Genomic DNA, 212,898 nt, shown 5'->3' on the forward strand with positions numbered 1-212,898 from the left:
ATTTGATTAATCATTATACCAAGTTTTATTATTTTTAAATTGCCATACTGGAAATATAGTAGGTTTTGAGAAGAAATTGTGCTTGCAAAGACGCAAATTTTGGCAAAATAGCATGCACTGAAACCTTAATTCTTGGTTTATGGTTTATTTATCATAAATTCAAGCAGCCAACTTTTCCAAATTTGCTTAAGTTGTAAATTGGCATGAAAAAGCAAAGTTTAGCATACACATTGTTAAGTTTTATGCGTGCTTGCGTTAAACTTTTCACTTTGGCTGAATTGCAAAAACTAACTAAAAAGCATCTTAGGTGTGTTAGTATTAGTATATAGCCTGCAGTTTAGCAGATCTTTCAGTGCCATGTAGTTGCCTTTCACTTTATTTTCATATTAAGGCAAAAGATTTTATTTGTGTCAAAAAAAACATTACTGCTATCTGCTGAACTATTATTTTTTACAAAGTGAAATTGTTGGGTGAAGAATAATCAACTTAAAAAACAATTATGGGTATGCTAGAATTTGATGGAGAACCTTTGAAATGGAATGAAATAAAACCTTATGTGAATTATGTGAAAAAACATGGAATAATTCAATTTTTGCATAATTATGAGAGACTTATGAAGAGACCTGAAGATATTCTCAAATGGGGAGATGAGGTATTGATATTGAGGTAGTTGTATATCGGCAGGAATGTTTGTGAAAGTATAACTTTTTTTCACTGTTTTTTGGCAATTTTTGACAATGTCCCATTGGATATAAACAACAAAACTCGGTGAATGGAAACATGAAAATAGTGATGAAAAATTTTGTGTCAGCACAAAAATGTTTGTATGTATGTGTTCTGTATTATATAACCATCTGTAAACGTGGCCACTTTGCGTATGCAGGTTGAGTACATGATTCTTCGTTTTGATCATGAAAATCGCAAGGTGCAATTGTCTTTGAGAGGAGAAGACATCAGCAAAGTGCTGCAAGAAAAAGAAAACAGTGGTGCTACCAAGTAAGCAGCAAAGTTATTCCTATGTTTTTTTCAGATTTGCAAATTAACTACGTGCAACCATTTGCATTGATGCTTTTTGTGTAATTTGTGATGTGTAGTTTTGTGATTCAAAACGAAAACTTCACTGTGACAACGGAAACTTCCAATTATGCTGCAATTAATCAATAATAATGCAATAATTAAATTATTATCAAGGGGCTTTAAATACCGCATATCGCAGACACAATTTTTCAAAAATTGCACAGTTTTTGGTAAGGGCTAATGTAGGCTAAAGGAGGAGTGCAAATGACGTACATGCATTTCAGGGAAGTTTGCAAGTAGAATACATTTGACTTGAAAATTAGTTAGCATCCTATTGTGCGAATGAAAAATTCCGAGACAAAGTTTGTGGGAAACATTCGTAATTGTAGTTCAGTTAACGTTAATAGGTATTCCTAATTACTTGCAACCCTATTCAAAGGGTTTAATTAATGTATAAATTATATACATTTTCCAATAATTTGCCCCGAATTGTTATAACTTATCTTTCTGGTGATTTTACCGGAAAATGTTTTATTATCTTGCATGACCTGTTATACAGTGTAACATAAAGCCATAGGTGTATAGTAAAACGTTTTACGTATACACACTATTTTTTCATCCATTATCAGTTTCTTAATTTCACTGGTTTAGTTTGACATCTCTATGGAGACAAGAATATGCCAGTTATATGGTGGAAGGAACTCCAGGTGTACCATATTTTGGCAATATGGCCCAGTTTAATGTTGTAGAAGCTAATATGAAATTGAGGTAAGCAGTGTGTGTATTTCATACAGACATGTATATATTTATTGATCTTTGACTAAAATGTCTCATCAATATTTATGGTTTCTAAATTGCAAGAAGACTTCTTTTAGGAGAAAGGAGGTGCAGCAGCTATTGCAGCCAGATGAGCAGATCATGAGTTTAACAGTTTTTCCAAGGTATGTATTTGATTAATGAATAGACTCCACTTCTTATTACTATAATACCGGTAATTCGAATAGTTACAGTATTTGCGGACTTGCTGGTGTTTTGAATGCAATTTTTTTACAGGCTTGGATGTTTTGACTTTACAAATCCGACGTACAGGATAGAGGGCCCTGAAACGAATCCTGTCTCACGTTCTCTCTTCTTTCCGGATCAAGCAATCAGCAGTCATCCAAGATTTCCGTTAGTAGATTTTTGTGACTAAAGCTTTTGCACAGATTTTGTAATCAGTGATACTCAGATATAGTTTTACAAAAAAGTTTGGGCTTTTGTTGATTAATTACATTTGAAATTTCAGATTTCTGACCCAAAATATCAGGGAGAGAAGAGGAGAGAAGATAGCAATTAACATTCCAAGTAAGCATTGTGCAACTTATTGCATGGTGTTTGTTTTTGTATGTAAATAGGATACAATCAATCTATCAATATCAGTTGCATTGCATAGATGCTACTGCGCAATAACATTACAAATAAAAGCAATATTGCGTCATATATTGTGCCAAAGATGACAAGTGCATGAGCAGGTGTCAATGCACGTATGTTTGAGCAAACTACAGGTGCGCCTTCAATCAGTGGATACCAACTGAAGCAACTCCCTTAGGGGATGTTAAAATTGGATTTTCGAAGTGGCAAGCAAAGAATTTTAGAAAATTTTGAATTTATGAGGAAATTGTCCAAAATTTAAGCAATTTTAGTTAGCTTACACACTGCAGCAGTTGTATATTTTTAGCCAGTCCACAGGTCCTCCGTAAGACATATTTTGTACTTTCACTGCTTGATTTTCTTCACGTACTATTATGGACATGTAGATGCAACTAGCCTGCTGTTATTTAGTCTGGCCCAGTCTGGAAATTCTTTACCTGATATTTTGGTCATGATGGACAACATCAAATGACTTGTTTTAAAGCTCTTACCTTTATGTCACAAGCGAAAATTTTTATTGTGTAAAATCATTGCTGTGTAGCAAATTATTTGGAATATAGGGGAGGTGATGAACACCTTCACATAGGAAAGGGGAGGCAGTGTGTTGCAGAGGTTGGGAACGCACCACTGTTAGCTTCAAAATGATATTTAACAGATTGTAGTAAAGTGTAGTTTTGCGGGCAACTGTTTCTCTTGCATTATGCAATGCTGTTTCACTCTTTATACAAGTACGCTATCTTATAGTACTCCTTTAATTTCTCTTATCAAATAGAAATGTTTTGGATTTTAATAAAAAAAAAGGTATTAACATTACCTTTGTTGCATCAACACTTAACATTAAACTTGACCAAATACTGTAAAACATTCAATTCACTAGAATCGCAAATCTAAATAAAATAACTTTATTTTTATCCTACTTCGAAATTAAGTATGGTCTACTACTGATGTTCACTATTGTTATATTTTTTATATTAGTAGTACACAATACTTTTATGTAGTTTTCAAAGATACAAACACTCCATCCCCGTTTATTGAAAAATTCAACGACCCAGAGGCCCAGCGAGCTGCCAAGCCAGACCATATTTACATGGATTGCATGGGGTTTGGGATGGGAAATTCTTGCTTGCAGCTAACCTTTCAAGCATGCAATGTAGATGAAGCAAAACTACTTTATGACCAACTAGCTCCAATCTGCCCAATAATGGCAAGTATAGCAATGGCGTAAATAATTTCAGTGACCTGTGAAAATTGGTTCAATAAAGAAAGGCTTGCTATCTGAAGGCATGACCCAAAACTTGTCATAGCTCATTCATATTGAGTTAAGGTTTTTAAATATTTACCTGTAGATGGCTCTAAGCGCTGCCGCACCAATATATAGAGGTTATATAGCTGACATTGATGTGAGGTGGCAAGTTATTGCCCAGAGTGTTGATGACCGAACACTGGAGGAACGTGGTCTTGAGCCGCTCAAAAATAATGAGTAAGTGTTGGCGACAGATTTCTACTTAAAAATAAATTCTCAAATTAATACATTGCTATATCTTTTTTTACTGTTTATGCCGCTTGTTTATTCGTTTTCTTTCATTGCTTTTATTAATAAAAAAGTATGCAAAACATTTCAGATGCAGTTTCTATTAACCCAGCTTTGATTTCATGATTGTATTTTGATCATTTTCAGGAGAGTTATTCGTAAATCTCGTTATGATTCCATCGACAGTTATCTAGAAAAGAAATCCAAAATATTCAACGATATTGACCTTGAAATTGATGAGGAGACAGAAAACACTTTGTTAGAAGCTGGTAATTATGTCGATACATATTGAATTAATTACCTATTTACCGCCATATGCATGCAGGCATTGATGAATTACTTGCAAAACATATTGCACACCTGTGGATAAGGGATCCGTTGACCTTGTTTTCAAAAAAAATCGAATTGGATGATGAAAAGGTTTCTGATCATTTTGAGGTAATTGACTTTAAATGGGATAATTTTTCATATTTAGGTATAATTAAATTAACTTGAACGTTCCTACTGCAAAATATTAAAAATTGCTGTCGTTGTTTGGATATGATGAGATATATGACATGGACATAAAATGGTTCATTTTGTAGAACATTCAGTCAACCAATTGGCAGTCAATGAGATTTAAACCACCACCGCCTGGTTCTAAGATTGGCTGGAGAGTTGAATTTAGAGTTTGTGAAGCTCAACTGACTGATTTCGAAAATGCTGCTTTTGTGGTCTTTGTTGTTCTTCTGACAAGGGTCATTCTCACATACAAGCTGGACTTCCTTATGCCATTGTCCTGTGTAAGATTTACACAAAGAATGTTTTTACGACGCTTTGTTTTCAATGTATTTTTTTCATTTCTCTGTTTATGGTTATGCCTCACGTCCTCACAAACATATCACTTGTCACCGCCTTGTTTACGTAGACCCTGCCAATTTAATTAAAACAAAATTTTGCCTGCAGGTCAGTTTTTATATGCCCTAAGCCTTACATTGTCTTGATCATTTCTGCATCACTGTATAAACTACCAGTACGCAAGTACAAACATTCAAACGTATGAGTGTATAATCGAAGGGGATTACTTCTATAAACTAGTTGCTTTTATGAAACACTTTTAAGCTTGGCCTTAAATGCTATTTTAGGTGGATAAAAATATGGACCGAGCTCAGAAAAACAATGCTGTGCTCAAGGAGAAATTTTATTTCCGTCGTAATGTGATCACAAGCAATACCCCTGCCTGCTGCACACAGCTATGTTCTTCAACCAATGACTCCATAAACTGTACAGACGATATATCAAGTATAAGAAAATTGCTTGTTCACTGCTAATAACTATTTCAATAGTTAGTCAGCTATTCGTATATGTTTGAAAAAATATGATATGATCACTTTAAATTTATATGTATTTTGGTTTTGTACGTAGTGGTTTCATTTAACGGTTGTTGTGTTTTACTTCTTACAGACGGTTTACTGACAGCTTGCTGTGAGGAAATGTCGATAGATACCATCATCAATGGAAAAGTAACTTCATATTAGTCGTATTTAAAATATTATCTCACACTGTGTAAACTCCTATTTGGAGTATATTTTCATTGAGGTTGATTGGTTGATTTCATTGATTCTCAACATTGTGTTGTTTGCAGGAAGATGTGTTCCCTGGATTCATCTCATTGATCCGAAAATACTTGGACAGTGTCGAAGTTGGTGTGGAGGCAAGATGCAGCATTCGGGAATATCTTGATCTCATTAGCAAGAGAGCATCAGGTTTGCTGCCTTTATTTCCCTTCAGTTATCGCCACTGTTTTTGCTGCGTGAAAATGTAGATTAATTTTCTTTCAATTAGCAGTTGTGCTGAAATTTTAACTGAGCCAGTCTTGATTTGTTGCAGGAGACTACATGACTGCAGCACAGTGGATGAGGCATTTTGTTACATCCCACCCTGAATACAAGCAGGACTCAGTTGTTAGTGACTCGATCGCTTATGACTTGTTAGTGAGGTGTGACCAAATTGAAAAGGGCGAAGTCACCTGTCATCAGCTATTTGGGATGACTAAACATAAAAGCGAGTACATCGCTGCCAATAGCGACACTGCGCGCTCTTAACTTTAATTGGTAATATTTGAAGAGAGACGGCTGTTAATTCCTTCTTTATCTTGCACTAACATTATCGCTGCACGTAGTATTTCAGAACGTTCTGGGCACAGAAAGTTTTGCCTAATTTCGTTTTTGCTAAACTTCCCTCCATCCAAAGGTATGCATTTCCTAACAAGCTTGTAAAAGTCAGCATTTGCAATATGGGCTGGCATCATAAATGGGCGTTACTAGTCATGTACGCCGAGTATGAAGATTTTCCAGGCATGTAGCATGCCACTTGACGTTGCAGATTCAATTATTTTCATGCTTACACTAATTAGACAATTTTTCTGTTAATTTTATTAGTTTATTATACTTTTTCATGAGCAAGTTCCTGCGAGTCGATCTTAATCAGCGAAATGCAACGTAGCAGTTATTCTATAACATATTGCGGGGTAGCAGACGAAATACAGCTTAGAGATAATCGTGAACATAATGCCCAGCATTTATTAACCCATGACTTAAAATTACAAATGGCCTACTCTAAAGTTTTCTCATACTGTTTTTATGACATTACAGATTTTGTACTCGCCGAAAAATCCTACCTTGGCGTCTATGTAGCAAGTGACTATCATGTTTAGCTAGCCGTAACATTTCTAGTTAACTTTAGCAGAATCTCCATTTAGTGGCCATCTTGTGTCTTGCATATTATAAAATTGTTTTGGATGTTGCTTGGAATAAGTTTTGGTTGCATCAGTTAATTATGACTCAGCCTATAATCATTTGCAAAAATACATTTGTCATCGATTTACGGTATAAGTTGTTTGTAGTGCATGCCACAGTTAAAAATAAATTATGATATTTACAAAGTGTGTTTCTAGCTTTTCGGACGTTATTCAGCCTTAGCAAATACAAAAATTGTCCATATTGTCTTTCCCTGACAAAATAGTTAAATGCTTATCTGAAAATTGTGACTGAAAATGGGCCGGGGCTGATTTCAATTATGCTATTTCCTCAAACCTTTCATTCTAAGCTATTTTTCAGTTTCTTATTAACCTAATACGTTATAACATACGAATTGAAATCTAAATCGACATTCTATTCTGATCTAAATTTAATTAAACCGAACATAATAGCTAAAATTAACTTACTTCTATCTGCCCATACCTTAAACAACCGAGCTATTTCTCCGATGAAATAGTCACTTTCTTTTTATTGTGCGTCCAACCCTTTTAAATCACGACCGTTGTCCAGTTTAATTTTAGGCGAAGCCTACACAAGTTTAAATCTTAGGCTATTTTCAACATTCAACCCAATCTAGAATCCAGTTACAGTACTTAAAATTTCATTTTTTAAAGATTTCTAAGGGCTAAGAATTTCTATGGGCTAGGTTCGAGCCCGTGGTCAGGTCATTACCGCAGTTGCATCTTTGAATGACAGTTGTAGTGTTGTACTTACTGAAGTTGTTTACTAGCTCTTTTAGGCGCTATCCAAGTTTAGTTTTATATATACTGTAGAACGGTGAATAAACTTTAGAGCCAGAGTGCGAGTGTCTATCGGGTGTTCAATGAATGCTTTTGTGAAACGAATGTAGAATTTATGTTATAAGTGATATCTGTTTTTCGTATGAACTTTTCTGAAACGTGAAACATCCAGAGGACTTAACTTTATACGATACACGTTTAACTGATGGATTTTTTTTAAATAAAGACGCAACCTCTCTGAAAAGTGTGATGGGGTCAAATTAAATGAGTACATAACAGAATAATGTTAATGATAAATCCCAAATCTCACGCGATCTCTGGTCGGTAGATAACGTGTCTGTGTCAATAAACCCCGCTTCACCTGACTTCCATGAAGGCTACGTGTCCTTCGCTGCCAGCATAAATTGCAGACAAACAGCAGGTTAAAATCTCAACTAAAACGTTTATTGGAAATAATGAAACATAATACATTCTTTCAGCACAAGCATTTAAATAGCACGCCCAATTATAATCATATGCAAAAATGCTCCGAGAAGTTCCAAAAGTTAGGAATAACGCCATCTGACAAGACTGTGTGGACCTAAACGCCACACTAGCTCAAATCTGCCAGCACAAATTGCAGACAAACAGCAGGTTAAAATCTCAAACTAAAACGTTTATTCGAGCTCGTGAAACATAAGACATTCTGCCAGCACAAGCATATATATAGCACACCCAATTATAATCATGTGAGGAATGCGCCGAGAAGTGCGAAAAGTTAAAGGGGTAATGCCATGTGGCATGTGAGTGTGGCACTAAATGCCACAAGATCAACCTTTTTCAAATTTGTTTAGTAATTTGTGTAACAAGAGCTTTAGTTTGGTAGTAGATAGTTGAGTATAATTTTGGCACTGGAATTCCAATAAGGTTGAGACGGATTTGCTGTGTGACGTACATTTCATCAAACAATACATTTTTACGTCTTCGTCTCAAACGTTGCTCATGTTTTTACACATTTAGGCTAAAGAATATTCGATCCAAGGTATTGCTAGCTGACTGGCTAGCCATAGAGATAGTTGATGTTGGTTTGCAATGTCCCGTACTAATTTGCTGAAACAAGAACCACGGAAAATGCGGATATAGGCTACTTACACAAAAATTCTACCGTCGGCAAGCAGGCGAATAGCAGTGCCAGGTAGAAAGCTTTGGGTAGCTATAAGTTATTAAAACAGAAAGTGCAGCCTTTAAAATATGATTGCGAGTCTTTGGGGTGGAGTGAAATAACAGCAAATTATTTGTGCAGTAAAATCATATGCAAAGTATTTTAAAAACCATGGTATTTTGCTTTAATTCAATTTTTAAATAACTATCGGACTCTTTTGGAGAGGCCGGTGGACGTTCTAAAATGGGGCGATGAGGTAAAAGTTTGATTAAACTGCTGAAACTATTTTTTAAGTTTATACTTTTCATTCTCGTTTTGTAAATATTTTGGTAACAGGTTGAATACATGGTAATTCGTTTTGACCATAAAAATCGCAAAGTTCAACTTTTCCTGAAAGGAAATGAAATGGCAATACGTAACAATAAATATTCTTATGAAAACAATAAAAGTAAAGAAAGTTACGCGCGAATTATTCGTTAAAACCTGTTTGACGTGTTGTTGAAAATCATTGACGTCGACGTCGCATAACGCATGGCAAAAGCTACAGGAAGCTTCACAGCTTTGTTATATTGAGTTGTTACGTCATCAGGCGACCGGATAATCCAATGTCGGTTAAACGAAACGAGATACGAATCATCGAGGAAGCACGTTCTGTAAACATAAACAAAGCATCAACAAAATAAATGTCTTGTGACCAAATTGTAAAATATTACTGCTAGCCGATCAGAAGATATTAAACAAGTTTTTCCTTCGTTATAAGATCTGCTCATTAAATAATTTAACTATTCATTCGAACATCTTCGTTTTTTTTTACAATTCGTCTTAAGCAATCGGTTTTAAAATGTTGTGAAACCAGGTCGAAATTCCACGCAATAACATAAGGACAATTGTTTTTGGTAGAGAAAACAATGCATAAGAACATGCTTGCAGCTTACGAAACAAAGCTAAAATTCGTGCAACAAAATCACATATTTAAGTCTGACGTCATATTTTTGGAAGGGCGACAAACAGCGCCCAGTAAGAGCAATATAAAGTAGTTTATTGCAATTATTTGTTTAGGCCTTCAATATTCGTTTTAGTTGTTGTAGTGGAAATTACAAGAAAGTAAATTAGGCTATTTTAATTAGTCTAGGTCTAAACTCTAAACAGCTAAAATCAACTTCTCCCATGCCTATATATGCTCTCTTAGCGACTAACCAAACAACCCCTGTTGTTTGCAACTGACTGCGTGACCTGATTACGGTGAAATAATTAGTTTTTATGTTTAATAGCAGGAGAGTGATAATGGTAAGGAAAAACAGCGGAAACCAATAGAGGTAATGAAAGAGGCTGCAGAAAGAGTGTTTGGCCAGAAACTTCTGTTGAACTGTTAATTCCACCACTGTTTTGGTTGAGGCAAACAACTGTGCTTGAAATTTCTTTGCGACCATATTCTGATTTTATTATTAGAGACATTACTTCCATTTTGAAAAATTTAACTTTCAACGAAATTCTTTGTTTATAATGGAAATATATAATGAGTAACAACTTGCTCCGTAGTAGGGGTATAAATTTTTACACCGGATTACACTTTTTAAACCGTTAATATCTCATGATTACCAACCTACATTGGCATTAAATATTGCCTTTCTTTAGATTGAGAGTGACGTTTAGAAGGTATAAAAACTTGTACGCATATCGATAACTATAATTAATTAAATGAAATAAGTGTTATGATTGAAGTTATGCAACATTTGTAACCAAATGTTTATTTGTTGCTTCAATTGGTATTGAGCCGCAGGCCACAACTATGGTTGCGAGGTTATAGCTTACGTTATTCTGTTCAAATTGAATGAGACTCATATCTATTGGTCATGAAATCTTCCGCAGCCAGAATTCTGATACTGTTGTATTTGCATTCAACTCGACAAAGTTTGTCAACATGAAATGTCTATTTAGTGACATCGTAATTTATTCCAATTCCACTGAAGACCAGAATAACATCGCGAGTTAGCAACTTGTGTACTAGACCGACTACTTATATCATAAAAAATCGTGCACTTCATTGCATAAGACACGAAATGGTGTAAGACTGTAGGCATAAATTTAAATTTTCTCGACACGTTTGTAGAAGCTTGGGCCTTGTGATTGCTTACAACGCTAACATAATCTTTCAATTTACATAATTTCAACCACAACGCTTATTTCATTATCGTTAAAATTAAAAACACAAGATATAGGATAGAACTCTGAAGGTTAACTTTATTTTTGATTTTTCTACAGCAAATTCTGCAAACATGGGCTTGCATCAATACTGATATGCATGTTGCTATACCTTCTTACGTCACTATCTCAAAACAAAGGTAACATTTTATTCCGAAGTCTACTACGGCCCGCGGGCCGGATCCGGCCGAGATTAGTTTGTCCGGCCGCCTCACTGTACCACAAATGAGCTTATTGTATTGTAACCAGGTCAGATGTACTTTTAGGGTATCTGACTCTATTCGTATAGCATCGGCATGTCAATTCTTGTCTTTGGCCAGAATAAAGTATCAGCACGCCTTAAACTTATGAAATGATTCGGCGATAATTCCTCACCGCTCGAGCCTCAGTTACCGATCTCACCTTTGTGTAAGCTCCGATATAGCCTACACATTTTCGTGTTTTCATATTCTTTATATCGCCCGGATTTGAGACAACACGCTAGTTTATTCTTGTTTGCTTGTTTTTAACCAATTCAGAATTTTGTGTTAGATTTGAGTCAATATCGAACAATGAACCTCAGTCTACACTGGCTCTACGTCATCCTAAGTTACATTTTACTAACAGCTGATCATCGAAAACTTATAAGTATCGTGTTTCAAGCTTAAACAGGTAGCATAGTACATAGTAGCCACAAGAGACATTTATAATGGTCCCTTGGTAAATGTAGGCAGCATTTATACTGGTCATTATTAAACGCTAATTTTTACAGTGTCTATAATGGAACAATCACAAGCCAACTAGGCCTATAGAACAACGCTCGTATAGTTAGACATTACGTTTTATTTATTTCCTTCTTTCGTTTAAGTAGTGACTTTCCCTTTTGTGTCCAGCCTATCTGTTTTTTTAGCACATCTTTTTTATAACGCGAGGGTTGCCCTTTACCCAGAGCAATATAAAGAATCCCAGGTGACGCGAGTATCGAGTAAAGCCCACGTAACTGAACTTAGGCTATTTCAAATATAACTCCGTCCAAAATCCACTTTACAAAATATTAAAAGCACTGCTGGTACTCATGTGGAGTAGTAGCCTATACTCATAGGTGGGCAGTACCGATACCGTCGTTATTTTGAAAAAAAGTACCGAATAACTTTTTCAAGAAATTTCAGTCAGTCCCGGTACTCGGTACTTTTCACGTGATTAGTTCAAAATTAATAAGAAATTAACAAGTATGTGTTCAAAAACACATTTTAATTAATCCTTAATACCAATTTTGGCATATGTTGATCTTTTTTAAGCTAGAAATGTCAAGTAAAATTGTGAACGAGTAACGTCACATATGTCTTGACCAGGAGTAACCTCTACCGGGGCATAATTGCGGAAAATATTGCATTTGCAGCAGCATCTTTTACACGAAAAGTACCGGTACCGGCAAAATATCGAACTACTTTTTTCAAAATAGTACCGAATACCGGAACCGTCGGTACATTTTTTTGCCAAGTACCAGTACCGTTACCGACGGTGCTTTGAAAGTACCGACTGCCCACCTCTGCCTATACTGCAATCACTATTACAGTACTAAATTTCAGACCACAAGCTCGACTTGTGAATAAAAGAGTCTGGGTTCAAACCGCCAATGAGCTAGCGTCAAAGTACAAACGGGCCAGAATAAGACTTTCTATGGGAGTGGTTCAAGCTTATCTTTATATCACTACGGCTGTTGAATCTTTGAATGACAGCTGTAACCACGGAAGTTGTTTACTTGCTCTTTCATGCGTTATCCAATTTCAGTATGCATTGAACCATAAACAAACTCTAGTTCAGAGACAGCGCGAGTGTCTGTTAAGTTTACATAAAACGAAACGTGAAAACGATTGTAAATTTTTTGAATGATCTATCTATTTTTCGTATGATGTTATGTACTTATGTGATACATTAAAGAAGGTAGTTATCCAAAGGAGTTAACTTTAACTGAATTACAATTTCCTATTAAATGAATGGTTTATAGACTGATTCAAACTGGATAGCCAACGTCTTTGAAAACTATGTATTGGAAAGACATTAGATGACAACGTAACAGAATAGTCTAATATTAGTTAAAAGCTAATAATTTTATGTCGGTAAATACAGTAGAGTAACTTGTGGTACTGTACTTGACTAAGAAGAGGTTTGACGGTATATGCTTGTGAATATGATAGTGTTTTCTAATGCTTTACAAAATCTCGATACGCTATAGCGGTGATGCAGAACTAATGTGGGGTTGGTCAGATAAACTTTTTAACATGTATTCAGCGTGTTTTCTTATAACAAGGGCGTTGTCTGGCAGTATATAATTGCATTCAGTTTTGGCACAATTCCCAGCTAGGTTATGATGGATTTGTTGTGTATCGTACATTGCACCAAACAGCGCATTTTTACGTCTTCATCTCAAAAGTTTCTTAAGTTTTTTTATAGAATAAAGCATTTAGGCTGAAGGGTATACGAATCATTGTGGGTTACTACTTGACTGGCAAGCCAGGATTGTATTGTCTGACACCTTGGTATTGGATCGTAACGTCCTGATATGCTAGAATAAAAAAAATAGATAATAGGCCTAAGTAGCCTACCCACTTAAAACAATTTTTTTTGACAGCAGGGAAGCAAATAGTAAGTAGTGCCAAGTGGAAAACTATGGGTATATTAGAATACGATGGTGAGTCTTTGAACTGGAACGAAATTAAATTATATGCAAAGTACGTTAAAAAGCATGGTATCGTTCAATTTTTAAATAACTATCAGAGACTTTTGGAGAGGCCGGTGGACATCCTAAAATGGGGCGATGAGGTAAAAGTTTGATTAAACTGATGAAACTATTTTTTTAAGTTTATACTTTTCTTTTTCATTTTGTAAATATTTTGGTAACAGGTTGAATACATGGTAATTCGTTTTGACCATAAAAATCGCAAAGTTCAACTTTCCCTGAGAGGAGATGAGATTTGCAATATTCTGCAGGAAAAAGAAAATAGTGGCATAGTCAAGTAAGATATATCATTTCTATTTTTCGATTTGAAGCTTATCTTTATTAATTGTATAGTTTAAATTAGATTCACCAAACAACTTTAGATAAGTTACAACTTTAGATGCAGTTTTGTTTTTAGATAGTTATTATAAAACCGCTTAAATATGAATTCACGCAAACAAGCTTTCTTTTTGAGAAAAAATGTCGGGCCAAAAAACAGAGAGAACTTATAACTCAGACATACAGTCTGATCAATAAGCTGTATCTCATCAGCCGAAATATCATACGTGCGGATAACAGTGCATTCTTTGTTACCTTTCAGACAACTAAAGTAAAAAAATTGCAAGCGAATTAACGGTCAAACTCTGTTTGACGTGTTCTAGAAAATCATTGACCGTCGACGTCATTGAAAAACTTTCAGTCAGCATTGAACTTTCGTTATTTTGTTTACATCGTAGCATGTTTATGTGTAGGTTTGTTAAGTTGTAAATAATGATGACAGACAATGCAACTAAACCATTTAAACAGCGTCCTTCAAAAAAAGATTAAGATAAAATGTTATGGTTTACTTATTGACACAGTGTCTCTCTTGTTTGACTCTTCGACCTTACTTTAAAACTAGCAGTCTAACCAATGCCATGACGCGAATGTGTTAAAATTATTCCAACACAAAGTGTCTCAGCTGCTTTTGTTCGCTACTGGGCGCACCTCTTAATAGACAAAGATTGACGTTTTATTTATTCTTACTGTTTAGTGTAATACGCTAAGCCAGGGGTGTCCAACCCGTGGGCCACATTTGGCCCGCGGGTTGGTTCTGAGTGGCCCGCGCGGTATTTTTCGAAATGCCTTAAATTATCAACTGAATCGCCTATGTAATTTATGGCGAACTTACATTCCGAGAAATTGGCATTTATTGTTTGCTTTCTTTTTGTCTATTGCTCTATACTATAAAGCAATAGATAGTAGAGATAATACATAATATGGATAATAGAGCAATAGATAGATAATATACTATAGTCTCTAGTGCAGGGGTGCACAAGTGTTCAAGTTAATTTTATTGCATCAAATTTTATTTCTAAGATTAGAATTTTGGTGTGAGGGTTTTAATTAGAAATTAGCAGTAAACACTCTAGTGGCCCGCGCAATCATTCGTAAATCGCATGTGGCCTTTTGGCCAAAAAGGTTGGACACCCCTGCGCTAAACTTATTGAAGGCAAGAGGCTCCATCATTAGCACCAAAAGCAAGTTTCTAAATTCTGCAAAACATTGACAGTTATACTTGAATTTTTTTAAGTCTTTCAAAATCAACCTTCCTTTTACTACATCGTTTTCTTCAAATGTTCATCTCGAAGTTAATCAATCTCTCTTGCGATAATGTTAAGTGTAATTACTAGGGCAACCAAAAGTCAATATGGTCAATTTTTTTTTACCTGCTCAGAATGCTATGAAACAAGCACAAAACAAGTTTCAGCTTTGTACGACGTGTGGTATAGAAGTTATTAGGTCAGATAAAGTCAAAATGTTACGTTAGGTCAAAATACGGTCAAATTGTTTCGTTAGGTCTTTTTTTTAGGTCAAAATCTATTAAACTTGTAATTTTGTAACCATTTTGTAATATTATTCTTCCGTTTTTCTCTTTTCTTGTACCGCAAACAATTCCAGTCCCGCAAATTTTACTTAGAACCAAAGCCACAAAGAGAGGGAAGGCTTTTCAGCGCGTTTGGTGACGTCACGATGTGACGTCATTGCATTTGAAACTGCAAGTTGTCAATCTTAATACGCAGAAACGAAAAAAAAGTCAACACTAGAAAAGCATTTTGTCATTTTTAAATGCAGCTTTAGATTAGAAAGTTGCTGTAGACAGTGTAGAGACTGTCAGTACAGCGTTTTTCAAAATGAGGTGAAAATTTAAACTTTTTAGGTCAAAATAAGGTCAAAATGTAAACTTTTTAGGTCAAAATGTAAACTTTTAAGGTCAAAATGAGGTCAAAATTTAAAATTTTTAGGTCAAAAAACTGGTTGCCCTAGTAATTACGTTTTAATCAGTTTTGGTTGTGAAAATCTTTTTCCGCCTGATGCCTAGATTACGGTCAATGTTAAACAAGTTCTCAAAGCAATAAAGAGGTTAGCGTTAGGAAATACCATGGATCGATTGTGTAGCCAGGTAATCAAACAGAACTTAAGGTTTGCTGTCATAGAAAAGCTGGAAAGTTTTCAGTAATTTCCTCAGTCAGTTAACAACTACACTATGAATATCCTCGGTAGTTTCCTTAACTAGCCTCCATAAGCGGCATCATAAACGTTTGGGCATACTTCTATTCTGTAGGCTACGTGTTGTTGGAAGTTGGAACATAAGATTAAGCAACGTCATTTCGCTGAAAACTATAAACAGACACAATGCATAACGATATTGGAAGGTTTACAACTCCTCTGATATTTGGAAACATATCAGACTTTAGTAAATTTGCAACTGTGCCAAATTACCATGTCATTAACAGCGAAGTGAAACTAACGAAATAAAACTAGATGCGACAGCTACGTTGTATTTAGACCAACACGGGTTTTATCTTATTTGTAACCTGTTTGCCAGGGTAATTTATTTGGCAAATTTGGCGCATTGCCTGCAATTGATCGACGGGTGGTGAATACAGATGCGCTGTCTTGCAGTGATTTGTTTTTGTCGACCATACAGGGTTGACAAAAGGGTTAGTGCTATAGCGTTTTTGGTGTATCTGACTCCACTGTGGGTATTTCGAAAAGCGTTGACGCCCAGGTAAGCCCCCTCTCAAGCTACAAGAAATGTGTATTTATTAGGCTACATCGATTCACTCATTCGATTTGTTCATATACAATCCCATAAAAATTGTTTACAAGAGTAACTTCAAACTAACCAGAAGATATTACCTGGTTACATTTACGCAGCATTCATAGAACCACACGTTATAAAAGATTCTTGTTTGCTCGTTCTTAACCAACTCAGAGTAACGTCAGATAGCCTATAATGGTAAACAATATGACGAAATAGCTATCGGTCTGTGCGACATGTATACAAACAGCATAAGAAATGATAGGCTTCGTTAGGTCTTGCAGAGTTCCGGCGCTTATAACATTGTCAATGCGTCCCAGGTCATAAGGGACATTTAATAGTCGCTTAATACATACAGGCAGCATTTATACCGCTAACGTTAGGATTCCAGTTATTTTAGTACTGTATCTACCAAAACAATGACAACCCGATCACTAAAACGCCACTATATTTCAGCAATAAGGTTTTTTCTCAAAATAATACGTTCTTGACTGCCACAGTGTTAAACAGTAAGAACACCTGCCATCTAAAGAAGTTGTTTCTTTATTCCCTTCAACTATTAGTAAACTGAACAAGTCCTGATCAATTGTTGTGTTTTGCAATAAACGTTGAATCGATGCGCTCACAATCGCATAAAACCTTTTAGAAACGCTGACAAACAAAACGCGCAAGCGTTAACTTAAGTTATTAAGATGACGTTCGAGTTGTGAAAAACCGGCTATCGCAATAGCAAAAATGAAAGGGCTTACACGCCGGTATAAATTGGTAAGTTTCTGCTTACTTTCATCATTTCATGCGTTATATATTTAGCTTACCATCTTCGTGGAGACATGAATATGCTAGTCACATGCTTGAGGGAACACCAGGTGTACCTTATCAAGGAGATATGGCTCAGTTTAAATATGTTGAGAGTAACATGGAAATGAGGTAAGCAAATTAATGGCGTTGCAGTATTTGTTGGCATTTGAAATTTTGCTATTAGATAATCATGGAGCAATGAATTTTGTTTTTAAGAATCAGCTTTCTGTTTGCAAACCTTTGAATACATTACATTAAATATTCCATACGAATTTACTCTTAGGAGAAAAGAAATACAAGAATTGCTTCAACCCAATGAACAAATAATGACTCTAACTGCATTTCCCAGGTAACGTTTTGTAGTTAAAGAATTTACTTTTAATAACTACGTCTAAAATCTGGGTGTATGTTTATACTGTACATTGTGCGATTTCGTAGACTTGGCTGTTTCAACTACACAAATCCTTCATACAAAGCTGACAGTGCAAAGTCTAATCAAATTTGTCAGTCTCTATTTATTCCCAATGAAGCAATAGGAAGCCACCCAAGATTTTTGTCAGTAATGTCACACAGCTAGAACTAATTTTTTTAAATTCTTTCATTGAATATACCACTTTATTGAAAGCATGTCAATTAAGCATAGTTTTTAAATCTAAGTTTCATTTTTAACTTATAGTGTAAAATTTCACGAGTTTTAGGTGTCTAGAAAGGAGCATCAGAGAAAGAAGAGGTGAAAGAGTGTCTATCAATATACCAAGTAAGGTTCCTTAGTACATCGAGCAAAAACTGAAATTTGCAACTTCAATCTACTTTTGCAATAACATAATACTCAGTGTTGTAACGATATCTGTCAAAGTACAAAAAGACCTTTACAAAATGAATATTTTTCTAAACAATTACAAGTTTGTTAAAAAGTATCGACCAGACTAATTTGTATACATCCATGACGTTATAGTAACCAATTTAATGCCATGCATACAGTATTATGCGATCTCAAAATAGTTTTTAAGTTAAAGGCATTAACTTGATTTGTCACAAGTCCCAGTTTAAATTGACTATACTTGACTTGAGTCACACTCACAACTCAAACTGAATCAGAAAACATGATTTGGTCTAGCTCACAGCCTACTTTATTATAGTTCTCAATTGCTAAAAGAATCAGAAAAAACATTTAGGTTAACTTGTTCCAGTCAAGTTCAATCATAACAGTGTCATAACTTTACTGATGGATTACTTCAAAACTATCTCCAAACATTTTCTAAATATCTTTTAACTAATTTCTTTTTTTAATTAAAGAAAATTCAGTGCAAAAACTGCATTTATTAAAAGAAAACTAAAACTCCGCCTGTTTATTTATCTGAAAAGTTGTTTTTTTACCATACTGTAACTATGATGTATATACAGATAGTTTTAGACACATTGCTTTAATTTGCGAATAACAAACAAAAATATTAAACTATGTTAACAAGATTTTTTTTCTGATATTACATATCTTCTAACAGTTAAATTTTGTCCATAAAAAATCTTATGAAATTGACATTTTTTTAAAATCAAGTTTTCTTATTTCCATAGTTTTTAAAGATACAAGCACTCCATCTCCATTTATTGAAAAGTTCAATGATCCAGAGGCGAATCAAGCCGCCAAACCTGACCATATCTATATGGACAGCACAAGTTTTGGATTTGGGAATTGTTGTCTGCAAATAACCATTCAAGGCTCCAATATGGATGAAACAAAACTGCTTTATGATCAGTTAGCTCCTGTTTGCCCAATAGTGGTAATTATAGTATGTTTACAATATAAACTGTTGTATTTGGCATGTGTCGCATTATATCCGTGGCCTCAACAATGTTAATTTGTGAAATACTAATAAAATACAATTTCACTTAAGGCACATTTTACTATTTGGTACATTGCACAACATGAAAACATCCTTTAATTACAATGTGATTGAAATAAAAGAAAGTTTAATTTAAAACATAGTTTAAGTTTGTTTAAAGAAAATTGTAAGAAAATTGGAAAAAATTCAAGCGCTGCCAACCGTCCATTACTTTGTCACAATGGCACACTATAATCTTGTCACCAAAAATGTTATGGACTTCAACATTTCAGTGATGTCACAATAGCACACACATAGTTATAAGCCCTATTCTATGACTAATATATTGTGGTGACACATGTCGTAATACCCCTTTTATAAAGCATTTTGATTAAAATTAGAAATACTTTTAAAAAGTTTTATGACACATTAATGGGTAGTGGCACACAGTTTAACAACCACTGATTTAGATAGTGTTATTATCCTAATATTTCTTACTGAATATTTTAGTATGTTTTAAGCATGTACCATTAAGTATGTATTTTAATTTTATGTATTATTGCTTTCATCATATTGAAAACTTATCTTTAGATGGCTCTAAGTGCAGCAGCCCCTATATGGAGAGGCTATTTGGCAGATGTTGATGTGAGATGGCCAGTTATTGAGCAAGGCGTGGATGACAGAACTCGTGAGGAACGTGGCCTTGAGCCACTTGTTAATAATGAGTGAGTAAAACTACCCACCCAAAAATATGAAGGAGTCGTCAAGGGCCAGAAAATGCTATAAAATCTTGTTTTATTATACAGCGAATTTACTAAAACTGTAATTACTCGAAAAGTTCCGCATAGAGATTTTGGAAATTTTGCACATAGTTTTAGTATGCCTTGAGGATAACCTCCCGCAAAATGCCATCAAAAAAAAAATTTCAGACTTTTGTAACAGAGGCACAGTATCAACAACGGAATATTTTTGGCCTCAAAAACCTAATTTTAGCTACTTCCATGGCAGTTTTTAACCCAAGTCTGCAGGCAACCTAGGACATTCAAGCACGCCAACTGGTAGGGTAATTCTCAGGCTAAACAAAAACAAGACCATACCACTCTCTGATTGTTCTAGCCAGGTATTTAAATGCTTTTCTAAGAGTCTAACAAAATCATAGAGATCTTAGTTTTACCCTGTTTGACGGCTTCTGAAAGTAAAGAAAACTGATAGCTACTTTTTACCTTTTTATAATATCGAGTGTTATATACTATTGAGCCTTTGTCATCTAGTGTAATAAAAATGTTTTATTAACATCTTTTTTGCAGAAGAGTCATTCGGAGACCTCGCTTTGGTTCCATTAACAGTTATTTGCACAAAGAGTCAAGAAAATTCAATGATGTTGCAATTGAAATAGATATGGAGACAAAATATACTTTGCTAGATGCAGGTAATTAATACAATATATCATAAGTTCACGTATCTTCTGTACAATCATACATACATATGCATTTATATACAGTACATTGCAAAAAGAAATAAACATATTAAATAATTCAGTGTTGTAGGTGACTGTGGTTTTTATGTCAAACTGGCATTGTATTTTGCAATCAGGTGTTGATCAATTACTTGCACAACATATTGCACACTTATGGATGAGGGATCCTTTAACTTTATTTACAAATAATATTGAAGTGGATGATAAAAAGGTTACTGATCACTTTGAGGTATAAAAAAGCAAAGGTTGTAATCTATAAATTTATGACACATAGATTCTGAAAGCTGACATGTTTCCTTTTTGTTGTAAACAAAAATGAATATACAACCAGGACAAAACAATTAGTATAACAATTGTATCTAAATATGAACTAGCTCCTGATAATAATGCTGAATACACTGGCACCTGTCTCAAAAATAGTCTGGTAAAGAGCAAATAACATACTGAAACCCTAAGTTTAATACTATAAAGTTGCCAGTATACTTACAAAATGCAAACAGTGACACTTGCTTGCAATGAATGTTGTCATGAGTAGGGTAGACCTGAACTGGTGGTATTACAATCTTTATCCTTGGATTGTGGAAAGTTTTTGCGTGACTTAAGCTCAGCGATGACTCTTCATTACTCGAGCTCTAGTTACCAAGCTTGTCAAAGTGAAAGGCAGACAGAAATACATTTTATATTTGGTTTTTAATATTTTATGTCATTTTGCCCAAATCTGGAAATGTTTTCCAGGACCACTGAACAGGAGTGTCGTTCATGCCTAGCCCATGGGCATTACATTGATAATGCAAATCAAACCTGGCTTGCACTTTTACAATCCTTGGGCAAGTCATTACTATAAAATTGTATCATTACTATACTATAATATCAAAATATCATTACTATACTATAAAAAATCAAGAAACCAAAATAAAAAATGTGTGACAATCAGAACTTGCACAAAGGCTAGTTCGGTTACCGGGGCTCAAGCCATGAGGAATCATCACGACGATTAAGTCATGCAAACAGTTCCCTCAGTCCGAGAATAAACATTATCATACCATACCAAGCGCTCTTACCTGTAATATAGACCTTAAAAGCCTTGCATTTTCTAGAACATTCAGACTACCAATTGGCATTCGTTGCGATTCAAACCTCCTCCTCCTGGCTCCGACATTGGCTGGAGAGTTGAGTTCAGAGTTTGTGAAGTGCAACTTACCGACTTTGAAAATGCTGCCTTATCTGTGTTTGTTGTTCTTTTGACACGAGTTATTCTGACATACAACCTGGATTTCTGTATACCACTATCATATGTAAGGTTTTTAATAATGTTTTTGTGCCATTAGCTGCTATAACATTGTTATGTTTGCACTGGGATCATAAACCTTGCACTGAGATTAGTTTCTTAACTACCACTCTACCACCACATTAAACAAACAAAAATAGCGGTTAGTTTAGCTATGACCTATCATCCACAGTTGGCTAAATGTGACCTTTAATTCTTTCTAACAATAAAAAAGAACATTAAAAGCTATTGCTAAATGTTTTGCACTTTCAAATAACCACCTGGCCGAATTATACAAATATTAGCTTATGTTCAAAAGTACTTTACTTGGCATAACACTCTATTAATCATTCAAAAAATGCTTTTATAGGTGCATACAAACATGACCAAAGCCCAGAAAAACAATGCTATAAACCTTGAGAAGTTTTACTTTCGAAGCAATATTGTTTCTTGTTGCTGCAGGAATTCTGACTGCAAAAACCATATAATTAGTAGGTCTATTTAGTTAAGATCTTTTTGCATTCCCAAGTATAAATTAAACATGAGTAATCTGTTATGCAACAGTATTGGCTAAATTTTTACAGGTGATGATGAGAGCTTAACTGAGGAACATTTTCAGAAAATGTCAATCAATACCATCATCAACGGAAAGGTTTATGCAAACAAAGTGTTGACTTTGGTCATTTCTGACAAAATTTAATACTCTACATTAGTTTAGTTATAGCATCATTGGGTTTATTTTTAGTCTCTTTTTTATACAACCTTAAAAATATTGTTTTGCAGAAAGATGTTTTTCCTGGTTTTATATTACTGATCCAAAAATATTTGGGTAGTGTTGACGTAGATATTGATACAAGATTGAAGATCAATGAATATCTTGATTTTATCAGCAACAGAGCATCAGGTTTGCAATTTTATCTTCAATTATCTTGTTTTTATTTTGAAAACAACTTACATAAACGTATTTTTCACAGGAGACTACATGACTACAGCACAGTGGATGAGGCATTTTGTTACATCTCACCCTGAATACAAGCAGGACTCAGTTGTTAGTAACTCCATTGCTTATGACTTGTTAGTGAGGTGTGACCAAATTCAAAAGAGTAAAGTTAAGTGTTATCAGCTTTTTAAGACGGCGGCTTAAAAGGCCTTGACAAAATAATCATTCACAAAAAAAGTTTGCATCATTTTCGAGATTGTAAACAGTAACACTTGTTTGGTATAACAGTGATTGCCAATTACTAACAAAGCATACCACAGGTTTGTGAATAAACCTGCACAAAAATACATAATACATATATTTACCTATTTCTTATATCTTACAATAGGTTTTCTGTTATCGCACTTACTATTAAAATGCATTGATTCATATGGCTTTTTCTTGAAAGTAGTTGCACAAAGAAGTGTGTATCTGTGAAATTTTGCACTGTTCAGGTTTCTTGAAGTGAATTTATTATGAACACACTTTTTTATTACTCCAAAGTACATACGCCTAATTGTAAGTGTCTATAGCAAACAGCATGCCATGTTATTTCTTCCATATTTTTATTTCGCTTGTAGTTTCAAATAACGTGATTTTATTTGGAAAAAATAATGTTCGGTAGACTTTGAATCAAGCCTTACCTTTATTTTGCATCAAAATTTGAAGGAATACCAGTAATAAATACAATAATATACTCACACATTTTTCTTCACTACATACATATATGTCAGTAACACACCACATAAGTGTAAAATCAGGTGCAAAGAAGTCCTTAAGGATGGTCTGAAAACAAAGTTAAATTCCTATTCTAACACTTAATTTGTGGCCTATAACACGTTGTGATACACTATTCCCGCTGTTAATAGAGCTCGGTTAAGCTGTAGAAATCCATTGCCATCTGAATCTTTAGAAGAAGCTGTCCTCCAGCATCACAGGCGGGTTAGCATATTAAAATTTACTATTGACAAACGCCTTCACAACGAAAGGTAACTCAAACTTAACTGAGGCAGTAATTAACATTAAACAAAACTGAAAGCAGCATGTGCATCTGTCACATGAAGCTGTGACCAAATGAATGACTGACTGTGGTAACGTAATCACTACACAAAACACTGAAGTCACTGTAGCAACAAAGAATAAACATAGCACAATAAAATATTAAAGCAAGGTGAAGCGCAAGTTGCCACAAATCCAATAATTGTGTTTAATTGAAAGCATATTCAGCAGTGAGTTACATGTTTCTTGGTTAAACTGAAAATTGGTATGCTATGATGCATAGGTATGAATCACAAGCAAACTTGTAGGTCTTGTTTTCAAATAATATTCAATTGGATTATAAATTGGTTGCACATTACTTTGCTACCATTACAGTAAATACAAAATTATAAAATTTGTATGAAACATGTGGCAGAGTGAATAATAATTAAAAGATCTCAGTACAACATGTACATGCAATTGTATGTATATATTTTATGTTATATTCAGCTGCATAAATATTTAGTTATATGTAAACTGACCAATCCAGTAATATTAATCAGAGTTGGATCAATTGTAATTTGTAATTGAGCTGAATGTAATTAATTACATTTTTCATGTAATTGTAATTGTAATTGAAGCATTTTTATTTTGTGTAATTGTAATTTGATAAAATTTTTGCCTAATTACAATTACAATTTCAATTACATTGTTATCGAGACCTGACAAGCACAACATAAAATAATTAAGCCTATTTACATAGGTGTGCTATGTGTGCCTCATTAACTAGATAATTCAGCCATGCTAAACTGTTTCCCATACTTCAGCAGTAACAGAAAACTTAGTAAATTACAATATAGTCTAAATCTTAATATTTGAAAAATGGATGAACAGCAAATAAACTCTTCCGAAACCTGTGCTGAACCCTTTCCTACGCCACTGTCAGAGTTTTTTAAATCTTTGACCAGTACTGAGGCTTGCTGCAACAATTGCAAAAAGAAATTCAAGTTTTCAACCAAGGCTTCATCAAACTTGATCACGCATTTGAAGAGATGTTCTCCCAATCTTTATCCTAAATATATAAACCTCAAAAGAAAACACCAGGAAAACACGAAGAAGACAAAGGTAGATCAGAGTCAACCACCTATCAAGTCATTTTTTCAAACTTCTTCTTCCCAGCGATTTGCTTCATATGATGCCACTCAAAAAGCATTAACAAAAGCTCTACTCAAATCAATAGCTTGTGATCAGTTACCATTAAGTATTGTAGATAGTCAAACATTCAGAAATCTGTTGTTGACTGCTGAACCAAGATATGTAATACCAAGCAGCTCCACATTTAGAAATTCCCTTATACCAACGGTTATTCAGCAAATGGAAGAAGAGATGAGACGTGAAATTGCACGTTTGTCAAATGTTTACTTGACAATTGATCTCTGGACTAACCGCAACATGACAAGTTTCTTGGGCATCACTATGCATTTTGTTGATGCAGAATGAAAGCTACGCAGCTTTGTCCTGGCAGTGGACTCATTTTTAGGACGGCATACAGCTGAAAACATTGCTGAGGCTTATGACAACGTAATAGAAAAGTTTAGACTTACAACAAAAGCAAAAAAGGTTGTGTCAGACAATGCTTCTTCCATGATAAAAGCATTTCAGGTTTCCCTTCCTGAGTTCACACTGCATAAAACTGGTGAAGAAATCAATGAGGACAATGAGAAACAGTTGAATCCTGACCCTGAACAAGAAATGTCCGAGGAGGGTGCTGATTTACATGCTCTTCTCACTTACTTACCAGAAAGAGTAAGCTGTTTTGCTCATACACAACAACTTTGTATTAAGGATTGTCTGCAACATTCGGAGTTTACTAAGTCTTACGTTGGGAAGCAGCTGGGAAAGGTGGCCAAAATTGTAAATTCAGTAAGAAAATCTGTAAATGCTACCTCTTATTTGCAACATAAAAAAATAACGTTAAGAGCACAGAATGTGACAAGATGGAATTCGCAGCTTGTTATGTTGCAAAGTGTCTTAAAGGACCATGAAGAAGTTAACGCGGCTCTCACCTTGATCCAGTCATGGGAAAAAATAACAAATCAAGATTATTTGGCATTGAGTGAGCTCGTGAGTGTGCTACTGCCTTTCAAGGAAGCAATGCAGCAAGTTGAAGGAGAAAATATTGTAACATCCTCTTGCATTTGTCCGGTAGTGCTTGGCTTACTGAAAGCAATGGAACTACTAAAAAGCTCAAATCTCCACTATTGCCAGAAACTGGCAGCTAATCTTAAAGACTCTGTTTCTAAAAGGTTGTTGCCATATATAAATTCTCCGGACAACAGACTTGCATCTCTTCTTGATCCACGATTTAAAAACAGCTGGATTGAAGATGACGTTGAAAAAGAAGAAGCAATACGTTTGCTAAAAACTCATGTGGCAAGTAGACTTGGCAAGGATGACGAAGAGAGTTGTAGCACAGAGGATGAAAACCCTGCAAAAAAGCCAAAGCTATTTAACTTTATGGCAGAAGGCTTAAAAAAGAAAAGACCGAGAAATTCAATAAGTGAAGTCGACAGCTATTTGGGGGTAGAAACCATGCATTTCGATGAAGACCCACTAATGTATTGGAAGAAGTCAGAAGAACTTCCCACGCTTTCTACTTTAGCCAAGGATTATTTGGGACTAACAGCAACATCAGCCCCGTCAGAAAGAATATTTTCAATTGCGGGTAACTTTTATACGGTAAGAAGAAATTTACTGGGGCCAGAAACTTTTCGCACCCTAATGTTCATCAAATGCAATCCAACAGTTTTTGAGCAAGTGAAAATGTAAATGCGAACCAAAATTTTGTAATTTGTAGTTATCAGGAGCTTCTTTCCTTTTGCATTTATTTTAATTTTACACACCTTATCGCTGACGCCTTACCGCTATCAGCTTTGTGTATTCGTTTGATTACATTTCATTGCCTGTCTTGTAGCCTATTCGTTGTTAGTCGTTGCCAGTCGCTCAAACTTTTGGTTGTTAACAGTCGCTTAAAAATTTTTTCTGTGTTTGTATTTTTCAGTACTCATGATTAGGAATAGTTGAAATATTCGAAAACGTTCGAGTTTTTTTTAATTAAAGGGTATTCTACGTATCATGAATGAAACATGAATAATTTGTGATTGTTGCTAATTACGTCGCTACGGTTCTCAAAGGGCACCTCTCTACCGAAGTTGAATTTATGATTAATCAATTACATGTTTAACAGTAATTGTAATTGTAATTTGATATTTTTAGCACGGAGTAATTGTAATTGTAATGTAATTGAAACATGTAAGGGAGTAATTGTAATTGTAATTGAACTGAGTTAATGTAATTGATCCAACTCTGATATTAATAGTAAACATGCATATGTTCAAGTGAAGTATCTTTTCATGAAAAGCTACGATTACAGTACACGCAATATTATCATGTTTTGCAAAATATGTTTCCGGGTTTTAAACGCTGTTTATACGTCTCCAGTTAAAAGAAATGACCCATTTCCTCGCTTCCTGAATGAATGGCATAGGCCTACTACTCTGGTATTTGCACAGCACATATGGATCTACAGTAAGTTTTAGCTTCAGAATATGAGTGTTGCCTTATCCATGCCAGATATGTTTGCAATAAGTAAAAATGAGGTTTATTATTTATCATTATAAATAATTAATTCATTATTTCCTCCTACGCTACAAGCGCAAATTATTTGAGTGCATTGGCGATAGTAAAACAGTTGGTAAAAAGGAGAAAATAAAAAGCATTAATTGTAATTTTATATCCCAACTTTAGTGTTTTTAAATTTGTGTCCCAGACAAGATAAAACTTGTTTTACAAAGTAATTTTTAATATTATTTTATGATTGTCATAACTTTGGCTAATTGCCATTGCACCACATAAAATGTGACGTAGGCCGGGAATTTCAAGGGAATTTAGTGTTTAAATCTGCGTCACAGACAAATGCTAAAATGTGGTTAAAAGTCCGGAAATTTTAAAAATTGTCTTTTAGTCCAAGTTTTTCTAGGTTGCCACCTTTTTTCCAACTTTTTCTCTGCCGCGAAAATTCTCAGCTCGTCAAAACGGTCTGCTTTAAATCTGTCTGCAACTCGTTTATGACGTAATTTGTTTACTACGTTTTAAGATAAACAGCATTAGGGCTTGGCGTTTTCTAGGCCTAGTCATTGAACTCGTTTATGGAGTGTTGCATCAGTGACAAAGCATTTACTGCACTGCCAGCACATAAGAAATGGTGCTGATATTTTTAAAAGTCAAAAAGCGCTGAATGTCGCTCAGAATTACTAAAGGTTGCCCATGTTTTCTTTGCTGTGACGCCATACAACGCAAATGTTGAGTGGGTGTTTTCACTGATGCAGAGTCAGCGGACAAAAGAAAAAAATAAGATGACCATTGAAACAACGAAAGGAATTTAGCACTTCAGTACAACTTCAAAAGCATGTCTTGCGAGGAATTTTATGTGTTTTTGAAGTCCAACAAGAGCTTGTTGAAAAGAATCAGATCTTCGGAAAACAACGATTGGTATGAGGGAGAGTAGAATATTGTTTATAAACTGCTATACGTTCATTGCTTGTAATTACCTTACAGCGTATTTTGTAAAAAATCTGTGTTAATTTTCGTTTTTATAAATGTTACTGTTTGAAAGAAAACTTGTATTCGTGTATTGCAGTGCAACATTTATTTGTTTTTGTATTGTTTGGTATTTATCACAAAAAAAGCAATGGCGGCAATGTACTTTGGTAATATTCTAAAGTTAGTCAATGCAACTGAGGTAAATTTGTCAGGGATTGCGCGTTACCAAATATGGTAACCCCACAATAGCTGTAATGAAAAAGTTTTTGTTGTCAGTGAAATTCTTTCTTCATAGCACATTTAAAACTTGAAACCTAATGAAACAAAATAAGCTTATAGTTGACTAAGTTATCATGTCTTAAGTCTTGTTTAACCTCTCTTGCTAGATCAAATTTAAACACTTACTTTACCAAAACAGTGTTGCGGTATTATAAATTAGTTGTTAGTTGCAGTGAGTTGTTTGAACAAGTTGCTAGTTGTTGTCGGCAATTTAAATAGATCATCATAACATGCACAGTTTTAGCCTTCTGGGCTTTTGCGGTTTTTCCCTGTGCATTAGCACATGCCATTAACAACAGGTACTGATTTTTCGTCACTACAGTGCTAATGAAGAAAAATAATTTGATTGATGATTGAACTTGCAGATTCTGAGAATTAAGTAGGAAAAAGTATGGGTTTCTTGGAATTTTCAGGAGATCCTATGGACTGGAATGAAATCAAGCCACATGTAAAGTATGTCAAAGAGCATGGTATAATTCAATTTCTCAATAATTATCAGAGACATTTGGAGAGGCCAAAGGATATACTAAAATGGGGAGATGAGGTATCAGTTATATTCACTAAAATAGTTTACTGCCAAAATGAAACAATCTCACAATTGATAATTTATATCAATTTTACTTGTGGAATAGCTTGAATACATGGTAATTCGCTTTGACCATGAAAATCGAAAAGTTCAAGTTTCTCTGAGAGGAGAAGAAATTTTGAAACAATTACAAACAAAAGAAAACAATAGTTTTGCCAAGTAAGCTACATAATTGGCATATCTGCTGTATTTTGAAATTGAAATTAGACTAGTTTTTGTATCACATTAATTGAAATAATTTAACTTAGTGATATTCATTTTTAATTAAATTACTCTTTGCATGAAAATATATAAATTTTCTGCATGCATATATCTGTTTGCTACGCCTTATATTTGTTAGCAGGTTAACATTCTTGTGGCATCCAGAACATACTAAGTACATGCTTGAAGGAATACCAGGTGTACCATATCAGGGTGATATGGCTCAGTTTAGTTCTGTAGAAACTAACATGGAAATGAGGTAAGCAGAATGCGCAATGGTATTTGTTGCTAAAAAATAAACTTTAGTTTATAAGACCTTGAGAAGTATGTTTTGTACATAAACTAAATATTCTTATTTTTTAAAACTTGATTACCTAACTTTGAGCTCTTGCAGTTCTTTTCTTGAGATACAAAACCCTCATAAAGTAATACCAGGTCTTAATGTTTTCACCTGGGGTAACCTTTAGCGATACATTTATTCCACTGGTACTTGTATAAATGCTTAATGGAGGCCAGACATCCATAGTCATACTCCATATTACCATTTTTTTCAGCATTTAGCAAGTTGTAAGTCCAAAGCCATACTCAAAAATAATACATTCCTCCCGGCCATGGCCACAAGTGGCGTATTTCTGAAGTCATACACACTTTTTAAAAACTTAATTGCTGTAAAATAAGTAAATCTTGCAGCTTGTAACTTGCAGATATCTTTAAAAACCTATTTGTAAATGAAACAAAGATTTTTCAGTTTTTTATGTTACAGTTACAACATCTACAACACGTAATATTCGTTATCAGTTTGTTGATGTTGAATAATACATTGCAAAATAATGAGCATATTTTCTAATTCTAGGAGAAAAGAAATACAAAAATGGCTGCAGCCTGACGAACAGATAATAACTCTAACTACTTTTCCCAGGTAAAATTTTGGTGAAATAGTTTTAAAAACATCTACAAGCGTAAATGCCTATCATTTTCTAATCATACATTTTTAGATTGGGTTGTTTAAACTTCACTAGTCCCTCATACAAAGTCGTCTGTCCAGAGTTCAATCCCATCTGTCAATCACTTTTTATTCCCGATGAAGCAATATACAACCATCCACGATTTTTGTCAGCAACATTTTTTACCTTCAATCAAATTTCTAAATATTATGTTACTTCGTATTATTATTACTATTATAAATTTTCTTAAATACGATTTAATTTTAAACGTTGAAGCCCATATCTTTTTAGGTGTCTAGAAACCAACATCAGAAAAAGACGAGGAGAAAAAGTATCTATCAATATACCAAGTAAGATATATGTGACACATCATTCAATTTTCAGTCTTGGTTTTGAAATCTTTTAACCAAACATCATCATACACTTGGTTATGACTTTGAAGTATATATGATGTGATTTTATGGCGTATTAAAGTTTTAGACCAAGAATGAAGAACATTTCGATCTTCTTGTACTTTTAAGGGTCACAGCGGTGTCCGAACCCAATGCTTTACTGTAGGCGTCACCAAACTTTTTTCACAAAGGGCCAGATAACCATGAGCGATCGCGGGCCAAATTCCCACTTTGTTTAATAGGTTACCATACAATAAGCTCATTTGTGATGCAGTGAGGCGGGCTGGATCTGGCCCCTTCTGCAGTACTACAATCCTATTTTAAGGCATTTAAATAGAACAATATTGATCCCATTTTCCTAACTGGGTGCAATTCATTAGGAAAGGCAAAATTGAGATTTCATAACAAGAAACAAAACTTGCATTTGTTTTTCAGAAATATTAATTTTTGCAAAGAATAATCCTGATTTTACACTTATGATGAGTGCATCGATAATTTCTGATTCAAAGCTTGAATTTCAAATTTTGAAACCAAAACATTTATAATGTTCACCACCTCATTGAATGCCAAACCATACAAATAATAGAAACATCTTTTTACTAACCATACTGCCACTTGTAATTACTGTCTAATAAACTTTTACTTTCTTTACAGTTTTCAAAGATACAAACACTCCATCCCCATTTATTGAAAAATTTAATGATCCAGCTGCGGAGCAAGCCGCCAAGCCAGACCATATATACATGGATTGCACTTGCTTTTGTTTTGGGAACTGCAATTTGCATGTTACCATTCAGGGTTCTGATATGGAGGAAGCAAAATTGCTTTACGATCAGTTAGCTCCTGTTTGTCCAATAATGGTGAATATGCTGTTTGTTTACAGCACAAGCCTAAATTTAATATACTGATACATCATTCAATAACCTTTATTGTAAATTTATCTCTTAGTGATTAGATTAAGATGATTGCATATTGCTAATCTGCCATACATTTTCTCTTTGTTTCTAGACAGCCCTGGGTGCAGCAGCTCCTATATGGAGAGGTTATTTGGCTGATATTGATGTGAGGTGGCCGGTTATTGTACAAGGCGTGGATGACAGAACTCGTGAGGAACGTGGTTTGGAACCACTTAAAAATAATGAGTGAGTGTACTAAGGCAAATTCTTTTTATCCACTTCAAAGTATTTAGATTATGCAAGTTAATTCTTATCCTTTTTACCAGTTTGAGTTTTAGGCTACAATATGGTATCATCATATTTATCATCAGATTGAGGAAAATCTTTGCATGACTTAAACTTTGTGATGGATCATTATCGCTTGAGCGCTAGTTACCAAGCTTTAGCCTTTGTGCAACATTCAATTGAGAAATACACTTTTTGTTTGATTTTTTGTTTTGCCATAATTTGAAATTGTTCAGCAGGACCACTGAACAGCAGCATATGTCATTCATGCCGTGCCCAAGGGCATTACAGCAGTAGCGTCACTGGGAATTGAGCACTGGCTGCATGAATATGAGCCCAGTGCCCCAACCACTCCACTAAGGAGCCAACAGTACCTTACACTGCCTATGATATTTAGATCTAGAAAATGTATCTTCTATTTTTGCAGGAGAGTCATTCATAGATCACGCTATGGTCCCATTAACAGTTATCTGAACACAAAATCCAGAATATTTAATGATGTTAATATTGAAAGTGATTTGGAGGCAAAAAATATTTTACTAAATGCAGGTAATTCCAACAATATAACTTCATATATAACGCTACAAAAATATTTAGCACTAACAGAATTAAAACTTGTAAGTCAGTGTAAAAAGTTATTGGAGTTTTGCACACATTTACAACTACTTTGTATACAGGCATTGATGACTTACTAGCACAACATTTTGCACACTTGTGGATAAGGGACCCTTTAAGTCTGACAAACAAGATTGAACTGGATGATTCAAAGGTTACTGATCACTTTGAGGTGCAAAAAAAAACTTTAGAGTTACTTATAATAACATTATTCTGTGGATACGCACAAACAGAAAATTTAACTGGTTTACTTTCCAGCATTCTTCCTGGCTCTATTTAAATGTGAATTAGCTTTTTGGTAAAAAAACAATTGGTATACACTTTATTGTTTATTTAGTTAGCAAGACTGTGATTTTATGGTCGAACAGTGGTCACTATGAATCTGCCATTGAATGTATTACAAACTTTACTGTATTTATGAGGCTAGATGAAGATAGAGTACACATAAAATGAAAGCTTGTTACTTTGAATTAAGCTAATAAATGACATAGTTAAGATTTACCAGTACACAAGTACATTTTTACTTTATAGAATATTTTGACCTCAAACTGGCAGTCGGTAAGATTCAAGCCTCCTCCTCCTCACTCTGACATTGGCTGGAGAGTTGAATTCAGAGTTTGTGAGATGCAACTTACAGACTTTGAAAATGCTGCCTTTGTTGTGTTTATTGTTCTTTTGACACGAGCTATTCTCAAGTACAATCTAGACCTCTGTTTACCACTATCCTATGTAAGCTTTATTAAAGTCTTTCTGCGGTTGATTTCATATCGTAGGAACCATGTAAACAGTAATGAACAAGCATATCATGCTCATGTAAGTTCTAAACCAACAATTACTTCATGCAACCAATTATAAAAATTGTAACTTCTAGGCCAGCTGTAACTTTACATTTTTACTCCTCATACTGTCAAGCTATCACATGTATTACTTTGCTATGTCGAAGGAGGCATTAAAAAGCTTGATCATTTTTTGATACGTATCAAAATTGCAGATCTGAAACACAAAAAATATGACTTTCTAAAGCATGTTTCTTGTTGTCATATCATAACTAAATATAATTTTGGTTTAATTGTGTTAATAGGTACATCTAAACACAACCAAAGCTCAGAAAAACAATGCCATCTGCAAAGAGAAATTCCACTTTCGAAGCAATATTAATTCAAACAGTGAGGTTACAGCCTGCAAACCAACATTTTCTTGTGCTTATGAGGATAAAATTGCGTATAAAGAATGCAGAATAATGTCAACTATCTTCCTTCACATTTTGAGAAGATCAATTTTATGTTCAGTTTGAAATTGTTCTCCCTAACTGTAATGTATTGTAAATACTTTTCTGTTTCATGCAGTAAGCCTATGTGCAACAAACAGACAAGTTCTGTTGCAGAAATGTTTTACTTGCAACATATAACATAAAAGTAGTACCTTTATTGCTGATTGAGCTATCTGTAAATAATATCTTTTTTGAATAGAAGTCGAAAGCTTGTCATCAGCACATGTTCAGGAAATGTCAATCAATACCATTATCAATGGAAAGGTGACTACACTACTAGTGTTTTCCTTTTAAAGTATTTTACAGTGCATATGTTTATAATAATGTTCTAATTTGTTTAAATTTTTGTCAGTTTTTTTTTTATCGAATCTTGAAAATGATGTTTGCAGAAAGATGTTTTTCCTGGTTTTATCCCACTGATCCAAAAATATTTGGACAGTGTTACAATTGACACCGACACAAATTTGAAGATCAATGAATATCTTGATTTCATAAGCAAGAGAGCATCAGGTTTGCTGCCTTTTCTTCGATAATACCTTTATAATTTATAAATGTATTCTAAGCTTTAAACTATCAATAGATAAAAATGAAGGGCAAAATGTTTTTTATGCAACAACGTCACAACCTATTTTGTTAAGCAAATGCTATTGTTGTCGCAGGAGACTACATGACTACAGCACAGTGGATGAGGCATTTTGTTACATCTCACCCTGAGTACAAGCAGGACTCAGTTGTTACTGACTCGATCGCTTATGACTTGTTAGTAAGGTGTGACCAAATTGAGAAGGGCGAAGTCACCTGTCACCAGCAATTTAATGCATCCAAGAATAAAAAACAAGATAATACAGATTAAAAAAATCCAGCTTTTACGCTCTTTACAGAGAATATCAGTCTAAGCTTTTCTTTACAATACACTTCAAATATGTGTTTATTAATTATTTGTTAAATTCAGTAAAATGAGATTGTTATTATGGAAACCGACTTTGATTTTGCAATAACATTTTTGACCTCCTACATCAATGTATTAATAACAATGTATATGATACTGTATATCCAAAAATTAGTTTTTTATTCAAAAGAATATACTAGCAATCAGAGTTCAGCTGTTACTGACTCCATTGCTGATAACTTGATAGCAAGGTGTAAAAGTTCCGCATACACATTGATGAGTCTCATGTGCTTATTCCCCAGGAGGACACTTGAGATTTTTTGACCAAAATGGTATTGCATAACGGGAGGAGAGCGATCTCGTACACTGGCTACTGTCTTGCACACGAGAATTTTGCTTTTGCACCCCCGAGATCTTGGCAAAAACTGCCTTACTCTGCATTCCGGCTTGCCCTATCCTTTCCACTGTAGTGTACAGTCGAAACAAAAATTACAAATTTATTTTCGTGTTTCTTTAAATTTGAATGTTTGTAGCAACTTCAATTCTCGTGAAATAACTGCATCTATGACTTAATTTTATTTGGCATTAAACAGAGACTTTGATTGATTTTGTTTATTAAGATATTTTGCTGTTAAGTTTGCGTCGGAAAGGTTTATTTATATTTTGGAAAAGTTAGTGTGTTTTATCAGGGAAATGCTATATGACCTCTGTACTGCAGAAAATCAAACTGAACATGGGTGCAGTGATAAAGATTAAGTGATATAAATCGTGGTAGCTTACTAATGTTGTATCATAATTTGGTGGAATCTCACTTACGCTGCTGTATCTATGTTTGGTGTCATGGACAAAATACCTTGCCTAAGCCTATGCAAAAAGAATGTGATAAGTTTCGTAGAATGATATTGAGTTTATTTTCCAAAATCAAACACTCAGGCACATGTATTGATATTTGGCCAATAAATAACTTGTTATATCTGGAAATCAACATGTTTATGCACCGATGCATATATAAAAACTTACCATCTGTATTTGACAACCTCTTTCAAATTAAAAAAAACATTTACTCAATTGGCACAAGAAGCAGAAATAAACTGTTTTTACCATACTGTAGCCAAAGCAAAGCACTACGCAGCAGACAATAAAATTCTACCTATTTAACATCGTTTACATAACCTAATCTAATAACTATATACAGGTAAGCACACTACTTTTGAACGTTGATTGCTAATTTTTTCTTTGCTTTCTATTGCTAGTTTTCATTCACCGGGCATTTGTTGTGCAATTAAGATATTCATTATCCTTTTAATCTAACCATGTCACTTAATATATTTATTTCGGCTATTAAGGAGGCGTCAAACACCTAAAACTGAGATCTTTATGAATTTGTTGTATGTCCTACGTAGTGCTTTAAAAAACCTATTTAGACCAATCGGAAGGCAGCACGGTTGGTGTTGTTTTCTAGGCTGGGAATTACCCTAGCAGTTGATGTGCTTCAATGTCCCAGGTCGCGTGCAGAATTAGGCTAAAAATTAGCATGAAATTAGCTAAAATTGTGTTTTTTAGACCAAAAATTTTGGTGTTTATTTTGCCCCCTTGCCCCTCTCATCCCTATTTTCGAGTAATCAGTCTTTTAGTAAATTCACTGTATAATAAGACAAAGAAAGATTTTATGGCGTTTTTTGGTGTTCGACGTCTCTTTAATATACGTGTTTTTAATGTTAGGGAATAAGCTATGTCCTCTACATCTTCCAACAGTGTAGTTGTTTCGTTGTTTGTGTTATTTTGGCCTTAAATCCGTTAAACTTAGGAATTATTTTGTGGGTTTAGGTTTGGTGGCCGTGCTAACCTACCATCTTGTAGCATAATTGTTTTATTACTATCTTGCATGTTTTAAACCCTTGGGCTTTGCCACTTTTTCCTGCTCGTTAACTGTTCATGAGCATGTGTATTATTGTGCTTTAACTACAACGGTTAGCATCGTAACTTTCTCTCCGCACAATTAAGGGCGAAAAATAAACAATACAATTCAATGAAATTTTAGGTTGAAAGTCAGCATACATTCAATTCACAGACTATGCCTTGTCGTTTACTCTATTTGCATTTTCCTCTTTCGGTAAACAGGCGCCGGTAAAACAAGTGTCTAACTGTCTATATATCACCAGCCATAGAAGTAAGAAAACACCAATTGTGTTATGACATATTAAAATTCGTTTGTGCATAACTTGTGTGAACTATTACACAACAAACATATTCTATCATAATGACCGCGTATGCTGGCGGTAATTGTTAGAATATGAGCAAAATTACTAAATTATAAAGTTCCCATTTTATTTATTATCAGACACGAAGGCTTTCACCTTCGGGCAAAACTTATTGAATGTTACATTGCGCTTGGTAACATGTGAGAACGGTAAAAAGGAAGATTGTAAACATTACATCGATATATATATGTGACACACCAGTTCAATTGAGGTAATTTATCTGAACGTCATTAAGGAGAATTCAAGTTCGGTCAACAACTGAATTGCAAAATCTCAAAATAAAATTCAAGCTTTTCGAAAACAATTCGTGACTCGTGACGTAATCGCCACAGTGTAACCAGCAGCCGGTGAAATTGATGTCGGCTTTGATTTTTACTTGCCAAATCCTTGTATCCTTTTCTGAATGATATAGGCTTGCTTCCCTCTGCGTCGTCTACCTTTTTAGCACGAAAAGATAACTTTTGAACCGTTGAAGAGGGGCCGTAACAAACCACCTGTCTCGAGACTCTCTCGGATACCTAGCGGTATCAGTGGCACGTGTCTTGGATACCGATCGGTAACTGAGGCATGTGTATGTTTCATTTTGGGTGATAAAATGGTGAGATTGACGGTACCACAATGCAATATAGACATGTTGCTTTTGCAATGTGGGCTTGTCTGATATTTGTAAGTAGAGATGATAGCTTAGTTACCAACACTAACCCATATAGTTACCTGTAGTCTGGCAGTGCTTGGCAATTATGAAATGTTTTAATGTTTGTAATGAATAAAGTTTTTATATTGTATAGGTATATAACCTATAAGGTAACCATTTTTCAACTGAAGGCTCGCAGTTTTCTTGGAATTTGCATATTGTACCGTACTGTGAGACACTCAAAGAATACAAGCTGAGCGAATGATGTGGAATTCTTTTTAAAGAATTAGATAAGAATATCTTAAGATATTAGCTAAAACGTATGCACATGTGAACAGTTCGGGCAATTTTTGTCCATAATGTGCAGATATTGCTGTAGTTGGAATGAAATAAACGGCCCAATCTTTCGGCACACGTAACAATTTTATCACTGAATATATTGTAGGCTTACATGTATTTACTTGTTGATATTTAGTATAACGTGAGTCTTCTATTTATACACTTCTTTGCGTACTAGGTTTTTATTTGTGAGCTTACATTGCTAAGTAGGGACTTGAGAAAAATGTTTGAATTTAAATTGTCAAGGCCTTGTGTCGCTTACTCAAAAGAAGAGGCAATTCATTTTTTCCACATGTGTGATACGTCCAAAATCAAAAACTTTAAAAGTGGAGAGATGGAAACAACATATTTTGACGATACACTTCATATATAGGCCTAGTGCTTCTATAAACGTGTTGGGAAAAACAGATAAAATGTTTTAAACCTGTCAACCTTTGTGATGCTTTAATAAAAAGGCTACGCCTTGATTTTTGTTAATTCATTTGACTAACTATTGTTGTTTGGGCTCTTGTGGTTAGTTACTGGAATACCAATTTTTTAAATCTAGGTTCAGAAATATTGCAGACACAAGAATTTTCAGAACTTAAAGTTTACGTATATATGAATGTTATATTGGAAATGATGGAATTGAAGGACAAGCAGCTCTTGTCAATTTTTCACCGATAATAACATTGTCCAATTGATTTTTATAAACTATTTAAAATCACTTATAAAAAATTTTAAAAATGTGTTCAAGCAAGAAACAATACTTTGTATCTACATACATGATTTTAATATTATCTAAATATGTATGTAATAAAGTAAGAGACTTGCTTTTTATGTTATGCAATCAGACTCGGTCGTCACAATAGACGCAAATGCTTTTTTAGTTAATTGTCTTCCATGTTGGCATGAGTGTAATCAGTAATCAGCAAATAAAGGAAAGAATTTTCCCATTTGTCTGAAAAACTTTCGCTACAAGACTCACGATATGGTAGTGTTATTTAAAGCATGAAGTTTATGTTTGAAACTACAGTATATTTTAAACGTATATAAAACTTCTTTAGGAATTTAGGCCTACTCGAAGGCAGGAAAGAAGATTGTCATGAAAGATGAGAAGAAAAGCAGTGTTACAAAATACAGACGTTGATATGAATACGTTGACAATGTGGCCCTACAACATCAGTTTTCCAACAGTAAAGTTGTGTGCACACAAATATTTTATGTTTGTTTAATTTGAGCGTAAACTCGCATATGTCCACTTGTCCAGCATCTCATGACATGAGCGTGATAGTACTACTTTATTTCTCCTACACTGGCACTTGTAGTGCATGCTATGCTCGCAGTCTGGCTTTCCTTAAGTGATTTTTTGGTTGTTTCTTAAATATGTTGTTTACTATATTGTACATAAAGCATATTTTACATAATTAACTGCGAAGCAACATCATTTTCGGCCAATGCCAAAATTATAGTTTACTTTAAAGGTTAAATTAATGCAATTAAACGTTCACAAAAACAAATCAATCAAAAGTACAATGTAATTATAATTAAAGATAAAACATTATGCATCGAAGGAATTTTGTGTTGCACAATATGTCCGAAGAAGAAGGTACAAGTTTGAATGCATTCACTTGAAAGCTCCTGGCTTATCTATGCCGTACGAAATACATTATGACGCAAAACTGGCGGTTCAGTTCCTGTGTCACTATTCTCATAATTTTCCTCAGATGATGTGATCAGATTCAATTTCTTGGCTAATAAGTGATTTAGCAAACCTGCTAGTGGGCTGTTTTGGAATATTTTTGTCGTAATTTCCTGCATGGCTCTTCAGTGTAAAAATATAATATCTTTTGGATGATAAACAGGAAGATATGAAACCTAAAATTGCAACGTTATGTTCAAATGATACTATAGATTATAGAATATAGATCAAGCTAACAAACGGCACAAACACGATTTAAATATTTAACGATGGTGGAATAAAAAAAGCCGTCAACCACCAGAAAATGAAATAGTTTTCATTTGTCTTAATATCATATGTATTGAAATTATACAAAAAATCTTAGCGTCTTTTGAAAGTTGGCCGTGTAGATAGAGCTTCCTCAGACTGGAACATGACTACACTTACATATCTCAAACTCCAGCTAATGTTAAAGAGGCCCAAAGTTAAAAACAGAATTTTGGCCTAAAAATTCATGTTTTACCAGCATTTGTGCTAGATTTGAATAATATTCTGTATATAACTTGAATAATATTCTGCTAGGGTAATACCCACAGTAAATACACCACCCACCAAAATGGGTGCGCACGCACATGGATAACCTTCCAGTCAACAATGCTGTACAATGTGAGCCTATACCAACCAAACTGTCAGGAATGTTAGTATGAGTACATGCCATCGATGACGGACGGACAAGCCGAAGATGGCGCAGGTGTTTCTAAGTCATGTCACTAGTTACGCTAGGTATTCGTGGAACATGTTATGAGGCAGGTGGTATAGGCTATCACTGCTGTTGAAATCGTTACGCTCCGGTTGCAGTGCTTATTATATGTTTTCATTATATATTCTAAGTGTGATTGAAGTGCGGCTATTTATGTTAATATGCACATAAAGAAACGTTAATTTTATGCTGCATTATGTAGTCTATATTAGCACGTAGACGGTTAAAATAAAAAACCATTAAAAATACCTTCCCAGGGACTGAAGTCTAATTGTTTCTGTAGCTATTTTCAAGGAGATAATGAGGTCCGGAGGGCTCAATGCACAGATACATACAAATATAGGCCTCTGAGATATAATACTTGCAAACTGTGCATTACAGAGGAAGTAATGGGCAATAAATCAATGCACGGGACCACGACAGGGAAAGACATATTTAAAAATGTAGGCTATGTCAATGTCTAACCGACATAAACCTTCCGTTGGACAAACTTGTTGGGCTTACAACAGATGGGGCACCGGCGATGTGTGGTGAGAAAAATGGACTGGTGGGAAGAATACGGTTAAAGATGCAGCAAGAGAACTGTTCTGGTAAGTTAACAGCATATCACTGCATAATACATCAAGAAACGTTGTGCGGAAAAATACTTAAAGTGGAAAACGTAATGAACACCGTAATACAAACCGTAAACTTTATCAGAGCTAAAGGTTTGAACCACCGACAATTTACATCTTTTCTGCGGGAGTTAGAGTTTGGCGACTTGCCTTATCATGCCGAGGTGAGATGGCTAAGCCGGCAAAAAGTTCTCAATGGAGTATTTGAGCTGAGAGAGGAAATCTGTCAGTTTCTACAAAGCAAAGGAAAAGACACTACTATACTCCGTAGTGAAATCTGGAGATGCAACTTGGCACTTCTGGCTGACATAACTTTTCATCTCAGCGCGTTGAATGTTCAGCTTCAGGGACGGAGCTGTATGATTATTGATATGTATGACACAGTAAAGGCGTTTCAGGTAAAGTTGCGCTTATGGGAGGCACAAATGCACCAATGCAACTTGTCTCACTTTTCCTGTTGCCAGGTAATGTTCAATCAATTATGTGCCACAACATTCCCAAAAGCACACTTCGCTAAAAAACTGAGCGAACTTCGCTCCTAGCTTGCACGACGTTTTGGTGACTTCGAAGCACAGAAAAGTAATTTTGAGCTGCTGCGCAATCCATTTGCAGTTGACGTAGAAACTGCGCCTGCAAATATTCAGATGGAGCTTATAGAACTGCAGTGTAATGGGACACTAAAAGCAAAGTACGGCAATGTGGGGCCTACAAAATTTATTTGCTTCATTCCTGACACAATGCCCCATCTCCGTCTACATGCGGCTCGAACCATGTGTATGTTTGGTAGCACATATCTATGTGAACAGTTGTTTTCTGTGATGAAGATTAACAAAACATCACACAGAAGTCGTCTTACTGATGAACAGCTACAGACCATTTTAAGAATTTCCACAACAAAAAGTTTTACCCCAAACATCAACAAACTGGTTTCCGTAAGAAGATGTCAAACATCCAGCGCTAATAAGTGGCTCCACTGAAGTAAAAACAGTGGAATGCTTTAATTTGCTAACCTTTTAACTTTCAAATGCACGGTTTCATTTACATTTTTTTATACAGGCTACCTGTAGTATGGTCGTGTTTGACAGAATCTTATTACTGCATTTCTGCGTATGAGCTTATAGTTATAGCATACCGTAAGCCGCGTACATTCATTTTTTACATATTTATCTTATCGGTCTACTTTGTGCTCATATTTGAGAGCGGCTTCTTTAAACGTCGTACAATGCAGCACAAACTCAACAAAATAGTTTTCAATTCACGTTGTTCCAACTGATTGCACGGCCCAATCTCCGTGAAATACACTAGTTTTCCCCAAAGCCTTGTTTTCAATAATAAGCCTACTTCGTGGTAGGTGAGCTTTTATTCTACTTCTAGGTAGGGTATATCATCGAGTGCGACGTATTTTTACTTTTTTTCGTCGGTATTTGTACGACTTGTATTCGAAGAAGAATAATACACCGAGCTTTAAACATCAAAAACCTGGTGTTATTTCGCTGCCTGTTCCAATTCATGTACTGGTGTCGAGAAACGTTCAATCAAATCACGTCAAGTTACGAAATGTTCAGTTAGTTATCATCCTTACGGCCCGAGGCGTTAAATAAGTTTTGAGTTTTGGCCCCTGGTACGATTGAGTTTGACACCCCTGCACTAAAGGAACAAACACCATAAAACTCCCTTGAAACCTAAATGGCAACACTGCCAGAAACGTTGTGCACATAAGGATTTATAGCCATTGTATGGTAGACAGTAGCACCTAAGCACCTTAGAAGGTAGCACACCTAGGAAAGGGCACATGTAATAGTCTGCAAGCCCTTTTGTTTTTGTATAAGGCCAATTTCTATCCACAGATCTGAGAAAAAAAAGTATATCCTTGGGTTAAAAAGCTACGCTGAACACGAAGCGTAAACTTATATTTGAGGAATTAAGTAGGCTACCGGTATAAAATACCCTAAGCTAAGCCTTTAAGGCAGCATTTATTTCACCGGCAGCCGTTTACCGAATTCGGAAAAGCTACTTCGGTAAACTGCTAGCTGGTTGTGCAATTGTTATTTTATTACTTCGGTAAACGGCAGTCGGTAAAGTAGACACTTATTTTACCGGCGCTATTTACTGAAGTAGGGAAATACGAATACGGTTAACGGCAATTGCTCTAGTCTGAATTGAAATGTCTCCTAAGTTCAACTTAGAACCACGTACTAAGCTAGCGTGCCAATTAAAATAAACGCTATTTTTCAACTAAAAATCAATTTTTTTTCCAAGTCTAAATTAATTTAAAACTAATCCCTTCGACCCAAACTCTCACCTCTCATGACTAAATTAAATTTAAAATGAATTAGAACAAACAAAAAAACAAAGCAGTGGCTTGAACCCAAGACCTCTAGCATACAAGCCCCAACATTAACCACTACACCACCACAATGCCTTCTTTTCATCAGATAAACGAGGGTCATAAAGCCGTCACCGAAAATCCACCGTTCACTGTATTGTGAATTTGGTGAATGGACGCCGGTGAAATAGTCACTTCATTTAATAAATCTTGTCGTTGAAATTTCTTGTCATTTCATGTCAAACCCTCCGGTCTGTGTTTAAAGCTATAGGCCTAATTTTTAGGGTTTTTTGTTTACCAAACCTAAACTATAGCCTAAAAGTTAACATAATAAACTGAACTTAACCTAAACCTACCTACATTATCTTCTAATTTAACCTAACTTTTATTGAACCCTTAATTGTTAACTAGAATAAAATTTTTGCACATATGTATATCGAGGTAGTCTGTATTTCATGGCAATTGTATACATTACTAAATGCATGGTATTGATGAAGCCCAAACTTGTTCAACATGTGACAGGTTATATATTATTGGCTAACGGTAAACTGTGCCATGTGTTGTGTTTGAGGAATTGGAAAAGACAAGTTATGGTATATCTATAAGCTCTACACTCATTTTCCCCTATTTCTCCATTCTTTGATGGTAATGCAATAGAAGAAAGACAAGCATGGAATCGGATGACGATTACTATGAGGATGATATCGATCCAGATGATTACGATGATGGACACAATTTTGACAACGAGGATGTTGAAGTAGATGAAGGATACCTTGGCGAGTCATCTGTTGACGCCAGAATTTCATCTTATAACCCAGATTTAGGGGACGACGATCCTTATCCATATGAATGCTTGTCCGCTGATAAAGTTGTTGGACTTATGAACGAAATCATAAGAGAAGTTAATGACATAGTCAATGTAAGAATCTTCCTCAACAGTTTTAGTCTGCAGTTCTTCAAAGCTACACTATTTATTTCCATCGCTTTGATGTGCTTCATGTACATTCACAGATCCCATCTACAACTTTAAGGATATTACTTGCTCATTTCAACTGGGACAAAGAGTTGTTATTGGAAAAGTACTACGAGTATGAAGGAAATCAAGAACGTATATTCGCAGAAGCTCATGTTATTAGTCCATTGAAATCAAAATCACTCGCAAGAAGAAAGGTAGCCTACATAGGCAACAACAATGAAAATCTCCCAAAGTTTTTAAATCCTCACATAGTGAATTGAAATGTAACTTGCGAAATAGTGAAGAGCTATTAATTAAACAACACCACAAAACATTGAAATGTTGTTATATTATATATATAACGTTTGCAGTGTTTATGTTAATAATGTATATATCTATTACGTCTTTATATCCATGTGTATATTTATGATGTTTACAGAGCGGGAGAAGTATTGAGCAAGCTTGTGAAATATGTTGCAATAACTATTCCAGTTCAGTAAGTATCATATTTTGTAAGTATTATGGATGATGATGACGTTTGACTGCTGTTGTGTCAAGAACTGACTGTGTTATTTTTCGTATCGTTAAATTTTTATCATTTATTTTTAGTTCATGACTGGATTAGACTGTGGCCATTCATTTTGCAAGGGATGTTGGTCGCAGTATCTTTGCACAAAAATTATAGATGAAGGCATGTCACAGGTAGATATCCCTTAAAGGCATTACATTTATTGATACATGATATTACAGCTGGAAGATATAATTACTGTAATAGGTCACCTTGATTGTAAATACCGATACTGCACTACCGATACTGTTCATATCTTTGGCTTGTTTCTGTTTAGACAATATCTTGCCCAGAATTTGAATGTGATATTATTGTGGATGATGCCGTAGTGATGTAAGTATTGTTGTAGATATCCTCTATTTTGTTCAGAATTGTATGATATAGGTTGTTGAGTTACTATTCAGGTATTTTTCTGTTTTGTATTGCCCGTCAGTTTGTGTTTGGTTTCGTTAAATGTAGGTCGAGATAGAAACTACCTTCAGCATTGTTTGTATTGATAAATCTTGGTAGTTTACGATATCCTCCAATCCTTGCTTCATTTTTAGTCAATGACTCTTCATTTTAAATATTTTTGCGTCTTATCATGAAGTCAGTCAGGATTCACTGCAATATTATTTGAACTAGGAAATATTTATGGGAATTAAAAGAACAAATCATACACCCTTGCAATGTAACATCAATTTTTAATTCAACTGGTGTTTATTTATGTTATTGTACCAATTTTACATTATCAATGTTTCAAAAGGGACAAGTCAAGTAAAGAAGTATCAGCAAACATTAAGGCAAATGCACTATAAAAGTCAAAACGAGCTTCATTGTTAAGTTAGAAAACGGTTTCACATTTAAATCAAAAACGGTAAAATGTTTTTATTTCTGGTTGGGCTATGGAGCTGGTTTTGATTTAACAGTGCAGTTGCCTTGTTGATTTCTGGCATTTCTTTACTCGCAGAAGCTGATGATGCTGTTTGTTGCATTTTTGTATTTCTGTCATATACTGTGATTTGTGAAATCTACTTGTTATTACCATCGTGTAGCAGCCAAGATCACATTGTTATTCCTTTCCCTTGATGACAGAGATCCTTCAACACCTCAAACCTGTATTTAATATTGGTTATAATAGATAATACAGCTAGGGATGTGCCGCGAGAAAGATTATTCGGGTTCGTGCGAACCCAAATAATATGATGGTCGACACGAACAAATCCCGAATCTATTCGTATTAGAACCAAACAATAAAATTTCATCCAAAAGTTGTCAAGTATTGCTTGTAACATGATGTAATCGATAAACAAATCGCTTTCTTTTGAAAAATATTTTTTAGAAAACGATTGAAAAAGCAAAATCGTTAGGAAAATGACTTTCATTGTAAGTACTGCTGACTCTCGTTTAGCTTTGTCGGGAAACTAGATCATCATTTTTAACGAAAGTCAGTAAATTTATAAGTAATATTGTATTCGGGCTCGCCATTGGTGGTATTCGTGTTTTTCCGAATCTTCCTTAAAGGCGATCTTTGGCGAATCGATTTGGGTTTGGGTTCATATCGGCCTATCCCTAAATGCAGCCCAACAAAAAATTTTTTTTTCCAGTGCCGGAAATGTTTCAACAGTTTTAGGGTATTTTTAGGGCACTGAATCCGAAAATGGCATTGGTTTTACCGAATTGACTCTACTTTTTGAGATATTGTTTTTTTAATATTTTCATCTAGTACGTGTTAGCCGCATGCATAGGCACCATATGAAGTTTAGTAAATTTACAATACTGTGATAAAGTTGGTATAAAACTACTCCAGGAACAGGATAACCTCATTTTGATAGAAAACTATACACCTTATAGTAGTTTATCACCTAGAAGAAGTTATTATAGCAACAACAAACACTTTCCAGACTGATTAATTTTTACAGCATGATAATCCAAAAAAAGATTGATAAACTCTCCATTCCAAAGACTTATACTGTGGATCATACAGTTCTCAGTGGCAGAAATACTGTAGGTGAAGTGCTTGACAAAGATTTAATAACTTGTGCTTAGCCAAGTGAGTTTACGAATCCTCATCTGCTATAGTGTAATATCAGCAAGAATCCTGACTCATTTTGTTACATCTGTAGTGAACATACAACGCAAAAGCAAAGAGGAAACATCACAAAATTTTTCAAGCAAATGTTCTTTTATACTTCAAGGTTAAACCTTGGTGACCAAGGTTTTGCATACATTGGGGTCCCCACAAGGTACGCAAAACCCGTCTAGAAGCGCTGAGGTTGCAGGAAAATGGAAAAAGAAAAGCTTGAAGTTTGGGGTACCCATATGGTGTGGAGAGAACTGCAAAAACACCACAATAACTGTTATTATTGCATAGAAAAGTTAACAGGTTTTAATTGTAACAAGACAAAAGGAGAGTATCCTAGCTTGGCATCAGTGAGGTGACCAGTGTTGCACTCTGTTCTTGGTCCTGTCTTGGCATCACTGCCAAACTTTTAAGAATCAAAAACTGCAGAACCACATGAGAGGTAATGTAGAGATGTCATCAGTGGTAGTTGCAGCGATCATGACAAGAGTTTTTCAACTTCTATACCATTTACTGAAGAAGGACTTAATCAAATGCCATTGCGATTTTTCCCCTGGTTTGAGCACTGAAAAACTTATAGCATAAATGTTTGATGGCCCACCATTCTCAAACTTATGATAGGCTCAAATTTCACCAGAAATATGATTGGTATTATGCTTGCTGCTTGGTCAGTTAAATCACTGCTAAAAAATTTGTTGTGAAAAAACGAAGTGGAAAACTACGTCGAATTAGCACATTGTATGTTACACAACTTTCAAGAACTGGGGGAAAGTATGAGCATCAAAGTACATTTCCTCCACGGACACTTAGGTAGATTTCCTGAAAATCTGGGTGATTTATCTGCTAAGAGAAAGGTGAGAGTCTTCGCCAGGATATAAAGGTTACGGAAGAAAGGCACCTAAGAAGGTGGGACCAACACATGATGGCAGGTTACTGCTGGAGCCTCAAATGTGGTTGTCCTGATGTCCGCTACAAAAGAAAATCATACAAGCCGTCATTCATAAAGAACTAATTTTATCATGTTCTGCCAGTTCCTGTGCTACTTTCTGTTTGCATTTTACTGATCTTTATAGTCTAGCTAGTGTAAGGTACTCTTTACAACAGGTGTAAGCAAACTCTCTGTTGCTGAGCCACAACAACAAGCACTTCCGGGCCACAATAAGTTTGTTTTGTGGGCTGAATGTGACCTACATCGGACGATATCGCAACATAGGTTTCATGGTTTAGACATAATAATGCAAGAATGAAACAAAATAATGTCAAGAAGCCCTTTGAGTTCTGTACATCATGATAAAGAAAAAAATACAAATTAGCAATTTTTACTATTTTTCACCATTTCTGAACCAAAAATTTGAAAATATCTCAAAAACTGGAGCCAAATGGGAAAAAACAACCTTATTTTTGGATTCACTGCTCCAAACATACCCCAAAATCGATGAAACATCTCCGGCACAAATAATTGTGTTGACCAGTGAATAATATGTTACAGAATAACAATAAGTGTACTCGCACAGACATACAGACATGTTTAGAAGCTTTCGCATATTGAATATCCAAACCTATTTGCATGACACAGTTTTTTGCCCTGTAATGTATTGTAATAGGTGTAACGTGTAGGATATTTGTTTTTTGTATATGACTATATATTTTGCCTTTAAATGCTGAGCAATAAAAGTTGGTTGTTTATTGAAACACTGCACATATTCTAAGAATGCTAGAATTAACTGTTGATAGAGATAGTCATAGTGTTTTGTGCAAAATGTAATGTTATGAAAGTTGTTTGAATGGAATTGTTATCTGCAACAGTGTTATAGCCGGGATAAAAGTAAATCTTTATTTTTGCTTGCATTAAGGAATCTTATCACTGACCAGAAAGTGTGTCGGAAGTATCAGCATCTCATTACAAACAGTTTTGTTATGGTAAGTAGGGGATTCCAATCAATAATACTGAACTACTTAGAATTTTGTATTCTATAGGCTGTTAATGATTACAAATGACCATCTCCTGTAGTGAACACCATATAGTTGTATAGCTTGTTTTAGCAACGGCAAAATCATATAATGTTTGGGCAATAAGATTATTTTACATGTTGTGCATTAGTATAAAAAAAGTTGATCTTACATGTTCTTGCCAATTTTAACAATCAGAGAAAGCTATTTTAAACTCCTCCATAAACTGGTATGCTCTGTTGGATACGAAATAGGCCGCTGCTTTGACTTGTCGCTTGGGTAGACGTCTGTGATCATAAATTTACATAGCATAGCATATTATTTTTATATTTGATACTCCGGTGGCCCAATATGTATGTTAGAACGTGTGGTCAGGACGTTTTTATAGTACCTCTTAGCTTACACAATGGCTTTTTATGTGGTTGCCATTACAGCTTTCATGCGTTATCTGTTGCCCAAAGTTTGTCTTTGAAATGGTCGATATTTCGAAGCTAATATTAATGCCATTATGAAATATGTTGATTGGGACTTGTTTTGTTGGATTTATGTATCAAATCACGTTTACACATAATATAAAAGTTTTGAATTTAAAGTTATGATGTTGCAGAGTACTAATAATACAACATATGGGCTTTCATATTTACCACTGCCAACGCAAAAGTATGGGCTTAAGGAAAATCTAATAATCACTTTTGTATTGATTTGCAAGTTGTTTTGTTTGTGGTTTATTTGGTAATAGAAAATCCAATTAAGTGTATTTGTTTTATGTGCATTATCACTACTTGGCATGCACTTCATTCCATTGTAGTGTAATCCATTGCTGAAATGGTGTCCTGCTCCTGACTGCCACCATGTGATCAAAGTTGAGTACAGAGACAAACGTCCAGTGAAGTGTGAATGTGGTCGTGAATTTTGCTTTGATTGTGGAGAATCTTGGCATGATCCTGTATTATGTATGGTAAGGTGTTTTTGAAATTTTTTGTAACTGTGCAACTTCAAAAATTACAAATTGCACTAATTATACGCATGGGTTGGTGAATGAAGCATTTACGAAAATGGTTGAAAAAGTGTGACGATGACAGTGAGACATCGCATTGGATCTCAGCAAACACAAAAGAATGTCCTAAATGCCAAGTTACCATTGAAAAAGATGGCGGCTGTAATCACATGGTTTGTCGTAACCAGGCATGCAAGGTAAATTTCGAGGTACCACAGAATTATCGCTGCTTTATTACGAAGTTATTTTGCATCAAATTTTGCTTTCATTTTGTCAGCATGAGTTTTGCTGGGTGTGCCTTGGTCCATGGGATCCGCACGGTGCTTCTTGGTATAATTGTAATCGCTATAACGCAGAGGAAGCAAAGAAAGCCAGGGACTTACAAGAGGTAAAATATGGTCATGTTTAATTTTCTACTAATTTTAAATGTGTGGTCTGCCATGTTTTAATAGTTTTTATGAAACTTGAATCACTAATACTTTAAAAACCTATTACTATTAAATGAATTTTTAAATCACAGAGTTCTCGTGAGATGTTGCAGCGATACTTATTCTATTGTAATAGGTACATGAATCATTTACAGAGTTTAAAATTTGAGCATAAGGTAACTAGCTGATTATTGCTCACATTCAAATTTAGTTTTATTATATTTGTAAATTTCACAGTTTATATTATGCAACTTTGCGCTAGATTGAAATTGCGAAATTAACACTCAATTTTGCAGTTAAATTTAGCATTTAATTCATGTTTGTGTTATTTGGTGTATTGGTATATTTTTACAACAGCTGTATGCAAGGATAAAGAGAAAAATGGAAGAGATGCAGCAGCTGAACATGAGCTGGATTGAAGTTCAGTTTTTAAAACGTGCCGTTGATGTCTTATGTCAGTGTCGCCAGACACTTATGTACACATACGTGTTTGCCTTTTTCTTGAAACGTAACAACCAATCTATTATATTCGAGGTACCTTTATCTTTTAGCTGTGTCTGAAATACACATGGCTTTATTGACCATTTTCTTTTTAATATGGTTTTGCCTATACACTGTTTACTGGGTATACATGTTAAATACTGACGTAAAATGCCAAAAATGTGTTTTTTGCTAAGCTCATGATTTATTTGGCTTTGTGTTCAAACTGTTCCAACCTAGCGTTTTTAATGCAGGGTAATCAAGCTGATGTTGAAAAGGCAACAGAATTACTGAGCGAATACCTTGAACGTGACGTTACAACAGCATCTTTAGGCGAGATAAAGCAGAAGGTACAAGATAAATACAGGTATGAACGGCAAAGATTGCTTAGGCGTCTTCCAGATGTTTTCTGCTTAGTTGTGTAGATTTCTTACGAACTTTTATGAACACTAAGCTCTTTCATTTTGAGTTTGAATTCCTTCAGGTACTGTGACTCCCGGCGAAATGTTCTGCTACGTCATGTTCATGAGGGTTATGACAAGGACTGGTGGGAGTACATTGAGACCAGTTGAACATAATTTTGCTTGTTCTTCTACCAGTGTTAAAACCATCTTTGTAGATGCTTGTCAAGCTTTTTCCAGTCAACTCTTCTCTACTGAAAGCCTTTCTCACGTGGCAGAAAGATGTTTTTACTCCTTTGTGATTTAGTCCAAAAACTTTCTGATCATTCAACTTCTAGTTATATGTTTTGAAACTTTTCCTGCATGCTTGTTGTGAGCAAATTTTTTTTAAGTCTTCGTTGTTAACTGGTTATGAATGTGTATGTGTCATCTGGGCTGCATTTATTTGCATCCATTTTAAAGATTATTATTTGGTAGTGACTGTAACTAATTGGTACTGAAGCGTATGCAAATAATTATACCATTTATGTCACATTCACAAGCGCAATAAGGTGGGTCAAAGCTTCATAGCTTTAAAGTGGTTTAAAAAGTCTGAAGCACGTTAATTACTTGAAGGAATTTTGTAGGTTTAGTGCATCTGTTTGGAGATACAGTCACCAGGCAATAACCATCCACTGTTCCAGTTGCCTAAACAAATTTGCGTGGTGTGAATCATGAATTATTTTTACGAAATTCTCAGGCAATGTTGATCGGCCCACTACATTTCCTCAGCAGCTTTTATGAAAACTTTGATAGGAAATTGATTAAACAGAAAAAACGATTGACAAACTTTCAATGTGACATACATGCTCACTTGTACTGCTACAAACAGTACATGCCAGTTATTTTTGTTTTTAACTGCAATGTTATTTATTGTAATGGAAAGTGCATGAATATTAGCATACTGCAATAAATTGTGTTCCAAGTCCAACATAAAGCGCCGCTTTGACTTCATCCATTTCATAACATGGACGTCTTTGAATATTCACGAAATAAAAGTGAGCAACCTGTTTTCAATTTCAAATTTCACAGGAACTGCACCGTTTAATTTAAAGCCACAATGAAAGTGGCATGATACTTCTTGTAGTAACCAGCATTGTCCCATAAACGGAAAGGATCTTGCATGACGGCTAATAGAAGTATGAAGTCCAAGAAATTATCATGGGATTGAATTTGCATTGCAGTCATTAGCCACACAGAAGGTTTATAAGCTTTATTCTTAGAATTATCATTATCTGTATAAGCTTGCACCAATATAACAAGTGGGGTTTGTTGTAGTCACAGAGCAGTTTCTTTCTGGCTGTCGTTTTGAACATGCAGTGAACGAAAATAACGTGAAACTGTGTTGAAACAAACCGCTGTTAAATTTGCGATGTCATGCAGTAACGGCTCCATGATAATTTGACATCCTATATTCCTAGTGTTTCTTATATTTGACATGATCTTTCGAATAGGAACTTGACATTCGCTACAGATTATTGTACAAAGTGATACATTTGTAACTGGAAAACTTCAGACAAAAATGACGTTTGTCAAAACCAATATATGAAGAAGAAAACTGTAAAAATGCACAACGTGAAACAAGCAAAAATCTCTCATACAGTAATTTTCAAAACTGAAAAGCAAAAAATTCATTAGACAGTGTCACAAATTTTGATGAACTAAACAAAACGATTTAATATATTGAAAAGAGAATGCTGGAGTAACAGGAAGTTTTGCATTTCCTTATTGATGATTTCAGACTATGGTAGGTACATCTACCTCGAACCAATATTAAGACTGCATACATATATGCCAGGTTAAATAAAATGGTATTACAACAACGATTAATTGCACCCATGAGCATAGTTTGTTGTGCCGTAACTCTTTCTAACTGATTTGGTAACAAATATTACATCTTATTAAGCTGATAATGATTTATTATCAAAATTACAAGTTTAGTAAAACAGTATGTATATATATTCCACATGGGTGCAATTCCAAGGGAACCACGTATAACTTGTGATACATTTTATAAACCAAACCACAGAAAGAGTGCATGAGTAAGTCAATCAATCTATAATTCTCTGGCCTACTGCTAAAAGGGCCTAACTAAAATTTATCAAACATTTTATCTGGTAACATATGGGGGCCAAATTCCAATATGTTTTATTGCAAGTAATGTTTACTTATCTCAACAAATGCAAGATGTTTTCAGAAATTTTGTGAGAATTTCAACTGTACATTTTTTACTGAGGAGAAGATTTATCTTGAGACCTATTGCAAATGAATAATTTCTGTCCAAAACCCTTCTCCCACTTGGTTAAGAATTAATTAAAAATTAGAAAAAGTAAAATTTCTGTTACTACTGGTGTGTTTCTGGAGAACGAAGGCACAAGTTTTACTTGAGAGAAAATTATACATCATAAAATAATACCAAAAAACGATTAGAAGAGTGCAAACTGGTGGTAAAAAAAAGTAAAATTGAAATTTTCAGTACATATGAATAAATAATAATTATGCACTGAACACCATTATTCTTAATCCCTGCACGTTTGCATTTCACACGATACTGTATTCAAATTAAACGACTGTTTGAAGTCTTAAAGGACACAAACTTGAGTAATTGTGTGTTGCCGACGTCCGATCTGATATCCACGAATAACGGATCAAGCACTGACATATGAATGTGTTGGTTGCACGAATTAAACATCTACAACTACGTGATGATTATCTATCTATTGGCTTGAAGGTGTCATGAAAGCAAAGACAACGAATAACGATGAGTATTAGTGAGTACACAGGCACATGTGAAACAAAACAACCAAGAGTTATGCGATGTGTAAAATGCAAACCAAAAAGACACAAAATATTTTCAAAGAAAAAAGTACGTAAAAGACAATAAAGACTGATGTCCAATAAAAAGTGTAAAATCTTTACAAAAAAAGATATGAATGTGTAAGAAAATTGGTGGTGTTTTCTTGAGCAATAAAAAACATATGAAGTTAAAAAATGCTAAACAAAAATACTGTACTCCCGGAAATGCATACTATACAGAGATACAATGTATTAAAGATTTACTAAACGTTAAATCATCATCATGTAAAAATACCAGTCTGTTGGCGATTTTCAGAGCATGTTCTTGAGTTAAAAATGGCAGCAAAATTTGGTGTAACTACGCTTTCGTTAGTTGATAACCACAGAAGTTTCTGCAATATTAGGTAAGGCTTTTTCATCTTCCACTAAAATCTTTGAAAATGCCAGTTCCCGTCTGAAAAATATTCAATTGTTTATGGCAATTAATATTTAATTCTTTAATCGTGGCAATAAACGTTAAACTCTTCTGTGAAATCTGTTTCAGCTAATTAAGAATTATCATTGGAGTGATGCATTCATTGTCATAAGCGCTTCTACAGGGACATTCTTAAGAGTTTTGATACTGAAAGGTCTTAAGCGCCATTGCCAAGCATTTGACTTAGTGGTCAAGTATAGGAATAAGCATTCACTACCTCTTGGTGTTAAATTTGAATGTCATTATCAGAAAAAGAAAACAGCAAGTCACGTACTCATCCTCAGAGCTAGGAGTTGAGCTGAATGAATCTTCAAGCTTCACGTCTTTTTTCAGGTCAATTTCTTTCTCCGAAACAAATTTCTGCATCCACTCCGGTATTCCTCCGTCACCGTTTTGTTTCAACTTTTTACGAACCTGCCGACGTGAAGGACTTGGTACCGACAGCGTCAAGGTGTCTGGAAAAAAATTCACTTGAATTTATAAAATTTTTTATCTTAAAAAACACAAACGGATATTCCTACCATTAATTCCTGTTACTGTTATTATAGTCAATGGAAACTTTTGCATATCAAATATGACGAGGCAGATTTACTCGTATCGCTTGTTATTGTGGCTTCTTCATGTTTTTCTTCGTTTCTCTTGCCTGCGACTTCCGATTCGAGTTTGACTTCAGAAACTGTCACCTGTGGCAAAGTGGTATCTTCTTCTACCTCGTCTTCTTCATTTAATTGCTCATTCACCCTGTGTCAATATCATTTAAAATGTTAATATTTATTTTAATGTTATTTAATAGTAATTTATTAATTAATCTTTTAAAGTATATTATAATACTTTTGAGGAAGGACCAGTGTAAGGTTCGAAACATGTCAGTATTTAATAAATATGAAAGTTCTCCGCACTTGTTGTCATTCTTGCGACAAATTGGTATAATAAATCCATTTCAAATCACCCAAAGTTATTTTATAATAGTTATTAATTTACTTATATGTTACTACTATTTATTTTAATTGCTCGTTCACCCTGTATTTGACATGATATGATTTAAAATGTTGAAATTCATTTTAATTCTGGAATGATGTGGATGAACTAGGAACATCTATACTTTTTTGGGTAGCAAGGTACTTCTTATAATTTAATATGAACCTCAATCCATTCATAAGTAATAAACACGTTGGTCATTGGTGAAACAACGCAAACAACAAAAAGTAATGTAAAACTATAACCAAAGACGTTTGCAGAAAATATTTAAACTGCCGTGGAACATAAAAAGTAAAAAATATGCAAGCGAAGTATAACAAGTTTACCTTAGAGCAAGTTGCGTGGGCACACTTCGTAGGTGGGACGTGTGCCGCCTTTCCAGGCCACCACGAAACATCTTACTGAGATCGTGGAGCTACAAAACGACGTTGTTCATCAAAATATAGCAAATAAATGTATTTAAATCACAAGTGACTGGCAAATCTACATTTAACATACACACAATTCCCAAGGAAGAAGAACCAGTGAAGACATTCATATGTCTCAATTGCAATCACCTCGTCTTTGTTCATAACTGTCATCTCTCCATGGATCTCTCTCCTCCAACCGGCACCATCCATTCTTCTGATCATCCTTGACTGAGAGATTCTATGTTGACGAGGTGGTCCAGGAGACAATGGCTGTGGTTTCCTCACTTCCACTGGTGAGTCCATCTTGAGGAAGACAAAAATGAAATAGAAAACACTGAGCTAGAACATATTTTGCTGCAGTTTGTTGAGGACAGCCGCCAGAATTCTATTAGATTAAATTTATTCGCCAGATTTGTTGAGGACAGATTTAGATTTGAAGTTTTTCTGACTCATGGAAAACAACTTTGGCTTATTTAAAAATTTATTTCTTTTAATCACTTACATGAGACTTAACCCTGGGTTGTTTTAAATCATCCTTTTCTTGAGTTCTTTCATTTATTATACCCTTGTCCATCTTTCCACCTGCGACAAAATACACATAAAACAATAAAAAATCAACAGATGTTCACTGAATTAGAAAAGTTGCATTAACTGACCGTCACTGGCTTTGGCCATTTGCACAACGTGGTTCGCTGGAAACCAACCATTGGGGCCACGAAGCATGTCATTGTTCTTTTCGCTGATATCAACCACATCGCCTTCGCGAAGGTTCATCTCATCGGCATTGCGAGCATGAAAAGCTTTGATTACTCGCACAGCTCGCTTTAAACGAACAATGTCTAGACAAAAAAATTAACAAACAAATCAACTTTCAAAATGCCGTGCACTCTCAGAACAAAAATACAGGAAGCATTTGTAAAAGGAATTGTAACCACCGTCCATTTGAAGCTGCTGCACTTCCTGCTTAGATTCAGTCATCAGCTTCTTCTCTTCTTGTTTTGTTCTTCGTCGCTTTTTCCGAACTTTTTCACCGCGCTGTTTCAACATTTTCTGTCGTTCCTCCATGCTTCTGTGCTTTGGATCAGCAACAGGCACAGGAGAGTTTCTCTTCATCCCTTCCTCCGTGTCACTTCTTCAGAAGTTTAAGTACAAAGTTCAGCAAGTAAAAAATTATCATGACTTTGTAATATGAACATTGTGTAGTTACCCTGATTTTTAATCACATTATTTCAATTGATCCAGTACCTGCAATACCTGCAATATGTAGCTTACCTCAGCTCTCGGTATGGTGAATTGCTCCTGTTGCTTCGAATTGTGGACGCATTGCTGGCAGTTCTTTCCATTCGAGTTGATGGGGTAGGCGTACGCGGTCCAAGTGATCCAAGTGTGCCTCGTCTCACGGCATAGGGACTACTGGCGAAACCAGTCAAAGTGCTGGTACCATCGCAATCTTTTGGCTTTCTTGATGTGGCAAATATTTCACTTAGTGTATTTCGAGCTGCAGTGGTGAATGATTCCTAGCAAACGGAGCAGCAGAATACAACAGACATTTAAATTTTATGCTTTGACAACATAAACGGGCAAGTTTGTAAACATTGATACAGAACACAGATAAAGGAAACCAACTTGGGGAAAAGTATTGACTAGCACAGGGGTTCTTAAACTTTTTGGCACACGCCCCCCCCTCGACGGTACCTAAAAAATCTGCGGCTCACCTCATTGCAAAATTAAAAATCATTTAACAAAACAACACTTTATTTTCAATTAACTTTCATTAATGTGACGGATGTAGTTGTTTTTGGGAAACCAAATGTTTAATTCGAGGCTTTCTAGAAGATAATGCACATCTTTAATGAAGAATGTAGGAGATAATGCACATTTGTCATCTCTCGCGGCCCCCTTATGAATCTTACACGCCCCCCAGTTTAAGAACCGCCGAGTCTATTCTACAGACTCTGATGCAGTATGAGCTTTCATTTCATGGTGTGTGCTACCGTTTATTATATTCCAAGTAGCAGTGCCACAGGTGGTCCTCAATGTCATTGATTGTGTTTGCTTTGCACTTACTTTAGGAGGTTTCTCATTATTGATATCCACTTTATCATCAGACTGAATGGTTTCCATGCCGCTGTACAAACTCGTGTTATCTCTTGCCAGCTTTTTGTAAGCTTCGATGGAAATGGCCACAAAAAGATTCATAACGATCATGTCCACAATCAAGTAGCAAGACAAAAAGTAGAAAACGTACGGCCAACCTAAACAGATGCAAGGTGTGCTGACTTAAAAATAACCACTACAACGACAACATCAATTACCAGAAATACCAAGTTGGCCGCAAGGGTATGTTTTTGTTTATAAATACGACGCTTAAGGCGATACAGTACCTGCATCATAAAAAGCACCCAACATAATCTCTTGCCAGTCATTTGTGGTTACAATTTGAAAAACTATTAACAGTGAACATCCAAAGGTCTCAAAACCAACACCACAACCATATTCCACGTAGCTACCTTCATAACCATGGGAACTGCTTTTTGCTAAGGTTCTGTTAAATTAAAAAACCACAAAGTTACTTACCAATTCAATCGTGACTTGAAAAAGTGAGTCTGTACGACTTGCAAAACATTGTAATATTCAGTGTCTAGTTCGAAACATCAGCAAACTTACTTGTCCTGAAACATTTCAAGTCCAAGTACAGCATAAATAAAGATGATCGTAATCACTAGGAGGATGAGATCGAACATGACGGGGTAGATGTTACGTAAAACTGCCACTGCAGTTCGAGCATGTTGTGAGTTGAACACTGCTCGGAATAATATCGATAGTCCCGACACAACTACACAGCCTCCAAGATTAACTGATGGAGTTCTTTGATTCGTAAACCACAATGAATACCTGAAAATAATTACAGCTTATTATTGCGTTTACTAGAGCACTTTGCTCTAGTAAAGTGCTCTGACTCCAGTAGACCAGAACCAATTTTCGAGAATACTCGTGTACTAATTTCCAATACTCGGGTGTACTTGGTTGTATCTTAAAGAACTGGTAATTGTTGGTAAATATTTTTGCTAAATTGGTTATTGATTTTTCTTTAGTAATAGATTGATGAAGCAATCATCTTAAGCAAAATGACTGATCACATATGCGACAAGTTTTATTACCCACAGGATTTCTATGTGTCTGTAGTGATCTATATCGATCATGCATCACATTCGTTATCCTATAATATTTTTAGACATGCGATACTCAGCAGGAATTTCGTATGTAAAAGGATTAATATTTCCTGCCATAGTTGCTGTTCTATTTAAATGCCAGGCCAAAGTACTGGAGCACTGATGACAAGCACTTGCACAAGACCAACACTAAATCATAGTTGTTGGAAGTTACGTAGGTATTGATATTTGTATTGTTTGTTGTTACTTAATTGCATTAGCTAATAGATACAGTACATTAGTTACAATAGCTACATAAGTAATATTAATTACATTTTAGAAAATACATTACTTATATCAGCTACATTAGTCATTAGTTACATGCTGGTGTTTATAGAAGAATGGTCCCTGGTCATGCCAAGTAATCGTGCGCGCAGTTGAAATGCAAAATTAGTGCTCATGTCTGTTGTATATTAATTACTCAGTATTGGTATAAGTATTTTCAGTATTTTTTGTAAACTCGTCATTGAAAAAGGCCATTTGCTAATAACAGTTTACAAAATAATAATTAAAGCAACAACAGGCTGATAAAAAGGCAAAGTAAGCTGAGGTAACATTAAGAATGGCTTTCTTTGTACATACCAAGCTATACATCCTATCAATGCGCAAATCACCAGGGACATGTCTAGTACATCAAATAAATTCAGCAAAGATTTGCCATCTGCTATTAGCCGTAGAATTACTTCCAAAACAAATATTAGAACAATAGACGTTCTGGCTGACTGCATCGCCAGTTGAGTATTATCATCAATTCCCTTCCACATCAAGCAAAACAGGATGCTGAATAAAAATCAAAGTCAAATGAAATAATTTTTAAAAAGAATTCCTGTCAGCAACATGGCGTAACTGCCAAAATATTGTCACATTCACCCTATTTGAAAGCTGTTTAAAAATAGAAAAAATCAAAGCAATCAGATTACGGCTATATGGCATACTTGAGTAAGTGACAGTTTTCGTAAGTGGCTATTATTGTACAGCAAGTCTCATGTAATATCGTCAGTAATTTAGTCTACAGTTTTGTTTATTTCAAGCCCAAAGCATATAACATCACCAATCGCAAATGCGTGTTACAGTTTAAAAATACATAAAATGATTAATTAGAAAACTTGTTAAAACAAACAAAGTATTTAGTTGGCGAAACACATTTCACACATGCAGAGTCTTGTACGTTTAAAACCAACCTGTGTAACAATATGAGCACTAAGATGGAAACAGATGTAGCTCTTGCCTGAAAACATAAATCATATAACTAAATGTTACAGCCATGCACTAGCGTTTTGAACTAAAATACATTAAACAGGTATCCTGTTTAACTAAAGCAATCTATGTCATTTATTACCTAAAACTTCGAATAAAGCATGCAATATTTGAAGCACAGAAAACTTACAACAAACCATGAAGAATAATACAAGCATGTATGTCACCATTTCAAAATTGATTATTCATGCATAAAGTTAGAATAAACACAGAATCTAACTGTTATGTGTTACGACAATGAAAAGTTCAAGAAACATGCTAAAAATGAACCCAAATTCGAACAACCTTTGTGATGAATGATTGCTCCAAACAATTCTACAAGCTTAGGCTTGTTATGATATTTGAAAGGTTCCACAAAATCAAGGGAAACAGCTCTTATATCACAAACCATGGAACAAACATGTTATTTTGGATTATACAAACCAAAATACAAGTGTGTTATTTGACAAATAGCAACTTTAATACAATGGAAAAGGATTTTGACAAAGAGACGTATCTCTGACAGTCATCACGGGTGACAAAAGCCAGAAAACTCAGGAACGCCATGAGACTAAACAGACTTGCTGTGTCAATATTGGTTTATTACCTATCATTTTAAAGGAAAAATCCTGTTTGACCATAGAAGGCCGTTTCTGTTGTGGTAAAACGCAAACAAAGCTACCATTTACACAATAGCCTGTCTTAGAGTTTTGCCAAATTACAAACTAATCGTTTTCTAATAAAAAAACAGGGCTGCTACTCTCCTCTTGCATTGTTCCCTTGCCTAGTTCTGCTTTGCTTATGGCAGTTAATCACATTGAGGAAAACACAAGTTATGAAGTTCAACTGTTAACTTACATGCATTAGTTTCTGGCAAATTTTTTGAAGCCTGTCCCAAAAAAAAAGTTTGGCAGGATTCTTCAATGGTTTTGGAATTGGTTCTTCTTGAAACTCAAAACTCAATGTTTCAATCGCCTTGGTAGTCCAGTCGTAAGAGTCTATCAACCCATCTCCATACATGCTCATATAATTGATCAGTTCAAGATTTTCGTCTTGTTTATTCTAAACGAGAAATTAAATTGTGGTTTAAACTATAATCAAATATCCATATGGGCAGATGCTTACAGTTTATGAGTAGGCTATGATTTATACAATCTTATCATTCTATCATTTATAGTTTTATTTTATCATTTTACAGTTTTTCTCCGAGATACAACTACACACAAAAAATGAGCGAAAAATATTTCATGAAAAGACTGTCATAGCAGTGTGAATAAAAAAGTCCAAAACGCCTGATTGTGAACTGAATCACAACCTGGATAATGTCATACTACCCTATAAATATAATTTATGAGATGAAAGAATAAGGCAGGTGAGATACCAGCACATAACAAGCATTGCCTAGTATTATGTAAGATGAACCACGACTACCATAAGACTCTTGAAATTATTCAAATAACCTTTGGCTTCAAGATTTTAAATAGTTTTAAGAGTTGTGGGTCATCAACAGATAACTGGCCTTGACCAAGAGGATCCAACAAATTCCATGCTTTGGCGAGTTCCTCCCTTTGTTGTCTATGAAGAAGTAAATATGCTGAACGTGAATCGGTGCACATGCCAATCCATTGTTCACAAAATTTGCGTCTTATTTGACAATTATTAATTAAACAAGATTAAACCACAAAGAAGCGAATCTTCAAATTTGTCAAGTCAAATCAGAGTGTCATTTGCCGAAACAGTGTTTGCTCACTTTCGTTCCTGCTTGACGTGACGTTTGCTGTAATCCCAGTAACTTTCAACGATAATTGCCAGAAGAATTGCAGTAAGAAAAAATACACCAGCATAAAGATATAGCCCAAAATAAAAGAATGACACCCAGTTGTTGACAAAAGCTGGGATTATAAATTCCTGAAAAATTTAAATAAAGTTAAAAGTAGGCTATATGTTGCATTACACAAAATAATTAGTAGCCTACGAAATGTACATTGGGCTGTGAAATAAAACCGAAATATCATGCCAATGTGCATCACAATTCTAAAAATTTAGTGAAATCTAATAACTTTTATGAAAAAGTTAAGTAAAGCAAATCAGTACATACTGGGTAGTTTTCGGTGGACATCAATACGAACATATGCATTGCTGCAATAGCCACCTGGTCAAAAGCCCTAAAATGTTGAAATATGTAAATACTAAGATCTTTTTGATGATGTTTGTGTAAACTACAACAAATGTCAAATAACTAGGCATTTATGACTAAAGATGGTTAAGCCACTGCTTACCCGTCATAAACGTCGGTACAATTCCAGCTGTAAAATGTATTTTAAAATATTAGAATGACTACAAACATAAAGAAGCTACATACATTACTAACAAATTTCTACAACGGGATATACAAGTCATGAGTGCAACTTAAATAAAGCCACCGGACAATACACAACATGTATAAGAATTGTTTGAACGAAAATGTATGCTCATTAAAAAGTGCAATCATCTTAATTAAGGGCATTTCGTAAGATGAATTTCATTTAGTGTGTGGGATGTAACATGGTGTAATAATAATGTACTGTATAGTCTTTAACAAAACAATAAGCAACAATAAAAACACATTATAAGACGAGTTATTTACTTACAAGTATGACTTAAACATATTTGTAGTATTCCAGATTATACCTGTACGATGTACTGTTGCTGCATACATTAATCAAGTCATGGTAATCAAGCATAAATACATGGAGACCAATGGCAGCAAAAGTAACAATGAAAATTGTGATAATAAGAAACACCTGTAACAGAAATATACGTCAAATATATGAAAGTTATGTATGTTTTATAGGCATTTATCAAATTTTATTTATTTTTTAGAAATTACTGGCAAATGTCCTCGGTTGGCCGGAAGAAAATAACAAAAAGAAATAAGCCACAAGTTTGTGGACCTAAAGTTGCACTGATGGCCTTTTCACATGCTTTCGATATTACACCTTGATGTTTTTCTGGGACTATAGTACTATTTATTCTCATAAAAAAGTTTGCCCCGGCCGAAAGTTACAATAGAAGTATTTATCATCAACACTAGTCTCATGTTTCAATGCTTTAATACAATACCATACTGGTCTGAGGTCTTATACTCTACAAGAATTTATCATAAGTTTCTATGCAAAAATATTAGAGCACAACATAAGAGACTTTTATAAAACTCTTCCAAATAGTAAGCATGGAAGTAATTTCACAAATACCACAAGCTTACCTTTCCAAGTTTACTGATAATACTGAGCAAAACATTAAAAATGTGAGCAACATTTTTCGATTTGCAAAGTAGCATTGAAGCCCGAAGACATCGAAACGGACAGACAAGTCGCTGAAAAATAGTAGTCCGACAAAAATATTCCATAATATTATATACAACCAACATTCACCATTTAAAATGGCACGGAGAGTTGTTTACTCGGTGGTAGTACTGTAGTCACAAGCATATAATATTATGCCACACTACTTACTAGCTGTGTTACAACCTCAGCAACAAGAATGATAAAGTCGATGACAAAAAATACAGTGAACACAAATTCCACCCTATAGAATGCAATTACAATGTGAGTCTGTAGTGTTAGCCATAAATGTAACAACTATTGATAGTTGCAAGCTAAAGTTTGAAAAAGACGAAGGTTGAAACCTTTTAAAATTCGAATATGCAAGCTGTTTTCTTTTTGTAAAAGTTTTGTTACTGTTGAGTAGAATTAAATAATTACCTTAACCACATATTTTCTTTTGCAGACCAAATATGTGTCCAGGTGAGAAACAAGAAATGAAGTGCAATATCGACAATATAAATTAAAAGGCACACAGCATCTGCAGCAAGAACAGCAGGATGAATATTGGTGATCCTGCGTAACAAAAATACAACTCAAAAGTTGTAGCTTTGCACTTACAAAGTAGTCAGAGAATGCAGGTATTGGGATAATAATGCGCTGTAAATTTTTGTAAGAGTTGAAAATGAGAGCGACTTACTGGGAATAAATATTTATCCCAGTAAGTTTACAGCATATGCAATGTACATATAAATGTTGACCTGATATATTTTCTTTGTTTCTTGTACATATAATGTTATAGTTAGATTTATGGCTTACTACATAAAGGATAAACAAAACATGAACTTTCAAGTTAATTAACAACAAAAGTATGTAGTAGGTACAAGTACATAACTCTTAACAACTGCTTAAACAGATGTAACCAAAATTATAAAGCCATTGTTTTTCTGACAAACAAGGCTTAAAACCGGGGTACTTGAGACTGTGTACTACTAACCGAATTCCACTTAAAAGATAATAAACACCACTTATAAAGTTTGCAAGGCAATCTTGCCCTTTTAAGACAGTGAGTGTGTAATAATTAGAAAACAGTTAACTTATAACCAAGTTTTATCAGTTCAGTTTCAGACATAAAACAGAAATCTGGCACTGTGTCATAATTTTATACGCATCTGTACTCATTGCTTTTATTCATATCAATAACATGGCCATTATATTTCCGTAGTTTCACAATAATTTACCAAAACAAGCAACATACTATTTGAAAAACATTAACAGTTGTTCCATATAATCAATATGAATAGATGCATAAAAGCACATCATGAAACAAATGCAAAGAAAAAGTATTATATATAGACAGGGTTGCCATCAGTCTCAACTCAAAAATAAGGACGACTAGAAAATGAACGAGGAATACCACCTTAAACAGTGTACAACAGGAGAAAGCAACCAATGTTCCTAAAAAAAAAAAAAAAAAAACAAGACACTATCTGCATGTTCATAATTTTGGTATCTCTTTGGTACAAAATGGTATCGTAAAGGTGACAAAATGCCCAAAATAAGGACAAAAGTGCCCACCTTCGCCCTAAAAATAAGGACGAAAGTGAAAATAAGGACATTTCTTAGAAAAAAGGACAAACATATTTTCTAAGACACGGACCTTTAAAATAAGGACAAATCTTAGAAATAAGGACGGTATGGCAACCCTGTATATAGATGACCTGGATGACCGTGAGGTCTTTTCGCTGCCCCACACCAATCAATTATGTTAAATTGTATTGTACTTTAATTTTTACTTTGAATGGCTCTCTCTATATATATATAGAAAAATAGACTAAACTTTTGCAAAGTAGCATACTTGTAACAGAGAAGTAGGATATGTGGCAACTGATGTTTTAGATTACAACTACTGAAAACAGGACTAGTTCCAAGTGCTATCACCAATAAGCATACTTTGTGATGCAGAAAAACTTACCACCGTTGTCCAACAGAAACTGGCTGTACTGGTTGTTCCCACAACAGCATGAGACAATGGATAGCTATGATCAAATAAACCAAACCAGCCCACCATTTACTTGAAATAACTTGAAAGCACCTGAAAGGAAAAAAGCCACTTATACACTTTGATTAAAATAAACACAAACTCTCGCAGTAACATCTTGGTACAAATAAACAAGTTGAGAAATCTACGACGTACAACTTAGTAATATTAACCTTCTTATATTGAGTGGCTGGAAGAGAGCTCTGGCCTCACCGAACCGTCCTCGGCCATTGATGGCATCATTAATGTGTGCTGCCGCTAGATTCAATTGAAAATCACCTTCAAGCTTGTCGGAAAAACCTTTTGTGACACTGTCACTCTGTCAACAAGCACATGCATCTTTCATAAGTGTTATTATTAGGATGCAAAAAACATAACCATCAAAGTAGAAGTCTATAATTTTTTATGTATTCATGTATTCCAATACTAGTACTCACCCCATTGATCAGCGGGTGAAGAATTAACGCAGGTGTCAAAAAACTTAAATGTGCAAATTTATCTGAAGAATTCCGACGAGTTAATTTAAAGTCACTTTTTTGTGCTTCTGACTTAAACAACGAAGGCCAGTTTGGCAGAAATTTCTTCCAGGAAAATTTCTTCTTAGAATCGTCATGAGCAGGTGTTTCTTGCTGTTCCACCGTCACAGGGAGAGAATTCCCATTCAATTTTGTTTTGGCCTGGAGGCTATGCCCATTAGCAAAAGTACTATTCCCATTATTACGTTTGATCATCCATTTAAAAGTTTTTTTCGTTTTTGGTGGATGTTTTATTTCAGGAAATGCTACATTCTGGGATACAGAAACCACTGATGGCCCGGCTACTCCAACCCGACGTTTCTTAATCGCCAAAGGATTAGGTTTATTTAACTTTCTTTTGAAGTTAATAAAGTTGAAAAATGATCTTTTCGGAGGCTGTATATCTGGAGTTTCGCTAGAATTAAAATGTTCATTATGTTCTGATGCAACAGAAACCAGAGACACCTGGCTATTTTCAATATTATCTCCCATATCATGAATACCCTACTAAACGAAATGCCAATACCACATCAAGATTGTTACTGATACCTACCAAAATCTATCTTCAGACTTATTTAGTTTAGCAACCAAAAACTGTAGAGATATGAAACGAATATGAGCAACTCAGAGGATAGTGAAGACAGATATACCTTACAGCCTGTTCGCTGTTACTTAATCTAATAGGCCTAACCTACATGTCTAGCCTATCTTGCAGGACATTGTCATTCCTCCTAGCTCGAACCCCGTTACCGAGTGCCTTTGTGCAAGTTTTGATTGTCACACATTTTTTTATTTTGTGTCATGAAATCCTAAGTTGTCTTAGCACACACTTTGAAATGTGCGCTTGAAGATGGTAGTAATGATAAATAATTATAAGTGGTAACGGCAATGGGCAATGACGGTAACCAGTGTTTTCATTTCTTTGTGGATAAATGTGTCACAACATCAAAAATTTGCGACATTTTGCCCTTAAATCATATTCTGAACATTTGACATTCAATCTTTATTACCATCTTCTGGACATTTGACGTCCTGCTAGGACACGATCACAATGATTAAACCAATAAAAAGAGCCTTAAATGAGCTTCTAAAAATGTGAAACAAGAAGCTCGGAAAATCTTGAATCGTATCTTAAAACATGTTCACCTTGAATTATGAACAGATATTTTGGGCTAAATTATAAACTTGCGACTTTTTTCATTGCAATTTTTCCTGTTAGTTGAACGTGCTACACGAAGTACTATATATGCTTTATTTATGTGATGCAGTACAGCTGAGGAAAATTGTAACAAACTTGACGTAATTTATGTTGTGACGTTAGCAAATTTTACGAAGTTATTTTACGGCATTGGCTCAACAAACTCCGATAAAAACGCTTTTGAAAATAGAAAACTGCATTGCACAAACGAAATAGACATGTAACCTTGGAAAACTCTTTTTACCGGGCACTTGCCAATAAAATATAACGGCAAAATTTATAACGATATATCTTCATTTTTATTTTATCACCAAAGCGGACAAATACGAAGAGCAGTATGATAAACATGTAGGGAATGCAAGGTAAGTGCCATTAGGGGAGACTGAATGTCATACTTCCATGGTGTGTAACAAAGTGATAAACGACTTCTCAAAAAAAACATTACACCCTACATAATAGATGCAAGGTTGCCAATACAAAGCGCGATTCACATAAAAGTTTAAAATCTTGTTTTAAATTAACCACAGCCAAGTTGTTAAGAGAACAATCACGTTTTTAATGCACTCGGTTATCAGATGTACTTCGTTCAATACGGTAAGTTTCTTGGGGAACGCTCAGCTTCACGTGCAAGCTAAAGTCCAAAAACAAATTTTTCGAAGTGCAGGCAATACACAACCAAGCTCGCTAGACTGATACCGATAAAAAAAGATGTACTAGAGTGCATATATTACGAGCTTCAAATACAGCAAGAAAATGCACAATTTCGTTTAAATACGTACGGTGTTAAGCCTAAGAAAAATGTTGAGAATGTGTGAGAGAAGAGTGTTAAGAAATTATCATATAACACAGCAACTTATTAAAGGAAACACAATTGCAAAACCTTGGATAAAACACAACAAAGCATTACAGCAAATTCGTTACATCGTGAGGATACAATAATTCGGTTCAATTAGATGTTTATTTATTAGATTACTTAGAACAACAATATTAGTACGGTAATGCATTATAAGATGGTGTTTTTCTTAAAAAAGGATTCAAATTCTGATTTGTGTAGAGCTTCAGGTAAGACGCAAAGAGATAGCAAGGTTCGTGAAAGAAAGCTTGTTGAATAAATGTTTGCAAATTAGCTCGAATAGCATATTTATGTTCAAACTTGTACCTCTGTCATAATTACAAGACAATTTCATACGTGCAAGATGTAAAATTAAATACAAGTACAAAACAATTGCTTAAGCAGTAAAAATAAATAACCGGGTATGATAGTCTGCATCAAATAATCGCATAAAACAATCAAAAACTACTGATATAAATTGGCAAATATTATACGGTATTATAGAGTGCATTTCTCAAAGTAGACTTTTGTGTGTACAGTAAACCATGTAGGTGAGTTGTGCAATTCATTTGGCGTAAAACGAGAATAAATGGTGCAAAAGTGTTTATATGTTTTTGTAAAACATAACTGCAGAGGCCTACAGAACAAATAGTTAGTTTCATAGTTACATTATACACCATGTCATGACATGTTTAAAGCTGAAGATTTGTATGAAATATCTGAGATATCAGAAATATTATCAGCCAAATGACAAGCAAGTTGCAACTTGACTTTCACAATTTTCACCCACCAATATCAGAAACAGATAAAAAACGCAAACAAGGTGATTAACTACATACTACCTGACAAGAGAAAACTTTAATTTAAACTATAATAAACTAAACTAGAGGTCCAAGACGCTAAAACGGGTCACTGAGAATATAAGATATTAATAATAAAAGTATTAGACACTTTAATAACAATGAGTAATTCTGGCAAATGTAGCAACATTTAATGATTATAAACACCCAAGCCTAAAAATCTTCTCACAGTTATACAAGAAAGTGCTCAATGAACACAGTAAGTCAGTGCACATATTGCAAAACCTATTCCATATAGGCGACATGGCAGTGTATTATTCACTGATAATTTCATTTCCTATGCCATTAGATGAAATGTTTTCATTGGTTACTGGGTCCATTGTCATCGCAGATTCCTAAAAAAAAAAAAAAATTATGTTAGAATGCAATTGTAAGTTACAAAAATTCAAAACAATCACAATCCAAACCACTTTTCCAGAATTTTTCAGCAGGTTTAAGAATTGCCAATTCTATTTTACAGCAAGAAAGATTTTAACAATAATAAAACTTTTATCAATAACTGAAAGTTGAGGTGAGATGGAGCTGTTTTGATCACAGCTGATTTCGGACGAAAAAAGTGGCTGGTTTTACATTATTATTAAGCAGATTTTGCCCAGCTGGTATCTTTAAAAGAAACATTCACCAACCTGCATTGACCGTCCCTTTGTTTCAATGGGTAAAAGCAGGCAAGCCACAGCAGCAATTAAGCTAACAACAGCATATATCGAAACTGCTAGCGGTTCCGAATGTTCTAACATTACCTGGAAAATATTTGTGTTGAAAACTAATTTTTGTGATAAGGATCTATATCAATAAGTCCAAGAACGATTGGTTTAAGTGAGAAGTAATAACAGTCACTAATTAGTTATTGCAAGAACAAGGTCACATAAGATAAAATTTTTCAGTTAAAAAAGTTTAAGATTGCAAGAATTTATTAATGAACTTTGCTCTACATCATACATTAAACTACAAAGGCACTCCCAACAACAAAAAGATGAAAGATGTCACAAATTAAAGCAAATAGTATACCTGCGCTATAAATGGTGTTATAATAGCCCCAACTCTAGCCGTTCCACTGCATGAACCCAAACCTATGGCACGAATATGTGTGGGATATACCTAAACCAAAAGCTAAATTAAAGTAATCCCTCGTGATAGACGCTAAGGTTAAGTATTTCAGCAATTAGCAGACAAAACGATCAGCATCCCTTCCCCATTCAGGCAAGGATATAATTAACTTTTTTGAATAGCATGTTAGACAAGAAATCAATCACTACTAAGTACTTCTCAAAAACGTATGATTTAGTTTGTAATAAAACAACAAAATATTATAATATTCTACTTCTTTTGTAAACAGCAATCAAGAATAATTAATATTCTTCAAACTTGCTGCCAAAAGAAAACTGGTTAACACAGATCAATATCTTACTATGGACCAAAAAGCTGAAAAGCACAATAATTCATTCAAAACCTTTCATGTATTATTATGCTATTCCTATTCTAGCAAAAATTTAATGAACTACAGTATGCCTCACCTCCGGAGTGGTGAGGCTATGGGCTATGTCCACTATGGGCAGTAAGGGTTAAAGCAAATCAATTTATTTATGATCAATACCACCGCTGCAAGGAATTTTATGTGCAAAGTACATCTCACCTCTGGAGTGTAGACATATGCTGCTTGAAAAGCTCCTGATATAAACGCTCGAGCAGCAAATAAAAAGAAAATCATCACAGATCTGTAAAATATCAGGTAATTAGTTTTCAACACAATTATTTACCAAGACTTTATTACAATTAATGGAAAACAATACTGGTTTGGAAACATTTTCTAGTATACCTTGAAGTGCAAATAATAAGCAAAAATGAGAAAAGAGCAAATCCAAGTAAATCAACTGCCATTGTTTTCTTGCGTCCAATAAATTCAATGATTCCAAGTGTAATAAAGATTCCTTTGCAATTTGTTTGTTAAAAAGACATTTCTTAAACATTTAAAACAAAATCTAGGCAATAATCAGAGTTGTAATCACTCGAGTAACTTCTTGCAAAAGACTCGAGCATTAAACGATAAATGACTCGACTTGCGACTCGAGTTTGGTGACTTGGTTATGACTATTACCCAAACTATATATAAAATATAGTTTGTCGTCTATTAAAATATATACTATATAAAAATACTCCAAAACCCACCAGGAAATTCTGCTATAGTGGTCCACAAAAGATCAGTATAGTCTTTTGTGCTGAGTGTGTGGCATTGAAGGTTACAATCCACAGCTGAATTGTCATCAGCTGACCCTGTAATCGCAACATGATGCATAGTAGTTAGTAGTAATTAATTATAATAATAATAATTTTAATAGATAATTTGTAGTAATGAGAGAATATATGTGTAGCGGTAAAATGGATGTATAGTCTGATGACAAATGCTGATATATTACAAAGTAAAAGCTTTTAATACATGCAATAAAACGAAGCTTATCTCATGTGACTGCCAACAAATCACATTGGTTAGAATAGAAAACAATTCCGAGATATGTTAGCAGATAGCATCAAAAATATCCACGGCTATAGGACTTACTAAAACACTGCTGTGTTGAATCCTGTACCTGGAATAGTTCTGTTGTCATCAGCACCAGCCCATAATACGCAAACGCACAACTGAACCTGTTTAAATGTTAAAACAAGCTGTCAAGCTTTTGTATTTAATACTCATTTAAAGAGATATATCTCATTTCCTGATCAATTTTTGAAAAAACACCCGAATTTATACTAATTTAAATAATTAATGCAATAAGCTAATTAAATGAAAATAGGTTATCTATATCATAACAACTTATCAAACATACTTTGGCAAAAATATGAATTACACATGTTAGTTGCACGACATTTACTCTGGAAAACCAAACTTCCGACTTACTTCCAACTAACCTAATTGTATCGCTAGATACATAACTTAATAAAATGTTTTCAATTTACATCAACAAAAATTACCAAATAATCCATAGCAATATTGTAGTTTTTCGTAGCTCTTTTGTTGCAAACAGATCTTGAAATCGTCCTCTTTTTTCCTAAAAATTCCGAAAAAAATTTCAAACCACGAGAAATTAATTTGCTATGTAAAACCAGTCAATATCAATTGTAAACAAAAATTTAAGCACCTGTTTGCAGCATACCAACTTCCCAATCGGCATGGCAGCTTTGTTTTCATTGGCCATGCGCTTCAAAGTTTCATAAGCTTTCTCAGGATTTCCAGAGAGAACATTGTACCTTGGACTTTCCGGTATCCACTTTAAAGAAAAGTAAAATATTAGATTAGTATCAAACCAGTTTTGCATATAGTTTACAGTCTACATTTTATTCTTATATGTCCTTAATTCATTTCAGACCCATTTTCTGACAGGTTACCTTGCACGCAAGTGAAAATAATAACAACGGTAATGCGCTGAATCCAAGCAGCCATCTCCAGCCCAATGTTGGCATTACAAGCAGAGCTAATCCTACTTCAAACACTGTTCCAATTGCCCAAAACATCTGAGAAACATATCACTAAATGTTAAAAGGAGGGGCCAGTGCTAAAATACGTTTAATTTAAATCAAAAAAGTTGTCGGTAAGTAAATATTAAATGGTTAAGCAATTATTGCCAGAAATGTCACAAAAAATGCAAATTTTCTGCTGATTGTGACAGAGGTGTTGGATTTTTGGCAAATATGTTACAATGTGAAACTCATGAGCTAAATGATGATGTTTGCATCAAGTATAAACAGAACAACTCGTGTAGGTGAAAATACACTATTTTACTTTCAACATTTACGCTACTAAATGTTTATGTTAGATGTTTTACTCACATCAACAAGCAAAATACAAGCTGCCCTTGACTTGACAGGTAGGAATTCTGCATAAAGTGTGACCCTGCAAAGTTAAAAAATGACACGTGCCAATATTAACCAAACTATTTTGAATTACTTAACAACAACTTTCACAACAAACAAGTTTGCTGAACTAAGCAAAATTAGGCAAAGATCACAGTATTGCTATTGGCAACATAACTTCACACTTTACAAAACAATGTTACAGTTCCAAGTCTGATCAAATTGACTTATTAAAGGGTGGCATTCATTATAATGATATGACATGCTGTTCAACGACAAAACCTCAAACAGATTTCTAAGTCATCGCGCTAACAATAAAAGGCACTTACGATTGGGGGACGCCTCCAACACCGAATCCAACCAGACCACGTAGAATAAGTATCCAAGTTAAATTGGGTGAAAATGAACTCAAAAATCCCATATAGAAAGTCCAAACAACACACAATATGAGACCCTGTGATAGAAAGGATTATATTTCCGTCACACCTTGCTGATGGCTCCAAAAATTTCGAACAGAATACAACTGCTAAAGTGGTAACTCGAGAATACTCTTGACACCACATTACTGGTTTCATTAACTTACTGCTTTTCGTCCATGTCTGTCACATATATTTCCCCACATAGAAGAGCTCAACATCATGCCAACAAAAACTACCTGTCAAAAATTTTAAAATATATTTTTTGATATGTTAGGCAACTTTATATGTTAGGCTCATATCTCAAATAAAAATTAACACATCGGATCAGTAGTGGAAAAACTAATTTAGAATCTTGCTGTAATAATTGTTTTTGGGGTAGTTCACGGAACCTCAAAAGTCACATTTCACATACTGTTGTTATTAGTGCTTTCTGCCAGCTGTACAGTCTCCATTCACATTGCAACTGAGGAGCAATGATGCTCAAAATCATAAGTTCCATAGCATCAGCCATCTGGGTGGTAACACACAAAGATCATTTGCAATATTCGGTAACACACATGGAACGTATACTATGACATAATCAAAAACTTAATACAGAATCGAGTAGCCATATTAAATTTTCACAAATTTCCACATGGACAAAACACAATGAAACAAACAAAATAGAAAGCTTCATTAACTTAGTACGAGCAAGTAGGATATTTGTAGAGTTGGTAGGCATAGGATTACAAGCCAACAACAGTACTTAGGCTTTAGAAGAACAATGTATGAAAAACACTATATTAATAACTATCGACCTACCCAAGCACAGCCTGTTAAAACAGAAAGCTTCCATTGAAATCGACCAAAGCCAATGGCTTCCACCGCTTCTTCTACTGTAAAAGTGTCTAAAAGGCAGAATATTGAGTTTTCGATGAACCGGTGGATTTATAAACAGAGTATGCACCAAGACTATGGCTAAAATGTCCAAAACACAGCAAAAAACACCTTAATTCATAAATCTTACACCAAAAATGTAAGCAGTTTATTAAGTTAAGAATGTGGTTTGTTAAAAATTAATTGCCAAACCAATAAGCAATTTTCCTATGGAGACTGGTGGTAACTCTGATGTAACAAGTTCTAACATAAAAAATTGATATGTGCAATTTTAATGAGTTAGTTTAGTCAAACGTTAGTGTTGATTTACAAATTGAAAACATTTTGAAATTGGCAGCAGGGACTGAATGTGTGTTCAAAAGAAAATATTTTTCTATAGTTTAACGTTTGTTAATTAATAAACTAAAAATTTTTGGTATATAATGATTAATAAAAAACACGAATAGATATCTAAAGCAAAGTTATTAACCTAAATTTAGTTATGAAGCAAAGTGATTGTTATTCGCTCCACAGAATAACAATCTATGGCTATAGTCAGATAGTATAATACTAAAATTAATTGCGTGCCATTGGTTCAGATAAACCTCATAAATACATTACAGTATCGATGCAGCACTATATTTAATAAGGCTACAATCTTATCAGATCATAGATGAAAAATTTTCTTGTATGCCCATTACAGATTACCTACCATCAGTGAGATTTCTTAAATGGGCATATGTTCCACCGTCAGCATCACCATTACCAACTGAAGAAGCTGCTGTGGAAGTTGACTTTGGTTCACTTCGATCATCTGATGAATGATTGTTTTCCATCACAGGAACAACAAAGGACTACACCTAAGAACAACGCCTAGAAACCTGGAATTGAAATGAAAATTGGTATCTCATATCAGACTGTACATGGTATTGCAATTGCCAATGTTGTAACGTAATCCCTTTTTGTTCTTATTGTTGTGCCATTCTCATGCACCATTAAAACATGATGTAACAATGTTATTGTTGCAGCTTCAACGTTGAACACTACGCTTTTATTAGAAGGAAAATGGGAAAACAATTAACAATATTGTTAATCATTGTTGCCGTTTGGCAATGATTGCATAGAGTTTATCTGAGTAAATACACCAAAACTCAAACTATTTGACCAGAGGTGGTAATAATATTATACAATAACTCTTCTACACTGAAATTCAATGAGAAAGTTTTTTTACAGACAAAAGGAAAATTTGCAAAATAATTTAAAGGTTTCAGATTCGTACTAATGCCACTATTAAGGACATTATTTATAAGTTTATAACTAAATGTACCAATAAATGGGAACTGCTATGGTTTTATTTTATTGCTACGGTTTTATATTATTTTTATTTGCAATTTAATTGTTTTTAAATTTCCTGTTTTCAATGCCAATGTTAATCCTGACTCCAAGGTAGAAGTGTTCAAGGAAAACTTCTGTACTCCTACATGGGATGGGATGCATGCCTGAATGGGATAGAACTGGGGTAATAGCTATAGAGAAAGTAAATACGTAATATCAGTAGTCCCCTAAAGCCGTACTTGACGCAGATGAGGGAGTACAAAAGTAAGGGTTGAAAAGAAAACCTAACAAAGCGTACCAGTATGCACCAAACGCGTTCTTGCATGTAGTCAACTGGCACAAAAAAGTACATACGTTCTTTCGAAACACAAATTTCAAGTAGACCTACTTTCTTAGACGCACGCAAGTAGTTAAAATCTTTATCTTTATGCAGTTATACTCACACTGTCTGGCAGGCAATAGCAGTTTTAACTGAGCGCATGCTAACTTTTCTCGTGACTTCACTAGTTGCAGCCCACTGTTTTTGAGTAGCATCCTGCTATTGGTGACGTCACGTAGTTGTTCATGATAGTGATTTAAAGAGGCAAATCGTAATCAGAAGGCTGTTGCAAAACGGGCGTTATTGTTTTACTACAGCCTTCTCTTTTCAAATAGGACCCTGTCATTTTTTACTGCTCTGTATTTAACAAGCTGCTGTTTTGAAGTGAAACTGATGACGTAATAAACAGTGTGAGTGTGATTACTTGAGTAGAAATCTGCTGTTGGTTGCTGTTGAAACCTGGACAGCTTACTGTTTGTTGATAATTGATATCAAAGGTGTTCAAGGCGTGAACATAAACTACGCTATCCATCCTCATAAAACCAATCTTTAAATAAATTTAAAGAATAGAAAGGCTTCTAAAAGCCAATGTATTCTTCTCTTGGAAAATAATCCACATCAACCACTCACTTTGTTAAAAAAAAAACTAAACTGCTCTTGATTACGTCATGAACAGCAGCCTGATGTTACGTCACCAACAGCAGGCTGCTATTCAACAATAACACACGCTTTTTTGTTACTACGCCTCCTGCTGGCAGGCACCAGGCAGCAGTCTAGGAATTTGCTTTGTTCATCAATGAGGTTCACAATGGATTTTATCAGTGTTTTCAACATTCTTTTACAATTTTTTTCAATTAATATTCTACAAAAAATATCTAACTGAAGTTTGTATGGAAAATAATTTATATAAACTTTGTATTTGAGCAAATCAGTTTTCTGATCAACTGTCTCCAAGTCGTTGAATCTGGCGTCTCCAACAAATCACTATAAATCGCTAGGGGCAGTAATGTCGACTAGTCGAAAGTTTCAATCAAATAATTTTTCTGTTCGACTGCAATAAGATTTGAAAGGTGCACGAAATCTTTCATACTTCCAAGTCAGCGCCTTTTGAAAGAATGGACGTAGAAATAATAATTCCAAGTCCGAAAACCTTCTTTTAAGTTAGATTTTTGCATTGTTAGATTTTTTGATATTGGTACGTCATGGCAAACTCAGTATCACATTTTGGGGTTCCCCTGTTTGGACACGTGCAAGTTTAGTTGATTTTGTTTATGTGATTCAATGGCAATTATTTAGTTTCGTAGGTGGGCAGTACCGCGGTACTAGAGTACCGTATAACTGTACCGCTAAAATTTTTCAGTACCGTCTGTGTACCGAATTACGTTTTCCAAGAAATTTCGATCGGTCCCGGTACTCGGTACTTTTCACGTGATAATTTCATAATTTTAGCAAGTATGTTTTCAAAAATACATGTTAATTAATCCTTGATACTAATTTTAGCATCTGTTGATCTTTTTTATTCTAAAAATGTCAAGTAAAATTGCAAGTGATTAACGTCACATATGTTCACAGATGAATATCGAAATATTACTTTTTTTGCTTTCGCTAAATTAACAACACATAACGGTCAAAAAAAGATGGCAGAGTATGGTGTATAGAAATTTTCGCTTGGTTGTGTGGAGAATATACGGCCGTTTTAAGCAAAAATAAGCCATTTTACTTCCCAAAAAGAGCAAGACTTTTTTAAGAAGCAAGCAAATGGCTAAAAACTTGCGCTCTCTACATTTTCATTTTGCATTTTCCAAATTTAGCTTAAAGGGGTGATACTCTGTTCAAAGCTGTTTAAAAAGGTGCTAGGATAGGAAAAGATTGATCGCAAGATTTTTTTTTAAATTTTGTTTTTACTAATTTCACTCACATGATAAAAATAAACCAAAAAATTAGCCTTGTTTTGAAGTTTGCGCAGGTCATTAATGGTCGGTGATATGTATTAGATTTAGAATAGTTATTACCTTGAACTTGCATCGCTAGTTTAATATATAAGCAAACTATGGACATGACAAACTATGGGTGGATGGTGGATACTGTAAGGTCAAACTGCATTCCTTGCATACTGCGCGGCGGCCATAAATTTCATATTTTTGTACTATGCAATTGACCAATTTCCTTATCAGTTTCAGAACAAAATTATGCGAATACGACTTAGTCTACTTCCGATATATTTTTATGTAGATAAACTTTTTTGCCATATTTCCTCAAGTTCCAGTTGAGTAGCATCAGAAAAAACCAAACCGAAGTACATAACAGCGACGGCACACAGGTTATGCGCGGCCAAGACACACATTAGTCTGCACGGCTAAGATTTTAGCCAGGTTGTGCACGGGTGCGGCTGAAATCCAAGCGCTTTGCGCAAGGAATATGTTCCCCAATATCGACAAAAAATGCAGTCCGGCTCTAAGACACTGTTATCTAGTGGTAATCTTGTAGTTTATAAAACATGTGATATTAAGCGTGGTCATTAAAGTTCTGCAAAGTTTAAACAAAGTTGAATTTGTGAACTAATTTTTGTGCGCTTATTATTCATCCTATTTGCTGTATTAACCTTGGAAGGAAGTTTGTTTTGCAAAACTTAAAAACACCTGGTATGCCATACATTATTTCTTTCCTTGAATGGTAAAAACATTCACATTTTGTGATAATTACAGAATTATATATTACAAGTTTGCCTGCATACTATAGCATGTATAAAAATTAAATTGCTTGCACAATTGATTACATAACTTTTCACTTTTATAGAAAGTTATTTTTACTTGCACATTTTGTTAAGCTTTGGGTTAGTCAAAATTTTGTAAAATGGAATCAACAAATCGTCTTACGCAGTGCACTCCCATAAGACGTGGGTTAGTTGTTCCTCCTGGCAATCTTGTTGCCCATCCCAAATGGAAGGGATCTGATCTAATGCAATCGGTTACTGGAAATAGTAACACACAAGTGGTTTTTGTTGGAGATATAGGGGTGTCCGATTTTCATCCATCTTGTTATAGCAGTGTAATTTACATTACTGAAAATGACATAATATCAAACACTGACTATAAACGACGAATTGCCAAACTGCGAAATGCTTTTGGATTTACTGAAAAGCATGTTTTGGTTGACAAGACAACTTTAACCGAAGATAAATACATTTCCATACAGGAAATTGTTGTCTTTGACTGTGACATGAACATTTTTCCAGTAGAAGGAACTCAACAAGCTGCTGAATATTTGACGCAAATGGTGGTACAGGCAATGAAAACACCTGGCCGTAATATTTACACTTTTAAATGTCATGAATTACCATGCAAAGACACTGACATTTTAGCTGTTGTAGAATCTTTTCCCAGAATAGGAAAAACAAAAGCTAAGATGCTCTTGGAAACCTTTGGAAGCATAGAAGGAATAGCTGATGCATCTATATCAGCTTTATCAAAACTTATCGGTAGATCTGGTGCTCAAACTTTGCATGCCTTTTTACATTAGTTTGAAATTGAAGTTACTTTTTATTTCAACACTTTTCCTGTTCTGTGATGACTGAAAATTGGTTGAACTTATATTCTTGCATCAAATTTATGTAAAATGTAGGGTTGTGACCAAGTCATTTTTTCTGACTCGAGTCATATTGAATTGTGGTTAAGACAAGTCACTAACTTTACCTTAAAAAGAACTTCCTGATGCCACACTTATGGGATATATAAATATGGAATTGGAATAGATCTGTAACTGACATATACATCATAGTTTACAAGGAAGTGTAACAGTGTGTGTGACTGGGTCAATCATGGGTGGGGTTGTCGCATCAAATAAATCATTATTTTTCATATCGTTCTTGCCTTTTTTACTTGCATGTGTCGGCTTAGATCAGCCATTTTTAGTGACATTTGTTTGCCAATATAAATAGGCTATTAGGTGTTCCCAAAAGAATGCACCGATAATAATAATAAAAGAAAATAATCACAATAAATGAATAAACTTTTTGGCAAATTCTAAGAAAAATACTTTATTTATTTATGAATAAAGTCAAATCTGGTGTTAACAAGTCCTCATAGGAAGGGAGATTTCATACAGAATATTTCACTAAATAATTTATTTTTTGATACTGTTTATAAAATAGTTTCAGAGTTAAACAATTCAAGCCCCAGCAATGCTTTTCTTTCACCATAACAACTAGGTTACAAGGTTAGTAACAGTTAACACTCCAGGCCAATGGCACAAAGCTTTGGGACTTTTGCAACGCAGATAGCCATCTTGTACGTGGACGACGTCATTTACCCACTTCGATGACGTCAGATTTAGGCGATTCTTCAATAAAGCTGACCGCGGGGAAAAATGCAAACGTTTTTACGCATGCACTTTGCAATGGGGTCAAAGCTTGTAAGGCAGGGATGTCCAACCTTTTATTATAGTGGGCCGCATTGTCACTTGAAATAATTGAATGGGCCGCAGAACCTATTAAATTTCAAGAAAAATGGGTACATAAAGTACATGCTTTTGGAGTGAAAATGACTAGCGGGCCGCACAAAAATCTCAGGCGGGCCGCACTGTGGCCCGCGGGCCGCAGGTTAGACATCCCTGTTGTAAGGCATCGATTTTATTATAAATAGATATATTTTTGTTGTGAATTAAAATACAGTCTTGAATGTTGTATGAAACAAATTATGAAAAAAAAATTAACGATTTGAAAAGGCACACATTCCGAGGAACATTTCTTTCAATTTTTGTACCAGGTCTCGGCAGGCTTCCCGGTTTATGCCGCTATATTGCAAGAAAAACACTGCCAACGATCGCTAAGATTACAAGCTAAAACCTCTCGTCGTTTTCTTGCTACAATCGGTTTTATTGAGCTATTTTTGATATGTGTTTCAACGTATGTATGGGGAACATGCGGATTTGATGAGGTGGAGTCCTCCTGAGGAACTGTATTTACTGTACATCGTTATACAACGTCTGAAAGAGCTTTAATAAGCGTTGACAATAGCGAGAGCGACCCGGTTGACTCCAAGAAATATTGCGGTGTTCTGGCTCCTTATAAGATGGATCTTACTCGATAGCACGTTGGCAGAAACAGATCGAACACCACGTAAATAAGACAATAAAAAGTGGTCGGGGCCTCTGGCCCCTTAATTGGACCCATCCCTAAATTCCGCCCCGATAACAGTATAACTATAGGCTATAGAGTTATCTGTAACACGCAGAAAATGCAAGTTGTATCGTCCGCTTGTCATTACAACTATCGTATGATTGATACCACAAACGATCGAGAGGTTAGTTCCTTGAATCACTTCATAAATCCGCGGACTCTTTCATTCTTCGAGGTGTGAGTCGACGCCAACTCATTGAATTTACTTAACATTGATATATATTTATTTGCGCTGAAAATGATTGCAGTTCCGACTGAAACAGTGAAACGTCTGCGCATAAAAAGACATGTTTTCTAACGAATCGACTCTGTTGTTTGTTCTGCGCCGTACGCAAATGTTTGCGGAGATATGGTTTCTTCGGCAAACTATATAACATGCCCAAAATTATATGTTATGAATACAGATTAAACTGTGTTGATTTTTGAAATTCAAGATCTCCCGCAGTTATTATTTCACGGTTGTGTTTGCAATCAATAAACAATTAAGCCGTAAACCTGTTAAAGGATGGGATAAGTTTAAAATCTGTATGTAGCGTTTGTGCAAAGTCGTATCACGACCATTAGCCTGTTAACAAGAATAAGCTTGTCGCCTGATATTAGTGACCAATCACGCGCAACGACACGAAATAACCTACGAACTGCAAACAAAGTAGGGTACTATCGAACAATCTCAATTAAAGTTAGTAATTGTACAGATACCGCAAGATTTCCCACCTGAAGGGAAAGAAACAAGGGGAATTTTTACAAAACTTGCTATTTCTACGACTCTAAACGTATTAACTTGCAGCTACCATTAAGTTATAGTATGGTTTTCCTTACATTACTGTAAGAGTTAGTTATGTCAGATTTCTTCGATACAAGAAATATCAAGGTTGAATCTTTGCTTGCTGATCCGTCAGATCCATGCATTGGCCGTGGTGGGTTTGGTCAAGTGTGGAAGGCGTTCAGCAAAACTCATGGCATTGTGGCTGTTAAGACAGAATGGAGGCGAAGTGAAGCTGACATTGACAACTTTAAAAAGGGTAAGTTGTTCTGAGATTCAAAAGTAATGAAAATCTCTTTTCTTTAATTATCGAAAAATTAAGTAAAATTATATAGATTATAATTAGGCATTAGAGCAGGGGTGTCAAACTCAATCACAGTAGGGGCCAAAACTCAAAACTTATTTAACGCCGCGGGCCGTAAGGATAAAACTTGATTGAACGTTTTGTGACAAGAGTACATGAATTGGAAAAGGCAACCAAACAACACCAAATTTTTGATGTTTTTGACTGGGCTATTTTTGGTTATTCTTCTCTAACATCATTATGTTTCATTCATCTCATTAGAGAATTAACAAACAATAAAGAAAAAGTCAGACCGGCTTAAGAGCGTCAGAATTAATCTATAGTATGGTGGGGCAACTGCTGAGCTGCTGTCTTGTGCGATTTGTTATAATCGTGTTTCTTGCTTGAAAAAAGTAAGTTATAAGTTACTATCAGGGGTGGCCAACCAGTCAGAGACTAAGAGCCTCACTTCTTACAGAGTTAACCACAAAGAGCTACATCATAAAGATTATGATTTATGACGCTGTTTCTTATTACGTCATAATACTGCATCAGATATTGTTTCAGTTTCATCATCCTTATTCTGGGTCGAAATCTGATGTAATCAGTCAATATTTAGCAAATATCAATTGAACATTAGCCAGTAGAGATTACTTTTCTGTATTATTTATCTGCCTAAAATGGGTAAAATGTGCTCTCTTTCGGAGGTTCAATATGAACGAAAGAGCCGCATAATACCGGGCAAAGAGCCGCGGGTTGGCCAGCCCTGTACTATACAATGATCTCGCAGGCCGGAAATAGTTCAATGTATAAAATAGCATCGCGGGCCGAGTTTTATTGTAAAGCGGGCCGGGAGTTTAACACGTATGCATTTGAGGCTTGACAATCATATTGCACAGTTGTCCGAACAAAATATTTAAATATAACTATTTATTGGAATGGCACTCCGCTTGGAGGAGTTAAGTTATAAATGCAAACAATATCAAACGAAAAAAGGCGCCCAAATGAAAGTTTTCAAGTATAGTGATGTAACAATAATAATAACAATCGGTATGCTGAAAATGCATAAGTTTAAACTGAGCTTTATTTATTTTACATGATTTATGCCAAGTTTCACATCGAAAAGAAACATACAAGATAAGAGCACTAAAAGAAAATATACAGCGCATCTGCACGCTTTATCGGGCATGAGACATAGATAACTGTACTTGTATAAAAATCTGCAACATTACTTTTATTTAGTCAACTATTAGTTTTTACAAAGGCACTTACCCACGTGCCTGTGACATGTCCAGAAGCCAAGCAGCTTGGATATGTTGCCTCTTGCAAATACATCATCGCTTCTATTGGTTGGTTTGCGACTCAGGATCTAACTGGTTTGGTGATGGAATATGCCGAACACGGGACCTTAGATAACTTGATCCATACCACGGATTATCCCCTTGGAAATGATTTGAAATACCGATTCATTACTGAACTGGCTCAGGGTATAAAATTTCTTCATCAGAGTATGGGCACTGATCAAAGGTTACTCCATAGAGATCTTAAAGTAAGCTTGTATATATAGGTTATAATGAAGTTATTTTTATTCAACTTATTTCCATATCATGTGGGCTTAAAAGCTGATCTATCACATTTTTAACGTTTTACAGCCTTTAAACATTTTGCTGGACGAAGATTTCCACATTAAGATCTGTGACTTTGGAGGCTCCGTTTTTAGCACATTTACGCAAAATTGGGATGGAAACACTGGACGTGCAGGAGATTCGGTTGCGTCTTTAGCATACTGTGCTCCGGAACGGCTCCGGAATCAACGTTCTTCATCAAAAGTTGTTACAATTTTCATTTCAGTTAAACGCTGGCTACCCCATACATCTGCGCCATGCCGTTGTCCATTTTAAACTTTCTCTTTTTATTTGTTTTAAAGGTCGACATCTTTAGCTACGGAGTTATTATTTGGGAGATAAACACCCGGCGAAGACCATTTCACGAGGAACGAAGCAGCCCTGTTGCCCGTTCTCATATACTTGAAAACGTGAGACCAAGAATGGATTACTTTCCCGATCCCACCGATGAAAACCATTCAGTAATAATTTATCCTTTTTACTTTCGTTTGCAAGCTGCTTAAAAGTGATCTCATTCGAAACAACTTAATAAACTTGCGTTTTTCTTCAGCTGCATCAAATGAGACATCTGATAGTGAGTTGCTGGGATGGAAGTCCTGATACGCGCCCAAGTGCCGAGAAAATTTGTAAGTTTCTAGAAGGAGCCTACCCACCAAACAAAGTAAAAGCTGCCGAAGAGGTAGGCATGTAGTAGATGAGCTAAAAGTTGTAGATGACCTGCTAAAATTTGTTACGGTGCAATAACATTCCTCGCAACAACAATTTCTGATTTTGACTTTATATATAGGCTGTGAATCTCATGAAGATCTATCCTTTTCGTGTTTTAAATTCAGCGACGGCAACTGTTCCGTTGTTAAATATTATTCGAAACAATCCGTCGTCTTTGTCACAATTAATGAACACACAGCCGTTACCAACCGCTCAGATATATCAGCGAAACTCACATAGCAATTCATCGGGTCACTATTTGCAATATTCGACAAATGTTCACAGCTATGGCATGCAAAGTCATCCACAATTCTTTGAGCAACGACAGGATGGAAATTCCTTACCATCAATTTCGCAACCGGGTTCATCTCGTTCACAGCCACTTCCAATGCAAAGCTTCCAAACACCCCGACTCAGCGCTACCAGAGCTGCTACCAGTCATCACAATGAAAACAGTGAACAACCTCAAACGATAACACAAGAGCAAGTCGCCACTACCTTCCAATTTTCACAGCCTTGGGTACCCCCAGCACAACCAGCTGCTTCTACGCAAAATTTTCTATCACCTCAAACAAGATTTTCGCAATCTACTAGCCACCAACAACACAATTCAAGCAACCGCCAGCCTCAATCAATGACACCTCAAAATCAGAATTCATTTTTTATCCTTGAGAACACAGCCAAGTCCGGAATCACCAGTACCTCATCATCTTATGATCCTCCTTCTAGTATGAGAAACCCAAACACTCCCACCGTGAGTTCCGAGCCAGTAGGTGGTACTATATTTGGTATCGCCAGACAAATTGAAGCTGCTCGAAACAGACTTGCTAATACAATTCAAAGCAACCCTTTGACGTCAGGTCTAGCAGCCGCTGTTCCAATTGCAGCTTGGTTTCGCGGTCACAATAATCAAGGTAGTGTATATGTCTGTGGCATCGTGATAGCCTTAAAATGAAATGTTAAATGCATAAACTAGGCTCATTTCTAATCAGAACGGTTGACCTATGGATCGGGTAGTAAGACAAGTTACTCACATCATCCCCATCTGCTTAGATGTGGTGTCATCGGTGATGAAAAATGTGCAAAGAAAAATCTGGTTGAGGTTTACCGCAGAGCAAAACATCAGGTTTGCGTTTTGGAAAACTGCTGTAGGCCTATTGTAATAAAATTTACCATAAGCAAGGATCCTTTATCATTTACTTATTTAACTCTTGCAAAATACGGGCCTGATGATACAGCAACTACTGTATATAAAAATATAAGACCATAAATCCGTAAAAACAACATTTACACCGATTAAATGTTTTTTGATGCATTTTCTGTGTAGTCCAACACAAACGACCACCCATACGAACATGTAGTTGATCTGGGAACCAATTCCCTCAATACAAAGTGCAACGTCGTACTCATTTGTGCTTCAGTTGACAACCATAAGTCGTTTAAAAATGCCCTAGGCAAATGGCTTCGTCGTGTTTCCAAATCAAACTCCAGGGATGCAGTAAAAATCCTAGTGATGACCAATACCCAGCTGTATGATAGGCAAGATTATCGGCGTCCGCTAGTTAGTGAAGAAGAATATCAACAAATGGCTCAAGACCTGGATATTGAGTCGTGTGAATACCACGTCAATGACCGCCAAGACGCACTTAACGTTTTCGAAAAGGCATTTGCTCTAGCTGCAAATAGATCCCGTCCAAACGAGTTATGAAAGTAGCAAGCAGATGCTTAGGACAAAACAATGATCTGCTATATCTATTATTTCTTCTGTGCAATTGATTGTACCACAGACGTTTAAAAATACGTGGCTGCATGTTTATATACAATTATTTTTACCAATCGCTTTTTGACCTTTTGTAATTTTAAGATTTATTTTTAGTACCAAATTGTACACATAGTTCGTATTAACCCGAATGCAAACTTTTTATTGTATAAGAAACTTAACTTGTGATATTTGTAGGCCTACTTCCAAGTAAACTTCTCAAAGTATTTGTATTAATGAAGCATTTGTTGCGTTAGATTAAACTATATCTGATATATGTATTGTTTATTATAATTCTAAAAGCTCATTGCTGCCTACACATTTACTTCTCATTTGGTTTAGTTCGCAGAGAATTTAGTCCTATTATTTGTGCACTCATATTAATTTCATCAAAGAAATAAGATTAACACAAAACCAAATAAAAAATCTCGGATTAAGACCATCTTCGGATGACGTATCAAGATCCATACGCAGCTTATTGAGTTGAGCTCTGAAAAGTTACGAGAAGTTATTGCTTAATTAATTAACTAGTTACTAGTTATTTACACTATACCATTTATTACTATTGAATTAACCATATACCATTTTAAGATTATTGTGATGATGATATTGTTCAGTCATTGATAAAAACGCTTCCTCAAAACGTAAATATTTTTAGTACGGTATGTAGACTATATACTTTATATAAATATAATCTACCGTACATTGCACATTTTTTTAAACCAAGAGTTATTTAATTAAAACGTTACTTTTTATCGAATTGTAGATATTTTGTATTAAACCACCCAATGCAAACTTTTTCTTATATATTAAGTTGGAACTTTTGCTCAATTTGTACATTGTATATAATTTATCAAAAAAAAGAAGTTCCAAATTTCTGAATCAATTCCAAAACGCGTTTATGGAAATTCAGCATTTTTTGTAATTTAAAATGTGTTGTTGATAAACCTAAAAAGCTGTTGTTGCACATCCACATTTATTTCCTTTTCTGTTCGATTGCATTTAATCTTTATTTTTATGATCATTAATTTGCTTTAAAATAAGGAAATGGAAAAGCAAGACAACAACCATTGTGAGTTTAATGCTGTTTTTACAATTTGCAATTAATTTAGATACATCTACATTTAAACAATTCATTATTGCAAAACGTAAATTTATTGTGTTATCGTTATGACCTCAAATCCCTAAGATATGTTACTCAGCTCAGGGACCTTTATGGCTGGTTTTCGATTGTTAAAAAGTCATGCAATCGTTGTGTACTTGTGGCTGGCATTATTTCAGCGGAAAAATTGTACGTTTGTTGCTTCCATTTTTACATATACCTTGAAAAATATAAGTGATATAATATAGTAATTGATGCCTAACTTTACATTACCTTTAGAAACAAAAATCAACTTTTTACCCAGCATTTTAAACAAAAGGTTGTGCGATCTGTAATTATACTTACGATGATGATTATAATCTTTACCTTTGTACTGTATATACGTGAAATGAAATAGTAATACAATAATGTCGTGTATATAGTAATATAGTTGTTACAGGTGGAGTTGCAAAACTGATTTTGTACCCGCGCGTTAAAAACTTAGCCGTGCACTGAATGTTAACTCTGAAAAACAGAATCCTTTTTGTCATCGTGCACCAACTTTTTAAGGTTTTCGATTATTACATATGACGTAAGCACACGTGACGTAAAATGCAATTGCAACATAAAAACTGTTTAACCACCTATTTTACGCAACGGGCCGCTTGACCTACTTAAATGGTACTTTTTAATATTTTATATATTTTTTATAATTACAAATTGCAATACTGTACATGTCACGTAACTAATACTATTTTTGTGTCGTCTTACCGTTTCTTTGTGTAAACTACACCTACTGTATATACCTTTTAAGTGACAATTTTATTAATTTTCAAAGACCATTTCCAAAGTAATTGCATAAAAGTTCAGTGGCCATTTGTTGCTCATTTTAGGCAACAAAGTATGTTATAGTACGCATAGTTGGACAGTGCAATTTTTCAGTACCGATACCGGTACCGTCGTAAAGCACCGAATCTCTGTACCGAATTACTTTTTTCAAGAAATTTTAGTCGGTCCTGGTACTTGGTACTTTTCACGTGATTATTTCAGAATTTTAACAAGTATGTTGTCAAAACTATAACTTACATGTTAAATAACTTAATCCTTAATACTAATTTTAGCATCTGTCGATCTTTTTTAATCTAGAAATGTCAAGTAAAATTGCAAGCGATTAACGTCACATATGTTTTGACCTGGAGTAACCTTTACCGAGGGCATAAATGCGCAAACATTGCTTTTGCAGCAGCATCTTTCACACAAAAAGTACCGGTACCGAGTACCGACAAGATACCGAACTACTTTTTTAAAATAGTACTGACGGTACTTTTATAGTACCGACTGCCAACCTTTACCGAGGGCATAAATGCGCAAACATTGCTTTTGCAGCAGCATCTTTCACACAAAAAGTACCGGTACCGAGTACCGACAAGATACCGAACTACTTTTTTAAAATAGTACTGACGGTACTTTTATAGTACTGACTGCCCACCTCTGATAGTACGACATGAAAATATTTATTTTTTAAATGATGAAAGTTTTTACATGACACTCGGGAATAATTTTTTCCGTTCGAAACCTTGGTTATCAAACTTGTTTTTTTTTTAAACCTACTCCTTAATGAGTGTGCATTTTTGTATTTTAATTTTTTGTTTTGTCCGAATTCGGCTCTGTTAAGTAGAAACATTTAACAGACTAATAATGGCTCATGTCAGTAACTCGACTCAAGTCACGTTCTGCAAAGATTTGACTTGATTCGAATCCCATTTTATGAAATTACGAACATCACTTGACCTGACTCGAGTCAGTTCTCTTTGATTAAGTTTCAGCATTAAGATAAAGCTAACTATTCTTTTTTCCTCCAAACACGTCAAAATGTAATTTAAAATAAAGTTTTTTTTGGTCTACGATCGCGTATGAAGCAGCAAAACGAAGCAAATTTGTAAAAATTCCAAATGTTTTTTGTTAATAGAAACGGTATTTGCTTTTCGAATGGTTTGATCTGAAATGAAATTTGACTTGACTTGGCACGGGGTTTATTTACAAAATAGACCTAGTTCGTCTTGTCTCGAGTCAGTTTTTCCAAAACTTGTGATTCGAGTTTGATAACTTGGTTACGACTATGCCATTAAACCTGGATTAGAGTCATTAAGCTTCTCAGAGTGATTGGTGAAAAAGCGCATTGAATGACATCACTTGCTCGTGCATCCTTTGTTCGGGGATTTAACGGCCAATGGCGATGCGCGTCCAAAACTGTGTCAAGTGGAAGCAGCGATGTTTTTTCGGGCCAACTTGGATGGTTTTTACGATCAGTTCTAGCCGCTGAAGCTTCAGTTTTCTTTCTTGTGCACTTTTATCATTTCTATCATTTTTGCATTTTTGCCTTATCCGAAGGTGGTAGGTATTTAAGGCAGCAGCTGTAACGCAACGCTGACAAACATCGAACCTGGTTTTCACATTTAATAGGTAGACCCCCATACAGTACATGTTATACTTTAACCTAATCGCATGATGCACGTCAAAAAATAACTGACATGACATTACCTTCTCCGCTCTTCCGTTGTTGTCATATTGAATTTGCCTTTAATCTGCCATCAAGCTAGATGAAAATATTGACTGTCTGTCATGCGACATAACAAAAACACCTAAATGAGTGACTTTATGTGAAAGTAGAATTTTTCCTACCCAGATCTTCTGCTAATTTGTTCGCTTCAGCTACTTTCAGAAGTTTTTCTAAATAGGGTAACCCCTCTACATGAGATTGATATTTTTATGTAATACAGTAATCATAAATTAGTTTGATCATTTCAGGCATGATTTATTTCGCCTGTTTGCCCATTAAAGAAAGTCTTTTGCATTGAAGATCGATTTAATTAGCCGATAAATCTTTTTTAAACAGGCGTGGACGCGTGGTTAGCCACATTGGAAAGTCTAAAAGTTTGCAATGGCGATTGTCCAAACTAAAAGCCTCATTTTATGGTTGTTTGTTATATCTGTACAGTATATATTGGTGTTTGAACAACTACGGGTACCTTTTCAATTTTTATTATAAATTTTTGTGGTTTGGAAAAAGTGGAAAAATGTTTGCCCTGCAGTATGATGAATCACGTGCATTCGTGTGTGTGCCACTTTTTCAACTTAATAATAACCGTTAGTCAGCCGCTTATTTTAATGTCATCTGCAATAGTATGCAGTTTTAGCGTAGAAGTTATTATATTTGCATCTGCACACACATTTTTAAACTTGGCCCAGGGTATATTTGGTGTGATGTGTTCGCCGAAGGTAAGTTTGGCGAAATTATGCCAACTGCGATTTCCAAAAAATAAAAGAATGAAAAGGGGTTACTGTTCCTTTTTTGTCTAGCAAAGTGAATTTGCGGTTGCTATGGTTGTACCAAGACATGAATTGGCTTCATGTCACACCGAGGTGAAATCGAGTTTACGCTACTTGACCATAGCTCATGCCGAAGATCTTCGGTATAACTCACATAAAATGCACTCTGGAACTAAGCTAAACCTTATATCTATGGTGCATAAGATAAGTGATGTTTGAAACTGAAATATGACTTCTGCAGAAAGCTGCATGTTCTTCCCAGATAGTGTGCAGAATGAACACCAACAAAAATTTAAGTTCATCATTCAGCACTTCAGCAAAGCAAAGCCTTAAAACAATCGTTTTGGTACCTTTGTACATGAGACTCATTGACATACAAAGAAAAAAGTTATCTAAAAGTGTGTCAAAATTAAGAAAAATTGTCAAAACTATCTATTGAAAACAAAAAAATTTTGGTTGTGAGATATTTGTGTGGCACTGACCGCCACATATCTCTATTTCCAGTCTAATTTGCAGAAGTGGGTTCCATCTCGACATTTTAAATCAGCTATCTGCATATTTGCATATTATAGAAAAGATTTACATCAGCCACTCATTTAGCAAACTTTCAAATTTAGTGTACGGTGACCACTAACCAACCAAAGCAACCATGCTGAACAAAGGAGCCTAATATGAAAATGAATGAGAATTGAGTGACAAGTTGTAAATTAGTTAACATGTTGTTCACATTTTTTGCAAGTTTCTGTAAATTTGGAATTGCCAGTAACCTAGCGGCAGAGCAACCATCCTTTATATATTTCCTATGCTAGTCAAATCTGTCATTTATTTCAAAAGATAAAATATATGATATAGAGTAGATATCCTTGCATACCTGTCTATTCACATGTTGTAAGATATCTTTTTTGTACAACCAAAATTTATTGTATATACTAACATAAATAACGTTTTGATGTAATATTTTTGTGTTTTGTAAGTTTCATTTGTCATATGTTTTCCCAATTGCTAGTTCTTTACAGCAACGTAGGAGAATTTGTAAACATCAGCAAGGGCGAAAATTTAAATTAACATAACATCTAGAATGGTGTAAAGTGCACCTAATTTTACATGCATTTAAGACAGCTTTGTCAGAAACTCTTGCAGATTTTAATTGATTTTTGGCTCAGAACATGGGAAATGCTCATTGCTAGGCTATCTACTGTATCAATCCATCAAAAGTCTATTCTCAGAATTTGATTATAACCATTATGCTACAGAAGTAGTGCATGACCGTAAAATTTTAAGAAGGATATTTTGATTTTTCGGAGGGCTTGCTGTAGTAGGCTATAGCGACGATTCTGTGTTTCGACCCAGAATAGTTAAACATTTTTATATTTAGGGGTCCGCAGTTTTCAAAAACACTTACGAAGGGTCCATGACCAGAAAAAGGTTGATGATACATGATGCGATAAAATCAAACTCTATTTTACAGTGAATACTAATTATAGAGAAAAACCCTTAAAAGATAACCAAAGCGACCCAAATTCGAGTGGTTAAGGACATTTTATTGGGTTTTGAGACCACCCGACTACAAATTTTAAAACATTATCTTTTTCAGGATCTAGCAAGCAAAATTAGCAAATGGCAATCTTATAAACTTATATCTGCGGCCCGGGTACTGTAACTGGTAGTGTCACTTGCCAAGGTTTCAGCGAGACAGGGAAGAAATCATAATGAGGTCAACAAATCGCAATAATTTATTTTATTGTAACAAAACTCGTATTAGAGTAGAGCTTTATTTCATCATAAAACCTTTTTGAAATTATGACGTACTAACTGAATTGTCACGACGAACACCGCAAACCAAGCACGTGTGAAATTAACTCATTGAACACATTTTGGTGCCAAATATATCAATCGTGCAGTGAGTTTTTAAAAACAGTCATCAAATTGCTGATGCTTTAACTGTCCATTTATCAGTATGAGCAGGCGTTCTTCTTTACCAAAGGCCAGTTGCGAACCGGATTGGATTTGCAGTTGCGCTACCATTGTAATTACCTTGAGCAAGATGTGAACGACGCTTGCTTTTGTTCAGTGGTCTTGATGAACAGTTCCAAATTCCGGTAATAAAAAAAAAATTATAAAAAAATTAAAATGGAACTTGCACGAAGACAAGATAATTAGCCGAGGCTTAAGTGATGAGGAATCATCGCTAAGTTTAAGTTGTGGACTTTCCTCAGTTAGAGAATAAAGTTTGTGATACCATACCATACTAGTTTGTCGGACAAGTTTTTATGCCGTTTTTATATTTTATGTAGTTACGCCTAGCCTAGTTAAGGGCTTCCTTGCCGATTTTATGGGTTTTTGCAATGCCCGTATACAAGCATATGGAGTATTACATAGCCAATACAGTTCAAAATATTAACAAAAAATTTGTTTTCTTTTCAGCCTTATCCACCTCACAACAGTGCGAGTATGCGAATGTAGACTATAGCCTACAGGTTTCTCCAAGTCAAACGATTCCATGCATCAGTAACATCGGTCCCTAGGGTTTCATTAGCGATGTGTGCATAAAAAAGAAACAACGAGTGTTTGAAGTTGGCAGTAAAGTTAAATTAAATTATATATACATTTAAATATATGCAAGAATCATCAAACAGCAAATCGTTTTCAAGACGATACACTGTTAATGGTCGGATCGCCTGAAAACAATAAAAAAAAGTTTCAACAAATTTTATTTCACTCATTAACTCTAATTCACTCACTCATAATTTTCACTTCTATGTCGGTACAAGAAAAGAACGCATTCTTGTGTCTATAACAGCACCTGACTACTTTTCAACTAAATATAAAGCAACGAGATAAACCATTGCCTTGTTGTAATGTGATATCAACCTGTTCCATTACTATGCTGTTGTTTTTTCTTTGCCACTACAACATTCTGTCACATTCTTTTTACTGGCAGTCTTATTCATGGAAGCTATATTGACAAAACTGGGTTTGCTTTGTGGTAACTGCTCAACCTATATTACGGATGAGCTTGCCTCGACCATGGTTCGACACGAGGGTAAGCGGAAAAACGCCAAACTTGCAAAACCAATCAGCGTTGCTTAAGAATAACCGAAAATCATAGAGACGAATTTCATCCGAGTTCGTCATCCGCACTAGAATTTTTTCTATACGCACCATTGTGTACAGTCTCACAGGTTGAAAAGCTCTGTGCTAAACTATGAAATATTTAGTTCATTTTATGATATTCATTGTTTTTTTTTTGCTATATAGTGCATAGCTGGGAATAAGCACTGGCTGTGGCCAGATCAGTTTTAAGCCATTCCATTGGCTAGTTTGAAAATATAGGCTATTTTCGAAGTGCGGCAAATGCACACAACCAAACGGTGAATATGAATTTCAGCAGGTAACATTTTCACTTTGTTATTAATTCTTTGTATTGTCCACTGGAAAGTTGGGCTTGACATACTGTATAGTTCAGTTACTATATGTTAAAAAATAATTATGTAAACATTTCAATGGAAATAGTAAACATCCAAAATGTTTCGTTTAATTTAGCAAGATCATTGTTAGTGCATTTGTGGAATTACTTAGAGGTTCATAACTCACTTTCCCAGCTTCAATAAAACAGCAAGAAGTCATTTATATACATTGTATTTGTTATTGTATCGTCCCTGTTCAATTGTTTTACAAAATGCTCACAATTTTTTCAAAGCCTTTGGTAGCTACTGCTCAAAAAATTATCAAAGTACAATCTCAACAAACAAAATATTTTCTTCCAGGTTCATATCTCGAGTGAGCGCTGCACGCAAGGAATCTCCTATAAGGTATTTTACTATGTTAGATGAACATATGAGAAGTCTTATGCATGTTGTGATATTTTCCAAAAATTGGCATATGATTTAGGCAATGCGTTTTGAAGTTGTCTCTGGTTATGATATTATGGCCATGGAAGCACATACTATGGATATTGTAATTATTTTCATACTTTGGCATTTGACTCTTGCTGTAACTATTTAATTACTTTGATGCATTTGTTCAGAGAAACAACAGCAATTGCTCTAAAGAATCCTGAAATTCTAACCCTCGCAGCAGGATGGCCAAATCCTGCGTTGTTCCCTTTTCAATCTGCTGAGCTGAAAACTCACGATGGAACTGTTATAAAGTTTCACGGAAAAGAAATGGAAAAAACACTTCAGTACACAACATCAAAAGGGCAAGATAATAATTTACATTCACATGGTGAAAACATCGGTTGATACCACCATCAGTTCATACCAAAATAGTATGTACAAATGAAGTTATAATTAACTTGATTTATTATTTTTAGTATCCCTGGTCTCCTGGAATGGGTGAGGAAACTTCATATCAAGTATCACAGCCCTCCACTGATGAAACTTAATCCAGGAGATGGTGGATTTGATGTTGTCATCACAAGTGGAAGTCAGGATGGTTTGGGAAAAGTTTTTGAAATGGTTGCAAATTCAGGAGACAACATTCTTCTGGATGACCCTTGTTATGCTGGAACTTTGGCTTTTGTTAGTTATGTCATCTGTGTTTGTTTATTTGATATTTTTCAGTACAGATACTATACTTATTTAGCACTACTGTATAATAATAATCGACAGAGAGATTGTTATATATGCGGTGTAACCTTACAATAACCTTATTTGATGGAATCAGTTATTTATGATATGTATTATGTATAAATTGTCTATTATATGCAATCTTCTGCTTTAACGCCATTAGAAAGTAAGCTGCTATTTAATTTTTCCAATTTTTGTTGATATTTTTTGTGATACACACTTCAACATAATCAATTCACTTCTGCTCTCGTGTTCATGCTATATCTACTGTATTTTGATTTTTAATCCTTAACAGAATGTATTTCCTTTAGTTAAGACCGCAAGGATACAATCTTATCTCCGTGGCAACAGATCAGCACGGAATGAGGTCAGATTCACTTCTTAAAGTGATGCAAAGGTGGAAGCCACAGGATGCCTGGGATCCTGAGTCAGATATTCCGAAGGTATTATACACAATCCCTTCTTGTGGAAATCCTACTGGTGCATCAGCTACGTTGGATAGGAAAAAGGAAGTTTACAAGGTAAAACATAAATGAAAGTCTGTTTAATTTTACCAAGAATATGTCTCCATTTGTAACCTGCAGATTGTTTTATTGTAACAATACAATAAACATGTAGAATGCCACATGCATTTGCTTTGTATAACTTTTACTTCAACTTAATTTGCATTTTGCAGATTGCTCAAGATTATGATCTGTTGATTATTGAAGATGATCCTTACTATTATTTGCAGTTTGATGTAAGTTAAATGCCCAAAAAAACTTTTTTCCGTAAAACTTTTTTCAAACGCAGCAAAATACAGTTAATTTTGTAATACACATAGAAATGTTCTTGTTAATTTGTAACTTTTCATCAAAAATAGCTGTTTTTTTAACGAAAGCATTTTCTTCTGCAATTTTAAATGCTTTGTTTTCAGAATTTTATACCCAGCTACCAGTCAATAGATGTTGATGGAAGAGTTATTAGAAGTGATTCAATGTCTAAGGTATGCTATACTCAATGTCACTGTGTCAAGTAAAATCTCTAAGCTCAACTGAGATATCTTGAAAGCAGTTTTGTTTAGCACATTTAAGTGCTCACAGTATTTGTCAAATTGTGTGTCTATTGATCATAATTATGATCATTATATAATCATTGTAGGGGGCGTTTCATTAAATTTTTTATAAAGACAATTTGACACACATATGTAGGTTTCGGGTTAATATATTTGTTAAACTTTTTTGAAGGTGATGTCATCTGGTCTCAGGATTGGCTGGATTACTGGTGCGCACCCATTTATCAAAAGGCTTATCTTGCATCAGCAGACCACTGTTATCCATTCCACTACTTTTGGGCAGGTGGGTACAACCTTACGCATTGCAATAATAAGCTATTGGTACTAATGGAGTAACGGTTGGAAGTTTTTACCTGAATTACTTTTATTACTACTTATACATTGATACCACACTCTGATTGTTTAGAGTGCTGTGAATGCCTTACTGGATCAATGGGGAATGGAAGGGTTTGAGAGACACATTAAAAAGGTCCAAGACTTTTACAGATCTCAGCGGGATGTTATGATACAATGCATGGATAAACATATGACAGGTTTATGTTGTATTTCAAATTACTTTACTCAAGATGAAGTTTACTTCTTGATGTTTGTTGACCATGTCTTGTGCTACCGAAAGATTATGCCGAGTGGAATGTACCATCTGGTGGAATGTTTGTGTGGATGAAATTGAAAGGAATTGAAGATACAACGGCTTTGATCAAGAAAAAGGCATTGGAGAAAAAAGTCTTACTTTTACCTGGATCAGCGTTCAATGTTGAAGACGGAAAACCGTCATCATACTGTCGAGCAGCCTATTCATTTGCAAGTGTGGAGGTGATGGACGAGGTTAGTTTCAAAGCAATCAATATGGTACTAGGACTGAAAATGAATCATCAATAGTTTTGAATGGCAGTTTATTACGCGTAATGTGATAATTTGCCTTACAACTAATACTCTACTATGAGCATTATTTTACTTAATGTTACCCATTCTAAGGCTGTGATGCTTTCTTATCGTTCATATTAATGTATATTATTTATAAACATCAAGTAAAGGGCTAGCAGCAAAGCTGTGTTTTATTTACATAATGTAGCAATGGAAACAAAATAGACAAATAAATATCTGGGATTAAAAATATTTCTTTAACATGTGATATTGCACTGAATATTTGAATTTATTAAACATCAATGCAGAAAGCAACAATATTCTAAAAACGGAACTAAATTATAGTAAAAATTTAACACATAGCAACAAAAATTAGGTGAATTTTGATGAGAATTAAACTGAGGTCTCGTATGAATGTACACAGCCTTCCACAACAGCACTTATAGTGTGTAAAGCAGGATTTTCAGATATGATTGGTTGTTGAACAATCTTAACCTCACAATGCTCAAGCAAGTGTGGTAAATTGTGAGGGCTGAATCCCTCCGTGCCAAACCTAACTGTTTTTTCGGGTTTGTCCATCTTTGTCGTAGCCATAGTCTTATGTTTCTGCACCCTTGCTGTTACGATTGGTTTACGGAACATATAGTAAGGGAGAGAAGTTGTTTTTGAAAAGTTGTATGGCTTGTTTTCTTCAAATTTTTCATCACGGTTGTTGGTGAGGACGTTGTGGTCCAATTTGCTTGTACTACCTCCTTCGCTGCTGTTGATGGTGTTGGAAGACTTATGGACATCTACTAGCACTTCTGTGAACCCAGCGTCTCCTGCCAGCTGTTCATCTGTTGTAAAAAATCAGTTTTGTTTAGTAAATAGGCTTGTTTTTGAGTGGTTGTGAGTCACTTGTGACCATCACAAAAGCTTCTCTTTGTTTGCTGAAATCTAACCTGAATTTCGACTTTCAGTGTCGCTTGGGTTTTGCCACATCCAGCGTTTCAATGTGAATACAGAACCCACCGATGATGCTAGGTTATGACTCCGATGCATTACCGATGTTCCCAATTTTTCAATGTTAGTATTGATATCCTGTACAAATACATGATTAAGTAACACCAGTATATATCCTCTGCCACTGTAACTCTAGAATACCTAATACAACATACCTGCATGGTTGGTATGCTGGGCATTGAAATGGTAGGCATAGATATGCTTGGAATTGATATACTGGGCATTGAAATACTCGGAAGCTGCACACCACTGGGCATACTTGGCATTTCAATATGCAAACGGTCTCTACCAATTTTGATTAAGTTCAAAGATTAATTTCAATGGAATATGCATACGCTATTTAGCTGTATATACCGTGGCAAGTTTACCTAAGGTTAGCGGCATATTCCCACATATTGAGTGAAAATTCAGAATGTCGGGCATCATAGAGAGTTTTCTTTACAGTGTATGCTCCTTTGACAACAGAGTCCAAAAACAGTTGCTGGCATGTGAAGTCGTATCGACCATAATGCCTGTAAAAGACAAAAAGCAGAAGGTTAAATTTTAACCGCCCGAGGTTTTGTTTACATTTGCTATTGTTAAGCATAATGCTTCATACGATTGGGAGTCACCTGTTGGCGTTTAATGAGGCCATCGATTCATCCAATGTTTTTGAACGAGATCTTATTGGTGGGTTTTCTTTCTCCTCTTCTTCTTGTTGATGTAATTTCTTTTTGAGCTGCCGTCGAGCCTTGTAGTGCTCATACATGTACCTACAATTAGAACAAAACTAACAGTGAAATAGCTTTTTAAATTATTAACCAGTTATTGAATTCATACTTACATGCACATGTTAACGGAATTCAAAACAATTGCAACCATGAAAGAGACGCAGGCAATTACTACGTAAATAATGGTGCTTGTGTTGCTTAAAATCACTCCCATCGCTGTCGTTTGATTGGCTGTGCTAATTGTGTTGTTTGCTACACACCTATGTAAATATATGTAGTATGCCCTTGGTTAATGTAGATTAGACTTTATGTCAACTGCTAGCAGCATGTCTGCATCGCACTGTTGACAGTCTCTTGGTGACCTATGATGACTAATATACATTACTTCCTTTCAACTAAGAAAACTACCTGGAGGCAAATTTTTTAATTTATAAATGGTAAACAAAGTTTTTTGATAATCCTGCATTAACGTGAGCAAGCTATCTGTGTACTACGTATTGTAAGTATTGTTACCTGTATAATCCTGTTTTGTCAAGTCTGACATCACGAACTGTTAACACCTCTCCATATGCAGATAAACTGTACCTAATTCTTAGTGCATCATCATTCAGAAGCGCTCCTAGTGAAATTTCTTCCCCACTGGGTGTAAACCACATGACCAGTGGTTTGGGTGTTCCACTTGTATAACAACTAACATAGCCATCATTGTATTCATTTGCTGTGGTATTGTACGGCTCATGGAGCCAGACTTCACTGCATTCCAGCTGGGTTACTGAGAGATTTTCAAGATATTGCCCCCGCAAACTTTCAGGAAAGTAACATTTGACTGGAACATTTCTATCAGCTTCTTGCAACCATTGATGAACTTCTTTTTGAAAACAGTCGCAGGACCAAGGGTTGCTGTGAAGAACAATTTTGTTATGGTCTATTGCTCCATTACTGCTCAGCTTCTGCAATAAATTTACTGGAATATGCTGAAGATAATTGTTGGTGACAACCAATGTAGTCAAATAATTTAACTTAAGCAAAGAGTGCTCAGATATTTGAACAAGGCTGTTATTTGCCAAAGAAATCAGCTTGAGATTGGCAAAACAATATGACTGAAACGTGTTTTCATCGATGATTGAGATTTCATTACCTTCCATGTACAGGTGAGTTAAATTATGAAGGCCTGCCAGCAGGCCATTACATGAGGGAACTTTGTACAAAGAACTACCACCTAAATCGATCACATTTAGTCTTCGAGGTAGTATCTGGCACCCGGTATTTAAGCCACAAGAATGTTGGTGAACATTGGAAACAGTCTGTACACCTCGTAAAATTAGAGTCTTTAAATTTCCTAATGTAGAAAGCTTTGCCTTCACAAAGTCAACTGGATTTTGAGATAGGTCTAAAAATTCCAGTGCATGTAAATTGGAGATATCAGTGATTGAATTAATTTGATTGTTTGAAATATGCAAGTGAGTGAGGTGAATTAAACTGTATTGTTCAAAGTAAGCCTCAGTAATCTCATTGCCTGACAAGTCCAGCTTGGTCAAAGATGTAAGGTTAGCAAATGCTGAAAAATAAACTTCTCTAATATCATTTCCAGACAGGTTCAAATATTTCAGATTTTTGAACTGTGCTAGAAAGTGCATAGGAACATGTTGCATATTTGGGTTGACCAGTGTTATGTTTATCAGCTTGGGAAATGGCTTCATTTTCCCCTTGAAAGCGGCTACATTAAAATTCCGGAGTTGAAGGTGTGTAGTATCTCCAGGTAAATCGGCGAGTATAGAACTAACCAACCATTCAGTCGCATTGATTGTTTTGCCGTTTCGATTTACTTGTGACTGATTTTTTTCGGTATCCCAGTCACAAAATACAAAGTGTTCATATTTTGGGGTATAACTGCATACACATGGTTTTGGGCAAATTCTATCTTCAGCTCTTGAACATTGATAAAACAAGCAAATTCCAAATGCAACCAAAAACCAATAGATTTTCATGGCAACTTCTATTTATGGCCACAGATTTCTCTTGAAGCAGATGCTTTTATTACATAGTTGTAAATACACAACTTGGTATTTAGACAAGCCAATAAACAGATTTCAGTCAACTTAATAAAGATAACTTTTTATTGGAAAACCCTGTATTCACAATAACAAGTCAGTGACCATTAATTACATACATATATACTGAACAAGTTACTTTAAGTCTGGCTATCAAGTTCAATAAAGCACGGGCTGGTAGATGTTTAATGTGCTCATATTATGTCCTAAATTTTACATTGCTGTAGCCAGGTTTTTTTTTAAAGTTTGGTTGACCGCTAAGTAGTTTTAAGAGACCGCAAGTGTTTCATTTAAATACCAAAAAATAGCCTGTAGTTGCAAATCCAAATTTTGGGAAACCGCTGGAGAAGTTTGGGGGACCGTTTCCGTCCCCCAAAACACCTTAAAAAAAACACTGGCTGTAGCTATTTTATTTGACACAAACTTTTTTGTTTTACTAAGTATTACGTGGTGGGTGAGTGTCTGAATTTAAAGCTTTCACTTTATAGTGAAAAGGCATTTTATGTTTAATTCACTCTACCTCTAACTTTTGAAAATTTTTGGGTAAAGTAAACAACAAATTTCTTTCTTGTTTCAAAAGATTTTTAGTAGAAATAATTTAAAATTAAGATTACGAATACCGAAATTAATTGTAAGTTTCAGTTATAATTTTTCAGTCGATATAATTTGTTGTTTGATATAAATCTTATAACATATCACAAAAGTAAATTAAAATATCTCAACTGTAAAGGAAAAAATTATGCCAGATGAGATTTGTAAGTAGCAAAGGTTATAAAATTATAATTCTACGATTCTCTGCAGCCGCAAAATGTTTTGATTTTCCTAGCAATACAGTCAAACTATGTTTATAACATCAAAAGTACCAAAATTCATGAGTGATCTGAAAAGAAACATTTTGTCCAAACTGTATATAGACATATGATGCATGCTACATGTTTAAAAGATTTTTGTCTTAGATTTTACTTTGTTTTTTTTTATATCTTATCCAAAGCTAACATGCAGGGAAGCTTAGTATGTTGTTCTTATAAAGTAGCAGGAGTAATTTATTATACAAAAACTTCAATCTTTAAATCTACTTGATACTTTCAACGGCTCACTTTAGCCTTAAAAAAACAAAACTGCAAATCCTGGAATATGAAAATTTAGCTGAGAAATAAAGTAATTTTAAGAGGGATGACTTCACCTAAAAATAGGGTGAAGTCATCTAATTAATACTCAAGACTGCTAAGCTTGTAGTGTCCTAAGCAACCTTTGCAATGTGCAGTGTAACAGTAGAGTACCATTTTGAATAGCTTTTATAAAAATTAATCGTTTGCAATTAAACAGAAAACAGCACAGCCTTTAGTATTTGACAGATTAAGGCCGGCGTGTACAGAATTCTTAACACTTAAAGTGTAGCAGTAGGCCTGAGAATTTTAAAAAAACTGTTTTTCCTCTGCAAGTTTCGCAGTCTGGCCTGTCCGCCTAATACTAGGATGAACAACCGTCTTTATTCTAAAAAATTTAAGAACTTTAGGCAATTTGTGCAAAGACCGAAAGACGTTGCAAAATAGGCTAATACCGCTACCATGACAAATACCTTTTTGAAAGGTAAACAAAATTCCAGGCTTGTAAATTTAAAGATTTTGAGAATCGTGAATCTTCACAGTAACGTGTAACTTATTAACCAAACAGTCTGGCAGCGTCAGAAATAAATAAGCTAAAAACTGTGTAGGACAGGCCTATGCTGCTTCATGCGGCGTCTATCTAGCTCTCCGCTGTAAACATATGTAGCGGATACCATAAAATATAATCTAGCCACTTAGACCAAGAGTTGCTTATTTCCGGTGACCATAAAGCAAATTAGCACAATACAGTAATACTTTGATAACCAAACGACTTTTGCAGTTTGCACTACACTGCAGTGTTAACGAACAAATTGTCAATAAAAGAAAAAGGTTAGGACTGAAAGGGGTTACGGTTTGCTGAGTACTTTTGTTCGTAATGGACATCTTTTATAGCTTCATCAAGGCACAAACGCGACACGTAAACGAAAATTTCCGAAACTTTCGAGTTTCATTTCGACATTTTTTGAATTGTTACGCTGTACTTTGTTTTTTTTAGGCCTTTCGAAGACTGGCAGAACTCGTGCAAGAAGAGTGGAAACACAAAGCCGCTGATTCAGAAAATTGAGAGGTGGCAATATTATGGAATTAGATTGGCGAAAACCTGCAACATTGCTTTGGGTGAAAGAAATGACAACAATAAATTCAGCTGGGTGTAGCACTACGTCTACATTGATTATTAGCTTGCCTTTTATGCAACGATTTTGTTTGTGATAGATATTACTCGCAAGCTGCGAAGTGCTTCAATGTAACGTATGCTAGTACCATTGTAGGAAATCGTGGTGTCATGTGTGACAATATACATAACTTGTCATTTAATAAACTTAGTACGTAAAGGACTTGCACGAAAATTGTGATCTTTTATACGTAACAATTAAACACTATGATACTTTTAATGATAAGTTCGCAAACAGGATAATTGGACAAGGCAATGAGGTATCATCGCCGAGTTTAAGTTGTTCAGAAACATTCTACAGTGGCAGAGGAAAGATTTTTATATCATATCGGCACATGCTGATGATTTTATCTGTGGTAGTTTGTTGCTATTATCAAGTTCTTCTATTTGGTCATAACGTAAATCTCACCTACCAATAAAACAAACAAGCGACGCAAAAGCCTTGGAATTGAAATATTATTCAAAAAACATTTTCTTTTGCACACCGAATAGTGTAGCCAACCCAAAATAGCAGGGTAAAATTTACAAAGATCTATTTTTTAGTTTGGGAGTATGTACGAACGGTACGAAACTGAAACAACAGTTTCTGATTAGATCACCCTTTTCCCCTGTATCTTAACCAATAACCACAAAGCGAACTACGCATCTGACGTCATGCGGCTGAGGCTGATTCAACCACAAGTTTGAGATTCAAAGGGAATTCATTGACGCATAATTTCGATCTGTAGAAGGTTGAGTAACTTGTATAACAGCAATTTAAACAGTCAACATGAAAAATCCGTTGTTTTACAGCAAAATTTTAGTACTGTTTTGTAATGGTTAATAAGTTAAGTGCTTGTACATATGGCATGAACTTTGGATAGAATGAGCACAACTTGTGACCGAAAATTGCAGGCCCATTTGTGATTGTGAATTAATAGCTGGAAGCATTCATTAATAAAATTTATTATCTTTTGATTCCATAAGATAAGTATGAAAGACTTTATCAGATAGCATACTATTGATCAAATCTTGTTGTGTTCGAAATGTGTTTTGGCATTTAGCAAAAATGTTCAAAAACAAGCGCACATATGCACTTTTTTGCAAAGTAGGCCTAAAACAAAGTTTGATGTTTCTGAAATAAAGACCGTAATCATTTTTACTACAAAAGAAAAAATAAAGGAAAGGAAATTGTCGTTTCTTACTGAAAAAAAAACGGCGTGTGTATCAGTATATCGACAAACAGTTTTGATTTGTAGGTGGTGGGTTTTTAGCCAAAACGGTGCACCAAACAAAGTTGAAAATCTATTTGTTGGGCCATAATCCATTAAAATCATATAGAAGTTGAAACGTTACAAGCTAATAACAAGATTAACTTGTACTACAATTTTTTATAATATTAAAACAGAAAAATATGAACAGAAAACAGACTATAATGTTGATTGAGCGTTGTGCTCAGCTGTATATGCCACGTTATTTTCACTGCGGTAGAGCAATGCGCATGCGCAGAACGTTAGCTTGCGTACGTAATGGTTGCACATGTTTCGAAGCTACTCGTTATGGTAGTTTGTACCTAGTAGCTGATTGTCACGTTGTGCACACGTGGTGATAGTGCCGGTAAAATTGTCCAGGTCGCATTATGAGCGGTTAATTAACGTTAAAACATTTTCAAACCATTAAAGTGGTTTTGATAGTGTTCGATAAGAGGCATAGCCTCTTTAACTACGGAATCCTCAATGCCGATTTTAAGCTTGGTTTATAGGCAAGTTATCTCAGTGGCGGCAGGTAGGCTAATTCATTAATTGGCATTCGATCATTCCTAATGCACAAATTTAAATTTACTGTGCAAAATGCAAATTTTTCAATCCAGTTTATGCTTGTATGGGTCGAAATGAATCTGAATTTGCCGGTAAAACTTGAAATAACGTAAGTATCGGTCTCATATACACTGAAAGCGTCAGAAACAAAATCAAGGGTTCTGACGTTTATAGCTGTTTTTCCTCATATCCTCCTGGTAAGCCTAAGTTGAATATTATAAGGTAATCCACATGGGAAAGTTTGGGGTCTAGTGCAAAATGTATATCCAGTTGCTTTCAGTTGCCATTTTTATCCCATTTGCTGCTATGGGCCATTCGCATATTGTGGATAAAAGTCATGCGCATACTTACTGAAACGTTTACTAGCCTTGTCTATAAATTTAATTTAAAAAAATGTGCCATAACTACACATTTAATAGCCTAGTTGAGCCTACTATCCACTGATTTTCTTAACAAATACTATCTGCTCTTTTCAAACTTCACTTCAGTCTAAATCTTTATTATCGAAATGCATATCTGGGCCTGTACCTTAGTAGGGAGTATTGACACCTGCACGCACGAAGTTCATCAACATGCGCACTAAACCTTTTTTTATCATCTTGCTGATTTAAATATTTAAACAATATACATAACAATATATGTCTTTGCATGCACGAGTTCTTGTTGTAAATTCTCATACTTTTCAGTCATGGGCCTCTGCTCTGGATGTCACTGAAATACGGAAATGAAAGACAGTATTTCCCAACAACTTTCTAAAATTTAATACAACAATTTTCACAGATAATATGAGAGCAAAAAGGGCTGACAACGACAAAACTGGAAATATACTTTCACTCCTTATACTTCCACTATGAATTAAATTTTTATTTTACCCAAATAACTAAAGTCAGTCATTTAAGTCTATTTTTTCCAGATTAACCATATATAGAATTGCACGGTCATATTAGAAGAGAAATAGCTTGATGTTATATTATTGCAGTTTGGCATGTGACCCTTTAGGCCTATTAGTCAATGGGAAATTATATATGGACTTTACTTTAACACAACTGCCTATCTGTACTAAAAACTGTGTGATCTACTTGCAATGAAATAATCACTTACTGAAACTAAACTGAAGGATACACTAATAGGTTGAAATTAAAAAGGTGTTTCCAAACTAGGCCTATTTTCTTCATTTCAGCCTTTTAGTGAGATCCAAAATTGATGGTGTACATGTTCATTTGTCTTCTCTTATGACCATTTTCTTTTGTAGTTGCATGGTTAAATGGGTTTCAGGTCTAGAAAGTTGTCTGTAAACCAACAAGATTAAAAGAACTAGCTTTTTTTACCCTTTTTCTCCTTCAGCTGTTCATAGTGCCAAAGTTAATAAACTGGGGATGTCAGCAGTATTGGTAACCTTGTGTAAAAATTAGCGGTGATGTAACCAATGTACAAAGTATGTGGTGTGTAAACGAAATATGTCTACTATACAACATAAGCTGAAAATCCCAATTTACCACATAGAATGTGTGCAGAATTATTTTTCTTCTCTAGCCTAATATAATATTTCAAGGTTGACCAACAAAATTATGTGGTGATGTCCATGGGCGCCAACTTAGGGAGTACGTTGCATGTCTGGACTTAGGCAAGCTGTTGGTTTTTTTTGAAATTCTAAGACGCTTTAAAACTCCAACGGTTTCTCTAATTAAAATTTTTATCAATCTTTTATTCGTTTTTTAATGTGTCAAAGTACAAGGCTTGTTTTCTGTAATTGGCTTTGGAGCCTATAGCCTATACTATCAAAACTTGTTTATCGTATAAAAACCTGTTTAAGCATACTTGTATATCTTAGGCAAAGTCTGCAATGTAAAAAGTTTTTTATTTATTAATGGACACTTTTAATTGTGGTTAAAAATTATGCCATGAAATAATATAATTGCGCCTACAACGCACCTTGATATGGCAGGACTGCTTCAGAGCATGCTGCTTGTCCTGATTTTGAACATTGCAATTTGCAGCGCATTCTGCGTGAGAAGCTTGGTTTGTTCTTTATTCTCGAGCTCATTTTTTTCTTTTAACTCCTTGGCAAGCGTTATGTTCACTGCACGAGGTACTTTACGAGAAAGATGCTAAATTAACTCCAGGCGCTTGCAGGTTGCACCTTACTTCGTATCTGTCGTTTATTTCTTTTCATTTTAAACAAGGTATTGCTGTTTCAAAGCAATAAAACATATTATTTCGTTCAAAGTTGAATCTATGAGGATTAACAGAGAAACGATTTTATTTTGTGAAAGCGATAATTGAGCCTAATTTGCTAGGGGTGTGTTCGCTCGTTCTGTTCTCGTAGATAGAGTCATTCGCGGTTTTGGTGTCGGGTGTCGCTATGAAAATGTTTCAGTTACGTTGGGCAATTTCAATCGTCAACGATGGCATCCCAATAAGTGTTAATACATAAATACCTTGCTTTGACTAGATGGTTGTATTCAAAAAATAGCGCTGTACTAATTTTCCAAACAAAATTAGTACTACTTGTACATACTCAAAATACTTCAAAATTCATACATCAGAGTTTTCTGTGAAGAAGTTTTTACAATTTTCGTTTATCAAATCTAAAGAATATGAAACAATCTGACGATTATGTCCATGTTTTTATGTCATTTGAACGTAATATTAAGAGTAACTACGGCAATAACTTCTCCGTAAAACTTTGCATGCTTTGCGCATGGGGTAAATTTCTTACGTGACATCACATGACGGAATGGGAATGTCATGATGTAACACGATGTCACACAGCACGCCTAATTATTTTGCTATACAGGCGCCAGTAGAGATGCCATTAGTGTACAAACATGTGGAAAACTTTTTGGAAGCAGTCCATGAAGCCATGACAGTAATGTCTATTTTTGCATATTCTGTGTTTCGATAACGGTTTTTGTTGGCTGCTTTATATTGATTGTTGTAAACCTATTTTTCTACTACCTACCTTTCCATTAATATAAAAATCATTGACTCACTTTGATTCTGTTTTAAATTGCAGTCTGCATCTTGTAAAGTTTTTATTCAGGTGTGTAGCGTATGAATTCTTTTAAGCAGAAACAAAAAATGTTAAGAATGTATTGCGTAATTTTTTACAGCACTTTGCGTCTTAGGCACTCAACTTCTCATTAAAGTATCATGTGCATAGCTCATATTGCAACACATAGTGTGTAGGAGTCCTTGGGAAGACTTGAATATTGTGCATTAAGGCATGATATCAAAAACAGTACCAGAATTAAACCAAGTTTTCTATCGTCTCCGGTTTTACCACACACAATGCTTAATTCAGCTGTTGCTGCATAACCGGATAAGTGGTCTAAAGCCTTATGTCAAAATGTAATGTTTTTTCCCATTTCTATAGAAACTTTTGGTGGAAACTAATGCAGTCTTTTGTTTCTTAACCATTTTTAGTTAGTTTTTCATAGCAAACGTTTCGAATGTAATCGTAGCTACAAGTCATTTGGCAATTAAGTTAAACAAAATATGATAAGCATGCAATTTAGGCTTTTGACACAACACAGTAACAGATGGCACAACTTTATACGAACAATAGCGTTTACAACTTAATATAGAATAAAGGCAAATTGCATTGTGACAAATACGCGGAACGCTGCCAAAGCAATTCTTATTTTCTTCGCTTTCTAAGCCCAATTTTTTCACTCTATCACTAACTTATCACGAGTTTTTTGAGTAAGAGATTTTAAGCTATCTCGGCCCTCGAAAAAATCTGCACAAATGAAAAAGCATTTTAGCATCGATTTTCAGTAACTAGCCTGTTACATAAACACAGCTGGATTCAGGATTTTGTTTGGAAAGAGCACAATTCGAAATAAACTTGGGTTATATCCAGTGTATTTTTTAAAATCACAATTTCGTTTACAACACAGTAGTATTCCCCAAAGATGCGGCTTGATATCAAATAAACTCTTGCTTGCTGTACGTCAACGGCAAAGCTGCCCTGTTTTGTAATATCATATTGACAAATTTAGTGTGTGAGACTCAAAGCAGTGTGTAAAATAAAAGGTAGGCAACATTTTTTCCTTATTTTTTCTTGTGTAAGCAATTCATAAGCTGCTTACCTAAGTATAAAGTGTATAATCCTAAGACCTAGAACACTTGCAATTTTTAAAGGAACCAAGCGGGTCAATTATTTCCGTTTATGTGTGAGAGATACACAAAATTTTTCCAAAACGAAATTTTTTAAAAATATGGACTAGGCTACAAACACATTGCTTGTCAGATTGTGAGCAGATTTCATTTACATTTATTGTTGATTAAATTTTTGTTTAACATAAATGACATTTTTAGTAAAGTTTGCCTTGACTAGGGCTGGGAATTTAGCCGTTAGCTGCCGTTGCTGCTAATTGTCAAGTCGCATTCTTAGTCATAGGCAAAACTGCTATTTATTCTTAAGAAACATGATGAAAACTGTTTTACTAGCAATTTCTGCCATGTTAGACCACAAAGTTCACCAGAAAATCAAAGTATTCAAACATTAAAATAATTAGGAAAGTAAGTAATTTCTGTTAGTCAACGGATTACCAAAAATTTTGGTCCAAATTCTCCCCTACATGTACGTTCTTGAATAATTGCTTACAAAATCTTAGTCGCAAGCCGGTGAAATTTTCCCAGCCCTAGAATTCACAACAATGCAGATGCATTTCTGAAAGCATTGATTTATTATCGGTAGGTTTATTACTGAAGACACATTTTAGGAAGGTTAATTTGATTAAGTTTGTCTTTAAGCACAAAGCTTCAAGGAGCTTGTATTGCAATGGCTGGCACCACAGCATCTGGGCCTGATGTCAGTGTGGCAAATATCATGAGTGAGGATTTGTCTAATGCTGAGGTGCCCCAGACTATTTCATGGGCAGATTGCCCGAATGAACATGTTGAAGATGCCAGTTGCAATTCCGGAAGTCTTAAAGAGAGCACAGTCAGTGATTCTGTGTCTAATGATGAAGATAAGTCTCAGGAAGCAGGAGAAAGCAGTCAAGAGAGAGATGAAGGTTGGAGCAAGGTGAAGAGCAAAGCGGAGAAGAACGAACCTCGCTTCAATCACTACAATCAGCATCGCAGTGAAACTGAAAGCAGAGGGCGCCATCGAGGCTTTCCAAGGAGAAAATATCATTCTAGGGGATTTCCTCGAGGTTTTCACAAACCAAAACACACCGGCAACGATGATAATGAGCCAAGTCCTCCACTTTCAGAAGTTAATGGCACAATGGCCGATTCACACTCTGGTGCCGAATCCAATGACTCCGACTCCAAGAAATCAGATCCCGAAAAGAAAGATAAGGCAGAGTACGTCGATGCGCCAGTTCCCAAGGTTAACCCTTGGCGCAAAGGTGATCCAAATATGAAAAAAGAAACACGGCATCCTCACGCAAAAAATGAAAAGCAGCAGAAACCTCTAGCTGAAAACAAAAATCGTAAGCCACTTCACAATGCTAAAACAAAGACACCAGCCACCAAACTAGCTGGTTTACCAAAAACATGTGCTTGGGGTAAAACTAAGCCACAATCAGCTGATGTTGGTAAAAACGGTAAAAATGACCAAAGTGACAAAAAGACAGAAGAGAAAGGTGATGAAGACAAAACAAAAGAAGGTGGGATTACTAATCATCAACAAAATATGAAACCTAATACTAGTGTTGCTGTAACATCACTAGGTAGGTCTGTACATAGTTTAACAGCTTGCAGTGTACGATGTTTTAAAGACAATGAATAGGCATGAAAATATGACTTGTATGCCAGATGCTAGTTTTTTTTATATAGGGCCATAGGCTGTAACATTTCAAGTTTGGTGTAAGTCAAACTCCAATGCTGCTATTTTTATGAAGTGTCACATAGAACATAAGGCAAAAAAGTAGATATTATGTACTCTATTTGGATAATTGCTTACTAAGTCTACCTTTATTACGCTTCACACTCTGATCTTAACTGAGAAAGTATAATTATATTTAAAGTGGTATGAAGGTAGTCGTTAATTATAATTTCCAACCCATCTGATGCCTTTTGGAAATCACAAATGATGCCATGCTTATTAACCATTCGCTTATAAGTAAATGTTTTGATTAGCAGAGCAGATACAAAAATGTCATCTTGTTGAATGACATTTCGATAGCATTTGGGAGCAACACAAATTCTGTCAAACTACCATTTTTATGCTATTATAAATCTCCCAGTGTCGACTAGGAGACATATACATTTTATAAAGAGTCTAAATATACAATTGTAAATTAATTTCATTCATTCTGTGCAATGTGTATGTTACAGTGCTTCCTGCAGAAAAAGAGGAACAAACCACATCAGACTTGGAAAGCGGTGACCAAGTACGACATTATTTGATATTTGTCAGTTTTTTGTTGGAACTAATAGTTAGTTTTTTAGAAATATTAAGTAAAAATTATATTCTCTTGCTTAGGCAAATGAAAACAAATCTGGTGAAATAGAGACCTGGCCTTCACTAAAGGAAGCAGTTTCTCCTGTAAGTATGTAGGCTATTCAGGCATATTTTTTGTATAGTGCACACTGCAAGTTAAGATTTAAGAGTTAACTTGGAGTTAATTAAGGTTTTTTTGTTCTCAGCCTCAGGTAAAATCTCCTAATCCCAAACATCTTCCACCTAAGAGCCCCGGAAATAACAACAGTACCAATGCTAAAATGGTATGTTTTGGATGGATTACTAGATGTAACCAATGATCATCACGTTAATAAGTTATCAAAACGTTAAAAAGGCATAAGTTGATTAAACTCAAAAATTTTAGGATTTCAAGAAACGTTATAAGCGCAGAACAGGTTCGGCTCGATCAAATGCCAGCAATGATTCAAAAACCTCGCCTGTCATCGAACGAAACAAACGCGATGATCATGACTCTGATTCTTCAAAGGAAAATGATGAAGATGGAAGAAATTCACCAAACACACCTAACAGCAGGAAAAAGGGTATATACAACTTAATTATATATTAACTTTATTGAAGTTTTACTCTTAAAGTAATGAAAGTTATCATACATATTGAGTGTTATTTTAGCGAATGCAATCATTTTATTTTGGTATATAATATATAATTATTTTCATTTTTAACTTCTACAACTATTAGCCATTAATGTTTTGAATGCTTTGGGTTAGCAGATGCAGATGGACATTTACATGTCTTTTGTGACTGAGTTTATATACGAAGTTATGATAGTTATTATCTATATGTCCACACCTTAAAGCCTTGATGAGTAAACCAAATTTGGTATTTTACAAGCATATACAACTTGAATGTATGCAAACATAAGCAAAAAAATTGCTAGAAAGTCATAGGACGTTTTAACTTAGCCAGCGCATAAGCGCACCAACACAAACCATTCCCTAGGGACTGTGCAGTTAGCTTAAACGCTTGTGTTTTCTTTGCATTACCGGTTACTGTTTTGCTTGTACATCGCCAATTAGTGGTCTAATACTTGTTGCATGAAGAATAACTTTGCTCTGATGCCTACTCATCACTATGTAAACATAACCCTGTTTGTATTTGACATGCTCTTGAGTACACTTGTGTAACGAGGATGAGTTTAAGCTGTATTTTAAGTATCAAGGGTCCATAAGCTAACATTATATGGTGGTTTACATGCTACTTGGCTCTAACTAAAATATGTTTGCAGTCAAATTTTTCCCACTATCCATTTTTAAACTAGTATAAATATATGCTCTGGGCTTGTCAAATGAATTGGTGACTTTGGTCTGTATTTTTTTTTTATTCATGACTTGGTGCATAATTAGTTACATCATTATGTTTTCCTTATTGTAAATCATGAGCACAATTGTATTAAATTTCAAAATGGCAACATAGTAGCCTATTAAACAGTATTCTTACACTTTTCATTTCATTTGAATTATCCATCATACCTCCAAACTAAATCATTTTTGTACTACTAAAGTCACGTAATAAAGGAAGTGTGGGGGCAGAAAAAAAACTACTTCCCATAACAACTGTTTAGTCCCAGTTCTGCTTTCGTATTCCATTGAGTTATGATGCCAACCTGCACTTAAAAAAAGGCCATAAATTATATTTTTCTGCTGTCTGTTTTGTAGATATTAAGCAATAGATCCTCATGTTTATATAAGGTGATAAGTTAATACTACAGATTAATGGGCCTTGTTATCATTAATTATCACCTTACAACTAATTTTCTAATATACAAAATGTTTAGGACGGCATCGTTGGGTCCCTTTGCCGGTGGATGTTCGATCAAGAAGGGGTGGAAGGGGACGTCCACGATCAACTTCACCGAGAAACAAAAGAGCTCCCCGGCATGTTGAAAATGGTAAATTATAACAGACATTCATGGATTTCAGAGCAACAGTTTGTTTTAGTTGTAGTATTTTCTATTATGGGTTTGTAATTATTGCAATTTTGAAAACATTTCCATATTCAAAGTGGTTGAAAGAAGTTGTAGCTTAGCCAGTATTTTTTTACGTAGCGATTTGCGCCGTTAGCGCTCACATACATTTGTTGATTTAAGTCCATTTAAAGCACCAGCATTAAGCTACTTCACATAGAATCGAACTCGGAACAGTTTTGTCAATAGAAGCTTTTTATGTTTTGAGTAATTGAAACTGTTCCATGTTTCAATATATACATTATTGAAACATTTTTCTGCAGTGTTATATCACTGGTTAATACCACAATTCATTCTTACATCATTTTCATCTGTGCTTAATGGCCTTCGTCAAAGATGTGCTTGAAAACTATTGTACTTATTACTAATAGCACTTATGCACCAAATTCTACCAATAGGAGAAGACTGTTTGGTTTAACTAAGCATTACTAACTTGAGACAAGCTTTTCAGAATAAGCCACTCTTACTTAAGAAACACCTGAAAAGCACGCATCCAGCACAAGACTTGGTGCATTATACATAAAAACATGTCACATGCAGAAGAGAACAGCACACCGCCCACTTTCACCAAATATTCTTTCTTGTTATAGGCAAAGGGAGCACTCGCAGTTATAACAACAGCAACAACAATCAAGGCGAAGTAGATGGGGAGGGTGTGCACAAGCGATGGTCCAACAGCCCACGATCTGATCGCGATTATCATAGCCGTCGCGGCCGTGGTCGTGGTAGAGGTCGAAATAGGGGCCGCGGATCATTCAGGGGCAGAGGAGGTAATTATTCCAAAGCAGTTGTCTGCATAAAGTTTGCACATGTAAAAAGACACTCAAAAATCATGGAGATGAGCTTGTAATTGACTTCCAGATTTTCTTCGCGTGGTACATACATTGAACACTATTGGTGACTTAACTTCTTCTCTTCCCTCATACCATGTTTGGTTATTTTACTTTTACCAAGGTTTTGTGACTGAGGACGTATTGCCATCTTCAACACTTGTTGTCTATGACCCAGCGGGGTTTGCCCAACCATTAGAGATAATAACGCCAGTCATAGATGACGGAATGCAAGTTTTTATCCCTGAAGAAAATTCAGCTTACGTGCCAAACGTGGAATACATTAAGTGGCAAATGTGAGAAATGTGCCAAGTTTAGCACATAATAGTTGCACGCTAGTGCGTGTATAGGATGACTTTTTTATTACTGGTAGTTTAGTGAGGATGCGGTTATATGCCGGAAAAGGATATTGACTATTATTTTGACAAGTTTTCTTTGTTTACAGTGAATATTACTTCAGCCCTGATAATCTGGAAAGAGACTTTTTCCTGAGAAGGAAGGTATTAAGTTCAAGCCTCTAGTTTACCATATTGCTTGTTTATAACATGTTCAAGCCAAACTCGCATAGAATGTTCGATTGTTCGTGCTCTGAATTGTTTAGCTTTGATTAATAAATCAAATTGAGTTATAATTTTATTGCAAGTGTTGAAATTTACTTACTGCTTTGCAGTGTTTTAAACTGCTGTATTTTCCTGCAGATGGATAAAGAAGGCTTTTTGCCAATAAGCTTGATTGCAAGCTTTCAGCGTGTTCAAGCTTTGACTAACGATATTGACATGATACATGAGGTAGGAAGCATGTTTGCAGGAAACTGAATTGTTAATATTATTAATTTGTCCATGCATGGCAATAGGCCAAATGTTTAGTTTAGATTTTCTGCGAATATATGGAATAAAATAGTTTTGTGATAGTTGCCGTAGTGTGGGCAATTTCACGTAAGCTGCGTAGTATTTCTTCACTCTTAGGCTGCTTTTTTTCTAAATAGGCCTAGTGCTTTTTCTGCGTCACTGGAAACCGCTTTCGAGCATTTACTCAAAACAGAGCTGTTAAAACATTAAAATTGGTTTGATTTATTTTGCATTTCCATACTTGTATCCAGATTGTCTTGGTGTAAAGAGCATTTTTAAAAAAAAAGCAGTCAATCATATTCACTACTTACCTGCAGAAGAGCAGTTGAAGCGATGGTAGTGACAATTTAAAGTTTTAATTTTTCATGACAATAATGACTCAGTGATTGCTTTTGAGCACAACCTTGCACTGACCCTAACCTATTTAATTCCACTGTCAGTATTTCAACGAAACAAAAATGTATTTCATTGTGACATCTCTTGCAGGTCTTAAAAGAGAGCACTGTAGTTGAGGTGGTGGAGAATAAGGTGAGATGCAAGAAGGACCCCCAACAGTGGGTGATAGGTGACAATCACATCGACGAGTCTCACGCCGTTCCCATCCCTTCCCCGTCGAGCAGCCAAGCTCCCGTCATTGTAAGCTTCAGCCCAACCTCCACTACTTCAGAGGAATTTGCTCATTCTCCTTCTCACGGAGTCCAATATCACTCAATAAATGATGCTCATGCACCTCCTCTGCCGGACGAGGTCTCAAATGAGGTTGTTGCTCATTCAGAGCTCTGGAAGTGGGTTGATGCGCCTGGTTTTGTTCCCGGGAAGCCTTTCGTCCCACCTGTTTTGGAAGTCGATGCCCAAGAAGGTTGCTACTTCTACCGCATAAATTTTTAGTTTGTTCTGGAAGACAATATGACATTTTTATTTAGACAGTAAACTAACCACCAGTAATTTTTGATTTATCTATACCAGGGGTGACGAACCTATTCGATGACGCGGGCCACTTTGTCAGTTACGGCTGAGCAAGCGGGCCGCACAATTTTTTTAACATTTTGCATAATAATTAGCATTCAAGCACAACCGCTTCATTTGGCAGATTTTTAGCTGCTCCCGCGGCCGCAAAAAATACATCGATTGAGTGCGGCAATCTATTGAAGACATACTGCTGCGACTCAATTGTGCTATCAGCTTTTGATATCGCATTGCGCAAAGATTAGAAACAGGTGAAAGAAAGTTCAAGACTGCTGGTCTCACCGGACGCTTCGTTCAAGACTGCTGGTCTCCCGGACGCAAAATTTAACCCTAAATTCCGGACATGTCCGGAATTTTCCGGACGGTATGGCAACCCTTTTCCTATAAGTCCTATATGCCTTGCATGTATGGGCGTTTGTCAAATCGTTTGGTGGGCCGCACAAAATTGTTTGGCGGGCCGCATGCGGCCCGCGGGCCGCAGGTTCGTCACCTCTGATCTATACTATTCCATTTTATTCACACTGTATGTGTCATACTTGTTCCAATTCAGACAATGACAGCGACAGGGACAACAAAAAAGAAGGCCGCAAAGTTGAAAATGATGAAGACTCCTCCTCACTTCTAGCAAGTCGTCAATCTGGAATAAGTTCAAGTTTACCAGAACTTGATAGCAATTGGTGGACCAAAGTGGAAAAACACAGACCAAATAGGGCAAAAAAGGTAACATGGCGTTTCTTGTTTGTTTGTTAAATGCACATCAAACCTTATAATTTCCTTAAGTATTGTTTTGTCGTTGTCAACAATGATGTTTCTCTTTTTAGCATAAATCTGAAAAGCATAAGCAGTTCATTGATGCTGAAGAGCCCCACAATGCACCAGAAGATGATGGTGATTGCCGTTTCTTTTCATTTTTATTGGTTGAACGTACACTTTTTCCATCCTTTTTATATTAATTATTTCTCAAAATTTATACTCAAATGTATTTATACCGTGACAGGAAAACCCTCGCCAAATAAAAATACCGCTAAATCCAGCAAGAGTCATGTGGAGGACACAAGAGAAGAACTAGACTTTATGTTTGATGAGGAAATGGAAGAATTAAATCTTAACAAACGAAGCTTTACAAAGTGGGACTCTGAATCTGATGATGACGTCACGGATGCAGATATCAGGAAAATCATCATAGTCACTCAGGTAAGAATATTTTCGTGACCATTTTCTCATACTTTGAGCAAACATATGCCTCATCAATATATTTAACTCGTTTTATAAGAAAAACTCAGGTAAGATTTTTTTAAAATGGTTTTTCAACTTTAATGAGCGGTCTTCTATTAAATTATTATTTTATGCATAAAAATGAATGATCTACGGAGCTTCCTGTCCAAAACTTTTTATGTGGTTAATTTTTGTTCAATACTTTTGAAGTTCTTTAAATTTTTCAACCTATATTAACTTGTTTTTTATTGAAGACTCCTCCTGCTTTTCGCAAGCATCCTGGTGGAGATCGCACAGGCAGCTTCACGACACGGCCAAAAATGACACAAGATCTTGCCTCAGTTATCAACGATGGGTTGTATTACTATGAACAGGAATTGTGGGACACTTGGGATGACGATTTGGAGCTGGAGCCAAATGTATGGATCGTGTAAACTTAACGGTTCATCCTCGTGTTTTTAACAAAAAGCAAATAAAGGACTTTCTTAAATTTTCAGCAGGAACCAAAAACCAAATACACAACTGTCAACGTGATAAGTCAGGAGGAATTTAAGGACATAAAGGGAGAGAAGCGTTCTCAACCTGATCTCAGCCAGATTACTCCTCCAGGACCACCTGTGCAATCCCATGTTGGACCACCTCCTCTAGTCTCTCCCAAGAACAAGCAAAAAGGTGAGAAACCGTTGTAAAAATTTCTCTTATCATATTTTTGACTCTATGTCTGCGATGACGAGTTGTTGTAGATCACTTGATGCCCAATTATCTGTACTTTATTTAGTTAAATACTTTATTGTGAATAATAAATGTACACAACACGTAATTTGATGAACTATTTACAAATTAGTGAATATGACAATAAATCTTATTGATGATTGTGTGATTACAGAGGAGAATTATGTCCCACATTCGGTCCCTGCCAACATAGAGGGCAGCCCCAGTGCTCGGAAGACACCTCGTGTTGCACCACGTACTCCACATCACAAGGATTCTAAAACCGCACCGAGATTTTATCCTGTGGTTAAAGAAAACAAAGGACCGGATCCAAGAGTGAGTTGTTTTGATGACCGCATTTTCAGAAATCTACCTGGAATATAATTTCAATGCTCTTTAAGATATATGATAATATCTGCGAGATTAAGGAGAGGAAGTGTAAAGACGAACAAAAGTTTGATGTTTTACTTCTTCAGACACCTCGCAAAATCAAAACCAGGCACAGCAGTCATCCTCCCGAGGAGCACCATGTTGGATGGGTCATGGACATACGGGAGCATCGATCACGCTCAAGGACTCCATCTGTTAGGTATTTGAAATTTATTTTTGCTACGTCACAGATGCACCTACACAGCCCAGGCTTCATATCATGTTGTTTTTGTGACAAATACTGCAGTACTTCAAACTAACAAATCTCAGATAGCTTATAGCTAGGCAACTGAACTCATATTGAATCAACGGTTGATGTTGTGTATTTAGTGATAGAGGATTTAGCCCAGCACCTGAAAACTTTAACCGACGTCCAGTTGGCACCCCACACTCTCTTCCCAAGTTTGAACATCCATCTCACTCTATGCTGAAAGAAAAGGGATTCACGCAGCAGGTTTACAGCAAATATCACAGCAGATGCCTTCGCGGTAAGTCCACTCACAATTATCTCGTATATTTCTAAAAAGAATTATTAAAATGCAAACAGGTAATGTAGTTAAGATTCCACTTCTGGCTGAATAAAGTAAATTGAATTGTTATGAACTTGTGCAAGTTGCTGAGTGTGTTTTCTTAATCTCTTGTTGTTGATGTACTTCAGAACGTGAAAGGGCGGGCATCGGACAATCCCAGGAGATGAACACGCTCTTCAGATTTTGGTCATTCTTCCTTCGTGACAATTTCAACAAGAAGATGTTTGAAGAATTCAAAAATCTGGCAAGGGAAGACAGCAAACAAGGATACAGGTAGCCCATATATGTATATAAGCTTTGGATTGATCGAATTTTATCATAAAATTACCAACAAACGAATAAAACGTAATTTATCAGTAGGCTATAGGGTCAATGGGGTTTTATCTCCTTAAAGCCCACCGTAATAACAACCAAAAGTTAGTAGTCGACAACTATCATCATGTTTGTATAATTCTGTCTCGTGCATGTGACATATCAACCTGAGAGCTTTTTCATCAATTGTTAACTCACTCAGAATAATACGCAAACAGAAAACAATGTTTTTCACATGGTTAAAACTCAATTTGAGTTTATGAATTCACAAATTACTATTTTCTTCCAGATACGGGTTGGAATGCCTTTTCCGCTTCTACAGCTACGGTCTGGAGAAACGATATCGCCATGATCTCTTCCAAGAGTTCCAAGATGAAGTGAAGAGGGATTACAAAGAAGGGCAGCTCTATGGACTTGAGAAGTTTTGGGCTTACTTGAAATACTCGGGCCATCCCAGCAGAGAAGTCGATCCTTGCATAAAAGCGTGGCTGAAAAAGTTTAAGAAACTGGAAGACTTCAGAGTACTGGTAAGTACCTGGTGCTATTTTTGTCGCTTACGATTATCTCGAAATTGTTGTGGGTTTTGTCGATAGATATCAAGCGTTCCTATTTAAAAGACCTCGTCATTTCAAAGCTTTGCTTCAAGTAAGCCTGCAAGACATACCAATGAATAAAATAGATTTGCCTTCAGGCTATGAACACCTGAAAACGATAAAATTTGCTTTTAAGTATACCATGTAATCATTACAAAGCAGTTTCATCAACAGTAGGCAGGAAATTTTTTGTCACAGTCGAAGCAAACCGGTTAAGAACGTTGGGCTAACTCTCAAAAGCATTTTAAGCTTGTTTAGTTCAGTTTGTGGCAAACTGTCAAGCATAAGCGCTTAATTTCTTCCATTTTGCTCTCAGCCTCCAGTTCAAGAGTCTACTTCTGGACAAGCAACTGCAGTTACGGCTGATTTCTCCGATAAACAGAGCTCATCGAGGCTTGCATCTGGGGATGCAAGCTCTTCCTCAAATGAAAAGAAATCGAATGAAAGGACTTCTAATGCCGATAACAACAGTTAACTGAAAGCTTCATCTGACTCTCAACCAAAGACTACTTTCCGTTTTATTTTTAATTTTGTTGATTGGTTTTGTTTTTTCTCCGCATTTCGGTTGCCCTACGCTCTAGTGGACATCCAGGATCAATCCAGAGACAAGGGACAAGGAGAAAAAGATGCTAAAGGCTGACAACTAAGATTTCATTTTTGGAATCTTCAGATTCTGTTCTGAAAAATAACACAAACCGGCTGGGTTTTTCATTGCTTTGAGCATCAAAGCCAGTCTATCATTACCTGAGCAAAAATGGCTTACGGCTTATCCAGAGCGAAATTCGTGGATGCTCTTCCGTTATTTATGCAATATTTTTAAGTTTTATCTGGGGCACAAATTGGCTTTCATTTCTGCATGCAGGTTTTGATTGAGGCTGCCCGAAAAAAACGTCACTTCGGTTTGTTACAAAATCAAACCGAAAAAAGCACTGACATTCAATCACTTCCAACCACACTGTGAATACACTGAAAAAACAACGGCGAAAATCTCATCACTAACCCCCTTAAAATAGCACAACGAAGCTAATGCAAACCCGCCATCAACTCACTCGCCGAATCAGTTTGTGCATTTTGCCGCTACCAATTTTGTTCCGGAGGGCCTTGTTTGTTGTTGCATTGCTTCGTGCTGTATATTCGTCATGGTGTGAGGTTCATGACAGTACCAATACAGCGCACTTGAAGGTTTTTATATGGTGCTAGCGTGCTTCTGAATCAATTTCATGTCCCATGAACTGCCGCAATACGCCGCGATAATCGACATCAACATAACACAGGTAGTGATACATTGATGGCTTTAAAATATTGCAATCATATTCGTTCGGTTGAGTTTAGTCTTGCACCATATCCCTGTAGTTGTGATCGAACGCTTACCATGAAAAATCTTCGTCTATCTGCATGCATATGCCTGATATGTATCGCTTATTGCATCCGGCTCAAGGGTATAAGTAACCATCTTAATCTTTTGATTAACTTTTCTGCCTAAATATTATCCTTTCTTTTTATTTGTTAATCGTGCGCCTAGTTGTGGAAATGCTGACTTTTATACTTGTCAAAACAAAGCGATTTATTTTTGGTAAACTGGGTTATATGGTGTGAGATCTCTATAGTAATTTCGTTATTGATTAGGGGCGTTAGTTTTTTTGTAAGGCGATTACGTCACGTTTATGGCATATCGTCATTACGACAGTTGTATTTTCGTTCATTACGTCATAATGAAATCGCTATTGCTGACAGTCTCCAATTATTATACCTTGCCATATTCGGTGATCAGAAAAAATCCCCACTTCATTCACAATTTTTGTCCGTTTAGATCACATAGAAAATTGATACGACATGTGGACATATAAGACGTGCATTACCCCTTCAACTTGGCTTGTTTTTACTTTTGTGTCTTCTGCTTTGCGCATGTTTTAAACTCTTATTATGTGTCATCGCTTATCGTTTTACCGCCGTACTCAACTGCCGATATCAAGTAGTTTATCTCATGTTAGAGCGTTGTAAAATTGCCGCTAAGTTCGTCCAAAACTGACCATTTATTGCCAAACTTCTGCATTGATCTTGGAAAATTTTCCGAAATGTTCTTGGCAGCCAAAGGTTTTCTATATTTTAATTGCAGTGTTTTTCAACTCGATCTGTTACGCCTCCACAAGCGTTTTTTCTCTTATTGATACAAATTTAGCTTTTGGCCAAGTTTCCTGCACGGTAATGGGGTTAAGCGATCGTTCCGAGCTACAGCCTTTCAGGCCATGTTTTTCTGTATTTGTACAAATGTTTGTGCTAAATTAACAATTGTAAAGGTGTCGGAATAGATTTGCTGTAGCAAGAGCTGTTTTGTGGTGCGCAGTCGATTTTCGGGAGACCCAAGTATTGCTAATTGCTTTGACAGAGCCAAGTTAGAGTTTTGTTTAGTTTCCAAGCGTACATGTCAAACTATATCAGCTTCGTATCTCGTGCCGTTTTAAACCTTTGGTCTTCGGAATTTTTGCTGCTTCTATCTCAGTTTTTGCCGGTATGTGGTTACTTGTTAGTCTTGTTTTGTCTGCTGGTTCTAATTTGTTGCACGTTCATCTGTGGCGCGACGGATAGGTCTCTTTTCGTCGTCTTCTGAGGCCGGGGTTATGGACTTGGTTGTACTAATTTTTAAAAAATTCTTAATTTCTGATCGTGATGCTCGCGCTTTTTGTGTAATTTTTGTGAACGAGGATTTAAATAAAGAAAAAAAGGATGAAAACTATTGTGCTGTTGTTTCTGTTTTTTTTGAAGCAGCTGCCATCAAGAAAACAGATGATACAAGCCACACAGGTACCGTACAAATACATACATGTTTGCTGAGAACGAACTGTTACTTTTCCGCAAATATGTGTGGTTTTTGACCAATCAGGTATGAATCGGTCAGAACAACAATAGACTGCGTTTGCTGTTGCAAAAACGCTAGTGACCGTGAAAATGGTATTGAGGTCAACGCGGTAGAACAACTCTCATTTATTTAACTCTCTGCGAATTTATGAAAAATTTCTTTCCGTTAGTTTTGATAGAAGGCATTCATTCAGCTTAAGCAAAGTAATAATATCAAGACAAAGGAGAAGTTCGTAGTGCTACGACATTGGCCAAGAAAAGAAACTAGTCGCTTACAACAAAAACAGTAAGTAGGCTAATTGCCAGCTAAATAGCTTTTTCGGATTGACTGCAGCTGGTAGAAAGCATGTTTCGGTTATCAGTACATTAATTTGTAAAGGAATACTATTCATTACAGTAGAATGCACCTCCTGTTCAAGATAGTCATCATTTTCTTTTTGCTCTACCTCTACACTTTGGAGTTTGGAGATGGTGAGTAGACAACACATGAAGACGCTTCCTGTTTGTTTGGTTAAAGAAACAGATAATACTTTCTCAGTCTCAAACAACGTCATCTACGAAGTCTGTCATCCATATTAAAATCAGCTGCTTACTTACTCAGGCGCAAGGAACAAATGCAAATCCGGCAAGCACGACTGCCATTTAAACGCGACTTGTATAAACAAAAGACGTGGCCAATACCAATGCATTTGCAACGCCGGTCATACTGGAAACGGGACCCACTGCAGACGTAGGCTATGACTACGAGGATTTAATATTTGAAATCGATGCAAATCGAAGGGCTTTGTTTTCATTTCAAGTCTGATAACATAACTAACGTGTAAATTTTTACTGAAAAAGGATACGACGAATGCGCAACTGGTGAGCATGAATGCCATGAAAACGCCACTTGTACAAACACATATTATTCCTATAAGTGTACGTGCAATGACGGGTATATTGGTGACGGCAAAATATGCAGAGGTAACATTTAACTCTGTTCCTGTAAAGATAATGAGGTTTAACATTCAAACTCAAAAGAATATTTAAGTGGTTGAACCTGCAATATTGAACATTTTTAGAGGATTGTGATCTTCCTTCCGGCATAAATCTTTTTGATGGGAGGAAAATTGTCGACTTTCTAGACCCGCTCTTTGAATGCGATTCCGCCACTGTTGAAATAACGTAATGATTTCGCGTTTATGTTTTACTGTAGTTCGCGCTGGAACCCAATCAAAGTAGCGGAAACAAGCTGCTAATCTTTTCTGCAGTGGCAAGAAACCACATATTTTAGCTTTATTATCTATAGTTTTTGTTCCAAGTTTTCGTACCTGTCGTCTCAAAGAAATCGGCATCGGCACCATACTGGTTGCAACCCCCTTCACCCATCCCTCCGCCTTAGGTTTCGCTCCCAGTGTTGACCCGGATTGTCGCCCACGTCGTAAAAACGAGAAGTCGGTTTTTTCCTTCACCACGATCCAATGCAACTCTTCGTATACGGTAAAGAATATCGTCAAAAAATTTGCTTAAAAGAGTTCATTTGATTAATGGTAAGCTGTCTCTGCGTGTTAGCCACTGTTTACTACTGTTACTTTTTTTCTCGTCTGTGTATGATGACATAAACGTCCTTATACAAAAATCGTTGAGTGATTCTTTTGCAGAAAACATCTAATCATCTCATTCAGACTTTCACTGTAATGGCTTACACAAACGGCTATGCTTCGGATTCTGTGACAACGGTCGCCAAGCAAATCGCGATGAACTTTGAATGCATTAGGCCTAGACTCCTGGAAGTTTCAGCGGTCAGCGTGTTGAAACCTAAGCAAGGGTAAGTTATATCGACAAGGCAAAACTCAACTTAAACACAAAAACACGAGGAAAATTCTAGTTTTTATATACCATGTACCTCCAACAATATTTCAGAGGATCACGATAACCAAACTCTTTTGTAGTTCCATTACGATGTTAGAAGAAAGTGATACCGCTGATTTCGATGTTTCCATGACTCGTTATGAATCGGACGCGTTTCTAAAAGAAGAGAAGTCAGACACTGTTGCGTTACCTAACTACGTGTATATAGGTGTGGAAATTCTGGACGACATCCCAGCCAATTTCGTATTGCAAGTAGGCTTTGTTCTTGCGCAACTTTTACTTTTTGTGAGGTCACTTAAACCTCGGACATCTATGATTGCTGCACAATTGAATTAAAGTTTGTTACTGTATGTAGCTCAAAGGATGCTGGGCCACATCTCGTCCTTACATTAATGACGTAATCAACTACGTTTTAATAAAGAACGGGTATGGAAGTTTTTCAAATTAACTTCGTCGAGATGTTTACTGCCAGTCTTGATATTTCGCATGGCGTCAGTTTCAGCTGTAGGTTTTTTTCCTTACACTGCTTATAGCGTAGCTGTGGCTGACAACGGTGACGAAGTGGTGATTCTCAGGAATTCCGTTGATTCAATGGCCCATTTCAAGTTCAAGGCTTTTGCTTGGACTAATTCTAAACCTGACATTTTTCTTTTCTGTTCTGTTTATGTTTGTGATGACGACAACGAAGATTGCAGCACGGTATGAGGGGGTTTATCTAAAGTCGTTAACCAAGTCTCCTTGTCTCTTTAGCTTTTTAAGCTGCTTGTTTTTTGTGCGTATGTGCAGATAGCGGTTCCGAACGATGAAACTCGAAATTGTAGCATTGGCGAAAACGAACGAAATCTTTCCTGCGGTCCTATTCGAGTTTTAAGACGTCCTCAATGTTCTAAAGTAAGACTAAAAAGTAATTCCAAAACAAGTTTGACAGCTTGACAAATTAACCGCTTTGCTAAAACTGTACAGGACAACGGAGGGTGTGATCATTACTGCCACGATGAGAGCAAATTTTGCTTCTGTTCCTGCTACAAAGGATATCGCCTAGCATTGGACAAAGCAACTTGCGTGAAAGGTATTTCTCGTCTTATATTCAAATTAGTTGTCACGGACTTGACCAGAAATGAACAAATGTCCACTTTGTTTTTGCAGAAGAACACACGGTTTCGGTAAACGATTACGTCAGCATTTTTACATGGCATCAGATCAAGCAAATTTTGCAAATCGCTTTTGTCGGGATAGTGACCATAGCTCTGTGTTTGTCGGTTTTTGTCCATTGTTGGATGACATCTCGAAAAAATTCTAGCGATTCTGGAATGACGCTTTCAAAGTACAAACAATCTGACCGGCTTGCACCTTCATGCCCTAATGAATGATATGAATGTCCAACTCTTCAATGAAAACTGCTACGCAGTAAAGCATCTTTGTTTTCACGATGCTGGAATAAGTGCTAAAACTCTTATAAAGATATTGCGTTATAACCTTAACAAACTTGCCTCTTTCCATATATGAATCAAACAAGTTGTTATTCGCAAGGCGAAACTTGCATTTTGAACCAAATGTAATAGGTGCTAATGTAAAGCTTTCTGATGTTAATTGATGTAGTGTGGTCTCGCCCTTTAAACTCGTTGGTGATGTTTCTACTTTTTTGCAAGGAAAATAAAAGTCAGTAAAAGTGTATTCATGGTGGTTTTAAGATCTGTTGAACGTTTTAATGAATAAGAATGTTAACATAAAAATCTTTCGTTATAAACGTATGAACAAAGAAATGTCAATTATGAAGATGGTGTTTTAATTATCCAAATTATTCATTCAAATGCTTTTCGACAAATCAGTTTACAATAGTAACATTCTTTTCTGATAAGTTGTTTTCTGGTACGTCTTAAAACTATTTCATTTAAAAGAATAACGAAAAGATTTTTTACAGAATACTCAAGAGCAGCGATCAACCAACGCTCATGCGAATTATGTGTGAGGCTTCAATTAAATAATCAGATATATTTCAGTTTAATGCGTATCGCACTGTTCAAGCTGGTTGGTTATACTAACAGCAACTATACATAGACATGAAACAAAAACTAAGAGCACACCGCTAAACAAGAAATGTTATGGATGGAATTTGTCAATAATTACCTTGTTGATTGTGGGGGATTATTTTTATGTCACGAAATACCTAACAGAGATATAAGATTTTGTCAGTTATACACTTTCAAAAATGTTCGTGACTAATGTAATGCAGTAATGTCGGAATCCATTTACATGGTTTCAGCACAAGCATTTGCGATATTTGAATTAGATCACACTTTTAGCGCCCGCACAGGATGTTGTTTTAACGCGGAAGTGATTTTTAATGGACTCGTGAGAAACTGATGTTGTTTCACAAACCAACGAACAAAATGTAAGTCAAATAAAGGGGTCGTTGAAAAAAATGTATATACTCTTGTTTGGTTAACTTGGGTTGTTTTTAGAAGTAAACGACATTGCTGTTGCAAAACAATAGATTTAGACCAATAAGATATCCATGTAAAGTCCTAGTTAATGTCAACAACAGTGCGGCTGATGTCGTGGGCAAGGTCTTTTTGAGGTGAATTCCGGCGTTATGATCACTATTATACTTTTCGATTTTGGAAGCTTTCTTACAGAAAGCATAACAGTTTAAAATGTCAGAAATTTAAAATTTAAAGACAAAGTTATCCATGTCATGGCATGCTAATATCTGAAACTAGTTGTTGTTGTCGTTGTTCCTGAATTTAGCTTTCAGTTTGTAAGGCTTAGGAATAGGCTTCAAATGAGAGACGACAGCGATCAATAATGAAGAGGTCATAGTACGCTAACATCATTTCATTGATGACATTCTGTTTGCTTGTTCAAGCAGGTAATCTTTAGTTCATTCTTGTAAATTCGTGTCAGTTTTATACCAAAGTATACGATGAAGCCTTTTCTTAACGATAAGGTTTGTGCAAAACTGGTTACAAAATTTAATCTTTTTAGTGAAAAAGTGCGAAAAGCCTCCAGATGATTTTAATTATTTTAACGAAGATGAAACAAAAGATTATTTGAAACCTGAAACAGAATGCTCGGCCGGCGGAATTAAAATAACGTAAGTTCTGGTTTGCAGCGACATCCAGCAGGAGAACAAATCTATTGTCAATAGTTTCTTCCGTTTTAAGTGAGCTGACATCTAGTGCAATGTATAGATGAATACAAGTTGTTTCTTTCTTAAATAATAACTTGATTTTGATGTTGTTAATCAAATCTACAGCCTTGAGAGTTGCCGCCTCGATCAGCTTGCTATTGTAAACATGTTTGCTGGGAATAGCAGCCGCCCTACGCACACTAAAGGACTGGACAGAGAATGCTTGCCCGATGTTTCGGACGACGATGACACAATTTTTACTGTTCTTTTTAATCTATGCGGTACAGAAATAGAAGTAAGCGCGGTTAAAATACGAATTCGTGTATATGTTCAGCTATCATTTTTAATTCAATTGTCATTTTTAAGCGAACATAACTAAATAAATAACATATGTAAGCTTGGCTACCATTGTGTTCATCTGTACCGGCGGTTAGTTGGTTACCAGTTCTATATTTTCTATTTCAGTTACTTATCCTCCGGTAAGATTACGTAATTCTAAGTTACTTATTTATTTACTTATTCGTACTTAAAATGAATGAACGATTAAATAAATACGCTTAACCGCAAGCAACGAGTAACCGGCTACACTCCATAGTTAACTTGTTGCACTGAAACCTTTCTGTATTAAGTGACGACAACACAATCACCTAAATTTTGTTGCAGTATAGCAAAAAGTCTTTGAAGTATACCTACACTATTGTATTGCTTGTGAACCTCGCCAGTGATGAAGCTGGAGGCGAATCTGCCGACGTCATAACACGATTGCCTCGCCTTATCGTCATGAAATTTACATGCGTTGTTTCAAAAACTATGATTTTGCAAGCACTTGATTTTAAACTGGATAAACGGTGAGTGGAAAAGTTATTTTTGTGGTAAAACTATAACTAGTATCTATATTGTCTAGTTATGGATTTGTTTTTCTTTTTCAGGCAACATGAGAAGGTGCGACAAATCTGGGCTATTTTCAAGAAGAGGCTTAAATTTGATAAGCGTTATTTACCATTCTGGTTTAAAATCCATCCAAGGTGGAAATTCAGATTTGCATAACTCCATTTAACGTCTATTGTAATTATGCATCTCATGATTTTACGTTTGTTTTATTAAAAACAATCACCAGATGGAATTAGTACACCTTGTGACAATATCTTAGAAATATTTTTGGTTTGATGTAACTTTGACCGATTTCTTCATGCCTTTAGACAGCATATGCCAATACGTTGACATATAATATTTCAACAGTAAATAAATTCCGACAGTTGTTTTATTGATAAACTCCGTTTGCGGGAATTTCTAACTTTAAAGTAAGTTATTTAAAACTATTCTGCAAAACAAGGCGAACAGTCACATATGAGAGATAAATTTTAGAACTTCAAAAAATGAAATATTGTATTTAGGAATTGAGTTGAATTCAAGTAACGAACAATTTTTCGAAAAAACACAGTCTAGCTAAAGATATTAAAAGGTATAAAGTATGCCAATTGTCACTTTATATTCAAACAGGTCACAAAGAAAAACACAACATACCAGTCAGTGTTACTAATACTACAGGAAATACTGCCCGCAAAACCTTCAGCAAATTGCTGCCGCAGTTACAGTTTTCTTGCGCACAAGGGAACCCCGAACCTCATTTGGGGAAAATAATTTATAAATCCTCCCCCGTATTCGACTTCCGACCTTGCCACAAGTAGTCCTAGATTGGAAAAACCGTCAATCATTGCTGGATATCCGGTATACCAATATTCATCCATTTCGACCTGAGTGCCGTTGGATAAGCTGACTAAGTGTTGAGGATTACTCTCTTCATTGACCTTAATAAAGAGTTGATGTTAGGTTTGCGTAAAAGCTTTTAAAATGGTAAACACATAACCAAATTAATAGTATGTTGAAATTGCCTGAATTTTCATAGTTAATTTTACTATCAATATTAGTTGTCTTGGCAGTTATTACATAGCTATTATAGTTATTTAGCTACAGTGGTATAGTTGTTGCACTGGACCAAGGGACAAAGATGTCATAAATAAATACTCACGTCTATAGTATTTCCGAGCCAAAATGTAACATATTTCACTGTCGCTACTGACGTCGGGCCCTTGTTCCAGGTATTGAACAAGTATTCATAAACCCTTTCGAACATTTCCTTGCTCTCGATTTCCGCCAGACTGTATCCGCAAATTACCTCTGCCTCGTGGAAAGGTATTGTTAGGCCAAAAACGCTTGCCGCTTTAATGCATTCTCCTTCATAAATTAAACCGCCCGCGCAAATTTCTGCAAAGGTGTTAAAAGTATTAAAACCGGTCTGCATGATGCTTTGTAGAAACAGTCAACCTTTTCTCACCTAATTCATTTCGTTCAGCAGTGGTCAAACTACCAACATCGCAAGTTGAAATATTTGCAATTGAGGCAGACTGGACGAGTTCTACTATTTGAAGCAGACTCAAAAAGAGAAATATGGACACAGACATAATCTTCATACTTGATGAGGGGAATGTAGCAATTCTAAGTCCTGTTGGGGTCACTACTTACTTCGGAGTACTTACTTCGGAGTACTTACTTACTTCACTACCGACTTGTGGTAAAGTATACAGTAAATAAACGAATCGATTTCAAACCGCGGCGTTGCTGAAATATAGCTTCACTTTTGGACGCTTTCTCGTTCTATTTGGCAATGTTTGTAGCATTCAGTGTCCTGCTGCTTTTATAATCGATTATCGTTAGGAGAAGATCATGTACTACGTGATGTTTACTGCACGTTCACGCACGAACAGTGGTTAGTTACAAGCAACAAGAAAATTTTACTGTCGGTAACCGTAAAAATTTTATGCATAGGTTTGAGTCATTACGTTCGAACGTGATCCATTTCATGGCCTGTTCATTCTACTGTCAATAACATTTTCTTTGTTGTACTTTGCTATGAGTCGTTTTCCAATGTGCAGAAAGCTTGAAGGCTGCAGTCTAATGATCGCGTACAACATACAGTATACTGTACTAGGTTAGAAAACTGTAATAAAATTCAAAGTCACACAATGAACAGAAGTTAGAAATGTAGCCTAATACCTTGTCCTGACAACATTGCATGAGCGTGCATTAACTGTGTATGCGCGAAGCCAAGTATAGAATCTACATCGTATTCTAATTGTTTGCAGATGAGTACAAAATCTGTCAAGGATTTTATCACTGATTAACATATCACGACGATTTTGAATTCAGATTAGTGTCTTAGCTCTATTACAATCCATTTACTGTCTTGTCTTTGCTTCTTTGAAAAGGATGATATTGTGCTTTCTCATACTTTCACTACGAACAACATGTTATCAAAAATTTTAACTTGATATACGCAATCACTGTGTTTTCATTTTATCATTTCTTTCTACGTAATAGTAGCCAAGCCTAGAATTATGGGACCCTAAAAACGACGTACTTTCTCGGCGAAGTACCGTGATTACCAGTAGAACAAATATTTTTGAACAGTTAAACGGAAAGCGCGAGTTGCATTTCACGTTCGAAAGCAATATAAAAAACAGTTAAGCGCATGAATCGAAAAGTTGACCATTAAAAGTAAGACTTCCTGCGTACGTGCATGTAAATAACCACAGTTGTGCGAACACCCGAAGTAAATATCACGTGACAAGTGCTTTTCTTCTAACACTTATCTATTATATAAGCCAACGTCTTCTATGCACAACAAAATATTCCCAGTTATAACAAAACACGAAGCGGGGAAAAAGTGTTAAGAAAAGGCAAGTGTATACTGCGAATAGCCTTTTATATCAGTTTCCGAACGGAGTTGTTTCTATACTAAAATACCACGTCTGTAAGAACTTCAACACGAACGGATTTGACTTGGGCCTGCTTATTGAATTTATCTGTCTTGTAGTACCACAAAACTTTTTCTCAAGATGAATATTTCTTTCTTGTCAATGTTCTTCATGTTGGCTTTGCTTCAAGTAGCAATTAGTTGCGACATCGGCAGTTTGACAACTGCGGAAAGAAATGAGCTATGTAAAGGTGAGATGAGGTAACATATTCAAGATATTATGGAGATAAAATAGGAATTACTTTTGAACTTTTTAGATCTTTGCATTGGGGGTCTTATTTACGACGGAGAATGCATTGAACCGGCGGAAATATACGGAAATTCCGTCGGTTTTCCTGAAGCGGAGGCGATATGCGAAAACAAGCTGGTGGAAATAAAGAGTGCAGACATGTACAGGGCCGTCTATGAATACTTATTCAATTTATGGGACCGGGCTCCTGCATCGATTGGGACAGTTAAAACTGCTCTTTTTATGATCGGAAATACTTTTGACGTATGTAGCCTGTCTTTTACATGATTTAACCTAATTTGAACTTAACTTTGTTAGAGACTGTTATAAGAGCAGTCTCGGGTTTGGTCTCGTTTATCGTTAGGTTTTTGTTGTTGACTGCGGGGTGCAAAAAGTATGGTGTTGACCTTCCTGTAGAATGGTAAAGCAAGAAATAAACTGACGAACAATCAATAAAAGGAAAAAAGTGGCAAAGCCTTCTTAGCTTGAAGGCTTAAAATATGTAAGGTGTAGACTAGGCTACACAGTGGTGCTGCCACGGTTGAAGGTTCGCACTATACACGGCCAACAAAGTTGTTTGTCAATACCATGCATGAAAAAAGTTTCGTCTATAATAACTCAATTTCTACTGCATGTAAACATAATCTATTAGCCCTGTGTATAATATGTATATACTCATACACTTCCGTAGGCGAATGTGGAAACCAACCCCAGTCGTATGGTTAGCTTGTCGGACGGATCCCAAGTTTTGTTGACGGAATGGTATTCTACGTTTCCGAAATACTCGACGGCTGTGTTAAACATGGGGCTTTATGTGTCATGTGGAGAACTAGGTTACCAGCATCGACGTGGACTTGAATTTTTAGAAGAGTGGAAGCGCGATGTGACCCTCGGGGTTCCGCTGTGCGCCAGAAAGCTTTAGATTTAATGACGGTTTGGATTTTGCAGACAAACTGGCCTGCAAATTGCAACCTTTATTTTAACATGATCATGGTGTAGACTAATTAATTAATTAATTAATTAATTATACATTGGTGCATTACATTGACTTATTAATGTTTATTGGTGATAATTCGTTTGTTTGTTTTGTGTAGTATCCCTTACACTGGTTTTGTTTGGAATTTTATTTTTGCCACATTTTCTTCTCGTATATTACGCCTACAAGCCAATTTCATTTTAATAAAACTTTGCAAACCTGGTTTTTAACATTTCATTGCCAATAACATCATTTGCATATGTAAGTATTACAGCAAGGACTTAACCCTATCCTAACCAGGCTCGCGAGTTTACTAAAAAACTAGGTGTGGCCGACCCCGCACACACATTTTCAATCGTTAATTACTAGAAAACTATACGTCGTAAACTGATCGGATTTTGACAGGTTCGTAGAAAAATCATCTGGCTTCCTGTATACATCATAATTGTAAAACTAAAGAAAGTGAATTTAGTGTAAATTAAGTATTTCTAAAAGTGACACATTTCTAGAAATTCTTCTTGTTACGCCGCGCCCCCGCTGTGCGGAAAACCAGCTGACCGCGAGAAGAGAACGAAAGAGAATAGTTAGTCGAGTTATTGGTGCGTAAATGAGTAATACGCTTCAATGCGGAGAGCAGAGCAAAGCAGAGGAAAATTATGAAAATATCGCAATATCTTAAAAATTACAAAATCCAACTTTATCAAACAAACATGGACAGATAGCTGAACATTTTTTAGGAAAAGTCACCAAATTTCAAGTTTCTACAGCAAACAATGCAACTGTACGCCACGTTTTGCTATGACAGTGTGCGGGAGAAGCCAAGCCTAGTTAGAATAGGGTTAAAGTCAAACGCAGGCTTTATTAAGTTTCAGTTAGTTTCATCACAGCAAAATGTATCGATGTCACCATAAAGCCAATATTTTGCTTGTTACTAGTTTTATCACGGAAATCAGCCAACGCACTATTTTCGTTTAATCTTATGTAACTAAAATATGATGATTTGGTTGATTTCACGTTCGAAAACAAATGTCGTAAAGTTACAACAAAATCAAGTCAACTGATTAGCTCTATTCGCTCTATTCGCTCTATTCGCTCACAGTAGAGAAACATTTGACGACCGACAACCCGTCTTTTCAGCAGGCTAGCCTAACCAAGCGAAGCAACCGAAGTCATGAATCAAAACAAAAACGCAGAATTCGAACTGAAACGGGGGAAAATTAGCAAAAAATTATAGCGCTTGTTTTATGAAAAATATCAAATTATCAACAGTTTACACTACACGAATAAAAAAAGAATTTTTGGCGAATAGTTAAACTAATCAGGCTTATTTTTTATAGTACAAACTACAAAAAGTGGGTAAACAATTGCTTTGGTATAATAAATAATGCACCTTATGACGAATGTCTTAGCATGAAAAAAATCCGTAGCTAAACTATATCATGTTTATTTGTAACGGTACCAAAAGTCTGTAAATAATTGCGTTGTTATAATAACCTATGTTGGAAATGTTGAACGTCTCAGTATGAAAAAGCCCGTAGGCATGTTTTTTTTGGCAAATAAACGTGGTTTCCTGCCGCCGCCTAGCGGTTAGGATGGTAAACGCCACAGCTGAACAACATGATGTTTACATAGAACGAATACAAGAGACAAAACAATAGAAAGCATACTTACAGCATTAGTCAGACGCTTCAGCTGGTACTACAAACCTTATCAATGTCCCACAGTTCTTACCTCTCGCAAGTGGTGATTTGCATTGATAAGGACCAAATTATCCAGCAAATATAACGGCTCAACAAACTACCGCATACTTTTCGCAAAACATATGTTGAAATTATTTTTACATGCAGTGGTCCATTGGTCAGTCTAAAGTCACTCTAAATACTCTAGAGTCTAGATCAGGGGTGTCTAACCAGTGGCCCGCGGGAATGTTCTGAGTGGCCCGCGCGGTATTTTTCGAAATGAGTTATATTATCAACTGAATCGCCTATGTAATTTATGGCGAACTTACATTCCGAGAAATTGGCATTTATTGTTTGTTTACTACTTTCTGAAACCCATATGGAAAACTTGCTTTCCATTGCTACATCGTCCATCTCACCGAATATTGCCAAACTTGTTAGAGAAAAACATTGCTAAACTTCACATTGAAATGTCGACGTGTAGTAAAAACTTTGTTGACTTTTGTATATCTTGGTATGTTTATTGTTCTTATAATTGTAAAAGAGGATAATACGTATTTCTAAGATTAGAATTTTGGAGCGTGGGTTTTAATTAGAAATTAGCAGTAAACACTCAAGTGGCCCGCGCAATCATTGGTAAATCGCATGTGGTCCTTTGGCCAAAAAGGTTGGACACCCCTGCTCCAGATGACGTTGCTGACGGTGACTCTAGTCTAGACTAAAGTCTACTCTCCAGAATAAGATGGTTGATGAAGTTTTTCTTTTACACGCCGAGCAGAAGCTCCTTAATCAAATGGTTAATTTTGTTTATTCCGGTAGCATAAATGACTAATAAACGTTGCTTTGAAACTTGAAGCTATAAACTACAGATAAAATATTTTTTATGGAAGTTTTCTGCTGTGTCAGGATATATTTTAACGTCACAATGCCCAACTAACTCGGCATGACTCTTTTTGCAGAGTTTGGCCGTATACTACTACAGTATAAAATCTTATATATGGTATGGCATTGGCGCATTCAAATGCGGTTTTTATTAGATTTTAGTAGCGCCTTTCAGGTGCATTTAATACGTACAATTGTGCGCTTGGGTGAATTTTTTATGTATTTAATCAATCGTGGGCACTTCTTTTTGCGTTTTTTCATGATTTACTGCAGGTTTTATAACAGATAGGTTGTCTGATGGTATGCTGCAAGGCTGATAGGACGGACTGGACAGTGGCTCGTTAAAGGACGGAAAATGCAGTCCGACTAGGCTACTGGCTTGTTTTCCTTTATCTTTTATGAATGCAGCGTCTATTTCACAGACTGCCGGTTATCGAATTTGGAAAAAACTACGTCGGTAAACGGCTTCGGCTACGCAATTGGTATTTTACTACTTCGGTAACTGGCGGCCGGTGAACAGTAGCCTGGTCACTTACGTTACCGGCCGGCGGATGCCATTTACCGAAGTAGGGAAATACGAACGCGGTAAACGACAATTAGGCTAGCCTGCGAATAAAAATGTATGCCTCTCTCACAATTAGAATTCAATGTAATTTAAAGAGAATTTTTAACCAAGATTTGGGAATATTGCACAACCACATCAGGATACATTTGTATACTACTCAAATTGTGAGGTCATTTGGTTGTGCACTTCTCCACTAGGCCCCAAGATTTTAAGAAAGGAAAGTTGTCCGTCAGGCCGTGGTTGGACAGCCTGATAACTTCTTTAAGACACAGTGGCACACATTTGACTTTTGGTATGATATCACAATTTTATTTTCAGTCAAAGGAAAGTTTTGCACGACTTAACCTCGCCAATGACTTTTAATCACTTAAACCTCGGTTTTGCTTTATAGTTTCTTAAGTATCTTGCCACCATTTAATTGGCAGAAAGGTTTATTTCGAAGTTATAGCTAATTCTAACCTCGTTTGAAAATAAATATTTTCAAAAGAATTCATTAACCCCAATTGGCTGGTTAAACTGAAGCTAATATTATCTTTGAAGCTTATCTCTTTTAAACTTGACAATCGACATCTTTCAGGGTTTGGCTGTTATACTATATAGAATAGATATACTGTATGACATACCGGTACGGCAGGTACTGTACTAATATGAACTGTAGTTATTTTTGATTTAGGATTAGATAATATAAATATTCATATTGCATTGTTTGTATTGAATTATATAATTTTAGTGAAATTATATTCAAGCAAAAATGTCTTTTGATTGGAATTCAATTGCCATTGGTGTTGGTATGACTGCCGTTGCTCATCCATTCACCTACACCAAAGTATTAGTCCAGGTGAGAACTCTAATGAGTTGGCCTAATATATATACAGAATGTATAATACAAAATATTTTATTTTTGTGGACAATGTTCATTCATTTTAGATTGGTATATAGGCTATATTAATATATATATAATGTGAAGACACGTTTAAAATTGATTTGTAAGTAAGTGCATCAGTAAAGATTTTAATTCAAGATCTTTGATTCTTTTTGTATCCAATAAAAATACATATGTACCAGTATTTTCTGTCTGGTAATAGCTTACCGTCGTTTTATAGATACACTAAAACCTTGATGTAATGCAAAATGCGATAAATTGAAAGACCCCTTCGATAAATATAAAATAAAAAGACACAATTATGAATCACGATGAATCGCAAACATGTTTTTTTGTGATGGTAGTTTGTGGACTCTAATAACAGCAATGGTAGCTTATATAAATTTGTTAGTATGTGAGTTTGAGGGCTGTGGTAATTATTGTCAATTGTCAATGAACTGTGACTATTAGCTGGCATTTATTTTCATGTTCTGTTTTGTTATGCATTAAAAGTTGCTTTGGATTTTGTAGAATATATATTTTTGAACCTTTGTGCATAAGTCAGCTAATGGTATATTCGTTCATTCTTGTCAAAATGCCAATATTTTATTGTCTCGTCTAATTTGAATCTTCTCTGTTGACAAAATGCAGCTCGGTCACGAACCACTTCCCCCAATTATGAGGAGGAACATCTTTTTTCGAAAACAACTCCAATATCCGACAGTGTTTGAATATAGTAAGTTGGTCGATTTAAAGTCAGATTCATATAGTTATAGTGTAGTATAAAATGTTGCTGTATTATTGATTGTCATTCAAATTTGATTGTGGCTGATAATAAATATTATTTTAGCTTGATCTGGTGCTTTGACTATGTTTTAGTTCATCTTTGCTGATATCTCTTCCCGGCGTTTTGTCAATAATTTATTTTTAGTTATTTTTTATTTCTCTTGAAATTCTGCTCTAAGTAGCTCCATAATAAGTATGGTATACTAGACTGTGCAATTAATCCACCGGTGTGGAATGGTATGCTTGCTGTCTGCAGAAAACTTTGACATTATATTTATCCATTAGTGAAACACATCCAAAGGCGTGATGGTTACGCAGGATTATATCGTGGTTTGATGCCAAGAATTCTTGCGAATGTTACAACATCATTGTCCTACACCTATGTTTCACATGTAGGTATATGTTTAAAGTATCGTGATGTGTGAAAAACTGCTTTGTTTCACATAATCTGTAAATGTGCTGATAGGAATAATTAAACTGAAACTAAAAACTTCTAAATAAGTTAAGCAAATTAGTTTGGATCTGGTCTTTAGTTCCCACTGTTGGTAGTTTAGAAAAAAATTGGCAAGAAACATAGTACTGTCCAAATTTAGTTAAATTAAGTTTTTATTTGCAAAATTGTAGCAATGCGCATACATATAATACAATAACAAAAAATTTGTAGGTTAAATTTTTTCCCTTAAATGCAGAAGCATACAGTGGCAATTTTGACCAACATTCCATCTAACGTGCAACATAGTTTTTGTTAAATTAATCTTAATTATATCTCCAATTCCAAATGTAGTGTAAAATTTGCTCCCGCATCTTTCGTTTAGACTTTGAAACCCAAGGAAGATAAAGATTCATGCTCCAGTGAAGAAGAACCAAATTTTAGTGAGGTTTGCACCAAGGTCAGTAATCTACCAGGTTTCTCTCATTAGTAACATAATAAAGTCTATCGTGTTTCTCCGCTAAAATGTCCAGCAAATTCTTAAACTGTTGTACGATTAAAAATTTTTGTGACATTTTTGTTTACACAGACCTCACAGGAAATGATGGCACGATGTGCTGCGGTCATCATATCACAACCATTGCACGGTGTGTAGTGAAACGAAACTGTTTAGTAAACATGAAATGAAATGCTATTTACTAATGAGCTAGTAGTTATTGTATTAATACTAGTATGTTTAGTGTTGGATGATTTTTATTGTATAATTTTATGAACATGGAATGAGTTTCTGTATACAGTGGAAGCTCATTAGCTTAATTTACTTAATTCAAAATTTCAGATAACTTGAATCAATTTTATCAGCCCTGGTAAATAACATATTAAAATGCATGTAAACAACTAATGTTAACTTGAAGCTTTATAAATCAAAATTTTGGTGTACTAGATGTGGTTTTTGTGGTCTCCAGGGCATAACCAGTAGGGATGTGCCGCGAGGAAGATTATTCGGGTTCGTGCGAACCCAAATATCATGAAGGTCGACACGAACGAATCCCGAATCTATTCGTATTAGAACCAAACAATAAAATTTCCTCCAAAATTTGTCAAGTCTTGCTTCTAAAATGACGTAATCGATAAACAAATCGCTTTCTTCTGAAAAATAGTGTTTAAAAAACGATCGAAAAAGCAAAGTCGTTAGGAAAACGACCTTCATTGTAAGTACTGCTGACTCTCGTTTAGCATTGTCGGGAAACTAGATCATCATTTTTTACGAAAGTCAGTAAATTTATAAGTAATATTGTATTCGGGTTCGCCGTTGTTGGTATTCGTGTTCACCCGAATCTTCCATAAAGGCGATATTCGGCGAATCTATTCGGGTTCGGCCCATCCCTAATAACCAGTGCCTGTTATTCCAAAGTTATCTATGCTATGTATATGTGTATATGTCACTTCTGTAAACTTTGGCTCAGAAATAGTGGAATTTTTTTTAACAGGTGTATTCACATAAGCACCACAATCAACACTTAGCAGCCTTGAGATCCGTTCTTCAATTATTTTATGTAATAGTCATATCCTCAGCTATATAGTTACGCAGTTTCATACTTTATAGTTAGTATTTAATACAAAATAAATACATCTGTCAAAAATCGATCATTATAACGTAGATAGCCACTTTACAGTCATCCGCTTTGTTAATGGTTTGCTGTGGGCTAGATCATTGAGTGTTAACTTTGTATTTTTAAAACTTTATTCCTCTTCACCTTAAAATTCTTACATGCATTTGTTACATAACATTTAATGCAGTGGTAGGACTCTGCCGGTTCGCACCGGTTCTTGGAATTTTAATGACTTTCGCGAACCGGTTGTTAACAAGCGTATGTATAGGTCTATATATATTGGCCCCGGGTCAATATGGCATGCTGGTAGTGAGAGAACCGGATGTTAAAATATCTGAATCCCACCAATGATTTAAAGCCATCATTACATTATCGATTATTTTAATCCTTTTATCTAAAAGGACCTACAAGGAAAATGTGTGTTAACTGATTGATAAAACTGCATCTGTTATCCCAAGTCATGTTTTCAGGGTTATCTATTGCCTTTGAATCATTCAGTGATTAACTCACAGTAATTTAATCATATCCTTCTACTTTAAGCTTCCACCTTGTTTCTAATGATTAAGTTCCCATTTCTATCTCTGTTGTCTCAAGTGTACACAGTCATAATAGAATTGTTAAGATTTTCTGTCGTCGTTGATGCTGTATATATGGTTGATTTTTTTGTCCTAACAGTGATTGCAATTCGAACAATGGCTCAGTTTGTCGGGCATGAGGAAATCTATAACAACATCTATTCATCTGTTGTAGAAATTTATCATGAGGAAGGCATTCTTGGATTTTTTGCGCAAGTTTTTTTATGTCTTTTTTTTTACATGCATACCTAATTTTTCTTTAAATTGCCTTCAGCTAATAGATCTTATTTAATTTTTTATTCACTTAGGCCAATGGCTGACTTTACAATATTATTTCCAGAGGTTTGGCCCCCAGACTTGCTAGCGAAGTAATCAGCATTTGGCTTTGCAGTGTTCTCGCATACGCAGTCAACACGTATATACTTACTGACACTGTAAGTGTATATTTGTATTGTATTCTAGGCTAGTTTTAACTGCAGTAGCTCTGAAACTTTCATTTGAAACATAACCACCTAAAATTGAAATTAGAATCGTTCATAAATTTCAACCATACGTTGATCAAAGTCATATTCATTTACGGTTTGTACATGACACGTTTAAAGTGTGTCTGCTTAGATACTGAAACTGAAACACTAAAACGAACGCTTTAAAATTTTGCTGTATAAACAACTTCATGTAATTGTAAAAGTTGCACAATCTTACAGAGCGAATTGAAAGATCTCAGGCAGTACACCACGATGGCTGTGGGTTACCTTATTCAAACCATTGTCTATCCTCTGTCAATAACCAGCACCGTTATGGCAACCAACGGTGCACGCATACAAGCCGGTTGCCCGCCGTTTGTACCTAAATATGAGAACTGGGTCGCCTGCCTGCGTGATCTTAAGAAAAGTGTGAGTAACTATTTCTGTAAGTTTTAAACTTGCACATCAATATAAAGTTTTGGGTTATAAATCTTCGCACATTTTAATTTGGATTTGTTGGGCCCGTTATAATTAATATTTCGTGCTTGTTATGCTTAGTATTTGCATGCAAGAACTGTTCGATGTTAAACTGAACCCAAATTTTTTTAAATACAGGGAACTTCGGGCAGAGGTTCAAGCATGCTTTTTCGAAAAGCTGTTGGCCACGTGGTCGCAGCGAGTTCCGTTACACCTGTTCCGGCACCTACATTTTCCTAGACATTGTTCTCATGTTTATGACGCCGTAATTGCAATTCAGTGTAGTATAATCCGCTCCGTTTTCAGCTTAGCTTGAAAGAATTAAATTCGTTGTTTTTCTTAGATATCCTATTTTCAATATAAAAGCAGCAGCCATAAACCTTTTTGGATTTTCCATGGCTTGTACGGGTCGATATCTTTATTGTGGATTCCATTGATTACTTATCGACATGCTATCAATGAAGTCTAAACGACAGCTTAAACTGTTTCCATTAAACGTTATGCAAATGTTCAAGTTTGAAAATTGGTTTACAATCAAGAATAAATTTTATTAGCTCGAAGCAATGAACTACATGTTTTTATATCAATCAGTTCCGTTACAGAAAGGAATAAGACAAAGAAAAGTAATGACACAGTCCATCATTCCATGCCCACAATCGGCCCTGAACGTTTTTGCTAAGTTCTTTCCGCATCTCAGTTCTGCTTCTAAAAGTTAGTTGAATCGTATTGTCCGATGGTATTGTTCATCGGTTGACTTTCTTAATCGGCACACTGTAAAGGTCGGTTGTTTGTTTGACTTCGCTGTATAAGGTTCCACTACTTTCCTTGTCTGGCTTCGTCTCCGCAGGTAAAGAATATGCAGAATCGCCCTCAACGGTTGCATAGTCGTGACTATGCTTCGAGAAGCTCAGCTCTTTAACGGTACCCGGTGTGGCCTGGTTTTTGTTCTTTAAAACCTGGGCATACGGCTCCGTTACTGGTGGCGGTACAGCGGGTAAGGTTTCAATTATATTAGTTGCAGCGTACGCTGCTTCCACGTTGGGCTGGTTGCCGGCATTGACCTCGTCAATTGCTGCATACTGTGCTGCCTCATTGTCGTATGTCAGAGTATTGTGGTATTGTACGGCGTAAGGGCCTGGGTCTAGCGAATTTGCATCATTTGGCCACTCAGGTTTGTTCTTCGATAACTTCTTCCGCCTCGCTAGCAAAATTGTCACCACAGTTAAGCAAATCAAAAGCAAGAAAGACAATGCAGCGACCGTGGCGACCAATGTGACGTTTACCGGGTTTGCTGAATTGCCGCCTGGCCTCGAATTATCAGCAGGCGAGTTAACGGTCAAGTTTTTAGCGCATAAATATGGAATTTGTGCTTCGCAACTTTGTTCATAAAGTTTAGGGATTACATTTTGACCTGCTACCGGTAGATACAGCGCCACAACAGCGCAGCCTTTGTTGCTCCTGTTTTTCACCCTTAAACCTGCTCTTCCCACAAACTGTGTGCCGTCAATCCAAGTGTAGTTCACCGAGTGCTCACGCCTTTCCAAACCTATTAAATAATAGTCAGATTGTTTGTCGGTCGGCCAATTTCTTACAACTGCATCTAACGTTTCCTGGTCCTTAATAATAGCTAACGAGCCGTTGTGATTTTTCTTGCAATGTATATTCCCGTCAGAAAAGTTTTTGTTATTTCTGTGATAGATGAACTTAGTACTTTGACTTGTGAATTCTTTTATGCCATCCTCCATACTGAATTCAGCAGATTTAGTTCAGCAGTAAACAGCCTATTTGCTTGTACATCAACCGCATAGGAAATGTCAATTATTATTCTCCACCAAGTTGAATGAGTCTGATAACAATCTTTATCTTTTCCTGCTAGCTTCGTTTACCACAACAACAATCTACTACTGCCAAACAATATCGTGGACGGAAAAAAGTAACGCCACAACCGAAAAACCTTGCGTAATAGCATCATGTGAGGCTTTTCGGCCAAACCTGCTGATAGAGGCGTATCAACATCATTCACCTAGCTTTGCATAACAATTTCATGCAAACCAGTGCTGATACTAACAGGCGTTCGAAGTCCCGATTTGAAACTCTATAACTGAACGCTTCCGGTATGGGTATTGTAAGTAGAAAACGTGACGGACCAAGAATGCAAGCCGGAACATGCGCTCACGTCAACAGGTAAGCATGGATGTGCTAATAAGGTAGATTTTCTTTGGTTATGCTAAAAGCAGTATTGATGAGCTTGTCAAAGTCTGAGCCAATTTTAATTAAACCAAACGCAAAATACCGCGTTTTGAAGCACTCTAAACTAGTCAGATATTCCAAACGCAAATGACCAGCAAGCATATAAAACATTGACTAATTAATACACTACAATTCAATTGGTTGTTGTATAAAGAGTTGTAGTGTATACGTTCCTCGCCTGTCGCTCTGGCTATAGCCAAAAGATGTGTGTATGAAGTGATATCTTGTTTGGGATACCAATCACGTGACGTGACGAAGTAGCAGAGCTTCAGTAGTTAAAATAAAATGTCTACGGCAAATTGCAACTAAAAATAACGATAATATACTATTCACTCACACACTCTACCAGGAATACAAAAACCTCACACTACACTAAGAAAATAGAAAAATCTTGGAAACACAAGCGCAAAAAGTAAAAAATGTTCATGATATGCCTCCACCGAAAAACACTGATCGTTGAGAAAGTAAAATGGAATTAAAACTCTTCTGCTTGGTCTTCCTTTGAAGTAAGTTTAAATATTGCTTCATCATTTTCGTCAAGCTTTCCACTTTCGAAGTTCTATAAAATGGAGGTGGTTGAAAATATTTACACTGCAACCGTTAGCTTTAAATATATGCTTGTGAGTTGTCGTAATACGTAATTTGAGTTGCCATACTTACTCCTAATTCAGCTAGAACTTGGTCAACGTAATCTGTTGGATTTTGTTTGTAAGCGTATGCTGCTTTTATGGTGTCTCTGAACAGCTGGAAAAGAATAAAACATGCCAATTTAAGGTTATCAAATAGAACTATGGTGGCTAGTATCAGCTACAATGCTACATCATGCTGGCAACTATGCATGGTCGCAGATTTCGAATCCATATTGGGCAAACCTTATGACTTTTAACTTAACTAATACTCCATGAAAATCTGCAACTTATATAAAGTAAGAATTCAATGATTCTATAAAACAAGGGGAGACAAACGGGTAAAAAATTCCACGAAATACTTTAACAATGTTTGTTCCATCAGCTGCAGACACAAAGTACTGGGGTAAACTGTGCTTTTTGCCAAACTGAAAGCTCCGTTGTGTGACACCTAAATCAGCTATATATAAATAAAAACATTAAGGGGGGTGTTACAATATCAGAACATTTGATGGTAATTAATAGACAATAAACAATCAATAAACTTTATCTTGATGATAATAGACATGTAGGCTACTAACCATCAATTTTATTAGCAACAAGAAGACATGGAATATTGGGTCGATACTTCCGTAACTCTCGATACCAGTTGGTAAGGTTTTTGTATGTTATTTTCCTTGTAGCATCAAACACGAGAATGCAGGCTTGAGCTTGGTGGTAATACGACGGGTGCATACTGGCAAATCTTTCTTGTCCAGCGGTATCCCAAAATTCTAAACACAGTGTTTTTGTATTAACTTTGCAATACTTCAAATATGGATATCTGCCCTCATATCATATGCAGACATAACAATACAAATTACTAAGTGAGTATGTTAAAGTTTGTCTTGTTAAATTTTGATAGACAAAAATAATAAACCTGAAACCATTCCAATTTTCCAACAATTGTAAACAAGTTGAGAACAAAGCCTACTAACCTATAGGTACCATCTTGCCATTTATTTTTGTTTCATAATCGAAAAGGGTTAGCGCATATGTTGAAAGCTGTTGTGGCTTGCTATAAAAAGTGTATAGAAAAAGCAACGTGCAAAATATGTAGCTGCAAGATTTCACCACTGGCAAATTACACATTTCTAATCTAACATACATAGTTCATAACAATCGATCGACCATATCATGATCGAGTATTGAGGGATTACTCGTTATAACTTGTTCCAAATCAGCCTTTATATAGGCATGCATTTTATTACTAGTACGTGACCCAACTTCTTTTGCCATAGCAAAATACGTTTATTGATTTAATGAAATGCGAGTTAGAGAATTTCGTTTCGTCAAAAGACTAGGCAATGACCCTACTGAAAAGTTTGTATGAGGTGCTGAGATGCATCACAAAAACTTGGCTTCTGGAACATAATTGCTGTTTTGCATTATATTCTATATTTTAAGTATTGCGTTGTTGGGGTGTAAATTTTGGCATTGCGAATTTTGGTGCATTTATCCAGTGCACTGAACGCAAGTTTTCCAGTAGGGGAAAATGACAAACAGAGATTATTTCAATGTAGTCTGCCTTAAAAGTCACAGCATAAAATATCTTTCTCTCATTCTCTATTTAAGCGTCACGACAAAGGATACTATCCATCCATTAAAAATCTTTCAACCATCCTGCAAAAAAATTAAAAACAAATTTAAAACATGGGCACTATTAGGCATGCTTACATCTAGGCAAACCCACAACTTCACATATATTATTTTATTATTACATTACATATTATTTTATTAAGCATAATGCTAATAATGTTACCAAGCTTGATTTTTCTAGAAAATATGCACATGCAAAGCAAAATTGATGGCCATGTTTATTCTTATGCACACTAATAGGCTCAACGAAATGGATGTACTCGAAGAGAAATCGTGTTTGCAAAGACACAGATTCATACATTGAAACTTCAATTCTTTGTTCATTTATCATAATTTGGCATTGCCTTGTTTATTTGTTATAAATTGGTGTTAAGATGAAAACGTTTGGCTTGCTCGTTGTTGATTCTCTTGCATGCAAGTTCCACCTTTTCCACTTAGGCTCATATAGATATCTCTATTTATGCAAATACACCTGTAAGTGTGTCAATTATTTTCGGTGGTGATTTTATTATTTCTATTACTGTCTGTGTGCAAAGTTCAGTATGCTGTAGGCTACAACAAAAACGGGTCTAGTAGCCTATACAAAATCACAACCACAGGATGCCTCTGCATACCAGATCCCAGCTATTCAAATTGTAAGTCAATCGGCTAGTACGTATAGCCTGGTTATTTAAATATATGCTTAAAAACCGTCGGCAAATGCCTTTAAAATAATCTTACTTGGATTTTCCAACTGCGCTATCTCCAAGGCAAATAATCTTTAATTTTTCCTCTGGTTTTGACATGCTGGTCCAACTTGCGTGTAACCAAAGAAATAAAACCAGAAAGCAGATAACCGAGTCAACCTGTCAGCCAGCTAACTTGTTTACAGCTAAACAATCTAACGAATAAATAGGTTAGCCTAATTTTTCAATACAGAGTCTAATTGCTTAACACATAACATACGCAATGATTGCATCCAATCAAATAGCAATTAGCGAGGAATTGTAATTCACTAGGCCTAAAATTATGAACTAAATTATGGTTTACACTCAATGGAAAAAAATGCCACTAACCACTATTTCACCGCTATGTGTCGCTAAGGCCGCAAAAAGCGTCCCTAGCAATTTATCAGAAACTAATTTTTCGTATAGTGCAAGGGAGCTCAATAAATCAATCATTATATTTTTCATGAAAAGTGCGGTGGGGACAAAAAATCAAGCCAGTTGTTACTAACACGCGCCAATGAACTAGAAAAGTTACAAAGACGAAAAGGTTTAAAACGTGCTCAAAAATAATTACGGTAACAATTGCTGGTAACAACTAGCACGGCCACTAAACCTATGATTAGTTAAGTTCATAAAACATAAATTGAAAAGCGAAAATTAAGCAGACGAGCAGACCGTGTGTTTAAGCAACAGATGAATTAAAATCGCTTCAATGCTGTACATCAGTGGATGGGAAAAGAAAATCCACCGTAAAAGAAACCCCATCCCGGGCAAGAGCCCGGTTTCTGGAGGCCATGGCACTAAAGAAGGGCGTTGTTGATTAACCCGAGTTTGTACAGCAGGAATGCACATCAATGATAATGTAGCCTTTGGAAAATGTGATGACATTAATGCTTGTTGCAAGATGGAATTTTCTCTAGTATATCGACAATGATGTACGGATAAAGATGGCAATGCTATGCAATAGACTGAATAGAGAATAGATGGTAGTGCTGGAAGGAAACCTCTCTTGTTCTTGAAGACTTGAGTGGTGCTGGTGGTCACGTTTGAATCCAGTAGGCCTAACTGGTTCCAGTATCGTATCTCAAAAATATGTAAAAGCAGTCTGCAGTAATTTCAGTAAATATCCAAAATAGTTATGTACTGAGTGTTGAAAATTTACAAGTTACTTTATAAATAAACAGACTAACGTATAATTTTCATAGTCCGATTTAAAATTTTCCTGTACCATCTTATCAAAGTGATTTATCAAAAAGTACTTGTTATGCGCATGATGGATGCTTACTGCCTATGTCTAGAGTTTGCCAACAACAAATTTGGTGACAGGTGGTTGAGGAAAGCTTTAGCAATTTTCAAGTTGAAAGAAAGATACAACAAGTGAATGTGTATTAACAATTCTGTGAAAACTCGTCAACATTATAAGCGGACAAAGCAACTTTGTGGCGACAAAAATGGCTAAATAAAATATAATAAAAATAAAACTCTTCCAGTAACTAAAGTTATGCTCATATCAGTTTAGTTACTTAAATGTATTTATGAATCATCATCGAATCCATTGATATTAAATAAAATATTGCAACAATCCCAAAATATAGACTTGAAGAACAGAATAGAGTAAAAATCCGCTCGTAAAATTAGTCAAAAAGCTTACATTCCCGGAGAAGGAAGGCTGATGCTAAAAATATGCAAATTAAACAACGACTTTCAGGGTTGTTTTAAAGGTTGTTTTTAGGTAGGCCTAAACAATCCGATCGCGAAACTCGGAAAAAAGTACGATTAACTTGTTTGGATTAATTAGTTTGGCCGAAGGGCGCGTGAATAAAGAAGTAGATTAGTTCAATCGCCCAACTAGGCCTACAGCTTTTATTATTGACAGCGGGTGTGGATGGGATTATGTCAATCAAAAGAAGTATAAGTATTGGGCTTGTGGACGTGAAATCAGGGCATCTGAAATCTGATTACTAGCCTACCTTATCTGATCAAACAATAGCGCTAAAGACTTTATGTGGAGACAACTTAAAATATTCGCAAGTACCGACAGCTAATAGCTGCTGTTTGGTGGATTGCGAATTGTCGAACTGTATCTGTGCTAGTAGGCAACGACGCTGGCATTTTCACACCCTGACATTTCATGTTAAAAGCATTAACTTTTGTTACCCTTTTTTTTAAAAATGTTTATTGCCACCGCTGTTTTAGTAGGCAATTGACAAAGTTGCACTGACGATGAAGGTTAGGTTGCTGACAAGGAGTCCATTCAAAAAATTTGAGAGATCCACAGCCTCCATTAAACACTCCGTGGCGCCACCCTTATGGCGATCTACCTATCCAAAACCAGTATAGGAAAAGTGACTTCACGTTCATAAAGTTCGCCACCCAATAACCTCATAACTCAAATGCTTATGTCTACTTCCAAAGTTCTTTGAGCATTCCAAACTGTCTGTTTATAAATGAAAGGATAAATAATAGGTAAAATAAAGGACTAATAAAGTGCAAAAGAAAGATTAAATGCAGGTGAATTAAAAATACTTAGTTGTGATTACTTTTCTGTTTTTTTTTCTTGTACTTGTTTATAATAATTTATGCAGTAATATAGTTATAACTGATAATACAATATAGAATGTAATAATAGACGACGAATGTGTAGTAATAAATAATATAGTGTAGTTTGTTTAGCTTATAATATAATACTGTATAATTTGTAGTTTACATAAACCACTGTGCCAGGCATAATATGCAGGCGCACTGTGTGTCCTGTTGTTTAATGACCTGTAATAGCAATCATATTAAATGTGAAAACGTACCCACTATAATGGTCTTCTTTTGGAATTTGGTGTATTTCTCTCTACCATGCACACACAACTAGGGCAGTTTCATTCATTTCACCACACCAGTAAGCAAGAAGCATCATTATTTCGGCAAATGTGCAATTAAAATGAAGGCTAAAACAAATGAAAATCATCGTGGTATTTCCTGTCTGACAGTTTATTGAACAAACTTAAGCTCATAGCCACATGGTTTAAAGTGAGATTTGTGCGTTATTGCAACATAGCTACAACTAATATGAGACAATTAAAATTTCGACTACATGTACAACATAAAATATTTATATATTGCAGGGTGTTCCAGGCTAATCTTTCTCCGTTTTGAAACTGATTTATTGCGTTGTGGTTTTGCAGACACATGATACTAGTTGATGAAGTGAAAACTTTTTATTCGATCAAATTGATCGCTATAAATCAAATCTTATTGTTATTGGAACCTTAGCCACAGCCCATGGGGGAAGATATTGACATGCCCGTAATGTAATGAAATCAAGACCACCAGCAATGAACTTCGTACTTGTACAACATGAACTTGCTTCAATCTCAACCCGCTTCCAAGTGCAGCACACAAAACGTTTTATGCACTTTCTTGTTTGATGTCTGCTTCTGACGGAAGGATTGAAATCCCTAAGTCTAACGCACCACAACAACAGAGAAATTATGAACAAGTAATCTTTACTATATATATTTCTCAAATGTATGGTTGATAGGCTACTTGCTTTGAGGATATCATGCCTACAAGTGGAATGAGCTTGCTGAACTTTTAGTTGACGTAAAAGTTACATCACGTAAGATAACCTATCTCACTACTGGCATCCCAGATCGCGGTATGACCATCTACCGGCATTGTTTTGCTTAGCTTTGCCTGCATTAAGCAAAGTCTATTTTTATTGTTATATCCTGTTTACCAAATTTATGTCGGACTTTTGGAGTGCCCGTCACTTTGCCAAGCCTTGAAACACGTCTGAAAATCTACTTTTAATCGAACTTAAAAGATATTTTTCAAAGGAGGGGATAATCCAGTCATTATTTGGAGGAAAAGACGTCATTTTAATAATGACATCATAGAGGTTTCAGATTCGTTATCCTGTTTTTATAAATTTTTCTTTGACCTAAGCACAGTATGCGGTACATGCAATACCATTGTGATGACAATAACAGGGGGTTATGACAAACCGCACGCAGCATGTTGTTGTCTAGGTTTTCTTCCACATTTCTGGCGCCTGAAAGACTTCTCCTGCTGAGGTTAATTTGTTTCATTGATGTCTATTGAAACCAATTACGTTGCAGTACAAATGATACCTCGTTTCCGTTTAGTTCAACAACAGTCAGACTAATGTAATCCGCTTTCTCTAATTTTCCAAGATTTCCGGAAACAAATCGAGACGAAATTCAACCGCTATGACGAGGGCACTTGGCGAGAATCATCAGGATGACGGACACGCCGTAAGCAATCTTGACCTTTAATCCGGCAAACCAGACTAAACTCGAATATACGAATTACAGTAAAAAAGCAAAACTTAAAAAAATGTTTGAACTCGACTGACTCAAGTAAAAAAGATTATAACAATGATACGAAGATTTCGATCTTTGTTAAACCAATATTGTGACCACGCATTGGAATTTAAATGCATAGTCAACAGTGTATTGCAAACGCCCGCTAAAACAACGCAAAATTCCTTTGTATCTCGAGACAGAAAGGATGCTAACACGTGGTCATGCTTTTGAAAAACCAAGTTGTTGACAAAAAACATGGTTGTGATAGCTCTGACCAAAACATTTCTTATGATGTCATTGACGTGTTGTAGTATCGTTGGTAATACCATTTTTATGACCGCTTTTTGTCATGAACAAGGTCGTGGTATCATAACGTATTATTTATGTTTCATCATTTGCAGCGTGGATCAAGAATTGCGATGCCAACTATGATTGCACAATAAAGAACAATCACACACAATAAAGAACATGCTCACGAACGATTTATGAACGGGAATAGCGGCACAGTCACTTATTGGGCGAATAACAATAACATACCAGATGGCTATAATACAGTTATAACATAGGATACTAGATAAAGCTGGCCACAAAACCCACCGAATATTATTCATCTTAACATCAAGTGAATTTTATGACAGATTTTCTCTTTTGCTCATTATAAATTTTTTCGATCTCAATCGTATACTCGTATTACCTCCACCGACGCTATTAAATATCCATTAGGGCGCAACGTAATAACATCTTGACGTATACGGCAATCGTCGTAATGGGGAATTCCCATGAATGTGACTGAAGAAAGGAAAAGCTGTTTAAAAGATGACTTGGTAAAAGTTTTTGGCCTGTCTATGAAAACTGTTCTTCAGTAAGCTTCTTGGTTTAATCAAGAGTTTATTTAGCAGAAAAGTATATTTCTAGCAAACGAGGATTAAGTTTTCAGAACCATCAACAAGACTAAAATTTGTCTGGAAATACTCTCGTTTAATTTATCTAATTCAAAACCACCTCCTGTTATCTGAAGTATTTATCACTTATGCCGCATTACGGTATCGTTGTAGACAACTGTTTACGAACTACAATCATCTAGAGCTGCAAGGGCAAGGCACTCCCTGCAATTGATATGATGTAAACCATGCCTTTGTGTTTCAAGTATCCGAAAGCAGACGCGTGCGCGCATTGAGATAGGAATTGCCTACAAATATGGTAAACAGCGTCCAAGTATATGTAGGACGAATAAAGGTTAGCATGGGCTACACTTCAGATCTTTCAAAAAGGAATTTTAAACGCTGCGATTAAACTTATATAAATTTCCCTTCCCCAAAGATTCGACCATTATAACGGGATTCGTGGCGTATTTTGCCGTTAACGAAAGCATGAGTATAACAAGGTGTCAACATGGGCATCACCGTTTGCTTTTTTAAATGACAAGACCAAAACTCGTTATAATTTGATTTACAAATTATAATCTAACCAAAGACTGAGGATTAATGTTTACTTCAAAAATGGTGGTGGTTTTAGCTTAAAAGCTAATACCAGGACTGATAAACAAAGTCTGATTTACAGAGATAGACCAAAAATATAACATAGTCCGTTTCTTCTTGCGAGAATTGACACTTCAAAATGGAAAAGTAAAACATTTCACTCAGCAAAGAGAAGAAGAACTGAGTGATTCGTTTTTGTCAACCGCAACTTTGAACTGGAGTTCTATCAGTTTAGCCTGAGCCAGCAATTAAAACGTTCACGCCAGCAGTGCAGCCTTTGTATACTCGTACCCTTCCTCAAATTCTTATGTTTAAACTGTTTACTGTATTCAAATTAATGTTTTTGAATTATATAATAAGAAAGTACTGAAAAGCTTACTTTTTTCGCTGAACAATATGGCAAACTCGGCGGAAGGATTTTCAATAGGAGATTTTGTTGTGTTTGCGGGTAAGTTGGGTTTATACTTATGTACATACAATGCGTGAACAAACGCTATTTTCTTGGTGTAGTTTCTCAGTAAATGCGAAAACAAGATGTGGTTTGGTAAAGTCATTTAAACCGTGTAATAGATGGCACCGTATATTAATATATTGTATTTCGGTACATTTGTTTTAATATGTCCATATATAATGTATAAGCCGCTTTGAACTTCCGATTCAAAAACAACTTCTTAAATGTAATTTATAATTTGTTTGTGTTTGCAATTTATTCCTGTGTTGGATTTTGAGAAATGATTTTTATAAGCGCTATCGGGAACTTTACATTGTATACGTTCCTTAGTCAATTTGCAATACAATAATAGTCCATAAATCTTTTGAAGTAAGCTTGTAAAATATGACACAAGCGGCAGATGATGCAACAAACGTTAAAAACTTAGGCTACCGCTTAAGGTTAAGGGACTTAATTAACTTAATAAATAGTAATAACTTAGGCTACTTGGGTAATCGTGTTTTTGTTGCTAATTTTCCGAACAGACGAAAATGTAAATTCTTTCATTTCGGTCAAGTTAAGTTCATCGGATTAAATTATAGGTTTCTATTAATACCGATCAGTCAAAAACAAATTTCTTGCTATCGATTACACATATTAAGCTTATATGTATACGTCAAAAACTTTTCAATGTTACCTTTCTCGCAGGGTCCCTGCTTCTATCGTTAGGGGTCGGCTTGTTCTTTGCCGTCAAAGATCGCAAGAAAATGTCAACTGAAAATTATTACTTCGGTAACCGGAAACTTTCGCCGGCACGTAAACATTGTTTTTTATTTGGTTTGTTAATAACTCGCCGCTAATCCAGTCGGAGTAAAATTGTCACTAGGCACTTAGTTATCACGCTATCAGCCAACGTAAGTATAGCTTACATAACGACGGATAGATTTGAAAACATTGACTGAAGTTGTTGGAGCGATCAATTTTTTTTGCAAACATTGATGTTACCGTAAGTAAGAAGTTTAAGTTAAGCATAATCATACGTTGTCGTGTACGTTATTATTTGGATATTTGGTTGCGTATAAGTAAATGATTTTTACTCTACAGATTCCAGTCGGATTTAGCATTGCGGTGACTTTTCTATCTGCGGTTACCGTAATAGCGGCTCCCACAGAAATTTACATGTTCGGTGCCGTATCTTTTTGGATGGGGATAGGTACCGGACTGGTGCCCTTGGTATTCGCCTGCTGTTACTACATTCCTTTATACTTCAGACTTCAACTTTGTTCCGTTTACCAGGTACAAAAAGACCCATTTGCACAGTGCCTTGTTCAATAACTTTCCAACCTCGAATAAATACCGTTTAATTATGGTTTTTTGATCTTATAAACAAGTTGGACTTTGTCTTTGATGCCAAACTGCTAAGCCCTGCAGTACTGAGAATAGAACGACCAACGAACGCAATAAAGTATTCGTTGTTTTTGTTGCGCCATATTATGTGCAAACTAAAGTTTTCAAAACACCGTAACATTTTTCTCTATTTTAGTACCTGGAATTACGATTTGACAAATACGTGAGAAAAGTGACGTCAGCTCTCACAATTTTAACTATGGTTTGTGTATATATATTTCTTGAACAACAAATTTGTTGAATGCATTTCTATAAAACCGCTGTGGAAACGACAGAAAGGCTTTTTGTTGCCAAACATAATAGACTCGATCAAAATATATCTTTGTATACGTGTATACAAGCTATATCGCCTATATTTATCCGCTTATAAAGGTCATTCTCAAGTTATGATTTGTCAACAAAATTGATAGGTGATATACATGGGTTGCACTATGTACCTGCCGGCGTTAGCATTGAGCGCGGTAACGCCATTCGAGGTGGAGTGGACAATCGCCCTGACAAGCCTCATTTGCCTATTCTACACTGTGGCAGTAAGTTTTAACTTTCTTCAGAAATTTGCTTTGAAATAAAAGTTAATCTTATCGGAACGTAAACTCGGAATAAAATTGAACGGCAATTGAGAGAAGTATCAGATTATCGGTTACATATATGGTTTATGTTAACGTTAAAAGTAAAATGAAACCGGGATCGACTTGTGCGATCTTAAAACAAATAAATTTCGGGCAGTATAAAATTTTTGTTGCTCGACTGATTTAGAAAAAACAACTTTTACCTTTCTTAGGGCGGAATGAAAGCAGTGGTCTGGGCTGACACGATCCAGGCTGTGATAATGCTTGTCGGATGCCTTGCTACTTTCATAAGGACACTTTTTTTAGTCGGAGGATGGAGCAACGTTTACAAAGCACTTGAAGATGGAAACAGACTTAATCTCTTCGAGTGAGAGGAGCTAGATGTACAAATCCGACATATATTGATACATATCTGGTTTATTTCGAAATAAGCTGTTTAAAATTCAAGTGTTATGACGCTTATACAAAACGTTATGACAAGGTAAATGACGCCATAATCCCACCGCCTTTGAAAAGGCGCCCAACTGTTTCCGACCTTCTTTCGGAAGTGTTCACCGCGAAATCCACTTCTGTGTTTCATCTTGGTCACGTTTAAAGGCAATTACGTTGCAGAAAAACAATTAACGTTCTATTTTACGTAACGAAGAACGGCTGCCTTTTCACGAAATAAGAATGCCACCTACCCAGAAACACCGACTGTACTGTAATTAACTGTTACTTGTTGAAAACGTCATGTCGTAGTTGGATTGCTACGGTTAGTAACGAAAACCTTTTCTTTATACCATTTAAGCTTCAACCTCGATCCAACCTTGCGACTGACGTCACTGAGTGTGTTGGTTGGGACTTCTGTGCTGGGTTGCTATGGTGTATGCGCCAATCAAGCAGTTGTGCAACGCCACCTGTCGTGCAAAAATGTCAACGAGGCCAGAATGTGAGTACAGCGTCAAAAACCGTGACTAACAAACTTAGAAAGTACAATATTTATGACTTGCAGTGAAGTGTATAAGTATGACCTAAAAATGTATAAGTATGACCTGAAGTGACCTAGCGTTACGGTACAAACCTATTTTTAACTCTATAGCAATAAACTTTTATTCATAGCCTATACAAATTGGTGAAATAGTGCCTTGAATTTCACAGATCTGCAATCTTTGGTGGTGTTTTGAACTTGTTGGTAACTGCACTGTGCATGATGAACGGGCTGGTCATGTACGCATATTTCAAGGGATGTGACCCGATTTTCAATGGGGAACTGAAAAAGCCGGATCAGTTGGCTCCCTATCTTGTGCTGAAGATATTTCGAGAATACCCCGGTATGACAGGACTGTTTGTGTCCGCCGTTTACAGCGGGACTTTGAGGTGGGTTCAGACGAATTTAATTTATCTTTTGAAACAACTTATGATACATGGACGCAAAAATCAGATTTTAAATAAAGGAATTAAAATTAGTATACGAGTAGGCTATATAGACATACAGTTGCATGCCTACAAATTTACACAATGCCAGAATCTTCTCCCATTAATAATCTTAGCACATTTTCATCCGGAGTAAATGCATTGGCCAATATGCTGCTCGAGGATTTCATATTACCGATGAAGCCAAGTCTAAAGGCGACCATGAAACTTCATCTTAGCAAAATTCTTGGTAAATCTATCGAAACAAAATAAATACCAGCAAAAATTATTTAGCGAGGACGTAGCATTGTCACTGGTGCTTAGTATCTGATATAAGTTATTGTAATAGTCATAGTACATAGGTTTGCTAACTGTTCTAAATAAATCAAATTTCAAACTTTCCAATACAAAAAATTTGGCAGGAATTCTTTTGGGAGCACTAGTGACCGGTATTGCTTATTTGGCATCAAGTTTAGGAGCCACCGTGCTTAAAATATCACTGACAACTTTTGGGATGTTTGCTGGCCCTGTTCTAGGTCTCTACACCATGGGAGTCTTTCTTCCTTGGACCAATTCAAAGGTTCGATTTAGCTAACTATCGTCTTAGCTATACGTGGCCTATTATTATTGTCCATCAGTCAGCATTACATGGGTATACTTTTCGGCTGTCTGATGACATAATTATTCCACTACTTGTGTCATTTCTTGTTGTGATCAATGGCGTACGCATGGGAAGAGTCTTGGGCGGTAAATCCTACCGATATTTTGATACATTACACTGAGAAGTACCTTAGAATCTAATGTATTAAGTGACTTATCTTAAAACGTTTCTGCGCACCCCAGCAATGATTAGTGATCACAATAATGCAACACGTATGCATGAGATAACGCGATCGTAAAAAATTGCGGAACCATTATAGAGCTGTACTAAGCCACCGGAATTCAAAAACAACATCTAGCTTACTTTCTGCAGGGAGCTCTATCTGGTGTTCTGGCTGGTTCTCTGTTTGCAACTTGGGTTGCTGTTGGCGGGATTCTTCACCCTCCTTCCCCAGAGAAAACAAGATTGTTGCCTCTTTCGACTGAAGATTGCCTCACTAGCATTTCGCTGAACATTACAGATACACCTACAACATCTACTAACGTCATAGCGATGACTACGACCGCATTGATTGTAACTCCCGAAAGGTATGAACAACGCTACCTTATATTAACAAACTAGGCCTATTGCAAAGCGGCTGCATGCGTCATCAACTGAACTCCACATGTACGCAGGCCGCTTCTTGATGAGACTTTGTATTCCTTATCTTACCAGCTGGTTGGGGTGGTCGGTTTTGTTATCACAATTCTCGTTGGAGTTACCTTTTCTTTTGTAACTGGTAAGGTTTAGTAGGCAATGCTGCGCCAGTGAACGTACATGCGCCATAGAGTACACATTACATTCGTGAAATGGGTGCGTTCTTTTTTGGGGACTTACCCTGACTTGGTTTAGGTCACAACGATCCGAGCAAACTCGATCCAAGGTTATTTATGCCAATCGTTGATCACCATATCTTGCCGGAAAAAGTTCGAAATTTTTTTCGTTTTGGTGTTCCACTTACTTGCAAATCAATAAAAATCGTTGAAAAAGAGGAATTAGTACCAGGAAACACAAATGATGACACTAAAGAAGTGGAAAAGAAACCTTTCCAAACAAGTAGTAATTGTCAAATTGCGTAAACTCATGTCCCGTTTCAAGGATAAGTAACTTGTGCAGTTGTAACTTTTGCAGAAAATATTCAAACTTATCAGTGTACATGTATTTATGTTAACTTGGATGACAGTAAGGATGTATGTTTTTTCTCTGCATTCATGTTAAATTTTCTTCCCTTCTATAAGCTCTGTGGTATCTTCTCTTTGCATTATCATCGTTAATTGAATATCGTGCAAATATTTACTTGGCTCTTCTCCGATCATTGGCTTCCTACACAAATTAACAAATTGATTTTCACGTAAAACCTAATAAAAGTATTTAAATTTATTTGAAAAGCAAAATGCTTTTTATTTAATATTGCGCGACACGGCGACCTGGAACTTAAAAAAATGTAGTCGATCTTATTTTTGTTTGATTACAAAGAAATCATTTTTGCAATGACTTTTTTGTTTCTTCGTTGTTTTTACTTGATATACAGGAACCCAAAACTAATGATAGATAGCAAACATAAAGCTGGAACAACTTACTGACAAGGCTTACTAGCAGGGTTGCCATCAGTCTCAACTCAAAAATAAGGACGACTAGAAAATGAACGAGGAATACCCCATTAAACAGTGCACAACAGAAAAAAGCAACCAATTTTCCTAAAAAAAAAAAAAAAAAAAACAAGACACTATCTGCATGTTCATAATTTTGGTATCTCTTTGGTACAAAATGGTATCGTAAAGGTGACAAAATGCCCAAAATAAGGACAAAAGTGCCCACCTCCGCCCTAAAAATAAGGACGAAAGTGAAAATAAGGACATTTCTTAGAAAAAAGGACAAACATATTTTCTAAGACACGGACCTTTAAAATAAGGACAAATCTTAGAAATAAGGACGGTATGGCAACCCTGCTTACTAGACTCAAAGATAGGCTACTTTGTAATGGAAAATGTCATTGCATGCGAAAATACTATGCTGATTACTCTACGCGAGAAGCGTGCACGCGTCACTGCAAAACACACGTTCCAGGCAGTGTGAGCATAACTCAAGTTATACTAGGAGAGTATAGGAGTTAATTTAAACACAATATTTTTATTATATACAACACAAACTGTATCACTTTAGTAATTTGCTTTTCAAAATGTTGAAATAAATACAGTATGTTAATTATATAGTGTGGTGTTACCAAAATTCAAAAATGATGTAGCTTATGCAATATCATTAAGCAATAATGCCGCATTTTGTGCTTAAACTTAAAGGTACAAATTTGTTACACACGACATTGAAAACTGGATATAGAGATGCTGTATTGTATTGCAGCGTTTATCTGTTGTTTACTTACAACTGCAAATCCAATTGGTACCACTCTGTGTGCACAGTATTTTTGCTAAACAATTAATCGAATATGTAGACATATTAGGCTACAGAGGACGCGAAAACACAGACGAAAATCTCGTAGCGAATGAGATATGCAAAAAGTCTCTGAGAAAACTTGAAATATTAGCTACAAAGTATTTCACAGTTGGAATTGAAGTTCAGCAGGCAATGTATTAACTGGATTCAAACATTAATTTATAATTAATTAATCCAGCATAAATGGTTGAAAATGTGGAATAGATATCTGGTGATGCCACCGAATATGAGGAGTTAATATTCTATATCAACTATTATGAAGCATCGCCTATTGTTCTTGCTTCGCCTTTCAGTTAATCATGGAGTTCGATTGGTGAGAAAAAAATGCCGTAATATTAATTGACATAATGCACAAACACTGTCAATGAAATCCCTACCTAATTTTTCAACAAGCTCCCTCGAGAAAAACACGCCACCAATCAATTGGAAACAGAACCATGGCATAATACGACATGAAGTGCATGAGGGATATGCTTTGCAGGTTGAAAAAACTTGAGCAGGTTAACTTTGCTAAATTTGTCAGCGGAACTGAATACAAGTATTGGTTTTGCATTTCGAGTACAGTTACAAGCAAATAAGCTTACAAAACCTGCTGGAAAGACAAGGTAGCTAGTACTAAGCTAGTAGGCCTACTTGGTTTCATATTGCCATGCAATAAAAGATACGCAAAACAATATCATATTCTATATATTCAAATTATGCATTTCTGTCCTGTACAATATTGTGTATCATATCTTCTCCCATTACCATGAGCATCTAAAAATATTTTTATATATGAAAAGGTATGACTACGCCAAGATTGGGTTATATAACTTTGGATAAAAGCCTTGAGGAATATACAGCTTAAAATTAGTCTTTCATGAAACTAAAGTACGATAAGTAGGTTATACAATTTACAAAAAAACAATGATTAAAATTTACTAATTAAAATATTGTGAATAACAACCAGGTACAGCCGAGTATTGTTAAGTTGAAAGTCGAGCAAAGTATTTTTATAAAATTAGTATTCTAGTACTACTTGAGTCAAGAAATCATCTCGAGTAAAACAACCTTGTTTGTCAGATCAGAAGAATAATTTCAATAAATATTGTCATATTTAATAAATAATGTCAGAATACTTTGAATACATATTAACCAAAAAGAAATATTATTATACAAACGAAATGTTATATTGGATTAATCGATGCCAACAGAAATAAACACCGGTAAAATTTTAAAGTATTGAAAATAAAACAAAGTTCTTTTACTGGTCGTTGTGTCAGCAATTTGGAAATAAAAGAGCCTAGGACTATTGCTTATACATTAACTTTTAAAATAGGGTTCTTTTCTCAATGATCTAATTTTACAGGATTAGAAAGACCAATACGCGAACTTACTCTGGCCTTCTAAACACATTTGCATGACTGATCTGAGCAAACTGCAAAGCTCACGATGGCTTGGAGGAAGGTGCAGTATTCTAATTATCCAGGCAATTATCTTAGTGGCAAGACAAAAGAAGAAAGAAAAAGAGTTTTACCCTATGTATTGTTCTGACTTTACATGTATATGGGTATCAAATAACGACGTTGACGGAAGAGAAAAGGAAACAGCTTAAACAAAACAATATAACACGATGAGACAAGCTGTAGATAGAATGACTTGCTTATAGTATCACTTCTCTATACTTCTACAATCTTTTTATATATAATGGTTGATTAGGCTATCCGATGAAACAAAGTCAGGTGACAAAAGTTATTAAAGCGCCGTTTAATTAGTCGCGACGATTTATGTCTCAGCAACACATTTTGAAACCCTTGTTGACAGTACCGACGATACACATTAGATGATGGGTGATGTTTTTTTGAGCAAACCCCGTATGGGCCTGTACCTGGTAAGTACAAGTCGCTGTGCTTAAACTTATCACTGCTAAAGAGGAAGAAATGATATTTAAGCAAGAAGGTGATTAATCAAAAGTTTTTATGGAATTGCAGTTAAAAGTTTCAATACTTGTGAACGGTAGGCTATATACTACAATTGAAGTTTTGTGATATAGCTATAGTTGGACTACAGCAGGCAAATCTTCCCCAGTTAGAGAAGGAAACGATAGGTTTAGGAAATATTGCTTGATATTTAAATCTATAATTTTGTCATTTTGTCTACCTTTTATTTTACAGCCTATATGTATAAAAAGCTTAACTATGTTATTACCTATTGCTCTGTTGGTGCTAGACGTCTTTGGTCTCCTGACGAACATATTATCGTTGATAGTTCTTTTAACAGAAAAAAAGTTGAAAACTGTAACAAATTATTACCAGTCAGTAAGTGGATTTTTTCCAAAAATGTCGTTTACGTGATTGTTGATGGTCGCTGATGACGGCGTCGGCTTGATTTGTACAGTGTAGAAAATTGAATGCTGAAAATTGAAAGTTATTTATAATCATAATCATAAAGAATTCGTTCTTACCAGAGTTTATCCTTATGCAACGTTGTGTCAATCGCTCTCTCGGCTTGGATACATCCAGCACACCTGCTCAGTGTTCAAGTGACTAAAATCGTATTCCTTAGGGCTATGGCCACGTTTGGTCAAAAATGCATGTGTATAGTTCTCGCGCTCAACATTCTAGCGCAAGGGTTTGAAAGGCGAGTTATTTTCCTGTACGTGATAACTTTTGTCACAAGAATTTGTAAACGTGATCTTTAAAAGTTAATGCTATCTTTTACAGATACGTCGGCTTAAGCAGACCTTTCAAATCTCGGACGGCAGCAAATCGAAACAGAACAATTCGTATCATCATCGTCACATGGATTGCGGCTGCAGCTGGTTCCTTGCCTGATGCGTTTTGTGAATCTGTCGATCATAGAATTCGGTACAAGAATTTCACTACTTGAATGATTTAGTTGACTACACTCGGTTAATCTCAGGCAATTTTAGGCTACCAAATATTTTGATTATATTATATATTTGATTGGTTTTGATTGAAACTGGTTTTCTCTATGCAATGTTGGTCGAATCCAAGTTTGACTTTAACATTGTAAACTATATTGTTGCTTTTACGCTAATCTTTGTAAGATGTGGATTACTGAAAAGCAAATTGCTTTTTATCACTTCAAATAACGGTAGTGCGATGTCGGAAAAGGTGTCAAATGCCACATTTGGATCGACATATCCATATATATCAAGTAAGGTGGCTTAGATGTTTCAAGAAATATTATATAATGAAGTTTAAGCTCATGAATACTTCTTTACAGTCTACACATTTAGTAGAAGTGATTACATTAGTATTATCAGCTATAATGGATCCCATTGCAATTTTTAGATATACCAAACACGGGAGTCAGCAATTTCTGTGATTATTACTCCAAAATCACGCCAATAATAGATCTTATTTGCTTCTATTGCATTCCTGTGATATTAAACACCACATTGTTTGTCGGAATCATACGGCAACTGAGACGTAATGTTTCGAAGGAAATGCCAAAGATCATTCCAAAGCACGGAAATAGTTCCAGATTAAGCAACTCAGTGCTACCAACCTTTTCCAGTAGCAAGAAACGGAAACCAGTAAGCAGAAATATTCCATTGGAAAGCACCATTAATGCAGGCTCGACAAGTAATTATAACAAGGAACATTCACTAGCCAGGATACGTCGACACGGCATCGTAGGAAACAGTTATGCCCCTCGAACAAAACAAATTAAACGGACGACTTCGGAAAAGAACTTGCCCAGGATATCCATAGCTCTTGCCAGCAATGGTTCTTGTAAAAGAAAAGTATCTCGGAAAGACTCGACTGAAATTTACAGTCTTTCAACACCAAACATCCTAAAAAGTAGCCTATCCGCCATTTCATCAACAGGGTCCTTCTCTGGCATGTCAACGCTTTCTCTCAACTCCTGCAGCTTTGTGAACATCGAACAGCATCATGGTGGTTTGCAAAAATTGCTTTCTGATCGAGTTATCAGTTATAAAAGGAGGCAACGATCTTTGTCTATCAACAGTCCGCCGATCAGCTTGTCAAAAGAGCTCACCAGTAAGAAACGACGCGCTACGGTAATAGTAGGCCATTTGCAGAAAGTCCGGGCTGATTCCCGCGCAAAATTTTCCGAGAACGCAATGAAAGAAAGTTCAAGGCCATCGTCGCCATCCCAGTTTTCGAGTTCTTTATCTCTGCGAAACAACCTCGCCAGCTTTAGTAGATCTCTCAGCAATCGATGCTACATCGCCGTTTTGCCAAACACAGATTTCGAAATAAGAGATCAACGGAGTTACAGACGCAGTGACGCAAAGTGCTTCTCGGAAAGGAAAGAAAGGATGCCCCGCGAATCAGCTTGCAGCAGTAGAAGAAGTAGCTCTGTGAAAAGGCAGGTGACTCCTACCTGGCTTTGGAGGTGCAGGATGAAAGCAATCAAAAATCTCGGTCAGTTATTATGCTAGGTTGTTGATTACCGGGGTCACCATATTCGGGGTCACCAAATTCTTTTCTGAGCAGGCTGGATAGAGATGTTAAACGGTGTGAGCCGCATGCTTTTCTGTTCAGTGGGCCTTTCGACTGCGCCTTCAGACATAATATAATTTAACTGAGGTTATTTATGACATTGGAGCTATACAAAGTCGCCATTTTTATGTAGGCTAACTAAAAGAAAGTTGCTTGAAAATCGGTAGACGCTTTGCTACATGTTGCACATGCAGTATAAAGCTACGTCTTTGCATCTTTTTAAGAAAATAAAAAAGATTTAACCACAAGTGAGAAAAACATAACTTTAAGACTGAGTTAAAGTGGGCAACCTCCTTCGTTTTCAATAGGTATCTTTGCGTAGAGTTTAATTTTGGGCTGAATTCATTCGTCTACTCTACCATTTGTATATCAAACCGAAGTCATATAGAGATTGCCTGCCACAGTATAGGCTACCAAAACACGTTTTTCCGAAAGTCTGTTTATTAGTTTTACTGCAGACATTTGACTTCCAGCAAAAGTATTTATTTTTCTTTAACAGATATGTTCTGTGGAATCTTGAATTCACTTCTGTAGTCCTGTAACGCGAGATTCTTGTCGCTCATACACAACGCATATCTAGTGAAGTTTAAGTGAAACCATATCTATGAGCGAAACCGAGAACGAAAGTGATTACGCGATTAAAGAAAAGATTACACGCGCAGTTTCGTTTTGAGAGAACCAGCTGAGAAAAATATAGGCCTACTAGCTAGAGTGGACGAAAATAACCACAAGATGTGGGCCTACAATTGCGTTGATTCCAAATTAAATCTTCTGACATATTCTGCCTTTCTTGGTCCACCACAAAAATTAAAACATTGTTTAAAACAACCTTCAAGCAGAAACCACGGGTCTCTATACACAATACACATTGGCATACTCTAAGGGTAAGTTGCGGTTTATCACTTTTGTTGGTACTTTTTATGAAAAAAATCTATTAAGTTATTATTTATTCGTGTTGAGTTCATTTTATTTTGCAAATTGAACTCGTCGTGTTGCGATTGATCCAGTCCGTGAGCCGTAGTTTGGTGACCCCTTGACTATGTAATTGTATGTTTGCATATAAAAAGGTAGGCTCTGAAGTGCATTACACACTGAAATAGTCTATTATACTTAGGCTAAGTTGCTTGGAAAGCATTGGAAAAATATAAAACATATTTGTCCTTATCCAATGATGATTATTATCATTGTATCGCCGTGTAGCACTCATCATTGTAAGCTTCGTCGTCGAGTGGCTTCCATACTACGTCATTCGAATACAACAAGCTGTGATGTGCCCATGCGACTTCCACGACAGGTGCGTTGTGTAAAGTTGGAAGAATAATAACAGTTATTCCGATTGCGCTCCCTTTGCTATGGCTTGATACAATATTCATTGTTTTAAAATGACACAAAAACGTTGTACCGGTTACAGACTGGGAATGGACGAGGGCGCCACCAACTCAACCTTCCACGTGGTTTTAGGTTTCCAGGTTGCCTTCATAGCCATATTCATCCCGGTTCTACACTGCGTCTGTTCTCATCGATTTTTTCAAGCTTATGTCGAATTACTTCGAAGGATAGCGTCAGCTCTGACTTGTAACACACTGGGACGTTTACGTAGGGCGGCAAGAAGGCAAAAATAGCCAATAAAAGTGACACTTTATTAGTTATTTTCGTAAGCTCCCAAGACCTCGTGGGCCAACGCTCAATCATATGATGATTTGGTCGGCTTATTGACTTAGCCGTGAGAGGTCGTGCATTACACTATTGAAGCATTGACAAGCAAGGGCGACTTGAAGGAATAAGGATTTCTGTCTTACTGACAAAATGACGATGCAATAGTACAGGGGTGGGCAACATACGGCCCGCGACGGGATTTTGAGCGGCCCGCAGACAGTTTCCGGTCTTACATGATAATGTGGCCTGCGGCCACATTCTGCCGCAATCCCTGTATTGCGTCACTGAATAAGTCCAAGTTTGCCAACCTGAGAAAGGTGGCCATAAATCTACTTCTTCTGTTCGGGTCTACATACATTTATGAGCAAACATTTTCGACCATGAACATTAATAAGACAAAGCTGCGTTCCAATCTATTCAGGAATCCGGCCCGCCAAGTACTTCATTTTCTCATATCAGGCCCGCCGACCGAAGAAGTTGCCCGCCCCTGCAATAGTATGACTTTTGTACGGTAATTGCTGCTAGTTTAAAGGCGTTTTTCTTGTAAGAATGTGTTAATTTTAACTACAGTTAAATGCATAGTTGCGTTTATTTACAGTGATTAGTACGTACACAAACGCAATGAATCTGTATTGGACAATAAACATTTCTACAATAAACTTGCTAACGGCAAAACTTTTGTTTTCATGATGCAAAGAAATTTAGTATTTAAAAATATAAACACCACACTGTGTTTTGTTAACTTTTACTTGTGTATAGCAAATGGAATCTCATAAAATAAAACAGCATAATCCCATAAAACAGGACAATACCCTGTATCTTTACCATCTACGTGTCAAGATAACTCTTGGACAAAACAGTATAGTTCATAGTGCATAAAAAGTAGTAAAATAAGAAAAATATTCCGCATAAAAACTGCCAGCAATCCAAATAGCGTAGAAACCCAAGAGGAATATGACAAAAAATCGTGGAAAATTTTCAACTACAATTCCTTAAATTGCATAATAGAATCAGATAGGAAAGTTGCTGTGGACATGAGGTCTACCAGCATATGACAAACAAACAAAAAATCAAGATAGGGATTGCAAATATTTCAGCCTGAAAGTAATAATTGTGTAGCTAATATAATCGAACCTTTGGAATAGATTGAAAGAAAGCTTTAACTATGGTGCCTGGTATTTGACAATAGGTTAATGTCAACAACTAAAAATTATCCATGTTCATAACATTTGATGTTTTATATCAAAACAAAAATTCATAACTTTTCTGATCCACCACAGAACATGTTATGTTATTCAGACATTTAGGATTTCTATGTTTCATACCTAAAGACTGACACATTTAAAAATCCAGATAAAAATTATTCAGCATTGCATCTATTCTATCATGGACTTTCAAAGAAGGGGATGATGATAAATCAAAACGTAATTCATTATAAACATGATTTGTGAAATAAACTTCTGACGTTGTTAAAATAGGAACTTACTAAAATAGGAACTTCAAATAGGAACTTACTAAAATAGGAACCTCAAATAGGAACTTACTTAAACCCAGTGAGCCTCAATACCATTACCCACTTTGCATTAGACCATGCGGGAATTTCAATTTTCACTCCTTTTTCTTTCAAAGGCATCCATACTAGACTTGGTTTGCCTCCGAGGAGATCAACTGTTGCAGATGAGGAGCTTGCGAGAGGAGACCTGAGTGTGACCGATTGAGACCACTGGAAGAGGAAAGCGTACACAACATCACCTCCTTGCTTGGCAGTGTACCAAGCATGCTGGTTTGTTGTGTCATTTTGATATTTCCATGGTTTGCTTCCATACACTGCTTCTCCGTTCATTTGCAGCCATTGCCCCATTTGACGAAGCCGTTCCTCATATACGACCGGAATGGTGCCATCTTTTGCCGGGCCAATATTCAACAAAAAGTTTCCATTACAGCTAATGGTTGTTACCAATTGCTGAATCAAAGAGAATTAACATCTGAATTATTCATAGGCTATTACAATTCAAAGCTATCCACAGACCAACCGTAATATTGTATTGATTAGCTAGTCAGCAATAACCTAAAAAGATTCATTCAGTAAATATGTATATAGGATAACTTTTTCAATGACCTTATCTGTGTGATAGCTATTATGTTATTCTTAGAACTATTAATTATCTATGCCGTATATAATACCTTTGAGCAGCTATTTTTTTTACTGAAATACGGTGCTATACATATATTATTATTACTAATTCACTAATTTAGTACAGATCTCTATTTCCCATTTTAATTTCTACAGTAACTTTTTGACACGTGTTTTAAACGTTTATTTCACTGTGTTAGATTAAATCATAATAATTAATCATAGATATTTGAAATCACAGTATATGGTTGGTTATTGAATTGCAATAATTTGGCTGAAAACCACAGTGGTATTTATGTTGGATAGATGACAAGTAGCATCTAGCTAATTGTGCTAACAAAAATGCACTGAAGTCAGACCAAACAATCACAAAAACAAACAAATTGTCATGAAACATCAATGAGAAAAATGTGATTATACCTGAAGTAGGTATTCTATTGTGATGTAATCGCTAAGCACAGCATTCCTTCTATATCCCCATGAGTCCTTGTCTATTGTCATTGCATTTTCCCATTTTCGTTCTTGTAAAACGCCTGGATTATAATGATCACTACATGTCAAATAACCACCATGCTTGCACAATGTGTCTTTGCCCCAACGATCATTTGTGACTATGGTATCCTGGAAAAGAGAAAATTTGTTTTGTTACAGACAACAGGGAACAACAAGTGGATGTAAAAATAAAACTTATTGATTGTATAATTAAAATGCTACAGATCACTATGAGATCGAACCTTGACAGGACTTGAGTTATAAAGCCAGGCAATAAAGTCTGTGCTGTTCCAATAACTACTGTCTGCCTCCCACTGTCCATCTGACCAGATTAGCTCTGGCTTGTATCGTCTCACAATGTCATACAGCTCGGGCATTGTCTTTGTTCTGAGTGTACAACAACAGTAAATAATGTATGACAGCTCCCAAGTTTCAAAAGTGATGTACAGGTACATAGCCCTTCTTTGTATGACAAGCTGGAAAGGATTACAAGGAGTACACAAAACCAACATGTTTCAATGGCAGTTAAGATAGAGTTTTTGGCTTGCCTGATAAAGTCTTGAGTAGTAAAACCATTGGCACGATCTTTTTGGTACAATGGATTAAACCATTCATACAAGGAATGGTACAGACCAAAGTGAAGGGATGTTCGGTTGCGAACTGACTTTTCCAGTTCTCCCACCAAGTCTCGTTTCGGGCCAACATCCATAGAATTCCAGTTCCAAGAGTTCACCGATGGCCAGTTTGTGTATCCCTCGTGATGCTTACTTGTAAGCACAACGTACCCTGCACCAGATGCCTGCAAAACATGTAGATGACTGAAGGAATCCATGATAAGCACATGTGAAGTTGTCTTTAATTGTTTTGTTAGTAAGGTTTATGCTGTGGAATTGAGATATTCTGATGCATATACATATTTAAAAACAATTTTCAAGAATCCAAATTCCTATCAAGATATAATTTTTAACTTAAAGCCAAAAAATTCAATTCCAAATTAGACGTTCTACTTCCCATTAAGAAGTTGTTTATTTTCATGTCAACATCAAGAATGTTGCTAAGTTCACAATGAGTAATGTCTAAAGCTTATTTTTACCATGTGATTCCAAAAATTATCTATTTAAAAAACTATCATGTTTATGAAAAACAACAAAATAGATAAATCAGTTTTTGGTTAAAAAAATAAGGATGAAAGAGAAATGTTCACCTTAAACAGATCTGCCCATGCATTAGAATTGTAAAATTCAGCCGTAAATTGTGGCGCAAAGTCGGCATACTGAAAGTCAGGCCGATAATTTGCATCCATGAAAATTGCTTCAGCTGGACTAGCAGTTATTTTCCACCGGTACCAAAACCATTCACCAGCATTTCTATAACCATAACTTGGCACAGAAAACACTCCCCAATGAATGAAAATTCCAATTTTGGCATCATCGTACCTACAATGTGAAAAGAATTGACCACAAAGACACTTACTATATAGTCGCCTCAATGTTAATGGTCATAGTCATGCTGATATAGCATAACCTGTTTACCATTCAGGAAGGGGCCTTTTGTCCAATGACTCCCAGTTTGGCTGGTAGTTGGCAAAGCATGTCAAGAACAGTGACAAACAAATAAACAAAAAGCTAAACTTTGTTCGCATTTTTATTCTATTTCTATCAAAACAAAATTACGTCGTTATTTGGTGCAGACTTTTAGTGCTTCAGGTAAGAGTCATTCATAATTATAAATTATCGAACCCATCTTAGTATATTCACGTAATTGGCCATGAAAAACCAAACAATGAAAAATTTAATGTCAGGTACATAATCTGCAAAATTAACCAATATATATCTGTATATATATATATATATATGTCATATACGTACTAAATTATCACATATAAACAATAGTAAGTGAAGAAAAGTTAGAAAAAGTTTGAGTGAAGTAGCATACCGTAAACGCTGAAAAGCAGGACAGCATGTTAATATTTTTGTGGCAAAGGCAAGTTCTACCTTCCTGTTTTTTTAGTGAGGAATAATGAGTGGAGACGTTGAAAATGACAATGGCGGTAATGGAAAATAGACATTGGCGAAACAGCGTTTCCATTAAAAATGGCTTGCAGCATGTTGTCTGTTGTTACATACAGTGTTAATGTCCAATTTGTATAAACCAAAAAACATGACCATTTATGATAAGATAGGAATATAGTCCAGAAATTATCAGGTTTTTTTTGTTGATTGATCTAGGTCTGGGCTTTAATCTTTTTTCTTATCGTTGTAAGTTGTATTGTATGTTTCTACTTTCTTGGTTTATTTTTGAACGTCTTGTTTTCTGTTTCAATAAAAACACATTAATATTTCCAACTTGTTTTGGTAGTATTGTGCAGAGTATTATTTCTCCTTGTAATGCATATATGTACTAATAACGCTAGTTGTTGTTATATAAATATGAGTTGTATGCCACAACTAACCACACAGCAGCTTAATAAAACCAATAAAACTGCTTTAACATAGCACATAACATGCTACATTTAAAATATAGATATTTTATTTGAACAAAAGTTTATTTTGTAAGCCTATAGCAGCCTACTGAAAAAGTAAAAAGAAAAGGTGCTCAGTTGAAAGCTTGATGGTTTGGGTCATGCACTTGAAAAGCTTGCCAACTTTTTAATAAACGTTTGGTCCTGGACAAAAGTTTGGTTATTCGTGATAACAAATTTGTATCCTAAAATCAATCTAAAACAAATTATGTATTTTTTAATGGAAACACTGCTTACGCCAATGGCCATTAACGTCATTGTTATTACTTCCATTTTCTAGCGCACCATTATGAGTGGCCAGTTGAAGATTCATTATCAATTCATTTCACTTTTGGAAATTACGTAACATACAACTTTATGCAGATAATTCGGTAAGGTATAGACCGGGGGTGTTCAAATGGCGGATCTCGATCCGGAACTTTTCAATTTTTTGTGTGGATCTTCCAATGTAGTCTTGAAACAATCTTGCAGCTGTAGCACACTTCACTTTGGACTTTTACAAAGTTATAAATATGTTGTAGGCCCTACAATGTAGGGTACATTTACATAAATAAAGCACCATAAAAATTAAAGCATGTCCAATATGTTTACTATTCGTATTTAGTGGATCATCACCTTGTCAGGTTAATTTGTGGTGGATCATGGCAGAAATCATTTGAACACCCCTGGTATAGACTAAAAAGTTTGTTAGATTCATTTTTTCCTGAAAAGATTATAATGCGGACAGTGCGTTGCAAGTCTGTATACAGCTTATTCACATTAAAAATTCAATGTCCTTAACACACAACTACATGTCATATGACAAAAAAGTTTGTGACAAATATAATTGCCATAGTTTGTTTTGAAAACTAATATGATTTCTGTAAATTAAAATTCTACAAATGGAAAATTTGTTAAGGGCCCGGGGGATAAAAATTATTGATAAAAATATGGCGCATATATGGCTATTGTTTCATCTTGATTGTGCAGGGGATTTCTCATCCAAAAACAGCAAAATGTGGAGCACAGACAACACCAAATACCACAGGTCAGGTCAGGTCAATAGCAATTGTCCATTGTAATTAAACCTAAATTTTAAAAAATGGTTTTGCAATTAAAAAAGAATCCTAAAGATATGCATCAGGCAGGTACAGAATATACCAAACTTGATTTTTGTCCAAAAAATGAAGTAATACAAGAGTCTGTAAACGGCATTAAAACCAGATCACTTGGCTATAGCTTACAAAACAGTCAAATCTAACTTTCCGCGGCGTTTGTATTGTGCTGACTCCTATAGTCTGACAGTCTTCCATTTCTGGGACGTGCTGTATAATATTGACAAAACGGTGAGTGAGGTGGCCTACCCACACGCGAAATTCACCTACGTGCACGTCGAACGTTTACACGTTAATGCACATTTATAATGTTAATAAACAAAACAAACCTGACAAAAATTGTTTGTTTGAACGTCAAAAGTTTAAGCCTAATAAATATAGAAATAAGGCATTTTAACCGGCAAGCGCACGCAATTACGCCAAAATTTGTGTTTTTGCATGCGCAATTTCTGATTGAAAACTGTAGAGCAGCAGTTTAGCCCAAACCAACAGAAGCACAATCATCTAACCATGCAGACAACTTGCAACCTCCTGCTCATGCACTGTTCAGCAATCAGCACTCAATCTGTTACTGTCAGTTTGTCAAAAACATGCTCAACAAATTTTGAAGTTATTGATCACGAATACGGTTTCTCCAAAATGATTACTACTAGGTACGTAGACCGGGCCGATTTTATTTGTTGCAAAGTTCTTACTTGAATTGTTTTCATAAGCACTAATCAGATCTGCCGATTTTGCAAGGGAAAACCATAGATACCCTATAAAACACTTGTTTTATAGGATATCTAAAGGGCAAACCGAAACAAAGTTGTGGTCATTAGCCGTATTAAATGTGTCATGTGACGTCAGATGAAGGTGGTGCGTAAGGGAATTTGCGCAATGCTTAAAAGAAAAAAGCTATCCCAAGTCAGTGCAAACAGTTGTTTTTTTGTTGGGTTGCCATAAAGTAGCCAAGCCATCAGGAAGGCTTGTCTTTAAATTTAAACATTGACCAAACTTCACATATAAACAAAGAACCTTGAAATAGCATCAAATTTTTGTTAGGCAAATAACACTACAATCACCAATATGTCTTGGTTCTACTGCTACTTCATTAAATTGCACTTAGATGCGTCGGCTACTGCTGCTTTAATAGAATGTCCAATCCCATGCATGAGTTGGCATAGGGTCATTTGCGGACGACTCTGAAGTCGACCTGAGGCGCGTGAAATAACTTATATACAAAAGCGAATATAGCAAACGTCCTTAATTGTTTGTAGGTTTTCTATATGGAAGGTAGTTAGGATTGCAATACTAATCAGACCATTCACCGTTGATGTGGAACATCGAAGTTAACGCATATTAAAAACTAACTACCAACTTTTTCGGTTCATACAAACGTATACCTTACGGTATACAGGCACTGTTTGTGACTAGTGTGTGTAGCTTTTGATACAACAGCATTGTTAAATTGCACGATGCAATCAATCAAGCTATGTGAGGTGGGCATTAGGGATGGGCCGATACGAACTCAAACCCGAATAGATTCGCTAAATATCGCCTTTGTGCAAGATTTGGGCGAACACGAGTAGTAACAATGGCGAAACCGAATACAATATTACATATAAATTTACTGACTCTTAGAGAAAGTGGTGACCTAATTTCCCGGCGAAGCTGAAATAGAGCCAGCAGTACTTACAATGAAAGTCATTTTCCTAAAGATTTTACCTTTGCAATCGGTTTTTAAACATTATTTTTTGAAACAAAGCGATTTGTTTATCGATTACGTCATGTTACAATCAAGACTCGGCAGCTTTTGGATAAAATTTTATTGTTTGGTTCTAATACGAATAGATTCAAGATTCATTTATGTCGACCTTCATGATGCGAGCCCGAATAATCTTCGTCGCGGCACATCCCTCGTGGGCATGATGTGAGTTTGTGGACAATTAAATTTGTAGCGGCCAATGCTACAAGTGACACAAAATGGCGTCAAACGCCATACCACAAAAACATCATACATATATCGATCGTCACTGTCATTAAAGATATAGTGACTGAATTAAATCAGTGTTGTCGCTCCTGGGGCGTATTTTTATTGGCTGCTCTTATTCCTCCGTACGCCTTAATGCGCAAAGTCAGAAAGCACTCGCTCTGACTTTAGTTTTGTGTAGAGTCTAATGGTCTTGAATCTTGAGGATATGAGCTGCACCTCACTGGTATTCGCAATTGTATAGTTTAGAATTTTAGAGGAATCTAAATTTTTGACTTTGCTGCAATCTTTCCAAAAGCAATAGACTGACGACTCATTTGTTGTCGGCAAAAACAGCAAGACGGAAGGAGCTTACCCTTCAGGTCTCCTGTATACTGTAATATAGGCTATGCATGCGAGTGACATTCTGGTATGCTAAAGGCGGCACGCAAGGTGAAAACATAAGACAAGCATTCATTGACTGCTAACAATTTCCAATTTCTTAAATTTTAAGTACGCTTAGTTGTTTCCTCGATTCCTTTTTTTGTGAAATTGGTAGGCTATCACATACAAAGTAATTGTAATATAACACTTCGGCAATTTTCCGTAGTCAACAGCCCTTGCATTGAGCGTTCAGAGTTTACAATGCCTTTCTCATCGTCGATTGTTACCAAACAGACGTTTTTAATTTTTTTGTGGTGAAGAAGATATCATTAAAAATACTTCAAAAGATATCAAGCAACTTCATAAAGTAACAGGTACTTTGCCTTTTCTTACTCGACTTCTGTGGAGTAAGAAAATGAATTAATTCACGATACTGAAGAACGTTAGACTACGATAAATTCTATTCAAGGTAAGAAAGGATGGTAATAATCAAAATATACAGTACTCATAGTTATTGCTTTGTACAGGAAAGTTTTTTTCTTCTCTTTCTGGCTACAGCTTTAATATGCAGAAATACAAGCAATGGCCAACGTAACTCCGACAGAGGGCATCTTAGCATGCGTTACTGGTAACTGTACTGAAAACGGGACCATGCAATATGAGAACGTCACAAGCGTAAGCACAAGTCATCATGAACATCCGCCCTACCAAATTGTGTTCATTTTTGGTAGCTGTGGAGTTGGGGCAGTCCTTCGCATATTGCTACGGAAATGGGCGAATTTTGTTAGCGATTGGAAATGGGGAAGTTTATTGAAAATTCCGTACACTGTATTTCTTCTTCTCATTGGTATGGTGTTAGAAGCCATAGCTCTTGCTTACCCTGCAGAAGTGCAGCGATATCTGCTTTCCGAAATCGATCCTGAATTGTTTCTTCACGTCTTTCTGCCGGTGGTTATTTTTGAATCAGCGTACATTATTGACATTCATGTCTTTTGGAGGTCACTTGGTCACGTCAGTTTATTGGCAGTCCCTGGCTTATTGATAGCAACGATGCTTACGGCTTGCCTTTCTCTTGTACTTCCTGAAATCGGAGGGTTGCACGATATGCAAGCGAAGATGTACATTGCCCTGATATTTGGTGCAATTATCAGCGCCACTGATCCTGTGGCAGTCGTTGCTTTGCTAAAAGAGTTAGGATCTCAAAAGTATCTTGGGACCATAATCGAAGGCGAAGCGTTGCTGAATGACGGCGCTGCCATTGTGGTCTTTAAGATATTCTTGGAGCTGCTAAAATCAACAACGCCGCACTTTGAAAGCCTGACTGCTCTTGAGACATTTGCATTGGTAATGCAACAGTCTTTGCTCGGTCCGGTAATTGGATGGTTTCTGGCGAGGATAGGCAGTTTTATTTTGCAAAAAATTTATAACGACGCTCTTGCTGAAATTACCGTTACTCTCAGCTTGACCTATATCACATTTTACGTTGGGGAAATTTGCAAAACGTCGGGAGTCTTGGCAGTCGTTACGTTCGGTTTGGCGCTCGACCGAGCTTCAATTACTCCGGCAGTTGACCACTTTCTACATCAATTCTGGGAAATGCTGGCGTATTTGGCGAACACCCTCATCTTTGTTATTGTGGGAATCATCGTGGTTAAACACATGGACAATATGAATATCTACGACGTTGGGTACATGCTCGTCATATACGTCTGTACAACTGCGATTCGAGCTTTGAGTATATTTTCCTTCTTTCCGTTTATGAAGCGTCTCGGGCTTGATCTAAGCTGGCGACATGTTCTGGTAATGACTTGGGGCGGACTGAGAGGAGCGGTAGGCCTTGCGTTAGCCATTTATCTCAGAAGTTACGAGGCAATTTTATCGCCAGAAGTCCAATCAGCCGGTAATCGTTCCTCGACATATCAAAGTGAAACTTCAACTGGAACTCAACAAGGTGCGTCGGATTCTCAAATCGATTTTGAAATTATATTTGAAAAGATTTTGATTCACACAGGCGGAATAGTTTTACTCACCTTAGTCATAAATGCCAGCACAATTGAAGCTGTACTTAAGAAACTGGGCATGCTGGATGTGACACATGCTCAACAAGTTACGATGCAAAACGCTGTTAACCGCATACAAAACAATCTCAAGCGATCCGTTGGCATTCTTAAGTACGATCGGTTTTTGGCCGATGCAAAGTGGAACATGGTGGAAGATCTTACCACAGTCGAGTACCCGTACAAAAACGCAACATGTAATGATCCAGAAGGTGACGAAGAAAATGAAGGCACCATCGTTGAAATTTGTCATTCCCAGCATGCTACTTTTAAAGATCTATTTGAAGAAGCAAGACTCCGGCTTATTAAAGCGTTAAAGATGTCTTACGGCAAGCAGTATATCAATGGCATGCTAAGCGACCAAGAAGCGAGGGTACTAATTGCTGCTGCTGATACTGCTGCCGATAAGCCAGGAGAATTTATAAATGTAGAAAACATACGTAAAAACTGGAAAGTCAGGGGAACTCTACCTTATATAAAAGGCAAACTGGAGGATATGATGTACAGTAGGAAAACCACCGACCTCGTTCCACCGAGGCGCCGCCAACTTCGAAAGATATTCCGGTTGGTAACGAGCGCCAAATTTGAAATATTTATGCAGTGCGTGATAATTACAAACGTTGTCCCGATAGTATTGGACTTTGTGGTGGACGAAACATGGGAGAACACTGAAGATTGGTGGCTGGCTCTACAGCTGGTAAACATAGGATTTATCATTATCTACTGCATTGAAGTTTTGTTAAAACTACTCGGATTGGGCAGCAAACAGTTCATAAAGAGTCGATGGAATCAATTTGACATTCTCATCTTAATCATCAGTTTTATCGAAATTATCATCGATTTTACTTTAATTCAGAGTCCTCTTGGACCAGGCAACATAGTGAAAACTGTAAAGACGACAAAAGTCATCAAATTTGGTAAAATTACAAAAGTTATTCGCTCTCTACGAGCAACACGACTTCTGCGTTTATCCAAGACCGTCTTGCCACGTACGTTAGATTTCGTCAACAAACTTATCAATATGAGACTAAGTTTTGGCTACAACGTAGCCAAAGGTTTTGTCGCCGCCGAGGAGGAAGTTAGTAAGCTAATTATAAGCATTTCAGAAAATAGAAACATCCAGAAAAAGTTGATGCATGCCTCTAATAACAACAGACTGACAGTCACACGAGAGATGGGCTTGCTACAGCGAGACCATCCCGGCATAGCTATAAGTGTGAAGACGAGAAACGCTATTCGAACCATTCTTAACAATTCGCGTGACGCCATCCAGCAACTTTGTTCCGGAGGAGTGCTGGATGAGACTGAGATGCAGCTGTTGGAACGCGGAGTGGAGTTACGACAGAAAAGACTTTCCAACTTTCCTTCCACTCTCGCACCACCACCTCCAGAAGATCTTCTGGAAAACATCTACTGGGTCAAGGGCAATCCTAAACTGCTCGAGTTTGTTAAGGCGCACGCTGTGTGCATGGACTACGACTATGGCGATGTCATAATGGAGGAAGATGACGTAGTAGACGGGATCCACATCATAGTTTATGGAATGATCAAGCTTTTTGGCTCACTGCATGGACACATTCAGCAAATCCGTCTCAGAACCGACACATTTCGAAACACGCTTTCCGCCAAACAAAGAAACGGTGACGATGATGATGATATTCCTGAGGCCAATGACGAAGACTTCTTGGGATCAGGTAATATTATTGGAGAAATGGGACTCCTTACCCAGTCAAATCGAAGCTGTACCATCACCTGCGAAACTGCTGTTCAGACTTACTTTTTATCGAAAGAAGACTTGGAATTAGCGTTTGGACTTTTCTCTAAACTGAAGAAAGCAATGTGGAAAGTAGTTGCCATACGGATATCAGCTCCTCTGTATCTCCAACATTTGGAATACCAGGGAACTGCGATCGAGCAAATCCACATGCACTTATCAAAAGGAAACATTGTAGAGTTGAACGAGACCAATCCGCTGTTTTTTATCAGTGATGACATCATAGAAGTATCGATTATTTACGGTGAGGTCAAGGTTCCATTCACTGGAGAGATTCTAAAGGCTCCCTTTGTTTTACATCCAGAGTATGAGCAACTAGGGATCTATAACTGTAACCTTGCAATCCTGCTCGTGATTCAGCGAGAGCACCTTAACGTGGATACTGTGGCCAGCGGACTTGCATTAAAACATAACAGAGGATCCCGACTTCCATCCATCTCACAAGTAGGAGGAAGTTTATATGGAAGAAAAGGAAGTAGAGCAATCACAACGGAAGAACTTTCAGAAAACTAATTATTTGAAAGTGCTTGCGCTTGTTTGTGTATTAAAAATAGAAACAAACAAGTTGCTCAAAAGTCGTTCAAACAAATAAACAAAAAAGAAGATTTGTGTTTTCGCATTAGTCGTTTACAGCCTTTATAAGAATATAAATTGCATAACTACTACAACAATATAATAGAACGCTGGTTTCGTCGTTGGCCCATCGTTGTTCCTCTTTGCAGCAGCTAGATTTTATTACCACGAGTTTTTGCAATTGATGGCGAGGTATAAACCATAGCATTAAAAAGTAGTCAGCATGTGATCTTATAGCATATACTGTAAATTACAGGAAATGCGATTATAATAGGCCTACGTAATAGTCATATATGTAGGCTATAACAAAAGTATTTTCAGTTGAATTGAGATTAAGTTTTTGCAATAGAAAAAGGTAGGACTACTATAGAGTAAACCAAGGCTTCTCAAACTATGGGTCGCTACCCCGTTTGGGGTCCCAAAATACAATTTGGGCTTGCACTAATGCGTCCCATGTGCTAGCGTTCGATACCCAGTTGTGCTACCATAGTGCAAACGCCTTTGGGAAAGGCGTACCGTATTAAAGGAGCATACCTTGCTCATGTCCAGAGGTTTTGATGAACAGTTTCAATTTTTAACAATACAGCATAAAAAAATCAAAAATACGAAATGTCTCAGATACTAAAATACCAAATAAAATGTTTTTCAATTGGAACTTGCACAACGGAAAGTTCAGTAACGGGGCTCGAGCGATAATTTCTTATCGTCGAGTTCAGGTCGTGCAAAAAGTTTTCTCAGCCCAAGGATAAAGATTATGATACCATTTGACGCAATACGATAAGAAGCTAACGCAGTTATTCCGTGCTCTAAAAACACGACAAATAGAATTCTTTAAAGCTTAAAAGTGATGAAATGGAACGTTATTTGGAATAATTGATAATTCCACAATGTCTACGAATCTTTTGATATATGCGATTGTGGATGTGTACAACTTTGGTATAGCAATTAACCCTCCTTAATATTCAAACATTTGGATAATAATCGTAATATCTTCATAAAACCTTTTCTATACTTTTTAAACCTTTCATACAACAATAATAAAACTTTTTGTGTATGTGAATTAATCAGAATCAGAGCCTATAAAGTATACACACTACATCTCCCTATTAAACATAAACTTGCAACATTGTTATTGCATATTGTTGACTCTCATGCAAAAAAAAACATATCAACCTGAAAACTCAATTTTAAAGTATAAAAATCTAACGTGCAATTGACCAAGTTTTGTCTCAGATGACTAAGCTGCAAGTTACCGTTTCTGGAATGCCCACGAAATCCACATTATATTTCCGATGTCCTTGAATGTCTATGTCGTATTAATTTTTGTTTTACGTTTGTTTTTTCCGTATTATGTTTTAAAATATTAGTGAAGGGACAAACAAAATGAAGTGCAGGCCGTAACGCATATATACAGAGACATAGAGAGAAAAGATTTGCAGAAGCAACAGACTTTTGTCAGTTTTATACAAAGGCACAAACACTTGATGTAAGTTACTATATACAGTGCACAACTAATGGCAGCTAAAATCAAAATGAGCTGCGCTTTCAGAGTGTTTTCTGTAAATAGAGCATTTCTTAATTCGTCTCATCGCTCAACCAATTTATACGAATCTTGTCATAGTGGCGTAGATGTGCACGATCTTTTTATATTTCGATTTTCGATCACTTCTTAAACCCTGGAAGCAAACATCTGGACACGCCTGCTGCCTCGGTTCGAAAACTTGATGGATGATGGTCCATGAGTCATCTTGACCAAGAAAGGTTGTTTTGCGGATTTTGCGGTTTTAAAGGTTGTTAATACTTAATAATCGATTTTGTATCTGTTTCCTGCTGACCAAAAAAGCATTAGTGGCCAACATCTGTCGTGCGAGAAAAATATTAATGGTAAAAGGTGTGGGGTAATATAATTCTTTTGAAACAGTCACGACTGTAAACAAACAAATTTGCTTTGCTTAATAAAAATAATTTTTTCTTTGTTTTATCATTTGTTATATGTTATTTAAAAAAAAGAATTAAGCCGAAGCAACCTATAAAAGCGAAAAATAGCTCAAATTGACATATACATGCCGTAAGATTTTATGACTCTGTTGGAAATACAAAGGTATTTAGAGCAAAGAAGACATACGACTGAGCAAACGATTAACATATTCCAGAATATTTATATAAACATATCTGAAGTTTGATGTGCAGCATAACGGTGCATAATGTTCTGAACTAAGTGTTTGAAATATTGTGTATGATTCGAAACTAAATTGTTGTAATGTTGGAACGCGCGTGGCATTACCAATGCAGGTTTATCTTCAGTGCTTGTTTTGACGAACGACACTAGGTTGGCATAAAAAGAATGCAATGTAAGAAAGCTAATTTAAATTGCAGGTAAGGTGTTAGCGTGTGGTTGCAGAATTCTGAAAAATCACCGCCAATTAAACCGGAGAAAAACTTATTTCAATAGAGTAAAATTTGCGGTCGCGTAATACTATATATATATCAAGACATTATAATATTTTTGCATCGCAAACGTTTTCGTAATAGTCGATGTATTATATTTGCAGCGAAATATTTTATATCGCAATGAATTGTTGGTATAAAGTTTTTATTTTAATTCTATGGCCAACAATTGTTTACACGCAAGGTATGTAAAGCAAAGTGGAAGTGTAGTAAAAAATAAACATGAATTAAAAGCTAACAAGTATTAAAGAAAACAAGCAAACAATTTTTCAAACGATTGCAGAAATATAGTGTTTAAGAATTCACGATAAATGTTTTAATGAGTCACATTAATGATTAAAATCACTTTTCCCTTTAAACCTTTGAATTCATTTTTTTAGATTGCGAGTTTCCTCCTAAAGTAAAAAACGCAACAATTCATACAACACAGCGATTTAAATACGAGTCATCTTTTGGCATATACATTACTTATAAATGTAATTCGGGTTTTTCCAACGTTGGTTTCAAAGCAAAAAGTACTTGTAAGAACGGTTCTTGGAGTGTTGAATCGTTTCCTACTTGCAGAATTCCAAACACAGGTAAATGAAGTTTTCATTTAATTGCTTCTGGTGTGGGTTACCAAGTTATATAGAGACAAGAGAAATTTTAAAAATTAGTCTTTGGCTAATGCTAAATACTGTACATTAAAATATATGCAGTTATATAATGCTTTTTACTTTAACATGCTCCATTTCTATAATTCAATAAGCTTTGCCATTTGCAAAATTTTTTACCAAAAAAAAAACTAATTCAAAAATTATTCTCACACAAACAGAAGATAAACTCTCAAAAACATATTTGGCTGACAAATAAAATATAAAAATACAAAACATGCACGTCGATTGTTTAAGTAAAACATGCGACTATATAACTACACGTATACAGATTTTTGCAGTTAAATTTTTGATAGGTTGTGGGAACCCCAAGTTTCTCGAAAACGGCGGTCTATACAGCTCTATGCCTCTCAACTATCCGTATGACGTAGGAGATAAAGTCGAGTATTTTTGCATTGATGGTTATCGTATGAGTTCCGATGAAGGGAATTTTAGTTTTTGTCTCAATGGCAATAAGTGGAGTTTGGAGGAAAATATGCCGTTATGTCAAGGTAGACCATTACGTAATAGTTTTATAAAGATGTTCTTGCATAGCTATCGTGTTTTTGTTTGAAGGAAAAGTAGACAACTATATGCCGATCCTCAATACCATATTAACCACATAATGCGAAACAAATTTCGCCATTTTAAGATGTTAACCATGACAGTTTAGCTGTGAGGTAACCACCTTTGTTAAGCCGAGGCATCGTTGATGCCGGTAATTACCACCGGCCCACTATGCTGCAGCTGAACGTTGAGAGCTTGAGTCAAGCAAGATCACTGTCATCCAACATCCTGCCGACAAATATTGGAACCTTGTCACCGTTTTCTGGACTGGACTGTCCAATGAAGACCCACTGGACTTATTACAAACGAGCTAACCCTTCCCAATTTCTCGCAAGCTTGTTCCATACTAAGTAAAAAAATGTCCCAGAAAGCTATCTACGACCAGAGGTAGGCAGTACCGTGATATTATAGTACAGGATTACTGTACCGTCTGTATTTTGGAGAAAAGTACCAAATCCCTGAACCAGATTGCTTTTATCATAAAATTTTAAACGGTCCCGCGGTACTTGGTGCTTTTAAAGTGATTATTTCAAGGTTTTGTAAAGTATGTTTTTCAAAATTTTATTTTAATTATAGTTTGGTGCCAACGTTTAGCGGTCGCTCTTCCTTTTTAATCTATAAATGTCTAATAAATTCGCAAGGAGTGGAGTCACGTATGCTATGACCTATGGAGTAACCTGTACCTAGGAAATTATAGGGGCAAAAATTGCATTTGCAGCAGGATCCATGATACAAAAAGTACTTGTGCATAGTACCGACAAAGTATCAAACTACTTTCTAGAAACAGTACCGTTACTGTCGATACATTTTTTTGCCAAGTACCTGTATCGTTATCGACGGCATTTTCAAAGTATACCGACTGTCCACCTCTGTCTACGACCGACTTTCAAGGCGCCTCGTCGCTATTCTTTTTCTCCTCTCCCACTACTTGGGCAGCCAATAACAATTCGGCTCGAGGGCTGATAAACGGACTACGCGGTGACAGGAAAGCATAATACTTCGCCTCCCACCTCGACGGAACTTCACTGACAACTTTTATAGATGGTTTGCGGGTACGGCTCAACCACCTTCGTGCCAGCGTTGGCCCGTTCCTTGCAAATGAAGATCGATAAACTCTGCGGCCTGAAAGTGCGGCGCGAGCGAGCAAACCCTAAACCACGTGATATTTAAGTGTTCCGTTTCCATCTCACACGAAGCAAATGGTATACGGGTTCTATGGCAACACGACGCAGTGGTTGCTCGACTTTTGCGTCAACCTTTTTTATCTGGGTAGCCAACAAGCCAGTAAGTCCAAACGTCGGTATTACTGCTGCAAAAGAGAGCCATGAAAGGATGAAGTGTTATATGTTTTATAAATGAAAGGCTTGCGGATACATTTGGGAGTACAATCATTCTTAAAATTCATCGTTCACCCACGCAAATACTGTATATACTTACCAAACATATATATATGTATATCGTCTTTTCAAAATATTTGAGTCTTACACATTATTTTCGTTCTACTTTGGTATTATAAAATACTTCATAGACTGTGGACCTCCGCCTGAAGTAGCAAACACAACAGTTAAAGTGAAGTCGACTCGTCATGGATTCGTCGCTCATTATATCTGTGACGCCGGTATGTCTACTTATGACACCATTTCATATGTTTGTAGAAACGGAAGCTGGGATCTCAAATCATTTCCGGTCTGCAAGGTACCAGTAACAGGTAAATATTAATTCAACACCTGACGTATTAACTGTTTCGAAAATATTACTAAAGGAACTTATTATAACATACAGTATAGACAGCAAGTAAAAAAAACTTATTGAAGCTTTGAATAGGAATTGTTCTCTCAATTCAAAGGCTAGAAAAAATTTCAACCACGAAATAAGAATTTTCACTAGTCTATATACAACCTTGACATAAACTTTTTATATTTAAAACTATTGTCCAAACCAACCCAAGCTTTCAAAATTACTAAAACACCGAAATTATTTTATAAATTTTAATTTTTGCGATGTTATCTATTGTGTGCTATGAAATTATCAGCAGAGATTATTTTGGTGACAATGTGGGCTGAACCTTTATGATTAAAGAATGACTTCTATTTTGAAGGTTTTTGATCTCTAAGTATAAGAAATTGCAATCCACACCTTAAAATCTTTGACACCTTATTATTGTTTGATTTCTAGGCTGTGGTAGTCCGCCTGTACCACTAAACGGCAAAGTTCTTGGCTTGCCCCCATATATTGAAGGCAATAATGTTACTTATTCATGTAAGAGCACGTTTGAACTATATGCCCCTGTGGGATCTATCAACACTTGTGGTGCTGACAATAAGTGGACTATCAAACCGAGTAGCGTTTACTTTCCAAAATGTCAGCCGAGTGAGTATAGCCTATAATCTAAAAGTCGGTTTCGTTCAGCGTTGGTTTTATGTCAACCTTTTTTGCAGCTTGTTTCCCTCCGCCTACTCCTTTATACGGACATTTTCTGAACAAAAACAAATCTCATAATGATGAAGGGCTTTTCTCTAATGGTGCTACCATCGCGTTTGGTTGCAGATCAAATTATCGATCGTTAACCAACAGCGTCCAATGTGTAAATGGAACTTGGAATTGGATAGCTGCTTGCTGGCGAGGTTTTCGTTTAAATCTTCAAATTAACTTCAATTATAATGCATAAAACATAAAGCAATTTTGTACCATTACTATAAACCGTTTGATTGAAATATGTATGGCAGTCGGCTTAAATTATATTGTTGTTTCAATATAAGCTACAGTAATACGCTAGACTATATATTGTCCTGTAATGTCGGCATTGTCGGGTTTTAAATACTTCATTTAATACGGGTGCATGGCATAATGTTGATCGCATGACTTATTGATCAAGATATAATCAGTTAACGTAAAGATTATTGGGGTTTCCAACCAGGGGTGCCAGTTAGCTTTTCGGAGGTGCAAAAGCTAGGGAGGGGAAATTGCTTGGATCATACAGTTTTTTAAGCACCTAAGGGTATAGGGAAACTTTCGTTAATTGAAGGCTGCATTTCAAGCAACTGGGACGAAGTTAGGTCTCAACTTAAGTTTAGAAATTATGCAATACCAGTACAAAATTGGTAATTTGTTCTTCTGTTTATAGAAGCAAGCGAATAGAAAAGGTGAAAGAGCCGCACTATGCCCACCCCTGAATAAACCTAAGCTATATTACTGTTTAAAACATTACTTTTGTAAGGGTTGCTATAACACATCAAAACTTTTCCATTCTGGATTTAATTGAATTTAATTTAATTGAAAAATTGGCTTCAGGGGCTAGTTTTCTTCCTTGTAAAATAATGACAACCTCTTCATTTTCCAGACTGTGGCCCACCACCTACTGTGGAGGGAGCCACCATTAGGCTTACAGAAACGTTGGAAGGGTCCTGGGCTGAATATGTTTGCGATCTAGGACTTTCTACGTTGGATAGACTCACAACCGTCTGTAAGAAAAACGGGGCTTGGGATTTATTTCCATTGCCGAAATGTTGGAGGCCGTTGTTAGGTGGTTTCTTATAGTAAACTTCGTAGTTTTCAGTAAAATTAATTTTATTCTATCAAAACCAACGTTAAGAAATACATTGGAAGCTTGTTAACTCCATTTCGCTTAAAACACAATTTCGGGTAACATGAAGCAAGTTCACTGATGTCGGCAACTATTTAAATACTAAAATAAATAATAAACTAAATATTACTAAATATTAAATTATAAACAACAAGTTTGAGTAAATCGAAATTTCAGGTGACTGTAATCGTACTCTAAGTACTTTAATCGACCCCTCCAACTTCGACTTAACAAGATTCTGCTGTATATTAAGGTTGCGGTAATCCACCTATGTTAAGCAACGGACAGTTTCCTGGTCAAATAGCAGAGAGTTTCGCTCAAGGAACTTTGACTTTCTTTTGCCCGAAACCATTCGAGTTAAACTCATCATTTGATAGTTCTTATGGCTTTAAAAAAAGCTCTCGCAGGACATCTAACGGATTTCCAAGTTGCAATACAGGTTTGTTCACCAATGCATGATCCAAACGCATTGAGAAAATTTGATACGATAAAATGATAAAATGCAGGTCCAAAAGACTTTTGGATTATGTATATCTTATAGTAACTTTTAAAACTAAACGCTAGAAATAAATGAAAACTATTCTAAACTACGTGATTTATCTGATTTAGATGTATATTCGCATGATTTTCCTAACAACTTTTACGTCACTTGCAATGAGGGTTTTGAAATCCTACAGTCAGTTTCGGAAAACAATAGCAGAGATGTATATTGTTTAGAAGCGGGACATGTTCTTTTTTACAGTACGTTAAATCTCATAATGAAATTTACTCTTGTTCCACGTTCAGCATGTAGCAAAAGCTCAGCAAACTATATTGTATTTATTCATAAAACGTTTTACTTATTTCATAGCTAATAAACCCAACAGAAATGGTTCGTATTCAAACGGGTCGATGGTTACGCTTGCTTGTCAACCACATGACAATGTTCTTAAAAGTACAACACTTGTTTGCGTTGATGGTTCGTGGACCGCATTTAACAGAGCTCCTGTTCTTTCCAATGTTTCTGTTCAACTTTCATTCTTCGACAACTCTTCATGCAGAAGGGGTAAGCAGGCATGTAGTTGTAAGGCTTGAAAGATATATATGGCTTAAAACAATGTTACAGAAGGCACACTATAGATTTAACTAGGCACACGAACAAAATTTGGGTGATTGGCATCAATTCTTAATTATTTATCAATCGTTGGTTTTTATTCAGTAACCAAATTTAGTTTAAAAGTATGTAAAGTTTTCTCGTTTTGTAATTGAACAATGGTTTTGGTGTCAATGTAAGTTACTGGAATTATTTTAATAACGCCTAACGTTAAAACCATAAATATTATAAAATTATACAACTCGCATCGTTCATTAATTAACCCATAATGCAGCCCCAATCGCAAAGTATCTATTGGTGACTACAAGTTTATGAAAGTTACAGAACGTTTAGAATCATACAAAAAGTCCAAAAAGTAGTAATTCTATTCCTTAAAGCCAAAAAGTAGCCCTACTACAAATATTGAATATTGTTTCCATATATATATATAGCATTGTATATAACTTGTAGTCAATTTCTGCGAGTTTATAGTTGTTTTTTTGACCGCAAAACGCAAAATGAAATTTTGGAAGGAATACTTAGCATGTTTTCCCTTTTCCAGACATATGCAATTAAAAACTTACAGTTTGCCAGGAACTTAAAATAATTTTTATCGTTTTAACTGCTTATCACAATACCAAATATAGCCATGTTGATACATCATCAAATGGTTTATGTCCATGATACAAAGCATGCTTGGATCGAGAAGTTCTTGCACTATTTTCGGTTACTTTATTGTCGTTATTTAGGCTATTGCTTCAACTCTGCATGTGACAAGCATAACTTATTCGAATCTTTCTTGTGCACGATTTAGCTCGTGCCTTTTGTTTTAAAATTGACCATTTGTAGATTGTGGCGAGCCACCTTATGCAGTAAATGCTAGCATTAATCTATGGAAATCTCAATCAAGTGTGGAATATGTTTGTGATCCCGGTTTATCCACAACGGATCCGGCGATAATCACTTGTCTTTCTGGAGGGATCTGGAATTTGAACAAAGTGCCAGCTTGTGCAATACCAAGCTCTGGTGCGTTTAGTTAAAAAATTATAAGCTAACTTGTAATCAATCTTTTATCTCTGTTTGTGTGTAACATGCAGGCGCGAATCTGCAAACCAAAATGCGGCAACCAAACCACTTTTAAACTTTCCAAAACAATTAGTTTAGGAACAAATGGTAATTTTATTCTTACAAAAATTACAACATGATTAAGGATGTTGACAGATTAAAATGAAATAATTTTAATAACTCGTATATATTTGTCAAAGTTAAAGTTAACGGAAACCTTTGTCGACTTTATATATAGCGTTAAGAATATAAATGGATTATATCACTATATAGAACCCATTTTGTGCTTTGATAATATTGAAAAATATTTTGTAAAGCAATATTTTATTTGAATTAGTTCAGTTAATACTTTTTAATAGATTTCATCGGTTGATTAATTTTTATAAAATGAACAGTTAAAACACTGAAATTTACAAAATTAAAATTAAATTACAAACGGTGTTCACATGGTGTAGCAACGATGCCGTGTTATTCTATTTACACTGTTTAAATTGTGTATGACAATAAAAAATAAATTGTGAGGCAGTTAATATTCATTAGTTGTTCGCTTCAAAGGTTGCGGAAATCCTCGGAAACTGTTGGACGGGAAATATTTCGGAAAATCGCCTTACGATATCGGAGAATCAATCACTTATCAATGCGACGATGAATTCGAACTCTTTCCTTTAAATGCATCAGTTAGCACTTGCAAGCCTGACAATGTGTGGAGTTTAGAGGAAAATGAATGGAATTTTCCAGCGTGCAAACCAGGTTGAAATATATATTTTTTTTTGTATTCGTAGCAAAATTTTAGAAAGTGCAGCATTGATCATACAAGCACGCAAGCACGCAAGCACGCAAGCACGCAAGCACGCAAGCACGCAAGAACGCAAGCACGCAAGCACGCAAGCACGCAAGCACGCAAGCACGCAAGCACGCAAGCACGCAAGCACGCAATTACTGTTTTAATGGTTAATTGCGAAAAAAAATTCTTAACATCGTGCTTTCAAAACTTTTAATAAGAAAAATAAGATAAAATAATCACAAAATAACGAAAGTTTTGAACTTCTTATTATTGCACTTTACTAATTATAGTGTGCCAAGAGCTGCCTTCGGCGTTTTTAGCTTATGACGTGCCAAATGTATATTACCCTCTACAAAGCGGTGATGGTTATTTTTCCTTTGGTACCACCATAGTAACTTCCTGTTTCGCAAAACCTCGTGCTTTTTGTCTGGGCTTTGTTTGGTCCAAAGAAGAATGGAAATGGTGCCGTAAGTTGACGCGCAAAAATAAAGTAAACTGGTAAAGTAGATGAAATAGAGTGTGACCAAAATAAACATTTTCGGGAATCTTTTTAGATATCCACGTCAATCTTTTCTTCTCAAGATATTTCATTTTTTATGGAGCGGAAAGATCTCTTCAGTCTTCGCCAACAATTCCGGAGATCATACCCACTGTGAAGCCAATAGTTGCCAATAATTCTAACATTAGACCTCATACTTACGTAAAACCTGATTCTTCTAACGAAACTGCTTTTGGGTCAATAATACCGATTGATCTCAAGACTTCACCTAATTTTGACTGGAAGACTGAACTATATCTTGAAACTACAAAAAGGCCTGTGAAACTCAGTACTTCAAGTGATTCACTACAACAAATGGGGACTGGAAAAATGCTTGTATCAAGTTTATGCGGATTTCCGGGATTTTGTAGTGGAACTACTCCTGAAATTTATCAGAAATGTTTCAACACAAATTTATTCTCCTGTCCCGAGTGCGGGTCAAGAAAGGGAGCATTATTTTTGCTAATTCTTCTTCTTTTCGGACTGGCTATTTTCGTCGGTAATCTGTTAGTAATTTTGGTTGGTTGTAAGCGTTTCAAACGTGGCATTATCAAAAAACTGGACATTTGTAAGACTTCCTTATCTGTCGCCGATGTTGCAACAAGTAAGGTGTTAGCAATAGAATTAGTAACAAAATATTTTACAGTAAAATAATTTTTATTTCATCAACCAATAACATACAATACATTTTACCAGGTGTCCAGTTTACGATATTCGCCGTTTACAACTTTACATGGTCGATGAAGTTGACTCCAGTTGAGCTCAACGATGTACAACGTTCCCTACAAGGCTCTGTACAAGCTTACGTAGGAGGAATTTTATCGGTATTTGGCTTCACATCTTCGCTTTACCATTTGGTTTTTATGGGAGATGAAAGGGTGTACGCCATCGCCAAACCCATCCGGTATTCACAGCAAAGCAAAACGTCGGTGTACTGCGCTCTGGTTGTTGTTTGGTTGATGTCGCTTGCAAGTGCAACAATTGCAGGTTAATTAGGCTATTTGATGTAAAGGCCATGCTGACTGGAGGGCAAGTTTTCCTTTTTCTTTTCAGCTTGGTTTCCTGACAAATTTGATTACACTTTTTCTGCTCCTACTCTTGTTTATCAACCTTCCCTTCGTGGAATATCTCCGACCCAGAATAATGCAGCTGCTATCGTTGTGATGGTTATTTTCTATCTTTTTCCTTACATTATGGCTGTGAGTATAACGATTTATTCTTATTACAGGTTAAAATATCAAATAAGAAATTTAATATAGTGCGTTATCTCTCTGGTGCAACGGCATTTTTTAGCTGTAACATATTGCAGTTTGCTAAAGTTCGATGGTTTCGCAAGGCGTGTCTAAATAATTATAAACACTTTGCCATTATCACACAAGCACTGAATTTTACAGAGTGCTTCGTGCGCTTTCACTCTTGTTTTCATCTGCCGTGCTGGTAAGTGCAGAGAAAGTATTGATAAAGGGACTGCAACGACCTCCACCGCTATACGCAAATTTAAACTGTCTGCTCTAAAAACGGTCTCGATTATGTATATTGGCTTTACCTTAACTTTGAGTAAGTATATTTTGTTTAGTTTTATGTCATAATTTGGCTAATTATATAGTATTGGAGTATAAAAATGAATGGATTTGTAAATGACCAATGTTTGTAAACCTTCTGAAGAATCATTTTCTTTGTATTGTTTTTATAGTCCCAATTGTTGTAGTTTTTATCATGTTTTATGCTGGATACTTGAATTGTTCCAACTATGCCCAGGCATATATGGTCAGTTTCTACCTTAGATTGTCAAACAGGTACCTATATACTTGGTGTTTGTAAAATACAAAGTAAAATTTTATTGCCATCATAAATGCCTATGTGACCTACTGTTTGTTGAAAAATTTTAGGTTTTATCTCGACAACTGTAGATTATCTTTTATTTCAGTTTAGTGAACGTTCTCATCTACAGCGTGCGTGAAATGACGTTTCGCAACGATGTTGTGGACATTTTCCGACCAGGATATTTGCGAAAACTTCAGCTACAAAAACAGCGGAAAAGACGAATTTAAAGCTAAAACGATGAATTTAAAACTTTCGCCCACTGAAAAGTTAACGTGTACTTGAGGGCCACAAGTTGTACAAATTGTAGTTGTTAGTTATACCTGTCCTGTTTTTCAGTATTCAGTATTTCAGTAAATATATACTGTAACTTCAGTATTCCGCAGATATAGTTGACGACTCACGGCAGGTTTGATAAAATTAACCATGTCAAGAGATTCCGAAATACTAATATCAGTTTGTGCAAACCGTTTCTTCAAAGGAATTTTTAAAAAAAAGTTACTCATTTTTGTACCTTGTAAGTTCTATTTTATCACGTTAAGTAGGTTTAGCAATTGAGTTAGGAATGAGCGTTGTCATGTGGTTGTGTTTCATCTTTAGAGGTAAAGATTTAAATGGTAAAATGTTTCTATGTTAGATACAGGGCAAACTGCACCTTTTGTTATTAAAGAAGTGCATTTGGTGTTTTTATTGTATACATCTTTGTTCGTTGCTCGATGTGTTTGTTGTCTGGCGTTGTGCGCAATAGAGCAGCACTTAACAAATTAAACTTTTGCTTTTCAACGTGCAGTCATTAAAAATGTTTAACGGCGTCATTGAAGAATGTTGCAGTCATCTACTCAGGTTCAATTTGTTCATTTTCTTACCGAAAAAGATCTAAATTGGTGCTTTTTTAGAGAGCATTGGTCGAATATAAAGCATATTTATGTTTGACATATAAGGTCGTATCTAAGTCATCAAACTCGAGTTGCGTTGAGTATTCAGTTACGAGATATACGTGACCTCCTGCTTTTTAATATATCCTGCTTCAACAGTTTTAATGTTGCCATTTAAATGATTAACAGCTGCTCTACGGTTTTGCACGGCTGGCTCTAAATTTAGGAAACGAACCTGATAGAGATCTATTTACCGACCACTTACTTACCACATACCTAGTCATAGATAAGTTCTGTCACAAGAATATTATGCGAAACTAATGAAAACAAAATTAAAACGTCAAAGTTGTAATCTTAAAACCATTACAACGATGCTGGTTATCTTCCCTATGACACACATTTTAGCATAACACTCAATTCAGATTGCATAAATTAAACCTAAAGTTCCAAGCTCACAAAGATAATTGATTTAATCAAGATTTTTAATTGCATATGTCTGAAAAAGGGAAAACATGCTAAGTATTCCTTCCAAAATTTCATTTTGCGTTTTGCGGTCAACAAAACAACTATAAACTCGCAGAAATTGGCTACAAGTTATATACAATGCTATATATATGGAAACAATATTCAATATTTGTAGTAGGGCTACTTTTTGGCTTTAAGGAATAGAATTACTACTTTTTGGACTTTTTGTATGATTCTAAACGTTCTGTAACTTTCATAAACTTGTAGTCACCAATAGATACTTTGCGATTGGGGCTGCATTATGGGTTAATTAATGAACGATGCGAGTTGTATAATTTTATAATATTTATGGTTTTAACGTTAGGCGTTATTAAAATAATTCCAGTAACTTACATTGACACCAAAACCATTGTCCAATTACAAAACGAGAAAACTTTATATACTTTTAAACTAAATTTGGTTACCGAATAAAAACCAGCGATTGATAAATAATTATGACTTGATCACAATTACCCAATTTGTGTTCGTGTGCCCAGTTAAATCTATAGTGTGCCTTCTGTAACATTATTTTAAGCCATATATATCTTTCAAGCCTTACAACTACATGCCTGCTTACCCTTTCTGCAAGAAGAGTTGTCGTAGAATGAAAGTTGAGCAGAAACATTAGAATGAACAGGAGCTCTGTTAAATGCGGTCCACGAACCATCAACGCAAACAAGTGTTGTACTTTTAAGAACATTGTCATGTGGTTGACAAGCAAGCGTAACCATCGACCAGTTCGAATACGAACCATTTCTGTTGGGTTTATTAGCTATGAAATAAGTAAAACTTTTCATGAATAAATACAATATAGTTTGCTGAGTTTTTGCTACATGCTGAACGTGGAACAAGACACTGTTTTTTGCCTGCATTAGCTGCTCAGGTCTTTCATTCTGTCTTGGTCACACTGTTCCATATCGATGTAACATCAGCAGGTTTAGTGGCTTATAGACCTACTCCGTTAACTTGTAACTTGACTTGTACGCTTTGTTTTGAACAAACTTTGTAGGTTATATGTTTCAGGTATCGCTTGCAGGACTTCATTATGCAGCTTTCCTTGATATTCTGAGAAAAACCTGATATGGTGTAGCACTGTAGCCTATAGGCAACACTAACGCATGGTGAAACGAAATATAATATAATAGTCTCGATATTTGAATAACGATTTCGGAAAGTTTACAAATGTGTGGGTTTTCTCCATTTCGCTTTGTTATACACGTCTTTCATCCGACGCTACAACCGAATTGCCTTACAGTCGTGAGAAGGTCATATATACGGGATCACGAGAAGTGACCGTGAACAAACTCACCGGCGACAACTGGTAGTGGACAACTGACCGGCAACAAATTGGCCGGCGATCAAATTAACCGTGACGTAAATTGGCCGGCGATGAAATTAACCGTCGATAAATTGGCCGTCAAAAGGTCAAAATTCTAATTCACTATCCAATTTAGTATGTGTATTGCAGTCAAGGTTGCCACTCGTAGAGTTTTTTGGCCCCTTGTAGGGTGTAGGGTGACCCTACGGGTTTTTCACCTTTATTCATAGATTTCCTATTGTTACATGCATTTTCCCGGTCTAGACGAGTTGTTTGATGAGATTATGAAACAATGCGTTGTAGCCTATCTCATGTAGTAACAATGGACAAAGGAAATAGTTACAAACAAATATTTACTTTACATATCATATACTACCATCAACTTAAACACAATAATTCAGCACTTGCACGGTCAATTTACCTCCCGGTCAATTTTCATTCCGGTAAGTCTGTTCCCGGTTAGTTTGTTCGCGGTCAATTTACATCACAGTCAGTTTGTTCGCGGTCAATTTACGTCACGTTCAGTTGTCCCCGGTGAGTTTGTTCGCGGTCATTTTCCCGCGGTCATATGTCGTGGAACCCATATATACGATGCAAGTCAGTGTCATTTATACGATGTATATATTTGCTTCCAATGGCTACACTTTCGAAATGGTTCAGCCCATACCTTCCATCTCACCCCAAAACAGGTAATCTGGTGTTGTTGCATTTTCCGCGGTAGTCAAGTACAAAATACAAAAAAGTTTACACTCATGCTTTGTAAAGTCACTTTTTTGTTAAAGCTGCTCAAATAATCTTCTTGACTTGACACATCTCTTCCATCACTGCAATTGATGACTATATGATAGAAAACCTGCCCTACAGTAATTAATGTATGGAGAAAACGTATTTGTTTATGATGATGTACAACCAACAACCTCGTATCAACTCTAGAAATTTTGTACCATATGAGAGCATGGACATCAAAATTTATGGTAGCCCACAAGGGTCACACAATTGCAATTTGGGTTCCCAACATTTCTGCTCGGTCCACTTAAAATATTTCACATTTGCGCAAAATATTTATGATCACAACAACATAAATTTTTTTTTTCAGCAAAACATTTTTGAAATTCACAAAAAATATTAATTGTTTCTAAAATTAGTTTAACATATTTCTGTGCGCTGAAAATATTTTGCGTTGTGAAAATACCTTTACCGCTACAAATTAAAATTTCCCACCACAACATTTTAAAATCTCATCGCAACATTTTCAAATCTCACCGCAACATCTTCAAGTTTAATAACAACATTATAAAAATCAAATGAACTCGTGCACCATTAGACTGCAGTGTACGATTATTTGGATGTACTAGCCTAAAAGCCAGCAGTACCTAAGCTATTCTTACCGTAAGCTATTTGTTGAGGTCTTGAGGACTGAGGAGAGGAATAAGGTTACCGGTCACAGCCACAAATAGTCTGATATAGTAGGATTTTGCAAGCTTAAACAAGCTTAGGCCTACATATTAAACATTGCAGGTTCGGGTCTTTTGCAAGTTCAGTATGCTTACAGACTTTCTATAACTTGGTTCGTATACCGTTCATGTATTTTTTGTTGCAAAGAAAACGTTGAAGGTTTTTGTCTTGGTCACTATTAGGCAGATATGCCAAAGCCGTGTACAACATTATAAAAAGTTAGCCTAGATCAGGACCAAAACCTTAACCTAGCCATGTTTCAACCAAAAGTTTAAGATATTGTAGCCAAAATAATTGGGTCTAGTATACAAGTGCACAACCAGTTGACGACATAATTTAAGTAGCTGAGGTTTAGTTTACAAAGGTATCCTGTGGTTGTACACTTATACACTAAGAGTCATAGTGTTTCTCAACCCCGAGTCCGTGGACTCATTTGAGTCCGCGTAAGGTTTTTGTGAGTCCACAATTAAGGACTGTACGTCGACTTTCCTTGCAATTAATTCAATACCCTACAACAAGAAAATGTATTAGCAAATATAACAAACAATGTGCGCAGATATGAGTTACATTGATTATTTTGTTTGGCATACCTTTTTAAACAACTTTATCTTAAAATTTGATTTAAGGTAAGCTTGTTTTAGCACTTGATCGTAATGTTATATAATTTCTCCAAAAGTGTCAGTAAAGCTTACATGTAGATCCTGCAGAGACTTGTGCAGTTCTTCCATTGTTTCCGATCTTTTAGGAAGAACTGGGGCCTGGTAAGTCGACTGGTGACCACACTGTGATAAGCCAGGTTTGTCTAAAATTGATTTGAGAGCATGCAACTGCTGGCTTATTACATCAAATCCTGATGCCATGTCTTTTGAAAGCTTCTGCAGCAATTCTGTTGTGGAACTATTAGGATTTGCATCACCGCAGTTCACAGCCACAGTCTTTTGCATTGGCTTTCCTGGTCTTATGAATACACTGCAATAAATAATGTGTACCTAATATCATACAACAACGAAAAGACTTTTACATCATTTATAACATCACATGGTAAGTTTACAGGAACTTCTTACGGAAAATTAGACAGTTTTTTCATCTGCTGGTGGTTTTAAACATTGACATTAGGTTTAACATGGACTAAAAAATTAAACATTTTCAAATATCTACAACAAACAGAAAACACACATCAACCAAGAATGAATGCCATGCAGCAATTTAACAGTAAATGGAAGAGTATCTACCTTTCATCATTAGTTCGTACAAAACTTGATCTTGCATTTTCGGAAGACTCTTCATCAGGCTCACTGGACAGCTCACTGGTTGAGCACTGCTGTGTTGTATATGCTATTCTGCAGCACTTTTCATACAAACCTAATAAAAATAATGGAACAGGTAAGTCTCGTTAATCTAAATGAGTTTACACAAAAAGGTTGGCTTTGGGTAAAATGATATTTCTGTGATGTTTTGTTTCTCCTTTTAGCGAGTTACATGCTACAAGATTACAAAACCTCACAAAAATGTCTCAGTAATGCCAACTAAACAATATTTGTATTACCTGCTTATAGTCATACACAACAATTAATACTTATGTACTCACTTGACTGACACAATACTGTGCACTTAAATAACTTCCAATTTTTCTGTGGGGGGAATTCTTGTTTTCTCATAATCGCAATGTCCACAGACGAATTTGTAGGCCATTTGCATAACTTGCCTTCATCACATAGCCAACTCCGTGGCACCACATCATTTGTACCCCCGCTAAACTTTACACACACAAATCTCTTAAATGTTTTCATGATCTGCAACAAAGTAACGTTATCACTGTACCAAACTTTAGTGAAAGGGCAACCAATCAAATCATTACATAAATTTGTCTGTTACAAAGTTTTTATACATCACAAGTACTGTACAAGCGCAGTGCACCAGAACACAAATGTTGAAATTAAACAGAATGAATGACTTCACATGCAACAAATTTGTTTCTAAAAGGCAATAAAATGCATTTCTTGATTGAAGAAGTAACCTTGATCGCCTCATAGCGCTTACTAATTTCGCTTACCTCATATATTCCAACTAAATTCGAAGAAACAGGATTCGTAAAAAAAGCATTCGTATTTTTGTACCTTTTAACAATAAAGTACATCCCACTCTCACATTGTATAATATTGAAAACTCTGTAAACGATAGAAGAGATACAAATTGTGGAATCAGCAATGGAATTACGCTTTATAGAGCAATTGCTATGGGGTAGTTTAACATCAGAAAAATGCAACAGACATGACCTTTCAAACTGAGGAGTAATTACACCTGTTTCTACACATGGAGTTAATTCACAAGTAATGTTGCTACGTAAGCATTTTGATGTAAACAAACAATTTTCATTGTCATGAAAAGCATGTTTTGCAACTTGTTGCAGTGGTTTGAAACCAGATTTTACACAGTTTTTAAGCACTCCTAAATAACTTTCAAATGGAAAACTATTTACATTGTCAAGAGACCCATACAACACATAATCATCAACGAGGTGTAGCAAACTATGAACATTATAAGATACAAAACTTTTCCCATATAACGTTGCAGATTCGCTTACAAATTCACGCAAAAGATTTGAACAAACTTGCAAGTGTTGAGGACTAGTGTTTTGATACAACAGAAAACGCATCGCAACAGTCAACTTTAAAAAGTGAAAGTATCTTGATTTCGATAAAACGTTCTCATCATGTAGCATAACACAACCCACGTATAACATAAACAACCTATATTCCGAAGCTTTCCAATATGGCAAATCAGAAACAGGTCGCAATTTCCTATTAAACTCCATAGGAATGAAAGGCTTCATCTGAACCACTTTCATGCTAATTCTTGCAATAGCATCAGAAGAAAGTTTAGCTTTACGTTGTCTGCAAGTTAATTAATGCAAACGATAACTTAGGCTACTGATTTTAAAGTTTCTCAAGTATTATCTGTAAATAAATTTAAACCAAAAATTTATAGCTTAGGCCTATACAGTACTCACAATAACATGCAGCTTGTTTACCTTCGCACACCTTTCCACCAAGTCATAAGCCTCTTTGTGACACCAAGGCAGGAGAGGTGCATATAATCCAGCACAAAATGCGAAACCATACCTACTCCAAAATCAGTTAATGCTGAATGCCCTTTGCGATGTTCTGGATCACTTTGCAGCACAAAATCAACATCACTTCTTCGTATACAATTAGTATTTACAAAACAAACCCGGCCTTCAATGTATTTTCCATGGACAGTGCATCGTTCACAGCTATTATAGCCAGTGTGAGATTTTATAGCTTTTAACGATGATCTTGCTGGTGCATCACAGACAAATATACCACGATTGGCTAAATGATAAGACAATCCTTTGGTAGTTGCTGGGGTGTTTTCAAGGAACCTTAAGTCATCCATCAGAGCTTTTAAAAATACATCTGCCGAAGGCATTTCACGATTAGGTGATTGCTCGGAACAATAAATGCCTGCACACAAGGGTCTCATTGGTACTTTATAAAGAGAAATTAAAATAGGATACAACTTGTAATTCGGAGAAGATTTAAATAATGGTAAACCATCAATATTTATAATGAGATGATAAACTGTTTGATGGTTGACATTTGAAGACAAGATATCTTGAAGACCCTTTTTCCAGTTAGAAAGATGCACATAGCTTCCTCCAGCCATTGTTTCATATTGCAACCGTGGTGGTGGTAATAAAGTTTTATATGAGCACGGTAAACTATTATTTACATTGCGTAACTGGTGAAGAAGCCTGGTGACTGCAGCATTTGGCACATTTTTCTCCAATATTACCCAATTAATAATTGTTTGACGCATAGTTACATTTTCGGAAATCTGCGCTGAAGGAGAGTCAACTTTTTCATTTGGGTGAAAGCTTGTAGTTTCAATGAAATCACAACCTTCGTTACTAGTGTCAGTTGAAATTGAGCTACAGCTAGCAGACTCGTCACTTGAAGAGGTTAAGTCATTTACGCTGCTATCTGCAGAAGTTGAAACACAACTGACAGACTCATCACATGAAGAAGTCGTTTCATTCTCAACAAAATTAGGAACGCAACCAACAGATTTATTACTTAAAGATGAAGACATGCTATTTTCGAGATTTGGTTCATTTTGACATTGTTTATCTTTTTCGCAAATCTTTCGTCGTTTCCACTTTTGCTGTCTTGACAACTCTTCATAACGTTTATAAAATATTCGAGAAGATCGTTTCTTAGGCATAATTATCTCAAGCTTAGTTACTGAAAAAGGAATAAACATAAGCTGTATTCTGTAAGACTGCTGATGGAGACATTCTGTTTTCTGTAAGACTGCTGACGCTAACTAATATTGGCAAACAAGTCACGGCTTATCAGATCTAAGAACAGGAATTCAAGACAAAGAAAAAGAATTCCCATGAGGCAACATTTCGTAAAAAAAGCGCGGAATAAATCAATGCCACGCGATTGGTCAAGGGGAAAGACCTCATTGGCAGAACTATGGGTAGAGTGATGACGTAGAAACTCTTCGGCGTAAAGAGAACAACTATAAAGGTTTGCGATTTGGTCGCCATGTTGAAAATGAGTATTGTGTACGAGCTGTTGAAAGCGTGGCAGTGAGTTAGGTTTTATAACTACAAATGATTCCAAAAGTAACACTTTTAGCGTTTTTGCATAAAATTTTGAAAATGTACATTCCATCTTATAATAATGATTTATAATTAAGGGAACCGGTTAATTATTCTACTTGCGCCTTGCATTTTATCGCTACTTATTGTAATATCGCACTACCACAATTATCATTACAATACAGTGTCTACTGTGTGATCATTATCACATTATACAATTTTCACACCTACAATGTTGGTAATCAATAATCATCTATAGTCCCAATACAATTAATTGTTTCCAATTACCTGGTAGGCCTACAGTGACATGCAGAAAAAAGGCCTTTCAAGTTTGGTGAAAGGATACGTAAATAACAATACAATATTTTTGATAAAACGTACATAAAAAATTTCGATTTTTATACCAATATTATGCAAGAAATTCTTACTTGAGGCAAGGTTTAGAAAGGTACCATGAACCATCGATGGGCTGTTTATGATAAACTACGATATATGTAAGATTATGTAACTCTTTCTTACGAACAAACATAATACACACATAATCTATTATAATCAGACATAAGTGATCAAATGGCCATACATAATCTGGTATAATTTCCGACTGGGAAGCCCATTAATTCACCATATATAATTAGGCATAGGTCATAATTTTCGCGACGGCTTTTCGCCTCAAAAAATAGGGGTTGCAAGAGATACCTTGGTTTGTTGGATAATTTTGGTAATTACAACATCCATTCCACAAATGGACTGCCAAATCGCTTTTCTTAGCTTATTTGTTCAGCTCTATGCAGGGAAAAGAAAAAAATATTTTAGATGTAACATAAAGCATTGATCCGTTCAAAGGTAAAATAAAATTGTGGATACATCGAATGGAAAGTGGGAAGAAGGCTGCTTTTCCAGCGTTGAACCTATTTGTTGAGGAGAAAAATATTGATTTGCGCGGTATTCGTCGAATCTTTCATGAGCACCTCAATACATTTGTTTCTGAGCTGGATCGATATATTCCTTCCCACAATTATAACAAGATATTTACCTGGGTACGAAGTCCTTTTGAGGTTTCAGCGTTAGAGGTTAATTCAGAAATAAACTGCATCGCTGAACAGTTGATTGAGCTCCAAAGTTTACAGATGTGGAGAGACAAGTTGAAAATTGTTTCTCTGACTCAATATTGGGCGAATTGTCGGAGGAACCTAATCTTGCTGACCTCTGCAAACAAGCAACAATAGTTCTTTTGCCTCTTCCGACTACATACTCGTGTGAAGCTCGATTTTCAACATTGGCTTTGGTTAAAACCAAGCACCGGAACCAAGTTCAACCGGAAGATGATATCAGATATGCATTGACGACCATAATTCCTGATTTCGAGAAACTTGTGAAACAAGTTCGGGGACAAGGTTCTCACTGAGATAGGTTGAGCAAAGGTCGTAATTTTCAAGGTTCTCACTGAGATTTATAGTGCAAATGTGCCCAATAAACAAACCGCTTCTGCTTTTTTATCTTACTGTTTTAGTGTTGAGCTAACTTATTTTCTATTCTTATTACCTGAGTTCGCGAATACTTATACTAATGTGAAAATAGTCTGTGGGCTAAAAAGGTTGAGAAACACTGCACTAGACCCACATAATATGTGATTGTCACTTCTTTAAGTACAGTTGTGTAATTTCTGTCACCAATTCACCAGAATAGTTGTTTGTTTAAAGTTTTTCCCAGCTTCTTACAACTCTTGGACATGGTTGGTTATTTTTATCAATTTTGTGAACATGTTTTGTTTAATATTCTTGTAAATGTGATATCAGTAAACATCTTTAAAAGCATTGTTCTTTCATACTTAGTTATAAAGTAGGATTTTAGTTGCGCGTTTTATAGCCAGTATACTATTTAGTCCAGTGGTTCTGAAACTGGGGGCACGAGAAATGACAAACTTTCTTTGAGTTATGACGAAACATGCTTTCAACAACAGCTGGATTTTTTCACTGGATGCTTGATCACTACTAGATTGATTGTTTCACAACCAAGCTTAATTGCTGTCTAGGCAAAGGTTTGTTTTCCAAAAAACAGCCCATTGATGAAAGTTATGTTCAAATAAATTGTTTTTCTGTTTTATTTTGCAATAGGAAGGGAAGACAAGTTTTTTGGCACCGTTTCTAAACGTTTAAGTTTTAACCCCTAATTTCGTAATTTTAACTTGAACTTTTTAAACATGACCTAAATATGAAGAACTACGCTAACCTTCCTTCTTATTGCACAATCCTATTATTGCTACATTGCATGTTTTAAGTCCTCGAGCTTCGCCACTTTTTCCTGCTCGTTAATTGTTTATGAGCATGTGGTTTTATTGTGCTATAACTGTAATATTTAGCATCGTAACCTTGGCTCAGCACAGTTAATTGTGAAAAATAAACTATGCAATTGTAGCGGCAAGCCCAACTGCTAAACAAAAACAATAATTACAATGAAGTAGGCCTAGTTGTTTTCTTGTGTATTTTGAACGTTATCAACTAATTCATTATTTAACCTATAATAGCCAGTTTACTGATATGAAAAAATGCTGATAGTCAGTTTCACTTGTTGACAAATTGCTAGATGTTAGATGCTCAGCTTTATAGATTCACTGCTTACTAAATTGAAATAGTTCTAGTACCATGGTGGACTTAATAACTTAAATAAGCAACTGGACTGTAGTGCAGTGGTTCAGTGTACCAGGCAGGTTTCATGCATGCATTCATTGATCCGTCCATTAACTGACACGTCGAACACACAGTTTATAAATCACCATTCTATCATTATTGGCATTTAAATCCATTCAATTTGGTCTATAATGATAATAAAAGTGGCTAAAAATTTGACATACAACTAAAAATCTTGATAATCTTCAAGATAATAGGCAATGAACTTTACATCACAATACACACACATAAATAGTTCCGTTTATCGGTCTCTGGCTATATTCATAAGTATTTTATACAAATGTAATGCTTCAGTGAAACAAGATGGCATTCCTTGTCCAAGTTCAGCTGTAGCATAATCAAAATATTTTTGATAGTCTTCAGTTTCAGTTGGTTTTGATATTTCAACCTTTTTTAATAAGCCTAAAATTCCTCCTTATCTTTCTGGTATGAAATATAGTAAATCTGGTCGTCCTGCAATTACATTATGTCGAGATTTTATTATTCGGTGAGTATTCCAGTGGTTCTTGAAAAAATCTAAGTCAATTTGAATTAAATTACAAAAGCAACACGACAAACATTCTTTGCTGAGTGTTTGGGATAGATCCATAATACCTGGAAAAAGTTGCGCTACCAACAGGCTTGAAACCTGGAGAATATTGACCACCAGCTTACTATCCACTGATTTTAGGGTGATGATACATAACGATGTGAATTAATTTCATCTCGAAAGAAGCACTGCGCCGCTGCCAACAATCCATTTTCTGTACCCAAATCTGATTCTACTTCAATTGGACAGCCTTGCAAGTGAGTGACAGCTTTAATATAGTCTATATATTAGTAACAACACGTAGACATTTGTTTGATTGTGTAACATTAAGCCACCGCACTTTGACTAAATCCATCAATTGCACCATGTACAGAAAATCCGAATGGTTTGAGCTTGTCATAACCATTTGTGTGCCAAGCATAATTTGGGCCAGGGTTGTAATACTCTCTTTCCCTTAAACGGTGAGCTTTTCGAACTTCACACCCTTTCGATTCAATATTACATACTACATCAGCTACATACAACCGTGGTACTCTTAAACCTTCCATTTGTAATGTGTGCCAAACTGACGGATATCTACCAAAAGAAGAGGGTCCATCCAACGACTCCTCAATACGCTTTTCTTCCTAAAATAAAACGGTGATGTCTTTTCTCCAGCCACATTCGCTAATTTTGTCCAATCATCTCTTTAAAGTTCTTATACTGATTGTGTAGTTATGACAACTGTAGCAATTGTAAAATTTCTGTATGTTCATATCCTGAATGGAAATATTCAGATATTATTGGATTTTGATCCAAAGTAGTAGCTGCAAAACATAAAAACGACAGTTGCACTTTTGAGACATAACTTGGCATTTTGTGTTATTTATTTTTACTAAATATTAATTAATTATTAATATAAATTCACAGACATATAGATAATGTCGGTAAAAATTTTCTTGTTTGTGTGAAAAGGAAAACAAAAAACATTTTAGTCTACAGCCAAATTTTTGTTAAAATATTTATATATATTAAAATATATATATCTTCACGTGAAAGGTAGGCTACTCACCATGACCACAGATTGAACATATCATAAAATTGTCAGGTATCTCATTTTGGCACTCAACACAATTCATTGCAATGAAGAGCCGCTATCACACTAACAAGGTACACTTTATTTTATAAAAACAAATGTCTGAAAAATTTGGTTAAAATTAGCAGTCAGCTTTGATATATGGACACATACCATAACCTATGGAATAATATTAAGAAAAGTAAGCAAATACATCCAAAATATCAGAGTTTTCCAATCTATCATAGGCTTAGTTGTTATTCCCGAGGTTTGGGGTCACATGGGCTACCATCTTCGTACGAACACGACTATTGAGTACCAGTGACGTCACACTTTGAGAAGTTAGGGTATATTAAACAAACAGATCAGTTGATGTGCACTTCTACACTAGACTCCAATCTTTATATGATGTTATAAACAGCTTTGGCCTGCCATATAGTAAACAAGAAAAAAATATTGTAAAGTTTTCTTGACAACAAAAACAACATAGCCTACTTTACATTCGGTAGGCCTAAACTATACAGCCAAGCCCTAGAAAGTTTGTTAGCATACTCGAATTATAAAAGACTTTACAAAGTTTAACATGTGAACCTGTAAAGGCATGAAAAAGCCTACAATCTCAAACTACTTGTGGCTGTAACCGGTAAGACTTCAACAAATAGCCTACGGTAAGAATAGCTTAGGTACTGCTGGCGTTTAGGCTAGTACATCTAGAATCTAGATAGTTAATCGTACACTGCAGTCTAATGGTGCACGAGTTCATTTGATTTTTATAATATTGTTATTAAATTTGAAGATGTTGCGGTGAGATTTGAAAATGTTGTGGTGGGAAATTTTAATTTGTAGCGGTAGAGGTATTTTCATAACGCAAACTATTTTCAGCGCACAGAAATATTTTGAACTAATTTTAGAAACAATTAATATTTTTTGGGAATTTCACAAATATTTTGCAGAGACAAAATATTTATGTTGTGGTGATCATAAATATTTTGCGCAAATGTAAAATGTTTTAAGTGGACCGAGCAGAAATGTTGGGAACCCAAATTGTAATTGTTGTGACCCTTGTATGCTACCATAAAAATTTAATTAATACTGAATTATTGGCATAGTTTGGTATAAACAGCAAATTTTAACATAAAAATAAAATAAATCACAACCTATATTTATTGCAAATAGGTATTATGTTGAAATTAAACGCGCTGAAATTGAAAACAGTGGGCAGATTAATGACAGAAAATATCAACAAACACCTTTTCCTAAAATTACAGTAGAAGAATAATATGCGGAACTAATAAAAACAGAATTAAAAATAACTTTGTAAAATAAATAAACTAAAGTTGTGTGATCTATACATCATCATAACGGTAGGCTATTTGTTATCTTTCCTATGACACACATTTTAGCACAGCACTTAATTCAGATTGCATAATTTAAACCTATGGTTCCAAAATCACAGATATATCAGCCTATATGCTGCAACCGTTGCCTATTTTAGGCGGAATCACATTGTGGCCAAGCTTGTGCCCCAACACCACGTATTTGCTTTTCAGTTCCTCTATGTCAATGTAGGTGCCCTAAAAATGATGTAATGGATTTATCTCTGGTATACAAGCTAAGTTAAATTTGAAGAAGTTAAAACCAGATGAAGCATCCATCTTATTCAATACTTTTGTGCTATCTTACTGCACTACAGTTTTGGGACAATTCATATGAAAATACTTTTAATACCTGAAGACGTCTTGTGCCACCGTTACTCTTGTACGCTGCTCTGGCGTGAACCATACGACGATTGTTGAAGAACAACATGTCACCTTCCCTCAAACGGTATTGAAACTTTCAAACATATCAAAATCACTTTAAATATATTGCAAAGAAAGATAACTGCAAATAATCGCATCATCATCTTTATCCTAAGACTGAAACAAATCCTTGCGTAACTTAAATTGGGCGATGATTCCGCAAAGCTTGAGATACGTGAGTAGGATGAGATGATGAGCAAGTTTCGTTATGCCTTACCGGAGAACATTACAAGGGTAACGACGATGGGTATCGAACCCGGCTGGGATTACTGCAAGTCGAGCGCTCTGTAGAGCTCTTATAAAAGCTCAGCAGTTTTAAATTGCATTAAACAATTTGTTAACCTGAAAATACATTACTAATGCTCATGAAAGCATTTACCATCAATTCCGGCCGCACAAGGATTTGACTGAGTTTACGGTAAGCGCGGTAAAATGGTTCCACGTCATCCTCATGCACTTGAACGACATTTTCAGTTCCTGGATTCCAATTGAACGCAACTACCTGCAAACGACGCAATAAATAAACAAATAAACAAAACAAATCAGCACGACTGAGCTGTTACAAGCAAGCAGTCTGGTTCTGGTTAAAAGTCATATCAATAATAACACAGGTCCACAAAAAACTTTGTTTTATGCTGATTACAAAAAGATGACTTACTTTGGTTAATTTTGGGCTACTGATTCCAAAAATAACTTTAAAAGTTTTCTATCACGTCAGTTTTTTTCACAAAATGCAATTCAATATTTTGATGGCAAGGTAAATATTTACCATATAGCATAGAACTTCACACCAGTCTACATCAATTTCGTAGAAATCGAACGATTTTCGACCAGCTAACTTTATACATTGCGTAGCTACCATGGGCGTCCCGTAGGAGGTCAAATAGATCATTTGAGATCGAATAGATCATGCCTAATATTTTTAAGTAGCTTACATATAGGTGAATCTGTTAAGTCGTTTTATAAAGTATTCTATAAACCGGTGTTACTCATCTCTCTAGTTATTTATACAACCTGTTGCCAACGGCTAGTACGTCTGCTGGACGAAGAAGGTGTATGCTACACCCAGATGTTTTCTATATTTGTGGATGCTTTACTGCTCCAAAGCAAAGACAAAACATTACAAATTTTGTGAAAAAAAACTGACATAGCATACTTCGGCATTAAACTAGGTGATCAAGACAAGCCCTGGGCACCTCACAAGGTGTGCAGGGCATGTGTCGAAAATCTGAGACAATGGGCCAAAGGCAAACGAAAGAGTTTGAGCTTTGGCATTCCAATGGTTTGGAGAGAGCCAGCAAACCATTTCGACGACTGTTATTTCTGAATAGTAAATATAGTTGGATTTAGCTCCAAAAATAAATCCAAAATCAGCAATCCTAATATTCCATCAGCCATGAGACCTGTGACTCATTCTGACAGCAGCATCCCTGTACCAACATTTTCGTCTTTAACTCAATCATTAAGTGAGACAGATCGCTGCACATTACAAGATAGTTCTACTAAAAGGGAAGACTACTGCTCATCTTCAGACCAAGAAAAGCTGCCGGTACTAATCAAGCTGGGTTTTTAAATGACTTAGTTCGTGATTTGAATTTATCAAAACATTCTGCAGAGCTTTTAGGATCCAGGCTACATCATAACAATCTCAACCTAGCTCCTGAAACCACATATTCATTCTACAGACGAAGAGAGGAAGGTTTGGTTCCGTACTTCAGCATGAAAGATACCTTTGTGTTTTTTCCTAACATAGGTGGACTCTTACATGCAATGGGCTGTGTGCATGATTCAAAGGAATGGCGTTTATTCATAAACAGCTCCAAGGCTAGTTTAAAGTGTGTGCTGTTGCACAATGGAAACAAATATGCCTTCGTACCAATTGGTCATTCAAAACATCTCAAGGAAAGATATGAAAATCTTAATAACTAAATGCAAATATTCTGAGAAAAACTGGTTAATATGTGGTGACTTAAAAGTTTTGGGTATGCTATTTGGCCAACAAGGTGGCTACACTAAGTATCCATGCTTTTTATGTCTATGGGATAGTAGTGTTAAAACGAAACATTAGGAACAAGAGCAATGACCTGAGAGAAAATAATTTACTCTTGGAGAAATAAACATCCGTAACTAAGCATTAGTAGATCCTAGCAAAGTATTACTACCACCTCTTCACATTAAGCTTGGGCTAATGAAGCAGTATGTGAAAAGCCTGGATAAGCATGGGGCATGTTTTGCGTATGTTTGCCAAAATTTTCCTGCCTTGAGCATTCAAAAATTAAAAGCTGGAATATTTGATAAGCCAAAGATAAGACAGCCAATGAAAGAAAAAGAATTTATCAAAACCATGAACCAAGATGAAAAAGAAGGTTGGATGGCTTTTAGCCAGGTTGTGAGCAACTTTTTGGGTAATACCAAATCACATGATTACATAGAACTTGTTAAGCACTTGCTTTGCGCATTTCAAAAACTATGCTGTAACGTAAGTGTAAAAGTGCACTTCCTGCATTGTCATTTGAATTACTTTCTAGAAAATTTAGGAGCTACGAGTGAAGAACAGGGGGACGTTTCCACCAAGATATAAAAACCATGGAAAAAAGATACCAAAGGTCGGTGGAACGTTAATATTATGGCCGATTATAATTATTGTTGGTGTCATACGAGAGATGAGGAAACAAACGAGTATTCTTGAAAGTCAAAAAAGAGAAAGCTTCTTCCATAAAATAATGTTAATTTCAGTGTTGTAATACTGTTACTACTTTTTGTTGCTTTTTACGCATAGGCATAATTTACGTATTGTGAATAATGTTTAATGCTATAGTTATTTGTTCTTACTGTCAAAATATCGAATTGCGTTTTGTGAAAAAAATTGATGTAATAGAAAAAAACTGTCGTTATTTTTGGAATCAGCGGCCAAAAATTAACCAAAAACACTTCTAATTCAGCAATATTGATGCAGACTGCTGTAATCTATACCTCGTCGTCATAATCCAACTGGATAACAGGTTTTCTAATTTTGATATAAGCCGGACTTTTTCGCTTAAAATCGATTGTAGAAAAGAAAATCGGCACTCTGGTTAGGACCCGAAAATCTGCGGGCGACTCCTTTCGAAAAATTTCCATAACTCGAAACATGTCGACCAACTGGGATTCCCCGCCTTCAACACACTCGTCAAATCTGTAACAAAATATAAAAGGAGTATTGAACGTACACGATTGCGAGTAGGTAGATAAAGACTTTTTACGAATCGATTTACTGGATTGCGTGAAGCATTTGAATCCCAGGGCCACGCTCATAATGGCATTGGTCTGTGTGAAAAGGAAGACCGATTGTGGAGCTGGCTACGTTTTCTTTGGAAGCCTTGGGGTCGTCAATCACATTGAACAGCTTATAGAATACGAAGACAAAACATATGTTAGTTCACTCAACCCTATATCGATTACTGTCTCTGGTGTTACAGTTTTGAATTTTTTTCTATGAAGATAATGTTCACCTTTCCATAGGTTTGATCCACTATAGGAGCAAGACGTTCTCCAATCTAAAACAGATCGTCAAAAATTAGCGTTGCGCAAAGAAAGCAAATGATACAGTATCGGAAAAATTCCGACTATGCAAAACGCGCATAAATTGACGGTGGTAGCGTTGGCAGTTTATACGCGTCTATCAATAGGTGAAGGATTATCTGAAAACAACAAATAAACAGCATCCCGTCGCTTACCTCCACCACCGACCCTTCCTTCTGAGAAACGCCTGTGAGAATGACGAAACCGACGTCGAATACTTTTTGAATCATCCTAGAAAACAATTTTAGGGTCACTTATTGAGCCCATTACGTCATCCACAGGCCACAGTTAAGAGTTAAGGGTTTATTTATGGACCCTTAATTTGGTATAAGACGTTTTAAAAGCACTGAGTGTAATATTTATCGGCTATTGTAAATGGTTAAGCGTTTAGATATGTCACGAAAATAATTTCTTAAAAAGAATGGTAACAAAATTCGTTTTTCTAACTTATCTACCTGAACGTTCCTTCATCGCTCTTTAATTCGTTGCAATCGACTTTCGGAATTTTTCTTGGGTCAGCGAATTTCATTTGGCGGTCAGTAATAATTTTTCGAAGACATTGGTCACAGTAACAATACTCTCGCAGCCAATTAGCATCAAAGTAGGTGACATGATCCTTGATTACGTCACGGACAATCGTCAACTTGACGTCACCTACAAGATTAAAACTGCTGTAAGATTGTTTTCTACTTAACCAGACAGTCTTCATAGATCCAACTAATAGAATTATAACTTAAGCGTTTCCATGCTATTTCCTGAGTTCATGACAGCCAGCTATATGGTTATAAAGTTATTTACAACTACAAAGCACATAATTCGTTTGCTGTCTGCAAAACATCAAAGATATTAATACAGTTAAAAACAAATTATGAACACAATCACATAAAAACTATATGCAAGAATGGTCTCAAATTATTAACTCGTCTAACTTTTCGTAAATTCTGCGTTTTCAATAGTCAGCTGGTCAGAAAAATTCGGGTCCGATTTATCAATATTATGTTGCCCGACGGTGATTTTCTTGCATATTTGACATCGACAATTGAAACGAAGCCAGCAAGAATGAAATCTGTTGAAATATAAACACAAAAATGCAACGTCATTACGAGCAACTTCCAAAGTAAATACTTAGTTAACCTACTGTAGAATGTCATTGCACAAGCAAACTTAATTGCCAAATATCGGCCTGTAAGTTGAATATTCTATTTTATAGGAAAATCGATTATGATAACAGCTTACCTGCTAACGTGACCATCCTCCCAATACACTTGGATAATGTTTTTATGAGAGCTTGCTTGTACGTCCCGTATTTCGTAGTCAGCCATTTTCGATTCACCAGTTAGTTGAACTCCGCTATCTATTGACTAGTTACAATAACACTATTGGAGTCGTAACTTATAAATAATTCCTTTATGAACAAAAAATACAAGTTCACCGGAAAGTATTTTCACCTTTTGTCAATAGACTAGATGGTATACCTAAAGGTAATTACTAATTAGTAATGTAATCTAAAGGTTTTTTATTAGTTTATTGAGCCAGCATATTGCGGTAAATGTAAAGTCATCTTATCAATTGACGTTAGGCCGGACCTTAGTGTTTGAAGTTTTGGCGGAGCAGGAGCTTGTACGGTAGCCGGTAATCCATGCTATAACCTATGCATCGATTCAGAGGACGCTCAATTCATTCAATATTCGTGGTTTGAAGTGTTACAAGATACAGTGCGTTGTATTTTATCTCAATTTAAACGACAGTAATTCTTGGTAGAGCGTGTAAATACCCAATGGTGAGATTCATCCGGTTCGCATGAACCGTTTACTCAAAGTTCACGAAACGTTTACTAAAATTTAAGAGTGAAACGAATCGTTGGCAACAAGGTTGATTCACTATCTGGCTGCGACTAAAGCGATTGAATATTTTTGTGATAAAACATAAATGCCAAATGAATAGTAAGTGTAGCAAAATCATGGCGTAATAAACTCATCATTTATCGGCAACGCGCAGCGCATTTCCAAAACAAACACACTGCGACACTGTATTTTATTATTTTTGCGAAATACAATAGAGTGGCGTTCCATAGAAGTCGATCAGGTTGTTGCCATAATCATGAAACTAAAAAAGAAATTGTGATGAAAAAACACAGTCCGTTTTTATCAAAAGCATTCCAGAAGTCAAAATACCTACGGATGACCTTGCTTGTGTAATGCTGAAGTGTTTTGATATCTAGCGGAATAGTTTGTTACTTGGTAACCGTTTCTATGATTTCAGGCTCTGAATTTGGTTACTTTTATGTCATTTCTTATTCTGTTACTTATTCGTAGTTAAAGCTGATGACATGCTACGTAGCTAGTTACTCATTCGCTTGGTAGCAAATGGAGTTATTTGCTGATGATGAATAAGTCAGCAGAAATCCGCAACTAGCTTCACGTTGGTTTATGAAAAGAATTTTGAAAATGTGCTTCGAACAAACATGCCTGCATTCCGTGTTGAGGAGGCAGCATTTCATTTAGCGTTTGCTAAGTTATACTGTGCAAAACTGCATGCAAGATATCTGGTTTCATTATTTTGCTAGTAGGCTACTGTAAATTTAGCTTTATATTTTGCATTTACGTACGAAAGCATGTAAACGACAGTAGTTGCTGATTGGTGAAGTCAGATAGCAAGAATGAGAGAGGCAAGCGAACCACACTTAAAAAGTAATGATATATGGCATGGTAGTAAGATTTGCTTAAAAAAAACAGCGGAATACAGCAATGATAATAATAAGCCAACTGACAAGGAATTCGGCCGTTTTTTTGTACACTATTGTCGTTGTCGGATATTTTCGTTTTAATGTTATCTTTGTTATCATATTGCTATTATCGCAATCGTATTATCATTTTCGCGGTTTTAAGCATTTTCCTACACAATAGTTGCAGCTGTCACAGAAGGGAAGGGCACCGTTTTTTTATTTGCAACAGTCTTTCAATCAGCTTAATCGATCGTAAACTGCAAAATCTGTTGTAAACTTGCGAGACCGAAGTGGACCGTTTTCAAGTCGGAGTGAAAAGTTGAAATGCTGTTTTTGTCAGCTACAGAGAAAATGTCATTTGGCACGTATAAAAGCTTCGACACCATGTTTGAAGCCATGTAGATATAATTTCACCGCGCAAATTTCAAAAAATCGTTTATATAATTTTATCTAAAGCTATTGGCATCTGTATTGGAATGCATTGAAGCTAGAGCAAGACTTGGCTGTTAGGGTCCCATCTCAGATGCCTACAGCAGAATAGAGGCCACAACAGAATTGAAAAAGCCGAGTTTTGTGGAAAGTTGTCTAGCCCGTCAATTTGATTCAATCGGTAAGTTTAAACTTTGGGCCGAATTCGGGCTTCAAACAAATGTTCAGGTTCGGGCTCAGGCCGAGGTCAGGTTAAATATACGTCCAAACGCGTTAAAAAATAATAAATATACGCAAAACACTGAGTGCAGGTTGTTCTCTAGTGTGGGCTGGAGTCCCATAATTTCGGTATTCCAATACCGAAAAAGATTAACATCGTTAAACTTGTCACAAAAACCAAATATAATCCACAAATGTCCAAGTTCACAAATCTAAGTATATGACAAATCGATGAGAGATCAAATTTTATGAAAACCTACCAAAGCGTGTAAGTGACTGCGCGCGCATGAGCGCCACACTAGCTAAATGTTGACAAATACCGTCGCATAAGACATTTGCCCTCTTATGCTGAGAGCCTGAAACGTCATTTGGTTTTTACGATACAGCCTAATGTACCTTTTTGTTAGTTTAACTCTCAGTAGTGATGATCTTCTAAACAATTAAGGCAAATAAATGCAGTAGCCTATCTATAAATAGCCATAGAACTGACCGCAAACC

General features: G+C 35.8%; 24 protein-coding genes and 2 long non-coding RNA genes across 39 annotated transcripts; 16 read left to right on the forward strand and 10 right to left on the reverse strand.

Annotated features, from left to right (window-relative positions):
- The first annotated feature begins 430 nt into the window (after positions 1–430).
- On the forward strand, positions 431–6,881 carry LOC143463797 (glutamate--cysteine ligase catalytic subunit-like). The gene is made up of 15 exons (XM_076962115.1): positions 431–652; positions 884–996; positions 1,669–1,785; positions 1,893–1,958; positions 2,071–2,187; positions 2,303–2,361; positions 3,426–3,631; positions 3,774–3,907; positions 4,106–4,227; positions 4,284–4,396; positions 4,543–4,740; positions 5,083–5,239; positions 5,402–5,460; positions 5,583–5,703; positions 5,828–6,881. Exons 1-15 carry the CDS (start codon positions 500–502, stop codon positions 6,040–6,042), a joined length of 1,950 nt encoding a protein of 649 aa, XP_076818230.1. The 5' UTR covers positions 431–499; the 3' UTR covers positions 6,043–6,881.
- A 6,550-nt stretch (positions 6,882–13,431) lies between these two features.
- Positions 13,432–23,666, forward strand: LOC143463813 (glutamate--cysteine ligase catalytic subunit-like). Of its 2 annotated transcripts, XM_076962116.1 has the most exons (15): positions 13,432–13,641; positions 13,723–13,835; positions 17,433–17,549; positions 17,704–17,769; positions 17,859–17,975; positions 18,119–18,177; positions 18,993–19,198; positions 19,832–19,965; positions 20,548–20,669; positions 20,834–20,946; positions 21,815–22,012; positions 22,355–22,475; positions 22,569–22,636; positions 22,768–22,888; positions 22,959–23,666. In XM_076962116.1, exons 1-15 carry the CDS (start codon positions 13,489–13,491, stop codon positions 23,126–23,128), a joined length of 1,878 nt encoding a protein of 625 aa, XP_076818231.1. In that variant the 5' UTR covers positions 13,432–13,488; the 3' UTR covers positions 23,129–23,666. The 2 variants fall into 2 exon arrangements, with proteins under 2 accessions (XP_076818231.1, XP_076818233.1); XM_076962118.1 differs by lacking the exons at positions 13,432–13,641; positions 13,723–13,835 and adding an exon at positions 16,366–16,589.
- Positions 23,667–25,572: 1,906 nt separating this feature from the next.
- Positions 25,573–29,188, forward strand: LOC143463891 (zinc finger BED domain-containing protein 4-like). The gene is made up of 2 exons (XM_076962123.1): positions 25,573–27,529; positions 28,330–29,188. Exon 1 carries the CDS (start codon positions 25,586–25,588, stop codon positions 26,768–26,770), a length of 1,185 nt encoding a protein of 394 aa, XP_076818238.1. The 5' UTR covers positions 25,573–25,585; the 3' UTR covers positions 26,771–27,529; positions 28,330–29,188.
- LOC143463839 (glutamate--cysteine ligase catalytic subunit-like) lies at positions 27,943–35,506 on the forward strand. 5 transcript variants are annotated; one of them, XM_076962120.1, is made up of 16 exons: positions 27,943–28,492; positions 29,188–29,366; positions 29,455–29,567; positions 29,749–29,868; positions 30,463–30,528; positions 30,605–30,721; positions 30,845–30,903; positions 31,600–31,805; positions 31,954–32,087; positions 32,554–32,675; positions 32,804–32,913; positions 33,273–33,470; positions 33,823–33,907; positions 34,211–34,275; positions 34,401–34,521; positions 34,671–35,506. In XM_076962120.1, exons 2-16 carry the CDS (start codon positions 29,214–29,216, stop codon positions 34,862–34,864), a joined length of 1,863 nt encoding a protein of 620 aa, XP_076818235.1. In that variant the 5' UTR covers positions 27,943–28,492; positions 29,188–29,213; the 3' UTR covers positions 34,865–35,506. The 5 variants fall into 5 exon arrangements, 4 of the variants coding, with proteins under 4 accessions (XP_076818235.1, XP_076818234.1, XP_076818236.1 ...); XR_013118491.1 differs by lacking the exon at positions 27,943–28,492 and having other exon boundaries at positions 29,066–29,366; positions 33,823–33,912; positions 34,671–34,810; XM_076962119.1 differs by lacking the exon at positions 27,943–28,492 and having other exon boundaries at positions 29,066–29,366.
- Positions 35,507–43,990: 8,484 nt separating this feature from the next.
- Positions 43,991–52,386, forward strand: LOC143444285 (E3 ubiquitin-protein ligase arih1-like). The gene is made up of 13 exons (XM_076943475.1): positions 43,991–44,413; positions 44,506–44,664; positions 44,889–44,945; positions 45,059–45,151; positions 45,295–45,350; positions 48,933–48,999; positions 49,838–49,987; positions 50,074–50,223; positions 50,304–50,414; positions 50,547–50,630; positions 50,812–50,988; positions 51,189–51,301; positions 51,419–52,386. The coding sequence occupies exons 1-13, from the start codon at positions 44,165–44,167 to the stop codon at positions 51,504–51,506; spliced, it is 1,554 nt and encodes a 517-aa protein (XP_076799590.1). The 5' UTR covers positions 43,991–44,164; the 3' UTR covers positions 51,507–52,386.
- Positions 52,387–52,788: 402 nt separating this feature from the next.
- Positions 52,789–67,090, reverse strand: LOC143444284 (uncharacterized). The gene is made up of 26 exons (XM_076943474.1): positions 66,262–67,090; positions 65,998–66,143; positions 65,759–65,878; positions 64,225–64,359; positions 63,976–64,048; positions 63,726–63,836; positions 63,152–63,264; positions 62,761–62,787; positions 62,580–62,646; positions 62,232–62,389; positions 61,942–62,056; positions 61,340–61,543; positions 60,427–60,473; positions 59,828–60,025; positions 58,701–58,928; positions 58,418–58,578; positions 58,101–58,288; positions 57,306–57,550; positions 56,969–57,165; positions 56,690–56,872; positions 56,536–56,615; positions 56,181–56,336; positions 55,950–56,038; positions 55,238–55,386; positions 54,920–55,100; positions 52,789–54,624 (listed from the first exon to the last, which is right to left on the reverse strand). The coding sequence occupies exons 1-26, from the start codon at positions 66,829–66,831 to the stop codon at positions 54,540–54,542; spliced, it is 4,026 nt and encodes a 1,341-aa protein (XP_076799589.1). The 5' UTR covers positions 66,832–67,090; the 3' UTR covers positions 52,789–54,539.
- A 1,280-nt stretch (positions 67,091–68,370) lies between these two features.
- Positions 68,371–75,226, reverse strand: LOC143462481 (synaptic vesicle 2-related protein-like). Its single transcript, XM_076960676.1, has 16 exons — positions 75,062–75,226; positions 74,296–74,381; positions 73,907–74,005; positions 73,659–73,730; positions 73,405–73,529; positions 73,052–73,115; positions 72,611–72,736; positions 72,364–72,492; positions 72,197–72,273; positions 71,784–71,869; positions 71,396–71,500; positions 71,046–71,157; positions 70,863–70,944; positions 70,238–70,327; positions 69,856–69,969; positions 68,371–69,564 (listed from the first exon to the last, which is right to left on the reverse strand). The coding sequence occupies exons 1-16, from the start codon at positions 75,183–75,185 to the stop codon at positions 69,484–69,486; spliced, it is 1,572 nt and encodes a 523-aa protein (XP_076816791.1). The 5' UTR covers positions 75,186–75,226; the 3' UTR covers positions 68,371–69,483.
- A 2,666-nt stretch (positions 75,227–77,892) lies between these two features.
- LOC143456778 (Fanconi anemia core complex-associated protein 24-like) lies at positions 77,893–80,067 on the forward strand. Its single transcript, XM_076955195.1, has one exon. The coding sequence runs from the start codon at positions 78,857–78,859 to the stop codon at positions 79,520–79,522; it is 666 nt and encodes a 221-aa protein (XP_076811310.1). The 5' UTR covers positions 77,893–78,856; the 3' UTR covers positions 79,523–80,067.
- Positions 80,068–81,908: 1,841 nt separating this feature from the next.
- LOC143471073 (uncharacterized) lies at positions 81,909–87,799 on the forward strand. 2 transcript variants are annotated; one of them, XM_076969422.1, is made up of 8 exons: positions 81,909–82,201; positions 83,521–83,774; positions 83,878–84,054; positions 84,153–84,311; positions 84,401–84,529; positions 84,638–85,472; positions 85,551–85,684; positions 85,886–87,799. In XM_076969422.1, the coding sequence occupies exons 1-8, from the start codon at positions 82,018–82,020 to the stop codon at positions 86,264–86,266; spliced, it is 2,253 nt and encodes a 750-aa protein (XP_076825537.1). In that variant the 5' UTR covers positions 81,909–82,017; the 3' UTR covers positions 86,267–87,799. The 2 variants fall into 2 exon arrangements, with proteins under 2 accessions (XP_076825537.1, XP_076825544.1); XM_076969429.1 differs by having other exon boundaries at positions 82,004–82,201; positions 83,490–83,774.
- Positions 87,800–93,965: 6,166 nt separating this feature from the next.
- Positions 93,966–103,423, forward strand: LOC143451640 (kynurenine/alpha-aminoadipate aminotransferase, mitochondrial-like). The gene is made up of 11 exons (XM_076952343.1): positions 93,966–94,119; positions 94,496–94,540; positions 94,756–94,929; positions 95,044–95,251; positions 95,611–95,820; positions 95,976–96,038; positions 96,216–96,284; positions 96,526–96,636; positions 96,760–96,886; positions 96,970–97,178; positions 103,084–103,423. The coding sequence occupies exons 1-11, from the start codon at positions 94,106–94,108 to the stop codon at positions 103,150–103,152; spliced, it is 1,299 nt and encodes a 432-aa protein (XP_076808458.1). The 5' UTR covers positions 93,966–94,105; the 3' UTR covers positions 103,153–103,423.
- LOC143451629 (uncharacterized) lies at positions 97,391–101,318 on the reverse strand. Its single transcript, XM_076952334.1, has 7 exons — positions 99,443–101,318; positions 99,043–99,189; positions 98,831–98,971; positions 98,588–98,731; positions 98,375–98,504; positions 98,159–98,297; positions 97,391–98,053 (listed from the first exon to the last, which is right to left on the reverse strand). Exons 1-7 carry the CDS (start codon positions 100,915–100,917, stop codon positions 97,611–97,613), a joined length of 2,619 nt encoding a protein of 872 aa, XP_076808449.1. The 5' UTR covers positions 100,918–101,318; the 3' UTR covers positions 97,391–97,610.
- A 6,318-nt stretch (positions 103,424–109,741) lies between the features above and the next one.
- LOC143444815 (uncharacterized) lies at positions 109,742–122,626 on the forward strand. Of its 2 annotated transcripts, none has more exons than XM_076943602.1 (22): positions 109,742–110,680; positions 111,351–111,406; positions 111,499–111,561; positions 111,663–111,740; positions 111,842–112,019; positions 113,273–113,386; positions 114,052–114,231; positions 114,416–114,587; positions 114,737–114,791; positions 114,990–115,079; positions 115,626–115,998; positions 116,656–116,825; positions 116,927–116,993; positions 117,103–117,299; positions 117,575–117,739; positions 117,818–117,992; positions 118,207–118,367; positions 118,508–118,620; positions 118,791–118,948; positions 119,119–119,263; positions 119,592–119,829; positions 120,212–122,626. In XM_076943602.1, the coding sequence occupies exons 1-22, from the start codon at positions 109,846–109,848 to the stop codon at positions 120,368–120,370; spliced, it is 3,942 nt and encodes a 1,313-aa protein (XP_076799717.1). In that variant the 5' UTR covers positions 109,742–109,845; the 3' UTR covers positions 120,371–122,626. The 2 variants fall into 2 exon arrangements, with proteins under 2 accessions (XP_076799717.1, XP_076799720.1); XM_076943605.1 differs by having other exon boundaries at positions 117,821–117,992.
- On the reverse strand, positions 118,265–119,195 carry LOC143444848 (uncharacterized). The gene is made up of 3 exons (XR_013113776.1): positions 119,065–119,195; positions 118,482–118,979; positions 118,265–118,404 (listed from the first exon to the last, which is right to left on the reverse strand). It is a non-coding gene; the product is annotated as an uncharacterized LOC143444848 (long non-coding RNA).
- A 53-nt stretch (positions 122,627–122,679) lies between the features above and the next one.
- On the forward strand, positions 122,680–126,266 carry LOC143444834 (alpha-tectorin-like). 2 transcript variants are annotated; one of them, XM_076943615.1, is made up of 13 exons: positions 122,680–123,037; positions 123,149–123,222; positions 123,353–123,481; positions 123,592–123,714; positions 123,813–123,915; positions 124,053–124,230; positions 124,392–124,558; positions 124,683–124,854; positions 124,958–125,028; positions 125,136–125,301; positions 125,389–125,493; positions 125,566–125,671; positions 125,749–126,266. In XM_076943615.1, exons 2-13 carry the CDS (start codon positions 123,153–123,155, stop codon positions 125,970–125,972), a joined length of 1,614 nt encoding a protein of 537 aa, XP_076799730.1. In that variant the 5' UTR covers positions 122,680–123,037; positions 123,149–123,152; the 3' UTR covers positions 125,973–126,266. The 2 variants fall into 2 exon arrangements, with proteins under 2 accessions (XP_076799730.1, XP_076799737.1); XM_076943622.1 differs by having other exon boundaries at positions 124,416–124,558.
- LOC143444856 (uncharacterized) lies at positions 123,890–124,746 on the reverse strand. The gene is made up of 4 exons (XR_013113778.1): positions 124,637–124,746; positions 124,437–124,548; positions 124,062–124,219; positions 123,890–123,995 (listed from the first exon to the last, which is right to left on the reverse strand). It is a non-coding gene; the product is annotated as an uncharacterized LOC143444856 (long non-coding RNA).
- Positions 126,267–127,122: 856 nt separating the features above from the next.
- Positions 127,123–128,835, forward strand: LOC143462604 (uncharacterized). The gene is made up of 5 exons (XM_076960832.1): positions 127,123–127,471; positions 127,588–127,696; positions 127,859–128,027; positions 128,396–128,580; positions 128,662–128,835. Exons 1-5 carry the CDS (start codon positions 127,444–127,446, stop codon positions 128,777–128,779), a joined length of 609 nt encoding a protein of 202 aa, XP_076816947.1. The 5' UTR covers positions 127,123–127,443; the 3' UTR covers positions 128,780–128,835.
- Positions 128,836–128,975: 140 nt separating this feature from the next.
- On the reverse strand, positions 128,976–130,725 carry LOC143462612 (uncharacterized). The gene is made up of 3 exons (XM_076960841.1): positions 130,068–130,725; positions 129,762–129,997; positions 128,976–129,540 (listed from the first exon to the last, which is right to left on the reverse strand). The coding sequence occupies exons 1-3, from the start codon at positions 130,201–130,203 to the stop codon at positions 129,322–129,324; spliced, it is 591 nt and encodes a 196-aa protein (XP_076816956.1). The 5' UTR covers positions 130,204–130,725; the 3' UTR covers positions 128,976–129,321.
- Positions 130,726–131,402: 677 nt separating this feature from the next.
- Positions 131,403–132,974, forward strand: LOC143462623 (uncharacterized). Its single transcript, XM_076960851.1, has 3 exons — positions 131,403–131,737; positions 131,804–132,039; positions 132,467–132,974. The coding sequence occupies exons 1-3, from the start codon at positions 131,629–131,631 to the stop codon at positions 132,695–132,697; spliced, it is 576 nt and encodes a 191-aa protein (XP_076816966.1). The 5' UTR covers positions 131,403–131,628; the 3' UTR covers positions 132,698–132,974.
- A 3,540-nt stretch (positions 132,975–136,514) lies between these two features.
- LOC143450289 (mitochondrial carrier homolog 2-like) lies at positions 136,515–141,644 on the forward strand. Its single transcript, XM_076950770.1, has 9 exons — positions 136,515–136,715; positions 137,391–137,475; positions 137,811–137,917; positions 138,341–138,415; positions 138,545–138,602; positions 140,244–140,355; positions 140,484–140,577; positions 140,848–141,036; positions 141,223–141,644. The coding sequence occupies exons 1-9, from the start codon at positions 136,629–136,631 to the stop codon at positions 141,322–141,324; spliced, it is 909 nt and encodes a 302-aa protein (XP_076806885.1). The 5' UTR covers positions 136,515–136,628; the 3' UTR covers positions 141,325–141,644.
- Positions 141,645–143,338: 1,694 nt separating this feature from the next.
- Positions 143,339–146,588, reverse strand: LOC143450298 (rab-like protein 2A). Its single transcript, XM_076950780.1, has 7 exons — positions 146,319–146,588; positions 145,593–145,622; positions 144,938–145,017; positions 144,542–144,733; positions 144,323–144,420; positions 143,995–144,078; positions 143,339–143,893 (listed from the first exon to the last, which is right to left on the reverse strand). Exons 1-7 carry the CDS (start codon positions 146,381–146,383, stop codon positions 143,810–143,812), a joined length of 633 nt encoding a protein of 210 aa, XP_076806895.1. The 5' UTR covers positions 146,384–146,588; the 3' UTR covers positions 143,339–143,809.
- Positions 146,589–152,356: 5,768 nt separating this feature from the next.
- Positions 152,357–157,923, forward strand: LOC143471172 (sodium-coupled monocarboxylate transporter 2-like). Of its 2 annotated transcripts, XM_076969560.1 has the most exons (13): positions 152,357–152,550; positions 153,241–153,344; positions 153,637–153,828; positions 154,076–154,141; positions 154,350–154,469; positions 154,721–154,875; positions 155,299–155,439; positions 155,649–155,867; positions 156,041–156,153; positions 156,326–156,483; positions 156,877–157,091; positions 157,179–157,282; positions 157,396–157,923. In XM_076969560.1, exons 1-13 carry the CDS (start codon positions 152,499–152,501, stop codon positions 157,620–157,622), a joined length of 1,866 nt encoding a protein of 621 aa, XP_076825675.1. In that variant the 5' UTR covers positions 152,357–152,498; the 3' UTR covers positions 157,623–157,923. The 2 variants fall into 2 exon arrangements, with proteins under 2 accessions (XP_076825675.1, XP_076825683.1); XM_076969568.1 differs by lacking the exon at positions 153,241–153,344 and having other exon boundaries at positions 152,444–152,550.
- Positions 157,924–160,892: 2,969 nt separating this feature from the next.
- Positions 160,893–165,620, forward strand: LOC143459442 (uncharacterized). 2 transcript variants are annotated; one of them, XM_076956613.1, is made up of 7 exons: positions 160,895–161,291; positions 161,441–161,613; positions 161,697–161,840; positions 162,044–162,153; positions 162,291–163,391; positions 164,670–164,763; positions 164,881–165,620. In XM_076956613.1, the coding sequence occupies exons 1-7, from the start codon at positions 161,172–161,174 to the stop codon at positions 165,089–165,091; spliced, it is 1,953 nt and encodes a 650-aa protein (XP_076812728.1). In that variant the 5' UTR covers positions 160,895–161,171; the 3' UTR covers positions 165,092–165,620. The 2 variants fall into 2 exon arrangements, with proteins under 2 accessions (XP_076812735.1, XP_076812728.1); XM_076956620.1 differs by lacking the exon at positions 164,881–165,620 and having other exon boundaries at positions 160,893–161,291; positions 164,584–164,723.
- Positions 165,621–165,856: 236 nt separating this feature from the next.
- LOC143459458 (alpha-L-fucosidase-like) lies at positions 165,857–169,434 on the reverse strand. 2 transcript variants are annotated; one of them, XM_076956641.1, is made up of 7 exons: positions 169,284–169,434; positions 168,956–169,187; positions 168,300–168,550; positions 167,994–168,138; positions 167,680–167,880; positions 166,656–167,088; positions 165,857–166,597 (listed from the first exon to the last, which is right to left on the reverse strand). In XM_076956641.1, the coding sequence occupies exons 1-6, from the start codon at positions 169,391–169,393 to the stop codon at positions 166,666–166,668; spliced, it is 1,362 nt and encodes a 453-aa protein (XP_076812756.1). In that variant the 5' UTR covers positions 169,394–169,434; the 3' UTR covers positions 165,857–166,597; positions 166,656–166,665. The 2 variants fall into 2 exon arrangements, with proteins under 2 accessions (XP_076812756.1, XP_076812747.1); XM_076956632.1 differs by having other exon boundaries at positions 165,857–167,088.
- A 4,601-nt stretch (positions 169,435–174,035) lies between these two features.
- On the forward strand, positions 174,036–178,160 carry LOC143470833 (sperm-specific sodium:proton exchanger-like). Of its 2 annotated transcripts, none has more exons than XM_076969120.1 (2): positions 174,036–174,170; positions 174,273–178,160. In XM_076969120.1, the coding sequence occupies exon 2, from the start codon at positions 174,284–174,286 to the stop codon at positions 178,043–178,045; it is 3,762 nt and encodes a 1,253-aa protein (XP_076825235.1). In that variant the 5' UTR covers positions 174,036–174,170; positions 174,273–174,283; the 3' UTR covers positions 178,046–178,160. The 2 variants fall into 2 exon arrangements, with proteins under 2 accessions (XP_076825235.1, XP_076825240.1); XM_076969125.1 differs by having other exon boundaries at positions 174,039–174,170; positions 174,260–178,160.
- A 16,100-nt stretch (positions 178,161–194,260) lies between these two features.
- Positions 194,261–199,277, reverse strand: LOC143465060 (uncharacterized). 2 transcript variants are annotated; one of them, XM_076963200.1, is made up of 6 exons: positions 197,799–199,277; positions 196,821–197,661; positions 196,356–196,560; positions 196,000–196,129; positions 195,460–195,736; positions 194,261–195,276 (listed from the first exon to the last, which is right to left on the reverse strand). In XM_076963200.1, exons 1-6 carry the CDS (start codon positions 199,049–199,051, stop codon positions 195,151–195,153), a joined length of 2,832 nt encoding a protein of 943 aa, XP_076819315.1. In that variant the 5' UTR covers positions 199,052–199,277; the 3' UTR covers positions 194,261–195,150. The 2 variants fall into 2 exon arrangements, with proteins under 2 accessions (XP_076819315.1, XP_076819324.1); XM_076963209.1 differs by having other exon boundaries at positions 197,778–197,900.
- Positions 199,278–203,749: 4,472 nt separating this feature from the next.
- LOC143451970 (gamma-butyrobetaine dioxygenase-like) lies at positions 203,750–210,451 on the reverse strand. The gene is made up of 10 exons (XM_076952764.1): positions 210,264–210,451; positions 209,957–210,093; positions 209,483–209,681; positions 209,183–209,258; positions 208,958–209,002; positions 208,721–208,851; positions 208,440–208,641; positions 205,846–205,968; positions 205,396–205,500; positions 203,750–205,241 (listed from the first exon to the last, which is right to left on the reverse strand). The coding sequence occupies exons 1-10, from the start codon at positions 210,347–210,349 to the stop codon at positions 205,134–205,136; spliced, it is 1,212 nt and encodes a 403-aa protein (XP_076808879.1). The 5' UTR covers positions 210,350–210,451; the 3' UTR covers positions 203,750–205,133.
- Positions 210,452–212,898: the final 2,447 nt, after the last annotated feature.

This window comes from Clavelina lepadiformis, chromosome 1 (genome assembly GCF_947623445.1).
Source record: "Clavelina lepadiformis chromosome 1, kaClaLepa1.1, whole genome shotgun sequence".
In the NCBI taxonomy this organism is placed as follows: domain Eukaryota; kingdom Metazoa; phylum Chordata; class Ascidiacea; order Aplousobranchia; family Clavelinidae; genus Clavelina; species Clavelina lepadiformis.

Excerpts from the sequence above, each read along its gene's own strand:
- LOC143463797 (XM_076962115.1), top strand. The coding sequence starts at position 500 with ATGGGTATGCTAGAATTTGATGGAGAACCTTTGAAATGGAATGAAATA. Across the intron at positions 2,362-3,425 it reads GATAGCAATTAACATTCCAA|TTTTCAAAGATACAAACACT; the intron begins GTAAGCATTGTG and ends ACTTTTATGTAG. Across the intron at positions 3,908-4,105 it reads GAGCCGCTCAAAAATAATGA|GAGAGTTATTCGTAAATCTC; the intron begins GTAAGTGTTGGC and ends GATCATTTTCAG.
- LOC143463813 (XM_076962116.1), top strand. The coding sequence starts at position 13,489 with ATGGGTATATTAGAATACGATGGTGAGTCTTTGAACTGGAACGAAATT. Across the intron at positions 20,670-20,833 it reads ATATACTTTGCTAGATGCAG|GTGTTGATCAATTACTTGCA; the intron begins GTAATTAATACA and ends TTTTGCAATCAG. Across the intron at positions 22,637-22,767 it reads ATACCATCATCAACGGAAAG|AAAGATGTTTTTCCTGGTTT; the intron begins GTTTATGCAAAC and ends ATTGTTTTGCAG.
- LOC143463891 (XM_076962123.1), top strand. The coding sequence starts at position 25,586 with ATGATAAAAGCATTTCAGGTTTCCCTTCCTGAGTTCACACTGCATAAA.
- LOC143463839 (XM_076962120.1), top strand. The coding sequence starts at position 29,214 with ATGGGTTTCTTGGAATTTTCAGGAGATCCTATGGACTGGAATGAAATC. Across the intron at positions 30,529-30,604 it reads ACTCTAACTACTTTTCCCAG|ATTGGGTTGTTTAAACTTCA; the intron begins GTAAAATTTTGG and ends ATACATTTTTAG. Across the intron at positions 34,276-34,400 it reads ATACCATTATCAATGGAAAG|AAAGATGTTTTTCCTGGTTT; the intron begins GTGACTACACTA and ends TGATGTTTGCAG.
- LOC143444285 (XM_076943475.1), top strand. The coding sequence starts at position 44,165 with ATGGAATCGGATGACGATTACTATGAGGATGATATCGATCCAGATGAT. Across the intron at positions 44,665-44,888 it reads AATCACTCGCAAGAAGAAAG|AGCGGGAGAAGTATTGAGCA; the intron begins GTAGCCTACATA and ends TGATGTTTACAG. Across the intron at positions 45,152-45,294 it reads TAGATGAAGGCATGTCACAG|ACAATATCTTGCCCAGAATT; the intron begins GTAGATATCCCT and ends GTTTCTGTTTAG.
- LOC143444284 (XM_076943474.1), bottom strand. The coding sequence starts at position 66,831 with ATGGGAGATAATATTGAAAATAGCCAGGTGTCTCTGGTTTCTGTTGCA. Across the intron at positions 61,544-61,941 it reads TTAAAATCTTGAAGCCAAAG|AATAAACAAGACGAAAATCT; the intron begins GTTATTTGAATA and ends TTTCTCGTTTAG. Across the intron at positions 56,873-56,968 it reads GCAGCAGCTTCAAATGGACG|ACATTGTTCGTTTAAAGCGA; the intron begins GTGGTTACAATT and ends TTTTTTGTCTAG.
- LOC143462481 (XM_076960676.1), bottom strand. The coding sequence starts at position 75,185 with ATGGAAAACAATCATTCATCAGATGATCGAAGTGAACCAAAGTCAACT. Across the intron at positions 71,501-71,783 it reads TTCAACACAGCAGTGTTTTA|GGTCAGCTGATGACAATTCA; the intron begins GTAAGTCCTATA and ends TTGCGATTACAG. Across the intron at positions 70,328-70,862 it reads CATATGTCTACACTCCAGAG|GTATATCCCACACATATTCG; the intron begins GTGAGATGTACT and ends CTTTTGGTTTAG.
- LOC143456778 (XM_076955195.1), top strand. The coding sequence starts at position 78,857 with ATGGAATCAACAAATCGTCTTACGCAGTGCACTCCCATAAGACGTGGG.
- LOC143471073 (XM_076969422.1), top strand. The coding sequence starts at position 82,018 with ATGTCAGATTTCTTCGATACAAGAAATATCAAGGTTGAATCTTTGCTT. Across the intron at positions 84,312-84,400 it reads CCACCGATGAAAACCATTCA|CTGCATCAAATGAGACATCT; the intron begins GTAATAATTTAT and ends GTTTTTCTTCAG. Across the intron at positions 85,473-85,550 it reads TCGCGGTCACAATAATCAAG|AACGGTTGACCTATGGATCG; the intron begins GTAGTGTATATG and ends ATTTCTAATCAG.
- LOC143451640 (XM_076952343.1), top strand. Across the intron at positions 96,039-96,215 it reads ACTATTATTTGCAGTTTGAT|AATTTTATACCCAGCTACCA; the intron begins GTAAGTTAAATG and ends CTTTGTTTTCAG. Across the intron at positions 96,285-96,525 it reads GAAGTGATTCAATGTCTAAG|GTGATGTCATCTGGTCTCAG; the intron begins GTATGCTATACT and ends ACTTTTTTGAAG.
- LOC143451629 (XM_076952334.1), bottom strand. The coding sequence starts at position 100,917 with ATGAAAATCTATTGGTTTTTGGTTGCATTTGGAATTTGCTTGTTTTAT. Across the intron at positions 99,190-99,442 it reads GACAAAACAGGATTATACAG|GTGTGTAGCAAACAACACAA; the intron begins GTAACAATACTT and ends ATATTTACATAG. Across the intron at positions 98,732-98,830 it reads GCCTCATTAAACGCCAACAG|GCATTATGGTCGATACGACT; the intron begins GTGACTCCCAAT and ends TGTCTTTTACAG.
- LOC143444815 (XM_076943602.1), top strand. The coding sequence starts at position 109,846 with ATGGCTGGCACCACAGCATCTGGGCCTGATGTCAGTGTGGCAAATATC. Across the intron at positions 116,994-117,102 it reads CAATGCACCAGAAGATGATG|GAAAACCCTCGCCAAATAAA; the intron begins GTGATTGCCGTT and ends ATACCGTGACAG. Across the intron at positions 117,300-117,574 it reads AAATCATCATAGTCACTCAG|ACTCCTCCTGCTTTTCGCAA; the intron begins GTAAGAATATTT and ends TTTTTATTGAAG.
- LOC143444834 (XM_076943615.1), top strand. The coding sequence starts at position 123,153 with ATGCACCTCCTGTTCAAGATAGTCATCATTTTCTTTTTGCTCTACCTC. Across the intron at positions 123,916-124,052 it reads TCCGCCACTGTTGAAATAAC|TTTTCGTACCTGTCGTCTCA; the intron begins GTAATGATTTCG and ends TTTTGTTCCAAG. Across the intron at positions 124,231-124,391 it reads AATGCAACTCTTCGTATACG|AAAACATCTAATCATCTCAT; the intron begins GTAAAGAATATC and ends ATTCTTTTGCAG.
- LOC143462604 (XM_076960832.1), top strand. The coding sequence starts at position 127,444 with ATGACATTCTGTTTGCTTGTTCAAGCAG. Across the intron at positions 127,472-127,587 it reads CTGTTTGCTTGTTCAAGCAG|TGAAAAAGTGCGAAAAGCCT; the intron begins GTAATCTTTAGT and ends TAATCTTTTTAG. Across the intron at positions 128,028-128,395 it reads TATGCGGTACAGAAATAGAA|TATAGCAAAAAGTCTTTGAA; the intron begins GTAAGCGCGGTT and ends ATTTTGTTGCAG.
- LOC143462612 (XM_076960841.1), bottom strand. The coding sequence starts at position 130,203 with ATGAAGATTATGTCTGTGTCCATATTTCTCTTTTTGAGTCTGCTTCAA. Across the intron at positions 129,998-130,067 it reads TGCTGAACGAAATGAATTAG|AAATTTGCGCGGGCGGTTTA; the intron begins GTGAGAAAAGGT and ends ACACCTTTGCAG. Across the intron at positions 129,541-129,761 it reads GGCTCGGAAATACTATAGAC|GTCAATGAAGAGAGTAATCC; the intron begins GTGAGTATTTAT and ends CTCTTTATTAAG.
- LOC143462623 (XM_076960851.1), top strand. The coding sequence starts at position 131,629 with ATGAATATTTCTTTCTTGTCAATGTTCTTCATGTTGGCTTTGCTTCAA. Across the intron at positions 131,738-131,803 it reads AAGAAATGAGCTATGTAAAG|ATCTTTGCATTGGGGGTCTT; the intron begins GTGAGATGAGGT and ends TGAACTTTTTAG. Across the intron at positions 132,040-132,466 it reads TGATCGGAAATACTTTTGAC|GCGAATGTGGAAACCAACCC; the intron begins GTATGTAGCCTG and ends ACACTTCCGTAG.
- LOC143450289 (XM_076950770.1), top strand. The coding sequence starts at position 136,629 with ATGTCTTTTGATTGGAATTCAATTGCCATTGGTGTTGGTATGACTGCC. Across the intron at positions 136,716-137,390 it reads ACACCAAAGTATTAGTCCAG|CTCGGTCACGAACCACTTCC; the intron begins GTGAGAACTCTA and ends GACAAAATGCAG. Across the intron at positions 140,578-140,847 it reads CGTATATACTTACTGACACT|AGCGAATTGAAAGATCTCAG; the intron begins GTAAGTGTATAT and ends ACAATCTTACAG.
- LOC143450298 (XM_076950780.1), bottom strand. The coding sequence starts at position 146,383 with ATGTCAAAACCAGAGGAAAAATTAAAGATTATTTGCCTTGGAGATAGC. Across the intron at positions 145,623-146,318 it reads AGCGCAGTTGGAAAATCCAA|GATGGTTGAAAGATTTTTAA; the intron begins GTAAGATTATTT and ends ATTTTTTTGCAG. Across the intron at positions 145,018-145,592 it reads AGATTTTTAATGGATGGATA|CAAGCCACAACAGCTTTCAA; the intron begins GTATCCTTTGTC and ends CACTTTTTATAG.
- LOC143471172 (XM_076969560.1), top strand. The coding sequence starts at position 152,499 with ATGGCAAACTCGGCGGAAGGATTTTCAATAGGAGATTTTGTTGTGTTT. Across the intron at positions 153,829-154,075 it reads AACTTTGTTCCGTTTACCAG|TACCTGGAATTACGATTTGA; the intron begins GTACAAAAAGAC and ends TCTCTATTTTAG. Across the intron at positions 156,154-156,325 it reads TCATCTTAGCAAAATTCTTG|GAATTCTTTTGGGAGCACTA; the intron begins GTAAATCTATCG and ends AAAATTTGGCAG.
- LOC143459442 (XM_076956613.1), top strand. The coding sequence starts at position 161,172 with ATGTTATTACCTATTGCTCTGTTGGTGCTAGACGTCTTTGGTCTCCTG. Across the intron at positions 161,841-162,043 it reads TCTGTCGATCATAGAATTCG|ATGTGGATTACTGAAAAGCA; the intron begins GTACAAGAATTT and ends AATCTTTGTAAG. Across the intron at positions 162,154-162,290 it reads GACATATCCATATATATCAA|ATATACCAAACACGGGAGTC; the intron begins GTAAGGTGGCTT and ends TGCAATTTTTAG.
- LOC143459458 (XM_076956641.1), bottom strand. The coding sequence starts at position 169,393 with ATGCGAACAAAGTTTAGCTTTTTGTTTATTTGTTTGTCACTGTTCTTG. Across the intron at positions 168,139-168,299 it reads ACTACTCAAGACTTTATCAG|AACAAAGACAATGCCCGAGC; the intron begins GCAAGCCAAAAA and ends TTGTACACTCAG. Across the intron at positions 167,089-167,679 it reads CAATAGAATACCTACTTCAG|CAATTGGTAACAACCATTAG; the intron begins GTATAATCACAT and ends TCTTTGATTCAG.
- LOC143470833 (XM_076969120.1), top strand. The coding sequence starts at position 174,284 with ATGGCCAACGTAACTCCGACAGAGGGCATCTTAGCATGCGTTACTGGT.
- LOC143465060 (XM_076963200.1), bottom strand. The coding sequence starts at position 199,051 with ATGTTTATTCCTTTTTCAGTAACTAAGCTTGAGATAATTATGCCTAAG. Across the intron at positions 196,561-196,820 it reads ATTTAGTTGGAATATATGAG|ATCATGAAAACATTTAAGAG; the intron begins GTAAGCGAAATT and ends ACTTTGTTGCAG. Across the intron at positions 195,737-195,999 it reads GTACGAACTAATGATGAAAG|TGTATTCATAAGACCAGGAA; the intron begins GTAGATACTCTT and ends TATTTATTGCAG.
- LOC143451970 (XM_076952764.1), bottom strand. The coding sequence starts at position 210,349 with ATGGCTGACTACGAAATACGGGACGTACAAGCAAGCTCTCATAAAAAC. Across the intron at positions 209,003-209,182 it reads AGGAAGGGTCGGTGGTGGAG|ATTGGAGAACGTCTTGCTCC; the intron begins GTAAGCGACGGG and ends GATCTGTTTTAG. Across the intron at positions 205,501-205,845 it reads TTGTGCGGCCGGAATTGATG|TTTCAATACCGTTTGAGGGA; the intron begins GTAAATGCTTTC and ends TATGTTTGAAAG.